This window comes from Sus scrofa, chromosome 9, assembly GCF_000003025.6.
Source record: "Sus scrofa isolate TJ Tabasco breed Duroc chromosome 9, Sscrofa11.1, whole genome shotgun sequence".
Classification (NCBI taxonomy): Eukaryota; Metazoa; Chordata; class Mammalia; order Artiodactyla; family Suidae; genus Sus; species Sus scrofa.
In genome coordinates this window covers 49,628,509-49,916,866 of record NC_010451.4, presented here as the reverse complement: position 1 = coordinate 49,916,866, position 288,358 = coordinate 49,628,509, and the positions used below count along the sequence as shown (strand labels likewise).

At 44.7% G+C, this 288,358-nt stretch overlaps 4 protein-coding genes across 9 annotated transcripts; 1 reads left to right on the top strand and 3 right to left on the bottom strand.

Annotated features, from left to right (window-relative positions):
- On the top strand, positions 6,286-43,836 carry BSX (brain specific homeobox). The gene is made up of 5 exons (XM_003482630.3): positions 6,286-7,902; positions 9,984-10,180; positions 11,200-11,834; positions 38,384-38,489; positions 42,180-43,836. The coding sequence occupies exons 1-3, from the start codon at positions 7,641-7,643 to the stop codon at positions 11,437-11,439; spliced, it is 699 nt and encodes a 232-aa protein (XP_003482678.1). The 5' UTR covers positions 6,286-7,640; the 3' UTR covers positions 11,440-11,834; positions 38,384-38,489; positions 42,180-43,836.
- C9H11orf63 (chromosome 9 C11orf63 homolog) lies at positions 29,109-90,439 on the bottom strand. 2 transcript variants are annotated; one of them, XM_005667440.2, is made up of 9 exons: positions 90,284-90,439; positions 87,164-87,577; positions 70,867-71,389; positions 55,230-55,343; positions 46,522-47,180; positions 41,694-41,988; positions 33,884-33,964; positions 32,869-32,997; positions 29,109-29,687 (listed from the first exon to the last, which is right to left on the bottom strand). In XM_005667440.2, exons 2-9 carry the CDS (start codon positions 87,487-87,489, stop codon positions 29,490-29,492), a joined length of 2,325 nt encoding a protein of 774 aa, XP_005667497.2. In that variant the 5' UTR covers positions 87,490-87,577; positions 90,284-90,439; the 3' UTR covers positions 29,109-29,489. The 2 variants fall into 2 exon arrangements, with proteins under 2 accessions (XP_005667497.2, XP_013834945.2); XM_013979491.2 differs by having other exon boundaries at positions 90,280-90,404.
- Positions 105,553-134,701, bottom strand: CRTAM (cytotoxic and regulatory T-cell molecule). 2 transcript variants are annotated; one of them, XM_021063022.1, is made up of 10 exons: positions 132,867-134,701; positions 125,264-125,410; positions 122,474-122,626; positions 120,611-120,751; positions 119,524-119,685; positions 115,306-115,386; positions 113,027-113,110; positions 110,573-110,719; positions 108,657-108,743; positions 105,553-106,864 (listed from the first exon to the last, which is right to left on the bottom strand). In XM_021063022.1, exons 1-10 carry the CDS (start codon positions 132,910-132,912, stop codon positions 106,734-106,736), a joined length of 1,179 nt encoding a protein of 392 aa, XP_020918681.1. In that variant the 5' UTR covers positions 132,913-134,701; the 3' UTR covers positions 105,553-106,733. The 2 variants fall into 2 exon arrangements, with proteins under 2 accessions (XP_020918681.1, XP_020918680.1); XM_021063021.1 differs by having other exon boundaries at positions 132,753-132,877.
- On the bottom strand, positions 144,519-286,189 carry UBASH3B (ubiquitin associated and SH3 domain containing B). Of its 4 annotated transcripts, XM_021063020.1 has the most exons (15): positions 252,332-254,407; positions 251,535-251,640; positions 184,225-184,278; positions 183,048-183,234; positions 181,404-181,602; positions 177,617-177,786; positions 171,881-172,089; positions 166,305-166,437; positions 164,139-164,259; positions 163,415-163,537; positions 162,279-162,371; positions 160,363-160,507; positions 152,234-152,340; positions 150,506-150,615; positions 144,541-149,259 (listed from the first exon to the last, which is right to left on the bottom strand). In XM_021063020.1, exons 2-15 carry the CDS (start codon positions 251,594-251,596, stop codon positions 149,122-149,124), a joined length of 1,851 nt encoding a protein of 616 aa, XP_020918679.1. In that variant the 5' UTR covers positions 251,597-251,640; positions 252,332-254,407; the 3' UTR covers positions 144,541-149,121. The 4 variants fall into 4 exon arrangements, with proteins under 4 accessions (XP_003129993.1, XP_020918679.1, XP_005667496.1 ...); XM_003129945.4 differs by lacking the exons at positions 251,535-251,640; positions 252,332-254,407 and adding an exon at positions 285,589-286,131 and having other exon boundaries at positions 144,519-149,259; XM_005667439.3 differs by lacking the exons at positions 251,535-251,640; positions 252,332-254,407 and adding an exon at positions 285,589-286,189 and having other exon boundaries at positions 184,221-184,278.

The window sequence follows — 288,358 nt, the reverse complement described above, 5'->3', positions numbered from 1 at the left end:
CTGCAGGCATGGCCAAAAAAATAATGTAGTAAATTTAAAAAAGTTTTTATTGCAGTTGATTTACAATGATTTGTCAATAACGTACTGAATTTTGATTTGAGCATTTTGGGGTTGATGTAATATAATTCTTTTTCCTTTATATTTTAATTTTAAAATTATTATTTTTTTCTTTAAACATTCTTTTTTAAATGGTTTTTATGTTTTCCATTATAGCTGGTTTACAGTGTTCTGTCAATTTTCTGCTGTACAGCAAAGTGACCCAGTCACACATACATACAGACGTTCTTTTTCTCATATCATCCTCTATCACGCTCCATCACAATTGATTAGATATAGTTCCCAGTGCTAAACAGCAGGATCTCATTAAAATTATTTTTGAGTAAATAGTACATTCATATGCTTCTTACCCAAAAGGCACAAAAGTGCATTTAGGGAAAAACTTGTTTCCCATTGAGGCCACATCAACTCAGTCCCTAAAAGCAACTGATGCCATACATTTCTTATGTATCTTCCAAGAGGTAAGTATAGAATATATAATCAACTTTGTGTAGTTTACCCCTTCTTTCCCCCATTCTGTATTTTGATCTTTTCACTTAACAATACATCCTGGAGTTCCCGTCGTGGTGCAGTGGTTAACAAATCCGACTAGGAACCATGAGGTTGCAGGTTCGGTCCCTGCCCTTGCTCAGTGGGTTAACGATCCGGTGTTGCTGTTAGCTGTGGTGTAGGTTGCAGACGCGGCTCGGATCCCGCGTTGCTGTGGCTCTGGCGTAGGCCGGCGGCTACAGCTCCGATTCGACCCCTAGCCTGGGAACCTCCATATGCCGCGGGAGCGGCCCAAAGAAATAGCAAAAAGCCAAAAAGCCAAAAAAAAAAAAAACCATCCTAGAGCTCCTTTCACTCGGTTTGTGTAACTTAACCAGGATGTGCAAATCATATCTGTTGGATAAATTTTGATGTGCGTTTGTAATTTTGATATATATTACCAAACTGTTCTCCATAAAGATTGTACAAATTTGCATTCTTTGCATCTCTATATGAGAGTGATTCCCCCACAGCTTTGCTAACAGTGGGTAATTATTTGTCATTTGACAAATTAATGATGGCTCAGTGTAAACAAAAGTCTTATTTTTAACATTATTATTTGTATCTTTTAAAATGCTTAACAGACATTTATTATATTTTCTTTTTTGTGAACGCTTTCTATCCTTTTCCCATTTTAAAACCATACCCTTTTATCTTTTTTTAAAAATTGATGTGCAGAAAGTTTTTATATATAACAAATTATCCTTGTCTGGGTACAAGTTAAAATACTTTCTCTCAGTTTGTTGTTTGTTTTTTTCCTTTGCTTATGATAACTTTTGCCATGCAGAATTTTTAAAACATTAATATTGTTAATTTTATCAATGTTTTCTTCTATGATTTCTAGATTTTTATGTTATACAGAGAATAACTTTTCCTATTTTAACAAAACTTCTCCAATATTTTTTCTTTCATTTTTAAAAAGATCATCTCCATCTTTGTCATTGTAAGACAAATTCAATATTATTCTCTTATCGTGACAACATTTGTACCTTCCTTTTTTTTTTTTGGTCCACTAACCTGATTGCATTATCAGTGAGAGTTAAAAGTATAAAAAACAATTTGTTTCAGGAACAGTATTCTCAAACAAAATATAAATGGTCTAGCATTTTAACAAAACATACTAAATATTTACTTCCATGCATAAAGTCCTTTTGGGAAATGTTTACGAATTTTTATATGCAACAATAGAGTTTGAAAGGATCTTACAATCTCTAACATCAGAAATTGACATTGTATAATGGTAGCATTCATGTCTCTTTATTTTTAAAGCTATGCATACTAATTTTATATTATTGTTTAAAGTACATTGTACTAGTAGCTGCTAAGTTTTATTTTTTTATTTTTCTGTCTCTTCAGGCCCACACCCAAGGCATATGGAAGGCTAGGGGTCGAATCGGAGTTGTAGCTGAAATGTGGGATCCAAACCGTATCTGCAACCTACACCATAGCTCACAGCAAAGCCAGATCCTTAAACAACTGAATGAAGCTAGGGATCAAACCCACGTCTTCATGGATGTTAGTTGAGTTCACTTCTGTTGAGCCACAACGGGAACTCCAAGCTGCTAAATTTCAAATCTGATAATAGAATGGTTTAGAATGGAAGGAAAGGGTATTTAAAAGGCAATTTTGTTAGCTCACTGTTATTTTTCTGGTTATATATTTGGCTACTCCTTTGGGACTTGGTGAGGAAAACGGTGGCATAATAATAAGAAACCTGTTTAATGATCATTCTTATTCTACTATATGCCCTTTAGAGGATTAAGAAATGATATATACTCTTTTGTATTTTAAACCTTTAATTCAAGGTTATTTTTGTCACATGTTTTGAATTGAGATGCCAAAGGCAGCATAGAAAACTTCAAGAGAGTAATGAAATGAATGTTTTTTACCCTTCAGACTGACCCCATCCCAAATGAGCAAACTGGATAGAATTAGACCTCCTTATGTTAGGATTACTGTGATTTGAATAACCTAGCCTTGAATGTGTTCTCATGTGAGTTCACATCCTAATTTCCAGTGTAAAAGCATTATTTGAAGATGCATTTGCAGGAAGCATTCAGTGACTCCTGTTCTTTTTCTAGACATGTCATCCACTTTGGTAGTGCTTAAAATAAAGTACTCAGATAGAAGGTAAGTTGAAACAGACAACAAGCAATATAATACAAAATGTTATGAGTAAAGTGTGTTACTCAGATCCTTCTAAAATACATTTCTCCCTTTATTTTGAAGGCCACGGTATAGGCAACTTGGCTAATGGAACCAGTCTCTTCCTTTGATCATCAATAGGGTTATCTTTTCGGGAAACTAAGTTCCAGCTCAGATGACAATTTTAGAGGAGGATGACATGAAAGAGAGAAGGCTTGTTTAATTATTAGCTCCCTGAAAAACATGTATTTTCTCTCTTTAATAATTCTTCAGCTGAAACCATAAGCAGGAGTCTTGTGGGTTGAGTGGGGGGAATTTATTTGATCTTTATTTTTTTTGCTCAGAGCAGTGAACAGGATCTGACTTTACATGTCAGCCTGGCATATGCTTACAACCTGCTGGCTCTGGGTGATCAAATTTAGTCTAATGAGAATAAAAAATAAATGTAATGTGAGTTTATTTACTTAATCTCCTAATGCCTGAGAAAAGCACTTGTGAAGGTGTTTTGTGAATACCCTGGCACATACTAGATGCCCAGTGAATGCTCACAATAATAAAATTCAGTGGGTAGATGAAAGGCAGGCTGAGAATGTGCTGACTTCAGTAACTGCTTTCCATTTTCCCTTTGTGTCTACCTATATTGGAAACAGCAAAAGGAGGAGTTCTCAGCACATTAATGATCCTGGGTTGTCACTGCTGTGGCTTGGGTCATTGCTGTGGTACGGGTTTAATCCCTGGCCCAGGAACTTCTGCATGCCAGTTGAGACCCCCCCAAAAAAATAAATAAATAAAAATAAAAGAGTAAAAGAAATTAAAAGAATTATGGCTATTAACTAGACATGTGCTGTCCATTAGGTAACCACTAGCCATGTCTGGCTGTTGAGCACTTGAAATGTGGCTAGTGTGAACTTCTGAACTGAGACAAGCAGTAGTGTGACATACACACTGGATTTTGAAGATTTGGTATAAAAAAAGAATACAAAAAATCTCAACGATATTTGTATTAATTTCATGTCAAATAATACTATTTTAGATATATTGGGGTCAAATGAAATACATAATTCTTTCACCTGTTTCTTCCTACTTTTTAATTTTTTGGCCATACCATATCGTATGAAGAAGTTCCCGGGCCAGGGATTGAACTTGCCACACAGCAGTGATGTGAGCCACAGCTGTGACAATGTTAGATCCTTAACTGGCTGAGCTACCAAGGAACTCCTCTTCTTACTTTTTAAATGTGACTAGTAGAAAATTTTAAATTACTGATGTGGCTCGCGTTATATTTTTATTAGATGTCGCTGGTCTGAACTTTAGAGATAATCCAGGCAATGAAATATCCCTGTTTTTTTAAGGGGCAAATTGTTTACAATCTTACTGTAAAATATATACTACTCCCTACCTGGGCTGGCCAGAGTGGAGGGAAAAACCAGGCCTATTGGCTCTGGAATGCCACTCCCTTCTGCCCTAAGGCTTATCTGAATTGAACCTGGGCCCCCTGGGGACCTCCTTCACCCCGCAGAGGAAGTAATGTGGGTCAGGCCAGAGCCCTGAGGAAAAGGTAGGGACTGGCTTCTGGTAACCTAAGCAGTTCCCTGCTGTTCTGCTCAGTAGCCCCAACATCGTAGACAAACTTCCCAGCTTTTTTTTTTTTTTTTAATTTAATTTAATTTATTTATTTTTTTATTTTTTTTATTTTTTTGTCTTTTTGCTATTTCTTTGGGCCGCTCCCGTGGCATATGGAGGTTCCCAGGCTAGGGGTCGAATCGGAGCTGTAGCCACTGGCCTACACCAGAGCCACAGCAACGCGGGATCCGAGCCGCGTCTGCAACCTACACCACAGCTCATGGCAACGCCAGATCGTCAACCCACTGAGCAAGGCCAGGGACCGAACCCTCAACCTCATGGTTCCTAGTCGGATTCGTTAACCACTGCGCCACGACGGGAACTCCAGTAGTTATGTTGTGAGCCACACGGGAAGTCCTCAGCTTTCTTGACCTTGAGATTTCCCGAGGGTCTAGGTCCTCTAAGAGGACTGTGAGGCCGGACCGAACGGTACTTCTCCAGGACAAGCCCCGCCTGCACAGCCTGCCCCTTGCGCTGGGCTCGGGCCCAACAGACACCCTCCTGCACCCGCCGTCCCCCCGCCCCCAAGCGAGCCCCATCTGGGATTATCCGAGCGCCCCTGCAGAAAGAGGGGTCCTCCTTAATGGAAAAGGGGTGGTGTCCGAGGAGTCCCGTCTCTGTCTTCACTTCCGATCCCCTTGTCCCCGCCTCCGCGCCCCCAGGGGCCTGCTTGGGTGTGAACGGGTGGGTCTTACTCTTTCCACCACCGAGCATTGTTTCCCAGCATCGCTGGAAGAGGAAGGAAAACTCCAGCGGTCCAGGAGGTCCTACTCAGAGCTGTCCCGTCCCCACCCCCCGCCCCCGTCCCCGCCCCCCGCGTTTCTCACTTCCTAGGTTCCCAGTGGGGCCGAGGCAGAGACCGGACAGCTGGGCTCCAGAAGGAAACGGCTTCAAGCCTCTCTCTGCGGCGCTGGGCTCTCGGGCAGGCGGGGCCCGGCGTGAGCAGAAGTAGGAAAAGGCGAGCTTGGGGAGTCGGTCCCTTCTCCCGCGCGTCTTGGCCGGCGAGGAGGGCCTGGAGAGATAGCCTGAGCTTTGGCGGTGAGCAGGAACTATGAAATAAAAGTAAGAAAGAAGGGGAGGGTCAGGACCCGCCAGGCTGTCTACCCCGCCCCTTCGCTTCCTTCCTCGGATCCCGCGAACACTCCGGGACACTTGTAAGGCTGAATTGTGAGAAATGGTTTGCAGTTTCTTGGCTCAAAGGTAAATGCTACCCAGGGGCTTTTTTTTTTTTTTTTTTTTTTTCTATACTGCCCTTGCTCCCAAGGGAAATTCAGTAATCTCCTCATTTCTGTTTCTGAGGCAGAAGTAAGTTAGCCTCTGCCCCTGAGTGAAGCTGAAATCCCACTCCGAAGGCTGGGTGCAAATCTGTGATCCTAGTGGGGTAGGAGTGTAGGTGAGCACCAGCAAGTGTAGGCTCTCTACAGAAGCTACTTCTGGTTGTGTACCCACCTCGCCCTCTGCCTTAGGAGACAGGGTTTCCCCGGTTTCCACTAGCCAAAAAGATAAGCTCTCAATGGGAGCCAGGTGGATCTGGGTAAAGTGTGCGCCGTCACACCCAGTGCCTCTCCACGAGTCTCCTTGGTCTTCCTTTGGTCCTGTGGCAGGTGATTGGACCAGGGCTAAGAACGAAGGAACAACTCTTGGAGTCAGTTGGTTTATATTCACTCTCCTGTGGCCACCTGCTTTTCAGTCTTCAGTTCTTACCTTTATAAACTTTAAAAAGATCACATTTCAGACTCCAGGGCAAAGAGTTCTGCTTACAGTTAGATGCTGACTGGCCAAGATCTATTTTTAAAGTTATGTCCCCCTTCCTCTCACTCTCCTCATCTGTTTACCATTTACCAGTTCATCCATATGGAATACGATGCTCCCACTTCTTGGAGCTTTGTAGTTTGGGGCCTAATTGATTCTGGTAATTAATTTGTTCTACCTGCTAGATCAGATGGAAATCCTACCCATGCGCCCAAGGATTAGCACTTGGCTTTCTAACACCTCCTCTAATTATCTAATAGCATGGGTTGCGAGGACTCAGTCTCTATTAAAACACTTTTACTATTAGCAGTAGTGATTGGAATTGTGATGACGACTAGATTTCAACAAATTAGAGCTTAAAAATGGGGAGATGGAAGAGAAGTGGCTTCTTTTAATTTCCCTGAGTTTAACATCAATAATTAGAGCAATTTTCAGAGATGCGAGCTGAAATTACCCCTGCTGTGCTGTAGATGATCACCTTAATTTTAGCAAATTGACTCTAGGGGAATAAATGTGACAGATTAGAAAAAGACAAACAGAAAAAAAAAACCTAAAGATTGGGAGGGAGGAAAATGAAAAGAAAGGCTGCAAAAGGGAATGGGAAACAAAAACATAGTTCAATTATTTTGGAGGGCTGGCTTGGGCTGAAAGGGATAGTATAGCAGAAATAGCAAGCCCTGTGAGTGGAATGAGGAGAAAGTAATGGAAATTTGAGAGGAGGTGGAGGCTGGCATTAAGAGGTATTTCGGACAAATTTACAGAGACCAATTACTTGACCTATGTGAATATAACTTTCCCCATACCATCCTCTAAAACTGAAGTAAAAAGTGTTACGATCGTCCTCACATTTTATTTATTTACCTAAAAATGCAGTCATCTCTCAGCCATAAATTGAAGTTGGGTCTAGCAGAAGTGGACTCTCTTCACTTCTCCTGTTCCCCTTCTGCTATCATTTCTCTAAAGTTTTAAAGCCCAGGCCCCAAAGCTGAAGTAAATGCCATATCCCTATTGCTTTGAGGCCCTTTAAATGCCTTCTGCTCTCTAAAGAGGAGTTTGTCCGATGGTGGAGACTTTTTCTCTTTTGCTGTCTTTAAAAACGGCTGGGACCCCAGGCAGATCCTGCAGTGGCGGGGCAGAAATTGAGGTCAAGAGACCCGGTAGGGGCAAGAACCCCATCAGCTTCACTTCCCTCTCTCTGGGTCTGGCGGCCCTATTCAGCACCGCGGACAGCGCCCCGCCTCGCCCCGCCCCGCCCCGCCTCATGCCCATCGCACCCTCCTCTCCGCCTCTGGCAGGCTTGCCATTGGCTCTCCCTTGTCCCCTCTCCGAGCTGCCAATTCTGCTACACGTAGACCCAACCTACCCAGGAGCTTGTCTTCTCGCCTCACCAGCGCCAGGGGTAGCCCAAGCCGAGGAGAGCGCATCAGGGATCTGAGCCTCGAGGGTGGTTGGCTCTAGACCAGGCGTGCTGAGACGCTGCCAGCTTCCTACACTTCGTCCCCGGCCCTCGCCCTGTGGCAGGCGCTCGGCTCAAGATGAATCTCAACTTCACCTCGCCGTTACACCCGGCATCTTCTCAGAGGCCCACGTCCTTCTTCATCGAGGACATCCTGCTACACAAGCCCAAGCCGCTAAGGGAGGTGGCCCCCGACCATTTTGCCAGCTCTCTGGCCTCCCGGGTGCCTCTGCTAGACTATGGCTACCCCCTCATGCCCACACCCACTCTCCTGGCTCCTCACCCCCATCACCCTCTACATAAGGGAGACCACCACCACCCTTATTTCCTCACCACCTCAGGTAAGTAGGAGGGGTCACAAAGTATGGGAAGCGAGAGAGCAGGTCTTTCAGCACAGACCCCAAGTTTTCAAAGGAGCAGAGGAAAGGCCGGAGCTGGCTGGGCCTGGCTTGGCTGCCTCCTTCCCTAAGGGACAGTGGACAGTTAGGGATATGGCTGAGAACATAGGGAGCTCCCTTGAGGCATGCCAACCCAGGGAGTAACTCACTCTGACTTTTTGTAATGGAGGAAAAGTGCCTAGCTAAATGGCTGTAGGTTTTGGCAATATTCTTGATGGGTAGTGTTGTTTCCTTTCTCTTGGTCTTCTTGGCCACTTTGGTCCATCCTTCAGTCCCCATCTTGTCCTCTCCCACTCTGAGGGAGCCCCCTGACTATTCCACCCCTTGGAAGAGAACTCAACTTTCCAGCCCAGAAGCTTGAAAGGCTCCAGCAGGACCAGTTCTCTCTTCCCAGACGCTGAACATTCGCAGATACCATAGTTTAGAATAGTCTGAGGATTGAAGGTTTGGGCTGGCCTGAATAAGGAAGAAAAGGTAAGAAAGAGAGAGAGAGAGAGAGAGAGAGAGAGAAGGATGCAGCTGCCGTTTAACCCTCTTCACTCGCAACTTTTAGAATTTAACTCACAATCTTAGGCTGGGCTGCCCTCCTCTGCCCCAGTTGGTGGTGTCTCTGGAGCCCAGAGCCAACGTATTTTGATTTTCCAGGCATGGCAAGGAGTGAGGACCAGCAGTCTGGTTAGAACAGGGAGACGGGGGCGAGGGGGGGTGGAGATACCCAGGGTTTTTCTGACTCTCTTTGAAAGGCCGGAGTCACCGTTTCTTTTCCAGCATCTTCACATCAGCCAGAATAGAATAATTCACTGAGTCCAGATGAAGAGCCCAGCGAGGTTAAAACAACTGTGGTCAGTTTGGGTCCAGGGCTGGAAACACAGGAGACTGTGAAATGTGGTCTCTGGAATCCGTGACAAAAGCTAAAGCGTTTGTGAAGCGGTAAAACCCAGACTTCAGGGCACTAGGTTGGAAGAGCAATTATAAAGCCTGCGACCAAGTTCACCTCTCCGTTTTGGCTTCACCATGGGCCAGAGAGAGCCCCTTTTGCTCTGCACCCTTGTTCCCCTGCAAATAGCAATGGCCAAAGCTGGAGATACTGGAACTACTTGTTTCTTATTTTTGCTCCCCACCCACCTCGCCCCTCTTGGATCAGCCTATATTGATGTCTGTGGTGGCTTGTCCGCTTGGTGCGTCTCAGACACAGTAAAGCCTTCGAGGGTCAGGAAAGACCGGAGAAGTCTCCGGCCGCTGGGCAGGGGAAAAGTGATTCAATCCTTCTGCTTGGGGTTGGAGGGAAAGGATGAGAAAAAGAATGAGGACCAGATTGGAGAGCGGGATCCCCAGCACCATCCCGAAACTGATAAGGAGACGTTCCAGGCGGGAAGTTCTCATTCTGGAGTTTTGGAGCCTCTCTATCTGTGAGACCGTTGATCTGCTTGGCTGCAGGAGGAAGACTGGAGGCGGCCCAGGGAAAAGAAAGGTGTTTTTTAGTGAGGTTAGGAGGCAAGGTCACATTTACGCTTCTGCCAGCCCCAGGACCACGCTGATTGCAGTCAGGGGTCTGGAGGGATTGGGGGTGGGGAAGGAGGATAGCTGTTGGACCATAGGAGGTTTGCAAGAAAACTTGCAGCAGAGGATTCTGTGGAAGTTTCTCCAAGAAGACTTTTTTTTTTTTTTTAAGCCTCAGGGTCTAATTTATACTTTTCGTTTATGTTTTACTTACTGTTTATTGTTTGTATTTCTAGATGGCCTTTCTCCCATCCAAATACTAACCAGGGCCGACCCTGCTTAGCTTCTGAGATCAGAAAAGATCTGGCGCCTTCAGGGTGGTGTGGCCTAGACTCCACCGCCTTTCTGATAAAGATCTCCAAGCGCTAGTCTGGCGATTTTTCCCCCTGCCCTGATTCCCGGGAAAAGCCCTGGAGAAGTTTGGGGAGAGGCGGGAACCCTGGGGGGCAAGAGGCGGAGTGGGTGTTGGGATCTAGGAGTGGGGAGGTCAGGCTCTGCCCGCTTGACTGCTCTTCTCTCCGCAGGCGTGCCGGTCCCGGCGCTGTTCCCGCATCCCCAGCACACAGAGCTGCCGGGGAAGCACTGCCGCCGCCGCAAAGCTCGCACGGTCTTCTCGGACTCGCAGCTCTCGGGCCTGGAGAAGAGATTCGAGATCCAGCGGTACCTGTCCACGCCGGAGCGGGTGGAGTTGGCCACGGCCCTCAGCCTGTCCGAGACGCAGGTGGGCAGGAGGAGGGGGAGGCCCCATCTCCGCTCACCTCCTCGCCGCTCCTAGCGTTTCCGGACCGGTTGAGGAGTTCTTGAACGGCAAGACCCCGCTCCCCTTTATTCTAAGCTTCTCCAAAGATCCGTAGCAAACGTATCGGCACCTCCAATCTCTTGTCAGAGTTACTGAAGCAAAATCTCTACAGCAGCTTCTGGACTTGGAGGCCAAAACCCCGATGAAAAACCCCATTCTGATGATAGTTCCCTGTTTGAGAACTGTTTCTATGCCTCCCCCACCCCTTTCCAATGGGGGCAGTAAGCCAGGTCAGACGTCAATTGGTAAGAGATTAGGGCGTTCTTGACCTGAGAAAAGCCCACACGAGATTTTGTTCTCATTTTAGTCTTTCTCAGAGCCATAAGTCTGCATATCCAACTCTCCCCAACACACACACACTAATCTTAGCCTCCTTCCAAGGGCCCTGTCCTGAGCAGAACTGTTTTCATCTTCTTCCCAGAGGCTACTCACCTGTAACCTGTTTTGCTCCACACCCTCCTTCTATCCTCTGCACCTGAAAACCCAACTTGCTGGGCAATATCAGCCCTGCCAGGCCCTGTTGATTTTCTTTCTGATGAGAACCAGCAGGTCTGATTCTCATCTTCTTGTCTAGGATTAAGTATTCAGATGTTACAGTCAGAGGAACCAAGTTGAACGTAAAGAGAACCCATCTATGCGGCACTTACTATTAGAAATTCTAATTAATAGCGGTATGAGTATTTACTAAATACACCATTTTAAGCCTCATCTTTATTTTGGGACAATTGCTTCTGAGAGCTTTGGGGCGTTTTCATTCAAGCGAGGACAATAATTTGTGGGCAATTCAGGTGTGACAATCCAAGGGTGAGACTGTCACAGCTTCTGGATAATTCATCAGTGGATTGCGGTCTATTTTAACTCCAGCCACTGCTCATATCTTATCTCAGTACTCATAGGATTGAAGGAGTGATGTGATTTTCTCTCTTTCTTCCCGAAATCAGGTGAAAACGTGGTTTCAGAATCGGCGGATGAAGCATAAAAAGCAGCTGAGGAAAAGCCAAGACGAGCCCAAAGCGCCCGACGGGCCCGAGAGCCCCGAGGGCAGCCCCCGCGGCGCAGAGGCCGCACCCGCCGAGGCTCGGCTGGGCTTGCCCGCCGGGCCCTTCGTGCTGACCGAGCCCGAGGACGAGGTGGACATTGGGGACGAAGGGGAGCTGGGCTCAGGGCCGCACGTGCTCTGAGCCGCCGAGTAGGGGAGCCGGGGAGGACGCTGCGGGGCGGGCCTGGGAGATCAGCTCCAGGAAGACAAACACAACACACCTGTCAATCCTCCAACCCGTGCGGGGCTGGGGCGGCCGGGCCTCCCGCCCTCCTCCCCCGCCCGCCCGCCCGCAGCGTCTGTGCCCCGGCGAGTGTGCGCCTGCTTCGCTCGCCCCGAGCCCGGCGCCTTTGGCAGCGCCAAATGGAGCTTGGGCTTCCCGCTCCCTAGTTCGGTGGGTGGCGGACATTTCCCCCGCCACGACTGCACACCCTTCGGCCCTCACCCCTCAGCCACCTGTCCCCGCTCCGTCGTCCAGTCTCCTCGGCCTCGCCACCGGACCCCTTGCCCTTCCTTGGGCAGACCGATTGGCTGCAGGTAAGGGACCAGGCGTCTGGGCCTTTCGTTCTGCTGGGGTCCGGATCCGGACCAAATTCTTAACGTATACACGCCCAGACAGACTCGAGCGCTGTTCGCTAATAACATTGCACTCGGGTCCCCTTAACCCCATCTCTTAATACCAAGGCGACTCCCTCCTTCTCAGGGCGGCGCTACCATCCTCTTCCGTCACGGTTCCCTTCGAGAGCTCTCGGTTTTGCACCCTGGAGCCCTTTTTGAGCTTGTGGTTCCCCAGGCAGCCGCGCTCTTTCCTGCAGTTTCCCTTACCCTCGCCCCGCATCCTCACTGAGCGGCGCCAGCGCGCGGCGGAAAAACTTGGGCAGAGAAAACCCATCGAGCAATTTCTGCTTCCCGACCTTATTGCGTGCCTGTGCCGCAACCCTTCCACGTCCCACCGACTACTGATATTTTAAAAGTGAGTGTTCCTTGGGTTGTGTGTGGAAATGCTCATTCTCCTTGCATTTTAGGGAACGCGGAGTTTTAGCAAGAAGCAGCCTAAAGGGGAACACGCATTCCCTTCCGGGCGTGCGCCTGTTTGGGGGACCAGTGGGGTGGGGCAGGAGTCTGATTGGTCCTGCGCGTTGCCCCTCTCCCTTTCTCCTGGGAGGTCTCCTATTCTTTTCCTGGGTTTGCACTCTCTTTAGATAATAAAGGGCTCGCGGGGCAACACTGGGAACGAACTCGAGTTTCCGGGAATCGTTTGTTACCGCGACCTCCTACGCGTGCGCCCCCTCCTCTCCGCCCTGGGCAGTTTCCTGTCCTCGGCAGGAATAACAGGGCTAATAACCTTTCGTTAGCAGATTCTGGTTTCCTCGACCCCGATTTTTCTGTTTTTAATCGTTTAACAGTCCTGAGTGCCACCTACGTGGAAAAGGTCTCGGCAAATAATTTTTTTTTTTTGACTCTGAGAAACTGAAAGGACAGAGGTCTCTTGGTATTAGGAGTTTGAAAGTATGTTAACGAATTGTGTGATGACACTACATACCCAGTACACTTGACAATATAGAAGCTGTGCCAGAGGCGACCTCAGCTTCTGATCTTCCTTTCGCTCTGGTTGTGTATTTAGGTAAAAGCCCAGGAAGGTTGGAAACAAGTGTGTGTGTGTGTGTGTGTGTGTGTGTGTGTGTGTGTGTGTGTGTGGTTAGTTGAGTCCTGACTCTTGAGTTCTAATGACTAAAAGTAATTATATAAATTACAGCGGTGTGAGCTTGGGTTACATTTAAGTACAATTTTTAGTTCCTTATTTTTCTCTTAAGAGGATGAATCTTGAACAACCTTCTGGGTTTAAGTTCTATGGTTCTGGAAATGTAGAAGCTGGTAATTTTTCCCCTAATGGGCTTGTGTGGAGGAAGGTTAATTTAAGCAAAGATAAGTGTCAGAGACCTTTATCCAATCTACATCATTTAGGAAGCAAAGTTACTGCTTTAACAACACACGCATTGCATGTACTGTTTGGATTTTCCAAAGTGCTTGTTGTCAATCAACAATCTTGTACGTCATGGCCAGGATTATTTTCCCTCTTCGTAGATAAGGAAATTGAGGCTTGGCAAGATTGAAGGATTTGCCCATGAAATCAGGACTAGCTAACAGCCAAAGCAGGACAGAAAATATCTCTTCTGATTCCTTGTTCACTTCCCCCCACCCAAACACTTTGTTTTCCTCTGGTAGCAATGCATTGGTTGGCATTTTGCTTCTAACACTTTGTAAGGACACCTCTCATTTGTTTAGATTGTGTAGATGCGATATAAAAGTAAGTCTAGGCTTGGATTTCTCCTCTCTCTGCCTCTTCAGATAATGACAGTACAGTTTTAGTGCAGGTTTTGGCAAATGTTGTACAAAAGACTTGGTTATAGAAGGAAAGCTATTTGTGAAGGAGCGTGTTCCTGGTAACCTGGAAGAGAAAGTAGATACTATTACACGAAGGGAAAATCTCACATTCTTCTAATCCCAGAAAGAACAGCTACTAAAAGAGATTTTGGGAAGAATCTTTGATGTGAGTAGAAATGCTGCGTTTTGGGGGAAATAAAATAAAATTAAATTAGAGGGTTAAATCCCAAAGCACCAGGCATTTCTTTCTTTCTTTTCACAAGAAGATGGCAGGGCTTCTTCTGGGTCTAGGAGGAGCAGCTTAGGTACATTTTAGGACTTTTTGTCTTGAAAAGTAGGTAAATAGGAAACATTGTTAACACAGGCACAGCTCTGCCTGATTGGAGGTAGAGCGCAGGGAATGGCTGTCTTTCCTTCACAAGCATCAAACACAGGAAGATGCAGATTCTGCCTTATCCTGGTCTCCCTTTGTGGCTGTTCCTCGATAGATGAGTAGGGAAGGGAAGAGCTCAGGTCTGCAGCACCAGGTAACCTGACTCTGGCACCATTTTCTCATCAGACAGTATTCCCTGAAATTGGTGGCAAACAATTCAATAGCAAAGTTCTCCTAGTTTTTCTTCTCACTCTTTTTCTTATATACAGCAAGTTAGTGATGATGGTAGAGGATAGACACAATTTTGTCTCAATTTAATGTAACTTGATAGCACTTTCTGTTTTTGGCCTTCAATACTGATCAAAGCCTCCATAAGCTGAAAAGGTATTTTGTCTGAATTACCCAGGCTTTTGCCTCAACTCGGTTTCACTTGGTGGTGAAGATCTGACAAAACCACATTCATTATGATATATTGAAGAAAGACATACATACATCTGATTCTGAAGGGGCAAAAAACATCTTTTAAGAGCCAAGATGGGCAAGTCATCTTACATGTAATCCCAAATGTAGTAAATAATTTGTTCTGTGTTTGTTCTCAATGCTGTTTCTGATGGAGCTTTGTTTCATAGCTTCTCAGAGAGGGACCCGATTATACTTCCGCTCACATGACATAAGAACACAAGAAATTGACAGCACACCATTCAGCCTAGTATTAGATGATAGTGGCACTATGAAATGATTAGTTGGAATCCATGACACGACTTCAAAAGGCAGAAGACTGGCTCTTGTCGATGAATTTGATAACTGGAGAGGTATGAAGAAGGCACAGAGTGAGCAGAATGCTTTCTGATGCTAAGAGGATCGTGCAATAAACATATTTAGTTGAAGCAGTGACTCTCTCGTCTTCTTGAGTTGGGCTCAGTGTGTGTGCTAAAATGAATTAATTGAAATATTTGATATTTATGCTATATTCTTGGCATCACATTTTATTTTTTTAAGGTTTATTGACGTATAGTTGATTTACAATGTTGTGATAATTTCTGCTGTACAAAAAAGTGACTTGGTTACACACACATCCATTCTCTTTCAGATTCTTTTCCCACATAATCTCTGTTTCCCACATAGATTATCACAGAATATTGGGCAGAGCTCTCTGTGCCCTGCAACAGGTCTCCATAGGCCAATCATTCCATATACCTCAGTGTGCATATGGCATCACATTTTAAAGAGGATATTGACAAAAATTCATCCAGGAATGAATACAGGAACCCAGATAGCAAAGGACATTGGAAACAAATAAAGGAGTGTGAGCTTTTTAGCTTGGAGAAGCAAAGCGTTGGGGAAGGTTGGAAGAAAAGATGGGCTGCTGTAGTTGTATTTCAGTAGCGGCAGGGCTACAAAGTATCAGGAGAGTGTATCTAGTCTGTCCTGATAGAGAGGGCAGAACCAGTGGTGGTTCCAGGGAAGCAAATTTGGAATAATGTTTGAATATCTTCTATAGACCAGGTACTGTGTTGTCCATCAAAAGGACAGACGAAGTCCACAAAACACTAAGCACTTTTCACTAGGAAAATTTGATCAGAAGCTGAAAGGCAAAACATTAGGGATGCTCTATTATGGATTTCTCCATCAGTGGGAGATTGAGCTAGATAACTGTCCTTTCTAACCCTTAAGATCCTAGTTTTATGTAAGTTCCAACTTATTTGAATAATTTTTCATCTCACTAAGATTTTAGTTCCTACACTCTAATTTATTTTAATTTTAATTTTTTTAATTTTAATTTTTTTTCCCCGCTGTACAGCATGGGGATCAAGCTACTCTTACATGTATACATTTTTCCCCCACCCTTTGTTCTGTTGCAATATGAGTATCTAGACATAATTCTCAATGCTACTCAGCAGGATCTCCTTGTAAATCTAAGTGGTATCTGATAACCCCAAGCACCAGATCCCTCCCACTCCCTCCCTCTCCCATCAGGCGGCCACAAGTCTCTTCTCCAAGTCCATGATTTTCTTTTCTGCCTACACTCTAATTTAAATAAACAGACCTATTAAAATTAGAAGAGTTAACAGAAACAAGGTAAAGAAGAAAACAATATTCCTTTAATCATTAAAGAAGACTTCAAACCTAATTTGAGAGAGTAAGTGAAAACAAGTGATGTTTCACAGAGTTAAGAACAAAGATAGGAAGGAATTGTCAGTGTTAGAAGATATATTTGACAAAATCTAAGCCCTTCATTTTATAAATGAAAACAATAAGTTCCAGGCATAATGAATGCCTGGCCAGTGTCAAACAGGCAGTGGCAGAATTAAGACTAGAAGCCAATATTAATTAACATACCTTACCACTAACTCAAATTGTGGGGCTATTGTCATTGTATTATGGAGGAGAGGATTTTGCATAGCCATTTTGGATGTAAAATTGTAAAAAAAAAAAAAATTTACCTGGAGATTATATAGTAAATTCTCAGATCTATTTATGGAAAAATTACTAATTTAGAGCAATCTGAAACTTAAATTGGCATTCCTAGGAGGTATTGAGTCCCTTAGTCCTGTTTTCATTCAAGCCACGGTTAAATAGCCATTTGCTGGGATATTTTAGAAGAGGTTCCCGTATCCAGTAGGAGGAGCTACATGATGTCTAAGGTACTTCAGATTGCCACACTTCTAAAGATTTTGGTCTAATCTCCTTTTATTATAGACAAAGCAGCTGAGGGTCGGAGACTCCCTTGCCTAGTGTCGTGCAGGCTATTAATTTGGTGAGTTACAGAATTAATACATGCAGAGGTCAGAGATAATGAATATTTAGGAGTGAGATGGAAATTTGAAATGACTCTCATGTTTTCTCTTTAGTCAGATTCTCTCTCTCTTTTTTTTTTTTTTTTTTTGGCTTTAATCCCCTGTTCCAAAGACACATTTCTCCTTCCTGCTCCGAATTCCCAGTGTGGGAGTTCCCGTTGTGGCGCAGCGGAAACGAATCCAACTAGTAACCATGAGGTTGTGGGTCTAATCCTTGGCCGCACTCAGTGGGTTAAGGATCTGACCTTGCCATGAGCTGTGGTGTAGGTCGCAGATGCAGCTTGGATCCTGAATTGCTGTGGCTGTGGTGTATGCCAGCAGCTGTAGCTCTGATTCCCTAGCCTGGGAACCTCTATATGCCACGAGTGTGGCCCTAAAGACAGAACAAAAAAAAAAAAACCCAACCAAACAAACAAAAAACCCGAAAAAGGAATTCCTGGTGTGCACACCAGATAACGTTCCCTCTGTGATTTCGTTTATAATAATTCTGTGAGCCTTCTCTCTTTATACTATTGTGGAGCCACAGCGGATCTGGCATCATAGCTACTGGTTAGATGGCTTAGAGACTTCAGTTCTAATCTTTTGCTAATGATTGTTACTTCTCATACTTGGTATCTAAAAAATGAGTAGCCTGGAGTTCCCCTCATGGCACAGTAGTTAACGAATCCGACTAGGAACCATGAGGTTTCGGGTTCGATCCCTGCCCTTGATCAGTGAGTTGAGGATCCGGCGTTGCCGTGAGCTGTGTGGGCTGCAGACATGGCTCGGATCTGGCATTGCTGTGGCTCTGGCGTAGGCTGGTGGCTACGGCTCCGATTAGACCCCCTATCCTGGGAATCTCCATATGCCACGTGAGCCGCCCTAGAAAAGGCAAAAAGACCAAAAAAAAAAAAAAATAATAAAAAATGAGTAGCCTATAAATCAGTTAAGAATGGGGAGGAGGAGTTCCCGTCGTGGCGCAGTGGTTAACGAATCCGACTAGGAACCATGAGGTTGTGGGTTCGGTCCCTGCCCTTGCTCAGTGGGTTAACGATCCGGCGTTGCCGTGAGCTGTGGTGTAGGTTGCAGACGCGGCTCGGATCCCGCGTTGCTGTGGCCCTGGCGTAGGCTGGTGGCTACAGCTCCGATTTGACCCCTAGCCTGGGAACCTCCATATGCCAGGGGAGCAGCCCAAGAAATAGCAACAACAACAACAACAACAACAAAAAAACACAAAAGACCAAAAAAAAAAAAAAAGAATGGGGAGGAGACATGAGATAATAGTTATAAAAGTACCTATTGAAAAATGCTAGAGAAAAGTGATGAGTACAACATAGGTCTGAATGTATGTCTCAGTTTGGTCTTTTATATCAAACTACAGAGGACATCAACTATAATAATATGGTTAAGCCATCACCATCCTTATAAAGGGGATATTATGTCTCTTAAACAAGGAACTTTATCTTATGTTTTAGAACTTCAATTCCTTTTTCCTTTGTCACTGACCTCCTGTGTGGACTAAGAGAGGACAAGACAGCCCTGGATGAAATAGGAGTCAGAAGGTGTCACTGAGGATGCTTTACCTGGAATGCTGCTTTTTCTCCTGCTTACCTATCCCACCTCTCTTCTGCCCCAGGTTTCTGTTATCTCATTTGGTGACAGACATAATGCTATACAAGGAGGGTAGTTAGAACTCAAATTCATGGGAACCCTCTTAAGAGATAAATAATCACCTATGATTCTGGTATAGAATATACTCAGGAAATTGAGGATTTAAGTTTCTTTATGAAAAAAAATTTTTTTTTTTCCAGTGTCATTGGTGCAGTAGCTTGAGGTAGGATCTAAGCTCCTAGAACAGGGGTCAAACAAACATGGGCTGTGGTGGTGAAAGTGATGAGTCCTAACCACTAGACCACTAGGGAACTCCCCCATGAGGTTTTTAAGAAAATGTTTTAGTTTAAAAAAGGCACACCATTTGCATATATCTTTGTAATAAGAATAAGGGAAAGAGTTATTTAGAAATATTAACTAAGAAAATCCCTAGGAGTTATCTGAACATTTCTAACTTCTGTTCTCTTCCTGACCTCCAAGGCTGTGGATAATGGAGTAATTATGTGTGCTTGCCAGTATTCCTGCCAGAATTTAAGGAATGGCCAAATAATTGTTCTTCCTCAGGGCTTGACTCAAGAAGGGAAAGAAACTGTAGAAAGCAACAGGAATAAAGACAGGAGGATGGCTCTTTATGCTGAATTTAAGATGGGAATAGGAGTTCCTGTCGTGGCACAGAGGTTAACGAATCTGACGAGGAACCATGAGGTTGTGGGTTCGATCCCTGGCTTTGCTCAGTGGGTTAACGATCCAGCTTTGCCATGAGCTGTGGTGTAGGCCGCAGATGCGGCTCGGATCCCACATTGCTGTGGCTCTGGTGTAGGCCGGTGGCTACAGCTCCAATTAGACCCCTAGCCTGGGAACTTCCATATGCCACGGGAGCGGCCCAAGAAATGGCAAAAAGACAAAAAAAAAAAAAAAAAAGTGGCTGGTGGGAATATATTTAAAAAAAAATCAGAAAATTGGACTTTAAGGGAAAAGATATCATTAGTAATAAAAAAAAAGTAGTAACAATATTAAAAAAAAAGTTGGGAATAATTTACAAGCTAAGAACCAAAAATTAATACTTTATGCTTGTTCTGCTCTTTCCCATCTATTTTTCTCCAATGACTAAGTTCTCTAATTTTAATCTTTAAGATTTAAGCTTTATCATTTACCTATGCTCAATGTTTAAAGATTCAAATAGTTCTGCAAGCTGCTGTGTAGCCCTGGGAACCATGTCTAGTCACTTATGATGGAGCATGATGTGAGAAAATAGAATGTGTACATGTATGTGTAACTGGGTCATCTTGCTGTAGAGTAGAAAAAAATCATATTGGGGAAATAATAATTAAAAAAATAAAAAAGAAGAAGAAAAACCCAAATAGTTTTACAAGGATTATTTAAAAGGAAAGCAGGAATTCCCTGGTGGCCTAGAGGTGAGGCATCCAGCACTGTCCCTGCTGTGGCGTGGGTTCCATCCCTGGCCCAGGAACTTCTGTATGCCACGGGCACAGCCAAAAAAACAGAAAAGAAAAGAAAGAGCAGCCCCCTGCCTGCTTCCCTATTTTCTTCACCACAGAGGCAAACACTCCCTGTTTTTGGCTGATTATTTTGGTATCTACCTTCATGTTTCTAAATGACTTCATTGAGTTGCTGCTTTGGGGAGTTTCTGTTTCAGGAATTATCTAGCGCTTCATGCTGTAAAAGGTGAAGATGGAGCGCCCTTTGTCCCCTGCCCCTACTGCACATGGGGCACCCTCCCTTCCTCTTTTCTCAATACCATAATTCTGCTTAGAGTGTTATTATGATGTATATGTGTAATTCTCAGCTAAGCCAGGTAATCAGCTATGATTACTTTTCTTTTTCTGTGACTTTTTTCTTTGCACTTAAGGTCTATTTAATTATTCTTCATTTTAAATGTACTCGTGACTAATTTAACTCCAAACTCATCACCATTTGTCTCTACCCGCCTCCCAAATGTGCACGTATTCCTGATGTTTTGTTTTCCTCAACACAGCGCTGCCAGAGCTCCTTGGTTTCCTCCACTCTGGATTCTGCCTCTGTGCATCTTTCTTCCTCTTCATCCTGCGGTTCCTTCATTTTACTTTTGTTTCCTCTCTCTTCCTCTTTCTTGGCTTACTCTTTCATTTTGTGGGAGCACATGCTCCTGTAAGTTTTCTGACTGGTGTGTGAAAGGTCAGTGTTTTGAGATGATTCTAGTGTAAAAGTAGCTATTTTCGTTTCATGCTTTATTAGTATTTTGGCTAAGCGTAGAATTCTCAGTTGGAAATCATTTGAATACTTTGGAATGATTTTGAAGGCACCATTCAATCAACGTTTAGCCTCCAATGGCTGTCGTGAAGTCTAAACCATTTTAAAAATTAGAGTTGACTTACAATGTTGGGCAATTTCTGTTGACAGCAAACTGACTCAATCATATGTATGTATACATGTATACATATACACACATTATTTTTTAAATATTATTTTCCATCATGGTCTATCCCAGAGACTGGGACTGGATATAGTTCCCTGTACTATACATTAGGATCTTGTTGTTTATTCAAACACCATTTTGAGTCTTTTTTTTTTTTTTTTTGTCTTTTTGTCTTTTTTACGGCCACATCCGCAGCATATGGAGGTTCCCAGGCTAGGGGTCTAATCGGAGCTGTTGCCACTGGCCTACACCACAGCCACTGCAACGTCAGATCCAAGCTGTGTCTGCGACCTACACCACAGCTCACAGCAATGCCAGATCCTTAACCCACTGAGCAAGGCCAGGGATCGAACCTGCAACCTCATGGTTCCTAGTCAGATTTGTTTCTGCTGCGCCATGATAGGAACTCCCATTTTGAGTCTTGATTCTTCATGTATCATTGTATTTATTCATTTGTTTTCCTTTTTGGAACCCTGTAGAGTACTCTCTTTAGAGCCAGTGTACTGAAATTTTACAGCTATAACCTGGGTGAGAAGTCTGTTTTCACCCATTCATTTGGATAGTCAATCGGCCCTTTCAATCTGAAAACCTATTTTTTTTTCAGTTACGGGAAAATTTCTTGAGTTAATTCTTTGATGATTTCTATTCCTCTTTTTCTATGTTTCTTTATGGAGCTCCTATTATTTTGATTTTTCAACCTCCTGTCATTATTCTCTGAATTTATTCCCATCTCACCTATTTTTCTACATTTTTTCCCTTTTGCTCTGCTTTCTGAAAAAAATCTCAGTGTTATTTTATCACATTTGAACATTTATTTCCGCTATCATATTTCTAATTCTCAAGATCTCTCTTAATTTCCTTCTCCCCTTCCTCTTTCATGGGATCTCATATACTATCCTCAGATGTTTGGAAATCCTTGGCTGTCTGCTCATAGTGAAGTAGGAGAAACAAGCAAATAGGAAGCTCTGAATACCCAGTGAGATCTGCTGACCATGAACTTTCCTGTAAGACAACATGCCTGAGTTCTTGAGTTGGAGAACCTCTGAAGTCAGAATTTTTAGCTCTTTTTTTTTTTTTAGGCTGGCCAGATTCCCCAGAGAAGAATTTTCCAAATTCCTGCTTGTAGGATGAAGGCCCAACATTCTGGAAACCAGGTGGCAGAGGAGGACCAGTGGTCTCTGAGTTTAGAACACTTGTGCTCACTGTTGATTCTCAGTACTGTGCCTCCTAACAGCCAGTTGTCCCTCATTCCTGAGACACTGTCCTTCCCTGTGCAGAGGGTGGCTTTTTGCTGGGGTAGTGGAGGGGTACTCATCCTTCATTTAGCCCACCTGCACCCCCTTTCACCCCCTACTTCCAGAGCATTTGGGGGTATTCTGTTGTGTAAATCAGCTTGATTCTTGAATCTCCCCTTTGCTAGGTTAGGATTTAGCATTTTTGGAGTTGCCTATTATTATTTTACGTTTTATTCATCTGCTTTTCAGTTTTTTTAAAAAACTTGCTACTATCATCCTCCTACTATTTTCCCTGTTCTTATGCGTTTTTGTCTTTAAAAAACTCATTCCTGTGACTTTAGTGGAGGCTTGCCAAGGGAGTGAAACAGATGTCATGCATGCATGTGTATATGTGTGTATGTGTGTCCAATCCACCATATTTACCCAGAAATCTCATAAATTGAATTTAATGTTATTTTATTCTGATTTTTACAGTGCATGATGGAAGTGTTGATCTTTTACCTTGATGTTTTTTTTTATGTAACTGAATTTGTTAAGTTCAGGAGCATTGCATTATCACCAGAAGAGATTAAAAGGCTGACTTCATCACCAAAACACAGAATAGCCCTTTCTCCCTCATATTTAGTGACATGGTACCAGTGTCTTGGGATCCACCCATTCGAAAGCATTGGAAGCTACAGCTAGTCCTTAAGAATTTTTGTCTGTGAATAGTCCTGAATAATTTTACAAGATAGTCTTAGAAATTTCTAGGTGAGGGACTGTATGTAACCTCATTTTCCTTGACCTCAGATTAATTTAAAAACCTGCGTCCCTAATTCTCTGAATAGAGAAACAGAAAAGATAAACAGAGAAAGCAAGACTGAGCCACAGACACATAAATACACACACACACACGCACTCCTAGAGAGAATGATGCACACAGGACAGGGAGAATTGGAAGGTGATCAATTAAGACATTAAGTGTTTTGTGACACATGGACGCATCTGCATTTTGCCCTGATAACAAGGCCATCAGCTCATTTTCAGAGGGCTGCTGCCTTCTTCAGCTCAATCCTCAGATCAAAGCAAAACTGTCTGCTTGCATTTTCCAATCAGAATGGGGATGTCTAATTTATACTCCTTAATGTGTGATGGTAAGAGACTCCTTCAATTAACTGAATTCTATAGCCAGCAAAATAAAAGGTATACAAAGAGGCGCAGGCTGGAAGAGCCGAAATTCTCATTAAATCAAAAGGTCCAGTATTCATTATCTCGTGCATCTGAGGCTAAACACTAACTATGGGGATCATCAAAGGAGGTTTAATGGGTTAAATTGAGAATATAATCTAATTAAAACATTAGACACGGCAAATAGTTCTTTGATATTCATCGAAAGGCATCATTAAAAATGGGTGCTTGAGGTTTGTGTGATAGCTTATCAATTTTAAGCAGAAACAGCATCCGCAACACTGCTTCAAAGTGTCACCATTGTGTGGAAGCGAGGGAAGCGGGCAAAGACATCACTGCCAGGTGATGGGTTGGAGATGGGAGGTCAGGCCAACCAGGCTTCCTGATGGTGATTTTGAGCATTGTCTGGATGGCAAAAAAGAAAGCCTGAGGATTCATTCAGGAGGCAAATTTGCCTGCAGAGGAAAGTGTCCATGTGGGGCCCAAAGTATTTAGTGTCAGGATCTACAGCAGGGTTACTCACTGGATATTCATTCTGCCCCCCCCCATTAATAAGTATTTTTGTTTTGTTTGTTTTATTGAAGTACAGTTGATTTATAAGGTGATAATTTCTGCTGTTCAGTTCTACATGTATACACATCCATTCTCTTTCAGATTCTTTCCCCACATGGGTGATCACAGAATATTGGGTAGAGATCTCTCTGCTCTATGGCAAGTTCCCATTGGTCAGTCATTCCACATAACGCATATGCTGATCCCAAACCCTCAGCTTTCTGTTCTCTACTTTCTGCACCTGTATAGACAGCTTCCCAAAGGAAAACTGATTATTCATAGATTTTAATTTTTTTTTTTTTTGTCTTTTTAGGGCTGCACCCATGGCATATGGAAGTTCCCAAGCTACAGGTCGAATTGGAGCTGTAGCCGCTGGCCTGCACCACAGCCACAGCAATGCAGGATTCAAGCTGTGTCTGTGACCTACACCTTAGCTCATGGCAATGCCGGATCCTTAACCCACTGAGTGAGGCCAGGGATCCAACCTGCGTTGTCATGGAGACTAGTTGGGTTTGTTAACTGCTGAGCCACAACGGGAATGCCTGGATTTTAAATTTCTGAAGGTTGTTTCTCCTACTGTCAAATTTGCACCATAAGGATATCTACACTTTAAGCATCTCTTGCAAAAGCTTGGGAATCTAGCGACAAGAGTTACCCTGAAAAGCCAGTCTAGCCACCCACAATATAAGGTCTGGTCTCTATGCACTAACTCAGTAAAAAAATCTTTGTAAAGTCTTCTCAGATATTTTCAGGGCTTCATTAAATATATTTGGCTGAAATGCTCATCTGATTATAATTCTCTCAACTTATTAGAGCTGTTTAACAGCAGAAGACCATTTATTTAGCTTATTGAAAATTAATTACTTACATTGCCTAGGTTTGCAGGCGGACAATGAAAAGGCAGTGGAGAGGCAGCAGGGGAGATAAACCTTGCCCACTAAATTCTTTTTTCTTTGCTTCATTTTACTCAAAGAACTGAAAAGATCTGTTTACTTTGCATTTTATTGTATCTTGCCCAGTGAAGTTTTCACAACCTTTTGGGAGAGCTCCGAATTTTCAGTTATTCCACTGAAACAAAATTAAGTAACCAAACATGAAGATTGTGAATCTTAAAGACCCAGGAAAAAAATGAATGAATGAATGAATGGAAAACCTGATATCCAAAGCCTTTTGCTTGGCATTGAACAGATGTTTTCTTAGGAAATTGAGGGATTTTGTGTTTTCTCAGTACCTTTGTGAGAAAGATATGTAGATTGCTCAATGAGGCAAGATGGGGAATAGAAATAAATACCATTTTTAGTCTGGAAGCAGTGAGTTGAAGGGACAGTTCTGAATATCAGATTTTTAGTTGTTCTGAGATTCTACTTCGGTATATTTTAAAAAGTGGAATATATGTCTGTATAAGAATTTTATGAGAATACATATTTCTTTTTATTTGCCTTTATAGTATACACATTTTCTCTGACAATATACAGTTTCTTACAATCAGGGATATGGGGGCATGAAACACTGTGGATAAACAGAATCCACAATAATGAAAAATTTTTACCTTGTGCAACTGTTTTCAATCCTTTCTCACTGGGAAAACAACTAAAGAAGCAAATGGAGCTTTTCTGTATCTTTTTGCCTTTCTGTTTTTACCTGTTGGGGACAGAAGTTATGAAAACACAGCATTAGGGAGAAGTCCTATAGTCATCCTGTGTCATTTTTGAGAGTTGGATCAACCGTGTATTATTCAAGATTTATTCTTAATCTAGTAGGAAAAGGTAATTTTTAAAAAGGCTTATTTAGGAAAGCAACCTTGATTTTTTTTCCTTAAGAACTTTGTTTTCAAGCACAACTTCTAATATAATTGAAGCATATCTTGGAAAGAATGAGTTAAACTTGTCCTGATATCGCAGACTATCACCCAAATTCAATTCATTTTATGCTATTTTTCAATAAGTAATTAAAAAAGAATCTCCCTTGAGTTTATCCAGTCTGCTATTGTAGACCATTTGCTATCAACTCAACGTTCTCAATTAGCTCCAGTGTTGTTATAATTACTGGATGTGTTTTCAAACAACTTCCAGCTAATAACTGTTGGGATGAAGAGTCATTTTCTCACTATAGACTAGATGGTGCACGCTCATGCTTGCTGTGATGTTTTGACAATGATTCATTAGCCAATAATAAGGCCCCGATTGGAAGCATTAGACATCGGTGCCTTGCTAGGCTTACCTTTTATTTTGTTCCTTAGTATTGTCCTTTCTTGAGGTGGTTTTCCAGATAACTCCCAAGAGACTCCTTACTATACAAAACAATATTGTGAAGACAGCTGTCATTAAATTCAGCTACTGGTACAAATGCTCCCTCTAGGGTGATACTCTTGTTGGAAACTCAAGATGGAAAAACATCATAAGAGGAAGTTATAATAAGAGAGAATACATGATTTAGAGGTCCTTTATACCAGCTCATAGAGATTAGGCAGATTAGGCCTATGTCTTTCAGTGGCTTATATAACATCTGGTCAAAGACAGGCCTTTCATCATCATATCACCAAGTTCACAGTTCCTTGCTTCTAAAAGGTGGATTATTTTTACTTCCTAAATATTGGGAAGAGAAATACTATAAAAATGGATCACTGATCCACTTGGGTCTATAAAAGATCAATATTATTATTATTGGTACAATTTAAAAGAGGAGGAAAAAAAAGTGTCATTCACTGTTTTTGAGGCATCTCTACCCTGTCTTTGCCTGTACCAAGTATCATGGTACCTTAGTGACATTCTACTGGATCTTACCATTGTGGGATGACTTGGGGCCAGATGAAGGCCTATTTTGATCTGTTCTTTGATTTCAAACATTCAGCAGATACGTTCTATTTCTTTAGCCAAAGTCATTTTAGATGCTACCTGTCACTTTCACTATTTGTATATAAAGAATTTTGACTTTTCTAGGTTCTTATACATTAGATAGTAAAGTCTTGCCTTGGTTGTAAATTTCCCATGTAGTGTTGTTTGAAACTGAATCATTGAAACTCCTTCAGCTGAGTGTGGGTTCTTTTTTTTAAAATTAATTTTGATTTACAATGTGCCAGTTTCTGCTGTACAGTAAAGTATACATGCACATATACATACTTTCTTTGAAAATATTCTTTTCCATCATGGTCTGTCTCAGGAGGCTGGATATAGTTCCCTGTGCTATACAGCAGGACCTTGTCATTTATCCATTCTAAATGTAATAGTTTGCATGTACTAACTCCAAACTCCCAGTCCATCTCAGTCCATTCCAGTCCCTCCCCCTCCCTCTTGGCAGCCACAAGTGTGTTCTCTAAGTCTGTGAGTTTGCTTCTGTTTTGTAGATAGGTTCACTGTGCCATATTTTAGATTCCACACATAATGATATCTTTCTCTTTCTGACTTGACTTCACTTAGTATGAGTCTCTATTTCCATTCATGTTGCTACAAACGCCGTTATTTCATTGTCTTATTACTGAGTATTATTCCATTGTGTATATGTACCACATCTTCTTAATCCATTCATCTGTTGATGGACATTTAGGTTATTTCCATGTCTTGGCTATTGTGAATAGTGCTGCTACGAACATATGGGTACATGTGTCTTTTCAAATTATAGTTTCGCCCAGATGTATGCCCAGGAGTTGTATTGCGGGATCACATGGTAATTCTATTTTTGGCTTTCTGAGGCACCTCCATACTCTTTTCTGTAGTGGTTGTAATGCGTGTGGTTTCCTAATAGTATGTGTGAAAATGCCTGAAGGATTTAATGCTTAGGTTGAAAGAAAAATGGTTAGGGGAAGCTTTTCAAATGCTTTAGACAAAAAATTGAAATGTCTCTGTTACTGATCAACATTTGAGGCATTATATGCATCTCTTACAACTTAATGTAGTAGTCAAGTTGCTAGATTGTACATGTTAAAAATGCAAGGTCGATAGTAATGCATATTTCTTAAATGGAACTTAATGTTGGCAGTTCCCATCTCAAACTGAAGTATGTAACTACATCCTCCTTGCCCACACAGAAAAACAACTATCTTTTCTCATCTATAAGCAAACAGTGCCATCCTTGGTATTGAAAGACTGGAGTTTAAGATCTGGCTATTCGCCAATGATAGGACTGAAGGACTTCAGACTCTGTTCCTTTTTTCTTTTCTTTTCTTTTTCCCTTTCCTTTCTTTCTCTTTTTAGGGATGCACCTGCAGCATATGCAGTCCCCAGGCTAGGGGCTGAATCAGAGCTGCAGCTGCCGGCCTATGCCACAGCCATAGCAATGCCAGATCCAAGCCATGTCTGAGACCTACACCACAGCTCATGGCAATGCCATATCCTTAACTCACTGAGCAGGGCCAGGGATTGAACTTGCATCCTCATGGATACTAGTCAGTTTTCGTTTCTGCTGAGGTACATTGGGAACTCCTCTGATCCTTTCCTGATTTCCACTACCTCTCCTGAAAAATTGGCACTTGAACAAGATAAACCCCTTCCAAACTTTAAATTATTTTAAGATGCTTAAACAGAAATGGAATATTTTAAAAATTTACTGTCTCTTTAAATATGGAAATATCTCTATATGTATTATTTTATCTTGTAGAACAAGTTTATTTTACCTATTTTTTTAGGGCCACAGGTGTGGCATAGGAAAGTTCCCAGGCTAGGGATTGAATCTGAGCTGCAGCTGCTGGCCTACGCCACAGCCACAGCAACTTCGGATCTGAGCCACGTCTGCGACTAACACCACAGCTCATGGCAATGCCAGATCCTTAACCCATTGAGAAAGCCAGGGATCGAACCAACATCCTCATGGATACTAGTCAGGTTCTCAACCTGCTGAGCCACAATGGGAACTCCTCGAAAGATTAAAAAATATATATATAATGTCAATATTCAGTAGTAAACTGTGGAGTGTTTTTGTCTCACCTAATGTTTTTGTGTGAAAGCACACAGCTGATGATATTTTACAATATTTATGATGGCAAGATATTCAGCAAATTTATACTTGGAGTAAGTAGCTTTGAGAAAGTCTCTTGGAGTTGCCTGAGTTGAGTGCGAGAGCATTTCTGATGAATGTCTTAATGCTCTGCTAGAACAACACTAGAATTTGTTTACCTGAGTAGGCACATCTAGAAATACTTCCGATAAAAAAATTTTTACATTTAAACCCTTTGCTAACTTTAGAGATTTTATAAATATTTTGGAAATGGTATCTCAAAATTTACTGGTGTTTAGTCCAATCTATGTTCATCTCAATGGAAAAGGAAGTGTTTATATTTTTATCAGGAAAATGAGAAAGAAACATAGGTAGATACATTTATTTCTGGGTAACTTCAAGAGTTTCATTATACTAAGAAAGGGGTAGTGATCATTTAAGACATGAAAAGATCCAATATAAAACGAAAAAGAAATCAGAAGATACAATATAAAACCACAAGGCTTTCGTTCCTTAGTTCATATTCAGCCGCAATTTTAACTGATTTGAAAATAAATAATTAAAATAGTTTTTCTTCCTGGAAAGTCAAATGTGCCCTTTCCATATTTTAAATCCTGTATGAGGCATAGATGGACTGCACTTAGGTGCTGATACCAGGTCATCCGTCTCAATGCAGGGCCACAGGCTGGAGTTTCTCTTCTCTGTGCCCATTCCCTGCGGCGACTCTTGTCTCTGACACGTGTCTGTCTATACAATATGCAGGACTTTGAAAGCAGCCACAGCCTGTTTTTCCCTTTCGTGTCTATTCTGCAGTATTTCCAGCAGTGAGATTTCAGGTAAAGGGTCTTCTTTTCCAGCGTGGGTTGGATTTTTCTTTTCCTTTGAGGTTTGATCACTCAGATTTGAAGGTTTGGGTTTGGGGATGGTCTTGGCATATTCCAAAGCCTAAAAGCATAGAGATAAAATGTTATTTTGAAATGGGAAGTGAGCCCTGGACTCCTTAAATTAAATCTAGTCTTAGGAAAGTTGTATTGATAATGTAAATAGAGATTATTGGTACAATAACCTCCAAAGGCATGGATGAAAATGGAGACCAAATAGAAAAATACCAATAATGCAATATAAAGCAATTGAAACAAAATAAATCAGCCATATAACAAAATGCTGTGAAAAAAAAGAGAGTTGAAGAATGATACATTTAGTTGTGCCTTTGGATGTTTTCTTTACAAAAGTGCAGTTTTATTCAAGTCACTTGAAAATAGCTTTCTTATGTGTTTGATCTATTTAGCTTCTGTAGGGTTATTAAAATGAAACTTTTTTGGGGTCTTTTTTGTCTTTTTAGGGCCACACCCATGGCATATGGAGGTTCCCAGGTTAGGGGTCCAATTGGAGCTGTAGCTGCCAGCCTACGCCACAGCCACAGCCAGATCTGAGCCGTGTCTGTGACCTACACCACAGCCACAGCAACACTGGATCCTTAACCCTCTGAGCGAGGCCAGGGATTGAACCTGCAACTCATGGTTCCTAGTAGACTTCGTTTCTACTGCACCACAACGGGAACTCCTAAAGTGAAAATTCCATTAAGGAGATTTTAACAGAACCTTCCATCCAAAGAAGACTTGACACAGCTTGAAACCAAAGACATCAGTGGGGTTGAGATGAAACTGAGTCTCCGTCATTACACCAACTATTCTTGTCTCTAGGCTCTTAGAACTCTAGCAAGTATTTGTTAGAGGTTGAAAATTATGTTTTCCTTTTCTTTAGTATATCTACAGAGATCTGGATACTGAAAAAAGGCAGCCTGTGTTTTTAGGGATGTCAGTTCTGAAAGGCATTACAATAAAAATGAGATCATGATTTCTACATCTGCCTTTATATCACTTTTATATTTTATTTTTGTATTTTTTCTTTTCATGGGGCAAAAAAAAAATATATATATATATATTTTAATGAGAGTGTCTCGAGAGCAAAAACAGAAATGGATAGTATATGTAGGTCCTGGATGGGGAAAAAAAAATCTGTAAAACAGAAAACCTCCAGATTTCCAAGTGTGTGTAGGTGACTTCCATTGGAATTTCTAATTATAGACTTGTTGCCTTGAGTCCTGTCATGAAAAAATAATGGGTTGGAGAAAAAAGAAAAAGTGGCACCATGGAAACTCAATCAAGTGGATTGAGGTCTTCAAGGTCTGAGGGAGAAAGGCCATAGATAGAAAATATGAGAGTCTGTGAAAGAGAACATGAAGTACGAATTCCTAAACACACGAGAGGGTCACTTGTCCCTCATGCAAAGTGTCCCATGTCCTTACTAGGACAGAGGCGAAAGACTTGCACTGCAAAGCTCGATGTCTCCATTGACCATATTTCATTCACATCACGACTTTGACTTGGATGACCTCTTAGAGGGAGAACATTCTGTGTTTTTATGAAATCATTTCTCATGGGTAGAGGTCCATCCCTTAGGAAGAATATAGGGAATGAACTTGAGAGAAATAATGAAGGACTTTCTTCGGACATGGGCACCCAGAGGTGGTGCGAAGACTAATTTCTTAAAATTTATATAACGGTAGAGAAGAAAATTGATGGTTAATCTGGATTGCTAGTTTCTGCTAAGAAAGCATTTATTTAACCATTCAATTTTTGTGTGACAAACTTGAAATACTAGGAGGAAAATGTGAAGGACTAAAGAGAATAATGAACTTCAAGAAAAAAGAGAGGCTAACCTTCCAGCATCCTGTGTGTATATGTCCGTTTTTACACCAATATCTGAATCATGGTAGCTATAAGAATGGCAATAGTGAAAACATCCTCCTTGTTCAGAAAAATGTTCGGAATTCATTAAGTCTTGAGGTCACAAAGGTTCCCCTCCCTCCTTTTTTTTTTTTTGGTCAATTCTTTTTTTTTTTTTTTTCTGTCTTTTTAGGGCCACACCCATGGCATATAGAGTTCCCAGGCTAGGGGCTGAATTGGAGCTGTAGCCGCTGGCCTTCACCACAGCCACAGCAACTCAGGATCAGAGCCGTGTCTGCAAACCTTTATCACAGCTCACGGCAACGCCGGATCCTTAACTCACTGAGCGAGGCCAGGGATGAACCTGCATCCTCATGGTTGCTAATCAGGTTCATTAACCACTGAGCCACGACGGGAACTCCCAATTCATTTTTTTAATTGAAGTATAATTCATTTACAATGTTGTGTTAGTTTCTGATGTACAGCAAAGTGATTCAGTTACACATATATATACACACATGTATATTATTTATCTTATTCTTCTCCGTTATGGTTTTTTATAGGGTATTGAATATAGTTCCCTGTGCTATACAGTAGAACCTTATAATCTATTTTATTTCTTTTTTATTTTATTATTTTTGGTTGCACCTGCTGAATGTTGAAGTTAAGGTTTCCTTTTTTTTAAAAAATATTTTAACGAAGTATAGTTGATTTACAATGTTGCATTAATTTCTGCTGTACAGAAATGATTCAATTATATACATATATGTATATAGTTTTTAATGTTCTTTTCCATTATGGTTTATCACAGGATATTGGATATAGTTCCCTGTGCTATACAGTAGAACCTTGTTGTTTAACCATCCTGTATCTCATCGTTTGCACCTGCTAATCCCAAACTCCCACTCCATCCCTCCCTCAGCCCCTCTCCCTTGGCAACCACAAGTCTGTTTTCTTTGTTATGTTATACAGTATTTGTCTTTCTCTTTTGACTTATATGAGAATCTCTAGTTGCATCCATGTTGCTGCGAATGGCATTATTTCATTCTTTTGATGGCTGAGTAATATTCCATTGTATGTATGTACCACATCTTCTTTATCCATTTGTCAGTGGACATTTGGGTTGTTTCCATGTCTTGGCTATTGTGAAGAGTGCTGCTGTGATCATAGGGATATATGTATCTTTTCAAATTATAGTGTTGTCTGGATATATGCCCGGGAATGGAATTACTGGATCATATGGTAACTCTATTTTTAGTTTTTTGAGGAACCTCCATATTGTTTCCCATAGTGGCTACACCAGTTTACACTCCTACCAACAGTGTAAGAGAGTTCTCAACAAAGTTTTCCTTTTAATTCTCATTGAAAAGATAACTGCCTTAGTGAGAAAGTCTTACCTTTTGCCGAGGGACGGCAGATTTATTTTCCGTTTTTGCTGTTTGTGGCTTTGACAGGAGGGATAGCGTCTTCATGTTGTGCTCTTTCACTTGTTTTGCATATTCCTTTTGCTGAATTAATTTCTGCATCTGTTCAGAGAAACAAAGGGAGGGTGACTCACGGTCTGTGCTGTATTTAAAGTGACCCTAGGGGTTTCCTGGTGATCTAGTGGTTAAGGATCTGGTGTTGTCACTGCTGTGGCTCAGGTTTGAGCCTTGGCCCAGGAAATTCCACATGATGCAGGCAAGGCCAATAAATAAATAAATAAAGACACTAATTTTAGTGAGCTAGGCATATTGTATCAACAGGGAAAATGGAATTACTGCATGTAAGGTGACAGCAGTGAAATGGTTAATGTTTCTCCTAGAAATAGTCTCTCTGGAGGGGGAACATCACTACAATAGCACACCCAGGGTTCTCTTAACAGTAGCTAAATCACATTCAGCCTCTTCTTTGTTGCGTTTACCCAATTTATTTTCATTTTTGCTTCTAACTTTGAACTCTACTCTCTTTTTATGCCTTGAGTGCAACTGCAGTTAAAACACATTAAATGAAGATCTCCTTTCACTAGAGGAAAGAGAATAAAGTGGATGCACTTTTCATGGGTTGGGAAACTCTTACCCTAAGTGTCTTCTCTGTAGCCACTCCTCAGTATTATCAAGATAACTCTCTTGGGAAAGACCAACAACCATATAACACACACACACATTTCTTTTCATGTACACGCATCCCACTTTTCTGTTTGGGCCTTCAAAACTAACTAAAAGGGGGATACATAAAATAACGGTGGCTAAGTAATTTTATTTTATGGTAGAAGGCGTGCCTGGGGCTTATTACCAATGCTGTTTCAGTAGGGGCTCTCTTCAGAGTGAGACACTGGAATGGGGACTTTGGTTCTGGGGGTGTCTTTATGTCGTCCTGCTGAAAGACAAAGGGCAAATCCCAGCCTGGATGCTGTATGTACATCACACCCACCTTGTCTCTGATGGACTCAAGGTCAGGTCCAAGGCCTCCAAGCTTCATGTCTCTGTGCGGATAACCTTTCAGCTTGGAACTCTAAAAATACAATCAAAGAGACAGTTTCTTTTAAAGACTGTGTGTCTCCCCTCCCCCACGTTGTCATGGTCACATAGGGAAGAAGCAAAAAGAAGTGCGGCAGCCTGTGGACCGGGGGAGAATGGGTGCATTTCCTGACAATCCTCCCATGTTACTGGTAGTCAGTGATAAGAGTTTCTTTGGTAATTTGTGGCTGGTGAGCTAACATGTTTTGACTTTTCCACTTCTGCAATAAAAAAAAAATGAAATTCTGAAAATTATAAATAAAAATTTTCAAGTGAGAAAAGCGCGGCTTTGTTATAGACATTTTTAACATAACGGATGCATTACCACTCTGCTGCTGCTGCTATTACTAGTATGTCTAGTCCTGTGTTGTTCACTGAACCAGATGAGTTCTCTGGAAGAGGCGATCTGGACGAACCCGGTAAGCACGTGGCTTCAGAGAGAGAGAGATGGTGCCCTGCCTAATGTCATCATATTCAAAAGAAAGGAGACATCTAAGGGTTAAGAGTCTAAGTGAGACCCAAGGAGAAGTGCACTTCATTCCGTGTGGTTTTGGATATTTTGAAGTGCACAAGTAATTTTATATGAGAACTTTTTTACTACTCTGGCATGTTTAAAGGGACAGAATAACAGAGGGAGGCAATTTAATTATTAAATTATGACACATGAGCACAATAATAGGCAGGCAAAAAACTAAACCTCTCCTGATTGCACGATGGATGGATTAAGACAGTTCCCAAACTCCTGCTTTTGACGCAAATTCAGACTTGCTACTTACAGCAGATGCCCTTGTGGGAAAACCCAATCCTTTTTTCTTTGAGTTTGTGACTTCATTTGGTTGTCTTTTTTGGGAAGAGCTGGAAGGGCCATACCAAGGAGGTGGTTCAGGTGACAGTAATGATCTTAGGGCACATCTAAGTTGGAGCTTAAGAGCCATTCCATGGAGGTGACAGTTCTGTAGTCACTGGGCATGGTACCACCTGGCTATGTGCTCATGACAAGGCATGGTGTTTTTCTAAATTTTGAAAATTTCTCTTAATTATTAAGTTTGAAAACATACAATATATCTAAATGTGCCCTTTCCTGAGAATTTCACAGAGGTGGTTCAGACTTTAAAAACAAAACATTTCATCACATAGTTACAGCATGTAATTCTTGCTGTTAACAGTGAACCTATGCATATGCGTGTATCAACTGTTACAAGAACGTGTTCTACTCACAGAGCCTATTGACTGGCTACCCAGAGGTCAGACCCATTAGCTTCTGCATTGCTGTTTCCCAGGCTCAGAGCCAAATACTCTCTTCTCCAGATCCCAGCACTGAGCTCTGGCCCATGAAATATGAGTGAAAATTTGCTGAAAAGGTAGAAGGTGCATCTTGGAAAACTTTTATTCTGACTGGCCAACCCCCTCCCCCTTTTATTGTGCCTCAAATGTGGATGTGATTTTTGGAGCTTCAGCAGCAATCTTGTAATCAGGAGGGAAAAAAAAGAACAAGAGAATCATACTAATATTGGTTCTAATGTTTTGAGCTGTAGAACCACCAGTGCAACTACCTACCGGTGGATTAATTATAAGAATGAACCCTTGTCAAGTTGCTATAAATAGTAATTCTTTGACTTGCAGTTGAAGGCAATATTTCTATGGCCCTACAATATTTTTATGATACATCTTAGTGCTTCAAAAGGTCCAAATCATGTGTCATTTAGGCAACACTTCTACATAGCAAGGATGAAAAATTCTGTAAATGAACTTGTCTGATTTGGAGTTCCCTTCATGGCTCAGTGGAAATGAATCTGACTATCCATGAGGATGCAGGATCCATCCCTGGCCTCGCTCAGTGGGTTAAGGATCCAGCATTGCCATGAGCTGTGGTGTAGGTTGCCGAAGTGGCTTGCATCTGGCGTCGCTGTGGCTATGGTATAGACCAGTGGCTACAGCTCCAATTCGACTCCTAACCTGGGAACCTTTGTATGCCTTGAGTGCGGCCCTAAAAAAGACAACAACAACAAAGAAAGAATTCGCCTGATTCGAATGTGAAACGTTCACAGTCAAAACTCTTTGGGTGCGTCTAATTCTAAGGGTCAGAGAAGATTCTTTCTCAAGAAGCCTTTGGATTAAAATAATTGAAACATTAGTAACATTAAAGTATATAAAAGAAATATTGTTCACTCAAGGCATTTCAAAATCATAAATTATCTTTAAGAGAATAGTCATCACCCGGCAAAACCACTACAGCTGCTTCCTGCCTTATAGGTGGATCTGTTCATACTTTTATAAAATTGTCCCTGTGCCACAAGTTATTTTGTTTTTTTCCACTGAAAATGTTACTACTATACTATATTTCCTTGTCACTAAATGTTTTTTTACAAAAGTGTAATTTTTATGTATAACATTTGATTATCTGTTTATAGTTGAATTATTTAGTAAGTCCTCTGAAGGTCGAACATTTAAGATGTCCCAGGAATAAGCATTGTTGGTGGGCTACTCTTATTATTTCTTTGAGATCAGTTAAGAGACGTGAGATGATTGAGACAGAATCATGAACTTAGGGCCATTCATGAACATCTCTGTCAACAAGGCATCAGAATGCTCTTTTTGTCCAAGCCTCGATGACACTGGGTATTAATCACATTTTAAAACCTTTAGTACTTTTTTTTTTCTTTTTAGGGCCAAACCCACGGCATATGGAGGTTCCCAGGGTAGGTGTTGAATTGGAGCTGCAGCTGCCAGGCTACACCATAAGCCACAGCAACATCAGATCCGAGTCGAATCTGCGACCTACACCTACAGCTCACGGCAACGCCAGATCCTTAACCCACTGAGTGAGGCCAGGGATGAACCTGCAACTGCATGGTTCCTAGCTGGATTCATTGCTGCTGCTCCATGACAGCAACTCCCCTTTGGTACATTTTAATAGGAAGTGAACTCAGTTATGCTACACTTTGCAATTGCAACTTTGTTCTTTATCTGGGCTAGGCCATCTGTGCCATTGTTTTGCAATCACCAAGTTATCATCTATTTGACAAAGTAAACCAATAAGGAAAGAGGAGAGAACCCCAGTCACATCCAAGTCATAAATCCAATTTGTCCAACACTATGAGAGAATGATGATCAGTGCCCAGAAACCACATCCTTAGTCTGAAGCAGCTTAACTTTAATCATTCCACTGACTCACAAAAGGTATATGGTGAAGCATGAATAATTGCTTATCGCAGTTGTTCCTGTTGCCTTTCTTACTGTTAATTACCTCAAATAAATAGCGTGGATGTCACAGAAAAACAGAGCCACAGGTCTAGCATTACAGACTGGCATGAAGGAGAGAGTGTGGCCCAAAGGAGCCGTCTCCAAATGCCACTGACCCCCCGACAGGATGAGCTGCTTCGAGGGAAGAGATGCTTCTCAAGGGAAAACGACGGCTCCTGACAGTTTGTTCTGGGTGACTGGCAATGAAAAATCCTGGATTTACTTGTTTGCCTCAAGTAATCCTGATTGGTTCTCAGTGCTGTCATTTTGTTTGATCTCTTTCCATCAGAAATCTTTTTAACGGCTTTACTGGGATAAAATTCACACACCACAAAATTCGCTCATTTGAAGTTGTAGGATTCCACGGGTTTTGAATATTCGTCAAGTTGAGCAAGCATCGCCACAATCCAATTTTAGAACATTTTCATTATCCTAAAAAGAAACCCCAGACCCATTAGCAGTCAGTCCCCTCCCCACCTCCTCCAGCCCTAGGCAACCACTAATCTACTTTCTGTCTCTTCAAAAGGCTCTCATAGTAAAATAATCCCTAGCATTTACTTTGATTTTACCTCTCTTTGGCTGTTATGAGACCAAGAGGTCCCACTAGCACCATGCCCCCCAATTAAAAAAAAATTAAATCAACAATAATCTTCTCATTAGGTCTCCAGATGCAGGGGGAAAAGACAAGCAGGTTTGCAATAGGTTTGATGTTCGATGCTGTCTTTGCCTGAGATGCACAGAGACGGACCTCAGGCAGCCCCGGCTCCAGCTGATAACTGACCAGACCAGCCCTGCCCCTCGGAACTGGTGTGTCCACCCTTCGTCTCTTTAGCACAGTTCGAGTAGGATTTCCTGGGGGAAGGTTTCTGGCAGTAATTAATCACACTTCCTCTCAAGCCAGAAGAGTGACTTTTATTGTAAACTTGGGGTCAAATGTGCTTGAATGGAAAATGACATTGACTGTCCCGGGAGGACTTGTTTCAGCTCTGAGATGTGCCCCCGCTGTGGGGGACACTGCAGGGCTCTCTTCCAGAACATTCCTCAGATGTGTAAGGGTGAGAAAGATACTCAAAGACGGGATGAAAAACAATGCCTCAAATACTGGGGACCAGCAAGTGAAGGAAATTTGCTCTGCGGTTGCTAAACTTAATCCGAATAAACCTCTTCTTAGGAGCAGTGAAGCAGCAACACCCAGATTGTCTGTGACAGCAAACACATGAGTTAATCACTGCAGCTCAGCTCAACACAGTCAGCTGTCAGAGGACTCCTTTAAGCAGGTATTTGGTGGCGGGTGGTGGTAGATATTTTTATACTGTTTGTCATCCCTTGCACTGTGTTAATCTCTTACTGCCTGACGTCTGGCTTCAATGGTGTGGACAATGGCTGAGGATTCATGAATCGGTCACCACAGAACTGCCAAAAGAAGAGGGACGGCGCTTGGGCCTATTATCTTGACAAATCCTTGGATTTTTCACGTGATTCAAGTCGATTCCCTTGGAAACCAGGAGATTTGCTTTGACGAGGAAATGGGCATGACCTGGGCAATGCGTCCCCCTGTCTGGGGCCCGGCGACCTGCTGTCCAGTACAAAGAGCTCGGGTCTCAATCACTTTAGCTTCTGGAATGGCTTCCCGGACAAAGAGGGCTTCTGTGTTTTGTAGGACGTAGGCTGAAGGTGTGGGATGGAGAAAACGGATACGTGGGGAGTGGGGATCGTAACATCTCTGAAGGAAAGCGCGTAGGGAGGGATTTCCCAATTGGAAAGAGGGCTAGGGAGGCAGCAGGAAGTGGAAGGTCTCTTTGTTCCCCCTCCCCGCCCTCCCGATCTTAGATGGCAGTGACAGCATCCCTGGGTACCATCCTCTGCCTTCTCCTGGGAAAACATGAATTCGGACTGTGCAGAGGGGATGGGGGAGGCGGGGGGAGGAATCTCAACACTTAGTCGACACCTGCTCTTTACTAGGTGCTAAGCTAAGGTTTAGCACCGTAATAAGTACATGAATAATACGTACATTATGTCACTTAATTACCATTCTGATTGTGCATCTGAGTTAAGAGGGGCTAGGTGAGTTAAGAAGTTCCCCAGTCACAGAGAGATGAGGTGAGGAGAATGAAGAAATATCTGATTCCGTGACTTCTATTAAACTGCTCCCTAGGAACTGAGTTCAAAGCTTGCCTTTTCAACAATAAGCCACAGTTGGCAAGAACCCTAATCCAGAAGGTTCTCTTCCGAGGTAGTGTGTTTGAGCTATTTCTTAGGCCCTGGTAACCCATAAATTCCAGAGTGAACAGGACGCCCTCACCTTGAGACTGTGTTGGCTCCTAAGCTTTGAATACATTTCCCTTTAGAAGTAATAATATGCATGGCGTCTGGCTTCCTAGCCTGGTTTACAAACCCTAACCCATTCATGAAGTACTTGAAAACAGTACCAAATCATACCTCAGCACTAACTACCATGTAAGGATGTTTCTGTGGAAAAATAAGTTACTTGTGATCCCAGAAACACATTTCTTCTTATTTACAATAAAGCTGGGGGTTATTCTAGCTCCAAACAACCACGAGTGGTTTCCATGATGTGGGAAAGAATTAGGGACCCCAGCAGGATGCAGGGTGTGAGGGAGTGTCAGGTGAGGAGTTCAGATTGGGGGTGTGTGAAGGAGCAGAGGAAGGGACCCTAGGGTTTGAGCGAGCTGAAGACCTGGGCTGAGCAGGCTCTAAGGTGGGGGCTGCAGCAGTGGGCTGGGGCCTTTATATGCATCAACCTCTGAGGTCACGTCTCAGGAGAACACATCAAACCAGTCGTCCTTTTCTTCTCTGTGCTGTGACCCAGTGTCATTCTAGTCCAGCTTTCCCTTCTTCTCTCCAAGGCTACCCTTTCCTTTTTCTCTGAGGATGCCAGGTGAGGGTCTGCTGACTTCATGATCATTTAACTTCCTGGGGTGCTTTGCATCTGCCCCGCACACCGTAGAGCAGCCTTTGTAAAACACGGATCTAACCATGGCTAAATTCTTCACTGCCTCCTACCAGCATGTACCCCTACCTCCCAGCTGAGAGGCTGGAGCACCCCCGCCTTCTTCTAATGACAAGATCCTTGAAGACCTGGCCCCGACCTACTTCTCAACTCTGGACACTCAGCACCACCCAGTTTGAGTGACAGCAAACCCTGAAATGCTTCAGTTCCTAGCATGGGACGTGTTCTCCTAAGCTTTGGAACAAGGTCCCTCTGCCGGAAATGTTCTTTCAGTCTTTCTCCTTTTGTTAACTCTCTGTCATCCTCTAAGACTCTTGACGATCACTTTCTGAGGCTCTGCATGACCCCTGGGTGGGGATGTGACCCCCCTTTGGGCTCCTCTGTGCTCCTCCTGCGGCTCTCTTTTTATTTCAACACAATACCAAAGCCATGTACACGCGTGCCTTCCCCAGTTCCACGCAACTGCGAGCTCATTCTCTATACATCCCAGCACTGGACACTGTTCCCGGCAGGAATTCAACAACTATGTCTTGAACTGAACTAAGGATGGCTCCCTAAAACTGCCTTACAGTGGACATCTCACTCTGGACCCAGACCCTCTTTCCCCCAGCTGCTGGGAGTGTCGTCTGCTGTGGCTCACACCTGAGTCCCTCCCTAAGAACTGCCCTGAGTTAAATGGAGCTGCTGTGCCCCAGCAGTAGTCACAGCCAGTGGGTGATCCTGGTGTGGGAACAAAAGCTTGGGTTCCTTGCCTTTGAAAGGCCATGCCAACCTTTGAACCCTAGTGGGCTTTGCTGTGGTGTCTGTTGCACCTGCCTCAAAGGTGCCCCTTCTCCCTGGGCCTGGCCCTGCCCCTCCCCTCACAGGGGTGGTTCCTGAGGCTCTCCTTACAAATCTCCATTTCTGAGTCTGTTCCCCGGGGACCCCAACTCACGACAGGCCTATTGCTTCCAATGAGGAGGAAGCAATAAATCCGAGCACATTTCCCAGCCTTTTCCTTACTATTTGACACCAGAAACAACTGATCTTTGGGTTTTTGTTTTTGTTTTTTAATTGTGACAGTGGAGAAACACAGAGGACTTAAAAAGGCTCCTTCGATGCGCCTTCCTTTCTTCCTGGCAAACCTCTCTGCCTCCCACTCCCATCTCCTTTACTTAACAAAAGAGACCTGATGCAAAATATTGAAGTACACAAATACGCTGGTAATGGTGAATCTTGTAGTGAACAAAGAACACAGTAAAGCTTGGCAAACATTTCAGAAAAGCTCAGTCACTGGCTAGCTTGGGTGTTTTACCGCAGGAACTGAGGTGAGATGAAGCCAAGAAGAGTTTTCATGGGGTGGGGATGGAGGAGGGGGAGGGAAGATGGGGGGAGGGGGAGATGTGCACCCCCATTCCAGGCCCATGATAAGGGGGATGACAGTCAAGGTCCCTGTGTAGTATTGAAATAAAAGGTTATTTGGTTAAACAAAGAAAAAAAGGTTACTTGGTAAGTAAAATGCTTTTGATACCTTAGGGCCACTTCTTTTCCTGTGCTTTTCCCCCTTTTCCAGTTGAAACAGATAGCCTTCAGAATTGCTGCGGCTAATTTTCACTTGGTTTCTTTGGCTTTTCTCTGAACTGAGTTGGGATTCACTTTCCACCCTTGATAATATGGGTGGAAGAGTGACTCCCGATAAGGCTCCTTCATGGGGCTGCACCTCGGTCAGCTGCATGAGGGCTTGCTGATGCTGCTCCATTATCTGGGCGAGCCGGGAGTCGGGAGATGCTCTAATAGGTTGGCTGTCAGAGGAAGAGTGGAATTTCCTTAAAGAGGAAGAAAAAAGGCACAAATCTGTTAATAAAACCCGGATACAGAAGACTTTTAGCTTAAAGGCCTTCTGAACCATTATATTGATGCATTTATCACTCTCCCAATCAAATTAAGGTCCTTTAACTTAATCTTTTCATAAGTACATTAATTTCTTATCTTAATATCCTCCTATTTTTTTCTATAGAATATGCTAGCCCTGGCTTAGAACTTTCATTTAGTGCATCCAGAATAGAGAAAAAAAAAAAAAAACAACAACCCACCATTGTGAAAAATCAAGGACCTCCTCCACCACAAAATACCTGGAAATGTTGGATTAAATTAAACATCATTTTACTTACATAGCTGAATTTATAAGAGAGACAGGAAATCTTCAAAGACCATAAGCTAAACAAGAACCAAAACTAAAGCAGATTTTGGATACGCTGAAGCTACAGCTTTCTTTGAAGGAATTCTGGACTTAAGTGCTTGAATTTCAACATTTACACTGGGATGGGATGTGTGAGATCTTGGCCTTGTGTGGGATAGGGAATCTGAACTGAGATGCCTGTGTGAAGGCTGTCACCCTTGAAGAGCTACGCCCTCAATAAAAAGGTGGATTAGTGAAAAACTCATTGACCAGCCTTGAGAAACAAGAGAGCAAGCTTATCTGAGTCTAGGCTCTGAACTGGAAAAAAGTTCCCTGTGAATATCTATGGGACAATATTTGGAATTTATATTTACCTTACCCATATAATCATGGAAATCCAGCATTAAGAAATTAACATAAAAATAATCCTGGGGTAAGACCCCTCTGTTCATGTCTGGGAGAAGCAAATACAGAAGTTCTCTGGAAGGATACATTCCCACCCAAGCCTGCCTTGCTGTCTGCACATCAGATGGCTAAACATAAGTTCACAATCCAAAATCCTAGAACATATGAGGAAACAACCTACCAAGTATGAGAGTCAGACACACGAACATGCATATGCGCGCGCGCATACACACACACACACAGAGTAGATTTCTAGGTAACATTCATAAGTAAACATTATAAACGTGCAAGAAGAAATCAAATTCCTGAGAAATGTATTCTGAAAAAAAAACAGGAAGGTTTTAATTGAAACCATAAAGAAAATTCTAGACATGAAAGACACCATCCCTGAAAATGTACATCTCAGTGGATATATTAAAGAGTATGAAGAGACTTCTAAACAGGAAATTTCTCAGAAAAAAACGCAGAGAGATAAGAGTTTGAAAATAAGAAACAATTTAAAGGACACAGAGTCTAGCTAGAATAAGAGAATCAAATATACATCCATTTGGTGTTCCTGAAGGGAAAAAATAGAACAGACATAAGAGACATAATATTCAAAGGGGAAATGGGTAATAATTCTCCAGAATTTATGAAAGAGATGAACTGTCATATTTCAGAATAACAGAAAAATCACAAGCAGGATTACAAATTTCAAACCTAGATGCTTCACAGTGAAGCTTCAGAATACCAAAAACCAAAAAGAGCCCTCAAAACAAACAAGAAAAGGAAAAAAAGACCAAAAAAAGAGAATTACATTGACAAAAAGACTTTTCAAAGAAATACAGAAACCAAGAAATAGAAAAAACAGTTTTTTCAAAGATTTTAATTCATAGAAACTATAAGATACAGAGCAAGGTTAAACTATAAGATACAGAGTCAAGAAAAGAAATTTCAAGTTTACCATGGAAATGCACTTGCTGCAAGAACTTCTTCAGGAAGAAAATAAAGCAGAAGAAAGAATGTGAGGCGAAGACATTAATACACAATAGGTTAAATGTAAAACAGCGTTGACTTTACAACAATAATAAAAGCAATGAATAATTTCTGAGGTGCTGGATACGATTAACATGTGTGACAGAAGGGGTGACTGGATTAGATCAATCCCATGATTTTGAATATGTCTGGAGGAGAATCAAAATATTAATTTAGTGCTAGACTAGTTAAGTATATAAGTTAATATATTATTTCCAAATCAGTAGAGGGAAAACATAACAGAAAATTCTATCAGTTCAATAGACAATATTAAAACAAAGAAGCATAGAAAAAGTTGGGTGGGGGAGTTCCCATCGTGGCTCAGCAAAAATGAATCTGACTAGCATCCATGAGGATGCAGGTTCGATCCCTGGCCTCGCTCAGTGGGTTAAGGATCCAGTGTTGCCATGATCTGTGGTGTAGGTCGAAGATGCGGCTCAGATCCTGCATTGCTATGGCTCTGATTTGACCCCTAGCCTGGAAACCTCTATATGCCCCAAGTGTGGCCCTAAAAAGCAAAAAAAAAAAAAAAAAAAAAGTTGGGTGGTTAGGACAAATTAAGATGGTAGCAATATGTGTGAGTATCACAAAAAATGTAAGTAGTCTAAAGTTTAAAATCTGCCCACAAGTAACATCAAAAGAAAAGCCAAACAAAAAAACACATGAACTAAATAGTTTTAAAGGAAAATTCTATGAAACTTTCAAGTAACAGATAAGTCCAATTGTATATGAAGTGTCCCAGAGGATATAAAATAGGGTAATAATTACTTTAAGGCTGGTATAATTTTTTTTTTTTTTTTTTTTTTTTTTACTTTCTAGGGCCACACCTACAGCATACGGAGGTTCCCAGGCTAGGGGTCCAATTGGAGCTGCAGCTGCTGGCCTACTCTACAGCCACAGCAACGCCAGATCTGAGCCAAGTCTGTGACCTACACCACAGCTCACGGCAACACCAGATCCCTGACCCACTCAGCAAGGCCAGGGATCAAACCCGTATCCTCAAGGATACTAGTCGGATTCGTTTCCACTGCGCCACAGTGGGAACTCCCAAGGCTGGAATTAATCTTAATAACACATCCAGATGGGGCCAGTGGCAGACTGGAAAATTTTAGGTCAGTCTCACTTCCTGCCTGTGAAATATTAAATCCTAAACAGTTTTAACAAATCAAATCAAGCAGTTTATTAAAACAGTGTGACAAGTTGGGTTAATCCTAGGAATAAAAGGATGGTGAAATATTAGAAAATCTGTTAATACATTTAGCCACATTAAAGGAGGATATTTTTCAATTGATGCAGGAAAAGTATTTGATAACGTCAAACACCTATTTATGTTAGAAGTTCTTGGGGGAGAAAAAAAAAGGAATTGGAGGACACTTCCTACTCAGCTCCCTAACTACTAAAAATTAAATATTTTTAATGGCAAAAAATGTTAGAAGCGCTCCCTCTAAAGTCAGGAAAAAAAAAAAAAGACAAGAAGGCCTGCTTTCTATCTATCATTATCTCTTCTAAGAAGCTAATTCTGAATCTTATTAAATGTACTTTCTGTACCTTTAAGTGTAGCACTTAAATGTCTCCTGTAATTCATATGTGTAAAATTGTGCCTCTACTTTGAAGATGAGCTCCTTGAAAGTTCTCATGAATCATACTGTATTTGTTTCTTCTATAGCATCTTAGTCCTATTTCAGCCATATCAGGTGTGTAATAAACACACTGGATGACGTCAAGAGATAACCCCCCCCCAATTGATGTTTAAAATAACTTTTTTCTTCTAGTTATGGGAGTAATGCATCTACATTGTAGGGAACTTGGACAACTCAAAGTATAAAGAAGAAATCAAAAATAACTCCAATCTCTTACCAGAGAGAACCACTTTCGACATTTTGGTGCATTTTTCATCTTCCGTGCACATTTTAACATAGTAGGAAAAGCTCATATTCTGTAGGTGTTATTTTTGAACCTTACTATTTTCTCTTTATAAAAGCATTTCCTTATAAGCATAAATTTTAATGGCTACACAATATTAAATATTATAATTTACCTAAACATTTCCTTACTGTTAAGTTATTCCATTTTTATCAATGATGATGTTTACACATACAGATTTTTTTCTGTATTTTAGATTAGTTTCTTAGGATAGACCCTTACAGGGTTGGAGATAATTTGTTTCCTCCAAACATTACTTGCAACTCTCAAAAAATAATATATATATTTTTTTGACTGAGTCCCTCTGTCTTTCTCTTCTCCCTCCAACCTCTGGCTTAACTACACTGGCAAAAGTAGAGGAGACAAGGAAAAAAGAAATACATCAAAAGTGGACTATTTTAGGAATTCCCATTGTGCCTCAGTGGGTTAAGAACCTGGCTAGTATACATAAGGATTCAGATCCATCCCTGGCCTCTATCAGTGGTTAAGGATCCTGAGTTGCCACAAGCTGCCAGTGTAGGTTGTAGATGTGGCTCAGCTCTTTTGCTTCTGGGCTGTGGTGTAGGCTGGCAGCTGCAGCTCCAATTCGGGAACTTCCTAGCCCAGGAACCTCCATATGCTGTAGTTGTGGCCCTAAAAAGGAGAAAAAAAAAAAGTGGATTATTTTAGGCAGAAATCAGAGTCAAGGACATTAAGTGAATTTTTCCTCTTACCTGACCATCACCATGACACTGCCCCCACCCTCTTCCCCCACCTGCCATCCCATCTTCCCTCTCCTGTCTTTCCCCAGCAGTCTCTCATTTCTCTAGAAAACCATTTGAGAACGTGAAATCCTTACCATAGTATTTCTAAGTTCTTATATTTTGTTTCTGTATAAGTCTGTTTGGGTTGCTGCTTCTTATCAGTTGATCCATTAACATTCACATTAGAAATGGATTGAAAGCCTTTCTGGCTAAAGGACACTTGTTTCTCAGCAAGTTCATGAAGGTAGTTCAAGTCCGTATTGGAAAGAGTGTTGAAGTGTAGCTGCTGATAAAATCTTTTCTCTTCTTGATCTTTGTGTCCTCTTTCTCTATTAATATTCACCACTGCGTGATATCCGGTGGAATTTTTATATAATACCTTGTCAAAGGCCTGCTGTGGGGGAGCAAATTTATTGGAGGTTACTGCGGGACCCTGGCTTCTCAGTACACTTGAGTGCTGGACATCATTATCCGGGGCATTCATAACCACAACTGTTTCATGTTTTACGGAAGCATCGGTAGGCTTATTGTGCTTTTGCTGCTGTCTGGGAATGTTATTTTGGTTTCCTTGACTGACAGCCAGCTCTTCAGTCACCAAAGACTTCGGGCCATGCCGGTGCTTATGCTGTTTTCGAACCTTGTGCTTGGCTGGTCTTCTGGAGGGCTGCTGGCCATTGGTTGTTTCAGAAGGTTGACCTCTTGGTCCACTGCTTGATTTTGCACTTTCGTATTGAGACCAGTGTTCCTGGTAATCCTAAAAAGATATTTTTAGTTAATGTAGAGTTACAGGATTGGCACTCTTCACAAATTTTAAATGAGTGATTTTCAAACTGAGCATTGAGCCTTCTAGGAAGATGACCATGGAATTGAAAGGGCATAAAGAGAACAGAGGGTCCTTTCCTAATCTCAGGCAATGGGAGAGCGATGAGCTGAGGGATTCCTCCTGGCAATTTCAGATTATGGATTTTCTAGAAAGAAACAGCTAGAATGGGCATTCTATTAAGGGCAAATCCTCGACTTTTAAAATGTTGCAAATGAAGCATTTCCAAACTGGAGGGCGAGGAGCAGCTTTACCTCTACAGAGCTGCAACAAAGGAAGTGCAAAGCAACATCAAAACATGCAAGTTTATTTTAATTAAAATAACGATTTTAAAAAATCTTTATCAGAATGAACATTAGTGATTCGCTTTACCCACCAAGTACAAGTTTAGTATGAAATACAATTCAGATGATCAGATCTCCTTACTCATATAGGTCAGAAGCTAGAAATGACCTCTTCACCAGATGAAACAAATTAGATTTTATTCAGAGCATTATAAAAGAGTCTGCCATAGGACATCTGTGAAACCACAAGGGTTGTTTTGCTTCTGTTCCTTAATATAGCCTGTACTTAGGCAATCAAACATCTGGGGGAAATATTTCAATTTCAGAACAGTCTTTATGCTTTCCAAAGTCTTGTAACAACAAAATGTACTCCTGGTATAATAGACACACTATGTAACTATATTGTGCTAAGCCATTTAGACATATTTTCCAAGGAATAAAGCACTCATTACTTTGTGAAAAACTAGCTGAGTTAAGAGGCCTTTGGAAAGAATGATTAAATGCTTACTGAAAACAGTAAGATGACCATATGCCTCAGGGTGTTATATAACTGCAACATATTTCTTCCTTTCTGAGCACACATATAAAAAGCCTCTGTGCCTGTATCTATGCGACGTTAATAGAAAAATGCAAGTTACCCAGCTTGTTCTAGAGAAAAAAAAAACCTGAAATGAGTAAATCATGTTTTTGCTCAAATTGTTTATTTCAGCTTGCTGTGAAAAATGATCAGATTATTGCGATAGGTTCAACTTTTATTTCACTTTTCTGATATCATTGCTAAGACTCATCCTATCCCTGTATAATGTTAAAGGATATTCTACTTCTGATGAAGTCTCATAATGATAAGGTTGAGATTATTAAATTTAAAACAGTAATATACACTATTACTTCTGATATCAGATTTTAAGAATGGCTTATAATTTGAAATTTAGAGCATGTTGTTCTTAGAATCTGAACTTTCTTGTGGATTGGCCAGGTTCTGATTAGCTCCTCTAAGCTTTGAATTTTTATCTGCAGTGCTCTGAAAAAGAAAAACTTCCCTTTTTGCATTTCAATTAAGAAAGGTCCTTTCTTGGAGCTCCTGCTGTGGTGCAATGGCATTGGTGGAATCTCTGCAGCCCCAGGAAGCAGGCTCCATTCCTGGCCTGGCACAGTGGGTTAAAGGATCTGGCGCTGCCACAGTTATGGTGTAGGTCACAACTGCGGCTCCTATCTGATCCCTGGCTTGGGAACTCCCTATTGCTGAGGGGCAGCCAAAAAAAAAGGTCCTTTCTTTCATGGGGTATATTGAGATACATGGGGTTGGGGGTGGGCAGAATGTGAGCAAAAGGAGGCTTTGCAAATAGCCCCAGAGCATCCTTCCTTGTAGTGGATTCAGGAAAAAATCGTCATTTTACACTTTTAAGGGTGTGTTCATGAAACAGAGCCACTCTCCTCATGGCTGTCGTCACTGTTCCTGAAGGTCAAAAGAGAGTCCCCCTTTACTCTGATCTAGAAATATTTATCCATGCTGAAAACATCATTCTCTTCAATATTTGTCCAGCCTTTGAATTGCTAAAAAAATAAGTGACAAGGCTCTCTTTTTTTTTTTTCCTGCTGCCATCTGACGGAACTTGTCCAGTTCTCCCTCCTCAATCCCACCAAACAACCTATCAAGAAATTTTTTTCCCTGGGGTGCCAGACCCCAAATCTTGGGTTGCCACTTGGTCTTAATCGTGTTACACCTTTGCGGCTGCCAATTCCGATTACAATCCTGCTCTTCCCAGGGAGCTTTGTCATCAACGCCAAGGACTCATCATGTCAAGAAACTTCAGTGGTCTCAAGTGTTAAATCCACTATTCACGTAAACATAAGTGCCCAGAGATGGCCTTTCAGTCCCCAGAAAGAAAGACGTTTACGGGCTTGACGTGATTCCTCTCACCTTCTGAGCAGCCTACTTGAGATCGGAGGTTTAGTGAAGATTTGTTACCTACAATTGAGGCACCAGGTGTCACTCTTTAGGTGGCAAGACCTGAGTTCCCTGAAGTTAATAGACAAAGCCGTTCTCTGGCTGCTTAATCTCCATCAGCACTGAAATCCTCTATTTCATCCCCCTCTCCCTGGGGTTCTTTTGTTGCCAACATTCACAATCAGTCCAGACCACATGCGCTCAGAATAACTGCTTAATGGCAGGAGGTTGTCCCCACATACACAGAGCAGAGTCCTCTGGCTGGAACCTTAGCTCTGTGGACTCCTGGTGCCTAATGCTGAGATGATAATTTCTTAGTAAGATCTGTTCTTCGTTATTAATGTTCCGTCACACTGTGCCGTCCACGGGAAGTTCACCCCCAACCCTGTGGAAGGGAGCATCTGGCTGTTGCCCTGTCATGACTCTTCTGTCTATGTGACATAAGCAGAGAGGGCAAGGCATCCTTTGATGTCCACCGAAAATGTTCATCAGCTTTAAAACAAAAGCCATTCTTGTCCTTAAGTCACCCTGATCCACCCTGGAGCCCTAAGGGTTGTGCCTGGGCCCCAAGATTAGCTCTGACCTAGAGAGGTTTCTGTTGTGTTTAGTACCCAAAAACATGAGTTCTTTGAGTTTGGGTTTTACATTCCATCTGTGAAAAGTCATATAATTTAGAGAACATATTAATTACCTCTACTTTCTAGCACTAGTTTAGAAGGACCCAATGTTCAGATGAATAAAAAAGTCTAGCTCTGTTGATAGTGTTAGAGGCAAAACCAAATGAAGAGCTCTTGGGAGTTCCCATCATGGCTCAGCAAGTAATGAGCTGACTTCCATGAGGATGTAGGTTCAATCCCTGGCCCCACTCAGTGGGTTAAAGATCCTGCGTTGCCATGTGCTGCAATGTAGGTCACAGATATGGCTTGGATTCTGCGTTGCTGTGGCTATGGTTTAGGCCGCCAGCTGCAGTTCCAATTCAGCCCCTAGCCTCGGAACCTCCATATGTCACAAGTGTGGCCCTAAAAAGAACAGAGAAAGAGAGCTCTTTGGAAAGGTGGGAAGGTTACTTAGGGTGTGATTACAAGAACTTTAACATTAATTAGTCAAAGATGCTACGTATCTTTCACACTATCACTTCTTTTCCTTGTCTACAGAGTCAAGAGTTACTTTAAGAGTTGTTTAGACGCAGGAAAGAAACTGTTGTGTTTCATCCTTTTGAAAACCTTACTTAACTGGGGCACTTTCTTCTTTTCCTTGTGAACAACATTCTGCTTCCCTGGGAAGGATCTTCCCTGGGCCCTTTCTCACTGGTTGGCAAGGGTCTGGCCCTTCGCTAAGTACCATGACTGGTTCTGAGCACACAGCGGACGTGGGATTTGGAAAACCTGTGAAGATTCACAGGCGAGCACACAATGATTCAGGATGAGACTTAGGTGGACAGGTACGGTGAAGAGGGAAGGCTGGGCTTGAAGTAAGGACCATAGGCACATGTAAGGCACTCACCCAGAAAAGGATGAGGATGACCTTCGAGTCTCAGTATTTTTAAAGTGAAAATACACAGGCTTAAGTGGTCTCAGGGACTTTGTTTCCAGCATATCACCCTTCTTTTCTATCTTCAGTTTTTCATTCTTCCCAGCATGTAAAGGTGTTTAAGTCTCTTCTAAAAAATTGAAGTAATCTCCTTTACTTGATCTCATTATCTGGTTACACCTCATCTCTCTTTTTTTAAAAAATATATTTGATCCCAATTTTATTTAGTTTTTTTTTTTTTTTTTTTTCCCCATACCCATGGCTGTGTGGAAGTTCCTGGGCCAGGGATCAACCTGCCCCATGCCGTAGCAGCAAGACAATACTGGATCCTTAATCCACTGAGTTACCAGGGAACTCTGAACCTCTTATCTCTTAATCCACAGCCAAGCATCATAAAAGGCAGGCTGTGTTCACTTCCCCACCTCTTATTCTGAGCTCCATACCCTGCAGGAGAGGCCTTATTCTCACCACTCCCCCGAAACTGCTCTGCTTAGGCCACCAGTGACCTCTTAGTCACTAAATCCTATAGAACCATTTTCTCTAATTTTCAGTTTCTTCAAACTTACAAAATTATTTCAAACTTAGCAGAAAAATGGCAAGAAGAGCACAGAGAACTCCCAGATGTCCTCACCAATTCACCACTCTTTAACATTTCACCACATTTCATCATTCTCTCTTTCTGGGTCTCTCTCTCTCCATATGTAGACAGACACACAAACATAACATTCTATCCCATATATTGTTCGTACCCTCCTTCCTTAGTTTGAATCATTTGAGATTTGCAAATATGAGTTGCACACATGATTCCCTTTTCGTGGGCACCTTTTTACATGTCTTGGTAGAGTCTGACCCTGCTCACTGATTTCTCTTGAAATTTTCATGTCTTGGGTTCCATGACATCATTTTATCCTGGTCAGCTTTCTGCCTCTCTGGCAGTCCCTTTGCCATTTCTTACCTCCTCTTCTGTACCTCTGCTCACCCTTTATATTCTTACGCATCTCTCAAGGGCCCTGTTCTTGACCCCCCCACCCCACCCTGCCCCTGCTTCTCCCATTACGCTTAAGTCCTAGGGTCGCTCAGCAGTTCCCAAGGTTGCAACCCACCAGGGAATTCATATGATGCAAGTACACATGGGCCAACTCAGAGGTCTGTCCCGAGTTCCAGGTTCCGCTTCCCCACAGGCACCTCCAAACTCAACATCTGGCCCACCCCCGGTGGCCTCATGCCCTCCCCTCTTTCATTCCCAGCACCAGAGCCACCCCTTTTCTTCCTCAGTGATGTTAGTGCTGCTAATCAGACACTCAGAAACCACTCGCTTTCTCTCTCCTACCATTTCACTTGGTTTAAGCAATTGCTAAGTTTGTTAATTCCCCCTCCTGACTGTCTCAAGGCAGGGGGTGAGGGGCATCAGGCGCTGTCCTCACCCAAAAGTGTAATCCAGCTGGTGGAATAAGATATACCCACCCTACTGCAAAGTGAACTAGTGGCATAGGAGCGTGTGACACAGAGCAAATACTGCCCCCTTCCAGTTCTCTCCTGTCTCTTGCAGAAGTTATAGCAGAGGTCACGTGACTGGCTTCGCTGTCTCTGCAATTTTACTCCTTTCCAAGCTATTCTTCAGACCTTGGCTAGAGTGAGTTTTCTAACACCTGAGCCCAGTGTCATTAAATCATGATGTTGATGAAATCGATGATGCTTAAATGTTGCCAATGGCTTCCTGCTCTCTGCAGGATAAAATTGAACATCTCCCTCCCACCTCTTTTTATGGCTGTACCCATGGTATATGCAAGTTCCCAGGTCAGTGACTGAATCTGGGCTGCAACTGCACCTTTAACCCACTGTACTGGGCTGGGGACTAAATCCTCACCAAGTCACTAACCCACTGTGCCACAGTGGGAACTCCAGATGGACATAAAAAGCCTTTTGTGGCCCCTCGCCAACCTGCCCAGCCCCGGTCCCACTACCCTTCCCTCATACTTTCCCCTTTAGTTACTCAGCTCTAGGTAATGCCCAGGTCAGACTATATTCCCTACACTTCCATACCTCTGCTCCCATTTGTCTGCTTGGCACATCTTGACGTGTCCTTCTAGGGTCAGCTCAAGTGCCATCTCTTTTTAGAAGGCTCTTCCTGTCTTTTGAAGGCAGCACTATGTGCTCTTTCAGTTACTCTGCATTTTATACCTGCTTTGGTATCCCTGCATGATAATGATCATGTAAACATCTTTCTACTTCCACTAAAGTTCTGAGCTCCTTGAGGGTAGGAGCCATTTTTTTAAAAAATAAAAGATCTTTTGTCAGATTTTATTTGTTTTTCTGAAGAATTTTTTTTTTTTTAAATGTCTTTTTGGCCAGCCACCTAAAACCTAGTGCCTGGGATTTAGTAGGTACTCAATAAATATTTGTTGCATGAATTTCTTTGATCTCTTATTAGTAGAAGTTATTCAGAAAAGTGAGTAAGATTTACTGAGGGATATGGAGATGCTTTTGAAAGTCATCTTTCAAGAAAAAGATTTCAAAGGAGGCTCATTTTCACTTGGAGATTTACTAAATGATCTTTAGATGGTTTTTAAAGTCAACCATTAAATATTGAGCATCAGCTTTGGGCAAAGCACTGTGCTGGGAGAAGGAGGGAAAAATACAATGCTAAGGTTCAGGCAGCTTATAGTGTCGTTGGTACAAGAGAAACAGAAGCAGCAGCTAATGAGACAATGGCCAAACAGGATAAACAAGTGTTGCTGTTACTTTATGTCCAACAATCTTTAGATGTCTTGCTCCTTTCCTCCCTCAGGAGTTGGTTAGAAACAAGTTCTAGTACACTCAGATTAAACAGCATTCTTTTTGCTTTCTTCTGTAGAGTTTTTTTTTCTTTTAACCTTGATTATTTTATCATTGGCTGAGATGCGTATACTCTTCCATAGTGAACTGTGAAAGCTATAAGCTGCAAGAATCTTACATGCTTCAAGTGTGTTTTCTAATGTAATGGAAGTAACTCCAGATAAAGGATCATAGATTGATAGCATTTTGCACCTGGAATGGACCTTGTTGATCATTTCGGCCAGTGCTTCATTTAAGAAAGAAGAAACTTCAAGATCTGCCCAAGGCATGCGTGAAGCAAATGGCAGGTCAAGCCCAGAAATTCTTGCATGTCTTCCCACCCAGTCCATTACCCACAACATGGAACAAGCCTTAATGCATTTCTTCTGACCCCTCAATCCTGTGGGCCAAGCTCCCTCAGCGCTCTATTGGGTCTGGCACAAGATCATGTCCTCTACGTCCAATGCCAGGAGACATCTGTCCCCATCCCCCCAACTTTGGGCTGTGGCCTCCCTGGCATCAGCTTTCAGGAAGCTACAGGTTAACAGATGTTTTCTTTTCTTTTTTTTTTTTTTTTTTTTTTGCAACTAAGAGTAGCCTGGAGGTCACTGTGGAGGAGAAAAGATGATTTGAGCTGTCCTTCTTTTCTAACTTTTCAGAAACTGGAATGAATTTCCTTCTTATTATTACCTTTACCACTGTACATAGTTTTCACTGATGAAGTCCACAGGCTGTACAGGCTGGTGATTTCAAAGGGCTTACCCTCTGAAGCAGGTATAAAATGGGTTCCAAGAGTGACTGGTCCATGTAACTCTATACTCTGCTTCAGGAAGAAATCAGCTGCTAGTGTTTTTTTGGGCCCTTCTAGAAAAACAGTCAGTGGGGACAGTTTCACAAAAATCTTCCCTTAAACCACACTGTGATTTCAAAGCTGTAAACCCATGGCCAAAACCAGGATGTTGTTATGCTAAATTACTAGGTAGCAGGATTTCACATCCTGCAAACGGGAGTTCAGTGAGGCTCTGGGGATTTGCACCCATTTTAGGTACCCTGCACCCCATCACCTACGGATACCATGTGACTGACAAGTCCAAGGAAACAGATTTGGGAGTAGCACAGAATGCAACAGTCTTTTGGAACTGTGATTTTTTTCCTGCCTGTGTTTTCTCCATGCCATTGCTCTGAATGTTTCCAGAATGATCTGATGATTTTCCTCTAGGAAACAGAACTCTGGAAAAGTGGGTAGGGTTGGCTGGCTGGGCATAAGTTGGTCTTACTCATTGGAAGGCAGGTAACAACTCTCAGGCATCAGAATAAACTCTTAAGTGATAAGAAGTCAGCCACAAACATCACTTAGATTCAGCAGTAACCCTTGAAACACACTTAAAATTCAATCTAGCAGGTGACCTTTAGCTGTTGGGCTCTTTGATGCCATTTGTCTTCAGGGTCGATAGCCGCATTTCCAGTCTCTCTGGCGTTCTGAATAGGCGTCTTGTCAGTTACTCTGATGGGGTAGGAGATCTAAGGGGGTAAAACACATACAGCATGTTAACGGGATTCATTTTAGTCTTAGGGGCATGGGGCTCAAGCCTGTGTACTCTAGAGAGAGGTCCTGCAGGGCTACGTTTTATTTATAGTTCATTTCAAGGATTCGTCTCAGTCCTCAGGGACCTGGATTGTTCCTAAGGAAAATGGGAATAAACAATATTTTCTCTTGCAGGGATGAAGTGAGAATTGGTGTGTTGAGGTCAAACTAGTAATTACTTTAAATGCTCAATACATACTCAGGGGATCTGGTTTTAGGACAGCTTTTGGAGCTGGATGCTGAAGCTCATGTTGGAAATAATACTACACTCCAAGATGATGATAAGAATAACAACAATAGAAATAACTAATATACACCGAATGCTCACGGGATGCCAGTGGCTGTCCTAAGCACTTAGTACATATTAGTTATTCTCGCAACAATCTTATCAGGTATGTACCTTTAATATCCCCTTTTTGCAAATAAGAAAACTGAGGCATAGAGAGGTTAAGTAACTTGCCCCAAATTAACAGCTAGAAAGCAGAGGAGCCAGGCAGTCTAATTCCAGCGCTGGTACATTTAAGAATTTTGTGGAGTTCCTGCTATGGTACAGTGGGTTAAGAACCCTACTGCAGCAGCTCAGGTCGCAGTGAAGGTATGGGTTTGATAGCTGACCTGGCACAGTGGGTTAAAGGATCTAGTGTTACCATGGCTGTGGTGTAGGTCACATCTGAGTTGTGGCTCAGATTCAATCCCTGGCCTGGGAGTGTCCTGGCCTGGATGTGGCCATTTAAAAAAAAGAAAAGAAAAAAAAGAAAAAAAGAAAAAAGGAATTTTGCTAAACCAACTTGCTTATGGGAAATATCATCTTTGACTTGCAGAATTTTTAGTTTTGGCAGCCCAATGAATCAGAATGATGTAGATTAGTGGTGCTTAACTTTAGATATTAGACTAACCTAAGAAGCTTTTTAAAACATATTAATGCTTTAAGCCCATCCCAGACCACTTAAGTCAAAAGCCCTGGGGGTGGCCCTCATCAGTCTTGTACTTTAAAAACTTCCCAGGTGGGTCTAACTTGCAGACAGGTTTGGGAGCCAGTGATGAAGGCAGCTTTGTGGAGTTTAGGTCCCCAAATTATTGATGGGATTTAGGTTCCCAACTTATGGAGGTTCTCATGGCCTCCTTTAGCCACCTGCTTTAAATCATGAAATTAGATTGTTTCTGTGCTCTATGGAATTCTAGCTCCCAGGAAGCATTTCAGAAAGCAAATTTAAAGTTCTATGATGGCAAAGATTTGGGAAGTATTCGAGTATAATCTCTAGTGCTTCTAGTCCATCCCTGGTAGACGTTCCTCCCCTCACTGCCTAATCACATGCCCCCTCCCGAGGCAGGAGTTATCTGCTTGTCTGTTTTCATAGAGGTTTAAAGATCATCTATGGATGGAGAAAGAGAGAGGGAATAAGGCCACTCTGCTTTGTCACTTGCAAATGCTGGTCTCCTTGTTTCTAAACTGATGTACTTAAATTTAAAAATTTAGATTCAGGAGTTCCCGTTGTGGCTCAGTGGGTTAAGGATCTGACGTTGTCTCTGTGAGGATGTGGGTTCAATCCCTGGCCTCGCTCAGTGGGTTATGGATCTGGTGGTGCCGGAAGCTGTGGCGTCAGTCACAGACACAGCTCTGGTCCAGTGTTACTGTGACTGTGGTGTAGCCTGGCAGCTGCAGCTCAGATTTGACCCCTAGCTGGGAACTTCCATATGCCACAGGTATGGCTGTAAAAAGAAAAAAATTTTTTTCAGGGAGTTCCTGTTGTGGCTCAGTGGTAACGAGTCCAGCTAGTATCCATGAGGGTGGGGGTTTGATCTCTGGCTTTGCTCAGTGGGTTAAGTATCCAGTGTTGCTGTGAGCTGTGGTGTAGGTTACAAGTGCAGCTTGGAGCCTGCGTTGCTGTGGTCCTTAGCCTGGGAATTTCCATATGCTGCATGAGTGGCCCCAAAAAAGCCAAAAAAAAAGTAGATTCAGGATTTTATACTTGTTTTGCTAAATTTTCCCTGGTGGGAAAGCAGAAAGAAGCAGAAAGGTGTAACACTGGGAAAACTTGGGGTTTAGAATCTGTTACGGTTGTATTTAAATTCTCCCTCTGCTGTTGACTTTGACTTTGTACTTGTGCAAACTAGTATTCAATACAGAAAGAGTTAAAAATACTCATTAAATGTTAAGTAGTAAGCATTTGAGGATGAAGATAACCTCATTCCTTACCACTCAGGGTGGCTTCTTAGGCACAAGAAAGCCGATTTGTTTCTTTTGTTTGGGGTGTAACCGTCTCTCTATCTGAATGTCTTTGTATCACAGTTGTATTCCAATATACAGATAGGGCAGATAGACAGTGTGGAAATTTCAGTACTTAAAGATTGATCTGAAAATGGGAAGAAAATGAAAATAACACTTCTCCATGTTTGAATTTTCACCGCTAATGCAAGGAACAAAATGTACACTATAGGACCACGGAATTTTCTGATTATAAATGGAAGCAATCAGCAGGTTTTGAGTGATTACCTACCCTGCAAATGGAAAACTTCGCAGCACCATGGAACACTTTAACTTGAGCTGAAATGGGAAGTTTGGAGTTATAAATATTCAAGGTCAGGAACCATTTCTCATGTTTCCATCTCTCAGGCCCTCTCTGATTCAAGAAATACAAGATGACTATAAAAGTACAAGGTTTTACAACACTTGTCATTATTTTCTCAAAGGCTTCAATCCCTTACTATCATGATGTTAAACAGAAACCCGAGTCATTTCAAAGAAAAATCAACTCTGTCCCAGAGGAGAAAATGAAGGTCAGGACAGGGGGGAAAAAAAGCGTCAAGAGGCTAAGTGGGTGAGGAACTAATCCTTTTTAAAATCTCAAACTCGGGATGTCTTGGGCAAACTGGAGCCTGGGAGAAGTTGGGTTTATTCCTAGATCTGCCACTAGGAGATCTGATTCCCTGTCTTTTGTAAAGGGCGCTTGGGTTACTTTGATTTTTCATAGGTAATATTAATTGTTTGATTAACAATGGTGAGATCCTTTATAGAGCTCTGATGAAAGGTTTATAAATGAAAACGACATTGGCCTCCTGCACTGCCTTCCCCAGAGAATGTAGGATAGGCAAGATTTCCACCCACACAGGCTGTTTGGGTGGAACTCGGCTTCTGAATCACCCTGGTGAGTCTCTGGGTGAGTAAAACATGCTTCTACATTATCTCTTTGAAAGTGGAATGGGACACAACCTCTGCCAGCTATTCCTTTTTTTCCCCTTGGTGAACCATTCTATTAATACCAATCAAATCGAGAAAATGATCAAATGAAATTGCATTTTGAGCATCATAAGCTGTGTAATGTCTATTCTGTTAAATTGGGGCCTATAATTGCTTCTCTACTGAAAAGATACAACAAAGACAGCAATCATGGCATGTCATTATCCCAGACTAGAAAACCGGCCTTTGCTGGGAGGACTTCAAAGGCTTGTGGTTCTCGAATTGCATTTGGCGGCTATTGTTGAAGCGCGGGCAATCTTGATTAGGTGTTTACACTGAGGTAAGGCGCAGAGCAGAGCGCCTGAGTGCCTGGGTCTAGAGCCATTAAAAAATTGTACATTATGTTCCTGGCTTTGAAGTGAGGGTTTGTATGTAGGAGAGCAACTCAGATTGAGTACAGCTGAGCTAGATTGGGCTGCTACTTCTCTCTCAAAGAAACTCATCAGGTTCTTAGAGAAGCAGCACTGCAAAAAAAAAGTTGATGCTTTACCAAGAGCTCTGTGAATTAATGTGTTTCTGCAGAGACACACATATTGAAACGTTGAAATAGCGGATCACTGCGAAGGCTTGCGATCACTGGAGGTTTGGGTCCTTCCCCCCACTTTATATTATTTTGTATTAATAACCTTATGTGTGAATATCTTGGGGAGCCTCACATTAATTTATTAGGTTCCTTGTTATTCTCTTTCCTTGATGGTATTAACAATGAGCACATATTCAAAGGAAAACAGGCCAGAGTCCTGTTTTTCTAAATGTGGAATCTGCTCACCAGCATTCCAGCACCATCTATGACTGAATCCTTCTCTTGGGGACATAATCAGTGGATTCAGTGGCCATGTCTTTGTTAACTTGGCTAATGAATGATCTGCATTATGAACTCAGGCCTGTTTCTAATACGTTTTGCTCTGCATCTGTTTATACCCGCCGACATCAGCGCCGCTGCCACCTGTACTTACACTTGGCCAGCAGAAGGGGTGAGGGTGACAGCACAAAGAGCCTGCCGCTGTTAGGCCCCAACACGGGTATTTGGAACAGCAGTTTGAATTATCTGGGGATTTGTATTAATTATCCAGCTATTTGGAGACAAAACCCCTGAAACATTTTGGCTCTGCTGTTGGCCATTTTCCCTATCCCATAGAGCATTTCGTAATGGATTTAGCACGGATGTGCTCAGTGAGAATTTGCTGACACTGAGACCTCTGGGTATATTATTTTATACATTCATTTTCTGGGTAAGATACTCGAGCTTTTAACACCCCCCAAACTAATTATGCCAGGCACCTCCTTAAACCCTCCAATGCTTTTCTGTTGCCCTTTACCTTTAAAGGTTTATGAGGCCCTGCCTGCTCTAGTCTTGGGCCTCCACTTTCTGCTCTCCTCAGGCTGTACTGTTTCAGGTCTACTTTGGGCCACGTGCTCTGGGTCTAAGCAGAAGCCATTCTTTGCCTGGAGACTCCTCTTCACTTATTCTGATCAATCCCACTCGTGGTTCTAGCCTTGGCTGAAATATAACTTCCTCCAGGAAGCCCTCCCTGATAACCTCCAGGGGGTTATCATAGATGCACCTGAGCTCTGACCTTAGTGCTCTATACTCTCCCTTGTGTGATGAGTTTCACCCTGGTCATTATGTTTGTCTCCCCTCTGGATGGCAAGTCCCACGAAGACACCAAAAGGAGGGCCTCTGTGTGGGCTGTCCAGCTCCAGGCCCATGAGCTCCGTGGTGGCTCTGAATGTGCCTGGCCCATGCATGCTCAGTAAACATTATTGAGTGAGAAGATCACTTTACATTGCTCCCTGGATGCTCCACTTACCTCAGAATGTGTATAATCTATTGTTTATCTGTCTAGTTTTGTGGTTTATATTAAAGGGTGGCTGTCAACAAAATAAGGAAATTCCCTTGTGGAACAGTGGGTTAAGGATCCAGTGTTGCTGCACTTCTGGTGCAGGTTTGATCTCTGGCCTGGGCGCTTCCACATGTCACAGTTGTGGCCAAAACAACAACAACAATAACAACAACAAAGCAAGGTGGAAACTAGGACCTCATCTCTCTTCCCTCCCTTGCTGGCTCGGCACCAGGCCCACTGGCCCTTCAGCTCTCCAGCCCTTTGCATTTGCTGTTTGCTCTTCCAGGAAAGCTCTTTCCTTAACTGTTTGCATGGAACTCTCTCACCTCCTTCATGACCTATTTACAATTGTAACCTCTATGCCCAACACCCCCTATCTCTCTGCTCTGCTCCATCTCTCTCCCCAGCACTTATATCCCCTTCTAATACACTCATTATCGGTTCTGTTTACTGTACGTCTCCTCTGATAGAAAGGTAGCTGCACAAGGGCTGGGATTGGTGTCTGTTTTGTTCACTGATGTATTTCAAGTACATAGGACAGTGCCTGACAGCTCTTAGTGATTGTATGCAAATAAATGAAGCAATGAACCATTTTCAAGAAAGCCACAAAGATTTTTAGGAATACCTTGTGAAACCTTTATGAAGGTTGATTAGCGAGCAATCTAAACTCTATAATACAACTAGGACTATGTAAGTCTGACTTCTGAATGGTCACAGCCTTCAAACTGCTCCATTACTAAAATTCTTCAATAATTCCATGTCTTGTGGAGGAAAGGCTTTGACTCCTTAGCACAGTAGTTCTGAAACTTGAACACGTATCAGGATGACCTGGAGGGCTTGTTAAGACACAGGTGTAAAGGCCTTACCCCAGAGTTTCTGATTTGAGAGATCGGGGATGAGAATTTGCTTTTTTAATGACGTCCTAGGTGATTCTGATGTTGCTGGTCCTGGGACCATATTCTGAGAGCCTCTGCTTTAAAGTGACATGAAAGGACCTACGTGAGAGGCCTCTGCCAATTTCTCTAGCCTGCATCCCAACACTAACATCCTCACAATCTAGTCATACACAACACAGGACTATCCACCTTCTCCTTAACTGACTCAGTGGATTAAGGAACACTCTCCAGCCCCTGCATAAGACAACTAACACCCACAGCCAAATGCTCCTGGTTTGCCTTGGGATGCCACTAGTTCAGTTGTGTGTTTACCAAGGAGCTTTTACCTGTGTTCTGAAACCTGTTTATTCCTCTTTTACATGTTAAAAGTATGAACTATTTAAAAATTACATAATCTGGAGAAATCTGAGTGTGAATAGAGAGCTGTGGTTGTCATGAAAACTAGGTTAAATAATTTAGAATGATCCAACAAAGCAAACAGCAAAGTAACAACTGGGGAGGGGGCAAGTGTAAAAGACTAGGGGACCGTCACAGAAATCTGGAAAGATTGTGTTCTTAGGTCGTTTCTAAATACTTCTTAAGTTTTTACTTCACTTTTAAGAAACTGGAAGTGGAAATCATCCATCTTTCAAACTGACGTGAGAAAGATAATGCAAAACTCCAGTCCATAGAATATGTGCTTGCAGGAAGGATGGGCCCCGCAGTAAAAAGTTGGCAAATAGTGTATATTTATTTATTTTTTAATTATTTAATTTTTTTGTCTTTGTAGGGCCACACCCATGGCTTACGGAAGCTCCCAGGCTAGGGGTCGGATCAGGGCTGCAGCTGCAGGCCTACACCAGAGCCACAGCAACGCGGGATCCGCGCCACATCTGCAACCTACGCCACAGCTCACGGCTATGCCAGATCCTTAACCCACTCAGCGAAGCCAGGGATCAAACCTGAGTCCTCATGGATACTAGCTGGGTTTGTTAACCCCTGAGCCATGATGGGAACTCTCAAAATAGTGTATATTTACAAACCTTAAGTGAAAGTAAAGTATTTAAGGTCATCGCCTGTTATATCTGCTTTGAACATTTTATTTGATTAACTGACCAGCTGCCAGTTCCTGACCAGCACCAAGTGGTTCCCACGGTACCCACCAGTCTCTACTTCCTCAGTGTCCTTTCTTACCCTCACGCCATCCCACGTGCTCCCTTTGCCTGCTGCCCACCTCCACCTGTTACCTTCCAATTCTCTCTAAAGAGTCAGTTCAATGGCTGCCTCTTCTGTGAAGCCCTCTCTGACTTCCCCTGACAGAGCTGAGCACGTTTTCTTCCGGGTTCCTTTGGGGCCGCACAAGATGTCTCCAGGAGAGCAATTATCACTTGGCCTTGACTGTTTACTGTCTGCTTCCCACTTGGCCAGAAGCTCCTGAAGAGCAGATACGCAACAGCAAAAACGACCGCTGAATGGCAGCCTTTGGGGGCATTTGCTAAAGAGGCAAAGGATGGTTCCCATCACGGGGCTCTCGACTTTACTTCAGGACAGAGCAGTGTGGCCTGGGTAAGAGCACAGAATTATCGGGGGCACCAGGCACGTTTTTGAAAGCTATCCTCAGATGATTAAGAACATACATGACTGGAGTTCCCGTCATGGCTCAGTGGTTAACGAATCTGACTAGGAACCATGAAGTTGTGGGTTCGATCCCTGGCATCGCTCAGTGGGTTAAGGATCTGGTGTTGCCATGAGCTGTGGTGTAGGTCGCAGGTGTGGCTCAGATCCTGTGTTGCTGTGGCTCTGGCATAGGCTGGTGGCTACAGCTCCAATTCGACCCCTAGCCTGGGAACCTCCATATGCCACGGGTGCGGCCCTAGAAAAAGCAAAAAAAAAAAAAAAAAGAAAGAAAGAAAGAAACATACATGATGAAGCTATCCGTAAAGATTAAGAACATACATGATTAAGTATGTTCAAATTCTGATTTTCAAAAGGGCGTACTTCAGTTATGGGGTAAGTTTTCTTTTCATGGATCCCTCCTCAGTGCCATCAGGTTAATGAAGTGTCACTCTGTAGATCACACAAATTGGTAGTTAAGCAGTAAGTGCCGAATAATGCACACAAGAAGGATGCCTTAAGAAATGTCTTGTATTGAAAAACCATAAAGTTCAATTTAAATTATACTGTCATAAGTGAGTGCTCTTGTAGTGATTGCAGAGGGCAAAATAAAAAAAAAAACACGATCAATCAATGAACATGCACAGAGTACATACTCTGTAGATGAATAATTTTTAAGAGTAGAATATGAGATGTGGGACTCAAAAATACCACAAAATGGGAAGAATTATATAAAAAAGAATTCTGTGTTTCTAACCAAATATAATTAGAAAAGGATGATCATTATTTAAGGTAAAGCTTAATATCACAGACGACCAAAATTTCGCAAAATTCAAAACCATGGAAAAGGAGAGCATTATATCCCTTAGATATTAATCTTACTAGATGACTAAAATTTTACTAGGTGACTAGTCACCCATCAGGTGACTAAATTCAAATCAAGTGCTCAATAGTAAATATGACATTTATAAGGAGCCAGATGTATGCCAAAACATTTACATACCATATCGTATTTGGTTATTTAAATAATCCTGGGTCTGTAGAAGGCGGCAAACATTAGAACTTACTCTAATGTGGAAAACCCAAAGAGCAGCAAGATTTTTAAAAAATGTATCAATGGTAACAACTGGCTCTAATAATAACAGAGCTGAAATCCAGTCTTTTGATGCCAAATTCCAGAGTCAATAGCACAATCTCAAGTTTTTTTTTTTATTGTAAAAATGATAAAATTCTGAACCTCTCCAAAAGTATTTAAAAATTATATATCTTCATCAAAGATTAGAAAGTGTGGAGTTCCCGTCGTGGTGCAGTGGTTAACAAATCCGACTAGGAACCATGAGGTTGCGGGTTCGGTCCCTTGCCTTGCTCAGTGGGTTAAGGATCCGGCGTTGCCGTGAGCTGTGGTGTAGGTTGCAGACGTGGCTCGGATCCCGCGTTGCTGTGGCTCTGGCGTAGACCGGCGGCTATGGCTCTGATTCGACTCCTAGCCTGGGAACCTCCATATGCCACAGGAGTGGCCCAAGAAATGGCAAAAAGACAAAAGATTAGGAAGGGCTTATGGTATGCCAGGCTCTGGGAATTCAGAGATGAGCTGGCCCCTGTCTTTAGGAGTTTAGAGTCATATAAAGACATACAGACGCATAAACTAAATAGGAAAAACAGTATTGTCACAGGTGGTCCGTTGGATGTTCAGGTGTGAGGGAAGCAGTGGGAGGGAGGTAGAGTGCTCATAAAGGCAGAGGACTTTGAACTGAAATCTCAAAAGGAGGGTGAGATTTTTCCAAGCTAACAAGACAGGGAAGAGTGGTCCATCAGTTGCCCAGGGGAAATGCTGGGTTCTGGGAGATGTGGGTTCCCAGAGGAGGGCTGGAACATAGGATGCAAGGGAAAAGTTCTAAAGGATGAGGCTAAAATGGCAGGAACTTGGCCAGGTCACACAGGGTCACAAGAATTTTATCTTGAAATTACCAGGGAGTCTTCATTAAGCAGCAGATGAATATAATCAGATTTGTACCCAAGAAGAACACTTGTCAAGGCAGTGGAGAAGAAAGAAGGGAAAGAGTTGTGATATGAAATTGTACTTCAAAACTTAAGTGTCAAATATTCATAGTTTCTTATCACCAAACATAAATATCTAAACCATCATCTGAGACCAAATGCAGTTTTTAAAGAAATATTCCCAGTGGATTGGATACATGACTATAGGCTCCTGTCATCCATGGGGCAGTGTTTGATTGACTGGGGACCCTCGGGAGACTGCATGGTGAGTGTGAGGTGTGCCTAAGTGCAACCTTCTTATGGACAGTCTTTTGGCAGTAACGTGATAGAATGGGCTGCTAGAGCCTATGGATGTTATCCTTCTGTCAACATTATTCTTATTCTACCTGACATCTCATCCCTTTCATTTTGAGCCACTGTAGTCTGGGGAAAAAAAAAAAAAAGTGTTTAGAGGACCTATTCCCAGGTTGGATTCCTTTCTCTTGGCTTAGGGCATGACCAGTGGTAATAACAGCTTCCCTTCACTGAGTCAGGAGCTTTGTGTAAATTCTTCCAATAGCTCTCCAAGGCAGAAATTGACCCCATATAGTAGATGAAGCAGACCAGGTTTGAAGAGTCCCTTTATCAAATATCTAGTGTGTGGTACCACCCAGGACACTGAAGAGCCAGGACTGAATTCATGATTGTCTGAATCCCAAACCTGTGTTCTGCTTGGGTTTCATCTTTTTTCCTACAACATGGTGTTGCCCCTGAGAGAATGCTGCTGCCTAGGCTGAGACCAACCAAAGCTCTCCCCCCAGAGCTCACACAGCCTCCTCTTTCTCATCCATTCACATCTCAACTCTTATGCTGTCCCCTCAGAGAGCCCTTCCCCAAGCACCTCGTTAAACACTCCAGTTACACCCTACTCATTATTAAATAAAGGGGATGCTGTCTCCTTTGAGGTCTTTATCTGTACCTGAAATTGTTCTGTTACATGTTTCTTGCCTGTGTCACAGGACTGGATGTAAGTTCCTTAAAGACCGAGCTGTGCATGTCCTATTTTCTGTTGCATCCCCAGTCCTGAGAAGAGGACTGAGCACACAGTTGCTCAATAAATGTTTGCTGGCTGACTGACCTGCTGTCTCAGTAACAGCCACAAAGATGTGCTGATGCTCAGAATGGGTAGTGGGTGGCACTTTATATTGTCTTGGAGGGTATAGGTCACTGAAGAACCTTTATGTATTCACGTGGCAAAGGATTTGTAATTGAAAGAAATTACAAGGAGGGAACAGAATAACATGTGTAAAGCACACATTGTCTTTCTCTGAGACCATACTAAATTTTACCTTCATTAGTCTTCAAAGTCACATTAGAGTCGGGATAGAAAGGTAGCTCATTTTCCTAGCAACAGTTTCCTTTAATGGTAGATCATAAATTGGCTCAAATTCTAGTGAGTTTCAGACAAATACTTCTGGCTGCCAAATAAATCATGAATAAAAACAAGCACTGAGTACACCAGCAAAGTTACTGGCCGACCGTGATGCTTAGGTGCCCTCTAGTGTGTGTTGGTTTTTACATCATCTCCTTGCTTTACACATCACATGACCAAGATTTAAAATATTTTTGAAGGTGATTTTTTTTCCAGTGCATTTTAATATTAGATTAACAGAGATATGAAAACTGGTGAAAAGATTGTGGAACAATTGAATTTAAAAATTAATGGTTCTACTCTTGAGCTGTTGTGTACAAGCAAAAGTGCAATTTAGGTGACTGTGAGCCAAGGGGGGATAAAGTTACCAGGGTTCCTACAAAATGCTGTATATTGTCAACACATAGGCATAGGTTTGGAAAGAAGGGATATGAAAAGGTATAAATTTGGTGAAAAGTTGTGTTCCCAATCTGTTCCCCCTCCACTATCTTCAATTAACCACTTATGTATTCTTTCTCACTTTTTTAAAGCATTCTAAGAGAATACAATAGATATATTTTTATTCCTCCCCACTTTTCTGTACTATATACACTTTCCCACCACTTTAACTTCTCTCTTAGTAATAATAAATCCTGATAGGCTTTCTATAACAGTGCATAGGGAACATCTCATTTTTTTAAATATTTACTTATTTATTTATATTTTAGGGCCACACCCACTGCCTATGGAGGTTCCCAGGCTAGGGGTCAAATCAGAACTGTAGCTGCTGGCCTACACCACAGCCACAGCAACACAGGATCTGAGCCGCCTCTGCGACCTACACCACAGCTCATGGCAACGCCAGATCCTTAACCCACTGAGCAAGGCCAGGGATAGAACCTGTGTTCTCATGGAAGATAGTCAGATTCATTTCCCCTGAGCCATGATGGGAACTCCCTCATTTTTTTTTTAACAGCTACAGTATACTCTGTTATATGGATTTCTTATAATTTATTAGAAAGTCCCCAAATGATAGCCCTCTGGGTTCTTTCTAATATTTTGCTCTTACAAATAAGGATGAAATGAATGATTCTGTACAAGGGTTATTTTGCAACTGCACACACATAATTAGGAAACATTCCTGGGAGCGGAAAATGTTGGGTCAAAATTTTAAAATAATAATGACTAACAGTTATACACTGCTGGCTCTAAGCCAGGCATTAATTTAAGCACTCTTTCTATATTATTTAATTTTCTTTATAATCCTGTGAGGAAGGTACTATTATTATCTTCATTTTAAAGGAGCAGAGAAGTTAATCTGTTCAAGGTTAGACAGCTAGCAGGTGGCCTTGTCAGCAACCCTGGTTTGAAAACCTGTACTCTTGGCCATTCTGCTTTACTTTCTCAAGGAGTGTATGTAGCATTTGCACTTTAAGTAGATACTAACAAATTGTCCCCCATGCTAGTTATTCCAATTTATTCTCTCACTACCTTGACTATACTTTTTTGTCCATAGGTTCATCAAACTTTGGGAACTCTGTTGGTTTAACTGTAGATGAAAAATGGAATCCCACTGTAGTAGTATTTCATGATTCTCTTATATGGACCAAAGCTGGGTATCTTTTCATATGTTTAATAGCCACATGTACTAAATTTTCTGTGAATTAGCTATTCATATCTTTTGTGAATTACTATATTGGGATAGTGGTCTTTTTCTTATTGACTTCTAGGAGCTCTATATATATTAGAGCTATTATTGTTTTGTTTGTGATATGAGTAAGAAATATTTTCGCTAGTGCTTTATGTTTTGGTTTTCTTATGCTTTTTTCTTGCAGAAGCTTTTGATATTTATGTACAGTTGGCCCTTGAATAAAGTGGGAGTGAGGGACACTGACCTCCACAGTTGAAAATCCATGTGTAACTTTACCATTGGTCCTCCATATCTGCAGTTCTGTATCTGTGAATTAAGCCAACCAAAAATTGTGTAGTACTGTAGTATGTATATATTTTTAAAAATCTGTAAATAAGTGGACAGATCAAACCAATGTTGCTCAAGGGTCAACTGGAGTCAAATGTATCAATCTTTTGTAGATTCTGAATTTTGAATAATTTCATGGTAATATAAGAATTTTCCTGTTCTTTCCCTAGAATTTTTACTACTAAAATTTTAATTTCTAAAAATTAAGTTCTAAAAGTTTAATTTCTAAAAAATTAAGTATTCAATCCATTTAGTATTTATCTTGCTATACGATATAAGCTGTAGATACAACTTCATTTTTTCCAAAATGTCTATCCAGTTGTTTTATTGAATAACCCATAATTTCCTCACTGACTTGAGGTCCTGCCTTTATCAAATCATAATATCAGATCACATAGTCTTACCCTAATTTGTTCTCTTTCTAGACTTTCTGTTTCATTCTTCTATTTTTGTCTGTATAAATATTAAATATTACCCTACTATTTATTTAAGCTTGAAATATACTATCCTATCTAGTAGAGCTAGATTCTTGCATGACAATTTCCAGAGCTTGCTTTATTATTCTTGCCTATTTTTAATGTGAACTTAGTAATCAGCTTTTCAAGTTTTATCTTTTTATTTTTATTTTTTAAAAAGGCTGACATATTTACTGGGATGTTGTGAACTTCTTAGACTTACTTTCAAATCTTCCCAAATACAATACACTGCTTAAGACCCCGTCTGATTCAACTGGGCATGGGTAGCTTGCAACAAAATAATGTGTTAAAAACCTGGGTTGGAGTTCCCATCATGGTGCAGTGGTTAACGAATCCGATTAGGAACCATGAGGTTGTGGGTTCGGTCCCTGGCCTCACTCAGTGGGTTAAGGATCCGGCATTGCCATGAGCTGTGGTGTAGGTTGCAGATGCAGCTCGATCCCGTGTTGCTGTGGCTCTGGCGTAGGCCGGTGGCTACAGCTCCGATTAGACCCCTAGCCTGGGCACCTCCATATGCCGTGGGTGCGGCCCCAGAAAAGGCAAAAAAAAAGACAAAACAAACAAACAAACCCAAAAAAAACCTGGGTTTTCTTGGCTGTGCAATGGTAATTGACATTTATTCATTCACTTAACAACAGAGGTCATTTCCTGTTAAATATTTCTAGTTGTAAGACATTTTCCATCTCTTTCAAAGAAATTAGTGGAGGAAAATAGATTTTCAAGTAATGAAAACCTGTCCTAGTCTAAGAGTAATTGTTGGCTATAAACACTTTTCACAGAATTTATTTATATATATTTAAAAATGAGCAACCAAGCAAAATTCCAAATTTCACATAAGTTTTATGGAAAAAAGCATATTAACAACTAAAACTGGGTCCAAAAATGTTGAAAATTCTGTTTGAAGCCAGCTAAGTATTTGTTCTGATCATCAAATCTACCACACCCACTCCTTTGTCCTATTATTAGTTACAAAGGCAAGGGTGTGACAGAATCTTCCAAGACCACAGAAAAAGCTTATCAATTAAAAAAAAGAAGGACAAATGTTCACCCATCTCACCCCTCTCTTTCCATCAGAAAATACTTACAGGTTAGAACAGGTTAGAGCACTCTGAATAAAACCATTTCAAATTTGGAAGAGGTCAAAGGACATCCCTAAATATAGTGAAATTCCCTCTCCTTCATATTTGAAAATGATCTCACATCAGTGAATGATGAATTTCAAGTTGTTTCCCCAGTAACAGTGGAGGCACCAATCCTGCCACCGTATTTTCCAAGTCCATGAACACACCACTAGGAGGTGGGCTGATGTGATCTTTATGTGCGCCCATGAAAGAGAACTAAGTTTACTGACTCTGACGGGTTTTGAATTTATTACCTGGGATAGAATTTACCCTCGAAGTGATCAGATGAGAAAGGGAGGGCGCTTAATCTAATACTGCATTTTAGAGATGGAGAGACTAAAGTTTAATCACATCTCATCACTTGCACAGGATAAAAGACGTGTGCAGTGCTCATCAATGGGAGTTGGAAAGGTAATTGAAACACCCCAGGTACTCTGTCCCCTCCCGATGCCGCCCAATATGTATACAGAATCCGAGTTGAGAATCACTTCTGTTTGTGAGTTCCTGATAGTGTGTCATATCACCTCCAACATAATGGAGAAAAGAATTCAATAGGGTTGAAAACCAGTGGCTTAGCGGAAACAAAAGCAACCAACACAGGGAATCAAACCATCAGCCCCGTATTTTATCTAATGGAGTATACAGTATAAAAAAAATTTCTGTGAGTTCCCTGAATGGAAACATTCCGGGACTAATAATTGATTTCCAGCACTCTAAGCCATTGACGGCTTTTATTTCGCTCTTAAGCATTTGTGGAATAATTTCCCCCTTCTTCAAAGAGGGGCAAGGCATAGGGAGTTTGTTTTACTCAGCCCTGTGGTGACAGTGACATCACCATGCCAAAGGCAGTGATATCCAGCCATTTCAAATAGAGGCAAATGCAAGGCAGATGCTGGGAAGGGATTTTTAAGTAGCCTCTACATACCTGTTCTGGGTGAGTGTCCCCCCTTTTTTTATGGTGAAGTTGAAGATAGGAGTCCATTTTTGGAGTGGGTAACCCCAATGTCAGCTTGTTTTTTTCCACGAAGTATTGTCTGGACTTCCTTCGCCGAGGGCCCCGGGATCCTGGCAGGAACACTTCACTGTGTGAACTTGAACTCTTCAAGTATTGAGAGAGGTCACTGGACTTCTCCTGCTGGTCGCTGTCACTCCCCTCCGAAAACAGCTCGCTGCGGTGATGGGCGACACGCTCGTAGTTTGGGCTTACGAATTCACTCCCAAGTAAGGAGGCTGTGCTCTGTGGGCTCTTTTTCTGTTCCCCGTTCCCCCCTGAGAGTTCCATCGAAGCCTCCTTGGAAGGGTAGAGGGGACCCAGAGTCATATTTTCCATTGAGCTGCCTGCAGACTCTGGCGATGCTTCCACTGCCAGCAACCTTCCCTCCTTGTTCTTACTCTTCCAGTTTGGGTCATATCGGAGGTCTGAGTATTTGTCTTCTGTGGGTTGTTGGCTGTCCAAAGCAAAAAAAGAAATGTCACATCCTTAGATCCAAATAGTTTTACTCATTCTATTTAGCTGATCATCTTATTTGAACTCAATCTTTCTCCTACAATTTTTCCTTTCACTGTTCACATGTGAAAGACACATCTCAGGCTCACACTAGACCTCCACACTACACATCAGGGCAAAAAGTTGTAATTATCTAAGTTCATTGAAACGCGGAATGAAAAGAGGGGACGGTCAATTTCTAAATGCCAGAAAACAGCCGAAAAACAAATGTTTATAGCAGTAAACCAGTGACTCACTACAGTTAAAGGAAGGCTCTTAGGCAATTATATAAGTCGTATAAGCAATAAAGCTGCTGAAGATAAAATTGATTTTGCACTTAGCTGGTGATATGCGCATGTAGCTGTCTATTTAGGAAGGGAAATTCAACTGTTGCCCAGACAACATCTCAGTCTGCTCCTTTTGTGGGAGGAAAGCAAGGTTAACCCGACTGATCGCCTCCACAGGTTCATTTTCCTTTGTCAGTGGTTTTACTTGTCACTTCATTTTGTCTTTGTGGATTTTATCACACGTGCTACCAGAAAGGTCCCTAGCATTTGGAATCAGCCGATGGCTCACTGACGGTGCTCAGCTCACATCCTTTGGTCCTCAGGTCTCTGTAGACAAAACTCAGTGCACAGGTCAGCAGGGCTTTGAGCTGTTAGGATGGCCCTCTCTTAATGAAAGGTTAAGTAAGCATAGGGGCCTGCCTGAGGGGAGTGAACTAGTCCATAATCAGTATGCATGACCCCAAATAAAGTCCTTCCTTTTCCCCAGGACAATCTCAATTTGTAAAGCACCTCCTAGCCTTAACCAAAAAAGAAAAAAAATTCGGGTAATATGGCATATTTAATGGCCCCTTTGATCTTCAAAAGCTAAATGGGAGAGATTTTCCTTCCTTGAGCACAGTAGATGCAATCCTCTAATCAAAAAGAAAATGTAAATCATCCAGGCCTTTTATGCTATTTGATATTCCCGTTTACAGAGGACATCATTTTATGCTGGGTAAACAAACTAATGGTTCCTCTAATGCTAATTCAGTCTTCTTAATGTGGACCTAGATTTCTTTGATTTGATGCAAAGCAAAAACCAGAGCAGAAAGCCCCAACTCCCATGTCTTGTTAAATTGTCACTTTGAATTTTTAGTTCACATAATAAGATGGAACACTTCTTGGGATGGGCTGCTCTTTCTTTTCCACCAAGGGAAGAGACGTGAACTTCTCTTCTGGCAACGTGCCTCAGTGGAGAGGTCCGTGACGGTGAGGACATCAACATCAAATTATGCGACTCGCCACTCCTGAAACTCCACAGGCTCCCTGCCACTGGGGCTTCGAGGTTTCCCTGTGTGATGTCCCCTCCCGTGTTTCTTGCCCTGCTTTCTCTTGGCTCAAAAGGTCCCTGGGCATGTGCTGTACCAGGGGCAGGAAGGAGTCCAGCAGGGCTCAATCTGGGCTTGGGACTGGCGAGACCGGGGCTCAAGGTCTGGGTCTGTCTATTGGCTGGTAAACCATGTCATCGCCAAGCCCGTTTCTCTCATCTGTAAGTAGGGGTTGATTCTGTTTGTTCGGTTGATTTCTCAGGATCACGGAAAATCAAAATGAGGATTTATCATGTTCCGTGTTTGTGCCTATTTCGCTTTTCACCATGGCAACCTTGTCTCCTCACCTAGTTAAGGTCCTGGGCAGCAAGGACTGAGGGTCCTCCTTTCTTCTTTCTTCCCTGACCTCTGCCCTGTGCTATGTGGACAGAGAAGGCAAGACGTGTTGCTTGAATCAATACCTCAGCATTAGATATTTATTTTTTGAAAACTCACAACAGTAGCAAATGAGAATCTAAACATACAGAAAAGCTTCCTGCATCGGACCAAATCAGTAAATGATTTCAGGCCTTATCTGTGCTCAGTTCAGCGGTGGTTGGTTAGGTGGGGAAGAAAAGATGAAAGTAAATCAAGTACATAAAGACATAAAGATGTTTTGAAATGAAGAAAGGTGCTGTTTCCCCACATCTGTGATATTTTCAAAGGCAAAAGTGAATTCCACTCTCCTCGTTCATTCATTCCCTTGATTTGACAGAATTTAACTTTCCTTGTTCATTTGTTCGCTCATTGATTCTGCAGACATTCACCGAGCACGTACTAAGTTAGGGGGGTTAGTGGTGAGCTCACAGCCTGGTCGGGGGATACAGACCAGGAAACAAGCCATTTACTGCCAGAGTGATGAGGGTCCCGATGGGAGCACGGGGCCCTCGGGACTCGGGACCTGAGACATCCAGCCCCATCTTGGGAGGAGGGAGAGCTTTCTGAAGGAAGAGATGGCTTTGCTGAGACCGAAGGCTGAGGAGGGTTAAGCCAGGCTGAGGAAACACCATGTAAAAAGGAACAGAGGGGGAGAGAGAACCTGGGGCTTTCAGAGAACAAAGCCTGCACGGATAAAAAGGAGGGTGGGGGGTAGAGCTCGGGGTTAAGCAGAGGTGCGATCTTGAAGGGCTTGGTAAACTCACTGAAGGGTTTGGCTTAACTATATTAACTTGAGAGTGTGGTTTTAATTTAGCAAAAATCATTTAATTAGAGAACAAAGATATCATAGTAAGACATAAATACTTGGCGAGATGAAGCGATGAGTTTTTAGAAGGGGTTAAGTACAGAGGCTGTAAGGTTTTGCAGGGGTGGAGGGTTTAGAATAGGTAGCCCTCTGCACTATTTAAAGCAGGAGTTGGTAACCTTTAAAAGCCACACGTCCTAGGGGGGCCACTGTCCTGCGGCTTTTCTGCGGTGGGTTGTAGAGTCCTGGCTTTGGGAAGACAGTACATATTAGCACAGGCTGATCTAGGGAGTGCTAATAGGAAATCTCCAGTTTTTCCCTTTGAACAACCCCCTGGGGACATGCTATCATTATGCCCAATTAATAGATGAGGGAACTAAGGTTGGGTGAGCTTACGTACCTTTTCAAAGGTCACAGAGCTAACAAGGGCTGAAGCCAGGATAGAGACCCTGGCGGTCTGTCCTGGGTACTGGCTCCTAACCTACTCATCCTATTTCATGCAGCCAGCCCCAGCGGTAAAGCAGGTGTTTTTGCAGGGCCTGCCTTATGGGAGTTAGAGAATCAGTCAATCAGTTAGCCAGTCAACAAATTTGTGGTGAGTGGCTCCCCAGGTACTAGGCAATGGAGGTGAGTGATGAGCGAAATGGAAGCAGGCAGATGGATCTGGCCGCCTAGTGAGGGAGACAGGCTGATGAATCTTACGTCCCAAGGGCAACAGTCAAGAACTAAACTAGATGCGGAAAGAAATACAAAATGTTATGGGTGTTTAAAATGGGAGGACAGACCTTGTTGAATGAATGAAAATATGTCCGCGTCTTATTTGCAGGTCCAAGTGATAGATGATATTTCAAAGTCCTTTCCCACCCTCTTATTCTAGGATCTTATGATGAGCTCATAAAAGGGTCCTGTGAGGCATGCCCACTCTTTTTAACAAACAGGGAGTTGTCAATAGTCGAAGGAAATGAAGTCCCTGACTTCCACCTTTGCAGTTTTCCTAAGAAAACTGGCCATCGGACTGCTCACCAGATTTAATAGCATTAGCTGATGATGGCCTAACATCCATAATCACAGACTCCCCTCAGCCATGTGGAATAAACGATATGGAGTATTTTAGTTCTGAGAAGCAGTGTGGCACAAGTCGAAGGACAAGGGCCCTGGAATCAGACTGCTTGCCCTGAATTCCTGGTGCCAGCAGTTACTTCCCTGTGCCTCGGCTTCCTCATCAATAAAACGGGGATGATAATAGTACCTCCCTAAAAAAATAAGAGTACCCAGCTCATGGTTGCTGAGCCTATTGAGCAGATCCATATACATAAATGTGCTTAGAATTACATCTTGGCACAGAGTAAGGACGGTCCCAGTAAGGACCGCTATAAAAGCTCCACCCCCGGTCCCTGCTTGCTGTGTGTGTGTTGCATTCTGCTACCACGACACAACATTCGTGTGTATTGTGTTTCCTGCTGATGGAGCTCAAGGGAGTCTCCTCTCCCTAGGGCTTAAGTTATTTCCAAGATGAAAAGTTGTCTTCTGATGCACTAAGTGGCACCTAAGTGGCTGGAAGAACCAACACTTATCTTAAAAAATCCAATTTTTTACCATGACCTAGGCAGCATGGAAAGTCTGTTTGAACTGTAATTTAGGAAATGGGATTAAGAAATGTCAGTGTTTCCACATGATGAGATATTTTAACAACTGCTGAAAGATGATGAAGATGAACCTGGGAGAATTCAATTACTTTAGGCCTTCAAAAAGAGCCTTCATTTCTAGCCTCTCAACAAATTGCCATTCTTAGGTGCCCAGAGAAGCAGCATCACATGCCCTGGAAAAGATGGATGTTTTAAGTGAAACCTCGAAAATACAGAGGGGTTTGAAACATCAGCTGTAATGAGTGGCTTTGGCTAAGAGAAACGTTTCTCAAAGAGGTTCTCTAATAATGTGTATTTACAAGATTAGAATTAGAAGACACGGTTCTTCTAAGAGCTTTAATGACACCACGCTGTGCACACCTGCAATGGCTATCTTCAACCGGCCCCCTTTCTCCCCTTTTGGATGGCAACCATATGTCGAGATAAATGGGAGGTTATGTTTTACAAACTCCTGAGCACGGAAAGCTGTAATACTTCAGAGAAACAAACCTAATGGTTGAAACAGAACATGATACTAAAGAACCCCATTGTTCTGAGCTTGTGTGCTGAGCAGCTCAATTGTGTTGTGTGGTCCAGGTCAACACACTGGAACAAGATGAGTGTGAAGAGCTCCTTCATCGGGGATCATCTGTACACAAAACACGCACCCCATTTCCTCCCCCCACTCGATGAGAAGGTTACGCAGACAATGCACACACAACTCTTTTGTTGCTGTTCAGACAACAGATGCCAGGTCTGCCCTTCAGATGCCCAGGTTAGGGACGGATGCAGAGAGGAAGGGGAGGGCGAGCTCACGTGTGTACCATCCTCTTTGGGGGCTCTAATGGACCACATTTGAGCACTGACTGTGACAACTTCAAACCAAATAAAATCAAATCTCCATTTAACGAAGAGCCTCATATTCACTTTAGTATTCAATTCAAAAATTACTAAAATTAGAGCATGTTTCTAGTACAATTAACATCCTTTGCACTCATAATAAAATATTCAATAACTGGCTATTTTGCCTGTCGAGGAGGTGAATAAAAGCATTGCTATTAATCATTTAGCAGTTATTTATTTGCCACTTTATTTTAAGTAGGCAGTTAAATTGAAACTGCACATGTTATTATTGATTTAGGTTTAATTTAATCCTTTTAAACAGAACAATTATTCTCAATTTATATGCCATTAAATCTTTTCTGCATATGAACAGCAAATTCAATTTCTGTTTAAGTGTAAAGCTTTTAATGCTTCTTTAAGGAGCTATAAAACTGACAATTGTTTCCAAGGTTTCTGAATTCTGTGCTCATCTTAATCTTTTTATCAACGGCTTTTAAGTAAATAAAATGAAATAAACCCAAAGGATTAAAAAATCACTTTTGCAAGTATGAAATAAAACGGTTCCACGGATATACAGAAATGCTTCGGGGAGGTTATTTACAACCCAGAAAATTTCATTTAATGTAGGCATTTATTCTGCTAAAAAAAAGTAAACATTTTAATAGAAGAAAGGTAGTTTAATGAACCAAAGGCCAAAGACTATTTATAGAAACACACACAAGTGAAGCAGCTGGATTGTTATCTGGTGAATTTTATTTACTGCAATTATACAGTTTAACCATTCAAAGTCCCTTCTTATTCTCGGGACAACAGATTTATGGCTGCAAAATAACAGCTATTTGCCCTGCGTTCTTATTAGTATCAGTCTTGATTCAAGGACAATCTGTGAGTTAAATGAAAATAAATTATCTAAAGAGGGCATGCTAGTAACTGCAATGTAATATTTTAGTACCTTGTTTCTATTAAGATTATCTTACGTGAAACAATGGCTGCATCTTCGCAAGGAATATACTGTACTGCACGGTACATATTTAGAGACATAATTCCTCTCATCCAGTGAGAGTTTACAATGCTCATGCCAGACATTTTCCACAGAGGGCTTGGATATTCTTTTCATTTTCCAGAAATGAAATAGTGGTTAAAAGGCAGGGACTCAGAGTTACAACATTTCCAGGTGCTTTTACTTTCTTTAGATAGAGTTTCTTGTAATTTATTATTTATTTACTTATTTATTTTTGTTTTTCAGGGCCACACCTGCGGCATATGGAGGTTCCCAGGCTAGGGGTTGAATCTGAGCTACAGCTGCCAGCCTACACCACAGCCACAGCAACATGGGATCTGAGCTGAGTTTGCGACTTACACCAGAGCTCATGGCAATGCCCGATCCTTAACCCACTGAGCGAGGCCGGAGATCGAACCCATGTCCTCATGGACGCCAGTTGGGTTCATTAACCACTGAGCCATGACAGGAACTACAGTTTATTGTAATTTAAATGCCAGATATTAACAACATTAGAATACACAGTAGCTGTGATGTCATAGGAAAAGCACTGGACAGGTCTTGACACTTGGGTCCTGGTCCAGGTTTCTGCCACTGTGTTAACTTGAGTGAGTTTCTCATCCACTCTAAGTTTCAGGGTCCTCCTTTGTACAATAAGGAATAGACTGATCTTTAAGAGCCCTAAGAGCTAGCTCTCAGAATCCACTATTTTTAAAATTGAATTGGGCCTATCATGCAAAACTTAGCAATGTATATAAATGTTGAAAAACATACTTATTTTAAATTCAATCCATTAAAAAATTATAGTTACCAAAGATTTCTATATTTTCTAATTTACCTGGGAGTGGAAACAGACGAATACAGTGAAGGTCATGACTTAAAAGTCCCCTTTGTCACTTGGTTATAGTCTTCCTAATCCTCTTGATAAACTCACAGGATTGTAAGTGACATAAATTTTGAGGATGCTTTGTGAGGTGTCAAACTCACTATTTATTATTTTAACACAGGAATGTGTCCCCATTTGGAAATAACTAGAAAGGAACCAGGGGTTGTCTCCTAAGGCAATCAAACCCCCAGCGTCACGGTGGCTTTAGCATTTCTGGAGGGGACCCTGCCTCTAATAGACATGATCTATGCCCATGCACATGCTCTACCTCCTCCTCTGACTGTTCGTTTGTTCGGATGGCACCAGGCCTGCTCAAGGAACACCTCAGGCTTTGACTGCAGCACAGTCTGTGAGCACGTGAACACAAAACAGCAATGACTAGTATCTACGACCAGTCACTCCTCTGATATAACCACCCCCATGTGATCAGAAATGAATAACCAAAATGCTTGTAGCTATCCCAAAATGCTGTGAGAAACCCTTAGAATGGGGCATATAGCATAATGTATTTGAAAGAGGTTGGCCAGGAGTTCTTGCTATGGAACAACAGGATTGCTGGTATCTTGGGAGCATTGGGATGCAGGTTCAATCTCCAGCCCAGCACAGTGGGTTAAGGATCTGGTGTTGCCGCTGCTACGGCCTAGGTGGATCTGAACCCTGGCTAGGAACTCCATATGCTGTGGGAAGGCCACAAAGAAAAAGAAAGAGGTTGGCCAGCCAGTGGCCTTAAAGTGAAAATCGATCTAATCAGAGAATAGAAAACAACATGGCTAAATGTTGCTAGAAGCCAATAGAATGAAAGCTAACCTCTGGAAGCTCTCAGAATGTTCCTAATAATACCACAGTATTAGACCTGGCCTCAAGTGTCATCTTTCCTAACTGGAGGAAAACAAACAAACAAACAAACAAACAGACGCTACAACACTTAGGAGAGGTAGTAGTTTCTTGTCAGCTTAAATATTACAAAAATAAACAAATGGGACTTCATTAAACTTAAAAGTTTCTGCACAGCAAAGGAAACCCTAAAGGAAACAAAAAGATAACCCAGAGAATGGGAGAAAATATTTGCAAATGAAGCGACTGCCAAGGGATTAATCTCCAAAATTTATAAACACTTCCTACAGATCAATACCAAAAAAACAACCCCATCAAAAAATGGGCAGAAAATCTAAACAGATGATTCTCCAAAGAAGACATACAGATGGCCAAAAAACACATGAAAAGACGGTTCAACATCACTCTTTATTAGAGAAATGCAAATCAAAATCACTATGAAGTACCAGCTTACACCCATCAGAATGGCCATCATCAGAAAGTCTACAAACAATAAGTGCTGGAGAGGGTGTGGAGAAAAAGGAACCCTATTATGCTGTTGGTGGGATTGTAAATTGGTGCAACCACTGTGGACAACAGCATGGAGATTCCTCAGAAAACTAAAAATAGTACTACAATCTGATCCAGCAATCCCACTCCTGGGCATCTATCCAGAGAAAACCACAATTCGAAAAGACACATGTACTCCGATGTTCACTGCAGCACTATTTACAATAGCCAAGACACGGAAACAACCTAAATGTCCATCGACAGAGGAGTGGATCAAGAAGATGTGGTACATATACACAATGGAATATTACTCAGCCATTAAAATGAATGAAATACCTGCATTTTTAGCAACATGAATGGACCTAGAAATTACCATGCTAAGTGAAGTCAGTCAGACAATGAGACACCAACATCAAATGCTTTCACTGACATGTGGAATCTGAAAAAAGGACACAATGAACTTCTTTGCAGAACAGATACTGACTCACAGACTTTGAAAAACTTACGGTTTCCAAAGGAGACAGTTTGGGGGGTGGGGGGATGCGCTGGGGTTGTGGGATGGAAGTCCTATAAAATTGGATTGTGATGATCATTGTATAACTATAAATGTAATAAATTCATTGAGTAATAAAAAAATGGAAAAAAATAAAAATGGGCAGAAGATCTAAACAGACAGTTCTCCAAAGAAGACATACAAATGGCCAAAAAACATGGAAAGATGTTCAACATCACTCATTATTAGAGAAAGGCAAATCAAAACCACTATGAGGTACTACTTTACACCAGCCAGAATGGCCATCATCAAAAAGTCTACAAACATTACGTGCTGGAGAGGGTGTGGAGAAAAGGGAACCCTATCACACTGTTGGTGGGAATGCAAACTGGTGCAACCACTGCGAAAAACAGTATGAAGTTACCTCAGAAAACTAAAAATAGAATTACCATTTGATCCAGCAGTCCCACTGCTGGGCATCTATCCAGAGAAAACCATGACTCTGAAGGATTCAGTACTCCATTGTTCATTGCATCACTATATACAATAGCCAAGACATGGAAGCAACCTAAATGTCTACCGACAGAGGAGTGGATAAGGAAGATGTGGTACATATATACACAATGGATATTACTCAGCCATTAAAAGTAAAGAAACAATGGCATTTGCAGCAAGATGGATGGACCTAGAAATTATAATGCTAAGTGAAGTCAGTCAGACAGTGAGACACCAACATCATATGCTATCACTTACATGGGGAATCTAAAAAAAAAAAAAAAAAAAAAAAAAGCAGGAGTTCCCATGTGGCTCAGTGGTTAACGAATCCAACTAGGAACCAGGAGGTTGCGGGTTCGATCCCTGGCCTTGCTCAGTGGGTCAAGGATCTGGTGTTGCCGTGAGCTATGGTGTGGGTCGCAGATGTGGCTTGTATCCCGAGTTGCTGTGGCTCTGGAGTGGGCCAGTGGCTGCAGCTCTGATTAGACCCCTAGCCTGGGGAACCTCCATATGCTGTGGGTGTGGCCCTAGAAAAGACGAAAAAACAAAAAACTAAAACTAAAAAATAAAAGGGACTTTGCAGAATAGATAATGACTCACAGACTTTGAAAAATTATGGCTTCGAAATGAGACAGGTTGTGGGGTTGGGGGTATCGCTGGGAGTTTGGGATAGAAATCCTATAAAATTGGGTTCTAATGATCATTGTACAACTATAAATGTAATAAAATTCATTGAGTAATAAAAACAAGAGGTTGGCCAGCCAATGGCCTTAAATTGAAAACCGATCTAATCAGACAATAGAAATCAACATGGCTAAATGTTGCTAGAAACCAACAAAATGAAAGTTGCCCTCTGGAAGCTCTCAGAACGTTCTTAATAATACCACAATATTAGACCTGGCCTCAAGTGTCATCTTTCCTAACTGGAGGAAAACAAACAAACAAACCCTATAACACTTAGGAGAGGCAGTAGTTTCTTGTCAGCTTAAATATTTCCACTGAGTACTACAAAACAGTCTGGGAAACTGGAGAGGAAATTAAAATACTGAGTTTTGGTTTTTCCTAAATCTCTTTGCTCACTTTCTGTTTTGCATAATCATCCCGTATTGCTCTTTAAATCCTAGAAACTGTCATTCAGTACTTGGCTTGATTCTTATTAATCAGAAGCAACATAGAATCATCCCTTGGTGTCTGCGAGGGATTGGTTCCAGGACGCACTGGGGATACCAGATTCTGTGGATGCTTAAGTCCCATAGCCTCTGTATCCACGGTCTCACATCCACTAGTTCAACCAATCACAGATTTTTGTACTACCATAGTACCATTTATTGAAAAAAAAAAATCCTCATAAGTGAACCCGCTCAGCTCACATTCATTTTGTTCAAGGGTCAACAGTATACCAAAGCTTTTGAGAGGAAAAATTATCTACCACCACAACTGATAAAAATGCACATTATTTTTCCCAAGTCCCATTTTGATTTTCAGACAATTCTGAATATTCAATTTAACTAAAAATCCCTTACTGTGTCTATCTCCCATGCAGTAATTTCTGGCACAAGGTGGTTTATTAGGCAGAATGTGGGGTCTTTTATGAAGGCTACGGTTCCCAGGTGACGAGTGAGGAGGCCATCTGCAGACCTTGATGAGTGAAAACACTGCGTTTCCCAGGAGAAGTGCTGAGGAATATAGGCTGCTATGACTATAGTAATATATAATTAATATTTATTGTATTCTGAGAGCACAGGATCCTTTAAAATTTTCAGTTACTTTACTGAAATGTATAATTTTACATGCATATTTAATATGGCCTCAGTTTAGGCCATACTGAAATTGTTCTATCTTTAATTTTTGCTGGAGAGCAAAATCGGATCCTTTTACCAGATCAGCCCTTGATCATCTATCGAGATACTGAAAAGGCTAAGGTTTTGGAGTAAGGGGAGAGTTCGTTCAGCTCAATTTCTGGCTCTGCCACTTAGTTGCATGAACCCTCACAACTTTCAGAGCCTTGGTTCCTTATCTGCAAAATGGGGATAATAATGTCTAAGAGGCTCTCGTAGGGATAAACGAGATAGTATATATCAAGCAAATAGTCCTACAAATGGTAGCTAATTATAGTGAAGTATTTCTGTAAATAACACCTTATCAAACACATATCCTACTTACCATACTGTTGGCTTCTGATATATATTTTTTAACGTATAAGGTTTCAGAAGGCCCCAGGGTTGGAGAGGTTATTTCTAATGTTCTAGGAATTACATTGATGTCTTTCTTCCTGACGGCTGAGTGTCACGAGGCTAGTTCTGGAGTGGGGTTTAAGGCTTATCATGTGAAAGTCCTCTTTCCGCTCTTGATTCATTCACTGCAGTCAATGCTGCTCCAATTTCCATTAAGTAAAAGGTTTTCTCTAATCCATATACATCGGAACTGTGGCTTGACTTTGGTGAGGTACAAGGGAGTAATTGCTTTGAGGAGGGTCTAGTGACATCAAAACACAAGAGTAGGGCTCAAGTGATTTGTCAGGCTGCTTTTAAAGTGGTGGCTTATAAAAGCGAGAAAAAAAGAGATTTTCCTTGGTTTTAAGGTGAGGCTTTGACTAATTGTTTTGAACTACAATTCCCAGAATGCCATCTACTGACAGAAATGAAAGCCTGCTTGAATGTCACATGGAGAGCCTGAGATCGATTTATCTGTTTCATGGCTCCTACACTATTCAGATCCAAGCAATAAGATACCTAGGAAAGGTTTCCAGGACTAAAGTGAGGCAGAGAAAGGAGCTAAGAACTTAACACTCACCTGGATGATATTTGTAGGCGTTACTTGGCTAAATGCTTCAGGTCGGCTTGCCTTTATCCTGAGAATTGGTCCTCTACATGTTCAATGTATGAAGCAGTGTACAGCCAAAGAATGACTAGAGCTATAACTTATTCTAACCCTGGGGATTATAGTCTATCATTAGGGATTTCCAAGGCACATCAGTCTAAAGAAAATAGCATTATTTAAGGATCTCTGAATCAGAAGACCAAGGCCCTGACCATACTTTTGGTTTTTTAAGTATTATTCTTTATTTTGAAATATGTTGAGTGGTGTTTACATTGTCCTTAGGTAAAGAGCACAGTTAAAGTCAGGTCTCCGAGCACAGACTCAAAGTGGAAAAATTCAACCTTGGGGAAATGAGGTCACTTAATGGATCCTTGCCTTGGTTTCTTCATTGTAAAAGTACCGACAGGAATACCCATTCATCCTAAAAGATTTTTCCTTGCGGATGCCCCCCTTTCTGTAAATAAAACTACCATTTATTACCTAGGAGACTGTGACTCTCCTAGATTAGAGCTACAATAAAAACATGGTTTAAAGCAAAGTTAGACTGCCTGAGTTTTCTGCTCCATTACTCACCCAGTGGAATAAATGGGTATAATATAACGGATTTCTTTAAGCCTCATTGGCAATCTTTAAGATGGGATCATTATAGTGTCCACCTAGTGGGGGCTGCCAACAGGATTAAATGAAATGATACATAGAAAGGGTCTGGCAAAGGGATGGGCTCAAAACAAGCTTTCTGTAAAAGCTATTGTTGTTAGAACCTGCCTTCTCTTGTTCCTTCAGACCCCAGTTCTAAACTGTCACCAAGCCCTGTCAATTTATATATATATGTATGTGTGTGTATAGCTCCACTAATGATAATTTACATATGAAAGAAAGGTTACTAGGAAGGATATACTCTGATATCGAAGTATGTATCGATTGATTATGTCCAAGGAGAAAGACAGGGGGATGGACTGGAGGAGGAGAACAAGGAAACTCTGTTAACACTTCGTATTTTTTAAAAACATCTCTGAAAGAAATATGGCAATAGGGTGAAGTAGTATTTTTCTCTACTTTTCTGTCCGTTAGAATTTTTTCTTAATTAAAAAACCCAACTTCATTAACAAAGCACTGAGACATGAGACATTCGCTCTGTCAGTTTCATTTTCCTGAGCTGTAAAATGGGAAGAACAGTACTTCCTTGCAGGATTACAATGAAGTAGTAAGTGAAATTACAGATGGCCTTTCAAAAGAGATACCATTATTGTTACTGTTGTCCTGTTCAATATCACCATCTGGTAGTCCCTTTGTCCATTGTGTCTTTACTCTAATTCAAAATGCGCCAGCTTGCAGAATGATCTTCCTTAAACACTGTGTCATCTTACTGTCCTCCCCAAGAACTGGCATTTTTTCCTCCAGGTATACCCAACCCGGTCTAGTCAGGGGTGACTGGCTAGATAAAGCCGTCCTAAGCCCGTCCTTCACCTCCCAGCTCTATGGCTGTGCTCCTCATCACTTGACTGTACTGTGAGATTCCCCAGGAAGCAAATGGGCTTGATTCAACTCGATGTTTCCAGTGAGATAAGGAAGGAAAAAAGAAGACTAGACTCAGGGCTGGGCTCTCATTCTGGCTCCCACCTGAGCCTTTGCTGCAACTGTCTTCTTGCGACAAGTCACTTGAGTGTGTGTTCAATGTCCTATCGGTGGCGTGGGCTGGTGGCACTCCACGATGGCCCTGGAAGCAGGCCCTTCCTCCGTCTACTTTCCCTGCACTCAGAACAAATCCTCTGCCCTCAAGGGCGACACTTTCACACGCCACACACGTTCTCTCTAATTCTGTTCTTTCCCCCAAATCTTACCTAGTCTCTAAGACCCTGCCTGCCCAAGTTCTAGGTTTTTTTTTCTTTTTAGGGCTGCACCCGTGGCACATGGAGGTTCCCAGCTAGGGGCTGAATCGGAGCCGCAGCTGCCTGCCTACACCATAGCCACAGCAACATGAGTTCTGAGCGACGTCTGCGACCTACGCCACAGCTCACAGCAACACTGGATCCTTAACCCAATGGGCAAAGCCAAGGATCAAACCTGCATCCTCATGGATGCTAGTTGGATTTGTTGACCACTGAGCCACACTGGGAACTCCCCAAGGTCTAGGTCTTTCAATAAAATCTCCTCCACTTATTTTAACCCTAATTTAAAACATAATTATTTAACTTATAAAGAGCCACTGTCCTAAGTACTTGATATACATAAACCTGGCCTCACGATAACTCTGTGAGGTAACTATTATATTACCTCATTTTTACTGATGAGAAACTGAGGCATGGAGCGTTTAAATGGGCTTGGCCAAGGTGACACAGCTAGTAAGTGGCAGACTGTGGACCTGCGAGATCTGCCTTGAACACTCTGTACTTCATCACTACCCTGAACCCCTTTCTAATCAACAGTTTGAACTTCTATACTCTAGCATAGCGTTAATGTTTTCATTAAAACTGAGTAGTATTGGGAGTTCCCATTGTGGCTCAGTGGTTTACGAATCTGACTAGGAACTATGAGGTTGCGGGTTCAATCCCTGGCCTTGCTCAGTGGGTTAAGGATCCAGTGTTGCCGTGAGCTGTGGTCACAGATGTTGCTTGGATCCCGTGTTGCTGTGGCTCTGGTGTAGGTTGGCGGCTACAGCTCTGATTAGACCCCTAGCCTGGGAACCTCCATGTGCCCCGGAAGCGCCCTAGAAAAAGGCAAAAAGACAACAAAGAAAAACAAAAAACTGAGTAGTATTGCATTCATTTATGTTCTCTTAGATGTTTTGGTTGCATCTAGCATAATGTTGATGTCCCATCAATACTGATTATTAGAAATTAAACCTTTAAGTGATTATATAAGCCTGGAAAGGTAGACCTCATACAAGCTTAGGTAGGATTCTACCCCTGGAATATTCTTTACTGACAGTAATGGCATTCCTATGGGGGAGGCAAGCTGGATCATTCGACAGGTGAGGAAAGGTGTGCTGCCAAAAACTAAACTGACTTATTCTAAATTACACACTAGGAGTTCCTGTTTTGTTACAGTGGAAATGACTAGGAATCTGACCAGGAACCACGAGGTTGTGGGTTCGATCCCTGACCTCGCTCAGTGAGTTGAGGATCTGGCGTTGCTGTGAGCTGTGGTGTATGTGGGTCACAGACACAGCTCTGATCTGGTGTTGCTGTGGCTCTGGCATAAGATGGCAGCTCCAGCTCCGATTAGACCCTTAGCCTGGGAACCTCCATATGCCGTGGATGCGGCCCCACAAAGACAAAAAGACAAAAAAAAAAATTACACACTCAACAGAAGTGTCTAGTCCAATCTGAAGACCACCTGACTCCAAGTCGGCACTTTTCTAGACCAGGCCTTTGCTGGGATTTCTCCAAGGTGAGGTGGAGAAATCACTGGAGGCACTTGGAATATGGACAGGAAATAAGGAATGTAAGAAATGCAACTCCCGTATTATTAATAATAATTAATAATATAACAATGATTCTTGTCATACTTTTTCTTCTAAAAAAAAAAAAAAAAAAAGAATGTGACAAAAAATCCTGGCTCCAAGCTGTCCTTAGCTGCTTGGAGACCTGTCCTACACACATTACAAGGTGCTCACTATAAGAGTCCATCCTTCCTTCCACCTGGGACAGTGCGGTAATTATGTAACAGTACATTTCCAAGCCCACTGTCTTCTTTTATGAGCCAATTCCTTACCTGTTATTCGCACCAGCATTTCGGGTATGGAGGTTCTTCTTGCTGGCCACCTGAGCTGCTTTTCGGCTTGCTTCCTCTTCTGTCTCACTCAGGCTGTCCTCCTCCAAGCTGTCAGGCTCCATATCATTGTCCTGCATTCGGTCTTCAAGTTCAGACTGGCACTTAATCTCCTGAGTGAGGCTTTCTGACCCAGATTCTAAGGAGTCTTTTGAAATTAAATGTAAGTCTTCTTTCTTAAAAGGTGGCTCTGTGGACTGGACCTTTAAGTTGGTGTGATGAACAGGAGATTGAATAGAGAGCTTGGGAATTAATTTACTGTGACTCATCTTGAAAAATACAAAAATTAACAGGAATACTCTTGTGGACACAGCAGCTGGCTGAATATGTAAAGTCGTGATTCACAAAAGCATTTGCCTAAAAAAAAATGTATTTCTGTTACTCTCTGATGACTGAAATCTCTTTAATTACAATATTAATCAAAAATTTAAATGAATAAGAGAACCTTGTTATATTATCTGCGGGCTTTTGTATGCACCCTTTTGTGTATGAGAAATCCCTGCTGGAAAAACTATTGTGTTTTTCTCTCTGCAGAAACACACCTGATGTAGAGCTCATAAACGGCCTGAGTAATCAAATGCAGCTTTATTGAGGAAATCAAATGACTGGATTCCTTTTTCTGGCTTCCAAGAGCCTGTTACAGACAAGCCTGGACAAAGCCAAATGGTTAATTATGGACAGTACTTCAGTGGCCTTATTTCCAATACCCAGGGCACTGATAGAAATATGACATGCTCCAGTAATATTTACGGATAGCGTAAAACAGGCTCAGAGTCTCCCTTTTGGAATGTACAAGAGGGGCGGGGAGAGAGCATGGTTTCCACAGTTGGAACTGTAAAGACGATGGAAGCTGTTAGCTTCTAGATCGATTAGGTGGACATTATCATTCAGAAGATTTTTGCTATCCAGGTTGCCACTGGGTAGCAACGTGTCATTTAGGTAGACATGGCATGGAGATCAATTTTCGAATCAGTATGTTTTAAAAATCTCTAATAATAATTAAAACTGTTCAACAAAAGATTTGAGGGCCTTGTGGGTTTGCCATGGAGAGATTCTTAGCACAGGCTGGGGATCTACCTCCCTGAAAGGGATGCTGTCTGGGGGAATGCTGGTGGGTAGAAGATTGGCCTGAATAACAGCTAGGGTCCCTTCTAACTCGCTTCAGAGTGTGAGTCCAAGTGAGCACTCCCTGTCTCAAAGGGCTATCATAAAGACCTGTGAGATGGTTTACACAAAGAGTGCTTTGAGTTCAGATAGGATTGAAGGGAAATGATGTTTTTGGATGGTGCTTCCTTTCATCTCTAGTGAGCATTTCTATTTGCTGTCTTCTGCCTCACTGCCTTTCTGCCATTCCCCCCCGCCCCCACCCCGTAGGTCAGATAACAGAAACAACCTTTCTTATCAGAGATCACTGTAAAATTTGTTTTAATGGCTTGCTCTTGTTCTTTTGGCAAATCCTCCCTTTCATTAAACAGCATGACCTTATTCCTATTCCTAGCATTGCTTATAATGTTGACCTTGTTGCTGATGTTTCCAAGAAACAGCATCAACTCCTTGGAGGAAAATACCTTAACAAACAAAACAGCCCAAAGGTAACATCCACATTTAAATACATGAGATACTTAAATACCTCTGTTTAATTCAAAGTTCTCCTTGTTGGTAAACTAACATGTTATCAAACTGTACAGACTGGTTTGCTGTATTGATTCTCTCATTTTAAAAAATTCGAATTTCTTTCTACCATATTATTTTAATTTCGGTAAGTGGATCAACTGTTGCTTTCAGGATATTTTTAGAAAGTGGCAAATCCATCAAGTACTAATACATTTTAACTGAAATAGTTTGTAATAAACACTAGTCTTACTCTGAGTTCAAGTCACTCTACTTGAGATTTTAAAGATAAAGCTTAAAATAATCATTATATTTCAGTTTAGAATTGCTCCTTCATGAAATAATTCAGTGCCATTCATTTCTCTCCTTTTCTTATATGACATATACTAGGGTTTCTTGGTGTTAATCAATTAAAAATGTCCATAGAAGAAGATATAATTTTGTTGTAAATGAAGTTTGGGAGAGAATGAAGAGAACAAAACTAGACACCATAACATCTTCTGTGGAGATGTGATTTTATAAAAGCATGGATTAATGAAGGAAAAGCTAATAGCTTAAAAAAATTAGGAAATGGGCTTTTTATTTTCAAGATGATTTTCTTTTTTTAAAAAAATTTATTTTTATTAGCATATAGTTTATTTACAGTGTGTCCATTTGTTTTACAGCATATTGACCCAGTCATACATATACATACGTTCTTTTTCTCACATTGTCTTCCATCACGTTCTGTCTCAAGAGACTGGATATATAGTTCCCTGTGCTGTACAGTAGGACCTCGTTGCTTATCCATAGAAAGTGGGCCTTATGAATGTTGCTTCCTAGTGGCACAAAGTTTCTCATTGAAAAATTAATGACCAAGAGAGACTGACACATCTCCTAAGTAAACAAGACAGAGATATATCTGGTGGCACTATGAACCTGCTAATTCCCTAGGGGTCTCTTCAAGACCTTGGGCCTAGCCTATTAGTACTGGGTGAAATGAATTTTCTTCTTGAGGTGTTTTGGGGGCTTATCTACCAAGATGAGTGGTGGAGGACAAGTTTCTCTATTTTGGAAGAGGCCTTAAGTTGCTCAAATGGCGTTGGGTTTATTTTCTCTCTTTGCTTTCTCTCTGATAGATAAGACTGGGAAGCCAGGGACGTTTTAAGACCCAGGAAGTGACGTGTCTGGTGGATTTGGTGCACTGGGTGGGTCTAATACACCCAGGCCAGGGCCGCTCTGGGAGGCTAGGTGCCAAAACCTTTCCAATCCCGGCCAGGGCGGTCATCCCTGATTCGGCCACGGTCCCGCCCAGGTCCCAAGTGCTCTCCATCGCGGGCTCCTCTGAGTTCTCCCCGTCCCGATCCAGTTTCCTCGAGGTTTCCTGCTTTCCCCACCCACAGTGCCACCCCTCCGGATGGCCTCCCAGGCGCACCGCCCACCCCGTTCCATAGGCAACCGCCTGTCACCTGCCTGGCCGGTGCTCCTGGCTGCAACGACCCCGGTGGCCCCGCATCCTCCGCGCTGCCTCGGCCCGGCTTCCCGGCGCCTCCCGGTCCCAAGGTCCCAGCCCTGCGTCGCTCAGTGCTGCCCTGGCGACCGGGCCCAACAGAGCCCGCCCCGCTGGACTCCCGCAAGGCCGTGGGCGGGGCTGCACCTGGGGGGCGGGGCCAGTGCCGTGGAGGCCCAGCATCTGGGCACACCTGTCCCTGTTCTGTCCTGGTGGAGAAGGTGGGATGATAGAGTGTGATAATGGCTTCAAGGGCCTCGTTCCCAGGGTCGTGGGAGTTCTCCATGAGGCTGCTGGCAGGCTACACTGGCTTTCCCGAGTTGGAAAGCAAGGAAAGACAGGCCACTGAGTAGGAGGTATTAGCAGCCAATGCTACTAGGGTACGTGAAGAACTACGAATTAAGGCAAAGAATCCAATTAAAGGATAGCCAAATGGAGGTGGGGGGGAAGAATAGCCAAATGACTTGATCAGGTATTTCACAAAAGAAATCCAGCAACCATCTTGTTGATTGGAAAGATGCTTAATTCGTTAATAATCAGAAGAAGATAAATTAAGACCACAAGGGTATGGCTCCATACTCACCAGATGAATGTGAATTAAAATATCTGATAGTGCCCAGGGGTGAGGCAGGTGTAGGGCAAAGATGGGAGTACATGGTGGTAGAAAATGGTTTGGCATTAGTGAGAAGGTGTACACCCTGTGATTCAGCAATCTCACTTTTAGGTATTTATCCACCACCAGTATGTGCTTATGTGCACCCAAACTGGAAACAACTGAAATGTCCATCAACAACAGACTAGTTAAATTGTAGTATTCCATATACCAACATATTATACAGTAGTGAAAATGAATGAAATACAGCTGCATGCAGTGACACAGAAGCATCTTAAAAATATAATATTGAGTTTAAAAAATCCCAAATAATTTGTATATAAATATTTTTTGAAAGGCAAATTTAAACTGTATTATTTTTATGGATGCATACATAGAGGAGTAAACGGTGAAAAAAATCCAACAAAGTCATCATTTTCATAAAATTAGGAATTGTGGTCAGTTCTGGAAGACAAGGTAGGAGTTTTGGGAGAGAGTGCCTTTGAGATTGTATTTCTGACTTTTAATGCTGGTTACATAGATGTTCATTTTATAGCAATTCATTAAACTATACATTTATGCATGTGTAGAATATTTCACTATTAAATCTTCAAAGAAGAATAAAGGAAGCGTTGGGAATTACACTCATATTAACATAGCATTTAACACCACAAATAGATTTGAAACTCTTGCCTTCAAAGAGGCAAGAGTTTTTCAATACCAGTTGCCTCATTCATGATAGGAAACAGAGAGAATTAGAAACTATCTTTAGTTCTCAATTTTACTATTTTTTATTCTGCTTTTTACTAGAGTTAAATTTTTTTTAAAACTTTGTTTGCAGCAGGGACCTTGTCGTATGAGTATACAACAGAACCTCAGTGTTACTTGAAGAAATGAAAGTGAGTTTGCCAAAAACATTAATGTCATTCTGTCCAACGTATTATACAGTTAATATCAGAGTAGCGGCAAACATGCCAACTAACCCCAAGCAGAGGATTTTATTCCTCATAACGGCTTAAGGGGATAGGTTGCAGATTCAGTGCTGAATCATTCACACTTGTCCACCATCTCATCCACTGGTCTGTGGAAACTGATGCTATGGTTCTTCAGACTTTTCAAGCACTTTCTGTATTAGCCAGAAAAGTTGTAATTCTGCTTGTGCAAAAAGGAGTGGTTCCTATATGAGTCAGGAGGCTTCCAGTCCAGCAGAAGAGACTAGTCACACACAGAAGATGGAATACCCTAAACCTGATTTTCTTCCTTCCGCTTCTGGGATGGCTGTCCTGATTATTCTTACACGGAGTCACTAAGGGCTGGAATAATAAGCACAAGTGGCAGTCAGGCTCCCATCAGGAGACAGAAGGCATACCTGTTATCTTCATGGAAATAATAGGAAGATTTATTAACTGAAAAGTAATATCCCGGTATCCTGGGAATACTAGCCACGGCAACTACCGTCCGTATTTTGAGGGGAACACAGAAGAATTTGTAATGATCAACATGTGGAAACTGGAAGGAAGGGGCCAGAGCTGGGAACCAAGCCTCTAAGGAGGAGGAAATGCCAAACTGATGAGTGCTGGTTTCATTGAAAGGTGTGATGAAGCTGGTTCTAGGAATACTGGGAAAACTGGCACCAACTGCTGCTACCAAAGCAGGCTGAGCTGCAAGGGTGAAGAAACAAGTCAGGATGACCCTGAGAAAAAGCAGCAGGAAGCAGCAGTCCCTTTGCGTTTTCTATCTGTGTGGTGTCTCTCTACTGCCCCCTACTGGCAGATCCTAACAGGGACCAGCTGGCCAAGGAGATAGGAGGTTTGCCGAGTTTGCCCTGTATGACAACAAAGTAAGAATGTTTGAAGCCAAGACAGTGGTTTAATAAGCAACACAGGAGTTCCTGTGGTAATGAACTCAACTAGTATCCATGAGGACGCGGGTTCAATCCCTGGCCGTGCTCAGTGGATTCAGGATCTACAGTTGCTGTGAGCTGTGGTATAGATCACAGACGTGGCTTGTATCTGCCATTGCTGTGGCTGTATGGTGTGTAGGCTGGCAGCTGCATCTCAGATTTGACCCCTAGCCTGGGAACTTCCATGTGCTGCAAGTGCAGCCCTAAAAAGCAAAAAAAAAAAAAAAAACAAACAAACAAACAAAAAAAACCTAACATAGTAATACACTGTTCTTCAGAATTCTTAAGGATTATACAATGCATGCATACAAACAAAATAAATCCATAAAGTGGGTGGTTTCTTATCTGCTGTTATGGTAAAACTAATGATAATTTACATATGATTAACAACTTCCCAGGTTTTGCAAAGTGCTTTTGTGTTTTTGTTTTTTGTTTTGTCTTTTCTAGGGCCACACTATGGCATATGGAGGTTCCCAGGCTAGGGGTCTAATTGGAGCTGTAGCCGCCGGCCTACACCAGAGCCTCAGCAATGCTGGATCTGAGCTGCATCTGCGACCTATACCACAGCTCATGACAACGCCAGATCCTTAACCCACTGAGCAAGGTCAGGAATCGAACCTGAAACCTCATGGTTCCTAGTTGGATTTGTTAACCACTGAGCCACAACAAGAACACTGCAAAGTGCTTTTGAATACATTATCTGTTCAGAATTAAGCTGGCAAGCTGATGCTGAACTAACAAAGAGGAATGAGAAAAATAAAATCAAAATATGTTCAAAATAGGTAGGTTAGTAATACATAGTTCTCAACCCAGGGCAGTTCTATCCATTGGGGGATATTTGGCAATGTCTGGAGACAGTTTCTGCCTTCATGACTTAGGGGATGCTACTGGCATCTAGTGGGTAGAGGCCAGAGATGCAGCTAAACATCCTATAATGCATAGGACAAATTCCACAACAAAAAAATTACCCAGTTCAATATGTCAGTAGTGCTAAAACTGATGACCACTGCTAGACTAAGGGCTCTTGATCTGTGGCCCCAAGGTACTCAAGTGCTTGCTTCTGTCTTTATATATACACATGCATGGTATTGCCTTATAATTATTACCTGTTAATGGTTCTGTTATTTCTCTGCTATATTATAATATATATTTATATTTATTTTTATTTTGCTTTTTAGGGCTGCACCCATGGCATAGGAAAGTTCTCAGGCTAGGGGTCTAATTGGAGCAACAGCTGCCAACCTACGCCGCAGCAATGCCAGATCCGAGCCACATCTGCGACCTACACCACGGCTCATGGCAATGCCGGATCCTTAACCCACTGAACAAGGCCCGGGATTGAACCTGCAACCTCATGGTTCCTTAGTCAGGTTTGTTTCTGCTCTGCCATGACAGAAAATCCTATGTTATAATCTTTAGGAGAGCAAGAACTAGCAGTGCCCATGAGACCATAACAGATGTTCAGTTTATGTTGAAGAAAAGCCACAATGTCTTACACTTCAGCACTTGAATGGAGGGTAGATAAGTATAGCCCACCAGGCCATTTTCTACAGATGTACTCTTACATGGCACACAACTAGGATGATTAGAAAATTTATTAAGACCCAGGATACATTCAAGAATATAAAAAGGATGCTATTAATAAATACAGTAATGCAATAGGAATGGCCTGAGATTATCCTGGGTAGTTAGAAAGTGTGGTCACTGTGCAACTCTAACAAGTTTAAAAATGTGGCTAATGTATATGTTAAATTAGGAGAAGCAGATCAGGAATGGGGAGAGAAGGACACTCTCAGGACAGAGAAAAGGGACAGTACCCGCAACTGAAGGAATAGAAAAAACATAAAAATAAGAGATGTTCAAAAAAACCCCAAAGCAACCCCGGGTCACTTTGTGTAGGCAACAGCAACCTTATAGCCGAAAACCCTGTGTGAGAATCACAGTATTACAGCAAGCATGATTGATTTTCTCAATGATTCATTTTTAAAAACTCATATGGAGTAGATCAGTTTAAAAAATACACACTAAAGGAGTTCCCTGGTTGCCCAGTGGGTTAAGGAACTGATGCTGTCCCTGTTGTGGTGAGGGTTTGATCCCTGGCCCAGGAATTTCTGCATGCCATGGGTGCAGCCAAAAAAATATGCGCTAGGTAAAAAGCATGCGGTATATTTTATAAAGATTTATGTTCAAAATATTAAAATATTGGAGTTTCCGCTGTGACTCAGTGGGTTAAGAACCTGACATAGTCTCCATGAGGATGCCAGTTGTATCCCTGGCCTTTCTCAGTGGGTTAAATATCCCAAGTTGCAACAAGCTGCGGTGTAGGTTGTAGATGTGGCTTGGATCAGGTGTTGCTGTGGCTATGGTGTAGGCCTGCAGCTAAAGCTCTGATTGCACCCCTAGCCTGGGAACTTCCATACACTGTAGGTGTGGCCATAAAAAGAAAAAAAATACTAAAATATTTAAAATTTTGAGGGATAAACTCTCAATCATCCAGAAAAAAATGTACTTATTTAGAATGACCAGTCTTGAGAACTTTAGAGGACTGAAATTATAAAAAATGTATGTGCAGACAACACAGTTCAGCAGACAGATGTGGTGACACTGTTGATTATAAATCAACTATACTTTATTAAAAAAGTTTTAAAAAAGAACAAGTCAAGTGCAGGGGGAGCCCGGAGAACAGGGCGGGTTCCGTCTGCTGGGATCAGAGGCTTTAGGAATAAGTCGATCCCACAGGTATGGCACTTATGAATACAAATCAACAAATTAGCAGTCATTGGCTTTCTTCTGTTTCATTGCCCTGTTTTTCTTTCCTAAAAATAATTTTGAATCGTTTTTATTATGGCAATTTAAGAACACACGCAGCATATACAACAGAGAAAAGTATGACGAACTTGGACATACCCTTCGTTTAGCTCGACACAGATCAGTTATGTGAGCAATCTTGTTTCTGCACATGCTATTCTCTGCTTGCACCAAATTATTTAAAACTAAATCCCAGCTGTCACACAGTTTCACCTGGAAGTACTTAAGGGTGTATCTAAGAGACAAGTTTTAAATATCTGCAAGAGCACTGTCACATCTGAACTAAAATTAATGACTCCTTAATATCATGTAATATGGGGTTAGTGTTCAGACCCCCCAGACTGTCTGCTATGTATCTTTTTCTAATTGGTGGGTTTAAGTCAGGATCCAACAAGTTCTATAGGAAAAGTTTTATTGAGATACAATTCACATATCTCACGATTCTCCCGTTTAAAGCATATAATTCAGTACTTTTTAGGGTATTCAGAGAACTGTGTGATGATCACAGCTGTCTGATTACAAACATCACCCCTAACAGAGTCACTCCTCATTCCCTGCCCTTTTCTCAGCCCTTGGCAACCACTGATCTGCTTTCTGTCTCTATGGATTTGCCTGTCTGGACACTTGTGATGAACAGAATCATACAATATATGTTTGTGTGTGTGGTGTTTTTCACAGTTTTCAAGGTTCATCCATGTTGTAGCACGCATCAGTACTTCATTCCTATTTATTGCCAAATAATATTCTACTGTATGAATATGCTATATTTTACTTATCCATTCATCAGTTAGTAGCCATTGGGTTTTTTCCACCTTTTCACTATTATGTACTACGCTGCATTGAACATTCATGGACAAGTTTTTGTGCGGACATATGTTTTCTTTCTTTTATTATTCCCTATTTCCTTAGGCCATTGCTTTTCCCTCCCAGCTTTTTTTTTTTTGGTCTGGGCCTTCAGCGTGTAGAAGTTCCTGGGAAGAGGATCGAACCCTTGCCACAGTATCCACCCAAGCCCCCACAGTGGCAGTGCTAGATCTCACCCCACTGCACCACCAGGAAACTCCTCCTTCCAGCTTTATTGCACTATAATTGACATACAGCAGTGTATGAGTTTAAGGGGTGCAGCACAATGATTTGATTTATATACTTTATGAAATGATTACCACATGAGTTTAGTGGACATCCTTCATCTCCTATAATGTTAAAGAAACAGAATTTTTTTTTCCTTGTGATGCAGGCTCTTAGGATTTAATTTTTAAACAACTTTCATGCAACAGTGTTAATTATATTTATCATGTTGTACATTACATCCCTTGTACTTCTTTATCCATGACTAAGTTTGTACCTTTTGGCCACCTTCATCCAATGTCACCCTCCCTCCACCCCTTACTCTGGTAACCACAAATCTGATCCCTTTTTCTATGAGTTTCCTTATTTGTTTTTGAGGTATGATTGATCTAGAGCACTGTGAGTTCCTGTTATACAACATAGGGATTTGGTATTTTTGTACAGTTCAAAGTGACCACCACGATAAGTCTAGTTATCATTGTGGACATACATTTTCGATCCTCTTAGACACATACCTAGGAGTGGAATTGCTGGAGCTTTTGATAACTCTCTGTTGAACTTTTTGAGGAACTCCAGACTATTTTCTAAAGTGGTCGAAACATTTTTACTGGTAATTTATGAGGGTTCTCATTTCTCTAAGGCCCTTCCAAATTTGCTTTTTTTTTTTTTTCATTATTATAGCTATCCTTGTGGGTGTAAAGTTCTATTTCATAGGTGTGACTTGCGTTTACCTAATGACTAATGATGTTGAGCATCTTTTCACATGCTTTTGGCTATTTTTATTATATAGTAACTTTTCAAAGTATTGCAAATGTATTTTAAATTTCAGACTGAAAAATTAGTATCTGAGCAATCTCTAAAAGTGGACTGTCTTTAATAGCTTCCTTGCCTTCTGGCATAAAATGTTTCAGGCTCATCTTATACATTTCTTGCCCCTGCCTGGAATTAGCCATTTCTTCAAGGAGCCTTTGGGTCGTTTTAGTGGGAATGTTATTTACAGACCACAATCTGGGCACTGAGGATGCTTATGGCTACTGAAATGGTTATCATCTCCAGGCCATTTCTGTGGAAAAAGCTAGAAAATACTTTTTTCTTTCTTTTTCCAAGAGGAAAATACATCATGAGTGCATGGTTTTGTTTTCAATTTAAATCTAAGAATACAAGGCTTTTACTTAATTTATTTGATTTCTACATGTATATATCTCTCTCATGCTGAAAATCTTTTTTGTTGTTGTTGTCTTTTTGCCATTTCTAGGGCTGCTCCCATGGCATATGGAGGTTCCCAGGCTAGGGGTCTAATAGGAGCTGTAGCCACTGGCCTACACCACAGCCGCAGCAACTCAGGATTCAAGCCGCATCTGTGACCTACACCACAGCTCATGGCAACGCTGGATCCTTAACCCACTGAGCAAGGCCAGGGTTCGAACCTGCAACCTCATGGTTCCTGGTTGGATTCGTTATCCACTGAGCCACAACAGGAACTCCATGAAAATCTTGGTTCCAATGTGAACATAATTAACTCTGCTTTTTAATAGATGCATAGTATTGCATTTGGAATGGATAAGCAATGAGAGCCTGCTGTGTAGCACTGGGAACCATATCCATCACTTGTGATGAAACATGATGGAGGATAATGTGAGAAAAAGAATATATATGTATGTGTGACTGGGTCACTTTGCTGTGCAGTAGAAAATTGACAGAACACTGTAAACCAACTATAATGGAAAAAAAATCATTAAAAAAAACTATGCTCTTTATCCTACACAATATATATCATACTTTCAGAATGGTGCTCCCAATGTTGCAACTAACAGTATGACTACTGAAAACAGTTTAAGATTGTTTGCAGATATTTTTGCAATCAGGCTATACCTTGATAGTGTACATTTTAAGGTAAACTGAACTAATTTTTCTCAGTGTGGCATTTTTTTAAAGAAAGAAATGAATTTTTTATTTTGATTTAATTTAAAAGTGATTATGGAAAACATTTACATAGTTATGAAGTCAAAACTATAAAGCCTTGTCCATTTAGAGATGTCTAACCCCAGCCCCCTCCTCTTACTTGCCTCTCAGCTCATATGAGTGATTTTGATTCGTTTTAGCTTAGCCCTCCTTTTAAAAAAATATGATCTCAAAATTAATAACCCACTCTGATTCTCTTATTACAGGAATCTATATACTCTGTGTACCTTGCTTTTCTCCCCCCACTCAATAATATTTCCTGGAGATCACTCTACAGACACTTACAATGGGTTTCCTCCTTCTTTTTCTCAGGCTTGTCTAAACTCTACTGTATACTCAACCAGTCCCTTGATGACAGATACTTGAGTTGTTATAGATGGTGCTGCAATGAATAGCTGTGACATTGTGATATAAAAAGAAATGTGTATATTTATGGTCTTCATTCTGGTTCCTGGCATAGAACTCCTAAAACCCTTGTAATTTGCTGAGTGATCAGGGTGAGAGGAGCATCTTTTATTATCTAGAATATTTGGTCTTTGGCCTGGGTTCCTGACACAAGAGTTTCTAAAACCTTTTTAGTTTCTTGAGGGACAGGAGTGAGGGGAGCCTCTTTTATTATTCATAGTAAACCTCTTTCAGTTGTACTTGAGTTAATGCTAATAAGGAGGTAGGGCCCTTAGATAACTTCAAGATGAGGGCTGGTTGCAGAGGAATCACCCCTGTGATCAGAGGGCTGGAATTTCAGCCCTACCCACCCCCACCCCACCTCAGGAGAGGGGAGAGGATCTGGATACTGAGCTAATCACCAACAGCCAATGATTTAATCAGTCATGCCTACAGAATGAAACTTTGATGAAATCCCCTAAATGATGGCATTTAGGGAGCTTTCACATTGGTGAACTCAGCCAAGTACTAGGAGAAGGGCACACCCCAACTTTATCGGGACAGAAGCGCCTGTGCTTGGGACTTTTGCAGACCTTGATCCATATACCTCTTCATCTGGGTGTTCCTTTGCGTCATTTATAATATCCTTTATAATAAACCAGTAATGGTAAAATCTTTCCCTGTGTTCTGTGCGCTCTTGTGAACAAATGATTGAACCTGAGGAGGGGGCCACGATAACCCCTCGTTTGTAGCTGATCGGTAAGAAGTCCAGGTGGCTTGGGACTTGTGATTGGCATTTGAAGTGGGGACTGAGCCCTTAACTTGCGGGGTCTGTGCTAAGGCCAGGTAGCTAGTGCCAGAATCAAACTGAATTCCCAGTCATGCAGTTGGTATCTAGAGAGCTGGAGAATTGGTTGATGTGGGGAAAAATACTCTACACATTTGTTGTCGGATTATTGTAAGTAAAAAACTCTTCAAGAAGTCAAATTACAATTTTTCCATTTATCTTTGGTTTAGATTCCTAAAAGTGGGATTGTTGGTTTAAAAGGTATGTACTAACGGAGTTCCCATTGTGGCACAGTGGAAACAAATCTGACTTGTATCCATGAGGTTGTGAGTTCAATCCCTGGCCTCACTCAGTGGGTTAAGGATCCAGTGTTGCCTTGAGCTGTGGTGTAGGTCACAGAGCGGCTCAGATCCCGAGTTGCTGTGGCTGTAGTGTAGGCCAGCAGCTATAGCTCGAATTTGACCCCTAGCCTGGGAACCTCCATATGCCATGGGTGCGGCCCTAAAAAGCAGAAAGAAAAAAAAAAATGCTAACATAATTTTGCTTGATGTTGACAAATTCTCCTCTATAAAGACTCTGTTATTTTATATTCACACCCAGCAGCATATGAGACTGCTTGTTTCCCTACAAACTAGTCAGCAAATGTGTTGTGAAGTGCTTGGATTTTTGCCAACATGATCAGAAATAGTATTTCAGTGTGGTTTTAATTTTGCATTTCCTTGTTATGTATTTTTTATATGTTTAAGAACAGTTTGCCTTTTTTCTCTTGTTCCTTTTTTGTGACATGATACTGATGTTTTTTCTTCTTCATTTTTAGAAGCACTTTATACTTACAGATTTTACCCTTTGTGATATCAGTTGCAAATAATTTTTCCCCACCTTGTCATTTTTAATTTATTTTTTGCTGCAAGAGGCATTTATTTTTGTGTAGTCAAATTTATCAGTTCCCCCCTGTCTTATTTATTTATTTGTCTTTTTGTCTTTTTAGGGTCACACCCGTGGCATATAGAGGTTCCCAGGCTAGGGGTCTAATCGAAGCTGTAGCCACCGGCCTATGTCACAGCCAGAGCCATGTCAGATCCGAGCCGCATCTGCGACCCACACCACAGCTCAGGCAATGCTGGATCCTTAACCCACTGAGAGAGGCTGGGGATCAAACCTTCATCTTCATGGATAATAGATTCATTTCCACTGCACCATGATGGGAACTCCGCCCCCTCTTTTTATTTAAAAAAAATTTTTTTTTATTTATTATTGTTACTTCCCCAATACAATTTTTTTTCCCTACTGTACAGCATGGTGACCCAGTTACCCATATGTGTGCACATTCTTTTTTCTCCAAAAAGACACATGCACTCCCTCTTATTTTTAGATTTTGAATCATGTAAGGGGAGTTTATCCCACTCCCAGGTTATAGAATAACTAACCCATGTTTTCTTCTAGTATTTCTATGGTTTGATTTTGTATATTTAAGCCTCACATCTATTTGGATCTTATTTTTGGTTTATGATGTGTTTATCAAGTTTTGCCCTTTTCTCTATGGCTGCCCAATTAGTAAAATGTTGCTCTTTCCCTACTGATTTGAGATACCACCCTTATCAAATATAAGAATTGTATTTTTTAACATCAATTTTAAAACATATTCTTATAATTGCTACTGGTTTTATTATCATATGAGGTGACTGATTTCATTTAAAAGTCTTCAGGCTCACTTGGGTCTTTCTATGAGTCTTTAATAGCAATCCTTTTGTGCCCAATTAGCTTTAAATTTAAAATTCTGTGTTTCCAATTATCAAGATGTTCTCCATATGTGGATGCAGGCTCAGTGATCTCATGCCGATGTCGAGACTAATACAGGAAGGAAACAATAATTGAAGGTGGAGGAGAAAAACACAGACAGCTGTTGTGTATTTGTTACATATCTAGTGCTGGTCTAGACAGTTTGCCTGCATCCTTTTAAGTTGTTTAGTCCTCATGCTAATCCTATCTGGTGAGGGCTTTTATCCTATTTTACAGATGAGGAAACTGAAGATACAAAAAGTTATTCCATGACTAAAACCAACTAACCGTAATATAGAAATGAGGAATTAGGGGGAAACAAAAGATAGCAGCCCCCATTTTAAAGAGTAATACTGAGTTATTTGTTTAATGTTTGTCTCTAGCAGAGGGGGTAAATTAATTTAAAATTTTCATCTGGATAACTGAGGCTTAGTCTCCCTCAAATTACATTGGATGTCACAGAGTTTAGTAATTTTCTTTCTTTTTTTTTGCCTTTTTCTTGAGCCACTCCCACGACATATGGAGGTTCCCAGGCTAGGGGTCTAATCAGAGCTGTAGCCGCCGGCCTACACCAGAGCCATAGGGACTCGGGATCCGAGCTGCGTCTGCGACCCACACCACAGCTCATGGCAATGCCAGATCCTTAACCCACTGAGCGAGGCCAGGGATCGAACCCACAACCTCATGGTTCCTAGTTGGATTCGTTAACCACTGCGCCACGACGGGAGCTCCGATTTTCTCATGGAACACAATTTTTATTTCACAAATTGGGCTTAATTCCAAAGAGGCATCCTGTCTTAATTAAAAATTGTGACCCATTGTTTCAGAGGATTGCAAAAGACCTGCAGAATTATTTCCTAGGTTTGTCAATACAAGGTGTACAAAGTTAAGTCTCTCTACCATTAGTCAAGATATCTTTTTAAAAGAATGAACTGGGAGTCTTTGCGGGAGAATATAAGAAGTTTCTGCACCTTACTTTTGGTGTACTTCTGCCTGAAAATGAGATGTAGAGCAGAAAATTAGGGAATGTTAGTGTGTTTGAACAGGTCTAGAACAATGATTTGTGATGATAAATTTGCTCATGAATGCATTACAGGAAGGAAAAGGGCTTCTCTCTTAGGCGGTGTAACAATGTAAAAATAGAACTTCATCTAGATCAAAACTCTGTTATAAATATAGCAAATTACCTTGACTTCAACTGGGGGAAGTCACAGGAGATTATGTTCTTGGGTTAAATTAGTGGGCTGGGTGAATGATCAGCAGTTAAACCATCCTCTTCCTCTGTGGGGAGCCGCAGTACCTGATGTATGCTCAGTCTATTTGGGTGGTGTTTTTTTCTCTTATTTTCACCAAGTGAGAGAAACTTGGAGCCAGAGAATTTTGTTTTTGTTTTTGTTTTGGGTTTTTTGAGTCATTTGAGAGGAAGTAAAATAAACATCCTTTTGACTTAGTCTCCAAAGGTAAAACTAAAAAGGATCACTTTTTAGTTACTCTTTTGCTCCATCTCCCAAAGAGCAGGAAGAAGTGAGCATGAAACGCTCTCCTGGGAACTTAAGTTATATGTAAGGAAAGAGACGATCCTGCTTTGGCCTCTTTTAAAAGGGAGACAGGAGCCCACAGTTCTCATCCTAATTGTCTCCCTAATCAGTTGTGTGATCTTTGATGGCTGACAAAACCTCTCTGGGCCTCAGTGCCCTTGTCTATAATACAAAAGAATTGCTCTAAATCAGTGCTTCCCAAATTGTGTTTGTTAGAACAATAGTGTTCTATAAAACAACTGTCTTGTAGCTTAAAAGGTGCTGTATTTAGAAGCCGGAAATAATTTAAAACCTAGTTCACCCAGTTTACATAACAACATGAGGATCTTTACCTCATTTAACAAGAAGTTCTGAAATATTCAGCAGCTTAACAAAATCCTCAAGGATTTAGTTGTTTTCTGACTCTTTTCTAGGGCATCCTCACCACATTAGCTTGATGGGAAGAAAATGGCCACTGCAGTTCTAAGCATTACTTCTAGTTATGACAACGTTGTAGGGGAAGCAAGATGCTTTCATTCTGAATGTCTCTTTTTATCATCAAGAGAAATCTTTCCCAGAAGCCTTGAAGGAGCTCCCCCACCCCCATCTCAATGGCCAGCATTATTTTATGTGCCCAAGTGGAAACTGACCACTGGCAAGGGCAATGGGACCATGGCTGATTCAAACCCATCATGATTCTTCTTTTTGGCTGGGGATGAGGCCCACCTTCCCAGAAGCACAGGGCTACACCGTGTGGGGTGGATCCTAGAACAAAAATCACAGACACACTAGGCAGAAGGAAGACTTGACAAATTGTCCGGGGAGCGGGGGGGGGCAGCCATCATGAATTGTTTGACATGGTTAAGCGAGTTGGATCTTTGCTGGGTTAAACAAAGCCAAAGAGATTTCTTTACAAGAAGACTTTTCAGGAGTTCCCTGATGGCCTAGTGGTTAAAGATCTGGTGTTGTCATTGTGGTGGCTCAAGTTAGACCCCTGGCCCAAGAACTTTTGTGTGCTCAGTGCGGCCAAAAAAAGAAGAAAAGACTTTTCAGAACCTTTGCTATGCTGTGCATCACCTCTATGAGGGAGATAGAACGTTCAACACATTTCACATTTATTTGACCCCAGAAAACTGCCCCCCCCCCATAACTATTAACATTTCTAGACCACCTGTGTTTCTGAAAATACATTTTAGGAAATGCTTGAGATGAACTTGAAGATCCCTTTTAATGATCATGTCCTATGATTCTCTGTAAAATGAGATTCAGATTTGTTGAGATGCAAGAAATACGTAAAAAATATAGCTACTGTGTTGGTTAGGCTTTCTCCAGGAAACAGGTGATACCCTCACATTGGGCAATTTGAAGAGATTTAATAAGTGAACCAGTTACTAACCTATGGAGGGACCACAAAAGACAGTGCCGAATCCCTCTAGAGTGATGAGGTGAAGGGAGCAGGTAGATTCCAGAACCGGGGAACGAGCCCAGTCAGTTCCTAGCAACCTTGCACACACATGTTCTACTCACCTGCTAGAAATCTGCATTCCTCAGCTAGAAGCCACAGAGAGGGCAAGGGAGACTGCTGATGTTCCCTAAGTGTCAGTGTCCCAGCAACCTCCCACCCCCACCCCCCTCGGTACGTAGGAAAGGGTGGAGGTGGAGGAGGGGCAATTGAAAGGTGATGAGCACAGCTACCCCATGTGTCATTTCCTGCTACATGTCCCCCTGGAGTCGCCCTCACCAAACAGTTGGAGAAGCACAGGCAGATCAGTATCTGGGCTCTCTCCTTACCTCATTAGACACTCAGTAGTCTCCTGAGCCATTTTTTAGAGTTTAGGGCAGCTCTGATGTGTGAAATGTGCATTATAACACCTACTGTGGAAGCTTATTATGATAATCAAATCAGATTGCCCATACACAGTGGCTCGAGTAGGTCCTATACAAACGTCATTTTTCTTTTCCCTTTCTTCCCCCTGCTATTTGCCAAACAAACGTTGAAAAACTACCATGGGCTAGGCACCACACAAGTGGAATTTCTTGGTCCACAGAATGCCTTTGGCCTGTGGATTGGGGTCGAGTTCTATACTAGGTTGGACTCAGTGACTCATAAGGTCCTTCTGCCTCCAGGAAAATATGATATTTCAAAATATGATTTCGGATCCAGTTCTAATGATAATGTTTCAAATTCCGCTGTTTTGAAAATGTTGGTTTGTAGCATTTGGGGTGTGATGGGACCTCATGTCAACAGGCTCTCAAATGGCTTAGAGGGAAAAGGGCTTTGTTCTATCCTTACACCTTTTAATAATTTTGTTATTGTTTAAAAAAATGTATCATGAGGAAAAAAATCAGTGTGAATGAATCTGGGCCCTGTAACTCATATTGCAAACTCATAATTTTTATGTGTGTGGTAGAGTCGGGGCTGGATGGTGGTATTATTTTATAATTAGTTTATTGAGATCCAGAGGATGAGAAATGTCATAAATCATAAATCAGTGTCAGAATAAAAAGACATGTCACATGTCACTTTCATATGTGAAAGTGAAAGGAAGAAGTACCACAGGGAACAGCCACTAGAAATACAAATATATATTCTGCTCTTCATTAAATAATTTTTACAAAGGCTCCATTAGGTCAGTAATCAGGAAATTAAACTCAATGTTTTCTTTTGTACATGATTTTGTAATGAACTGTCCTGGTAAAAATATTTTCTGTCAGGTCAATGCTTGTGATTTAGCCAGAAAATTCTAAGGAAATGGAATCTTTGGGCCTACCTTGAACTAACACATGATGTCTTAGGGCATGAATTTTGGGAGCCTCATGCTCATCTGACTCATTCATTGTTCTGCACAGCTTCTTCCTGATGGAATGTGCTGGTTCCAGATTTTTTTTTCCTTTTAGGGCTGCACCTGTAGCATATGGAAGTTCCTAGGCTAAGGGTCAAATCGGAGCTGCAGCTGCAGGCCTACACCACAGCCACAGCAACGCCGGATCCAAGCTGCATCTGTGACCTACACTGTAGCTCATGGCAATGCCTGGATCCTTAACCCACTGAGTGAGGCCAGGGATCAAATCTGCATCCTCATGGATACTGGTTGCGTTCATTTATGGGTTGAACCACAATGGGAACTCCTGGCTCCAGCTTCTTAAAGTCCTCCTTCAAAGTGAGCTCCTAGGTTTAGAGACATTCTTCAGGTCCTTTTCATCCCAAAGTTCTTTATTTGGAAACCAGAAAGAAAGATTTAAAAAAAATTTTTTAAGTAGTTTGACTAGAGCCCAGCATCTAAAATCTCTTGTTGCCTTTATAGCAAGATGTTAGCTGGTCACATGGACCCCGATCCCAAAGCTTAGCAGAATCCTCCACCTCGGAAGTAGTGTCAGACGTAATAAGTTCTTTCTTTCTTTTTCTTTTAAACTATAAAACTTTATGTCCGTGGGTTGGTTCTCATCTGTTCCTCTAAGACGGAGGCAGACTGTTGTCAGAGGACGCCAACGACCTTGCATTGCACTCAAAGTACATTTGTCATGTTACAGTAATTATGTTCCTTCCCACAGCCTGCTCCACTTTAATGATGATGAGGCTGCCTTGAAAGTGCATTTTCTCTTGCAAGGAGCACTACACGATGCTCTCTGGCATAGGAGTGGGCTCTCCTTTCAATTTTGAAGCTTGTGCTTTTCCCTTCGTCTTTGTTTTTGCTTCTGAGTACAGTTGTGTGATATAGTTCATGCAGCTCTTTGAGTGGCAAGCTGAAAGAAAGACATGTCAAACAAGAACATTTAGTTTAAATGGCATTGTACCCATTTACTTGAAACGTACTGATCGCACGTGGTATTTATAGGGCCATGTGTTAGTGTCTTTAAAAATTGAATCTGAAATTCACTGATATGTATAAATGGACTTGAATGCCTGGTCATAGGATAATTTTTAAGAAGTCTTCTTATGTAAACAATATGCTCATGAACCTGAAATTAAATATGTGGGCATCTCCGCCATCAAACAACACGTGTGTTGCTAGACAAAAAAAAAAAAAAAAAATTTAGCATAATTTCACACTAAATGTCACAGGGTTTAGAGAGGGTCGGGCAGCCCACTGAAAGCCCATGCAAGCTCTGTACATGGTAACTGGAGACAGAGCCAGAAGATTCCTTTTAAGTGAGCAAATGCAATAGAGTTGAGATGCTGGATTTGAGGGCAGTGAGGGATGGAGGATGGAAGTGGGGGTTAGAGCCCAGGAGAAAGTGCAACCTCCTGAAGCTGTGGCAGGTCCCCACCCTGGGTGGGGCGGGGGTGGGGGATTGGGGGACAGACCTTTCTAGGAGGACAGACTCTGGGGAGTCCTGTGTGCAGATGCTCATTTAAAATTTTCTTAGAGGTGAATTGCTAGGGCTTCTGCTTGTTCAGCAGCTGAGCTGGGGGGTTTTCTTTTCCTGCTAAAAGTTATAATTCTACTCCCCCTGTTCTGTTCCCCTTGCCTGGGAGAATCAGCAGAGGAAATAACCCCAATGACATTTTATGCTGACATCAGTCTCCTCACTGCAGGTGGTGGGAGGAGATGGATGTTAAAGAAATATGTGCTGTAATACAACCACCTGTAGGCAGCTAACACACATTTTCCCTCCCACCCCCAGTTCTCACACAGCTCACTTGTGCCCCCCTTCCTGCTACTACAGCTATTCTTTCTTTCCATTTCACACCCTACTAGGTCAAAACCCAAAAAGAAAAAAAGGCAGAGGTGTTGTAAAAGACATGCTTCCTACAAAACCTCAATAAAACCAATAGAAACTAGTGACAGAGCTCATGGCATTTTCTTGCAACCTTTGGCCAGTGGAATAAGTTAATTTGCATAGAGGAAATGATGGTTGGAAGGTATAAGATTCTTGCTTTGCTATAGTTCTAGCTTCTGTCTCTGGATCTTTGTCAAGAACACTCGCACGCACGCATGCACGCGCGCGCGCACACACACACACACACACACACACAGAGTCTCCTTTTAGACTTCTCTTTTCATTTCCTTTACATATTTTACTTGAGGAATTGCAATGAAATCATCTGAAAGACCCAAAACATTTCTACTTGAATTAGGTCAGCCCTATATTCATTTATTCAATACAAATTTTCAAACACTCCATTTGTGCCAAGTCCTGTTTTATGATCTGGGGATGTAAATAGAATAGATCCAGTTGCTCACCACTGGGAAATGTATTATGGTACTTAGATTAGCACACCAAAAAGGACAGTCTGGTGTGGGAAGTGCTTCATTGGTAAAGGTGTACACAGGACAGGAGGGACACACAGCCCAGGGTGTGCCTGTGTGTGACAGCGAGGCCTCAGGGATGGCTTCCCAAAGGGGCATGCCTTCAGCCACATGAACTTAACAACTTTTTTGCTCAAGTTGTATTTCCTCGAGTTCTTCAGGATGATGAGATGATTTGATTTTTCTAGTGCTAAAAATCAAACTTTGATTTTTACCCTCCCAATTCAAGGCAATACATTAATGAACTTCACTTTTCAAACATCAGGTCACATATGTTGACTTACTGTGGCCATTTTTCTCTTGGGAAGATGTTTCTTCATTATTTGACCTCGATCTGTAACTTTCTAGAGTGTATTCTGAAATTTCATTTTCTGTAAGAAGGGAAAACAGTTACTGATTTCTGGTGCTACAGACATCATCTGTGTTTAGAAATGTATGTTTGAATAAGATCATACTTTAAAAAAAATTTCAGCAGAGTATAGTTGATTTACAGCGTTTTGTCAATTTCCACTGTACAGCGTAGTGACACAGTCATATATGTATTTATATACACATTCTTTTTCTCATACTATCTTCCATCATGTTCTACCCCAAGAGATAAGATCATACCTGTTTTTATACAATAGTAGATTTGTCACTCCCTCCCCCATAACTCATGTCCTCATTTATTCAACAAATTGTTTCTGATTCTCTACTGTGACTCCAGCAGACAATGTGCCAGGCAGCATAAGAATTGTAGAAGAGGAAGTCAAACGAAAGAAGATTAGAATCAAGTGTTGTCTCTTGGGAAGACACAATTCTGATAGTCCTTAAAGAACCATGGGGGGGTGGAGTTCCCGTCGTGGCACAGTGGTTAACAAATCGGACTAGGAACCATGAGGTTGCAGGTTTCATCCGAGGCCTTGCTCAGTGGGTTAAAGATCTGGAGTTGCCGTGAGCTGTGGTATAGGTTGCAGACGCAGCTTGGATCCCATGTGGCTGTGGCTGCGGCATAGGTCGGTGGCTACAGCTCCAATTAGACCCCTAGCCTGGGAACATCCATATGCCATGAGAGTGGCCCAAGAAATGGCAAAAAGACAGAAAGACAGAAAGAAAGACAGAAAGAAAGACAGAAAGAAAGAAAGAAAGAAAGAAAGAGAGAAAGAAAGAAAGAGAGAAAGAAAGAAAGAAAGAAAGAAGGAAAGAAAGAAGGAAAGAAAGAAGGAAAGAAGGAAAGAAAAGAACCATGGGGGCAAAACATCAATAGGCGATTTCAAAACAAGACTATAGCCTTTGCCTATCATGTGGGTATAGCTGGAAAGCCAGTCCCTGCGTCTCCATCTATTTATGATGAAAACGTTAGTCCATCTGAATATCTGGAGGGACTGATATTGAACTAGGAGAAGTGGTATTTTTAAGATGGTCAGAGCAATTCAAAGATGTAGTATTTTGCCATGGGACATAATGAATTCTCCATCACTGGGGGTATTCAAGCCATATGCGACAAAATCAGCAATGTCCAAGAGCACCATAATGCAAGTCACATGTGTAATTTACAGTTTTCTAGTTGCCATGCTCAAAAGGGATCAAACCTGAACCATAGTTGTGGCCTGTGCCACAGCTGTGGCAATGCCAGATCCTTAACCCACTGCACCACAAGGGAACTTACTCCAATGCTAACTTTTAAATGAAAGGTTAGGAAAAATTACTAACATGTTATGTTTAACAGAGATAGAGGGCATTCTTTCAGAGTAAGAATGGGTCCCAAACAGTCTATTATATTCAACCTTTGGTTGACCATTCCTAGAATAGGAACTCCTTGAGAGGAGGGACTTGGTCTGCCTTGCTGACAGCTGTGTCCCTAATGGCCACATGGTTGGAACACTGCCTGGCACACAGTAGGTGCGCAAGAAATGGTTATTGAATGAGTAATTGAATGTGCTCTCTATTTGATATCCTATTGTGGATAGAGGTGTCTACAGTTAATGCCAATTCCCGGAGCTGCTCTAGTGTCTCTCGGTCATGCACGCTTTGACTACAGTTCCTGGAGAGTTTCATCCTGGCTTTACTGCAAAACAAACAGCTGCTTATTTGAATGATAGTGTTCATCAAAAAGATGGTACAGTATCAAACTGAACAGCTTTCATGGACAGGATTTCCCTTTGTGCCGGCCAGTTGTTTCAGCACCTCGTAGCCTCCATCAGGCTCTCTGCGGACTCACCTTTCTTCCAAATCACGTGTGCTTTCCGCAGCTTCATGATGAAGAGCTGGACGATGATGAAGAGTATGAAGATGAGGAAGGACACCAGAGTCAGCAGCAAGATGCCGCTCTTCTTCCTTGTCAACCCCACGTACTGACGATTTGCTTCTAGAAAGAAAATGAAAGAATTTTAGACCTTTGGAGGGGTCGTTCTTGGTGTTTTTTTTTGTTTTTTTTTTTTGTTTGTTTGTTTGTTTTTTTGGTCATTGAAGAATATACACAGTGTTTGCAAAATAGAGTGTGGGCTAATAGCTGAGATGAAAAGATGAGGAGGAGATGTACCCCAAAGGCAAAGAGGCTCGTATTATTTATTTTCTGAAAACAAATAACCAGAGACACAAACAAACAGAGCAATTTTGTTGGAGGATTCCAAAAGTGGCATGGACATCAAACCAGTTCTTTATCACTTCTAGAGGAAACATGCAAGAATATTGACTTAATTATAATTGGGGGGTTCAGATTAGCTGTAAGGAAGGAATTTTAGCAAGGTGTAGTTAAATAGCAAGAGAGGTGGTGAAGGAGTTTGTGAAACTATGCAAATAAAAGGAAATTTCACTAATCTTGGCTAGGGTAAACATGGTCCTACATGAAGGCATTTGGAGATAAACCACATGAGCTCTTAAAGGTCTTTCTAGAATTCTGATTCCCTGGGCTCTAATTTTGCTAAATGTCATTCGTGGTCCCCTTTATCTCAACCAACAAGCCACCAAGGGGTGTCAGCTACGTGTAGAACATCGTGCTTGCAGCTCCGTAAAGCCCGGTCCCTGTGATTTAGGGAGAAGTTCTCTCTACGGGTAAACAAACACATTAATAAAAACAAACAGAAGTAAGATATCTATGCTGCTTCTAGGCCCACATGTGCTAATATAATACTGTGTTCAGGGACTCCCAGGTAGGAGTGGTGTCTGAGGTGGTCAGGAAAGTTTTCAGTAAGGATATTGGCCTTGAAGGAGGGGTGAGGAGAGGAGGGGCGTGGACTTTCCTTTCATCGGGGCAGTTAGGGCAAACGGGCAGGGCAATCAAAATGGGGTGTTTTTGGAAAAATATGTGTAATCTGGTCAGGACTTTATAGAGACAGGACAGCACTGATGGATGGTAGCGTGGACCTCATGAAGGGTTTAAGGCTCAGGCTCTGTGTTGTAGACTGTGAGCCAAAGAGGTTCTGTGGACATAGGCGTCAAGACTGCAGAAGGCTGCTTTGAGAGGAAGGTGCTGAAAATGGACCAGAGGAGAAACGAAAGTTACAGCACTTCATGCAGGACGTGATGAGAGTCTGGATCAGGGAAGTGGCAGAGATAGTGGACAAAATACCTAAAAGAGAAGACTGGAGAGTCCTTAGAAACCTACTGATTTTATATGTGTGTATCTATACACTCACACACATATACAAGAGAGAAGACGACACCAAAGGTTTGAGTGTGATGCTTTGGACAGGCTGATTTTGTGGGAAATGGTGCTATTTCATTTTAAGCCACGTTGAGTTTGAGGAGATGGCAGGAAGTTCAGCCAGAGATGTTTGGGAAATGGAATGAAACAGGACTAACGCCCAGGAGAATGTCCTACAAATACAGGTATGGAAATCTGCCGGGTGCCACACAGACAATCTTGGGGATGAGGAAACTCTTTAAGAATCAAGGAAGGGAAGTCCTATTGTGGCTCAGTGGTGATGAGCCCAACTGGTAGCCTTGAGGATGTGAGTTTGATCCTTGGCCTCCCTCCGTAGGTTAAGGATCCAGCATTGCCATGAGCTGTGGTATAGGTCACAGATACGGCTTGGATCCTGCATTGCTGTGGCTGTGGTGTAGGCCGGCAGATGCAGCTCTGATTCGCCCCCTAGCCTGGGACATATGCTACATAGTCCACACGTGTGGCCCTAATTACGCAAAAGAAAATTTAAGGAAATAGGAGTTCCCATTTTGGCTCAGTGGGTTAAGAATCTGACAGTGTCCACGAGCATGTGGGTTTGATCCCTGGCCAGGCTCAGTGGATTAAGGATCTGGTGTTGCCCCAAGCTGTGGCATAGGTCACACATGCAGCTCCAATTGGCTGTCTAGCATGGGAACTCTCATATGTCCTAGCTTCAGTCCTAAAAAAAAAAAAAAAAAAGAAGAAGAAGAAGAAAAAGAAAAATTAAGGCAATGACTGAGGATAGGGAAGTAAAATCCAATCTACATGGAAGAAGCCGGAGGAGGAAGGGAAGTTAGTTAGTGGATACAAGAAGCGTGGTCAGCAAAAGTAGCAGGACCAGGCAGAGTATGTCCAGGAAGCCAGGGAGACAACTAAGGGAACAAGGGAGTGATTAACCAATAGAAAGATCAAGAAAAATGAGGACCTAAAAAGGCTACTGGATGTATTGATTAAGAGGTTAAAATGTCAACTGTTTATTCTAGATAAATAAGTGGTGGGGACACTTACCAGTGATGAAGTAAGAGCCTTGAGTGGTTTGTTCTTCCTCTTCCTTGTCAATCTCTGATGTCCTAGACTCTTCCACTACTGCAACTAATGTGAAAATAAGACATGTTATATGTATATATATATGACCATGTTGTATGTTATGTATGTGTGCAAATATAGCAAAGCATCTTTGGAAACCAAATTAAATGATCCTCATTAAAAAACAAAGCAAGGTCATTTTTGAACTACTGACTTTGTCCAAAAATAGTTGCAAATGGTTAGGTTCACTTTACCTTATTTATTTATTTATTTATTTTAAAGGTAAATGTTTGTTGTTGTTGTTGTTTTGTCCTTTTAGGGCCCCACCTGGGGCATACGGCAGTTTCCAGGCTAGGGGTCAAATCAGAGCTGTAGCTGCCAGCCTATGCCACCAGCCACAGCAACGCCAGATCCGAGTTGCGTCTGCAACCTACACCACAGCTCATGGCAACGCCAGATCCTTAACCCACTGAGCGAGGCCAGGGATCGAACCCGCAACCTCATGGTTCCTAGTCGGATTTGTTTCCACTGCACCATGATGGGAGCTCCTAAAGGTAAATGTTTATTGGACACATACTCTATGCCAGGCCTTAGACTCACCATTTGGTATGTATTATTCTCTGAGCAAACAGGTTTGGAGAAGTTCGGAAAATTGTCTAAAGTCCTATAGCAACTAAGTGACAGAGCCAGTATTGAATCTCAGAACGCAAAATTGAAATGTTATTTTACACTTCCTTCCTGAGTCAGGCTTGTTAGTCGAGAGAGTTTGACGATGAACTGAAGAATGGCATCCCAAGCCTCATGGACAGAAAACCTACTCTCTGAAATGCTCAAAGCCATGATGTTTATGTTGAAAATTGGCTCAGTTGTCTTTCAAATCCATACTTGCTTTCCCCCTTAGAAGTGGGGTGCACTATGATGACTTTGCTAGGTAAGGGAAATTATGAAAATAAGAGATCTATTTTCCTGGTTTTGTGGTTCCTATTCCCTCTTTTCTGTGGGCTTTTCCCCTCCCTGCAGTCTCTTAGTTTTCGGCCCATTGCACAGCGCCACAATGGGGACCCCAAGGGGAATGAAACCACCCATTCTTCTATTGAAAATGGGTTATTAACAGTAATAAAACCATAGAGATTGAATGCCAAAAGGGATTTTAAAAACTATTTCTTAAACCTTATGTTATATATAAAAAGCAGAGCAGAAAATTGAGTTATTCAGTAGTGGTGTACGCCAATTTAAAAACAACTAGATTCTAAACAGGTTTAAACATGTTGGATTATTAAAGCAAATGATGTGGCTGCCTGGTCCCCTTCATAATATTTTCAATTTCCGTTGCCCTTCAGAAAAAGTATGTATGTGTGGTACCTATTTATCAGCGTTTAAATAACCTAAACATTTACTTTTAAGTATTATTCAAGGTAAACATTTTAAAAATGTGTTCTGATACTCAGAACTATGAACATGATAATGTTATGAAAGCACTTTCCACCACATGACATTTTTTATGGAGACTGTTTGAAACAGAGGACAAGTAGGAATTTATGTCTTTCTGGGTGAGGCTGTCTGGCTCAAAGCACCCTAACACTGCATTCATTTATTCATTCATCCATCCATTTATTCATAGTGCATTTTATGAGCACCTGCTATTGCCAGATACTATTCTAAGAAAGATACAGAGATGAGTTACATTGCCTAAGTTAACCATCTAGTGATTCACTGTCTAAAAAAACTGGAATTATAATCCAGGTTTTCTAAATTCTTCTGTATTTATAGTTCAATCCTGTTGTCAAAAACTATCTGAGTTTTTGACAACCAAGTTAACTGATGAGCCTTCCAGGATGATTTTGTCATTCCATGTCCACTAAATCTCCAAATCCTGCGTCTTTGCTCTTTGTTGTACCATATCTTTATTTTGTGTTTTGTCTGTTCTAGATGGAAAAACAAAGAAACGAATCTCATATAAATTAATTCAACCCTGCCTTTTACCATAGAGTAATTTAAATGTCACAGTTGTGCGTGCATGCGTGTGTGTGTGAGAGAGAGAGAGATTGATTTAATTTCTCTGAAGCCCATCCCACTAACTGAACTCTCCTGATACGGTATTTTCCAGGTCACCATAAAGCTGGAGTCATTTGGAGGGAATCCCATATGGTCTTACTCAAATTAAAAGAAAAAAAGTTCTTAAAACTTAAAATCAGAAAAGTGACCTTCCCAAAGAGGCATAACTTTTTTTTTTTTTAAGTTTTAATGTTTTCGACACTTACCGGTACTAGTGGGTTGCTGAGGGTCTTGAGAGGATAGAGGGCTTGTCCTCAAGGCATCTGAAGCTGTCTGTTGATCAGTAACTAGGAAAGGGGAAAAACAAAATTCTGTGACTACAGAGAGAAATTTTACCCACATTGTGCTCAGTACAATAGGTTGGAGAATGTATTTGGCTGCTACCCGCTTGTGGAGGTTTTGCAGAAACCTCAGAGCTCTGGGTTCTATGGCTCTTGCTCTGGTTTTTGAATCCGTATCCTGCTGATTGCCCATCTGCTAAGCTGCCTGGCATGGAAGTATGGCATGCTGGACCTCCGTGGAGTGCTGCATTTAGCAGTAGTTGGCAAAAACTATTCGTCATCTCTCTCTGTATGCATCTACCTATCAGTCCATCTACCTGTCTGTCTACCTCATCACATATCTACCTGCTTATTTATTAGGTGGTTTTAGAATTGGTCTCAGACAGGGTTGAATTCCAATGCTGCTACTTGCCTGCTGCTGAGTTAGTTTTGGACAAGATGCCTAATCTCTCATATGCGTAGTTTTTTCTTACCAGAAAAATAGAGATACTAATACATCTACCCCTTGGAATTTGTGTGTGTGTGTGTGTGTGTGTGTGTGTGTGTGTGAGAGAGAGAGAGAGAGAGAGAGAGAGAATAAATGATTTCATTCACATAACATGTTTAGCACAACACTTGGCTATTTGTTAAGCATAATGCTCACTAAATGCTATTGTCTAATATAAAGCAGTGTAGGATTGTTTCCATAAGTCAGCCTGGCACAGATTTGACCAGTCAATGGCCAGGCCTGCAACCAGGGAGCTTATAAAAATGGTACCTGTTAATTTATCAATATTGATACTATTATGTCACTAGTGGGTAGTATCTTTGTGAAACCTGTGTGTTTCTCAGCCTTTTATTTAATCAAAGAATTTTCTGTAGTTTTGAAAATTGTTTTATTAATCCAGCATTAAAAAATTTGGCAAACTATAAAAATGCCTGAATCACATGCCAAAGGTTTTGAGAAAAGGAAAAATAGTAATACAGATGATAAGGCTAAAGTGAGCTCTGTGGGTACAAAGAGAGCTACTGGCAACAAAAAGAAGGAAAAACTTGAAGGCGAGTCATATAGAAGTTCTAGGAGCAAATTATAAGATGAGCATAATATGGCAAATGTTGGGGACATAGAATAAAATTGATCAATAATTAAGATCTAAAATAATGTATACTATATATGTTTATATACAAAACAGGTTATATATTATATATGCTATACATTTTGTATATATTGTGTATATACACACCATAGTGTATATATACAGTTGCGTGCGTGTGTGTATATATATACACACAATCGTCTCTACAATACAATATGTATATACAATACAATATATATATACACACACTAGAGTTTGCATTTGATTTATCCTCTATTTAGCAAAACTGCTAAATAGATTCATGTAGACTGAATGTTGTTTTGATTAAGTGGATACTGGTGTGTTATGATTTATCTCCCTAGTTGGTTAGCAGGTTATGTGCTATCCAATATGGTATCTATTAGCTATGTTGACTATTTAAATTAATGAGTTAAATAATATAAAAAATTTAGTTCCTCAGTTGCTCTAGACACATTTCAAGTTAGAATTTTGTAAAAACCTGTATCCACCTCTGTGAACTTGACAGCTTCCAAATACTTAGACTTCTGACAAAATTAGTGATCTTAATGAATGTGGTTTTGATATCGAAACATGCCCACATTTGAAAGGTTTGTCTAACTCAATGAATCAGTACTCTCCAAATGACCAAAGAATGATATTACAAAATCATGCTAGGATATATGATCCATTTGAAGTGCAAGTTTATTCAATGGGTTTTAATGTAACAAGACTATGAAAAGTTCATTGATGTGGTTCTGGAGTCCATAGAGCAACTAACCTTTAAGAAACTACCACTTGCCGAGTTTTAGTGTAGCATCAAAGGAGACTATTCCTAATTATCTGAAAGGGCTATTAAAATAATCTTCCCTTTTCCAACTTATATCTGTGTAAGGCTGAATTTTTTTTTTGAGGCTGAATATTTTTTATACATAATTCAAGGAAAACAACATATTGCAAGAGATTGCGGAAGTTATGAGAATCTAATTGTTTTCTATTAAACACAATATTAAAGAGATTTAAAATGTTAACAATGCCGTTTTTCTCACTGTTTTTGGCATTGTAATATATAGGTACTTTTCCATAAAATATACTATTTCCTTTCATATGTAATAGGTTAATTAATAAATAAGTTAACATTTGTTCCCACCATGCAGGGTGTGGAGATGAAAGAGTCAGAATCTTTATTGCACATATGTTCTAGAGCAGTCTCAGCTAGCAAACTTTTACTAATCAAACGAACACGATGTTTCTAATATCTGTTTGTCAGTATAGGAGCTCATTAAAGAGAAAAAGTCACAGACCAATGGAAGCACTAACCCCTGAAGCTGGAGTTGCTCTTTGGACGTGTACTGGGGATCTGGCAGAGGTGCTAAATAATGGATGGATCATAAATAAAAGTCAAATCTTAGACAAATTATTATTATTATTATTTTGCTTTTTTAGGGCCACACCCATGGCATATGGAGGTTCCCAGGCTAGGGGTTGAATTGGACCTGTGGCTGCTGACCTACACCACAGCCACAACAACACAGGATCCAAGCTGAATCTTCAACCTACACACAGCTCACGGCAACGCCAGATCCTTAACCCACTGAGCAAGGCCAGGGATCCAACTGCATCCTCATGGATGCTAATCAGATTTGTTAACTGCTGAGTCACAACAGGAACTCCCTAGACTATTATTACTATTAGAAACATTTTGTGGCTATGATTCTGAGTCTTGTAGAATGATGGCTCTCAAGGAGGAGAAGCTGTTATTTCCTCTACAGCAGTAATTTTTGTGGATGGCTTGGACAACTGCTAAAAGGTAAAAATATATTTTTTGATATTGTTGGTTCTTTTATTAACATCTGAATATCTTTCAGAAGCATTTAGACAAAGTCTCACCTTCTCTTTGGTGACCCTCCCACATTCCCCACGTGACCTACGCTCCCTTCCACTGATGGGGGTGGAGGCTGGGGAGGGAAGGAATCATCCAGGAAAGAATGTTTGTGTCTGACTACAGTGCAGCTCTGTCTGTGGGTCCTTGAGTCGGCTAAATGCAGCTTCCTCAGGACCTGCTTTTGGTGTGATAAGAAAGGGACCGGTGGAGAGCAAGGGGTAATGGGAGGGGAGCTGTTAACTGCAGTGACAGCCCCCATCGGGCAGCAGGGCAGTTTTCCCACAGTGAGGTTCTTATTAACAAGTGTCTTTCATCATCACTCATTTCATTGGATAAAGAGCTTTTTCAACAACTGCGTTGTCATCCAACAGTTTCCTCCTTCACTGGTGTGAGTGAATTCTCATACTTCAGTAAGCTTTTCACACAAAGTACCTTATAAAGTAAGGAAGGTCAAAGTCTTACCAATGAGAGATGTGTGATTCATGCGACTTCTTATAGGATACTTTGTGGCTCCACAAGTTTTTTGGTGTTTTAAAATTATTTCTTTAACTGTTGGTGAAGGAATCTGAGAATAGATTTTTCTTAAAGTGGAGGCAACTTCTCTTCACAATGAATGTTTGATGTCTTATGTATTTTAATTATTATTACTATTATTATTATTGGTGTTCTGCTCAGCATACTAACATGGTTAAACTACAAATCTGCAAAATGGTTGTAACAAAGTAAATATAAAGCATAATCATGACTTAATGTGACTGTGTGAGTGTGTTTAGTAACTTTTTGCTATCAACAAGTTTAGATCAAGCTGAGTTAATATTATCTGCTTTGGGGTCAAGTACAGAGTTGTAACATGCCTCACTTGGTCTCTCAACAACATGATTGCAATAAAACTATTTAAGGTCAAGTCAGGCCTGTTGTCATTGTCAAAAACAAGCATGGCACTGTTTGCGTATGGTGCTGGGCTAGGCTTTCTGCACAACTGGGCTTCTTCTCAATGTCGGAACAGTTGCAGCTCTGTCCCCCAGTTGGAGAAATTTCAATCATCAAAGGAATTTGCTGTTAAGGAAAGTTTTGTTGACAATGCTCTCACTCTGAAGGATTTTCCCTACTCCATTTAATTTTGTTTGAGAGTGTAATAGTAAGGTAAATTTAAAATGATTAAAGACAGTCAATAGTGGTTCTTACCTAAATCTTCAAACCGGAAAGGTGCCACCAGTTTTCTTCCAGGCATGCCTTTGTGTCGGATAATGCAGTCCACTGTTGAGTTTTTGCCGTACGTGTGGACTCTGAGTGTGCTGGTGGTATTGCACTTCTTCCCATCGGTTTCAAATTCATGGCGGGTTTCACCTATGGAGCAGTTTAAAGACGTGTGTGAGGCAGTGGGTGTTCAATGCTATTGGATGGGTTTAGTTCTCTGGGAGACCAATGGCCTTGACATCTTGGCAAACCTGTTAGACTTCTAACCTCCCTCTAACTTCCCCCAGCTGCCTGGGATATGCTTGGCCCTTGTCACAAAGAGAAGCAGATGAACAGAGTAAATAGGTTTCTATAAATCCTACACTGCTAAAAAACAAAACAAACGAACAAAACCCCAAGATTGTCATGGTTACACAAGAAGGACAGCTTGATGTATGAAACACAGAGACTCAAGACCTTACTCAAGTTGAAAGAATAAAGCAAATTCAAGGAGAGGTCCAGAACTGGCACTGGACTGAATCTGTGATTACATAAAATCAAATGGAGTGTCTGCTGAAATGTAAACAAACTAGATATAGTTCCCAAGCATGACAAATGGTTACCCTGCTTCAGTTAAAAAGCTCAAGGTTTAGATTCTTTGTTACCAAAGTACTTCTATCTGTCATGGAGGGGATATGACAGAGTACTCTAATATATGAGCAGGATCATATCTGTTCCACTTACATGTATTGTTAACTGTATTTTCATTTTTATGCCTGCTGCAAAGTCTATGCTCAGAGATAATAGCTCTATTGTGCCTTTTACTTTATGAAATTTTAGGAAGCCATAATAAGTATTTCTTTTTAGGTTCCTCCTTTGTTTTAAACAAAAACACGTAACTATGTTACGTATGTGGCTTTCAATAATGAGGCATAATATCCACTGGTTATAAGGATAATTCGTCTGGAAAGGAACTAATGAATTATTGAATGGTATTTTCTGGCACCCTCTGCCACCAGAGGGTGCCAGAACATTTAAAAATTTCTTAGCTATACAACTAGGAAGGAAAACAAAAGAGAATCCTGTCTCCACTTACCATAGAGCTCCATGTCATCTCCTAAGAGCCAGGTTATCTGTGGAGGGGGCTTACTTCTCACGGTGGAGCATTTCAGTATAACATGTTCTCCATCTTGCCTTCTGATAACCGAAACTTCTAGGGTTGGCATGACAGGAGTTTCTAGAAAAAAAATGGATTTATTTCTGTGCTTCATTAGCTGATCTACATATCTCAGCAAAGCACAGAGCCTAATTATCTGCAGGGGTCATGGTGCAGGCTGGTCCAAACTGTAGGCTTTTTTTTTTTTTTTTTTTTCATTTGCCTTTTCTCTAAACAGAGTTAAAGGGCTTTTATATACTTGTAAATCTACTCTGGCTGTAATCAGAATATTTGTCACGCAGGGTGTGCTTAGTCTTTGGAAATTCCCAAGCAGACTGTGTTACAACAGCAGTCCTTACATTTTATGTATGAGTGTATTTGACTGGTACCCCACTAGGCGAGGAGGAGAGGCTTAAGTTCTAATTCCATCTCAGTCACCAATGCCTGTAAGAACTTGGGTAATTCCCGCGACTTCTTGGTATATTTGTCTCCTTGTCTGTGACACAAAGCAGTTGACTTATGAATTGGCTGTCTCAGCTCTAAACTTTCAGGAGTCTAGGATGTACTTCTGTCCCTACCTAGTATCAAAGATGCATTTCTCTTGTAAATGGCCCACAGGTTTTTTCTCTTTTTATTCTTGTCTCGGAAATACTTTTCAGTTAGGCTTACTTCTTCCTCTTCCCTATTCTTCCTTGCACTCTAGTCCAGAACTGCACTTTCCCATTTATTTACTCATCTACCGAGACGTTATGAAGTCAGATCCAAGTATGTGTTAGACGCTGGCAGTGCAAATATGGAAAAGAGAAGGTCCTTCAAGGAGCCGTAGTCTGGTGATAGACTCAGCCCCTAAACTATTAATCGAAAAACCATGTGTTAAGTGCAATGATGGAGGTAGGGCTGGGGCGTTATGAGAGCCCAGTAGGGCACACACTCAGCCTGAGCCAGAGTGGATTTGGGGTTGACTAGTACGGTAGGGAGAGGATGACCCCCAAGCTGAGTCACATTGGTTCTCAAAATCCCTAGCAAGCAAATCCTTCCCAGAGATTTGTCACCAGGCCTTGACTTTATGGAAGGTACCACATGCTACTAATTCAAGAAGAGGTCTAAGAAATTCTTTGTATGATATATGGGATTATGTGATTTAGAAATCAATAAGAGGAAATGTTTTTAATTGATCTGTTCTGCCACACACACACAAAAGCACAAAAGATAGTAAGACTAACGCTGAGCACAATGACTGTCTGCAGAGCTGAGCAAGTCCCAACCAATCAGGAGCTGTTACTTCCTCTTCCCACCTGCCAACCCTATCCCCTGACAGAAGAGAGGAACTTGTTTTGCAGAGGATGTGAGCTGATTGGCCAGTGCACTTATATCTGAATTCATTCCATTTTAGGATACGCGTCATAAGGTTCTACTTGATGTACGTATGTGTTTTGCTTTCCTAAACCACTGGGCAAACTTCCTGTGGGCAGAAATTGTCCCTAATTCATCTTTGATTTCCTGGAGCCTAGCACAGCACCTGGCCCAGAGCACAGCTCACCCAACATGAATTCTCTTTCCTTTTAGTTCCCTGGAGTGAAAATTTAGTTGATGCCAAAGACAAAGCTTACAAATTCACATTTCCTGCCACTCAAAATGATCCTTTCTGTTTCCTTTCGACAAAAGAAGGCGGAGGTGCCCAGGAAATGCCTGGCTGTAGGCACCATTTTTTTAAAAAAACTAGAATGTTAAGTTTAAAAATGATATATTATGTTGCTAAGTATATTGCTTGCAGACTGGGTTTACTGGCTTTCAGACACCTACCTATCACAATCACTTTCACTTCCTTTGTTCTCACAGAGCTGCTATAATGCAGACACTTGTACACGCCTTCATCTTGCTGGGTTACATTCCGTACGATGATGGAAAGCTCATTGGAGGAATGATGAAGCAGCTGGTATTTGGAATTTTTTAAAGCTGTAGAAGAGGGAGAAAGAGCTATAATGAGGAGTGGTATCAGATGAATACAGACTCTTGGTGGATTGATTATTCACAGGAATAGCTTTTGATTTTCACACTTTAAAGGGACAAATGTCCCATCTTGGATTGAGCTGCCTTCCAAATTCTAATGTTACCCGCCAGATGCCTCTCAGTAGCTTGAAGCTGATTTAAGACATGAAATATTTTGATACTGGGGTCTGTGAAATAAGCAATTTGCTTTATGAAGAACCCTAAGCCTCCTGCAGGAGTATTTGGTTTTATTTGATTTGATTATTTTTGGCCAGGCCCGCAGCATGCGAAAGTTCCCACACCAGGGATCACACCTGCACCACAGCAGCAACCCAAGTTGCTGCAGTGACAACACTGGATCCTTAACCCACTGTGCCATAAGACAAGTCTTTACAGAAGGATTTTAAATGATTTATCTTTTACATTATGAAAAATAATGTAAAAGATAAATCACTATGATTTATATCTTCGAAATCTGATCCTTGTGAAGTTGTCTTGTCACAGTGAATGTGAAAAATGGAAGATAAATGCATTAATATTTACTGCTCCAGCTGGGTGCCTTTTATTTTTAATTATTATTTGAAGTTTCACAAAGATTATTACTTAGTCCTTCCGGGCATTTAGGGAATAGACAAAAAAAAAAAAAAAAAAAAAAAAAAAGCCATGGAACTTCTAGCCAATATAGCAAGTTTTCTTATTGATTCTATGTAGATTTGGGATTTCCATCTTGGGTCCAAAGTCCCTTAGCAAATAAGAGGCTCCTGAAATGAGTTGTTTTATTTGTTTCTTCTTCTTGGTCTTTTAGTGTTAGTATTTATAATGTGAACAAGCCTCAACAGTTATACCTTAAGCAGCTGACCAAAGAAGGTTGTTTTTCAATGGGGATAATGGTGGTGCGTCCTGGGATGCTGATGTTACGTGAGCTGCAATTTAGGCATTCTCAACCCCAGCACTGCTGATATTTGAGTCCATAACTCCTTATTGTCGGGAGGGGGCTACACTGTGCATTATGAGAGGTTTCACAGTGTCCTTGAACCCCTCTACTTCCTAGAGTTCAGATCCCCTTGGCTTTCCCCAGTTACAACCAAAACTATCTCCAGACAATATCAAATGTACCCTGGAGGGCACAAAATACCCTCAGTTGAGAACTATCAAGCTAGATCAAGGCATCCTGCTGTAGAAAGTTGAGAATGTCCATATTCTCCCAGATTACCCAAAACAAAAACAAAACAACAGAAAGCAGAATTTACCAGAATTCTCTCTATTTAAAGTTTCTTTCTCAGAACTAGCAGCAATTAATAGCTACTTATTCTATGGGAATCTAGTATTCATAGTTGATTTAGCTTGAAATAATATATTTATTTTAAATTGAACCTATCGATATTCAATGATGTTTTCAAAACATAAAAATTTTGTAGAGGTTCTGCTTTTATTTTATTTTATTATTTTTTTTTATTTTTGCTTTTTAGGGCCACACCTGCAGCATATGGAGGTTCCCAGGCTAAGGGTAGAATCAGAGCTACAGCTGCCAGCCTACACCACAGTTATAGCAACAGAGGATCTGAGCCCCATCTGGGACCTACACCACAGCTCATGGCAATGCCGGATCCTTAACCTACTCAGTGAGGCCAGGGATTGGACCTGTGTCCTCATGGATGCTAGTCAGATTTGTTAACCACTGAGCCATGACGGGCACTCCCTAGAGGGTCTACTTTTACAGAGTGAAATGAAATTGGCTGTGTTGGAGAGTTTTCCAAGCATTTGGCAGTTAGGTGTATTAAACGGAAATATAAAATGGTCTCATTATGAAGGGGGGTTTCATAAAATCCTAACCAGAGATGAACTTTTAAAAATTCCTTCCTACAGGAGAAAAAAAAAAATGTAACTACATGACACGGCAGATGTTAACTAAGCTTACAGTGGTATCATTCTCCAAAATATACCTATATGTCATTATGTTGTACACAGTAAACTAACACAATGTTATATGTCAATTACATCAATAAAATGGGGCGAGGATAGAATCCCTTTCCATCTCAGACATTTAGGACTCAAAGTGTGTGAAGAGATGAAAAGTGATATGTCCCGTCAATTCTTATTGCCTAGTGATCTTGAGTTGAGGTTAAGAACAACAGGAGAAGCAAAGACAGCTGGAAAAGGGCTTTGAGATGTGACTTTGGATTGCTCAGGTGGAAAACAAAGCAGCTGTCTCCAGATGTGGGGTGACGGGTTGGCTGCCTGAGGACAAAGGGCCCCCCATCCATCAGTCTGCTGCCTGTCTCTCATGGTGGTTTCACTGTGGCTGAGAGTCAAAAAGTGACATGGGGGTGAGGTGGGATGATGGAAACGTGCTTTGTCTTTTGAGCCCCCCTTACGCACTTGCCTGGGGGGGTTTCCATTTCAGACTTCCTGTCAAAAAAAAAAAAAAAAAAGCTCCTGTGCGTCAAAGAACAGGCTTCTGGGTGTGATTGACATGTCACAGTAGGTGGGGCCAAGCCCACCACTGGGGTGACGCATGCTGGCTTTCTGTCCCCCCAACCTGTCTGTCTGGAAAATCCCTCAGGTGGAGGGCTGGTGGTGATTTTTTTTTTTTCCTTCACTTACCAGGATGCTCATTGAAATAAATGGTGAACCCTGATGGGTCCAGCCACTGCAGGAAGGTGTTCTCTGTCTGAGCAACAGAGCAGTTTAGAGTGAGCCTCTGGCCTTCCTCCACAGTGATGGTTTCCTGGTGGTTGGTCCGAAAGGCCTCTGGAGAGGAAGAGAATTGGCGACAGTCAGGCTGGCACAGGCCACATACCCCCCGAGCTGAGGCAGGGGCTTAGACTCCTTCATCATTTGGTCATTTAGTACACATTTCTTAGGGAAACAAAACAGACATCAGCACCGACAAGTGAGAGGACAGGAGGAAGCTCTGTGTGAACGTGCAGTAAGATGGCATATGGTATCCCCTGGGTGTGGAACCTAATAAAAATAAACAGAAGAGTTTTATAAAACAGAAACAGCAGTTCCCTTCATGGCTCAGTGGTTAACGAACCCAACTAGGATCCATGAGGATGCAGCTTTGATCCCTGGCCTTGCTCAGTGGGTTAAAGATCCTGCATTGCCATGTGGTGTAGGTTGCAGATGCGGTTTGGATCCTGAGCTGCTGTGGCTGTGGTGTAGGCCTGTAGCTGGCAGCTATAGCTCTGATTCCACCCCTGGCCTGGGAACTTCCATACTGCTGGTGCGGGACTAAAAAGCAAAAAAAAAAAAAAAAAAAAAAAAAAACCAAAAACCAAAAAACCAGCCAACCAACCAACCAACAACAACAACAACAACAACAACAACAACAAAAATCCAAAAAAACAAAAACACACTCAGATTTCAAGACCATTCTTATGGTTACTGTAGGTGAAACCGTTGGGGGGGAGGGAAGAATTGGGAAGGTGAGAATAAAAATATACACATTACTGTGTGAAATAGGTGATTAACAGGAGTCTACTGTGTAGCACAGGAAAACCTACTCAACAGTTTGTAATAACCTATATGGGAAAAAACAATGGATATATTTCTATGTATAACTGATTCACTTTGCTGTACACCTGAAACTAATGCTGTAGTTTCAGGTGTATAGCAAAGTGAATGCTGCAAGTCAACTCTATTCCAATAAAGTAAAAAATAAACATACATTTAAAAATTAAAATGAACAAAAAAATGCCAAAGTGAATGCCAAAGTAAAAAAAAAAAAAAAAAGACATCTCAAGAAGGTCTAAATGAAGGGGTGGGGTTTTGTCAGGAAGAAAGCTGTACAGCATCTATTTGACGCTTGCCCTGTCATATGCTGGACACTGTGTCTGGCCCTGTTACCAATAGTTAACTTTCAAATTAACTCTCTAAAGGAAGAATTATTTTGCTCATTTGGCAGATAAGGGAATAGAGGGTCGAGGTCCCATTGTGGGCATCAATGTCCAAGCTCATGTAACCAATGCTGGCTACCTAAGCAATGCAACCCTGGAAAACTCAGCCTTTCGGGCCTCAGTTTACAAAACACGTGACTTGTGCCTTCAAGTACAAGTTGTGGCTCTCAGATTGGTTCTAAGAAAGAATGTCCTACCCTATGGGGCCCTGGTGAATTACAGAGCTGCCCTTCACGGGGAGGGAAGCCCTACCCACAGAAGAAATTCTCCATCAGATGGAGGATGTTCTCAAATCTCTTCCGATTTAATATTCCACTGCTGCGCTTTCCCCGGGCAAATGCAGGAGCCTCATTTCCCCAAATCACAATGCCCAGAGGATGAGAAACAATTGGTTCTAAGCAGCTGCAAAGTTATCCTCCCCAAAAAGAAACTGATAGAAAAATAAATTGGCTCCACTACCGATTTGGCACATTTATTGCAGTTTGTAATTTCTTCAAGTTTTAAAGGAAAAAAATTTTTTTTTCTCTAGGATGAGACAATTCTTATCAATGGAAGCACAAAGCATTCCCATAACCAGAAGAATACGGCGGCGGGGGCGGGGGGTGTTATAAAATATGAATAGCAAATGCGATGGATTTACTGCATCATCTTAAACCTTAAAGAGAAAGAAATAAAAAAGAGAAACAAGAAGAGAGTTTATTTCCTTGTGAATAAATTTCAAGTATTAGAAAAAGCGCTTTGGAGAGCCCTGGGAATTCTTTGGTGCAGACTTTTTAGTTTGTTCCACTCCTAGGTCGTTAATTTCCATCCAGCCTCTGGCAATAATAACACAAAATTATTGTATTGTATTCACATTGACTTTCATGGGAAAACAGTTTGTTTGAGTCCTAGTGGAAAAATACTCATATCATCAGCCAATATTTAATGAACAATGAGGAGTCAATAAAAAGAGATTGTTTTCAAAAAAGCATTGAGGCATAAGCCAGAGTTCTGCTTAGGTAGGTCATTTGGAAATAGTCTCATCTATAAAATCAACCCGAAATAAGTAATAAGGATAATATTAGTAGAGAGGCTTTGAAAGGACAATGGAATTTCTTCTAAGGTTAAGCAGCTTTTGAGCCTAGCATTTGAATTTGAACTAACTTTCATTGTTCCGTTATTGTTCTCGCCTTACTCTTTAGTTCTCCTGCATTATCTTGCTTCCCACAAACAGACTGAAATTTCCAGAGAGCAGTGGAATTTTCTCCAAAATTCGTTCCTTATAGAAACTGTCATAGTATAAGCCTGGAAAGTAATTGTTTGATGCCAGCTTTCATGACGACATTATAATGCAGGCAATAGATAGATATTTTTGCTTTCCTGTTGTTAATAAGAATATTGAGACACAGGAGGGACATTACTACATGAATAAACAATGGAATAACAATTCATATTAAGCACTGTGCCCTGATTTCATCCTTCAGGCCAGGAGTTGACAACTAGAGGTTTTGCCAATATCCTTACTCTGGTAAAATGATGGTCTAGACAGAAAGCCCACATTCGGGGAAGCAAGATTTATCTGTAGCCTGTTTATGAATAAATGTCTCCCATTTTAAAGGTGTGTATATCATTGTCTTTTTCTTGGGATGCATGCTTATGAATTAAATAATGTCATTTAATTCTTACAGTGTCTTAAAAATATAACAAAATGTAGTATGGCTTTCTCACATATGTTAAAGAATTTTATCTCCCAAGATTAATGTTTGCTCTTGCTGTTGAGAATTCAGCATCTGACCACAAGAACAGATGCCTGAGTTTCTAAGGGAAGGGACTGTAATTGAGGCACAGAAGATTAGTTGTTTCCTCTACACTGGGCTCCTCATCTTGCTTTTGGCTTTATACACCTATTTTGCTTGCAGTATTGTCATGTAGACTCAGAGACAGGAAATCGTAGAAAGGAAGAATAGACCAGTGAGAAGCCACTGACCCACAATTGCTTCTGCTATAGTGCTTAAAAATTTGGTCTCATGTGTCTAAGTCATGTTAAGGGGTAGAAGAGCAGGACCATGGTACCTAAGTTTTAATGGCACATCTTCCAAGAAAAAGTTGCCTATGATCCTCTTGTTGCCTCTGAAAACTAATGTGGAACTCATCTTTAAAATTTTTTTTCACCTAAGTTTAAAGTCAGACTTTCACCTTCTTTGTCAGCAGGATGGGGTGTAGGGGATCTTTGCTTACCACTTCCTCCCCTGCAGGAGCTAAAGACATGTATATCCTGATTTACTCTTAGCCTTTCTAGTGTAGACCCCCAGCGCCCTGTGCCTACTTGCTAGCTCCTTCTGTCTGGGCTTCAGAGTTTCTGTCCACAAACAAGCCCTACGTGACCCTCAAATACTGGGCATGCAGAGCTTGGCAACGAATCACTGTGATGGCTGTCCTAGGAGGTCACCACTTACTATTGGTAGGTCATGTTTACTTGGTGGGTTATTGACTTCTGGGCTTGGTCGTTATTTCCATGACCGAGTTTATCCATCCATGCATGGCCATGTGTTAGGAGGCCACTAGTTAAATTTGGAACTATAGATTGTGACTGGTTTATATATGGAAATGGAACCTGTGACTTTCTCCATCATCTCTACCCCCAATCCCGGGAACCAATTACCCTATGCGTGGAATGGCTTCATGCCAAAACACACGGGACGGACCCTCAAGATGAAGGGCAAGCAACAGTCACAGCCACCTACCAGGGAGCCCATAAATAAAACCTGCACCGTTCGTAAGAGCCCTTGGTTTTCCCCAGGGTTTGGGAGTTGCAGTGTGTCCACCTTACTGCCCTGTCACCAGGGCAGATTGAAGAAAGAGTAAAATGTTCTTCCTTTTTCTTAGGAGCCTGATTATTGCATGCAATATAAACTTTAAAACTCCAGAATGGAGAAGTCTATCCTGCAGGGATCCTGAATTCAACATCTCTATTGTCCCCTGTGCTCCACACACACTCAACCCAGACACACCATGTGCTTCAATCCTGCGTTTCCTTGTAGTCGTCAGGGTTGTAATACCCCACTGCATGCTGGGCATCTGAGAGGCACCCTAGCCTCTTCTCTCTCCAAAGCATCTCTTTAACCAATTTATTTCTCTCTCTCTCTCTCTCTCTCTCTTTTTTTTTTTTTCACTACTATCACTGCCTTAGTTGAGGCCTCCATGGTTTCTTTCTTGGATCATTATAGTAACCTCCTTCTAGCCTTTGCTCTCTCTAATTCATCCTCCTCATCTGCTTCAGAATTACACATAAAATATATACATTTGATCATTTGATTCCTTCCCTGGAATGTTTGCTATGGCTCCCATTGCCTGTAATGATCACGCCAACATTCCAGATAACTTAACCCCTATCTTCTTCTCCAGTGCCATCTGCTGATGGACCCTTCCAGATGCTCCAGGCAAATGACCACATACTGCTTCCAGGAGGTTCCAGGCACAAGGAGACACTTTGCCTTTGTCCATGCTATTTTCAGTCTAAAATGCCTGTCTTAGCTCCTTCAAGACTCAACTCAAATTACACCACTTTTGTCAAATCTGCCAACTGGGCCATATGTTCTCTCCCCACCCTCAATGATCCTCCCCTCCTCCAGATCCCCAAAGGCTTTGAAAAGACATCTATTCAAGCACTTAGCACATTAGTTTTTTGTTGTTGTTATTACAAGTTGTCTCTGTGGATAGATGACAAACGCGTCATAAAAAAGTTGTTAGCTAGTCATTCATCTTATATTCCCAGGGCTAGCACAAAGTCAGATTTTAAGCATTAGCCGCATTAATAGCTAAACATGAGTAAATGTATATATTCAGTAATAAATATTTTAATAGGATGCTAACTTTGTTATGATGAATAATAAAGACTGGAGCTAAGTTAAAACCAGAGACATATAATGAGTTAATCCTCAAAGCAGAGTCTTATTGCCATGACTACTATGAGGTGAGCAGGCAGGATGCCCTTCCATTCAGATCATTACAAAAAGTGTTATTATTATTCTTTAGATAGAACCTATACAGAAAATTACAAGTGTGAAAATGATTTAGACTTTGTCAAAATCAAATTATTTCCAGTATAATCTCAAAGAAACTGTCTCAGCAACATGTGAGTTAGATGGCTTCTTTCTTGGTCCAAAGAATTATCAAGAAGACCCTATTCAATTTGCAACTGTTATTTGCGGTTCCAGCATCCTACTCTCCCAGAATAGAGGGTACACACTGGTGGATTTTCATCATCCATAGTGTAAAATGGGATGAGTTTTGAAAAATTCTTCGTTCTTATTGTTTTACCGGCTTTAGGGGCTATAAGTAGAAGCCCCGAAAAGAGAGCAGGTGCCAGATTATGGGACTTTATTTTATTTTATTTTATTTTAATTTTTTTGGTCTATAAGTTTTTGGCACGCATAGAAATTATACGGTAGAAGAAGGTGTAGGGATCATCCCACAATTAGCTAAAAACAGCTGGCAATGTATAGTGTTGCCCAAACCAATGATTGATATTGTCTTTTTGCTGATAAGGAAGAGACATGGTCAGCTCTTTTCCTGTTTGGAACTGTGATGGGCATAAGATGACGTTAGAGAGGGCGATTTGTACTCAAATACCAATTCTGTTGAGAATAGACGCCTTCTGGGTGGACTTTAGGATAAGTTTTCAATTTGGGATTTTTTTCAGTAATGAACCCTCCGTATTGTGTAAATCAGTGGCTTTCACACTTTCAATTCCCATTGAGAAACCCTTTCTCTATTGCAACTCAACACACACACACATACACACACACTTAAAAATTTCCTGAGATAATACTTACTTTTACTATATACTTTGCAGGCTGATTTTTTTTTTATGTTGCCATTTACTAGCTGTGAAAACTTGGGGCGAGTAATCTAACTTCCTGTAACCTCAATTTTCTCAGGTAAATTAGGAATGTGAATACCTCCCTCAGATTCTTTGCTAGGAATAAATAAAAATAACATAAAGTACCCAGCACTGTATAAGAAGCAATAAATATATTCCTCTCCTTTCTTTATAAATAGTAATTGAATAATTTATATCCTAAAAGATTTATCCTAGGTTTACCTTAAGACATGATTACTGCAGTTTTTATTTAAAATATTATTTTTGCGAGGCATTTTTATAAGGGAATAACTTGAATCCTGAAAAAGTGAGGTCAGTTAAGGGCTTTAAATGGTGGAATAAGTGAAAACATTCTAATTTTAGCCATCTAAATTTACTTTTTCTGAGTATATTAACTATTCTTCAAGCCACTTAATGAGGAACCTATTATTTATTACCAAAATTGAATCTTATTAAGTGCCTCAGGGTACAGGGATCAAAAAAGAAGGCGCTAATTGAAGTTTAAAAAATAAGAAATTGAAGTACTATGTAAAATAGGAAATTTAGTTTTTTGAAATATCGTTGTTCAGACGCAGTTCTATGGTGAATGACGATTAGAAGGAAAAGTGCCTTACCTGGAACATAACTATAGATTCAATGTTTGGAAACAACCAAATATCCCATTAGCAAGCGACACTGTTTATGTGTCATTTTCTTTGCAAGAAAGTGATAGATGTTGCAATCAGAGATTTGGGATAATACATCCTGCCCCCACTTTTGGGTAGGAATAATTTGACCTGCACTACAAAGTAACTATGTCTTTCTTTAATGTTCATTAGAATTAAGCATCATGCTGCATTAGAATTAAGCATCAAAAATCACACTGGAAAATTATAATGAAATGTCAAGTATAACTGACTCAAAAAATAAGCACAGAGTTTTCACTGGGATGGTTATTATCTCTGAACTAATTAAGAGGTGAATAGCACTGTGCCATTTTAAGTATTTTCACATTTGAAATTTGATCCTTGTAACAATCCAGAGTTTGGTAGATCAAACATTGTTACCATCTTCATTTCAAGATGTGGAAACTATCGCAGAGAAATTAAATTATTTGGCTAAGGTTTATACAGCAAGGAAATTTTTAAAATCCCAAAAGATGCTCTTTCAACTGATATATCCTTTAAAAGACAGAGCCAATAAGCTTGTTACATTTTGCCATAACACATATCCCATAGAGACACATACTCCAATCCTTTCTGGACCCTCCAACAACTGAACAAGGGATTAAAGAAATCCAGTAACATCCCTCAGATGTGTGATTTCAGCGGGGCATGGAAAGTGGCAGATTTACCTGGGTTGCTTCTGTAGTCAGTCCTCCGTGAGAGTCGTGACTCACAGGTGGGTAGATTTGCCAAAAACATTAAGTTGACCGAACATCAAACAACCCTTAGCTCTAACTCCTTACCTTGTAAGGGGAACCAAGCCAGTAAGCTGCAGACTCGCCACCACATGTTGTGCTGTGCTGCTGTCACACTTTGTCAACTTCCTCTGGATTCTGAAATAAATAGAGCAGAGTGGTTTCTCTTGAAAGGGGGAGGCAGTGGCTCTGTGACCTCATATGTCTCACCTTCTCCGTCACCTCTGGAAGCCCCCTCTCAGTTAGCTGCCCCCAAAATACCTCCCAGTGGAACACTGAGGGGACCGCATGTGACACCTCGATTGTGGAGCAGTGTGTGAGTGATGTGTTGGTGGCACAGATCTTTTTACCACACGTGGGTAGTCCTGGTAAGTCAACTTGTTGCAAGGCTTTTGGGGGAGGAGGAGGAGTGGGAGACATATTAAAGTGTTCCTGTGTAGTGATGTCGTCATATTTTCACTTTTCTAGTTTACTAAACAATTAAAATTACATAATTTTTTTTCTGAGCTCTTGTGAATATTTTTTAACTCTGGCAGCAATTTCTAATGGTGACCAGGGGGCAGAAATCACTAACTCACATATTTACTCATTTAAAGAAGCTGTATTTCCATCTGCCCATCCGTTATTCATCCACCATCCACCTCTATCTATCTATCTATCTAGCCATCTTGTATGCACTGCTCTGAGATATAATCAGATAAGAAAGATAAAGCCTTGTTTTTAAGGGGAATATGATCTAGTAGGGTGAAATATGCAAATGAACATTTTTTGTATTTAATTCTCATTAACTGCACAAATTGAGATAGACTTGTTTTCATTTCCAGGGACACACAGCAAAATATGAATAGATCTATTTTCTAAAGAAAATAGAGGTTAGCCTGCAATGTTTGGAAATATTTTCTGATTCTAATTGAAATTAGTGTTAATATTCTGTAAATGTGTCGACATTTTGGCTAGGGGAAATTGTATCCATCAAAAATGTCTTTCAAATATTTTACCCATTCTAACACGTAGAAAGAGAATGAAAAGAGGAGAGAAAATTGAGTTTCCTTGTATAGTTTAGCAGGATATAATGTACCATTTCTCAAATCGTATGAGACTATAACTGCCTTGGACCCCCAGCTGAAAAATGCAGGTTGGTAGGGTCCACTCCAGACTGACTAAATGAGAATCTTACTGCAGTGAGGAGCTACTGGTATATTGCACAAGGTCTCCACGTATCAGAAGGTAACTGTGAGCAACACTGAGAGTGAGAGTGCCTGGAATTGAAAGTAAGAGATGTGGGACCCAGCATAGTCTTTGCCACCAGCCGGTGAGTTAGGGCCATAGAAGGTTCTCCATAAACACATGTTGAAAATACTGAAATTTGTGGAAGCGCAGGGAATCTATAGGTTGCATTGTACCATTTTTCAAAATAGAGAATTGAGTTTGGTTGAGGTGACACAGTGTGTTAGTGGCAGAACTGAGAATACAAACCAAGACTTTTCAATATTTGACCTGATTTCTTCCCCCCATAACAATCCTTTCAGGAGCTTCCAGTTTTTATACTGAAGGCTCCATGGCTGTCTTAGCATTTGATGTTCCCGCTAACACCTTGTCCTGTCTCTAGAGTAGCCACGTGGTTTATTCTCCTGTAGGAAAGTGCAAGGAAAGAGGACTTAAGGTGTCTTTGGGTCTCCCTTGGAAGGTGAATTGACCATGGCTAGTTAGTAGTTTCTCACATTTGTTTTCACCTAGAAGAGTGATATTCCTCCTAGAATTTTCTCACATTTTCAATTAGAAGAATGCTATTCCTTGTAGAATTTTCTTTTCTTTTTTAGAGTTTCTGCTGCTTATTTATTTTATTTTTTTCCTCTGTACAGCATGGGGACGAAGTTACACATACACATATACATAATTTTTCCTCCCATTGTTGTGTTGCGATATAAGTATCTAGACATAGTTCTCAATGCTACACAGCAGGATCTCATTGTAAATCCATTCCAAGAGCAATAGTTTGCATCCGTTAACCCCAAGCTCCCGATCCCTCCCACTCCCTCCCTCTCCCCTGGGCAGCCACAAGTCTATTCTCTAAGTCTATGATTTTCTTTTCTGTGGAAACATTCATTTGTGCTGTATGTTAGATTCCAGTTATAGGTGATATAATATGGTATTTGTTTTTCTCTTTCTGACTTATTTCACTCAGTATGAGAGTCTCTAGTTCCATCCATATTGCTGCAAATGGCATTATGTCATTCTTTTTTATGGCTGAGTAGTATTCCATTGTGTATATATACCACATCTTCCTAATCCAATCGTCCGTGATGGACATTTGGGTTGTTTCCATGTCCTTATAGAATTTTATAATGCTTCCTTTCTAAGCACAGGATGAAAAGGCTTTACTTTTTCTCTTTCCTCTGGATACAGTAGTATCAGATGTGCCACCATAAAGCCAGAAACATGTCTAGACTTAGTTATTGGTTGATTTTCAAGATCTTGAGCTTGTCGCCTAACTCAAATGTATGAGGAGGTAAAAAGAAAAATAACTTTTTTAAGAAACAAAACTAAAAGTGCCATCATGGGAATTCTCATTTTAAACAAGTGGGGAAAAAAATCTTGGACCTGGTCTGAACTAAATTCAGGGCCAGGAGAAGGGTCACTTTGCTTCTTTCTTTTCTAATCATGGTTTCTATAGTTTTCTATTTGGTTAAATGTGGAGAAGCAGGTAGAAGTACCAGAACTCAGGTGACCAGGGAATAAAATGTTCTGAGGTTGAAACCTAAATTTACAGTGTAGTTTGTCCCAATTCTATTGATTTAATGTGGTTTTAGACCAATATCTGAAAATCAAATGGCCTCTTGTTTGAGAATGGATTCACGTGAAATTTGCCAGGTGTTCATTTCACTGTAGACAGGTAGACTTTCTCATTCTCTTCTAAAACCCAAATCCTGTATGTGTTTGATTTTCCTCGATAGCTTTTAGTGGTTGCCTTTTGCCCAAAACTGATGGTGCAAACTCACCAGCTGATCATTCAAGGGCATTCACACGCTGGCCCTAATCTACACTTCAACCCCCTTTCCCACCATTCCCCCCAATATACTCATAGACAGTTCTTGTCATATTTCAAGCACACAGCACATTTTTATAGTCCTTGTTCACACTACCTTCTCCGCCTGAAATGGCCTTCTCTCTCTGGGGAGATTCTATTTGTCTCCTGAGGCCCAGATCCATTCAGCACTTTTCAGAGAGGAATAGTAACTAGTGATTTGGACTCTGGAACCAGTCTTTCCCAAATCTAAGCCTCAGTTTTCTCACCTGTGAAATGGGTAGAATGTCAGCACCTACTCAGATGGCTGATGTGAGAATTGAAGGATGTGTAGTCAATACTCTTTGAGTTAACTCTTACTATCCTCTAGCTTCCCTGAAAAGAAAAAAATCCGTTCTCCACTTTTCTTTGCCCCCTTGATAGTTTCTTTTTCTGATTTCTATTATATTTAGTTGAGTATCCATGTGTCTTCCTTGCTAGCCTTCCTTGCTTATCTTTTTTTGTTGGTGCCCTGAAAGAAGAGTTTGTTTCTTTTCTTTTACTTGAGTGTTCCTGAAGGCTGGCACTGACTCCTCATGGGATAGCTTATTGATTTTTTATTCCTTTTTTTTAGGGCCACACCTGCAGCATATGGAAGTTCCCAGGCTAGGTGTCTAGTTGGAGCTGCAGCTGCTGGCCCACGCCGCAGTCACAGCAATGTTGGATCCAAGCTGCATCTGTGACCTATATACCACAGCTCATGGTAATGCTGATCCTTAACCCACTGAGTGAGGCCAGGGATAGAACCCACATCCTCATGGATACTAGTCAGGTTCATTGCTACTGAGCCACAAAGGGAACTCCTATTTTTTTTTAATTGAGGTATAGTTGATTTACAATGTTGTGTTAGTTTCTGGTGTACAGCAAAGTAATTTAGTTATATACACACACACATATTCCTTTTCAGATTCTTTACCTATAAGGGTTTTTACAAGATATTGACTATAGTTCCCTGCTATAGAGTAAGACCTTACTTCTTATCTATTTTATATGTAGTAATGTATGTCTGTTAATCTCAACCTTCTAATTTCTCTCTCCCCACCTTTCCCCTTTGGTAACTGACCATAACTTTGTTTTCTATGTCTGTGAATCTATTGCTGGTTTACGAATAAGTTCATTTGTATCATTTTTTAGATTCCACAGGTAAGTGATGTCCTGTGATGTTTATCTTTCTCTCCCTGACTTCACTTAGTATGATAATTTCTAGGTTCATTCATGTTGCTGCAAGTGGCATTATTTCATTCTTTTTTATGGCTAAGAAATGTGTATACACACACACACACACACACAAACATACTCACACACCCCATATTTTCTTTATCCATTCATCTGTCAATGGACATTTAGGTTGCTTCTATGTTTTGGCCATTGTAAACAGTGCTGCTATGAACATTGGGGTGCATGTATCTTTTTGAATTATACTTTTCGTCTTTCCCAGATATATGCCCAGGAGTGGGATTGCAAGATTATATGTAACTATATTTTTACTTTTTAAGGAAATTCCATGCTGTTCTTCATAATGGCTACATCAATTTTCATTCCCACCAACAGTGTAGAAGTGTTCCCTTTTCTCCACACCCTCTCCAGTATTTATTGTCTGTAGATTTTTTGATGATGTCATTCTGACTGGTGTGAGGGTGAGATGAAATCTCATAGTTTTGATTTGCATTTTTCTAACAGTTAGCAATGTTGAGCATCTTTTCATGTGCCTGTTAGCCATCTGTATGTCTTCTTTGAAGAAAGGTCTATTTAGGTCTTCTGGTTTTTTGACCTTTTTTTCATATGGCTTATGGAAGTTCCCAGGCTAGGGGTCGAATGAGAGCTGCAGCTGCCAGCCTGCACCACAGCCACAGCAACACCAGACCCTTGAAGGAGGCCAGGGATCGAACCTGGATACTAGTTAGATTTGTTTCTGCTGAGCCACGACGGGAACTCTGGGTTGTTTGTTTTTTTTTTGGTACTGTGTTATATGGGTTGTTTGTATAGTTTGGAAAACAATCCCTTGTTTGTCACATCATTTGCAAATATTTTTCCCAGTCTATAGATTGTCTTCTCATTTTGTTTATGCTTTCCTTTGCTGTGAAAAATCTTTTAATTTTAATTAGATCGCATTTGTTTATTGTTTCCTTTTATTTCTATTACTTTAGAAGATGGATCAAAAAAATATTGCTACAATTTATTTTTCCCTATGTTTTCCTCTAGGAGTTTTATATTATCTGCTCTTACATTTAGGTCTTTAATCCATTTTGAGTTTATTTTTGTATGTAATGTCAGAGAATATTCTAATTTCATTCTTTTACATGCAATTGCCCAGTTTTCCCAGCATCATTTATTGACTGTCTTTTCTCCTTTGTATATTCTTGCCTTCTTTTTTGTACTTAATTGACAATAAGTGTTTGGCTTTATTTCTGGGCTTTCTATCCTGTTTCATAGATCCATGTGTCTGTTTTTGTGACAGTACCATACTATTTTGATTACTGTAGCTTTGTAGTTTAGTCTGAAGACCATAGTTATTTTAAAATAGCTTTATTGATATAATTGGCATAATGAACTGTACATATTTAAAATATACAATTTGATAAATTTTGATATTTACATATACCCATGAAAGCATCACAATCAAAATATTGAAAATATCCATCATCCCCCAAATTTTCTCCTGCCTGTTGTAACCCTCTCTCCCATCCCTCTCCATCTCCCCTCTTCAAGCAACCACTGATCTGCTTACTGTCATTGTTCTTATGTGGCATGATTATTTTGAGTTTCTTGTGTCATGAGTTCATTCCTTTCTATGCTTGGGTGGTAGTTCATGATATGAATTTACCACAGTTTATTTGCCCATTCACTTTAGAGGGACTTCTGGGTTGTTTGCTATAGGATAGTGTTAAATAATTGTTTATTAAATTGCATCAGTTGTAGTGAAACTTTAAATATATGGGGAACTTTCTATGTTCCCACATCAGCTTCTTGTGGTAATCCATTTCAGAGAAAAATTAGTAAGAGTGGTTAAAGTAAATGCTTGTCCTGGGAGTTCCCGTCGTGGCGCAGTGATCCACTAATCCGACTAGGAACCATGAAGTTGCTTGTTCGATCCCTGGCCTCGCTCAGTGGATTATGGATCTGGCGTTGCTGTGAGCTGTGGTGTAGGTCGCAGACGTGGCTTGGATCCCGCGTTGCTGTGGCTATGGTGTAGGCCAGTGGCTACAGCCCCAATTAGACCCCTAGCCTGGGAACCTCCATATGCCGTGGGAGCGGCCCTAGAAAAGGCAAAAAAAAAAAAAAAAAAAAAAAAAAAAGTAAATGCTTTTCCTTAATTGACACCTGTGGTGTACACTCAGGTATTCTACCCAGATTCTCCCTCCATCTCTGGGAGGCTGGTTAGTTGGGTCCTTCTCTGAGAATTACCCTCAGTGGGGAGAAGCATTTTACCCAAGTCACACCTCCTCCATGGGACCCCCAAGAGGAGTTGAAAGGCCCTGTACCCTTGCCCCCAGGTAGAGTAACTGTGAAGGGAAATGGCCCAGCTCCAGAGCTCCCCTTGGGGTCAGAATTAGCTGAGGCCTTTGTTATGACAGCATCCCCATTCAGCTTCTCTTTCTGTCCCATCACAAGTGTTTTCCTGAGAGCATGGCTATCAGTTCCTACACACAAATCTCTGTCTCTGCATCCTTTTCCCAGGGAAACTGACCCACAACAGCACCTGAAACAGGTTGTCAAATGAGTGAGTGAATGAACAATAATGAACTCTCCATCTGAGATGGAAACAGGGCCCTTTTTTTCGGAGCCTAAAAGGCTGCTTGTCTTATAATTTTTTTCAGAGCATTCAAGATCTTGCTTTAAATTACCCTCTGGGAGATAATGAGTGTATCTTATTCCCCCACAGATGTGCTGTCAACTGTTTGCAAGCCTTGAGAAATGTCACAATAGTCCACTGGACCCAGATGACAAATGGTCCGTGGGGGAAATGCTGCAAGGCAGCTTTGGGTGACATGCCCTTGTGGTTTGCATGGTCCTTCCTACTCTCATCGCCTTCACTTCAGCCTGCAGCCCACAGAGGAGCTCAGCAGGGGAAGGCAGCAGATTGTGGCTGCTTAGCGAATGGAGGGGAAAGATGAGGTTGGAGAGTAGTGGTCAGGGAGTGACCTTCTACATATTTTCTAATGGAAAAGTGTCTACTGACCCCCTTGTATGTGAAAGGTCTCACTGCTGATAGCCAATTTGTCACTTTGCTCCCCATTTCATGAAGTCCCCATGGTATGTTTTCGTACTCACAGGAGTAGCATTTGTTGGGGTGGTGGTGATGGGACAGGTTTTAGAGAAATAAACATCACGCCCCTGGTCATCCTAGATTGTCGAGGGGAAAAAATTCTGAAAAGGAGATCTAGTAAGTAGGCGAAGGATGGACTGTTTTAAGGGTCAGAAAAATAGGGGATTTCCCCATGTGTAGAAGCCCCTGGGGTTTTTGCTGCAAGGACAAGAGGTGCCTAAACATTCTTCTTAACCTTTCACAGCTCCTGTGAAACCTCTGTGGCCTTTCCCAAAGCCAGCACAAGAGGTGGCCCAGCCTGCATTTCCCAGCAGATGCAGGCCAGCCGGTTCACACCATGTTGGGATTCTCTGAGCACTGCTATAGACCTACACAGAGGGGTTGGGGAGTTTCCAAACCAGAGCAGCAGCCTCTGGTTACTAGGTACTGAGTGAGACAAAGGCTGCCTATGGGCAGCAAAACTTAGTGGGATGAGTAAGGGGTGGGAGGTGGACAGACCCAGGCTTGTCACTTGGGCCCCGAGCAGACGCCTTGTCTCCTGGCAGCCACGTCTTCATCTGTCAAATGGGGAGGGTCATTACAGCATAAGGGGAGGTACGAATCCAGCACACTCTCCAATGTGCCCAGCATGGTGGCATGTGCTCCATACATCCTTAGATGTCAGGTGGCTGGGGCAGCATTTTGTCCCCATAGGAACCGCAATAGGTTAGATGTGCTGGAAAAGGAAAGGGCCCCCTAAGCTTTTGTTCTTCAGGCTTCTTGCTGAAACTTCTATAATCAAACAGGTCATTCTGAAAACAGAGCCCATGTAAGAGCTGATTTCAGAAGGAAATGGACCTCAGGGCAGCAATTGCAGCTTCAAGTCTTGGCTCACAATTCTCCCAGGATGACTGACACACACCCTCCGGGGGGTGGGAGGGGCCTTCATGTACAAACAAGGAACCCAGGTCTCCCCTTGTGCCTCAGTGTTCTGTTCTGTTCTGGAAGGTCTTAAAAACTTCTATAAAAAATATATTTCAAACTATTAGTCCAGGCTCTGGAGCCAGGCTGACATGGCTGGAATTCAGCTCCAAGAAATCCAGCCAGGTGACCTTGGGCAGGTTGTTGAATCTAAGACTCAGTTTCCTCTTTTGTCAGCTGGGAATAATAATTGTTGAGAAGATGCGAGAAATTTACACAGGTAAAGTACTTAGAGGAGTGCCTGGTAGGGATAAGCCCTCACTAAATGCTGGCTGTCGCTTTGCCAGCTACTGGACACCACTGATCCATTCATTTGTTAGGCTGTGGGAATGGTTTCTAGGCTGGACTCTGCCACAAAAATCCAAACAAAATCCAAATATTTCACCATGGCCGACAATAGAGATGGGCAAACTTTTTCTATAAAGCACTAAGTAGTGAATATTTCGGGCTTTGCAGGTCTTCTGTGCTCTTGTTCTCACCCCTGCCTTTGTATCGGAGGCACAGCTGGAGGCAAGATGGTCATGGCGAGCCTGGCTGTGTGCCAATGAAGCTTTATTAGAGAGTCTGGATTTCCTATAATTACTGAGCTGTGTCCTGAAATAATAGTCTTCTTTTGATGTTTTTCAGGCATTTGAAATTATAAAAACATTCTTAGCTGGTGGGCCAGACCAACACAGGCTGTGGGCCAGATTCTGCCAGTGGGTGCTATCTTGCTGAGACCTGGTGTTCAGGACCCCGTGTTTAGGGGTCTGCCTTTCTCTCCAGCCTCGTTTCCCCCACTTGCTGCCATGCTCATGAGGGTTTAGCCCCCCACCCCTTCTGTTCCAACCCTTAGCTCCTTCCCACTTGGGGGCTTTTGCACGCATTCTGTCTCCCCAGCACCCCACTCACTTAGCTCCTCACCATGACCTGCTTCCACTCAGCCTCAACTGCTGGTTTAACTGCTATGGCTCAAGAGCGCCGAAGCTGACCAGCCCGTCTAAAATTGCACCCCTTGTGGAGTTCCTGAGGTGGCTCAGCAGCTTAAGGATCCAACATTGTCTCTGTGAAGATGTGGGTTCGATCCCTGGCCTCACTCAGTGGGTTACTGGTCTGGCGTTGCTATGGCTGTGGCATAGGCTGGTCACTGCAACTCTGATTCGACCCCTGGGCCAGGAACTTCTATATGCCACAGGTGCAGCCTTAAAAAATAAATAAAAAAATACAGTTGCATCCCTTGCCCCACACCCCTTCCAAATGTACCCTCTATCCTATAATCCAGGTTTTTTTTTTCCTAAACAACTTTGATCAACCTCTGTAATTATCTTGTTTACTTATGTAATCATTCAATCTCCCAATTCCACCAAAGCGGGACCTTGCTTTTTGATTTGTCCCTGTAGCTCCAGCCTGCCACCTGCTAGGAATGTAGCATTTCAGTTAGTGTTGTAGTGTGAAGGATAAACCCATGGCCTCAGTATCTTAATATCTTACATTCTCGAACAATGAGTTAATATCTGAGCTCCTTACTTTGAAAAGTTGTTATGAGGATCAAATGAGAATGTGTTTTGGTTGTTCCATTTTGTTTTGTTTTGGTCTTTTTTTGCCTCCCCAGGGCATATGGAATTCCTGGGCCAGGGATCAGATCTGAGCTGCAGTTGCAATGACAGATCCTTTAACCCACTGTGCCAGGCTGGGGATGGAACCTGCATCCCAGCGCTCAGAAACAAGGTTGGATCCCATTTTGCCATAGTGGGAATTCCTGGGAATGTGTTTTTAAAGCTGTAAACAGTTATATGAAGGACGGTGATAAAAGCATTAAGGCAGTAGACAAATCACAGAATTCAACCAACACATGCACTCTTACCCTTTTCTTCTTCCTACAACTTATGCGAAAAATAGTAAAGCAATGCCAGTATGCATAAATTCCTTCTTTATTCCTTGCTCCTGGTAGTCCCCACAGACAAGGGGAATGGCTAAATGTGTGGTTTTATCTGGGCCTTAGCAAGAGCAATTATTTTTAGCACCTAGTATCTTTTTATTATTAGCCTGTGATATTAGGCATCTTATATTATCCCACTTGATACTCACAAGCATGCTACAGAAAATCATTCTGTGCCCACTGTTACAGATGACGTGAGACTAAGGAAACTAGCAAGCAGCTGAGCCAGGATCATAACTCGGCTTTATCTGACTCTGGAATTAGGCTTCTCTGATATAATGCCAAGCTCCTCTCCCGAGATACCTAGGCTTTCTGGATTATCCTAGCGATGCAATGACAACCAACAAGCTACATAAACCTTGGCATCCTTTCGTGGCCAGGAGCAAGCCATCTGGGTTTTACATGTTTATTTTGGGCAAAATGACGTATTTTGTTTCTTCCTAAGGAAGGCTGTTTTTTGCTCCTCAAGCAACTTTCCAAAAATAAAAAAAAAAAGGGGGGGAGACCTTTTTTGCTTACTGAAGCTTAAACAAATCCAAAGCACAAAGCACAATGATCCACTTTTTTTTGGATGTGCAGGGAGCCTTTGCATATATCACAAAAGGCAAAATGAGTTTGAGAATCTGTCAAGCAGAGAACAGCCGAGAACCAGCCATCAGGCTAACCATAGCTTGGTCATTTGTCATATATGAGCATTAGCTGTTAGGTTTCTTCAGAAAGTAAACCCTGCCAGGGTGGGGGCCAATTGTACCGATGAAAACTTGTGTTCGTGTTCTGGGCATACATTGGCATACACGGCTTATTTTAAAACCTATTAGCTTAACATATCATTACTTCAAAAATGGGGTCTAGGAGTTGCCATTGTGGCTCAGTGGGTTAAGAACCTGACTTGTGCCTATGAGGATGTGGGTTTGATCCCTGGCCTCTCTCAGTAGGTTAGGGATCCAGTATTACTATGAGCTGTCATGTAGGCTGTAGATGTGACTCGGATCTGGTGTTGCTGTGACTGTGGTGTAGGCTGGCAGGTGCAGCTCCAATTTGACCCCTAGCCTGGGAACTTCCATATCCCACAGGGGTGGCCCTAAAAAGAAAAAAGCAGGGGGGGGGGGCGTGTATGATTTTTGGTAGTGTGGAACCCAGTTTGAGCTGGAATTGCCCCCTCACCCAAATTCTTCATGCATCCTTCCTCTCTGGTCAGTGGGTGGTGGTAAGGGAGAAAGGCTAGCACGTGGGGCAGAGGAAGCATTTTGGAGCTTGCTCTTTCACTCGTGGGTGGGTTTTCACCTCTCTAGCCTGGACGGCTCAGAGAGCTGCCCCACCAGAAGGGACCAGAGACCTACGGTGCTGCTGAAGCATCTTCTCATTTCCATCAGTGGCAAGTGCTCCTCTGGCCCCCTGAGGGAAGAACCCCACTCTTCCTGGACATTCACAAAATAATGATGACCACAGTAACGTGCAACGACAGGACAGGGGTAAAGACCACTCAGAGTGTAATATGAAATCGCTCTGCATCCACTGAGAACACAGTTTCTCTTTATTAAACCATCTAGGAACCACTTAAAGGGAGATGCTCATGGAATGGAATGAACTAATTACAATGGTGCCGTCGCAGTATCAAGAGGAAGAGCACGCAGCCTGGAAAGCACAGACGCCACAGGTAGTTTACAAGGAATTTGGCAATACAGTTAGGTGTGGTTTCCTATGTTATAATTACAAGCCCCTTTCACCAAATAAATACACCCGAATCACATAGAAAACTAATGATACAACAGCCTTATAAATGAGAAAGGAACTAATATATTTCCCCAAACAGCAGGTTTAGAATGGTGTAAGGGTAACCAAAATGCTTCAGGATGGTGTTCCTCTCCTGAGCGGCAGTCAAAGGAAGAACCAGTACATATGTCCCATTGTACGTATATATGTATCCTGTACAGAGTCCAAGAAATTGAGCAGCTACAAAAATTCCAATTTCTGTGTAAGTAATGGCAGCTACAGGGTACGGTGTAAAACATTTGTAAGAACCGATGTATATTAAGTTTGATTATTCATCATTTTAAGCCTACACACACAATGTAATATTGTATGTTTTTAAAAAATCAGGTTACATCCTCTGCATGTAGAGGCCATTTTTCCCTTCCCTTGAATTTTCATTAGAGCTAGTCACCACCCTAGGAAAATTCAGTATGTTAAAGGGTTGAAAAGAAGCCCATCCAATTGTAATCCCTTGTTTAAACACAAAAAGCCTCTGCCATCACCTAACAAACTATCCCCCCATCACCTTTGTAAAATGAACACTGACCCAAATAGATAGCCAATCACTCTTCTCCCCACGCTCCTCCGCCCGTCTCCTCGTCTCCTCCCTCCCGGCAAGGCAGCCCCACTGGTGGCTCCGAGTTCTCACACGTGGGCAGGACCACAATTTAAATGCAAATAACCCTGCGCCTCATTATCTGAGAAGTTGGTGCAGACACAGTACAGTTTGTGACCGTGCCTGTGAAAATTAAAGGAGGTTCATCTGTATTCTAACACACGCATGACTTAGAGTAAATTCAAAAGAGCAATTCATCACGGCTTCTAAATTAAACACTGGCGTTGCAGCGTGCCTAGGTTACAAGGAAAGCCTCCCTTTTTACCACGCAGAGACGTCTTTCTACAAAGGCCAGGAGATAGGAACTTCTCTGACAGTAGTTCTTCAGTTAGTTCCCAGTGACACTAGCTCATTGAACTAAGAGACTTCGTGTAGGACGAACGCAGCTAGTTGAGTGGAAAAGATACATTTATGGTAATGCTAAGCAACAAGTGGATGACAATCTGTATACATTCCAAATACCGCTGATAGGAAAAGGACCACATTGGCCTAAAATGCAAGAAAATCATCAACAACAATTTACCAGACTGACATCGCTCCGGAGGATATTTTTTTTTCTTTTTTTCTTTTTTGCAAAATCGTCTTTCAAATATAAGGTTACTTTAAAATAATTCTTTGGTTAAAGTATAATTAAAATAAAAACTAGAAACTCCTCTAAGCCTTTCAATACAGGGTGAAAAATACCCCCTCCCCTCTTTCAGGCCATCAGATGGCCATTTAATCAGCCATTCAGATTCTATGAATCTAAATGTAATGGAAAACACTGTATTCTGAACTCCTTGCTGGGGTGAAGCAATAAGCTCCTAGCTACCAAGGCAGTGATGGAGAAGAGAGCCTGGGAAAATGAATCCCCCAGCCTGTGCATTAAGATGGGCCAATTATTCTAGTCTGGAGAGGAATAGATGCGGCATTTTGAAATCACTGAAACCAAAGTCTATCTGTGAATAATGCTGGGCCATTAGTGGGTTGATGTGGTGCACTTGTATAAGCAGCAGACGGTTTCAGATTTTTAATCCCAGATTAAATCCTTTAGTTAATTTCATCTCCGTTTATTTCAGATAACTGTCTACACTTAAAAAAAAAAAATCCTCTCTACCAGAAACCATTTGGTTCTTCCTTGACATTTTCTTCCTTGCTTCCTCCTCCTCTCCCACCTTCCTTCTAGCCCCTCAAAACACCTGTGAACACACATCAGCCTCAGATCAAAAAGAACCAGCCTAAACTTCACGAGTTGTAATAGCCACTTCGAATTTTTAGATGGATAGAAAATCATGTAATACAGCTGTCTGCTCCTTTTATTACACATAGATTCAACATGATTTCCAAAGAATTTCTCAGTTGGAGTCCACGTTTGGTTTGTCAAATAGGTAAATGTGAAAAGAGATTTAATGAGAATTCAAATCATTCAGGCTATTCTGATCAATCTGGATCATTAAAGCAGAGAAATAAACTGTCTTAGGGTTGTCCACCTAAATTACTTAGAAAATTACTTCTGATCTCTGCCTTCCTTTGCTCCTGTAAATGATAGCTTAAGGCTCTGTCTATATTGGACTTAGGACCATAGCCCAGCTAAACCAAGCGGCCAGGTCGTCAGACCTAAGACCAGTGAGAGGGAGGGAGAAGATGACCTATTCTGAAATGTGTTTTACACACATATAGACCCTGCCCAGCACACGCGGCTCCAGTTTTCAAGTGAATATGAGATGTTCAAGCATTATGCTGAGCACTGAAAGTCCAGGAAAATTTGTAGAGACTCTAATAAATATTATAGGTCTGATTACAGTGCATTCACCTCATTACAGATGACAGAATGCCTGGCAGCAACATTACATTGGCCGTGAGGTGACTTTCCTTTTAAAATCTTTAATGTGAGCATTCCCCGCCCCCCTCCCCCCCCTCTATTGTAAGATGAAAACTTTTACATTAATCAGTAATGTCAGCACAGAGTTATTTCTAGACCCAGAAGCTGGATCGGTGTTTGTGCAATGCTGGAAGAAATCAAGATTTCTTAAAATGCAGAATTCATGATATGCTTCTCTAAGTGACTTCGCAACAACAGCAGCAGCAGTAACCCTCTTGCTGATTAACATACAAAGCCAGCATCCTCTCACTTCCTCTTCTTTTCAAGGATCATCAAATTCTAGTTTCTAATAGCCTAGATCTATTTTTATATACCATGCGTTTTATGCACTTGGGTTTTAAAGTTATTTAATGCTACAATATATATTGACTTGTTTCATATGAATGTTCCCTTTAAATGCTGGGCCCTCATTTTGCACATACAGTCTACAGTGAACGCTATCATACCAGACCGTCGTCTGCTGCCCACAGCAGTCAGCTAGGCCCACATGAACTAGACATTGATAACTGATGTTTTGGCTTGATTGTCATGTATTTTTCTTTTAAATAAACTCCCTCTAAATTCAGGAAGCAAGTGTGATGAGATATCCCAGGATGTGGGTCTCTCCACTTTGCTTAAGCAGCCCTACCTGTGTATTTTAAATTATCATAGAAAAACAAATGAATAAAAACAACAGCACAAGGAGCAGTGCAGTTGTGACTGTCATCATTTAAGTTAGTTCCCTGACTCCGTTTTATATCCCTGGCCGTGACTGATGCATTTGTGGACGTTCTGTTATGATTGACGTATACTGTGAGCGTACAATGACCTGACCCTTGGTGTGGTTTGTAAAGATGTCCATATTGCACAAGAATGAGCTTCTTGCTGACTCAAATGATGTATGTAGCACACATCTTTTGAAAATGTCAACATCCTTGACCAGTTCACATGGTCTAGACGCGCGGGGCAAAGACAAGCAAGTCACGGAGATTTCGAAGTGCTGTGGCTCGTTAGGCTACAACACGGAGAACCCCAAGTCACTTGATAGTGTGCAAGTTCTTCGCTCCTATGATTGAACACGTCACACATTTATCTTCCTCCTGAGTATCCAAAAGTGCCTTGGAGAGCAAAAAAATGCTTTGCCTCCCCATTTCACAGATAGAAGCAAGGGGGTAGGACCATAGCAAAAAGCTGCAGTCAGCTGCTCTAGAGAAAATGTGATGTGGTGGGACCAGGGCGAAGGTTAGAGACCTTGAGCAGACGTCTTGGGCCAGCAGCACTGGTGTGTGGGTCATACTGAGGGTAGAAATTGATGGGAAACCTAAGGACAAACTCGCGTGGGGACATGTTTCCTAATAACCTTAAAAGAACTCCTCAGCTTGGCTTTAACTGGAGCTCGCAATTCGAAAGAAAATCCCATCACTGAACCCGCAGCTTGGTGTCCCTCCTGCTGGATTCTCTCACATCCTTCTTCTTGCATCCTTCTTCCCACATCCCTCCTCCTGCATCCTTCCTCGGAGTGGGCTGGCAGCCCCCTTGGGGAGGACTCAGGCTCTTTAGCCAGCATAGCTGGAAGGGGGAGAACATGCTTTGCTGTCGCAGGTGCCCGGATGTAGGATGATAATTCTAGAAAGCCTTGTTTGCTAGGCAAGAGTCCAGAGAGGATGAATTTTATCCCTGAATCAAGTCTTTCTTTCCTCGACACAGACTCATCCTAAGAACGGTAAAGCTTGAAAGGAAATATGCTAAATTATTCTGAGCTGTCCACTTAGGATGTGGTGCAGACTTTCCCACTGTTACTAAACACACAAAAAGACACTTCTCCCAAAGCCGACACTTCTCCCAAATCCTTTCTCAAGCCTTTTCTTTTTGTTCACTCTTGCGGTTTATTCTTGCAGCAAGGTCTCTCTCCAGTTGAAGCCCCCAGTTGGTCCATGGGTAAGAGGAAGAATAGGTGGGTCTGTCAGCTGCCAAATTCCAGTTTCTCCTAATTCTTCACAGGAACAAAACCCCAAGTATGGGATCTGAAGTAAGATAGGAAAGAAAGGGAAAATCGGAAACAGAGGGTTAATGCTTTAACTTTTATTTAGACAAAGGGATAATCAAAGGAATGTATAGGGGCTTTGTAGGCAAGCATCCCTTCCAAAAAAATCAGTAAAGAAAATGAAATGGATAAAACTGATAATTTATAAGGAAGAGTATTTGCAATCCAAGAGAATTCTTCAGAAGGATTCATTAAATGGTGAGCTCTCCTAGTGCAATTAAGTAATTGTTTATAGATTATTTCTTAATAGCATGGGAGGAAAAAAAAAGACATCATCTATAAAGCTAGGGTACTAGGAATTAATTCCGAATTGAAAGTCATGCTAAAAACCCAGCTCAAACATTTCAGAAATCATACTTGGACAATGGGAAAGATTATTCAATTTTAAAAAATTGTTTCCTCTTGCTTTATTTATTTATTTATTGGGGCACGTGTACCTAACATTCAAAGCTGAAGCTGTGCCCTTCCTAACTTCAGTAGGCATGGCATTTCAAAACACATTTGAGTGGGTGTCCGGAGCTGCCTTTATAAATAAGACCAAAAAAAAAAAAAAAAAATTTCTGCCCTCAAGCAGCTTACAGGCTAATGGGAAGGGCAGACACAGAAATTAGTTTTTCACAAATGAGAAAGGAATTGCAATTGAATCTGAACCAGGTTCTTTGGGGACAGATAAAGGAAGCATGGAATTCAGCCTGGAGGGAAGTGTGTGGGAGGATGGCTGACAGGAAAGCCTCTCCCACAGGCTGGAGCGGGGGCGATCCAGATGTGTCGGTCAGCGGCGGGCTTTCTGTCTCACTGCCTTGGGTTTGCCTTTCAGCCTGATCGTTTTGAATCACGGCTTCCTGTGGCCTACCAGCCAGGACCTCTCCTCCAGCTAAGCTCTCAGATGCTGCGTGCTGGCCCATGCACCCCTCTTTATCCAATCCATGGTCTCTCAGGGAAATCCAGACAGTCTGCTTATGACTCTCTTTCCTCCATTTGAGCTCCCAGAAGCTAAAACTAGCTCAAACACATCTTTTCTTTTCTTTTTTTCCCCATCTTACCCAAGGCCTGATGAAGTGCCTTAAAGAGAGTCCCACTCAATACATCTTGGTTAAGTGAACCAATAAATGTGTCTTCCCAGCTCAGAGTCAACACATGCTCCAAAGAACTTTGCTTCCAGCCAGCACGGAGCTGTTCTAAAACCGTAAGGCATTGCAGGCCCCTGAAGTGCAAGTAGGAATTACCTTTCGGACCATTTGTACAAAGTCCTTGGAGTTCTGAGGTGACAGGCCCTGAAGTTGGCAGGTACACGCCTCAAGGGAAGATGCATGGGCCACAATCAGGATATTATTTCCTGGAGGCAGAAAAGCAAGACTGGGGAGACTGCGTCTATGCAGACCCATGTAAACCTTCTAAGTACTCGAGCCCAGTGTTCCAGGGAGGGGCAAACATTCTCAAGATGAAGACTATTCGGCCAAGCAACATTTTGAAAATGCTTTGTATCATTAAGATAGCCTCATCTTATTTTAAAAAACAAAACACTTTTGGGAGTTCCCGTCATGGCTCAGTGGTTAACAAACCCAGCTAGTATCCATGAGGACTCAGGTTTGATCCCTGGTCTTGCTCAGTGGGTTAAGGATCTGGCGGTGCCGTGAGCTGTGGTGTAGGTCGCAGATGCCGCTCGGATCTGGCATGGCTGTGGCATAGGCCGGCAGCTGTGGCTCCGATTAGGCCCCTAGCCTGGGAACCTCCATAGGCCATGGGTGTGGCCCTAAAAAGACAAAAGACAACAACAACAGCAAAAACCACTTTTAATCTTAAGGCAATTAGATTCACAGGAGGTTGCAAATCACATTTTATACATTATGCATATTTTATATATACCATATAAATATATTACATAATATGTATATATATATGTGTATGTGTATATTAATATACATAGTATACACACACACACACACCAGGGAGGTCCCATGCACCCTTCATGCAGGCTCCTCCAATAGTAACATCTTGCCTAACTAAGGTGCACTATCAGAACTAGGCAATGAATGCTACAACCCACATAGCTTATTCAGATTTCACCAGGTTTACCCCAGTCAATCATATGTGTAGCTCTTTGTGACCACTACCTCAATAAAAATGCAAAACTGTTCAATGTTTACAAGGCTCTCTGCTATTTCTTCTAACAGTTTTTGACCTTGCTGCTGTGGAGCTGTGAGCTCTTGAGGCTTTCTGGTTAATGGAACACACGGAGTATCTTCATAGTGGGGGTGGGTGGTACCACTGCCATGGGGGTGATGATGGTGTAAGTGGCTTCTGCGTGACAACTGAGAGATGGGAAACAGCCATAAGGCTGTTGATCAGAGCTGCCCACTGTTAACATTCTGGTGCATGTCAATCCAGCCTTTGCTCTAGGAAGATAAGTATTTTAAGTGGGGGGGGGGAATGTGCATATTCTTTTATCATCTGCCTTTTTCACTAAAAAAATTATAGCCCCACATATCATTAAATATTTGATTTCAATGATTATAAAATTCAACAGCAGCTTTGAGTCTTAGAAAACACTGCTCTTGGCTGGTGATAGCAGTGACAGTGTACATATTTGCGTCGGTGTGTTTTTGTGTGGGGTGTCCATGCTTCTAGATCAAATTAGAGGCAAGACAGTGTTACGCTAGAGACCTTCTGGATATTGCAATAGAGAGCCTCCTTCACAGAGTACAAGATAAATTATTGTGCAAGATATATAATATGACTTCATATAGTAAACATCAACCATGGAATATCCACCATTTTGGATACTTGAGAAAATAGTACAAACTTAACATGAAAGGATAAGAGAGTCTGGAAATATTTTTCTTTTCCTATGAAGTGAGTTTGCCAAAGTACACTGAAACATCTCGAATAGCCTATTAACTGGTGGAGAGAGAAACGATCACCTATTTAAGGATGGTGTCCAAAATAATACCCACCTTTACTTTTACATTCGCTTATTATTTCTTTTGTTACTTGGAAACTCCTGCTGATATAGGTGTCATAGGATTCTGAAACCACTAATTTGCTGACTGGAATGTGAGGTCTGCAAGAGAAAAACGAACAAAGGCAATGAAAACATTTTGATCCCAAGACAAAGCAATTGATATTACTCTAAATTGTATCTCAAGACCTTTCTAAATTCCCATATTTCTGTTTATCCATTTCCCCCAGAAAGGACAGAGTATGTATAGAGAAGAGTATTTCAGCTGTATGTAGAAGTGGGGTTGAAATGTGCAGATATAGAAATAAAGGCCATGTGTGCCTGGTGCCAGAGTGACCAACTGAAAAATGAAACATTCAGTGCAGGCTTCTTTTCCGGATGAACTCATAAGCAGTCCATCAGTCCTACGTCGTATAAATAAGAAGCCAAGCAGAGGTTAGATGTCTTTATCTATTCAGATGGCCAGAGATCTCCCAAGCCTTTCTGTACTAGGCTTACATAGGATAAGCAGTAAAAATAGGTTTTACTTAATTTTCCCCCCAGTTTTATTGGAATGTAATTGATGTATAACATGGTATCAGTTTAAGGTATACAATTTATTGATTTGTACATTTAAACATTGGAAAATGATTCTCACCATAGCCTTAGCTAGCTCTGTGACCTCTATCATAATTACCATTTCTTTTTCATGGTGGGAACATTTAAGCTCTACTCTCTTAGCAGCTTTCAAGTGCAGTGTGGTTAACGATCATCACAATGCTGTATTTTAGATCCCCAGAACGCAGTCATCTTAGTTAACTGTAAGTTGGTAGTCTTTGACCAATCTCTCCCCATTTCCCCCTCCTCATGGTCCCTGGTCTGTTGGTGGGTGTCCACACTACTCTGCTGTCTTTCTCTGAGTTTGGCTTTTTAAGATTCCACATATAAGTGATGTGGTGCTATCTTTGGGAGATCCTATTTTCATTTCCTCTGGATAAACCCCAGAAGTGGGATTGCTGGATCACATGGTAGTTCTATTTTTAATTTTCTGAGGAACCTCCACTACCGTTTTCCATAGGGGCTGCACCAATTTACATTCCCACCGACAGGGTAGGAGGGTTCCCTTTGCTCCACATCCTGGCCAACACTTGATACCCCTTGTCTTCTTGGTGACAACCATTCTAACAGGTGTGGGGGGCCACCTCATTGTTGTTTTGATTTGCATTTCCCTGAGGATTAGTGATGGGCACCATCTTCTTTGGAAAAAAGAAAAATCCAGCCCCTCTTTTTAAATTGGATTTTTTTAAACTATTGAGTTGCATGAGTTCTTCATATATTTTAAATATTAGTCTCTTATAAGAGATATGATTTGCAAGTATTTTCTCCTATACTGTAGGTTGCCTTTTCATTTTGTTGATTATTTGCTTTGTAGGAGGTTTTTAGTTTGATGTAGTCCTACTTAGTAATTCTGCTTTTTATTACTTGTGCTTTAGTTGTCATATCTAAAAAAAAATCCCTGCCAAGATCAATGTCAAGGAGCTTTTCCCCTTATGTCTTCTTCTAGGAGTTTTATGGTTTCTTTCTTTAAGTCGTTAACCCAATTTTTGAGAGTGGTGTAAGATAGGGGTTGAGTTTTGTTCTTCTGCATGTGGTTATCCAGTTTTCCCAACAGGATTTATTGAAGTCTACCTTTCCCCATTGCATATTCTTGGCTCCCTTGTCAAATATTACTTGACTGTATATTTGAGGGTTTATTTCTGGGCTCTCAATTCTGTTCCATTGGTCTGTGTGCCTGTTTTTGTTTTTTCTTTTTAGGGCTGCACCTGAGGCATATGGAATTTCCCAGGGCAGGGGTCGAATTGGAGCTGTAGCAGCCAGCCTATGCCATAGCCACAGCAATGCCAGATCCAAGCCATGTCTTTGACCTATGCCACAGCTTGCAGCAACACTGGATCCTTAACCCATTAAGCAAGGCCAGGGATTGAACCCACATCCTCATGGATACTAGTCAGGTTCTTAATCTGCTGAGCCACAGAGGAACTCCTGTGTGTTTATTTTTTATGGCAGTACCATACTATTTTGATTAGTATAACTTGAAATCAGGAAGTGTAATGCCTCCAGTTTTGTTTTTTGTCAGGTTTACTTTCTTAGATTTGTCTTTTGTGGGTCCATGCACATTTTAGGACTATTCCATTTCTGTGGAAAAGTTCCATTGGAATTTTGATAGGAATCACATTTGATCTATAGATGGCTTTGGATAGTATGGATATTTTAATATTAATTCTTCTGACCCATGAGCATAGAACATCTTTCCATTTGGTCTTCTTCAGTTTTTTTTCATCAAAGTTTTATAGTCTTTGGAGTTCCCTGGTGGCACAATGGGTTAAGGATCCAGCATTGTCACTACTGTGGCTCTGGTTACTGCTGTCATGCAGGTTCCATCCCTGGCACAGGAATTTCCACATGCCATGAGCTTGACCAAATAAATAAATAAATAAGTATTGTAGTTTTCAGTATATAGATCTTTTACTTCTTTGGTTAAATTTATTCCTAAATATTTTATTGTTTTTGATGCTATTGTGAATGGGATTGTTTTATTTCTTTTTCGGATGGTTCCTAGTTAGTGTATAAGAACACAACTGATTTATTTATTTGTTTGTTTTGTCTTTTCTAGGGCCGATCCCTCAGCATATGGAGGTTCCCAGGCTAGGGATCGAATTGGAGCCGTTGCTGCTGGCCTACGCCAGAGCCACAGCAACGCGGGATCTGAGCCGCATCTGTGACCTACACCACAGCTCACGGCAATGCTAGATTCTTAACCCACTAAGTGAGGCCAGGGATTGAACCCGCAACCTCATGGTTCCTAGTCGGATTCGTTAACCACTGAGCCACGATGGAAACTCCCACAACTGATTTTTTTATGTTGATTTTGTATGCTGTGACTTTGCTGAATTTGTTGATTAGTTCTGACAGTTCTATGGTAGAGTCTTTCAGATTGTCTCTATATAAGATCATATCATCTGCAAACAAAGTCAGTTTTAGTTCTGCCTTTCCAATTTGGATGCCTTTTATTTCTTTATCCTGCTCAACTGCCCTGGCTAGGACTTCCAGTACCATGGTAAGAATAGGCATCCTTCTCTTGTTCCTGATCTTAGAGGAAAAGCTTTCAACATTTCACCACTGGGCACAATGTTAGCTATGGGCTTGCTGTATACAGCCTTTATTATGTTGAATATTTTTATCATGAAAGGATGGTGTATTTTGTCAAATGCTTTTTATGCATCTACTGAGAAGATCATATAATTTTTATCTTTTATTCTACTAATGTAGTATATCACATTTACTGATTTTTGTATGTTGAACCATCCTTGCCTCCCAAGGATAAATCCCATTTGATTGTGGCGTATGATCCTTTTGACATGCTACTGAATTTGGTTTGCTAATGTTTTTGTTGAGAATACTGGTCTGTAGTTCTCTTTTCTCATAGTATTCTTATCTGGCTTTAGAGTCAGGGTGATGCTGGCTTCATGAAATGAGTTGGAGAGTTGTAAAGAGTAGATTTTAGGGCTATTGGAGTTGTGAGCTAAAAAGATCTTCACGGGTTTTTTCCTTTTCTTTCTCTCTTAGTTTGAACACAGACCACAATACCTGGCACTAGGAGAAGCCCAGGGAACACAGCATGAGGAGAACCCCATTCCTCTGTTTGAGGAGCTCTCAGCATGTGGTTGAGATGAGCAGGCTAGTGCTGTAAGTGGTCATTATGACCCAGTGTACAAAAGCACCTAAGAGGATGATCACATCAAAGCCTTCCCATCATGGTGACCCTGAATGTCTTTAATCGTAGTCACTTCTATTTCTGCCTTCCTTTACTATTTAGTTTTCTGGTCTACGAGATGTTTATCTTGTTTTTGAATACAGCTATATCATAGCTTTTCTTATTTTGGCTTTCATTGTTGCTATTTAGTGCACGGAGATGCTAGTGAGTTCTCAAAGTAAATTCACATGGCATCTTCATCAGATTACATTGCTGCTGCCGCCGCTGCTGCTACTAAGATTTACTGAGAGGTTCCCATGTGTCAGGCTCTGTGCAAAGCACCCTACTTGCTTTCCTGGAATATAGCCTTCTGAGCAATGCCTTTTAATTATTTTTTAAAGTATAATTGATTTACAATGTTGTGCCAATTTCTGCTGTATAGCAAAGTGATTCAGTCATACATATACATTCTTTTTTAATATTATTTAAAAATACAGGAGTTCCCGTCATGGCTCAGTGGTTAACGAATCTGACTAGGGGCCATGAGGTTGCAGGTTTAATCCCTAACCTCGCTCAGTGGGTTAAGGATCTGGTATTGCTGTGAGCTGTGGTGTAGGTCGCAGACGAGGCTTGGATCCCGAGTTGCTGTGGCTATTGCTGTGGTGTAGGCCGGCAGCTACAGCTCCGATTAGACCCCTAGCCTGGGGACCTCCATATGCCACAAGTGCGGCCCTAGAAAAGGCAAAAAGACAAAAAAAAAAAAACAAAACAGAATGCTTCATGAATTTGTATGTCATCCTTGCAGAGGGGCCATGCTCATCTTCCCTGTGTCATTCCAATTTAAGTATGTATGCTGTCAAACCCTTTTTCAAATCCTGAGTTTAAGGATGACAAAACTGAGGCTCAGAAAGGCTACAGATGACTTGCTTTTGCTTACATCATTAGCAATGCTTAAAGCTTGGGTTTGAACTTGGGTCTGCAATGAACACCTATAAAGTTATCCTCCACTTTGGATGGCTTTTGACAGTGTCCTCCTTGAGGCAGCCTATCTGTGCACTTGGGTTTACTGTCCAGAGAGGAAGGATGCTGTTGCATTTGAGGGAATCCTGCCTTCATCTAAATAAAATTCTCTCAGCAAGCATACTTCTCCTAGGAAACAACCTTCTGAATCTCCTAACACTCCAGGGGCTAGGGAGAGACATGAATCACTGCTCGTTAGGGACGGGCCTCGTTGTTCTGGAGCAAACTGTTTCTTCCCATTCCCACTTCTCATCCAGTTCCATTACCATTTACATCACCTGGTCTTCCAGGAACCCCCCACACACTGTGACAAAAGGCCTCTTTGTATGGCCCAGGGAGTCACTGTAAGGGCGAAACCACACTGTAAAGAACAAGACTTGTATAAGTGGAGAACTAGCAGGTGCTGGGATCCAGTTCCTCCTGATCAGTTCTTGCTTTGAAGTTGAACCTGTGAATGGTTTTCTTGTTTGAACAAGTCCCAGTGTGGGTGGGACAGTCAAACTCTCTCACTCCTGTTGGAAGCATCCATCATGCTTCTGACCACACCTGCAGGACCCATGTGTACGGTTGAGTCTGTGTGGTTCTCAGACTCAAGTGGGCCTCTAGCCACCAACTAGACCTGGAACCCAAAGCTCTGAGTACTCAGGCAGTATCCTTGGAACAGTGCTCTCCCCGGTGCACCCTCCAACTCCCAGCCTGCTTTGGTCTAGGCTCTAGAGCCAACTTCTGCCCTGACTCCTACACAAAAGTTGGATTTGTTGCCCCTCTAATACCCCAGCTGCAGTGCCATCCGCCTCCTCCCCTTTCCCTTCCTCCTTCTCAGGGCTCTGCTCTGAAGCCCCATCCAACCAACTGGTATATATTTTGTTTTTTTCTGCCTTGCTCCTTCCCGCCCAGCTCCACCAGGGCTGCTTTCCACACCCAGGCCCCAGGCTGGGTCTTGTTGCCTGTGGATGACGCGTGTATATTAGTCAGCAGCCACCTTTCAGTCCTGCCTCCCTCCTATTCAAGGTGACAGGGATCTATAAGCAGTGCTTGCTTGACCTATAATACCCCGGCTATCGGCTGCTGCCCCTCTGCCCATTACCATGTTTCTTTTCTTTTTTATTTTTTAAATTGAAGTATAGTTGATTTACAAGGTTGTGTTAATTTCTGCTGTACAGAAAAGGGATTCAGTTATACACATCTATATACATTCTTTTAACAAAAAAGGATCCAGCATTGTGGTGAGCTGTGGTGTAGGTTGTAGACGTGGCTCAGATCCTGCGTTGCTGTAACTCTGGTGTAGGCCGGCAGCTACGGCTCGGATTCGACCCTAGCCTGGGAACCTCCATATGCCATGGGGAGTGGCCCAAGAAATGGCAAAAAGACAAAACAAAACAAAACAAAAATTCTTTGCCATCATGGTTTATCATAGGACATTGAATATGGTTCTCCGTATTATACAGTTGTTATCCGCTCCATGTGCAGTAGCTTACATGTGCTAACCTCATCCTCCCACCCCATCCCTCACCCAGTCCCCTCCCCTTGGCAACCACAAGTCTGTTCTTGTTGTCTGTGAGATTATTTCTGTTTTGTAGATAGGTTCCTTTGTGTTATATTTTAGATTCCACATGTAAGTGATATTATACGGTACTTGTCTTTCTGACTTGCTTAGCATGAGACTCTCTGGTTGCATCTATGTTGCTGCAAGTGGCATTATTTCATTCTTTTTCATGGCTGAGCATTATTCAATTGTGTATATATACCACATCTTCTTAATCTATTCATCAGTCTATGGGCATTTAGGTTGTTTCCACACCATGTTTCTTCAGTCATAGGGGCCCCACCACTTGCTTCAAAAGGCCTGCTCACTTGGCATAATTAGTTTCAGAGGGAATTTGACTCTGGGGGCTATGTCTCTCACATGCTTGATGGTGACTTTCACAACTGCTGTATAAAATTGGAGTCAATCTTTTTTTTTTTTTTTTTTCCTCCTCAAATACAAAATTATTGAACTGAATTTTGGATTTTTTTTTTTTTAACAGAGGAAAAGAAAGCCTAGAATAGGGACGGGGTCCTGACCCCCAGGTTCCTGGCATTCATCCTTCTGTTTAGCACAACTGGGTGGTCTGTGTGTGCTCTGAACAGCTCAGGTAGAAAGATTCTGGAGAGCTTTATAAGTAAGACTGGAAGGAACTGTATGATGCACTTCAGGGGGGATCTGAAGACACAGTTGGCCTGAGGGGAGCCGGTGGCACGTGAGGGAGGTCATTACTTCCCAAGCCAGAGGGAAGATGGCTATTTGCATGGGGACAATGTATTGCCGTTTCCCCAGGGAACATAAAAACCATGGCCACTGAGTGGATAGAACAACATGCAATTTATTTCAGTAGGGGATCTGACTGACTGATTCTTATTTCTGCTAGTTCCTTTAAGGCAAGAAGGAGCAAATATCAATCAGTGGAGTTATCTGAGATCTTATTTGTGGAGCCAAAAATGACCATGGAAATCAAAACATTTTCTCCTACCTTAGCCAGAAATTCATATTGCTTCATTTGAGGTTTGGGTAGGTATTTGAAACGAAAGATCAAGGAATATCACAAGGAAGAAAGTCCTATTTATATAGGTCACTTGTTTCAAATTCCGTCCTAAGAAATATGAACTTAATTCCCCACGATAATGTTTGTGAATATGTCCTTCCTCAAAGACATTTTACAAATGCCCGAGTGGATTTCTGATGGTTAATGTAACTATGGTACAATCCACAAACACTTCTTTTTAATAATAGTCTGGCCTAACGGAACAAGCAAGAGACTATCATAAAGCAAACCATACAGTTTTCTGCTTGACATGCAGAAAATGATCCATAAGGGTTATTGTTACTCTTATTGTCCTATGTGTCCACGACAAGTGTAACTTTCAATAGGCCACCAAACTCTCTGATATATGAAAGTGGCTTGCCTCCATCCTGGGGTTTCTGGCAGGAGTGAATGAAGATAATTAAAAATGCTTTGAAAATTTAAAACTGAAATCCAAGGCAAAACACCATCACATCCCTTATTTCCAAACAAGCTTCTGAGCTGCACTACCGTTAGCTGGTGTGTGTTCTTGGCATACAAAGTGGTATGACTGTTCACTGAAATTGATATCGTGAAGTCAGAAAACTCCAGTGCGTGCGTGCGTGTGATGGGGGGGAGACATATTCCACTCCGATGCCAAATACAGGGAATGCTGGCTTTCTGCAGCTGTCTTTTTTTAAAGCTTGTCCTCCTCCAAAATAGACAACTGCCTATGGGCTACATCTGGCCCTTCCTCTCCTTAGTCAGCCTGGCCTGTGTAGAAGGGTACTTCCATGGGGACCTCCGGAAACAGCGGCTTCAGAGGGTTACCTGTAGGTTGTATCAACGCTCAGGTTGGCTGCAGCTAGCTCGGATGGAGGGATCCATGCAGGTAATGTGTTCCCGGCCACCCATTTTGTCCACTCAAATAAGCCAGGCTCTACTCGGATCTTCAAGTGATTCTCTTGTTGTAAACCTTAGAGAGAAAATAAAATGAAGATGAAGGAGGTACCACTATGTTCTTGTGGAAAAGTAAATTAGAGGCTAAATTGCTTCAACAATTCTGATTCATCTTCTAGTCTCGACTATCAGATGCTATATGTAGCTTAAAGAAGGTAGAAGCAGGGAGGTTTGGACAAGGATTTTTAATTGTTTTTTTTTGGGGGGGGGGCTGCACCTGTGGCATGTGGAAGTTCCCAGGCTGGTGATCAAACCCACATTACAGCAGCGGCTAGAGCCTCTGCAGTGATAATGCTGGATCCTTAACCTGCTCTGCCACATCAGGAACTCCAAGAGTTTTTAAGTTTTGTATGTTACAAACACGTGAGTTTAATACTCTGGCCACATTACCAGCATGTAAGCTGGCTTTAAATGGCATGTGATTTTTACAATAAATAAATAAATTGTACTGGGGTATGGTTGTCTTACAAAGTTGTGTTAGTTTCAGGTGTATAGCAAAATAAATCAGATATATATAGACACACACCTATATCTATTCCTTTTCAGATTCTTTTCTCACATAGGTTATTATAGTATCTGATTTTTTAAAAATCATCATCCAGATATTTTATATAGTTCTATAACTATTACAATACCTCTTTTCTTTCTTTCTTTTTTTTTTTTTTAATGGCCACATCTATGGCATATGGAAGGTCCTGAGCCAGGGATCAAACCTGAAGCACAGCTGTGACTTATGCCACCACAGAAGCAACTCTGGGTCCTTTTAACTGACTACACCAGGCTGGGTATCAGACCCACACCTCCGCAGCCACTGGAGCCGCTGCAGTCGGATTCTTTACCAATTGCACCACTGTGGGAACTCCCTATACTATAATTCCCCTTTCTGTAAGTTCCAAGATGGGCTTATCAAGAAACTTTGGAACTTCTTAGCATCCATATTCTCCAATAGCATACATTATATTTGCACATCAGATAAATTGTTCATTTTCTCTATCAGGAAATCCAGTGCATAAGTCCTATGTTTTATCGTAGTGTACTTTGTCCTATGAGCAGCAACTGTCCCTCTTTAACTCTCTTTGTATTGCATTCAGTCCAAGTTTTCTGTGCAAGTGTTATGTCTAATGCATTTGAACACAGACATGCATTTGGATTTACTTAAAGTCAACGAATATAAGTCTCAAATATAGTGTAGATTCCTTGTTGGCTCAGTATTTCTGGCTCATTGGTTTGTTTGGTATAAGTAAACAGTCAACCTTGTTTCTTCTAGTTTTCCTTGCAGTGAAATGAAAATGGAAATCCCGATAAAATAAGCTTCCATGGATTTTAGGGTAAAAGCAGAATATCTTTATGATAAAGGTGATTTTGAAGTTATTCCAATTAACTGAAGAAACAAGAGTGATTAAAATTTGCAGACACTTACGAGCATCACCCCACAGAGCAGAGCGGGAGGAAGCAATGTGACTGTTTTCAGTGCAAACGAGGAAAAAAGATCATGCTGTGTAGGCTCTAAATTATTGTCCGACAGCAGTATTTTTACCAGCCTACAATTCATCTAAGAGAGCTTTGTATTTGCAAGAAAAATATTATTTGTCTATTCTCTTGGATCTCACTTTTTGTCACTGGAGTATGATGTGGGGACTTTTGCAAAGTCATCTTCCAAAAGAATCCTTGCAAAACATTTCACATTTGAAGCTTTCAATGGGCGAATGTGCTGAGTCTAGGATGACTTAGGCGTCGGGTTGCCTGGAGATGGAGGGATGGACTAGCTGACCTTTAGCAAGTCTTACCTTTCAAGATGTTATACGCGGTCTGGACACAGCGCAGGGAAGGGGAGCAGTAGACGTGGTCGATGACGGTGTTGCTCTCTAATAAGGCCTCGCCTGCAAAGGAAGAGAAGAATCAATCTGACGATTTTCTCAGGCTCAGCTTGACCCTCAGTGTGGGAGAGGGTGCCAGGCAGACCCTCCAAACCCCTTTCCCAGTGGAGGCTCACATGGAGCCAGCCATTTAGTCTTGTTTCCAACAATGCTCCAGACCAGTATTTCGATCAAAGAGGCCAAAGACACACCCTTTCTTATCTTTTTCTTTCAGTCTCTCTGGTCCTAAGGAGCCATAAAATACCCATCTTTCCCTCCTGGAGAAAGTCCTAAGACCTTAACACAGTGATCCAGGTGGTCCATGAACTCATCCATCTCGCCAGCCCCATCTCTTGCCCCACTCACCCTCGATGCTCCCGAAACAAGAAGGCTTCTTTCCTCTGTACTTTTGTTGCGTCTATGACTTGATGTTGTTTCTCCCACAAACATGCCTGCCTGCCCTCCTACTCCTTTTTGTCCAGCTGACTTCCACTCTCTCCTCTTCTTCTGTGTCTTTTTTGGGTGCCCTCATGATACTTTGCACATAGTTCTATTCTTGAGTACACCATACTCTATGGTATGTATCCATTTACATGTTTCCCTGAGGGTGGGGACTCTGGCTTGGATCCCTAATACCTAGCATGGTGCCCTGCACAAGGGAAGCGATCAATCCATACAGGTTACATGATCAAACAGGACCAGGCTGCTGGCGCTGTGTGGCAGGTATGGCCTAGACCTGCAAAGAACTGAGCATCTTCAAAGGCTCAATTGGCCTCTATGCTTTCAGCCCCTCCAGGATTCCCTCTTCCTCACCCTCATGCTAGAAGGTGACCTCTCGGCACCAAGCGTGACCTTGCCCCATCACTGGACCATTTGCTCCTCTACAGGGATCACACTTTGTTCACTTTGGTAAACTAGCCCAGTGCCCTGAAGCTAATGGTTACATAATAAGTCTCTTTTGAACTGAGGAAATACAGTACTTATAGGAAAGCCTAAGGCAGTGTGTTGGCATACCCCCTGGATCAGTCTTTGGGAAAAATAGCCAGGGTCTATTCCAGGACACTCACCCACGAGTCTTGCTTGCATACATCCAAACACAGTGATGGGCGCATCCTTCTCATAATCCCGGAAACCACCACTCCGCTGAGGTAAGCTATGAGGCATGTTCAGGTTGGTGCGTATGTAGCGGCCTGGAAAGAAAAGTCAGACCAAGGCTGCATGAGTTTCTTTCTTGCTTCTTCAGGACTTCCATTGCTGGTCCTGGCAGCCCCTCCACCACTTCCATTCCTTTTTGGCCAAAGAGATTGAACTGAGCTCTCTAGAAAAGATTGAGGCTGACACCCCTCCTTTGGTAGAATGCCTTGGAATCTACTCTTTCATTCTGCTGATAAAAGTGACAAGAGATGGTTTTTAAGTGCAAGTAGGATTCTAAGATGTGCATGCCTCCCTATCTTCCACATGTCACCCAAATGAAAATGGAACTAAAATGAGCCAGGGGGACTCAGTGGAGGGAACTTTGGTTATGGAATCAGGACACCTGTGTCTACCTTTGACTTTGCCCTATGACTGTGGGAAAGACATATGTCTTTTTTTGGTCCCTTGTGTCCCAGTTTATAGAATGGGGGCAACAACACCTCGCTCTTCCCTTACACTCCAGGCAATCAGGAAGGACTTAACCATAGAACAGCACAAGGGCGGTAAATGACTCCATCCAGATAAATGTAGCTTGACTCTGCCCCCTAGAGGCCATGATAGGTATGCCAATGCCGAACAGGCCAACCAACAACTCACCTTTGGCATCGAAGCACTGGGACAGCCAGTACTTCCCAAACACAACATCCATCCTCTCACCATGCCGACACACAAAGAGGCATCTCTTTTGAGGGCCAGGTTGACTGCTGATCCTCAGAGGCTGTAGAGAAAGAAAGAAATGCTGTCAGTGGAGAAGCACACGAGAAAGGTGACGTGTCCCAGAGCCCAGGGCTGGGTGAGCTGGGCTTTAGGACAAGTTTCACCGACGTTTGGTTGGGATAAGCCCCGTAAGTACTTTGGATTTAGGCTGGCCTATCTCTAAAATGGGGGTAGGAAGCCTCCCTCATCTACTGACCTCACAAGTTATTTTGAGGCTCAGATGAGATGAATTGCAGGTGCTCTGCAAAACAAGAAGGGCTGTGAAAATGGCTTTATTGTTTCTGCTGCTGGTGGTTTGTAGGAGTAGTATCCGGCAACACTGAAGGCCACTTGGGTTACAGCCCAGTGTGAAACGAGGCCATTGTGTGTAAAGACAGCCATCTAGTGGGACAGCTTCTTCCCCTAAAGAGATGCTTCACCTGCTTCTTCAGGGAGCAAGGACTTTTATCAGTACCGATACGCCTGCCTCATCCCCGCCAGGGGGTGGTTAGACCACATGGTCTGAGGTCTCCTCCAGCAATGAGGTCCTGCTCTGGCTGTTCCAATCACAGGGTAGGCTCTATTACCTGATTGCATACACCAGGATGCTCCCAGAGAGGCTGCTACCTCTGGCTGATGAAATAGGCCTGGCTAGTCAAAGGCTTGTCCAGATGATTCTGGTTTCTCTAACTGCTGGGTGGATCCTTATGGATGTTTCTATAGTCCTTCTTTCTGATGGAGTCAGCTGTTCCCATTTGCTCAGGGCGGCCAGCTCCTGTTGGCCAGCATTTCCCATTTGCGTCCTGTGGCCCTGGCAAGTTTAGTCCATGGGATAGCGGCATGGATCGTCCCTGGCTCTCCTACTCTTTCCTAACGCAAGTCCTGGGCTCCAGCCAATGTGATCTAGTCTCTTGTTCCTCAATTTGCTTCAACTTTCAACTTGCCTTTGTCTGTCCTGTCCTGTTCAAAACGACCACCCCACCGCCAGTTCCTCCATTCTGCAACCTTCTGGCATGGATTGAACATGCTAACTAACATCCATCACACTCACAATGTGCCAGGTACTGTGCTAAGAGCCGTATTCTTTTGTCAGTCACACCCCTGACAGGCAGGAGTTCCCGGGCCAAGGACTGAACCTGAGCCACAGCAGTGATAACAGCAAATCCTTAAACTTCTAGGCCAGCAGGGAACTCCTAAGAACCATATTCTCATTTCCTTTAATCTTCACAATGGCCTAGGAAATCTACCAGATACTACAATTGACCCTTGAACAACTCGATTTTAAACTGTATGGGTTTAGAGTTCCTGTAGTGGCTCAGCGGAAACACATCTGACTAGCATCCACGAGGATGCAGGTTCAATCCCTGGCCTTGCTCAGTGGGTTAAGGATACAGCATTGCAGTGAGCTGTGGTGTAGGCTGCAAACATGGTTCAGATCCCCAGTTGCTGTGATTGTGGTGTAGGCCAGCAGCTACTGCTCTGATTTGACTCCTAGCCTGAGAACCTCCATATGCTACAGGTGCAGCCCTAAAAGACCAAAAAAAGAAAAAAAAGGAAAAAAACAAACAAACAAACAAAAAAACAAAACGAAAAACCAACAAAACCCAAAACCCTGTATGGGTCCAATTGATACAAAGATTTTTTTTCAAAAGTAAACACTACAACACTATCTAGTCTGCAGCATATTGAATCTGAGGATGCAGAACCGTGGCTATGGAGGAACCAGATTGGTGTACGGAAGGCCAACAGGAAGCTACACCTGGATTTTCCACTGTGCAGAGGGTCAGGGCTCCTAACCTCGCATTTTGTTTAAGGGTCAACTGCATTACTGCTTTACAGAGATGGCGTGTCTTCCTCTCTCTCGAACAGCCTTACCAGCTGAGACCCAGGTGCTGACAGGCATTGTCAGCGCCACCCATCTGACTCTTCCTCGCGTTGAACTGTTGTACATCTTTTATGATCTTGTGCCCGGAAAGATGGGAAGCCCGCTGGTCGCAGCAAGGGCAAGGTCTCATGCTTAGTCAAAAGGAGCGGAGTTGAGGGCATGGCCCTGCTGGTCAGCCTTACCTGGGTGGGCTGGCAGATGATGGTCAGGGGAGTTGTGTCCCCCAGGCCCTGGTCCTCATACTGCCGCCTCTCCAGTAGGCCGTCCCCGAATGCCAGCGCGTTGGAAGATGATGTATTTAAGATGGAGTGAGAACTGCAGAGGAAGATAAAGAGAACGTTACTGCTCTGGCCAGGAGTCACCAGCACTTCATCCTTGGGCTCGCCGAGCGTGTGGAAGGAGGAGACACTCCCCAGGGCAGGGCTTCGGAAAGCTGGCTGGGGGGCTCCCATCCCTGGGGAGGAACATCTTTTAAAAAATTGTTTTTTGATTGACGTATAATTGACTTGCAAATATTAGTTTCAAGTATACAACATAGTGGTTTGCTATTGTTATAAGGCACATCTTGTTTTATACTGACGTCCTGAGATTAATAAATGAGGGGGAGATGGATTTCTGTACTTGAAGCAGATGTGCTCATCCCTCTGGGCTGGGATGGGGCTTATTAGGAGGCCACAGGCGTGGCTGGCACCAGGGGGATGCTGCAGACACATGAGGTATCAATTCTGTACCATCGTTGCCAGCTCTTTTTCTGGCTCGAGAGAAAGAAACAGTTCCTGTTGCCTTTCATCTTCTCCATGGTGAATTCTATCTGAACTGACAAATTAGAAAGTGGATTCTGACCATCTCCATCACTCTGCCTGTGGCTCCTCGTGGTCAAGGAGACCTTGTGGCCAGGACCCCCTGTTCTGCCTCCTTCAGTCTCCAGACCCCCTCCCCATCTCAGTCACACCTCCAGCGAGATGAGGAAACACAGCATTTTCCCGGAGGAGACCATTCTCAACAGATGTGTAGAGCTTCGAGCCAAGAGCTCTCATTTCTGGATGTAACTATAACTACAGAAGCCCTCACAGAGGTCTGGCTGCAAAACAGGCAGCAAATCATGCCGTGTTTAAATTATTTTGATTTAGTAAGGCCTCTGCATAGCTTTATCTAATAAACATTGCAATTCAAATATGGTTGTTAGAAAAATTCAAGGACAGCTACTCCTGCCTCACTGGGCAGTGTCAAGGGAGAGGATTTAAATCTCAGATGTCTTGCTTCTTTACAACGAGGGTAAAGTTCCACAGGTCCCTCTCGCCCTGCAGAGTCCTGCTGTGTCCCTGCTGACCCAGCAACCTGTTCCCTTTCTCATCTGTTCTGGATTATTTAATTTAAACACAGTATTCGTTTTAGAATTTTAATTTTGAAAAGAACTCTTCATATTCACCAATGTAATCAAGCTAATTGGGAGGGTCAGTACATTTTTTTTCAAAACACTGTGTGATTTTAATCATCTTACCACCACTGTCACTCTCCTAAGTAGCCATTTAAATTTTTTTAATTTATTAAAATATAGTTGATTTACAATGTTGTGCCAATTTCTGTTGTACAGCAAAGTGACTCAGTCCTACGTGTATATATATACATACTTTTTAAAAAATATTATCTTCCAGAGTTCTTGTCATGGCTCAGAGGAAACGGGTCTGACTAGCATCCATGAGGATGCAGGTTTGATTCCTGGCCTTGCTCAGTGGGTTAAGGATCCAGTGTTGTGTGAGTTGTGGTGTAGGTCGCAGATGCGGTTTGGGATCTGCTGTGGCTGTGGTGTAGGCTGGCAGCTATAGCTCCCATTCAACTCCTAGCCTGGGAACCTCCATGTGCTGAGAGTGCGGCCCTAAAAAGACCAAAAAATAAAATATGATTTTCCATCATGGTCTATCCTAGGATACTGGACCAAGTGTCCACTTCTTTCTGGTTTTTTTTTTGCTTTTTAGGGCCACACCCATGGCAGGCGAGGGGTCAAATCAGAGCTATGGCTGCTGGCCTATACCACAGCCACAGCAACGCAGGATCCGGGCCACATCTGCGACCTACATCACAGTTCACAGCAACGCCGGATCCCTGGCCCACTGAGCAAAGCCAGGGATCGAACCTGCACCCTCACGGATACTAGTTGGATTCGTTTCTGCTGAGCCGTGACAGGAACTCCCAAGCGGCCACTTCTCTACTGAAGCTGGACTCATCCTACTTCTACGCAAAGGTCTCAGAAGCCTTGTACCCAGGAGAAGTGAGGTTTCCGCCCTTGTGTGTATGAGAATCACTGGAAGCTTTAAGAAATACACATGCCTGGGCCCTGCTCCTCACAGATTGTGATTCAGCAGGTCTAGGGTATGACTCAGGAGCCTACAGTTGAACAAAGCTGCATCAGTACGTGTAACGTGCAGCTATTTCGGTAAATCTTTTTTTTTTTTTTTTTTTGTCTTTCTGCCTTTTCCAAGGCTGCTTCCCGCGGCACATGGAGGTTCCCAGGCCAGGGGTCCAATCGGAGCTGCAGCTGCCGGCCTCCACCAGAGCCACAGCAACGTGGGATCCGAGCCGCGCCTGCAACCCACACCACAGCTTACGACAACGCCGGATCCCCAACCCACTGAGCAAGGCCAGGGACTGAACCCGCAACCCCATGGTCCCCAGTCAGACCCACCAACCACTGCACCACGACGGGAACTCCGATTATGGTAAATCTTAAGCTACTGTAGCTTAAGGAAATCTTGTGCCATTCATAGACAGGCTAATAGTCTAACAGATCAACTCTTTTCCTCTACTTTGAACTGACACCCTCCCAAACACCACACAGTTAAAGAAAATTCAGTTTCACTGTCTGATTCATCAAAGCTTCGGGGCCTGAAATGTCTGGATGCATGGCCTCATCTCGCTTGTACATGTTCCCTAATTTCCTGACTCTATTACAGCTCTGAAAACCTTGATAGAATCCCTTCTCTGTCTCCTGTAGCTCAGCCAGCAAGTAGAATGCCACCGCCTTCTCTTCTCACCCATCACTGTAATCAAAAGCCCTGACTCACTCTGAGACAGTTTGGGGCTGTCAGTTCCAGTAAGACAATAGTTAGATGCTTCAGGTTGATTGCAGAGTAGGGAGGAAGCCACACCTGACACCCAGAACATCTCAAGCACCACCTACCCCTTCCCAACTCAGGACACAGCAGGCCTGTGAGTAAGCCCTGGAGGGACCGGCCAGCCCTCCCCAATTCAGAGGACACAGAGGAACTTTGATCCAATTGACACATGTCTGGAACATACTCAGAACCAGCCAAGATGCTCTGTTAAGGGTGGTAGGAAAATACTTCCTTAGGGAGGCAGAGAACTGAAAAGGGCAGGGGAGGAAGAGCTGTGAAGGGTCCTTGACCCCAAGTCCCTACTTGTTGCTTGAATCCCCTCTCAACGTCCCATCCAGTTGGCCGGGTCACGCTTGAGGACCCCTATGGCTCCACCTCCTCCAGGCTATCTCACTCCTACCCCTTTTTTACAGCTGCACCTGTGGCATATGGAAGTTTCCAGGATCGAATCGGAGCTGCAGCTTCAGGCCTACACCACAGCCACAGCAATGAGGGATCTGAGCTGCATCTGCCGTCTGCACTACAGCTCGAGGCAACACCAGATCCTTAACCCACTAAGCAAGGCCAGGGATTGAACCTGCATCCTCACGGACACTGCTGGCTTCTTAGCCCATTGAGCCACAGTGGGAACTCCCAGGCTATCTTTGATTAGGGCTGAAACATGGTCTGTCTTAGATCATGCTGGGCTCTGCCTCTGTGAGTCACTTTCCTTTCTGGGGTTAAATGGGAAAGTGCAGGTCTTCTATAGGATCACTTTTGTGGAAGAGACATTTGATTTGACAAGCATGTAAGAGAAGACTAGAAAAGACAAGAGAGAAAGACAAATAATAAAAAGAAGGGCTATTGTAGATTCAGTGCTGATTTATACATGTAAAGCAAAGTCCTTTACCGCAGCATTCATGTACCACTATGAGGCAAGCGCAATTATTATCTCCCTTTCATAAATTAGCAAACCAAGGCTCAGAGAGGTCATGTAACTTGGCCAAAGTCACACAGCTGGTGAGGGGGAAAGTTTGGATTTGCTACCAAGACTTTTGGGATAAAAACCCAAATCCTTAATTACAGTGTTCTAATACCTAATAAATTGGCATTTCCCTACTCTCAGCTGGGTTGACTGTGGAAGCTGAGGGTGAAATTTTAGACATGGTTCCCATGGAAATAACATCCCTAGTAATCTCTCAAAATAAAGGGAGATGACAAACAGACACCCCCCCCCCAATCCCCCGGGACCCAGGGAATGAAATCACTTAGGTCGCCCCAGGTTTCAGCTGAGCTCTAACTCAGGCAAGAGTGGGTTTGGACCCAGAGACCTAAAGTGGGTCCGCAGAACTTCTCCCACATGCTCTTCTCCCCCAGGGAGCCCTGCTTTAAAGAACACGATCTGGGAGGTGTGTACTGTCAGACAAATTATCTTTTGATTCTCTGTTTCTTCACATATATTACGCTTCACTTGTTTTTACAGGGATAAAACAGTGGCTTTGGAAAGCCATCTTATTTATTTCGTCCTTCAGAAACATTTCTGAAAAAGCCAAGGTCTGGGGAAACATAAGGGAGCCTTGACCCTCCGATCTGTGCCACAAGGCGCTGGATGTTCCCGGGGTGGGTGGGGGAGGCTGGGCAGGAAGGAAGGGGGAGCGTTGCTGGGTAGGGGTTATTAAGGAAGGAAGTGTTCTTTTTTTTTTTTTTCCATCTTTGGGTTTGGGGTTTGTCTGCTTGCTGCCAACCAGGATAGGGGAGCTTCTTTTCTTTTCTCCTCCAGGCAAAACACCATGATTGCCCATCTCTGCTTCTCTTTTATGACAGTAATAACAACATTCAACACCATGCAGCTGGTGCTCAGGGCTTCCGGCTCTCAGCCATGCTGGCACATGGCAGGAACGAGGGGGAAGAAAAACAAACCAGCATGCACACCCTGGCCAGATGCCCGAGTGTGTCGGGGAGGGGGCTGGCTTTGAACTTCTCAGGCGAAGAAAGACATGAGAGGAGTGGGACCACCTTCTCTATGAGGACAAAGCTGTCCATTCAACACAGGCCACTCTCAACATGGGATCAGGCTGGTTTGGGGGATGGTGGAAAGCTCTCTATCCAAAGATGTGGGCAGGGAGGGACCATGTGCCTTTTTCTGGTTCTGGCAGTTGCCCACTTGCCTAGATATGGCCTCTGTCATCCAAGCATTCACGTGCCAAGTCTGAGGACCTGCTCAGAGTCACTGAGTTCTCTTGATTCTTACAAATCCTTTCACTCTTGATCTGGCTGGTGTGGTGGGCATCTGTCCTGCTTCTCTGGGGTGTCAGCTCTCCCAGGACGAAGTGGACAGAAGCCCCAAAGCCTTGAAGACTTTGAGCTGGGATGATCCACACTTAGGCCAGAAGAGGCAGGCCTCCATGCAGCCTGTTCGGTCTCTGATCAGGAACTCAGGCATTACATGCGATGGGACCGGCAGAGGGAGGCAAGGCAATCCATCTCTCATCCTCCCCAGGCCCCAGCTCCGCCCTTCCCTGGAAGCCTAGAACCTGCAGAGCTTCTCCTCCCTCAAACCCTGTTTACTGTGACTGCTGCCTTGCGGGTCCAGGATCGAGTCTACCACCTCAAGGTCTGCAATGTTCTTCGAAAAGCAGCAGGCAGAGAACTTGGCGTCTGCTTACCCGTGAAATATCCAGGTGCTGCACTCGTCAGCCTTGGTGATGTAGTTCTCGGGCAGGAGTCCCGAGCAGCCGGTGGTCAAGGACGTGCCGTAGATCCAGCCCTCGCTGGTGCTGGTCTGCTCCATGGGCGACATGAAGATGAAGTCCCCCGGGACCAGCTCCAGCTCATCGTCGTTCTGTGGGGTGTAGGGGTAGATCACCTGTAACGTCTGAAAGAGGAGGAGAGGGAGGCGTGAGGCCACATCTGGCCCATTCTGCTGAGTGCCCCCAGGGGCTCTGTGCCAACAGCGCACACATCTGGATGCTGACATTCACAGGTGCCCCTGCGGAGATTTGGATTCAGATCAGAAGGCGTTTCTTCTCTTTTTCAGGGCACTATGAGTGTGTGCTGGTGCTACCGGCTGGTTCTAGACTTTCCTTCAGGCATATCCTTGCTGCAAGAGATACAGTTTTTAGAAATGCATCTGAAAAGCTGTAGGCTCTCCAGGAAGCGGCTGTATGAATGGGATTGGACCTCATTTTCCCTGCTCCATTGGCTGGGGTAGATGCCGTAATAGACTCTGGAAACCCAGAGAGACTCATGGAAAGGGATTCTTCCATGCTGGCGTCACTGACGGGCCAGATGGAGAAAGTTTGGGGAATGAAGAATTCTCCTTCCTCTGTGATGCAGCTGCTTAAATAAGATGCGGTCCCTGCCTTCAAGGAGCTTCCTTTCAACTTTCATTTTTAACAAAGACCTTGAAAGAAAAAGACTTTCATAGCCATCAGTGTGTCATGTCTGTGTGTAACCAGCTTTTGTCAGTGAACAGGTGGAGACCATGTGTTCCTTCTCTGGGCACAGAAAAAGCCCCTGGGGCCAACCTCAGGCCATGCCCCTTGGCGGATTTATTCCACCTACTGCCTGCCTTCCTGGTATGTATAAATAGCAGCAGCAGAGGCATGGTGGTACTTGGGAGAACATCGACTCTACCCCTTTGTCGTTAACAGCAGGAGACCTCCATGGTAAGGACCATCATTGCTATCTTATGTGTTTCACAAGGGGAGCAAAGAGGGAGCTGTAATTTTACCAGCTTTTCTTACCATCCCGCAGCCATCTAGCGGCAGGCTAGAGATTGTGGTTCCCATGTACAAGTGTTTAACTTTGGCCTCAGTTTTTTCATATGTAAAATAATACCTGGACTATAAAAGTTAAATGAAGACTCCAGGATGCAGAAGGGGCATAATAATTTCTGATGACCCATGAAACCTGTCTTTCAAGGGGTTACCTTTCCATCTAGCTGACACTGACACCTGACCCCTGTGCTGGGTAGGCTTGTGAGCTTATCAGCTCACCGGGGTCAAGGTGACACATCAGACCATGTCATAAAAAATTTCCTTCTGGAGTTCCCGTTGTGGCTCAGTGGCTAACGAATCCAACTAGGAACCATGAGGTGGCAGGTTCGATCCCTGGCTTTGCTCAGTGGGTTAAGGATCCGGCATTGCCGTGAGCTGTGGTATAGGTTGCAGACGCAGCTCGTATCCTACATTGCTGTGGCTCTGGCATAGGCCGGTGGCTACGGCTCTGATTAGACCCCTAGCCTGGGAACCTCCATATGCCACAGGAGTGGCCCAAGAAATGACAAAAAGACAAAAAAAAAAAAAATTTCTTTCTGGAAATTTTGAATGAGAGGAGCCAGTAAAAACGTGATTTGTTTTCCCCATAGAGAATGAACATGATAATGCACAGACCTTAACAAACCCAGTGGATTGCTGATGTTCCTTTCATTTAGGGGACCCATTTCCCCCCTAATTCTTGCTCTAGCATCTTTTACCTCCCACACCCCCACCCTTTCTCTGCCATGTATACACTCAAACCACGTTTCCAAACTAACCAGGAAGGTTTTCGCTGAGTTGTTAAAACAGTCTAGAGAAAACCAAACATTCCTAAGAAATCTCTTCCACCTCTAGGCTAGGTATGTGATGATCCAGCCAAAGGAACATTCCTTTTCTTGGAACAGGGTGGAGAGAGGCACCGAGTCACAGGGAACAAGTCTAAACTCAGGCTCCTTAGATGCTCAAGCACAGCATCAGTCTTGGCTCATGATGTCTTTGCCTCAGAAGTGCCTACTCTGTGAGCAACTCAAAAAGAACTTTGGAGAACTCACGCCTCCTTTCACATGGGGAGCAGTGAGTATTCTACCTTGAAGTGACTCCAGGAAGATCAAGGCACAGCAGGGAGAATAGGGGACATTGCGTCCATGTAGAGAGTAACTGGACAATAAGCAGCGTTGATTTAAATAAGCAGTAAGGAGTTCCCATCGTGGTGCAGTGGTTAATGAATCTGCCTAGCAACCATGAGACTGCAGTTTCGATCCCTGGCCTTGCTCAGTGGGTTAACGATCCGGCGTTGCCGTGAGCTGTGGTGTAGGTTGCAGACGCAGCTCGGATCCCGCGTTGCTGTGGCTCTGGCATAGGCTGGCAGCTACAGCTCCGATTAGACTCCTAGCCTGGGAACCTCTATATGCCGCGGGAGCGGCCCAAGAAATGGCAAAAAGACCAAAACCAAAACAAAACAAAAAAAAGCAGTAAGAGGAGTTTCCATGGTGGCTCAAACCCAATTAAAATCCATGAGGTCGCTGGTTCAGTCCCTGGCCTTGCTCAGTGTTTTAAGGATCCGAGGTTGCCATGAGCTATGGTGTAGATTGCAGACGCAGCTTGGATGCCCTGTGGCTGTGGTGCAGGCTGGTACCTGATTTGACCGAGGTCCAATTTGACCTCTAGCCTGGGAACTTCCACATGCTACATATGTGGCCCTAAAAACCAATAAATAAATAAATACATAAATAAGCAATAAGAATTTAAGGTATCGCAGCAAATCTAAAATTATAAATAACCAGTGCCCATGTCTCCACAGCCCTTTCTCACTCACCGAAATCAGGTGCAAAAGTCAGCCTAAGTTTGGGAGATCTCAGGACACCTGCCTAGTTTTGAAGTACATGATACTTTTTTTTTTTGCCACACCCAGACCATACCAAAGTTCCTGGGACAGGGATTGAATCCAAGCCCCAGCTACGCTGCAGCTACGGCCAGGCCGGCTGCTTTAACCCACTGAATGAGGCCAGGGATTGAACCCCCATCCTCACGGACACCATGTCAGGTACTTAACCTGCTGAGCCACAGTGGGAACTACAACTTGCAAGAAATCTTGCGTCTGTCTCCAATATGCTTTTCCTCCCTTCCCACTTGGGGACTAAGCTCAGAGTTTACTGACTGATGTCTTGGGAGGGGCAGAGGCAGCCCCATGTGATGGTAGGAGCCGACTCTCCTTGCCTTTGAAACCCCCTTTAATCTCAGTAACAGTAATGGGTGCGACGATTTTGCTGTCATTGTCGCCGCACCTGCTCTGTGCTGGCTCATAGGTGAGGGCCTCTCCATCCATCCTCTTTCATCCACACAAGAGTCCAGCAACAGCGCATCGCCATTTTGCCACGAGAGAACTCAGCACTGGAGAGTTCTGGAAATTGTAAAGGAGACTCTAACCACTGCTCAAGTGAGGGAGCCAGGGTTAGAAGCCATGCGTGCTAGACTCCAAAATGTATGCTTTTTGTGTAACTCTGTCCTTCCTCTAGATTTCCACGGCTTGGCACATGCAACAGACAGAACACCCTGGAATCGGTCATGTGGAAGAGACGGTGTGAAATACAAGGCGAAGTCTGCAAGCACACATCAAGCGAGCATCTGCACAGCGGAGGGATGAGAGGAGGAGGGTTCCTACGGACCGCTTGCTGAGGGTCCTTGGCTAAGCCACTCACCTTCTCTGGACATCTCTGATCTCCCTGGACCCATCAATCAGTCCTGCCTCCTGGGCCCAGAAGGAGGAGAAAGACAAGGAGAGGCTCACAGATGCGGGAGGGCTCAGGTAGAGCCAAGCGACCTCGGAGGGAGAGCTTTATCAGGAGGAATAGTAATAAACGAGCTTCGACAAATAAGAGATAAAAAGAGGCCATGTTATTTTTAGAAAATAATTCATGTGGGCGCCGGCTGCCTCTTTCCCTCAGCGCCGATCAAGCAGAATGTGGGTCAGGCCGAAAAGCAATTACCCTCCAAGTTAACTGGAGGGCAGTGTTGATTAGAAGATATTCCTTGGAAAATTCCACTGCCACCTTCCTTCTCCTAGAAAGGTGACTTCTCACAGTCCATCTGCCCGCCACCCTCTGCCCTCGGAAGGAATCCAATCAGCCACGCCCCACTTGTTCTATTTAGGGCCCGGGCTAAGCAAGTCCAGGAGATGTCAGAATTCCAAAGGATGATTAAGCCCAGTCTCCCTGTTGTGCCTTTGCAGAAACTTACACCAAATGACTTGGAAGGAGGGCGTGCCATTCCCATCAGCCAAGTCAGACAAGGCCATAGGCCCCTGTCACTCACGGGACCCATGCCCAGGCCTGGACCTTTGTCACCAAAACACCTCCAAAACAACAGTGCGGTCGCCTGGCCTAGATTCCGAATTTCTTTTTTTTTTTTTTTTTTGGTCTTTTTGCCTTTTCTAGGGCTGCTCCCACAGCATATGGAGGTTCCCAGGCTAGGGGTCGAGGCGGAGCGGCATGCGCCGGCCCTCACCACAGCCACAGCAACGCAGGATCCGAGCCGTGTCTGCAACCTACGCCACAGCTCACGGCAACGCCGGATCGTTAACCCACTGAGCAAGGCCAGGGATTGAACCTGCAACCTCATGGTTGCTAGTCAGATTTGTTAACCACTGTGCCATGACGGGAACGTCTAAATCCCGAATTTCTGATTTTCGTATCTTAGAAAGATGTCTAAAAGAGAGGTTAAAAGGTTATGTAAACAAAAATATCAATTCTTTTACTGTTGAAAAACTAGGCAACAAATATGAGTATTGTTTCACAAATATATTGGATGACCGTTTTTGCAAACCATGTGGTCTTTTTTCAGATGGGCTGCCTGTCTTTATTGGTCAGAACCCCTGGACTCTGGCAGCAGTTCTGGTCCTGCATTGCTCTCTAGCTTTGGACCAGCCGCTTAATCTCTTTGTGTTTCAGCTTCTCCTTCAGGAAAAAAGGGGACAATGTGACTTTCCAAAGATGGCACATGCTTTGTCTTAGAAAGCAACGTTGATTCCCTCAAGAGAAGGATGCCAGGACCGTGTGCTGGGATTCACCTGTGCTGTGTATGCCTCCTGTGGGATGCATGCAAACTCTCACAATGTCTGGTCTATGCTTCCATCTCAGGCGTGTCTGGTCTCTCTTCCCTGCTGGACTCAAACTCCTTATTTTAAAATTCTAGCATGTCCCATGGTAACATGCATGCCATAGATACTCAGCAAATACCTGTTAACTGTGTGTTCATGGATTTTTTTTTTTCTTTTTTGTATTTAGGTGTTCTCCTCACCTAAGATCAGGATGATGTCTTCCATCTATTAATACCTTGGACTCATAAGAATACTTCAAACTTCCCCAAAATGCTTGTTTTCCCATTTCATTTCTATATCATTCCAGTGAGGTTCGCTGGGCAGTCAGAGCAATGGGGACATTACACAGCTGAGCCACTCAGGACCCAGAGAGGAGGGATGCAAGCTCAAAGCTTCCCAGAGAGTCAGCTAGCATGTAGATGAACTTCTGGTCCAAAGCTTGCTGATTGCTTTCCCTTGGCATCCATCTCCCCGCAGGAACAAGTAATGCTGGGGCTGATGGCACCCCAGTACCCCTGGTAGAGTCGGGCGCCACAGTGAGACATTACCTCATGGTTAGCAAATCGGATATCCCGGGAGAATATTGTAGCCACCCAGTCGCATCCAAGTTTGACATCGATATTCTGGGCTAGTTTCTCTAGGGTGGGCAGGTGGCTGGCTTGGAAGTGGTACGCCAAGGTCACATGCAGCTGTTTCTTATGAGGTTCCACGTGCACTTCTGGAAGGAAGGAAGGAAACAGGCAGTGATTGCATTGCAACAGTGGAGACATAAGGAAGAAGACAGAAAGGTTCCCTGATAGCAAGGGAGGGAGTCCTCCATCAGAAGAGCAGAATAAGGCGAGGGGTGGGTAACGTCTCAGCATTGGCTAGAGAAAAAGACACCTGTCTGGCTTTTCTGGATCAGCTGAGAGGTAATCATTTTGGTCGGCGGCTCCTGGCAACAAAAAGTCTAGCTGATTATCATTGGCCCCACCATTCAGATGAGAAAACTGAGACCCAAAAGGATGAGCTAATTTAGGTGGAAATAAGGAGCAAATTATATGACTCCTAATGCTCTATCACCTTTGTTTTGAAATCAAGCTTCTTAGCTTCTTGGGTGGCTCTGATGGAGAAATGAGGGGAAAAGATGGATTATTTCCCAAGTTTAAATCAGGGTTTCTCAATATCATTTTGTTGTGAGGGCTGTCCTGGGCATTATTGGGTCTTTACCTGCATCACTGGCCCCTACTCACTAGATGCCAGTAGCATTCCCCCCAACAAGTTATGACAACCAAAAATGACTTCAGTCATTGCCAAATGACCTGAGAGGGAGGTCGAGGGGGGCACATCACCCCTGATTGAGAACTTCAGGTTTAAAGTAAACAGACTAGGGAGTTCCCATTGTGGCTCAGAGGTAACACTAGTATCCTTGAGGACACGGGTCCTATCCCTGGCCCGGCTCAGTGGGTTAAAGGATCCGGCATTGCCATGAGCTGCAGTGTAGGCAGCAGATGTGGCTTGGATCTGGAGTTGCTGTGGCTGTGGTGTAGGCTGGCAGCTACAGCTCCAATTCAACCCTTAGCATGTGAACTTCCATATGCTGCAGGTGTGGCCCTAAAAAGACAAAAAAAAAAAAAAATTTAAATAAAGAGACTATTATTCTAAGACACCTTGAAAAACAAACCAAACCAAACCAGCCTACCTACACAAGACAATGGCTTTTAGTTTCTTTTGTACATCTTTCAGCGGGGAGGATTCATCTACCAACCAAGCTAGAAGAGTGAAGAAGAGGCGACTTCTTACTCAAGGGGCAACTTGAGCAAGCCCCTTAATTTCTGGAATCCTAGGGGGAATTTAGGGGATTCCAGAAATTAAGGGGCTTACTCAAGTTGCACAGAGATAGGAACAGAATTCAGATCTGTGGTTCTGAGTACTTTTTCTGTTATAGCGCTAAATTTCTTTGGTGTAAGCCCCCCAAGGCAAGGGCTCTGTGTCCTATTCATGGGTTACCCCCGGGCTCAGCACATCATGGGCTCTCAGTATTTGTTGAATGAATGAATACACACGAATGAATATCCATAAACCACCAAGGATGGAAGGCCACACCACCTCTAACTGCTGCTGGGATCTGAGTCTGCCGCACCTGTGAATACCACCAAGGCGCAAATTCTAGGGCAAAGACCTGGTGGCCAGCAGCTTGGGTCAGGGCTGCTCAGTTCTCCACTTCACCACCAGGGGGCCAGCCCTCCAAGAGTGGCCACAGATGGCTGGAGAGAAGTCCGCTGTCCGGTTCCTACGAGGAAAGCCAGCAAGGGCCTGCCTGCCTCTCCCTCAAGGCTCGCTTTGTGAATCGGCCAGTTCCTGGCCAAGAGCTGCTTAACTCATTTGTGAGGGATTTGGGTTTTGTGGCTGCAGCATGAGATTTGGTTGTTGTGGGAGTTTTATTGGTTTTGACAATCGCTACTGTGGGATGAAAAAGAACCATTTCCCTGAGGTGGAGGGATGGGAACAGGGAGGAATCTGCCTCGTATGCCATTTCTCTGAAATGCACAGCTCCTGGGATGCAGTGGGCCCCGCCAGAGTCAGAGAGCAGAGACTAGTTAAGTGCCCAGAGATGAAGAAGTGGGGGTGGGGTCTAAGGCCACCCAGCTCCCGATGCACAGAGGGGACTTAAGGACTGGGGCTCCTATGAGAGTGGAAACGTCGCTGTGACCCTGCGCAATGATGGGGCCCTCACCACACTCTTCCCAGGGGACCAGAGCCCTGTTTGGAGATTTTCTTGTTAAAAAAAAAAAAAAAGGACATTGAGAAAAATGGCTGGAGCTGAGGATGAAAATTGCAGCAAGGGACACGGACAGGTGAGGTGAGGTCAAAGGGCAGGAGCCCAGGGAGCAAAGGGTGGGGTTGGCAAGCTCGGGTCTCCTCCAGCGCTGCATTCAACACTCAGCACTCCAGGGTGCAGCTCACACCCTCCACAATGGTCAGGGTATCCCCACTGTACCCCCACACACGCTCTGCTCCTGCGCATGCTCCTTCCACCTGCCCTCCCACAGACAGATAGATCAGCATCTTCCCAGGGTGACTTTCCTTTCTTCTGTGAAGGGGGCACCCCGCCACTCATGATGGGATGATGGCCCCTCCCGACTCCCATGGGGCCTGACTCAGGCTTTCCTGATGTGTCTCTGCCAGGAAAAGCCACTTCTTCTCTGTTGCATTCCTCATGGATAAACACAGAGTAGGTACCCAATAATACCTGCCCACTGTGAGTCCACTCTAAAGGGAGCCAGCAGACCCCCTGTCCTATTGTCTGTCTGTCCCTCAGCAGGTGAGGCCCCTGCTGAGCTCGGTGAGCCGTCTGCCCCTGTGGTCAGGCAGGAAAACCTTGCAGACTCCTGCTTCTCATCCTCTCTCTGTGTCTCCTGCCTTTATGTCAACAGGCATCCTGAATCACATCCCTCGAAGCGGATTCCTTTGATGGTAAACCTCAGTTGTTGGCTTGAATGAGAGCTCCCATGAAAAGAACAGGTGCTATCAGGAAGGGGTGACATTTGTGGACAGGTTTTGAGGTTTAGGGGGCCTGTCTGATGGGCTTTGACAAGTGGAAAGGTGTTGGCTCAGTAGATTTGATTTTTTTTTTTTCTTTCCTTTTTAGGGCCACATCTGCAGCATATGGAAGTTCCCAGGCCAGGAGTGGAATGGAGCTACAGCCTCCGGCCTACAGCACAGCCACAGCAACTCTGGATCCAAGTAGCATCTGTGACCTACATCGCAGCTTATGGCAACACTAGATGCTTAACCCACTGAGTGAGGCCAAGGATTGAACCCGCATCCTCATGGACACTAGTTGGATTCTTAACCCACTGAGCCACAACAGGAACTCCCGACTTGATTCTTACTGGCTGCTTAGGTGGTTCCACTCTACCCTCCAAGCAAAGGCCTCAGTCCTCACAGAGGGGACAGGGAGAGCCAGGTCAACACCTGCCTGGGAGCAGGGCTGGGAAAAAGAAAGGAAGATTCTCGCATTCTCCATGGGAGGAGACGGTGGGGCTACCAAGGAACTTATGGGTAGTTCAGTAGAGAGCCGTTATCTGTGTACCTTCAGCGTGGGTGTTAGGGACAGACAGGGACCTGATCTCTGAGAGGTCAGCCGAATAGGAGCGGAGTATTTTTTTTTAAAGGGACCAGAGGGGTGGGGTCCTGCAGGAAACAGCTGTATGCTGGGTCAACATCTGCCCAGTCCTGCCAGACCCTCCACCTCCTGACTCCACGCCACTCCTCCACCACTACTTCCTATCCCTTTCCTTCCTCCTGTGTGAGTGACAGGACCTCGGGCTGGCCCGGCCGTGGGTGGCTCACCGGTTTTGGATGCAGCCTCCGCGGCAAAGTCAGCGGCGAATTTCTTGAGGACCTCGGCGCTGTCTTCCTTCACGAAGAGGCCGATGAAGTTGGAGGAGGTGTACAGCTCCAGAGGCAGCGGCGCCGAGAACTTACACTTCCAGCGACTGACCGTGGTCTGCAGGGCCTCGCCCAGGGCGTCCACCTTGCTGTCCTCACACTGGCAGGGAAACAAGAGGCCTCCCTCAGAGACCCGGGGAGAGAGACGGCGTCCCCTGCCCAGAGCTGGAGGCTGATAATGCAATTCCTAAACCACCCCTTGTGTCTGGGAGGAGGGAGGAGGCCTGCAGCACCCCGGTTATCTGGAAGTGGATGATCCAACCGGGAAATTCATCTGGGGCAACGCACCACTTCTCGCCTCTCTCCCTGCTCTGATGTGCTCCTCTGAGCGCTGCCCAAGGGCCCTGGGGCTGGTCCAGCAGAAGAGAAGCACAAGGGCCAGGCTGGGATTGCATACAGCACCCATAATAAGTTGTGGTGTATTTTCTACTGTTCGTTCTTTTGGCCACACCCATGGCATGTGGAAGTTCCCTGGGCCAGGGATGGAATCCAAGCTGCAGCTGCGGCCTATGCCACAGCTGCAACCACACCAGATCCATAACCCACTGCCCCTGGACTAGGGATCGAACCCGAGCCTTCACTGCAGTCGGATCCTTAACCCATGGCACCACAGCGGGGACTCCTGTTCTCTAGCGGATGTGCATCATCTGTGCCTCTTCTGTTCCACTTAGTTGATCGGCAGTTGATTCTCGTCCACCCCCAGGGCCCTCGGGAAGAAGGAGGCTCTGAGAGCTAGGACACCTCCTCCTCCCCTCTCCAGAGCCCTGCGGAAAGAATGAGAGCACCTCAAACTCTGAATGCTCTTGAGAAAGATCCTGCCATGACTAAGAGGAAATGATAATCATTTTAATTTTCAGCGTGAATGGTAAAAGACAAGGTGTTAGGAACATATTTTCACCTATAAGGGGGGGGAGGATATGAATGAGATTCTGGAAAAACAACCCACGATATTAGAAAAACAGATTGTCTTAAGATGCTAGCGTTCTGCCTCATCGTGACTAGCGGCACTCACCCATTCTTCTCCATCTCTGCAGAGAATCAAAGAAGATGAGATGTGTTTACAGTTAATATGACGGGGGGGGGGGTGATCCAGTTGTTAAATAAGCATCATGATGGCCAGAATTATGGGCAAGGGCACATGGCAGGTGAAAGGTATCTTTGCCGTCTCTAGAAAGATGGAGATAACCTGTGGATGGTGTCCAAGGTGAAGACGCTCCCCTCACCCCCGTCACAGACTACGTTTCTCATTCCCTGTTCTCCCAGGGCTCCCCTGTCCCTGTGAGAGGGGAGGAGGAGACGAGAGAGAGGATGAAGCTGGGTGTGAGAATCCATTCCTGCAGTGGCTGCCGGGTCAGGCTGGTCCTGATGGTGTGCAGATATCACGATGCTACTCCAGACCCAGGCTGCTCCCGGGCCTCGGACCTCCCTGGTTCCTCGAAGGCTCAACCCACTCTGGAGCCCGGGACTGTTCCTGCCAACATCCTAAGAGGCTCCCAGCTTTGTCTTCATCCCATGGGGCACCCAGGGGTGGGGGCTGCGGCTCACCATGAAGAACTGGCAGAGGGTGATGTGGGGGAAGATGTTGTGTGCCTTGTTCTTGCCGCAGATCTGCTTCGACTGCTGCCAGAAGTCGGAAAGCTTCTGCGCCAGGGGGCCAGTGGGCCGGAGGTAGAGGACATACTCCCGGGGCAGGGGGTCATCCAGGAAGGGGTCACCGACATGGGAGAACAACCTGTCAGAGAGAAAGGGGGCCGAGCGGGCCGCATTTGAGAACTAGGGAAGCAAAGGAGGAACCGAAAGAGAGACCCACCCTTCGCAGCCTCCATCCCCCAGGCACAGCCAGCAGAAGGGTTTTCAGGTCTGTGCTTTAAAAATCCACCCCTTCTTCTCTGTGGCCAGAAGTGGGATGGATGGAGGGTGGTTTGGGGTTGGTAGATGCACACTATTACAGTTAGAATGGCTAAGCAATGAGGTCCTACTCTTTGGCACAGGCAACAATTTATGGTCCCTTGGGAAAGATCATAATGGAAGATTATATGAGAAAAAGCTTGTATCTATATGCATGACTGGGTCACTATGCTGTACAGTAGAAATTGACTCAACACTGCAAATCAACTATATCCTAATAAAAAAATTTTTTAAAAATCCACCCCTTGAAGCTCACCCTCTCAGATGTACCAACACCTCTTCTCCTGCCTGTCCTATAGCATTTGCTCCCCACAGCTCCCTAAAAACTTCCTAAGCACTTTGGATAAACTCCCAGTCCTTTCCTGGTCCACCAGTACCAGCCCAACCTGGCCTGTCTGTCCCTCCAGCTCAGTCTGACCAAACCCACGTGCCTCCAAAGACAAGGGATACTTCGAGAGGGTCCCCTGGTGGGGTCAGCCCTGGGTAGCAACATCCTAGAAAGTAAGGAGGATATTTCTAAATCAATCTGCCCAGTTATCTAAAGTGGATCTTTAAGTGACTAGAGGGGGGCGGATCTCATGATGGGGGCTGTATCTTGGAAATTCTTTGCCTTTCTTTAGGCAGCTCAGAGGAGAATACACTCAGAGTCAGGACAGAAGAGACAAGTGGCTTGATACTCAGCCTTGTCACATGGTCCTTTGGCTCCTCTCCCCCCGGATGGGTCCATTAGAGACAGGCTGCACATCTCTGCTCATCCACATACACTTAGAGTTAATTACATGCTATTTTCTCAATTTATTTATTTCATACCAACCAGTCACATGCTGCCTGAACACTTCTTCCTCCTGTGGATGCCAAGGCTTTTTGTCTGCAAGAAATCACATTTCTATTGTTAGTATTTTTAGCCTCCTATCAGCTTTTCTCACTGCAGTGGCAAGAGCTGGGTGTGAAGCAGGCTCCTGGGGGGGTGTGGGGGAGACACTTACAGCAGGACATCTCCCCAAGGGTCACAGCAAGTCTTATGGCGGTTAGGACTTGTGATTAATTTCCATGTAATTAGCATTAGATTTGCATGCAGCCTGACAGCCCATACCATCTATTTTTAGCCATTTCCACATGAGACTTTATTTCTGCCTCCCTAAAGGTTATCAAGTCTTGCTTTTCTCTCCTTTCCTTTCATCCACTCACTCTTCCTGACCCAGAGCCCCTCCAGAGCCTTTTCTCATTCGCAACCCCTGGGCAGATTGTGCTAGAAAGTGGTGCCGAGGGTACTAAGACTTGACGCTGAATGCCCACGAGGACAATTGCTTTGGTTCAATCCAGTGCCCCCCCCCGGCCCCGTCCCCCACCTCCAGCCACCACCACGAGCCTCAGGCTAGACCAGAGTCTCCAACTATTTTACAGACAAGTAGCACCGGGTAAAAGGGGGGCAGCCAGAGAAGGGCCACTGCCACTCCCACTGCTGGAGAAACAAAGTGCTATGGCTGGCGTATCACAGTATCACAGGGTGGTCCTGGCAGCAAGTCACAGCCCTATGCACAAACATACAGGGAGAGGGCTTCTGAAACGTCAGGCGGGTCTCCCAAAACCAGACAATGCTGGGTTTGTACCCGGCTTTGCTATCCGTCCATCTGTTCACGCATTCAAGTTTATGTTTGTTCAGGTCGTACCCACTGAATTGCTATGACTTTGTTAGCACCATGCTAGGCTCTGGGAATATGGTGAAAAACACATGGATATGATCCCTGCCCTCGTGGAGTTTTCAGTCGTGAAAACGTTAATTGCACAGATAATTTTTTAACGAAGTTGGTGGTCAATGCAATGAAGAAGGAGCCCAAAGAACCCTAAGAACATAGGATGGGGATCTGACCTGGGCTGAGCAGCTGGGGAGGGCTCCACTGGGGAAGCAACAGTTCAAGGGAGACCTAAAGAAAACATAGGCTCCTGCTGGTGGCGGGGGGGGCTGTGTGCAGGGGCTGTGGTGACAGCATTCACCTGGTATCTCTTCTCCGCAGCCAGGAGCCTCGAACACCACCTGACACACTGCAGGTAATTGATCATCCCTGTCCCCTTATACCACACCAATTCAGGGTCCTTGGGGGGACAGAAGAGAGGAGAAGCGTTTCTAGTTTAACCTGACGCTCTTTCCAAGCATCCTTTTCCCGACTGGCGGCTGAACCCAGCACCTCCTTCCTTTTCCTCTGTGGAACAATGAGACCTTATGATGCAGTGACAACCACAGAGGGTCAGGTTGAAACGGACCTCAGGGATCATCTGGGGGCCCAACCTCTTCACTTGACACCAGGGGAAATTCAGGAAGGAAGTCAAGACACATGCTCAGGGCAGCCTGGCGACAGCGAGGGCTGAGGGAGGGGCAGGCGCCAGCCTAATTCAAGGCCAGCTGCACTTGCTCTGCTCTACTCTCCTCAGAGAAATGCCTTCTTTTTCCCACAAAAGTCTGAGTACAAATACCAAATGCTCAGGATAAAAAAACTCTACTCAGTAGAATGGCACTGTAGAAGACAAGCCTACTTCCAGTAGGAGGAGGTCATGGAGAAGCAAGGCAGACTCCTCAGAACCCCTTGGAACAGAAGCTGGTGCAGAAAAGGCTGGAAACACAGGAAATCCTCTATTTCCCGCACCTAGATACTGTGCTTAATCACTGCCACAATGCCAGCCCTGTTTTCATTACCACTTACTAGACAATCAGAGGCCACGCGTACCCACAAAAAAATACAAAACATGGTCTTTTAGAGGTTAGAATCTCTGAGGGATTAAAATCACCAAAAAAAGACCCATTGTTTCAAAAACAATTGGGAAAAGGAAAACTCACTTGTGGTACGATGTGCTATTTATATAAAGGATTCAATTTCTTTTTTTTTTTTTTTCTTTAGGTTCTTCCCCCAACAAAATAGATTTTATCTGAAATTTATTTCTCCTTAAATGCTAGGAATGTCCTCTGGAAATGAAAGATCTCATTAAGTTATGGTCCATCTAACTCCAAAGACAAGTTTTAGTGGGGATTTAAGGATGCAATTGAGAGGAGTAAGGAAAGGTGTGGGTGAAAAGGCTGTGGTGGTAAACGGCCATGGGAACCGAAATTCTTCCTTTGGAAGCAGACAAGGCTTCGGTTTTATAGACAGTTATCATATCTGATACAGCACCTCTAGTGGGGATGAGCCATGGTAAAAGCAGCACACAGGGCTCAGGTTAGATATCAGCAAGAACTTCCTGGAAGTAGTATGACTGAAAATGTTTGTGTTTGGTTGGTTCGTTGATTGGTTTTGCTTTGGGAAAGTTTCTAGAAAGTAGTTACCGATCTGAAACAGGTGTGTGATTCTCTGGGCAGGAGGCTGTAGGAGGAGAAACTGGTCCCCAGGGTCCCGAGCTGGGCGGCTCCTTCACCCACTGCCAGGCTGATGATGGAGTGGGCTGAGTTTGTTGCCAGAACTCCGCCCACAGAACAGACTGAACATGGCAGTGGCAGAAGGTCTCCCCTCCCCCCCATGCTGGAGAAAGCCTGTTGCCATAGAATCCCCACCTCCATGGTCCATGGACGTGGCCCATGCCAAGAACAGAGGGGTGTGTGGGGTGGACCCCAAACCCCAGGCTGAGCTTGAATAGCTGCTGCCTTTGAAGTGACTCGGACGTCGGCAGAGCCTGCTGGAGACCTCGAGCAGACTAAGGGGGAGAATCCCTTTAAACGCCAAGGAGAGTACTCCAGTCATTGGATTCAAGTGACCCACTAGTGAGATGGGACTTTCATGGTTGGAATCAGTGGGACAGGTCAACGATTGAGGTTCGGCTACTCTGTGACAATACAAATTTGATGTCGGACCCTGGTCTTAACCTTCGTAATGATATCTAGGGTTCATTCTTAGCAGAGTGTGAAAAAAAATGATACAAACACAAATGCTGGGGACGAAGGGGCACAAATCAGATGAAATTAAGGTCTCATCAAATAATCTGGCAAGCAGCTGTGAAGACCTTAGCCCGCCGCAGAGGAACCAGCAGCACCCACTGCCAGCCTTGCTTCACTCTGCCTGGGGTGGTTGTGACCACCTGCCCTCGGCTCTGCTGAATTCTGGGTCCATGATAGATCTGGCCCCAAGGCCCTGGCGCTACTCAACCACACGGGTCACAGTTTGTGGGAGGCAAAGCAGCATTCCTTCCTCCCTCCTCCCCTTTTCTTCCTTCCATGATCTTTATTCCCTTCTTGGCAGGAAACCAAATGTAAACCAAAAATAAAACCCAGAGTTTACTGAGTGTCGCCCTCTGATCTAAAACTTGAATGGATGGAGCCCTTTCAGAGGTCATAGCCTCTGGTGCCCTTGGCTGGATCCAGGCCTGGTGAGTGAATTCAGGCTGGTCCCAGGTCCAGGGCCAGCAGGAGTCTCACTCCCTCTCAGAAACTCAAGTTCTGAGCCTGACTGGAATTTCCTGCTTAATTGTTGCCCAGGCTGACTTCCGCTGCAGCTGCCCTGGGTCTCTGGTGTTCTGCTGTGGTCTGAGACCCTCCCAGGAGTTCAGGACCTCTCAGTCGAGCACCAACTGTGTGCCAGGCACTGTGCTATCACCGGGCAAGCAAATCAGAGGGAGGGATGGTCCATGCCCTTGGAGATTTCACAGCCTCAGACATGCAAGCAGCTTCTTACAAATGCCTCAATAAGAGATGTGCAGAGTGCTGGGGCAGCTTGAAAGAGGGGTACTGACACAGGAGGGGGCAGATTCTGGGGCTGAGGTTCTCACAATGTCCACAAAGCTCTTCTAGGTGGGAACCCCACAGCCAACTCAGAGGTACCACACAGAAATTTTTAATTCTCGAAGGATACACAGCCATCCTCACCACCTGTTGGACATAAGCTACTAGCTCGAGGTAATCACAGTTTCAATATAAGATTGTCCTGTATTCCCCTTGATATCTTATCTTTCTGAGGCTGGGGTTTGGGCAACTGCTATAATAAAATGCAAGTACCCAAGGAAGACCAATGGAGAAAAAGAAATGAGAGCAGCAGTCTCCAAGCTGATCCTAAGGTTTGAGCAGTTGTGCAGTGCTCAACAGACACACACGTCATATTAGTAAGTAACTGCAGTTCTTTAAGAATGAAATAAAGGAGTTCCCGTGGTGGCGCAGTGGTTAGCGAATCCAACTAGGAACCATGAGGTTGCGGGTTCGATCCCTGCCCTTGCTCAGTGGGTTAACGATCTGGTGTTGCCGTGAGCTGTGGTGTAGGTTGCAGACGCGGCTCGGATCCCTCATTGCTGTGGCTCTGGCGTAGAGGGCAGCTACAGCTCCGATTCGACCCCTAGCCTGGGAACCTCCATATGCCGTGGGAGCGGCCCAAGAAATAGCAAAAAAAGAATGAAATAAAAATGTTTTTCTTTCAATTTCGAGTGTTATTTTTTTCACACGGCCCTTAAGTTGTTAGGAGATACTGAGTTGTTTGAATCTAAACAGAACCATTGGGTATTTATATTAGCCTATAAGCTCTATGTAAAAATGACTCAGACACTAAGGGTGCTATGAGCTGAGCAAGTTTGGGAATCTCCTGGAAGAAACCATGCTTGATCTGGAACTTAAAAGCAGATTCAGGGCCAGCTAGAGAAATCCACAAGGAGAAAAGGACATTTGAAAGAAAGACAAGGTCAAGAGTTAATGTATGAAGGCAAGAGACAACATTGTATGGGCAGGGAAGTTCAAGTGTACAACCAAAATTAACAATGTATCTTTCTTTCATTCTCACATTCCAGAAACATTTAAAGGTAATAAAGGATTTTTTAAAATGTTCTCAACTTCCAGGATATCTATTGTTGAATTTCCACATCTAATACTGTGCATTCAATTAAAAGATGACCTAATTAATTGGATAGCTCATTCTTTCACCTGGATCTGCACTAGACTGGGGGATGGGCAAACTTAGATAGAACCCAACTTCAATTTCTCTTGGTTAAAGAATCTAGTCATATAAAGAGGCCACTGGTACCCCTAGCAAAATTGAGGAATTCTTCTAGGGTGTTGTTTGCAAAACAGATGCTGTTTTGTAATGTGGTTTTAGGTCAAAATAGCAGATTTAATCTTGCCCCATGACAAGCCATCTGCTCAGTGCCAACCTTCTTTATGGATGGTTTGAGGCAGCCTGAGCCTGCCTGAAGCTGACGGCTCTCCTGAGAACAGAAGGCAAGCGGGTAACTGAGCATCTTTGTCTCTCTAGTAGGAAAAAAATGACAAGGAAGTCCATGACTGAAGGCCTTCTCTGTGCCAGGCACTTAGATGTTAAGCCTCATGACAAATAGTGAAGCCAGTATTACGACAAGGCTCCCTGGACCTGGGTGGCTCTACCCTGACGGATCCACTGTCCTGTCATCTCTGTGGCCATCCCAATCTAGGGGCTGATTCTGGAGGCTATGACCAGAGTCTGCATTAGTCAAAGGAATATGTCGATTGGTCAAAGCATCAGCCTAGAGCCTTGAGCAGCATCTCAGCCAGCGGCCTCCAAACTCCATCCTCTCTGGAAACTTAGGGAGACATGGTCCCTAAACCTCTCACTGGGTGTGACCCTGGAGATCTGGGGTACTTCCCAGGTTGGAATGGGACTTCTTGGCAAGAGAGTATCCCCAGGTGCAGAGCACCCCCATCAGGACCAGCAGGGTATGAGAATGGGGGGCGCGGACACAAAATACAGGGCAGACAGGAGTCCAGGCTCTGCAGTGGCCAGTGAGGAGAGATGCTTATAGAGCAACCAGCCTGAATTGACATCCCACAGCCCCTCTCACCATTTATGGTCCATTAATCAAGACTTCAGTTTCTGATATGGTTACCCTGGTGGCTACCAGTGGTCAATACAATGCTTACAGAGCTAATGCCAATTTGAATTGATGATCAGAGGCCAAATGAGCATGAAGGAGCACTGACAAGCAGCTCAGAGCCACCCAAGCCAAGGAGCAGGCAGAAGTGGTGTTTTAGCCAAGCCTTCCTGGCTTTAGCGAAAATCAAGGCCTGGTCAAAAACTGTTGCCCCAGTGTGTCCTTGCAGGAGCTAGAATGTGGACACCAGATTTTAGTTGCCATTTCCCCAAAGAAAGTCATTTCCCAATTTGGAGTTTTAGGTTTTTTTTTTTTTTTTTTTTTTTTTTTTAATCGCCAATGAGGAGGTGATGAATGCGCTCACAAGAAAGTTGAGAAAGAAAGACAGGACATTTACAAAGTGTTTTGAGGTCCTCAGAGGCAATTCTAATTGATAAACAGTGATTCCGTGGCTGCAGAGATCCTGAGAGTATTCCGCCCATTCCTTCTTATGACCAGACAAGGATGTACTTCCTCCAAGGTTGTACCTTTGAAGGATATCTTTCCTGTTCTTACAGGCCTTAAGAAAAGAGGATTCAGGGAATTCCCATCGTGACTCAGTGGAAACAAATCTGACTAGGAATTGTTGTGAGGTTGTGGGTTTGAGCCCTGGCCTCTATCAGTGGGTTAAGGATCTGGCATTGCTGTGAGCTGTGGTGTAGGTCACAGATGTGGCTTGGATCTGGCGTTATTGTGGCTGTGTGGTGTAGGCCAGAGGCTACAGCTCCGATTAGACCCCCTAGCCTGGGAACCTCCATGTGCCGTCGATGCGGCCCTACAAAGACAAAAAGACAAAAAGACAAAAAAAAAAAAAAAAGAAAGAAAGAAAAGAAAGGAGCCTGGGCAGTTCTGTCTAACAAGCGCATCTCTCAAGTCTGTGCCGGCTCTGTCTTCCTCGCTATGAAGGAGGACAGTGGAGAGGCCTGTCAATGCACATACACCCTAATGGCCCTACGCATTTCCTTGGGAGGAAATGAGCCTAATGGAGAAAGATATATTGATCATAAAGACCCAATTTCAGAATCAGTCTCCTGGCGGTGAACCCTTTCAGTTGGCTGGGGCTAATGGCCTGTGCTCTCAGCAGCCGTGGCCTGTTGGAGAGTTTGAGAGCCGTACATCTAACAATCGATAGGCCAGCAGGCTTGCTGGGGGGAGGCAGGATCACTACCCCCATAAGCCGACCAATGGGAAGAAAAAGCTATGGGCTTTTCCATCAAGCTAATCAGAGTAGAAAAAAAAAAAAATTGCTGAGCTATTTGGGGGCTTACCAAGGCCTTCCAGGGGGAGGATTTCAACCTGCGGTGACGTGGTGATGTCCTTCTTCCTCTTGCATCAACAGGACTCTATTTTCCAACCCGTAAAGAGCCTATTAGGCAGTGCTCCTCAGGGGGTGGTCGGCAGGGGAAACGCTGCTTAGGTTCCCCGATGTTTTTACGCGGCGGAGCCCTATGGCCCGTGTGGGGAGGCCTTGGTTTATTCTTGCTAGGAAGGGGCTGGGGCTCTGGCCTCTGCGGTGGGGGGGCAGCTGTTTGCAATTGGGAAACCAGCTGTTAGACCACGGGTGGTGGATATAAGAGAACACACTTCTCCTTGCCTCTGTTCTGAGTCTCCTGGGATCCAGACAAGGCCTTTCCTCCCCCTCAGATCAGTGAGTTTTTGTCTGGAGGCACCAGGGAGTGTTTGCTGCGTAAACGGGGCACATTCTCAGGAGCCGAGATCTTACTAATCACGGAACTGCAGACAAGTTAATTATCCTAAGGTTCATTTTCCCGGTCTCGTCAATGAGGATAACAATACCTACCTTACAGGAGAGAATGATGGTTAATGTCTGTATCAGCTAATGAAGAGCTCCACACAGTGCCTGGCATACACTAGGAACTGAAAAAGAACATCTGCACAGATGCCTGGCTATATTATTGAACCCTCTTTGCAATCTTCCCAGAATGAATGCCTGTCAGTTTCAGGCCAATAGGAATATTTCAGAACTGGGCCTCAAAAGACCCAGATGCCCTCCCCTCCCTGCTAACGCAATCTAGAACCAGCTGGGAAGGTCTCGAAGCATAGGGGAGACTGGGGGAGACAGAAAAGCATCCCGGAGAAGGTGATGACACAAGAAAAGGTGCAGAGGGAAAGCCAGCCAAGGATGTGCAGCTGTCATGGAGAGAAGGTCTACTGGAGAGGTTTCACCGAGGGAGACACAGCCCAGACTGCGGGGAGGTGGGCTGGGGAGCTTAGATTCCAGCAGGAAGGAAGCTGGGAGTCACTGAGCGGCCCGAGCAGGGGAAGGACACAGCTGCTGCTCCCTGAAGGAAACCAAAAGGAGGAGGGCAGCCCTGAGTGGGTGTCTACAGTCATCAGGCACCAGGGAGAGGCTGGCCAGGGTCCCCTTCTCCCTCTGGGACCCTGTAACGAGCGCTCCCTGGGGACCTCTATTCCCCACGCCTCGGAGTGACACCCTCTGAACTACATGAACTACTAGGGGAACAGAGGGAACGTGTCAAAAGTTGAATCCACTCTACATGCCAAATCACTATCATTCCCTGGGAAACAAGAGGATCAGAAGCTGCCTCTGTTTTGCCCAAGGACACACAGCAAGCTGGGGACCCAGGGATCCCGGAATCGGATCAAAGGAAATCACAAAAGTTATCATAACCCATGGCCTGGTTGCCTGCCTGGTGCTCAATAAAAATGGCCATGATTTATATTTTGGTGGCCATCTCCTCTCTGGGACTTGACCATTTCTGCGGGCTTTCATACGCAGTCCTCCTAAGAGCCACCTGAGGAGGGACTGTGGGTCTGTGCTCTCGCCAGCTGTGTGGTGGGTTCACATTAAGGCATTGGTCTCTGACTCTGTCAGGCTAGAAGATTCTGTATCTAGGTTACAAGTACTATAGAAAATCATGGACATCAGGCACCCCTGGAAGGGCAGTGTCTGTTGTGCAGAGTCTCTGCATCCCTACAGAGGAAAGTCCAGCTGGCTTGAGGGCAAAAGTGTCCCCTGAACAAAAAAACTGTGTCCCTGTGGGCAACGTGGAGGGCGGGAGGTTAATACAGAGCCACAGGGAGGCCGGGTAGCCTGGCAGAGGATGCAGAGATGCTCTGGGGTGTGCAGGAGGCAGGAAAGCTTCTGCAGGAAGACCCAGGAAGCCCCAAGGGCCTGCCCTCAAGGAGGCAGTCCTTGCCTGGGGAGGGGGAGCGATGGGGCTCACTGATGAACACAACACAGTGCTCTTCTCAAGACTTTTATATCACCACTCCTGGATCCTCCCAACAGCCCCGAGAGGCAGCCAGAGCATCCTTGTTAGTTTCACTTCACAGAAGAGGAGGAGGCCACAGGGAGGCTCAAATGCTCGTTCCGCTCACACAGCAGCGCTCACACAGCAGCTCACACAGCAGCGCACAGCAGCGGGCTGACCAGAACTCTGACCCGCTTTCTCTTCCTGTCCAGAGCTCCAAGGTACGACTGCGTCCCTGAGGTTAGTCTCAACCGCGCTGACTGCCAAGTGGAATTGAGCACAGAGAGAGGGAACCCCCCTACCCCAAAAAGGATCTGGGAGAAACAGATGTAAATGAGGAGTCATTTCAGGTCACAAAGAAGAATCTTTTTTTCCTCCTCTCGTTTCCACCTCCTTCCTCTCCGAGCCACTAGAATCAGCTAAAAATACTTAAACATGGATGATTTTTAGTCCTTCTGTAATAGTTTCAGCCTAGAACTGCAGAAGAAGCTCTGACTCACAGTGTTTGGGGGTCAGAGCAAAGTACATCTGACCAGGCAGAGACACTGTTGCCACACAGCATTGCCATGGACCTCTTCACACAGGTGATTTCTTAGCAAAGGTGATATGAGGGTTTACCAGGAGCCAAGCAGTGTACTCAACATTTTCAATAAACATGACCTCATCCATCCCTTAGCTCTTTTGAGAAAGGTGAATTTCTCTCACTGAACAGATGAGAAGAGTGAGGCTTAGAGAGATTATGGAACAGGGCCCAGGTCCCCAAACTGGTGTGGCATTCAGGTGCGTGCTCAGCCACTGGTCACACATGGATGTCAGGACCAGCGCAGACACCCTGTTTCTGGGTCAAGGTGAGGTGAGGCATGGCAGCAACCATCTAGGGGAACTTGCTGCAAAACACCACAGCACGGCTTTCTCGGTCCGCCTCTTGACAGTTCATTTGTTTGTTCACTCAATTAAACTGTCCCTCAGTGGCACATACTGTGTTCAGCTCCGTGCTAAGGGCTGTGACATAAAGATAGGAGACCATGGCCCCTGCCCTTGAGGGAAGTCAGCCTATGACTTGAACAAACGGAAATTAGAAAGAGGAGGAAGCCCATAGGAATGGCCACCTGCTCTGGGCTGTGCGTTTACAGGTGTCAGCTTATATAATCCTTAACCAGTTTCGTGGAGTGGGTATAACCGCCTCCACTTCGGCAAGACCAACCCTACCCTCAGTTACCTGGCTGCTTTCTATCTATACTTTCACACTCCACATGCGTGTTTCTCCTCTGGAAGCCGTCCCTGACTGGTCTGGGCACCCAAACACCCCATACCTGGTTGTATCCTAGCATCTTCTGCATTACATTTAAAGGATCTATCTTCTGCAATAGATTGTGAGCTACCTGAGGCAGAGATCATTTCTTGGATACTTTGTGGTCCCAACATCTGGTACAGTATTTGACACAGAGTAAGTGTTAAATACATTTTTTTAAAAAAATAAACATCAGGAGTTCCCTGGTAGCCTAGCAGTTAGGGACCCAGCATTGCTACTGTGGCTCAAATTCCATCCCTGGCCTTGGAGCTTCAGCATACCTCAGGTGCAGCCAAAAAGTGAGCTTCATGAAGGTGTTAATGGTCTAGCTCTCGGAGTTCCCATAGTGGCTCAGTGGTTAACGAATCCGACTAGGAACCATGAGGTTTCGGGTTCGATCCCTGGCCTTGCTCAGTGGGTTGGGGATTCAGCGTTACCATGAGCTGTGGTGTAGGTTGCAGACGCGGCTCGGATCCTGCGTTGCTGTGGCTCTGGTGTTGGCCGGTGACTACGGCTCTGATTAGACCCCTAGCCTGGGAACCTCCATGTGCCGTGGGAGCGGCCCTAGCAAAGGCAAAAAGACCACAAAAAAAAAGGTCTAGCTCTCCAATGTGGCCGACAGACTCTATGACGACACCCAAGTAATCTCTGCCTTCTGGTATTCACTCAGGGTCTGATCCTCTCCCACACGGTGTGGGTGAGACCCATGACGTGCTTCTGTCCAACAAAATACAGCAAAAGCAATGAACGTCACTTCACTGATTCCACTGTGATACACATATAAGACTCTAAATGACTCAGTCCCCTGCTGGCCTTGAAGAAGCGACATGCTGTGGGTGGCCTCTAAGACCAGAGAGTGTCTTCCAGCCAATACTCAGCAAAGAACTAGGGCCCTCCGTCCTATAACCAAAAGGAACTGAATTCTGCCAGCAACCTGAATGAGGTTGGAGGTGGATCCTAGTTGAGCCTCCAGATGAGAATATAGCCCTGGCCAAGGGCTTAATTGCAACCAGATGCTGAGCAAAGAACCCAGCTAAGCCTAGATTCCTGACTTACAGAAACGGGAGATAATAAAAGTGTGTGTTTTAAGTCAATACGCTTCTAGTGTGGAGTAAAAGAAAATGAATGGATGTCCACCTTTCCAGGAAAGGGAAAATAGGATGGAAAGTAACATCAGGAGTTCCTGTTGTGGCTCAGTGGTTAACTAATCTGACTAGGAACCATGAGGTTGTGGGTTTGATCTCTGGCCTTGCTCAGTGGGTTAAGGATCCAGTGTTGCCATGAGCTGTAGTGTAGGTCACAGAGCGGCTCAGATCCCGAGTTGCTGTGGGTGTGGTATAGGCCGGCAGCTGTAGCTCCAATTTGACCCCTAGCCTGGGAACCTCCATATGCCACAGGTGTGGCCCTAGAAAAGACAAAAAGACACACACACACAAAAAGTAACATCAATTGAGCATTGGTTGGTATGGCTACCGAGACCAATGTAGCATTAAGAAGGAACCTAGGTATCTAATGTCAGAGATGGGAGGCCTCAGTCCCAGAACCAGTTGAAACTGGATGATCTGATTCCTTTGTCATGAATATATCCTCATCTCACTCCTGCCACCATTTAAACCTGATTTAGGCTGTTACATGGCCAAAAGTCATAGCTTGGTACTTAAGGGAGGGGTTGAACAGAGTGGCCAGGACAGACTCAGAGTCACAGAGTGGGGCTGGAATCTGCAACTTCCCTCTCTAGATGCCAGACCCCACGTAAGTGACCTAACCTCTCTGAGCTCGTTCCCTGGGTAACAAAAGCTCATTCCAGGGCTCTGGTACAGGTATGTGAAATGGCAAGAAGGAATGGCAAGTTCAAGGTCTGCATTCCTCCACCACTGGCTCCCTCTCCACCCCTGCCGACTGCCCTTCCCAACTTTCTCCAACTCTCAGGTTAAGCCTGGTCTGGAATTCTCCTGGACAGAACAGTTCTTGGCTGATGCCTGAGAGGTTTACGCTGCAGCTAAAATCCCAGGAAATTCTACCCTCCCTGTTCCAGCGCAGTGAGGCGGCTGAGAGGTCAGGTTCAATTTCCTGATGTGGCTTACTGCTTCCCCTTTCACGGGGCATGGGGGAGGTGGGGGGGCACTTTCTATATCACAAAGGACTTGAGCAAACACGCTGGGAAGTGAGAGTGGTCCCAGCTCTCCGGGCAGCCTCCTGTCTGCTGCTGGCCCGACTCCCGCCCCCAAGACCATCACCCCTTTGTCGTGTTGTCTGATCCCCTGGGCCTCAGTTCCCAGAGCTCAGAGAATGAGGCAATACCCCCTTGGGTGGGCAGAAAGCACAGTGCCACCCTGGGGACCTTAGGAAGCCTCGTCAAAGGAGGGTTTAGGGTTTTTTGTTTGTTTTTTCTTTTTTTTAAAAAAAAACAAGGTCTTATTTTCCCATTAAATTTCTGGGAGCTGGGAGCCCTTCCACCTCACAAGCCCTCCTCCCTTGATGCTTTAGGAGGAAAGGGAACAGGAACCAGAAGTCAATCAGTAATTTTATTTTATGGATAGAAAAATACAAACCATTCGTCCAGTATCCCATGCATAGCCTGGAATAGCTAGATTTATCAGATGTCTGCTAATACCTAGGACCACGATGGGCCCCTCTGAGCATGATGACGTGTGTATGTTTGTTAAGTGTGTGTCCAAGATCACAAATTCTGCTGACGGTATAGGTATTAAGATATGATATTTAGGATGCTTACAGAATTTCAGGCCTTGGAGATCAATCCTCTCGTGTGGCAGATGAGGAACTAAGACCGCCCAGGTAAACGACAGGCACAGGACGCCAGGTGTCCTAAGTCCCCAAGCTGTGCTCTTGGCACATCACCAGGCTGTGTCTCTGGCTTTTTGGCTTAGACTGTGCTGCTCGATGTCCTTTTGATCTCGCAACACTTCTTGAGCTCCAGGCAGGTGCTCCTGTGCTGAGAGGCTTCTCCCCTCTGTGCGGTCTTGGGTCCTACTTCCTTCTTGGACCTCCTCCCACAGCTGCCCCCGGCCTTACCACAGCCCTCCACACTGAGGCGCTACAGCCTTGGAGAACAGCTCCAACCACCCCCGATGTGAAGGGAGCAGAGTCTGCAAAGAGCCAAACGTGCCCCCTTCCTGGGATGCAGGAAATAAGTGGGGTGCGAGGGGAGGAGGCGGGGAAGGAGGAAGTGTCAGGTAACCATCTTACTTAATCCTCAGGGCACGTCTTTTAGGTGTTTTGCAAGATGGGGAAGCAGAGGCTTAGAGAGAGAGAGGCAGAGCATTAGGCTTAAACTTACAAACGTGCAAGCTTAAGAATCCAATCCAGTTACTGGCTCCAAGGAGCAAGACGTGGTCCTACATTTCCGATTCACAAAGAGTACCTGACTTAGCTCTCTGTGGCTTTCAAGGCCAAGCGTGCCTAAGAATTTTTCACACCATTTATTTTTACTGCCACATTCAAATGTCACCCCTGACTGCGGTCGGCCTGGATTCCTCTCAGGCCAACACATGGTGATCTTATGTCACAATGCAGGGCTTGATTCTTTCTGTCCTAATTAACTGAGGCTCTTCCTTAACCAGCTCGTGAGCCAGCTGCCTAGGAACCCTGTGTCCTGTGTCCCTTGCCCTCCACCACTGGACTGAGGGCAGAGTCTAACTTCTCCATTCCATAGGGCAGGGAACTGAGGCTTGGAGAGAAAAACGACTTCCTGAAGGTCACGGTGAGTTGGTGCAGAGCTAACTTAGAACCCAGGACTCACAAATTATTGTCATGTACATGACTCCAACCCATCACTTCTTCCCACCGCTTTGACTATCCATTGGGTGCCCCCGGGAGAAGGGCTGAGCTGGGGGGACAGCCAATTCTGGTCTGTGGCTCTATCACTGTGTGATCCTGAGCAAGTCTCTGACCTTCCTGGGATCGTGGAAAACGGAAAGGGCTTAGATGGAGCTCAAAGTCCCCTTCCAGTTCCAATGGCCCATGTGTTATGTGTCCTGTGGGTTCTCTTCTCCTTCCTCACACTGGGGGAGGCAGCTGGGCTGTTTCCATTCCCCAGGATGACAGTGAGAGGTAAAACAGAAGAGCCAGATGTGGCCTGATGAGGAAGGGTAGCCTGGCGAGGTTGGGGGAGGGGGGCCATGGAGACTCCTCAGGGGCAATGACACTGGATAGCAAAGCAGGAGTCACACTTACAAACACCCAAAGCAATGGAAAGCGGCCCTCCCTGCAGGTGGCAGCCTCCAGCCTCACTCTGCTTCACCCAGTGGGAAGGAACCATATTCTCTCTAAGCCAAGCGTGCTCGGTCTGACCCCGTCAGCGGCTCTCCCAGATGAAACACAGGTTGGGGGTCCTCCAATTGCTAGTCTGTGTTCAGTAGTGTAGTTAAGACCCAAAGAGAACGACTCTCCAGGAAAGTGAGGAGCCATTTTTGGCTTCTCAGGGAGACAGCGTCCTTGAGGACAAGAGAGAGGGTCCATTGCCACTTCTGGGGTGGCCGCCATATGCTAGAAAGGCAGCCTCCACTATTCTGAGGAAAAGATTAATTTCATCCTGTAGTTTGTCTTTCTTAGCAAATGAGTGTAAATGTGGAAATCCCCTCACTATTGCCATCAACTGTGCTGGCCAATATGCTCGCCACTAGCCACATGCGAAATAAAACTAAAAATTCAGTTCCTCATCACGCTGGCTGCGTTTAAGGTGCTGGTGGCTACCATGCTGGCCGGATAGATACAAACATTCTCACCCCCACAGAGTGCTGAGGGGACAGGGACACACTAGAATATAAGCTCCCCAAGAGCAAGAATGTGGCCTTGTTCATTTCTAGACCTCAAGTCCCTGGAGAGGGGTCTGGCACACACTTGGCACTTAATTAACAACTTTTTTGGGAGGAGGGGCCATGCCCACGGCACACAGAAGTTTCCAGGCCAGGGATCAAAACCGCACCACAGCAATGACAATGCCGGATCTTTAACCCACTAGGCCAGCAGGGAACTCCTTGAATGCATTTATTGAATTCGCAGTTAGGCAGGTTTGATAGGGCAGAGAATACAGTTGTGATGGTATGGTGATAATAGCAACTCAAAGTTACACGTCAGACTTCTTCTAAAAAACTCTGATTTCCCCTAGTGTTCATTCTCTAAGAAGGTTTCTGAGCCCCCATTGGTGCTTCCCTGGCCTGGGTGCTAAGAAAGACAGGAAAAATCAACAAGAGAAGGACGTGAAATGTATTTGGAAGGAGCAGAGGACTAGGAAAAGGGAAGACCCAGGCTCCAGTCCTGATTCCATTCACAGGGGCAATCAGCCCCTTTGAATCTCACTCTCTTAAGCTGTAAAACGAGAATACTACTACTCTCCCCCAGGAGCTGTTTGCATGAAACCAAATGAGATAATATAACAGAATATCCTCTGGAAACTATAGTTTGTGTCATTGACCTTGCCTTCAAGTTGCTTCTGAGTCCCCACTACATGGTCCTTAAGAATACTTTGCCTCATCCACCTGCTCTCTGTGCCTTGGGATCATTACTTCAATCTGTCGTGTGCACCTCCAAGGAAATATTTCTGCTTAAATACCCCTATTATCATGCCCCTGTGCCCCAAAGACCAAAATGGCTCCTTACTGCCTCTAAGATCAAGACCGGTCTCCATCCTCTAATGCTTTTGGTACTATTACATGTCCCATTTGCTTAGGAAGCTCCTAATTCATGACCATCAGATAAGACATTTCTGAGGTGAGAAACTGTTCCTGTTCCAAACACATCCCTGCTCCACCCAGACCTTTCCTCCTTCCACCTCCTCAAATTGCAACTGCTCCCTTGAACTCACCCTGTCTGTAACTCCAGCCCCCAGCAACTCTGGTGCCTCTATTCACCTGGAGGTTTCCCACGCTGGTCTAGGAGGATGCACAGCAATGATGGATGTGACGTGGAGCCCAGTGACTTAACATGGCATTCGAGGAAAGACTGGAGCCCTATTATTAGCCAAGATCATTCCAGAAGATGAGCCCAGCCTCCCAATCCACTGCAGAAGGCCGGGGTGTGTGGCCCCAGACTTCACCCTCCTTATAATGAACACCATCCTCCTTGAAACAACAGGGTTGCAGCCAGGCAGCCATTGCTTGTGTGAGCCCTAAGCCAGCATAACAGTTCTGGCTGAGTATAAACAGAGCACCCAATTAAAGCACCCAATTATAGGGCAGGCTAGAACCAGGAGTGGGGCTTTGCTGGTGGCCCTGAAGTCAGCTGAGGGCCAGGCTGTCAGCTTTTCCCAAATCAGCCAGAGCTGATCTGAGACTGGAGCGAGCCTCTAAGCAGACAGATACACTAGAGGATTGGGAGGGGAACTCTGCAAGAGGGAAGAAGGCACACCTCCTGGCTTCTAAACTTCTAGGGCTGTGGGGAGTGTTCTCCCTAAGAGCATGGGGTAAGATCCTCCTTAGCATGAGAGGACTGGAATCTCACTTTCTGGAGACCCAGTTGCCTTATCTCAAGAATGGAATATCCAGAGAGTTCCCTGGTGGCTCACTGGGTTAAGAAGCTGGCATTGTCATTGCTGTGGCTCTGGTTACAGCTATGGTGTGGGTTGGATCCCTGGCCCAGGAACCTCCACGGCAGGTACAGCCAAAAAGAGAGAGAGACCAAACGTCAAGTCAGGGAGTTGAGGCTTACATGCCCTCCTGAGCTAAGGAGGAGGAATAGAGGCCTGGGTCTTCAGAAGGGAGGCCCTAGTTAGTCCTCAAGGCATTGCTAGCAGTGGATGCCCTGGAAATGGGACCCCTGAAAGCCACCAGGTGGGACTGTGGCCCAGTTGAGAGTTCGGCTTCTCTGGAACCACATCACCAGCCTACTTCGGGAAGACCGCTTCCTTGGTTTCTCTTACACAACAACAGCATGGGATCCGGCCCCTCCCCTCAAGGGGAGTTAAGTGTTAGTTAAGTGTCCTTAGCTCACTTAGCCCTGGCTGAGTGGAGGTCTCCGTAGCTTTGGGGATTTAGGTCAAAAGCACAACCACACATTATATGGGCGTAGCTGAGGGTATAGTGTGTCTGCCAGGGAGAGAACGCCTTGCCTCTCCCAACAAGCCTGAGCAATATGCCAGAAAGGAGGGCCTGCCACTGAATCCCATCTCAGCCATGGGCATCTGGTGCTGGCAGGCCTGTCCCCTTAGCAGCCCAGAGGCTCTTTGACAGAGGGACTGGAGTTTCACTGACACGCACACTGAATACAGGGTCAGAAGACCTGGCTCTGAGTTCAGCTCTGCTGTTTATTAACTACGATTTAGGAAAGACCGCTCTGGGCATTGCTATCTCATCTATAAAAGTGGAATGATAACCATTCCTTCACAAAGCTATTATTAGAGTGAAAAGGCAGTGTGGCGTAGTGGTCAAAGCCATGGCCTCGAGAGACAGACCTGGACTGACTCCTATTCCACCACCTTCCAGTTACGTGACTCTAGAGCAATTTACTGCATATAGCAAACCCCTAGTTTTCTCATCTGACACCAGGGGACGATAATAATACTGAGAGTGTCATCTGGAGGTTTTCACTGACACAGCAGCTGGCGCACAGTGGGCACTCAATCCACGTTCCCGTTGGTATTACAGATAAAAGATGTGATGCACGATGCAACTGCCATCAATTGTGGTTATTTTCTAGGCTTTAGACAAGCGCTGTCAATATATGCAGCCCTTTGCATATAGTAAATGCATAACAAATATCTGCTCCGTGTAACTCTGGCATCCGCACAGCAGCAGTTCCATTCTGGAATTCAGCTCAGAAATTAGTATCATTTGCAATAACTACATTCCAGGCTGCCAGCCCTACAAAGTAGACCAACTAAAGATAGGTAGTTACATGATTCAGCCCTCTCTCAGGGGAGAGTTTCTAGTGCCAGCGAAAGCCACAAGGGATTCGACCTGAGTCATTTCTATATGTCAGCAGAAGGTGCTTCCTCTCCCAGGGAGGCGAAAGCTAGGGTGGTTTGGGGCATGCAAGGACCCCTCAAGGACCAGAAGAACACCCAGGACTTTTTCTGGGTAAGAGCAGTGGAAGCTGAGGGCTCTCCCTGCCCACTTCCTTCCACATGCTCTGTCCCTCCCTGCCAGCCAAGGGTCTTGTTAGATGGCACATTGGTAATAAGCACTGAATACGTCACATTGTGTGGCTACTGTCCCCCACCTCCAGCCAACTTCCCCCTTGCAGGGTGGGTGGGAGTCCAGAGCTGCCTGGAGTGTTCTCTGGTCTGATGAATTTCATCACGTTCCATCCACTGAGTGAGAGCCTTTTCCTGTTTGCCACAACTTATTTCTTCAAGCATAGGGAGGTATTCCTTTGCGTGGCAGGATGGGGGACTCACTGCACGGATACCCTCTTCCTGGTTCCTGTAAATGGCTAACACTGCTTATCCCATGCTACTTCCTGTACTGAGCTCTTTACCTGTATCGCCCTTCAATCATCACAACAGCGGTGTCATTATTATGGCATGGAATCCTCACAACAATCAGCTCAGGATCACTGTCCCCACTAGACAGTTGAAGAAACTGAGGTTTATGGATGCTAAGAAGAGGGGGTTTCCTGGTGGCTCAGTAGGTTAAGGATCTGTCATGGTCACTGCTGTAGCTCAGGCTATGGCTGTGGTATGGGTTTGATCCCTGGCTGGAGGAACTTCTGCAGAGGATGCAAAGAGCTTGCTCAAGGCCCTCTGAGGATCCCAAATTGTAGAGTCAGGATTTGAACCCAGGCAGCCAGCCCACCTCCCTCTCCACTCCTGGGCTAGAAAGCCTAAGCTTTGGCAGACTCCCTTGGTTCTTTCCAGACTGAACAGCTCTAATATTTTCACTGTGTCACTATAAAGAGGACATTACAACCCCCTCATCTCACCCAGCACTCCTCTCCGGAGCTTCTCCAGCCTTGGTATTTCTCTCTTGACATGCAAGAGCTCCAGTCACCCAGCCTCACTCCAGGTGGGGCCCCCGGAGTTGATAAAGACCTTAAACATACGTTATCTCATTTTATTCTTGCAGCAGTCCCAGCGGGGACACAGGCAGGTCAGACAACTGTCCAAGATCACGGAGCCTCGGCTCAGCCCAGGACCTGGGACTCCAGTGCTCCTGTCCCCACTTCCGTCCAGTGTCGCTTCTGGGCGTGAGTCTCAGAGTGGTTGCCACAGGGCACTCTGCACGTCAGCACAAGAATGACATTTCCCAAATCTTACTGGCTGATGTCACCAGGCCAACCCTGCTCCCTAGGTCCTGCTGGGTCCATTCATTCATTCTATTCTCTGAGCATAGGCTCTTTTGGATGATTTTAGGGGTTCTCTTGGCTGCTGGTTTTGCCTTCCCTTCTACTCCCCAATTCCTAGTCCATCTTCCAGTGGAGGCCAGAATAATCTTCCTAAAATTCTGACCTGGATCACGCCACGGTCTTACGGAAGCTCCTTCAGAACCACCCCCCCAACCGCCACCCCACAACTCCAAGTCCCTGGCCATGGCCTGTACAGCCTCCTGCCATGTAATCCCCCACCACACAGACTCTGCTGCAGCCGATGGATCCCCACAGTTGCCAGAAATACCCGGAAACTCTCTCAGTTGATGCTTGGCCCACTCTGCCTTTTCCAGAGGGATTACCTACACCTCCTCTTTTCTGTCTAATAAACTTAGAGGATGACTTTATGTCTAAGCCAAGATTTCATCTCTTTAGTGGAATCCTCCTGGAACTTCCTTTCTGAGTCACACATCTCCCCCCACAGCCCCTCCTACACGTTGCTTCTCCCCATTCCCCACTGGCCTGTAAGCTCTTTGGAAATAAGGCTCCATAACTGCTATCCTATAACTTTAGGATATAGCACACAGCGAGTCTTCAGAATATTCATTAAATAAGGGGGGAATGAATGGACCCTCCCTCGATGTCCCCACCGCAGCAGAGCAGCTGTCTCCTAAGGTCTCATAGCACTTTGTAATATTTTTCTATTACTACTTACTAGCCTCTCTTTCCATTTTCTTCTATGTCTATTTCCCCTACTGCACTGGAAATATTCTTGTTCCTTAGACTCTGGGATCTTTCAAAGGTAGGAGGCACAGTCCTGAGCACCAACTGCCCAGCACATAGTAGGAGCTTAATGAATTGAGTGAATGGGACAACTCTCAGTCTTGGCTCTTTCCTGCCAAGGCTCATCTCTGAGAGGCACCATCTTACATCTCAGATAACTTCTGCCTAAATGCAGTGGCTTGAGTTGCTCGAAGCCAGTGCTGTAACCTCGAAGCCAGTTCCACTTGTTTGGCAGCTCACATCTTGGGGCATCTAGCCCACTGGCGTGGCACCTCATTACCAAAACAGCTCTGTGTCACCACAGATGTGTGAGTTTCACTCTGAACTTCCTTTTCTGCATCATTTATAAAAATGTGAAAGGAGCCCAGGCTCAGCATCAGCTGTGGTTAAAACTCCGTCTCTTTGCATGGCTCCTGGGGTCTTGGTTTACACTCCTCCTCCTGGGCTGACATCTCCTTAGAGTCCAGCTTTCATTACATAAGGTGGGTGAGGAGACATTCATCTAACCACCCACCCGTCCGGCCAGCCATCCGTGCATCCATCCCACTTGTGTTGAACATCTGCAAGGGACCAGGCTTTGAGTCAGGCTCTGAGAAATTCGGTGATGGACAAAACAGAGTTCCTGGCCTCAAGGAGCTCAGTTGGGGCAGAAGACAGACATGGGACAAGTAATTACGATGCCCTGTGAACACCTGCTCTGGAGGTCATTTAAAGCATTCAAGGGGGTCCCCTAAGAGGGAGAGACGAACCCTGCCCGCTCTGTGTGCTGGGCCCTGATGGATGAGTAGAATTTTGCCATTCAGACAAGGAGAGAGAAGGGACAGCAGGTGGGATGTGGGAAAGGGGGTGGGGGGAAGGTGTTAGAAGCTCCAAAGAAGCCAAGAATGGAGTGGAGGGGGGGCATGGCAGGAAAGAGAAACCTTGCTCATACAGCTTTTCTCACAAGGGGAAAATTTTTGTGTCCAAAAGAGTATGGTTCAATTGTTTCACCTTAGTCAATGAAGAAAAGCACATTGATTATGGCCTTCCCTCTGCCAACAACCCCAAAAAGCCAGAGCCTCATCTAAAAAGCCAATGAAAGAGCTTTAAAACAACCTCATTCTTCATCCGACACTAAATATTTATATTTGTATTCACAGTATTGCAGTTGTCTCCCCGCCCCAGGGAGTGTGAGCTGAGATAGGCGATATTGCTATCATTTCTGTTGACGTCTAAGAGTCTCGAGCAATCCTTGATACACAGGAAATGCCCCCTAAATACTTGCTTAATGAATCCACTGGACTTCTGCTCCCCGCCAGGAGCTGTATTAGGTCCTGGGGATAAAAAAAAAAGGGCGGGACACATTGCCTGTCCTTCAAACGAGGTTGATTGAAGGCGCAACAAATGAGCTAGTTCCTTAGGAAGCCACGTGTGGATTGGTAAGAAATTATTGGTTTTAAATCTTGAGAGAAAAAAAAAGAGAGAGAGATCTTTCTACAAGCTGAGCGATGAGCCTTTGAGAGTTAACAAGAAAGGCCCTGGCCACCTTCCCCTCCATGCTTGTAGACACAAATGACATGCTCCTCCCTCTCGTCACTTGGGCAGACAGGTGTGCTGGGAGGGTGACGGCTCCTGGCAGGCCCCTCCCCACAGGTGTCCTGGCAGGGGCAAGCCCTCAGCCAGCTGCATTTGCCAGGCCATGCAGTAGACTCACGCTCACATACACACACCCCGTCACCCAAGCTCACACACACACCTCATGCTCACACAATCACCGTCACACACAATCACCCAACACAGGCTCACACTCACACATTTGTGCTCCCCCCGACACATCCACCCACACAACTCGAGTTCACATGTTCCCACACACACATACACACACACAGCCCAAGCCGTTAAAGTGACTGCGCTCACATTTTCCATCTATTGGCGGTTTCAAAACAGGAAGCCCGAGTAGGGAGGGGAGGTGTCTGTGAGGCCGGCACTGGGTGAGGGGCCCAGGTGCACGGGCTGGATTCAAAAGGAAGCCTCGCTGCTGCCGGAATCCTTCCCGGGTAGAGGAGCCTGGATGGGCCAGGCCTGGGCTTGGCCAAGACCCTACGCAGCAGCATCAGTCCAGGCCGGGAGGTGGGGGAGCTGGGGGCCCGGCTGTGGACCGTTTGGCTGGCCAGGCAGCAGCGCAGATGAGGCCACCCAGATCAAATCACATCTCTCCCTTGGCCAGGGGCTTTCTGTGAGGAAGGAGGGCATGCGCTCTGCCTTCCTGTCTGCTGACAGGGAGCCCCCTCTCTTTTGGAAACCACCTCTTCCAGGAGCCCTCCGGGACTAGTTCCTATGAGCAGTTCTACCTCCTCCGATAGGTCCTCTGCCACCTGCCCAGCCATGCTTCTTTACAAGGGAAAGACCCTGTCGTGTGCCCTGTCCCCACCCCCACGCCAGGATGAAATAGACCAGGGAGCTGTTTTTTCAAAGGAAATCCTTGCAACACCTTGTATTTTACAAAGTTTGTCATAACCAGCATCTCCTTCAACCTTCCAGAAGGCTCCACGAAGTGCTCAAGACCATCCCTGTTTCCAGATGAGGAAACTAAGAGCAGAGAGATGAAATCACTTGTCCCAGGGGTGCAGAAGCAGCCCTTCTGAGCTCAATGCTCCATTTTCAGCAGTGTCACAACGCCACCTGCCACCCTGGCTCTGAACACACGTGTCTAAGATGGACAGTGAGTCGGAACACCCAGACCAACACCTGATGGGGAGAAGTGAGCTCTGCCACAGGCTGACGAACACCACGCCCCACCTTTGGCCCTGGAGGCACTCACTTTACCCCCCTGGTTCTCACACCTACTAACAGAAGCAGACTCCAGCTGGCCTGAACCGGGAACTGGGGTAGGTCCCCATAGAGACTTCAACTGCCCGAGGCAGTGGGGACCTATATCCACAACTTTAAGAGCAAGATGGAGGGGGAGCCTTAGCCAGATGACATTTCCGAGGATGAATGACATTTGGGAAACTTTGCTTTCTCTCTCTCAGAGAAATGATTAAATCTTTTTTTTTCCCCCCCTGAGCAGTGACCTTGCAAAGGAAATTGGCCTCACTGCTCTGAAGCTGAGAAGGGGGAGCCTCAGCTGTATTCCTCCCAAAGGATGCTCTGGAGGGCAGAGCCAGGTGCACCCCCAGACCAGCCCAAGAGATACAGATCCAGTGATGATGGCACGTGTGTGGCTGGAAGGAGACAACATGGGGTGAAAAAAGAGACTGGGCTGGATTTTTCCGCCAGGCTAGCACTTCTGTCAGACCGCACCCTCCATTTCTCTGTTCCCCTGCCTTTTAGGTTTCAGATATTTATAACAGCCAGGACCTATAAAATGGAACATCAGAGGTCACAGTAGAAGGGATCGGTCAGGCTCAGGGGAAGCCCTGGAATTTCCTTTCCTGGACATCTGCAGACAGAAATGAGAGGCTCCTGTGCCAGGAGAACATCTTGCTCCCGCAGTTGGGTCGCCTTGCTCCTCCTGCCCGGAACACTGTCCAAACTTCTTCTCTTTCTCCACGCCCCACCCCTCTCTTAAAAGCCTCTCCTGAGCCTTCCAGGCTTCCCTGCTCCCTGAGGTCCGAGACTCGGATCAACGGAGTCTCGCTGATGGACAAGTGAGAAAGTGGATGGATGCCTGAGATGACCTTGGACGGTGCCTGACCGCAGCATCTGCTGTCTCCGTGCTATTCTGTGGGGGTGGGGAGGGGCTTCCCGGGGGGTGTACTCCACCCTCAGACCTGGGAGGCTGAACTCCAGCTTGGGTGGCGTGGCTGTGGACACGGTGCGGGTTCCAGGAGAGACCTGGCAGCAGGAGAGGAGAGTCATCCCCTGACCACCCGGGCAGGGTGACATACCAAGGAATTGCTCAAGGCTGCTTTCTTTGGTCCACAAAAGGGTCCAGGAAGCAGAACCCGTGGGCGGGGAACTGGGCCGATGGCTCCTCCAGGAGAGGCTCTGAAGGATCTTGGCCACCCCAGCCTTGCAAGTTCACGTTCCTGGAGCCTGGAAGTTGTGGGGGCCTCAAGGGAGGTGGAAGGGGGCAGCCGGGCGCCTTGCTACGTGCCTGTGCTCCTGGAGGCGGAGATGACCAAGCCCCAGACTCCAAAAAGGTCCGCACTCCTATCTGGAAACCCACAAAGACTGCAGATCTGGAGTATTTATTTGCTTCTTTACGCAACTCCTGTGGAGCAAGAAGCTGAATAACCACTATATGAACTGCCTTAGACCTTAAATTGAAGGGCTTGAAATGACCTGGAATTGTGCTCCTCCAGCTGAATTCTGTCATGAGCCCAAATGTTTATTAGTAAACGTGAACTATTTCTGTATTGGTTTCTGTTGCTTGGGTTCATTTTTGCCTTTTGAAACACTTCAGGAATGTATTGGTACTAACAGGAAATTGATAACTCTTAAAATTCACTGTGTGTTGGGGGGGTGAACAACCCAGAATATGGAAATGTGCTAGGAACTGAAAGTAAATTGACCAGGTATTTTTTTTCTGGGCCACTTCCTTCAGAAATCTAAATTACACCACAACATTACCCCTTAAAATAGCTGGAGGTTGAAGCCTATCTGCATGAAAATAAAATTCATTTTTAAGGTGACCAGAGCGAATAACTTAGAAGTACTCTGACACTATTGGGGTTACTTTGATGACAAAATCTATGTATCAGTATGTAGTTCTTCTAAGTAAGTAGGAATCAAAATCCCTAAGAACAGTTGGTTTTTAAGTGAGATTTCCTATCCCAATCCTCTGGTCTCATTTACACAATTGTTATCTTCCACTAAAGCAGGACTTACGCTAAAAATAAATAAATAAATTAAATTTTTTAAAAGTGTCTAAATAACTGGTCATATTTCACTTTAAAAGTAATTCAATTAAATTTTTATAAAAAAAAATGCAAAGATGTAGCCACTAGCGTCTCAAAGCTGGTCTCCATCTGCCTTCCTCTTGCCCCTGCAACCCTCGTCCCCTGTACCACAGCCAACATTGAACGCATGTCCAGTGGTGGTTTCCAGCATCTGCAGACTCTGGAATGGGACGGCTGATGTTCAGTCATGGCTGTGTCACTGTGTGACCATGGACAAGTTACTCACTCAGCCTCTCTAAGCATCGGGCTGAGTCGCCTCCTGTTTAAGTAGGGATACTAACAGGACCTGCCTCATACAATTGTTCTATTAATCAGATGAAATAAAACACACAAAGCACCCAGCACCTTACATGGCACATACTGAACTCAGTAAACATTAGCTGACATCCTCATCCTGGGACAATGACTGACCAGCCATCCTCTTTCAAATCACAGGCCATTTCACCAGGAAACATGTCAGGAAAGCCCATCCCTTTTATTTCACCTGGGAAAATCAAGCTCACACTTTGAGACTCAGCTGCAATGCCAGCTATGCTGACTCTTTTACTTGCAATATCCCCTTAGTTCCCCTCTCCCTCTGCCTGAAAGCTGGTTGGTGGCTCCCACCTAACCTAGCCACAGTCGCCTGAAATGATATCTTCGGGTCTTGCTTTAGCACACAACGTGGGAGCACACAGAATGCAGAACTGAATATATTCTTCCTCTCTGGACTATAGATGCCAAGGCACCAGGCAGACACTCAATAAATATTTATTGAATGAATAAAATGAAATGGCACATTCATGGATACCAGGATGCATGGAGCATATGGCTTTAGAGAAATATAACCCATATTATATCTTTTCCAGAAACCAGTTATTTCTGGGTGCAGATGAATGTAACCAAATTGGATTTCATGGAAGATGGGATAGGAGGAGATCTGAGAGAAGAAATTAGGGGGAATGAATTCAGGGTTTTACCATCTGTCCAAGGAAGATGTGTTATCCATCTTGTAAGTAAGTGCCTTAATAGCTTAATGGGAAAGCAATATTCTTGAGCCATTGCTCAGCCCCAAACACAGAAACTCTTGCATCAAGGCAATCTGGTAGAAATCAAATCACTTTTGTCAATTTGCCAAGTCAGGGAATGAACGGAGATGACAAATTAGTCCCGCTCTTGAAAGGAAACTTTTTAGGAAGACAAGATTATTGCTTTATTTTAGCACGGCCAAGGAAGGTAGGAAGCAAAGATACATCTCTTGAAAATCAGGTGAGAATAAGATATTGAGGTACTGGGGAAGGTGGGGGAGGTGACGGCTGGGGTGGGAAGGCTATCAGTTGAAGTATTCACTGTATGTCAGGCACCATCACAGGTACTTGACCTGAAATGTAATGCTCAAAGAACCTCAGAGATCAACACTCTCATCCCTATTTTACTGATGGGGAAAATGAACCTACATGGGTTTCAGTGAACAAGTCAAGGTCAAACAGGTGACTTTTGGCTCTGTATTAAAATTCCACCATCAGCAACTGCAGTGTGGAACGCTCTCATGTAAAGCTTTGTGCATTATAGTCTCTCCTCTGTACTGTTAGAGTAATTTTCCTAAAACTAGTTGATCAACTTTACACTCTTTTAAAACTGTCAATTGTTCCTTTACATTCACAAAAATTCAAATACTCTAAGGCACATTCTTTACAGGCTCAATTCCACTGTCCTGCATCTTCCCACCTGAGGATGCTCCGGGTCTTTAGTGCATGCCTCTCCTTCTTGGCTATTCTGCTTTACTCTCATTGGAAGCCAGTTCATCCTGTTCCTGGATCTGCTTCTTCCTCCCTGTGGACTTACCCTTTGCAGTTAAACACCCCCTCCCAAATCCTCAGTCTCACTTTCCTCTCTGGCTCAGAGCTGCTCTAATTGGGCATCTTGCCACTAAAATTGATCCCCCTCCAGTCCCCAAGAGTTGTCCATGTCAGAAATCATGTGAAAAATAATGGCTAATACCGACTGAACATTTCAATGCTCAGCTGAATATGGTGCCGTCACTCCAGAGTATAGACAGGGCTCAGTGTAAAATTAAGTACCTTGTCTAAGGTCACTCAGGAAGCAGCAGTGAGAATTTGAACCACGACAGTCCATTCAGTGGGCTTTTTGAATTTCAATCTCTCATGGCCTCTCAACAGCATTTCTCATTATTGCTGCTCCCTTTGCTCCCTACTTTTTCCTTTCCTAAAACTCCCCTCTTTTGGTTTTCTGCTGTTTTCTCTAGCTGTTCCTGCTCAGCTTTCTTTGTAATTTCTTTGACAGACCCCTCCCTTTTTTTAAATGAATGTATAGTTGGATTTACAATGTTGAGCCAAATTCTGCTGTACAGCAAAGGGAACCAGTCATACATAGATATACACTCCCTTTCTTATATTATCTTCCATCATGGTTTATCCCAAGAAACTGGATATAGTTCCCTGTGCTGTACAGTAGGACCTCATTGTTTATCCATTCTAAAAGTAATGGTTTGCATCTACCAACCCCAAATCCCCCATCCATCCCACTCCTGCCCTCCTCCCCCTTGGCAACTACAAGCCTGTTCTCTATGTCTGGGAGTCTGTTTTATAAATAAGTTCATTTGGGGGTTTTTGTTTGTTTTTTTGTTTGTTTTGCTTTTTTATGTTTTTTTTTTGGGGGGGGTCTGGTTTGTTTTTTTGCTTTTTAGGGCTGTACCTGCAGCATATGAAAGTTCCCAGGCTAGGGGTCAAATCAGAGCTGCAGCTGCCAGCCTACGCCCAACCACAGTGACACCAGATCTGAACCATAGTCTGCAACCTACACCACAGCTCATGGCAATGCCAGATCCTTAACCCATTGAGCGGGGTCAGGGATCAAATCCACATCCTCACAGATATTACTTGGGTTCATTTCTGCTGAGCCACAACGGGAACTCCCATTTGTGTCATTTTTTTAGATTCCTCCTAAAAGTGATATTGCAATACTTTTCTCTAACTTTGCTTAGTATGAGAATCTCTAGTTTCATTGGTGCAAATGGCATCATTTCATTCTTTTTTATGGCTGCATAGTATTCCACTGTATATATGCATCCCATCTTCTCAATCCATTCATCTCAATACGCAGTTTAATTGCTCGTATCTCTCAGGACTCTGCTCCATCTTTCTTTCCCTATTCTGCTTACTCTCTCTAGGAGATCGCAGTCACTCCACAACTGTAACTTTCACCTCCACACACCAATGCTGCCCCAATCTGTGTGCCATCCGTTTCTCCCTCTTAACCTTTGTGCTTCCCTAACACCTTCCTGTTAACCTCCACTTAAATATCTTGCTTCTATAAACCTCACCCGTGCAAACACCACTCACCTTTCCCCACTTCAAACCGGTTTTTCTTCAGATTCTCTTGGTTAATGACACACCATGCATCCAGTTTTCGAAATGAGAAGCTTAAGGCCAACCCTTGACTTCTCCCTCTCTCTTTCCTCTCATGTCCAGTTGATCATTAGGTCCTATCCAGGTCTGCCTCCTGAATTGATTCTCTGCAAGCTGCTGTCTCCTCTCTCTGCAAAGCCACTGTCATTGCTCATTTTGACTAGTGCAATAGCTTCCTGCCAGATCTGTTGCTTCCAGTTGTGCCTTTTCCAGTTTATTTGCCAGATACGCAGCCATCACACTGCTCTTCTGCTTAAAACCTGAATAGCTCCCTATTTCCTGTCGGATAAAGTTCCAGAACCTCACCAAGGCTAACCAGCCTGTCTGACTGATTCTCTGGCCCCTCCCGGCCTTGCTCATGGCCATGCCCTCTTCTCCAGGTGCTCCAGCCACCTTAGCTTTCTCTCTGTTCTTTGCACACACTACCTTTTCACACAGCAGAACAGGTAAACACGTACCTCTCTCTGCAGGAACATTCTTCCCTTTCCTACACCAATATCTCAGCTCATTTTTCATGTTACATCTTCTAGGTTGCTTTCCCTGACCCCTTAGACTCATCTCTCATGACCTCCTGGTATTCATTCTGCTTGTAGTTACTTATTTAGTGTTTGTCTTTTTCCTTATAGTATATAGATATTTGACTGTATTCTCCATACCGAGGGAAGTACAGGGCTTGTGGTAGGTACTCAGCAAAAACCAACAGGCTGGCTCCAACACCACCTTGTAGAGGAACTCCCTCCAGCATCCTCTCAGCCTCCTCCCTGTGTGCCCACAGCCCTGGGGGTTTCATTTGGTCTTGGCCAGTATTTAAAGTGTACCTGTCTTTCTCCTCTATAGGCTTGTGAGCTTATGGAAGAAAAGGACCAGGTCATCACCCTACATGCCTTATGTACTAGCATGATGCCAATGGCATTCGTTACATTAAAGAGGAAAAAAGCTAAAAGCCTGAGCCTTGTATGTTATAAGTCCTCAGACTCTACGAGGCAGGAATGCAGGATGAGGTGAGTCTCCCCAAAACTCTAGGATGAGTCACCCATTGCTGAAAGGAGATGAAGAGACCTCAAGAGGCAGCAGGAGCTGTACTTTAGCTGGAGACATTTTTAATCTGTGCACTTCAAAAATGGGCCATACCATTAAAATAAGGAGAAATGAAACATTCCCAAGCTCCCCATCTTCCTCATGCCCCGTCTGCTATCAAGTACCAAAGCATCTTCACCGAGGCTGGTCCCACCTCCTTTGCAGCATCAGCACCTCCTCTGTCTTGGACTAGGACAGCCTCAACTCTCACCTGGAAAGTCTGCTCTAGTTTCCCCTAGTCTTTTCCCCCTTTTGTCCACCACCTGCATTGCTGTCAGAGTTGTTATTCTAGAATTGATATGGGACTGTAATACCTCTGCTTAAGCCTTTGGAGACTTGCTGTTACTTACAGGATAAACTCTTTTCCATTTGGCCTCCAAGGTGCTCCGTGACGGTGCCCAAGTCCACCTTTCTAGGCTCAGCTCTGCCATTTCCCTCCCACACATCTCAACAAGCTCAAACTCTCTTGCCTTTAATACACTGTTTCCTTTCTTATTTTTGCACAGGCTGGGTCCTCTGCCTGGAACGCTGTTCCCTGGTTTCCACACATACATGCCTTCCGTATACTTTTCTACAATTCGCAGGGGGCAATACAGCCACTGTTCCTACCAGGGACTCATAGATCTGCTTGGATTCTGCCAAGCTCTGTTTTCCTTTATGGACCCAAAGAAGAGAGGGAAATATCTTTGCTCCTTTAAATCTCCAGCATCTATCATGAACTAAGTGTTCAGTAAATGCTGAATAAGTAAAGGAATGAGCCTAGGTCCTTGTCAGTCATGCTGGTGGCTGCCTAGGCTTTCGTTTCTTTCCTTAACTAGAAGATTATCTATCCTTTCTCTATGATGAATTGTTCCTGTTAGAGATGAGTTCCATGACTCTAGCTTTTTGTTACCCACATGCCAATAGGTCCTCCATGATACATTTTGCTGCTCATCTACCATATGTACAAGAATTGCAAGTGAAGCAGTTTAGTGGGCTAAAGACAAGACCTTCTGTACATTCCAAGAGCAAATAAACAAATGGGAAATCATGTCTTTGGGTATTATTTATGTCATGCGTCTAATGTCATTCTGCTGGTAATTTATGCAGCTCCCCTGTGTTTCTCAAATCCTTAAGTGCAAATAATTGAAGATTGTCAAAACATTTGAAACAAGTGTGACCTTCGAGTGTCTAGTGAATAAGAAGTCGCTGAAAAAGTACTGGCCAGCAAAAAGGGGAAAAGTTCACTTCTGAATGGCCTAAGACAAAATGAGTTTATACAAAGCTCAATAGGAAACAGGAAGTTTAAAAAAAAAAAAAAAACCCAAACCATGATAAGGAAAGCCGTAAAGAGAAATGCTGACCCAGAAAAAGACGGATCTGAAAATGCAGAGGGAAACTTTTTGACACAGATGCAGGATCATTTCTCTGAGGGTTTTTTTTTTTTTTTTTTAAAGATGGAACTTAAAAAAGTGAGAATCGAACTCATCATAATTCTGTAAGACAAGCACGTCTGATGGGGGGGGGAAATGATTATTCACTCTACTGGAATTGCTTTCATGGAAACTTCTTGATGAAAGCTGCATCTTAAAATACTCATGTAGTAATGAGGAGTTATTTCAAGATGTGAATCAAGGCAGTGGTTGCAGTGAGGTTTAGATGAGAAGCAGCCACATCTTCAAGATGTTGAATTGAGCCAGTTGAGCAGAGAGCTGACAACTGTCCCCACTGGCCTTTCTGGACACTGGCTCCCATCCCAGCGGCAAACTGAAACCATCATCAACTAGTAAACCTGTGAAGGCTGCCCAAGCCAAAGGGTGGGCCAGCCTGGGAGCCCCTTCCTTTCTCCTGGGTAAGCCCCCTGTGCCCAGGCAGAGTCCTTCCTTCTGGCTCGGCCACTTAAGCTCTTTTCTATTCTCTCTCTCTTCCCAGCAACTGCAGACAAGGCCCTTGGTGGATCATCAGGCCTCCAGCCTTCTTTCTGTGCTTGTGAAAACCAAAAGCTTTTGAAGTATAAGTCTCAAGAGAGGAAATTTTATTTATGTTAAAATTTGGTGGGGGGGGGGAGTTCCCATCATGGTGCAGTGGAAATGGATCTGACTGGGAACCATGAGGTTGCGGGTTTGATCCCTGGCCTTGCTCAGTAGGTTAAGGATCTGGCGTTGTGGTGAGCTGTGGTATAGGTAGAAGACGTGGCTTGGATCTGATGTTGCTGTGGCTGTGGCATAGACCAGCAGCTGTAGCTCCAATTGGACCCCTAGCCTGGGAACCTCCATGTGCTACTGGTGCAGCCGTAAAAAGCAAAAATAAAGAAATAATTTTTTTTTGGCCTCGCCCATAGCATGTGTACATTCCCAGGCCAGGGACCAAACCTGCACCGTGGCAGTAACCTGAGTTGTGTCACTGGCAGAAGCAGTGACAATGCCAGGTCCTTAACCCACTGAGTCACTAGGGAACTCCAAGAGAGGAGAACTTAAATTTCATTTTCAACTGCCCAATTCAGCCGTCCCTGTCCTGTGCCTCTTTCAAGGTCCCCACCAGCTGTCACCTCCTCTGAAACATCATCCAGTCCTTCCAGACAGAGAGACAGCGCTTTTGCAAAGCTCCTGCATTTCTGAAGATGCTTCTACATCACACACTTCTCGTCGCTGTGATAATCTGCTCCTATCCCTCCGCTGCCTTTAAGGCAAGGCCTGCATTGTGACCAGTCTCCACTCGCCCAAGCCACACGCAGGGCTCCTCCATACATGTTTGTGGAATAAGGGTATGAATGAATGTGCTTCTGAATGAAGGAGGATAGCGGCGATAAGATTTCGTTTATTGACACCCATTTAGAGACAAGAGCCCAACACGTCAAAGAGGCAGGGACTGCTTACATGAAACTTGGATTTGGGCCGAGCTCTGGGGCTCAGCACCCAGGCCACATAAACAAGCCGACTGGATGGCTGGGGCTTATTTCCCGTGACTGGATACTGACATACTTGAGCATGTTAAGACATACTTAAGGACGTTAAGACTCCCCCTTTCCCAAGTCAATACCCTCATCCAGTCCTGCCAGATGTGTCTCCCTGAAGCATTTACTAAACTGGGCACCTGGGAGCTCCATGAAATAATGGAGCTTGAAGAAAGCACTCTGCATTCGTGATGATTTGGATTAAAATTTAATTGGGGTTTGAGATGGCATGAGGGGGAAGCTGCGAGGCTGGTCTTCTGGAGCCTTGGGGAGCACATGTTCTGTTTGCATGAAGCCGTTTATAGGGTGGCTTCCGACACCCCCTGACCCCTACACTCCCGGTATCCACTGTCCTGTCTTACTTCCTATTTAACATAAGGGCTTTATGTCTCAAAGGAAAGACAGGCCATTTACACAACCAATGTGGGTGGGAGACCTTGGCTCTGATAATCCCAAAGGCCTTCAAAACCTTTCTGTTTGATGTTACGTACGTATAGTGATGGATGAACCATCATAAGTCAGGAATTTCAACAGAACTCATCAAGAGAGTTGAAAATGTTTCACTGGAGGGATGGAGGGTGGAGGTCCACCACCTATTTGAAGAGGAGGAGCCTATAATTTAAAAAATAACTCAACTTTTTAGGTCTTGTGGCTAATACCCATTGAATGGAGGCCAGAACCCTGCCAGTCCTCTGAACAAGCATAGGAAACTAGAGGGAAGATTCTTAGGATAAAGCTGTTGGCACACCTAAGTGACCCTCGCTTTAAAGTTATTTTCACTTAACGTGTTAGCTCATATAACCGAGGCTCGCCTGTTGGGAATGGGAAGCAGGGGATGCAAAGACAAACCCCGACCTCACCGCCACTATAAACACAGGAAGTAAGTGGTGCTACAATAGGGCTTTACGAGTTGTCGTTTATGAGCAGCAGGAAATACTGTGGGAGAACATAAGCCCACCTTAATGGGAGATGAAGTCCAGCCACCAGCAAAATGTCCAAGTCTGAATCAGGACCCAGCTACCTAAAATAGGCAGGGCCTGGGCACGAGGGTAAAGGGAGACCCACGCAGCTGATGTCTAATGCTTAGAGGTAATGAATCCAGCAAACAAACCAGTAAATAAAAGCAGCCCTGTCCTCCTACTTGATAAATACACCCTCCCAAGGCCTGGTAAGACCACCTAGTCTCCTTGGCATTTTGTGTCCGAAGATGGCCGTCCTGCTCCCCTCACGCAAGCTCTGACCCCATCCACTTTATACCTACCCCCTGGCTCCTGTGGGTACCGTGGAGGGGGCTCACGTGCATGTGCACGGACATGCCAGGAGCATGTCAAAGCTCTGTCTACACCACAAACAGTGGCTCTGGTCACCCTCAGGCCTGGGGAGGGGTGTCTGTCCCCAAGAGGCCAGACATGAGGGAGAAACCAGGAAGCAGGCTCCTCGTCCTTTGGGTCCTTAATACCTAGAATATGTGTGGGTTATATGGCGGGGGGACACAGGCTCCAAGTAAGCATGTCTCTGTGGACCTAAAGAATCTTCGCTCTGTACAAAAGGGCACAGCCATAAAAAGACCAGAAGAGAACCCTCTGGTGCAAGAGTGGAGTTGGGTCCAAAGACTTCATGTAGAAGTAAGACAAGAAAGAAACAAGTGAAATGAACGAGTCATGTGACATCTGGACATTGTAAAGGCTGGGGATGCCTGCAGATCCTTCTGCAGAACCATCAGGGAGCAATATAATGATGGTTTCCCTGTCAGGGAGGGGGAGGGAAGGGCCAGACGGGGACAGAGGGCGAATGTTCCATCACAGGGCACTGAGGAGAAAAACCCTACCATGCTTTCATTTGCAGTGTTGGTGTGTTAACAGCTCAGCGAGAGTCGGCCTTCAGTGGGCCTCTCCGGGGGAGTCAGAGGAGGCCGGCCTGACACAGAAAACACCAAGGCAGGCAGAGTTCACCTGGCTGAGGAGGGGACAGCTACCAAAGACACAACAGGGAGGACATGGAGGTGCTGGGTGACATCATACAGGTCCTCAAGCAAACATGCTTCAAGGGAGGGCCCGGCCTTTCCGTGTCTCTAAGTCAACCAGGGATGCAGCCACCTACCTCAGAGCCTCTGCAGCGCCACCTCGCACAGTCGGCCGCTGCAGCTCTAGCCTCCACCCTGTCTGGAGGGGTTTCATCGGTGAACAGGGAGGGCAAAGGGAGAGATTCAGGCCCTATTTTCTAACATAATTCCAAATTCTGGAATTTTCCTAACATATGCAGAAACAGAGGGTACGGGATAGAGAACCGCCTCGCCTATATCACCCAGCCGCACAATGATCGATATTTTGCTAAACCGTTCATCTATTCCCCAACTTTTTTTTTCCTGGACTATTTTAAAGCAAATCTCAAGCATTGTATCACCTCACCCCAAAATACTTAGGAACAATTTTTTTTTCACTAGAGCACTTCAAGACAACCTAGTATGCATCTCGAAGTGATAACTGTTTCTCCTGAAACACAATCACTGCACCATGATCACACCTACCATTTATGATCCCTCCTTCACAGGATCCAATTTCCAATCCATATTCTTTGCTCCCTGATTTTGGAAGGATGACTTTTTACAGGTACTCCGTTGGAATCACGGTCAAACAAGCTCCCAGCCCTTCTGTGTGGTTCAAGGACCTCTCCACACCATTCAGCACCACAGCTGAAGGAGCCACAAGGTCAAAACTGATTGATGACTCCCCAGCCTGGCAGCTCTGGCCTCCCGAGAATGACATCCCCGTGGGAAGTGCAGGCCGCTGGGCTCGTGCTGCTCCCTGAGTAGCTCACGCTTCAGCCGGGTCTGAGAACCAGTGCCCAGAGCCTGCAAGTACTCACAGGATTCAGGTCACGGAGTGACAGCAGGCATGCAGTGAAAGTGGGCCCCTGCGTTCTCCCGTACTGCCTCTGCTTTTCAGGATTTGAAGTTCAAGGCCAAAAGCAAGCTGCGTAAGGTGCTACAAAGAGCCGAAAGCAGGAACTGCAGGCTGAATTCTCTCCCTGCCTCTGACTGGGTAGACTTGAGTCCAAGTCGATCACCAATTGGTCTCTTCCTGTCCGAAGTGGGAGGGACCCTGAAATCCCCGAGATCCCCCCAGCTCCATCATTCTATGATGCCCCCTGTGTTTCTTCTTTTTTCTTTTTGTGTTTTTCTTTTTGTCTTTTTTCTTTTCTTCTTTTTTTCTGTCTTTTTAGGCCTGCTCATGTGGCATTGGAAGTTCTCAGGCTAGGGTTCACATTGAAGCTGCATCTTCAACCTACGCCATAGCTCAAGCAATGCCATATCCGAGCTGCATCTGCAACTTATACCACAGCTCACACAATGCTGGATCCTTAACCCACTGAGGCCAGGGATCGAACCCGCGTCCTCATGGATATTAGTCAGGTTCATCACCACAACAGGAACTACCCCGCCCATGTTTCTGGAGTGCTAGGAGCTGGGAGTACACAGGCACCCCTCCTTCTAGATTATAAACTCATTATGGGCAGAGGCTTTATCTTATTTTGGCACTGCCAGATGCTAACATGCCAAGCACATAGTAGGCATGCAAGCAAAGTTGAATGAAGTACCCAATTCAACAACTTATGATTGAGTATTCACAGTGAGCCAGACACTGTGCTAGGCTGAGGTTTAACAATACCTCCTGAGAGAGGCTCATGTTTACACAGGGAGCTGTTCAGTGGAGAAGGGAAGTTCTCTGACTGTAAGAGAAGTGGTTGTGGGTCTTATCAGCTCAGACCTACAATATAGACACTGGGCTGGTGGCCCCAATCCATGGGGTTTCCTGCTCCTCCAGCTGAACCCCACCGGTTCCAACAGAAATACCGTAATGAGTCGTCCTGGCAAAAGGCAAGTGCAGAAAGCTGTCTGTGCCAATTTACCAAGGGGAGCATCTCCCAAGCAGCACCCAGAGTCCTTTCCAGCATCTGCCTTCCTGAAGGGACACACAGGGAAATGATGAGACAGCTAAACCTTCCATCAGTGAACTAGCAATTTTCACATCCTTCTGAAGACTTTATAAGTCCACCCGAGTGAACTGCACAGCTCCTCTTCAACACGGGCTAACACTCCTGCACAGGAGATGGTCCCTAACACGTGGAATTCCTACAGGCAAGGGCCGTGAGCCCTCAGGATGGGGGATGTGCCACTGGTTGCTATCCCTCCCTGCTGGGCAGGGAGGGCGAAGTGACTGTTCAAAATCCCTCGGGGTCCTTGGGTGGGACAAGAATTTCTTGAATTCCCAAAGCTGGCACTGGGAAGGTTTTGAATTGGGACCCAGAAGTAGGCTCCCCATTACCAAGTCCATTTGAGAGACCATGGCTCCACTTCAGAACTAACGCAAACCCTCTGCCTCAAAAAAAGACATCCAGGAAGCCTGCCAGTAAAACGAAACCAAATCCCTTTCAAAACATGAACCAGGTTCTGTGGTTTCCAGACAATAGCATCATTGTCTGTGTTCTCCCGGTGTGCATCTCAGAGGCTCCTACTCCTGCTGTCCGCTAAACCTACTGAGGGTGGGTGGTGGTTACCTCGTGACCTTGGGACAGGGAGCCCCCGAAGATGTCACTCGAGTGTAACTGTAAAACCCAAGCGGTCTTAGAGGTCATCTCGCCAGCCCCTCCTCCCTTCCACAGACAACTTCCTTCTTCCCATCCTCTCCAGCCACCCCGGGAAGGCAGGACGTTTTCCCCAATAAGCCAAATGGCAAAGGCAGGGTGTCTTTCTGCCCAGGAGGAATCTGCAGTTCTGGCTATTTTACAGCCAGCTCCAGCTCACTGCTCTGCTGTGAGCTGAAGTCTTGAAGCTTCTGTGTGACTCGGTGCATGTGGTGGAAAAAATACAGGACTTTGCAACAGATACCAGGAGAAGCCCTGAAGTCGCGTCTGTGCGGGCAGGAGCCTCTGGCAGGACGCAGCTTAAAATCAGACCCACGTGGCCCTGCCAGCGACTGGGGCTGCCAGTTAAGCCTGAAAACTTTTAAGAGGAAAAGTTTGAGGGGAGAAAAAAAAAGCCCAACAATTAGCAGTCTAAATTAAAAAAAAAAAAAAAAAAAAAAAAGTCCTGGAACCAGTGAACAAGAGAAGAATGTTTCACTGAGAAACCGGCAAAACGGTGAGAATCCCTTCCACCAGAAAGCTCAATGCGATTTCTGATGCGAAATTACTTCTAACTCTCCCCCACGGGAGTCCGGGCAGACAGAAGATGATCCTCATTTTACAGAGCAGGGCGACAAAGTCAGGGCAAAGCTTCGACTTTCCTTTATGCCATTCTGGAAGGAATAACAGCACTAAGTCAGAAAGCCCTTGACGAGCCCGATTTTCATTTTTCAAAGAGCTTGTTGATATACTGCCTGAAGAAGAAAATGATACATATTCTAAAAGTGTCCACACTTACATAAGAAAGGGGGTACGGTAGGAATCTAAATTTGTCTTTGCTTTTGTTTGCATAAGTAAATGCTGGTAGGACACCCGAGGCACTAGTGAGAGTGGCTTCTTGGGGAAGGATGGGGGCAGAGGGTGGGTGGGCGTAGTGGGAGGAAGAAGACGGGTGATGGCTAACTTTTTTTCTATGGTGTTGCTTTTTGTATCAAGAGAATGCTACCTATTAAATCATAGAATTATGTTGTGAGCCACACGGGAATTAAATGCAAATATATTCTACAGAAAGAAAATGAGCACTGGACCCCCTGCTTTCCTTTAGAGAAGGCTACATTTGGGGGAAAAGAGGGTGCAGCACACAGCTCCCCATGCGGCTATAGAGCAACGGGGAGGCCAGACACTTGAAGGGCTCTTCTCCAGGTCACCCCCAAAGTCTGGGCAGAACTGGCACCAAATTCGCCATGCCCTTGCCTGCGGGCCGCAGTTAGTGTTGGGCGCTCTCGGAAATGGTGGATGAGAGATTCAAGTCAGCTGGTTGATTAGTCTTTCACTGTTCTGTGCTTCTGCCAACAACTGGAATGACTTTATTAAAATACAAACTTGACAGAGTTCCCTAGTGGCTCAGCAGATTAAGGATCCACTGCTGTGGCTTGGGTCACTGCCGTGGTGCGAGTTTGATCCCTTGCTCAGGAACTTCCACATGCTGTGTGTGCAGCCAAAAAAAAAAAAAAAATCCCCCAACCAACGACCCCAATGACCCCCGGGTTCCCTTCCTTCAGGTAAAGTCCTAATTGCTCAGCACTTACGGCTCCTACGACAGTGGTCACTGGCCCCTCTACTTTGCCTCCCACCTCCTTTTGATGCATCATGTTCTCCATTCAACAGAATTTCCTGCACATGTCAGAGTTTCTGTGCCTCTGTGGCCCTGCTCATGCTGCTGCCTCGACCTGAAAAGCCAGTCCCCCTTCCTGCAGCTGGTGGACTCCTGCTGACCCTTTAAGATCAAAGGCTGCTCTCTCGGCCTCCAGCTCAGCCCCTCACAGGACACGGCCGGTCCTGATAACAGTACTTCCCACTTGATGTCACAGAGCTCTGCTTCCGTGTGCGTCTCCCAGGAAAGTGTGAACTCTGGCCAGGCGCCCCCCCCTCCCCCACCGCCCCTGGGCTGTTCCTTAGGCCACAGGGGTGGACACAGAACCTGATGTTTGGTCAGCAGTAGGCAGCACCTCCCTTCTAAATGCTCCACACAGACTTGACCTACTCCTCACCACAGCCCTAGGAAGAGGGTACTCTCTAAGACTGTGACAAAAGGCACTGAGACATGGCTAGTACACGGCACAGCCAGGTTGTGAATTCAGGTCGTCTGCCTCCAGAGACCATGCTTTGACCCATGATGGAAGAATGCCTATAATAAATGGATAGATGAAATAACTAGAATCAAGCCCCCATTCCTAAGGCAAAGGTCTTCCAGGATCTAACTTCTGAAACGGCAAGGACAGCAGGCACCCCGGCGGTCAGGGCCGAGGAGGGCACCCTCCGAAGTTAAGCAAGCATTTCCGCTGCAGGGCAATGCCCCTGGCAGTGCAGGGCGGCTGGCACAAAGGAGCCCTGCCCTCGCGTGACCCTAACACGTTGACATAGCCACATCCACACACACCAGACGATCCATTCAAAGTTTCCCATGCCCACCCCCAGGGCCACCCTGCATCCCTCCCATTATAATGAAACTTGAGATCCTGCGGTTTCTTCCTGAGGATCTAGCTCCAGGCACGATGCACATGGAAAGAGGAAAGATTTACCACCAACTCTCCGTGCCAGCGGTCAGTGGTTTCTGCCTGGGCTCTCCAGAATTCTTTCTGGGAACTGGGCTGAAAGATCTATTTGGGCACAAAGGCCAGTCTGGGGCCCCTGTGCTGCTCAGCTGGTGGTGGCGGCACCTCCTCCAGGTTGAGGCTGGGCCTGGCTGCCACTGTTGCCTGATATTCTTATCCTTAGACAATTGACATGGAAGGACGGTCCAAAAAGCCTCCCCCAGGGGCCTGGATTTCCATCATCTTCTCCAAACCTGCTCAGAGCAGCTCCCCAAAAAGAACAGTTGGACCCTGGGAGGAGGAATGCTGGTGAGCTCAGGGTACAAGGACAAACCCATCCCCAGGGCAAGAGGCGGGAGAAGGCATCTCTGAGGGAGGATGTAATGGAAAGAGGACCAGCTTTGGGGACCCAGACCTCAGGCTGGAGGCTTGGGTCTGCCATTCCCTAATTTAGGGACTTGGAATAAATTATTCACCGTATTGGAGCCCCATCTGCAAAAAGACAGTAACAGCTTCCTCCTGTATTGTGAGAAACAAATGAAATATTATAAACAAAAGGGCTTTGCAAGCTAAACAGTGGCTTCTGAGCCTGGTTAACTGTCAGAATTGCCAAAGGGTTTTTTGTTTTTTTTTTTAATTAGAGAGTTCTAGATCCTTTTTTAAACCTACTAGAGTCTCCAGAGGTGGAGGCCAGGAATCTGTGTTTTCAAAGACTCCCTGAGTGCTTTGGAAGTGCAGCTGTAACTCTAATAAAACGCTGTAAAAAGGTGGTCATTGCTATCATTCCATGGTCAAAAAAATACTAGTCTGAGTATTACATTTCAAGGGTACCCCCTAGAGCTGCCTGACCTGCAAGTGGAGGACTTTGAAGGCATGTGACTTTCCAAAGGACATCTAGTGAGGAAGCCTAACTCTCCACTGAGCTGGACTTGGGTGCCCATGAATGTGGAAGGGCGGCCCTCCATGGATCTATGGTTTATTCCTGATGGTTTCTTCTGCCCTTGAGCACTCTTCTTAAGAGAGAATGGTGCCCAGACACACAGACATTTCTACCCCCTCTCAGAACGTGGCAGAACCAGTAGTAGGATGCTGCAGGCTAGAAATGGACTCGTGCAGGAAAAGGCAGTCACCAAGTGTTTAAGTCAGGGACTTGAGCTCCAGGAATGCAGGCGAGAACCATAAGGAACCCTGTCAACATTGAGGGGAGGCCAGATGCTGAAGGCCAGGAACTGGGAAGGCCAAAGATGGACAGGACCATGGACCAAGGGCAGTCTTAAGTGAGTCACTACCCTGGCGGTGCCTCTGTGTTCATCTGTAAAATGTGGCTACAACCTGTCTATTACAGGAAGCTTCGTGAGAGGCAAATGAAAGAACAGATGCAAAGGGTTGCAGAGCAGGGTGGAAAACCATGCAAATACAATGCAGCGTTTTCCTTCTTTCAACATATTATGACAAACCCACTAATAAGAAACAGTCTCACACTCTCCGAGGAATTAAAAGTCTGTGCAACTGACTCACTCCATTAAAAAGTATCCTCTATGAATAATAATCTCTGCCTTCCCAAGGAAAAGAAGTCTTACTCTAAGAGACATCCCAAGAGAAGGGAGTGGCATGTCTCTAAATTTCAACCACTAAATCTTGGAGGTGCAGAAGAAGTGCACAGAGAGCTTGGCTGAGGAGCTCCAAGTCTAAGGGGTTATGTTAGGTGATAATAAAGAAGGGTTAAGAGTGAGCAAATTCTTGGGGTAAGAGGGAAGGAGATCCTGGAAGGCTTTTCGAAACCACTGAGTAACAAATGTAGCTCCCACCTCCCGCCTACGCGCCGCTGGAAATAACTTTAAATAATGCATCTGAGAATGTCTGCAGAACAGGCAGTCTGGATTCAGGACTTTTAAAAGGGATGGTGTTCCAAGAAGGATCTTTTCGGGGACACCATCCTGAGAATCATAGAACTCTTCGTCAAGTTCATTCTGACAAATATCTTCAGGCAAGTTGGGAGCCAGAGCTGAAATCTTCAGACGGTAAATACCAACAGAAGGAAAATGGATTTGTGGCAGAAAAGATCTGGGGGCCCTCCCAACCACCCCGCCCCCTTCTCCTACTCCTAATCATTGGAAAGATTCACCTACTCTAAGTGAACAGAATTCCCTAAAGAGCTGGGCTGGTCATTTGGAGTCTGTGGTTGAAACTGACCAATAGTCGTTTATTCTCCTAACAAACATTAATGGACATTGACCGCGTGCCAGGTATTGCTCTGGCCCTGGGGATACTGCAGTGAACAAAACTTACAAAAATCTTCACTCTCCTGCAGTTTATAGTCTCAAGGAGAAGACAGATGATAAATACATAAACAAAATAGATGGATCTTATAAAGATTTTGGAAAAGAATAAAGAAGGAGGCAAAGGGAGTCCTATTTTATATCGGGTGGTCAGATAAGATCGTAAATGAACCAGGGAGGGAGAGAACCCTGCGGACATCTACGTGAAGAGCATTCCTGGCAGAGGGACCAGCAAGTACAAAAGGCCAGAGGTGGGAGCATGGTCTGTGCATTCAAGGGACAGTAAGTAGATCCGTGGCTTCAGGTGAAGAAAACAAGGAGGAGTGTAACAGGAGATGTGATTCAGAGAGGAAGCAAGGGAACGCACCAGGTAGGGACTTAAAGGCTTTACTTGAAGTGTGAAGGGAAAAACACTGGGGCATTTTGAGCAGCAAAGTGATGTAAACTATCCTACTTTGCAAAAGGATCTCTGATTATATCAACGGGGAGAGGCTGTAGGAAAGCAAACGTGAAAACGGAGAGATCCGTTTGGAGGCAACTGCAATGATGCAAACAAGAGGTGCACATGATCTGGCAGGTATGGGAGCAGTGAACTGACAGATTAGCTAATCGGCTGAACGTGAGAAATAGCGAGGCACTGGGAATGACTCCAAGGCGTTGGGCTTGAACATCTAGAAGAATGAAGTTACCACACCTGCAGAGGAGAAAACTGTAGGAGGAAGGGTGGTTGAGATGCACACCGAACATCCTAAGGAGATGGTGAATATGGAGTCCGGAAAGCAGGAGGGAAGACTGGGCTGGGAATGTAAGTGTCAGCATACAGATGAACTGTAAAGCCAGGAGTCTGATGAGACAGGGAAAAGCAGCAGCCCGTGTTTCAGCCTGGGGCCCTTCAACACTTAAAGGTGAGGAGATGAGGAGTCACAGCAGAAGCTACTAATGAGGTAGGGGGACCAAAAGAAGGAAGTCCTGGCAGCCAGTTATCTTCAAGGAAGGAAAAGGAGTCACCTGGATCAGATGGCACTGAGGACACAGAGGGATGGAGAATTGCCCGGATGGGGTGATGGTCAGGCCATTGCCCACTATGACAAGAGCAGTTCGGGCAGGAGGTGGGACAAAAAGCCTGGCTGGAACTGGTTTAAGAGAGAAGAGGAGGAAAGGAAGGAGAAACAGCCAGTGCAGATGAGTCTTTGAGAAGTTGTATTCTTTTCTTCTTTATTCAAAACTTTTTTAGGTTTTGCAAGAAGAGAAACAGCTGTAATGATCCCTCAAGATGCTAAGCTGGACAGTTAACAACTTCATCCATCAGAGCCCCCCCTTCCCCCTTTCAGTTTAATTGAGGTATGATCAGCATAGAGCACTGTAGAAGTTTAAGGTGTGTAACATAATGATTTGACTTAGATAAGCAAGAATGATGACTGCAATGGGTTTAGTAACACCCACCAGCTCTGAAAGACACAATGTTAATGAAATAAAAAAAAAAATCCATCTGATTTTTCTCCTTGTGATGAGCACTTTTAGGATTTGCTTTCTTAACAATTTTAGACACTCCTTGACTTATGCGATGGGATAGGTGCTGGGTTCCGAAGAGCTAATGATGTGTGTACCACATGCCTTTCCCTCTTGGAGATGCATTTTAAGCAGGAGCAAGAGAAAAGACAAGGAGAGAAAAGTGAAAAATGGAGGCAAGGGATGTTATACTTTTTAAAAGAGTTTCAGGTCATTAAAAGCTTCCTAAATGGTTTCTTTTCCATCACTAATTAGTGAAGTAGCTCTCACAGTCCCACATACTCCACCAAGTTTTCCAGGTAAATTTAGCACAGACTTGGAAGTTTGGACATTAGTGAATAATGAAACCCATCCTCTGATGAGCAAAATGAAGCTCAGAAAAGGGAACTGACTCCCTGGCTCTGCCCATTATTAGCTGTATGGTCTCGGGCAGTTACTTTTAACCTCAGTGCATTAGTTAATCCATTTATAAAATGGCTTTGAATAATACCCACCACATCTTGGGCTATAATGAGGATTAAGATAAGCATTGCATGTAAGATTCTTAGAACAATGGCACATGGTAAATGCTTAAAAATTATTACTTTTAACTGCAGTTGTGCAAGTGAGAGGATTTGTACCCTATTGGAGGAACAAGGTGATAAGGTAGAACCATCCTCTTTCTGCTCCAGATTGATCCAAATCCCCACCTAGAACCTTATCCTTCCCTCCACAAAGACACACACTCCATGAGTTAGCTTTTAATCTCCACCCCACTATTTATCTCTTTATCAGCTGCGATCCCCCCCAAAATTTTTTATTCCATGCTGTTACTATTAGTACAAAAAGTACCATTTTTTGAGGGTCTGAGGAGCGCTCTGTTTCTGCTTTTGCATATATCATACTTAATCCTCACATGATCCTATGAGGCAAGTTCCTAGCCCATTTTACAAGTCGAGAAGCCCGTTAAATGAAGGTTAAGTAACTTGCCCACGGTTATACGGCTGACGGCAGAGCTAAGATTCAAACACAAGGCCGTGGGACTCCACAGCCCCTCGCTCCTTCCACAAGCCAGCCCAGCACTCAACGCTGATGCCTTGTACTAAATCTAGGAATGTGCCAGAAACCCAAGGCTCCAGGGCTTGACATTAGGTTGTTTTAGCACAGGAAAAGCAGCTCGATCTGACTTGTATTTTACACATCTGACTAGAGACAGTTGCATCTACTTTCCTGGAGGTGTTTCAAACGTGGGTGAGAAATTCACTTGCAGTTGAATTCATTCTCACCAAGCAGGGGCTGGCCCGCTGTCATGGGGGTGCTGGGCTGGGGGGGGGGTGGGGGGAGGGGGAAGGGAATAGGAAATCATTTGCTGGTGGTTGACCGGGCCCCCTGTGACTTCTCAGAGTTACAAAACTGCCACCAACAGTCACATCAGTTCCTGAAGAATGAGAAGCTGCGGATCAGCCAGAAAGCACCTGTGGTGACATCGTGGGGGTGCTGCAGTGGAAAATATATGCTCTCCAAGGGCTCGTTTCCCCCGCTCTGTGAACACAGAGTACTAGAGATACCAATTATAGCCATGGCCGCCCCTAGCTCCCCAAAAGGGCAATGGACATTTACAAGTGCCTCTGCTGTTTGTTGTGCTTCTCCCCCTATTGATCTGGAACTAGAGCCACATTTAAGGCATGTGCTGGAGCCCACAGTATCCAGGTGGCCTGGGGGGTGGGGGTGGGGGTGGGGAGAACTCGATCCCTCCACATCTCACCTCCTGCCAGGAGGTCTCTTCCATGCTATAGGTCCTTTAGCTTCTGCTGTGATGATCTTGTGGAACTGGGGGTAGGATCACTTGGGTGATAGGGAGGCACCCAGCACTCCCATCGCCAGTCCAGCCTGTAGCCATGCCTGGGCAGGCAAGGAGGACTAGGAAGGGAGGCCTTGGGAGGGAGAAGAAGACAGAATCTTCCTGTCTCAGGGTCTTGTTCACTTCTGCGGAGACTCCGGGGAGTCTGGCCCTATGGGAAGATTGTCCTGAGACCTAGGGGACAGAGGTTTCTGCCATCTGGAGGTGGCCAGGCCCCGACTGAGAAGTAGCCTAGTGGGAACCCCATGAGGTCAGTTGGTCCTAAGAGTATCCCCGAACCTGAGAGGCTGGTCAAGCCATGCCCAGCTTGTTCCACTGTGGCCTCAGCTGTGCTGTGGGAAAACTGGGCCTCTCTGTGGGCAGGAGGGGGAGGGAGGAGGCTGTAAGCGACCTGACTCCCTCTCTGATCTACAAATTAGGAGGTTGGAGCAGCCCAGCCCAAAAGCTTCCCTTCAGAGGAAAGGGCAAAATTTTTCCTTTTGTTCCCACCTCTCTCCCCTCGGCCAACCCCTCTGGGACGCCTCTTTTCAGCCCAGTCTGACGTCCAAGATTTGGAAACCTGGACTGCTCAGACAAGAATTTTACCTATGTGGGCCATGTTGCAGGTGTGTTATCTGCCCAGTGGAGAGAGGCGGTGTCTGTGACCCAGACCTCCATGGAAAGGTTCTTGATCAAAGGCCTCAGAAGATGAGAGGGCGGCTTAACAGCCATGCCTCAGAGTGGACAGAGATTCGCTCTGTGGTTCAATCGCGGCTCCTAGTCACAACTCAAGGGTGCCCTTCCTCCCGGTGACCTCGCCAGCCCTGGTTTCCTGCCACCACCACATAGCCTTTCTGCCCCTCCAGAGGGGCAGTGAGGCAAGATCAGAAAATTCTGGCTCCAAACCCTCTCTCCGCATCGCCCCACCGCCCCTAAACCCAGCGCAGAGAAGGTAACAGTGTGACAAAAAGAGAGCGAGGAAAGCATTTGCATCGCCACCGTTCTTGGAACATTTTCAACTGAGAGGAAGATGTAATTAAGACTAAAATTCAAGGGGTTGAACTCCATGACCCCTTGTCTTTGAGGGAGGGGTACTGGCTCTGTCACAACCGGTCCCAAAGCTGGGGTGCTGTGGCGTAGGCGGAAGACTCGGCTCTCTTTACGGTTCGCGGAACCTGGCAGTGGCTGGGAAGCCATATGTTGTGTTCTGAGACTCAAGCATAAACTTCTGCTGGATGTTTGGATTTGGGTTTTTTAATTATTCCCTGTTTTGAAAAAGAGAGAGGAAGAAAGGGGCGTATGTCTCCGTGTGTGTGTGTGTGTGTGTGTGTGTGTGTGTGCACACGCATGCTTTGAAGGGGATGGGGGACAGAAACAGATGGGGTAAGGAGCGCAGAAGGGGAGACAGTTATCATTGGGATGTCCTGATCAGCGTTTTCCCAGCAAGATCTGCCGTGTCTCCTCTGGTGATTGATGGGGTCAGTGGTCTTCAGAGACAAGAGCTCAGCTGAAGCTACACCAGGCATAGACGTCTACTGATTCACAGCCCTTCTGGAAGGTCTCTGCAGAAGAAGTATACCAGCCCCTGCCCTAGCTCATTCCTAACAGACACAGTGGGGCTACGACTCTTCCCAAAGAAACAGCCACCCCTACCCGATGGCAGCAATGCGAAGTCCTTCTGGATCAGAGTCACACCCTCAACTGCCAATCAATAACACTTCTTGAGTGTTATTTAAGAGCCAAGCACCATGTAAGCCTTTGACACTTATTTCCAACTCGGTGATGTAGCTACTATGATTGTGCCCACTTTACAGATGAGCACAGGACAAGGCAAATCATTTGTTCAAGGTTATGCAGATAGTGCGGGGGACCTGAGCTCAGACTCAGGTATGCCTGGCACCTCAGCTCACCACCAGCATACCACCCTGCCTTCCTGTCATCCACTGACGTCATTTCCCTGCAAGGTTCCAACAATTGCTGTTGCTTCCCAGTGAGCAAGGCTGGAAGGAGCAAGCACATTTGTAAAGCGTTTGAGCTTAGTTCTCCACACCATTAGGATCACCAGTTTTACCGATGAAGAAACTGAGGGTCACACGTAATTTGTCCGAAATCACACAACTAAGCAGCAACACAGCCAGGATTCAGAGCCAGGACTGAGTTCAAGCCTGTTTCTCCTTTTTGTCATGCTGTCTCTGGGCCAAATTCCTGGTGGAAGGGGTTTGCCTCTCAGATTTAAAAATAAAACTAGAAGCAGCTCAGATTTTCTTTTATTTTTTTAGGCCTCGCCTGTGGCACATGGAAATTCTCAGGCTAGGGGTTGAATTGGAGATGCAGCTGCCAGGGTACGCCAGAGCCACAGTCACACCGGATCCAAGCTATGTCTGCAATCTACACCATAGCTCATGGCAACGTCAAATCCTTAACCCACTGAGTGGGACCAGGGATTGAACCTGCATCCTCATGGATACTAGTCAGGTTTGTTACCACTGAGCCACATCGGGAATGCCTCAGAAGAGTTTCCTAAATGTCCCATAAATATGTTTAGCTGGGATTTGGGGAAAGCCTTGAACCTGAGGGCCAATGGGCAGCAATTTCAGGGAGGCAGATTTGTGAAGATCTCCTAAATCATTGACTATGCTCAGAGATACTGGATTGCTTTGTAATGTGGAGAGCTCCCTGATGATTAGTGGTGGGGGCGGGGGGGAAGGGGCAGCAGGGGTGTCCCATCATAGCCGTGATGAACACTTGGTGGCATTCCCTTGGTAGAGGCAAACTGCAGGGAGCACTGTTGCTTTTGCAGTCCCATATCCGAGCATCTTTTTTTCTTTAGTAGCATCCCAGGGGAGGTGAGAGGGGAGCCCCCTAAGGAAGCAATGAGGTGAATGCTCTCTCTCTTGACTTCCTGCCAGATGACACCCAGGCATGGGACCCAGACTGAGCCAATCAACTGCTCCTGCTAAGGACTTGGAACCTTAAAGGAGGGACCCAAAGGGCTGAGGTGGTGGCAAGTGTCCGGTAACAGTATCTTTGGTTCCTGTTTTCAGAATCTGGTCATCCAGAGTCCAGGCCAGCTCCATGAGCAACATCAGATCTTCTGTAACATTAGCCAGAGGTGGTTCTGACATGGGAGGCTGCATCAGACCAGGTCACCAAGTTGGCTGCACCTCTGGGTTACTGGCACAACTCAGTCAAAATACAGCTTCCAGGTCCCCAAGTGCACTAGGTCCCAGTGCCTCAGAACCTTCAGAGGTGTGCTCTGAACATCTCCAAAATCAAATAGGAGTTCCCGTCGTGGCTCAGTGGTTAACGAATCTAAGAACCATGAGGTTTCGGGTTCGATCCCTGGCCTTGCTCAGTGGGTCGAGGATCCGGCGTTCCCTTGAGCTGTGGTGTTGGTCGCAGACACGGCTCGGATCCTACATTGCTGTGTCTCTGGCGTAGGCCAGCAGCTACAGCTCTGATTAGACCCCTAGCCTGGGAACATCCATATGCTGTGGGTGCGGCCCTAAAAGAACAAAAGACAAAAAAATAAATAAAAAAAAAAAAAAAAAAAAAAAAAAAAAACCAAAAACTCCCCAGAGGATTGGGACATGTAGCCAGATTTGGCAGAGCCCAGAATAAATAAGCTTCACAGTCCCCCAAATCCAATACACCAATTTTCTGAAAAACCCTTACCAAGGATTTGGTCATGGCTCTCAGAAAAATGCAAGATGTCTATCATTTATTTACAATTGCTAGCAAGAAGCTTAGGTCCTTGCACAGGTCACACACGCTCCCCAGAGGCTAAAGCTGTGATTTTCCCTCCATTTCCATGGGCTATTCCTCCCCAGGGGCTTTCACATCCTTTGCCGTTGCCGGTACAACTCTAGGCCTTCCTCAAGTGGATCAGATCTATGTTTTTATGCACATTCCTCCAATTCCACAAGGTCAGCCTAGCACAGGGCTTTTTACTTCCCACATCAAGGCCTCCCTTCAATCCGTGATGCTGTGCTCTGAATTTACCGCGCACCTTCTGAGAGCCTGAAGGAGAATCACATCCCCGTTCAGAGCCCCGGCTTCCCTGCCTGAAATGAGGAACACTGACTGATACCAAGCTCCTGTATCTCGTCTCCCAGCAGAAGGCTGCGTGGTTGGGACGTCTCGATCTCCAAATTCCAGTTCTGAAGGCTCAGACAGACAGTAGGCATTTTAGAGAAGAAGGCTGCATAACAGCAGGTCAACATTCTGGGGCTCAGCTCTGAAGCATACATCCCTGTACAACCACCACTCACCCACATCCTGGAGCCAAATTCCCCATTCTCCTGCAATCAGCTGTTTTTAAGAAGCTGTGCTAGATACAACAGATATGATCACAGCATTGTCAATCTACGATACTTCAATAAAACTTTTTGTCTTTTTAGGGCCACACCCATGGCATAAGGAGGGTCTCAGGCTAGGGTCTGAATGCCTGCCTATGCCACAGCCACAGCCATGCAGGATCTGAGCCTCCTCTGTGGCCTACACCACAGCTCATGGCAACACACCAGATCCTTAACCCACTGAGCGAGGCCAGGGATCAAACCTGAATCCTCATGGATGCTAGTCAGATTTGTGAGCCACAACGGGAACTCCCAATAAAACTTTGAAAAAAGGAAAAAGAAAAAAGCAGCAGCTGTAATCAAGGCTACTGGAACTTTACACAGTTCCAGGTTTTTTGTGTGTGTGTGTATGTCTGTGATATCACAGGTTGGAAGGGACCCACAAGATCCACAGCCTCTTTCCTTTGCATCCCTGCACCTCCGGTCCGGGTACCTTCTGGGGCAGGAAATTCCACAGCCTCCCTTGATAGCTCTCTTGGTTCGCAACAAGGCTGGAGAATGCAAGATACTAGAACCTACCAGGATCCTGGCAATGCCAAATCATCGCTGGGGAGCAGAATGGAAGGAGGCATGAGGGCCTCTGGGTCTGTTTGAGCTGCTGAGAAAGCCCAAGATACAGGACCTTACCCCCACCCCCGGAGGAAGCTTCTGAGTCCATCCTGGGCCTGTGCCCACTAAGGCAGGTCCTAAGGAAACTTAACTGACCTCCCACCTCCTCACCCAAGCGCTGCAGATCGGCCCCTGCCCTCGAGAGGACCTTGAGAACAACTTGGCCATCTGGTTTCTGTACAATCTGTATCCGTACAGCGCACAGAAATTTATCTTCCAGTGCCTCCGAAATGTACACAGCTGAATTCTACTGCTGACTTTGGCACTTGCTCCTGGTATCTGAGAAGAACAGATTCAATTAAAAAGGAAGCCACAGATGCTGCAAATCACTCCCTCATTTTGAAAGACTTTTTTTTTTTTTCCCTCCAAATGGCCTGAATTACTTGATGATGAACAGCCATGCAGCACAGAAAAAAAAAAAAAAAAAAAAAAAAAAAGCTGGCATGACAATTTCTCACTTGGCTCCCACCCAAGGGGAAGCTGTGGGCTCTTCCTCCCGAGGTGGTCTTTCAGCCCCCGGCACATCCTTTGTCTGCTGGGGACAGCGTTATGGAGAGGACTTGGCTGGAGGTGGAAAACAGGCAAGAGGAACCCCAGGGTGATTCTGAGCCTCGAGATTTTTTGCTTTGACTCACTTGTCGTCCGAGAATCCCCGAGGGGGCGTGTGGATGTCAGGGATGGATCAGAATCCCCATTTGAGAGGTAGGAGAAGAAGGGCTCATGGCAAGCAGGGGATTTGCCTAAACACCGGACTTCAGTTCTGTAGGGAAAGCTGGGCCCTTTTCCCACATGCATCTGTGCCCAGTGCGCCAAGTGAGGCAGTAAAGAGGCCGAGGTCAGGCTGACAGGCCCGGAGATTGTGCTCAAGGGAGTCCCAGGCAGATGTACTCCTGGGAGGGGTGCCTCATGAGGCCCCAGAGCCCAGCCTTCCTTGCCCACCACTCAGACCTGCTCCCACATCCCCAGTCCTGGACTGAGCTGGGCTTCTCCCTGCCTGCATCCTGTGAGCCTGTCTCGGACTCACAGGCACCCATCTCATCACTGACCACTTGGGGTGGTCGTGGGGTTCGGGGGGGAGGGGACCCACCTGGCTGGAATGTGAGGCAAGGAGAAAGGCTGGAAAGAGGTAGATTTCTGAATGGGATTTAATTGCTTCTCCTCTCTTTTTCCTGAGCCCCAAAGCACTAAAAATATGAAGAATTCCAGGGCTTGGACCAAGGATGGGGTTCCCTCTCCACCACACACACACAAATCTGCTGCAGAGATTTTTGGAGCCTGGAACACAAAGCTGAGATGCTTCCTTGCCAGAGATTTTCAAGAGGAAGGGTGGGGCCCCCTTTGGGAAAATTGGCTGAGGGGCTCCTGCCTGGACACAGAGGCCCTGAGTCAGGAGGGCTCAGAATGCACTTTCTATGAATCTTGTTTCCAACAGTCCCCAAGCGACCGCCACTCCCACTCACCACTTCCTAACCCCGTGACTTTACCAGGGACCTTATTTTCTGAAACAAGTGTCAAGATCAACGTTTTGCCCATGTACCACTCCACCACCTCCCCACCTTCCTGTCCCCAATGCTTCGCCTGGGCTTCTCTTCCCCAAGGAATGAGAGCACAGGGGCTCCAGGGGAGTGGGGTATAGTAGGTGGGTTTTCTATGTTCCCATGGCCCACCAGGTCTACACCCTACCCGCCCCCACCGCCCATCTCCCCCAGGACACCCTTCTGAGACAACCTCCACCCCCACTACCACTTCAGCTTTGGCACCCTTACTGTCCCATTTTTGGCAGCTTCAGGGTTGGCTACCATTTAACTGCAGCTCAAGTCACAGGCTTCTGAAAGCGGAGACCAAGGGCATCACAACCAGTCAGACAAGGATTTCATTCTGGTGCCATCACTTTTCAGAGCCAGTGTGAAACTAAATGTCTCTGAGCCTTCTCCTCTCCAAAGAGGAGGAGGCTGGACCTGACAGCAGAGGGGTGGTGATGCAGAGGGAGAAAACATGCAAAGGAGAGCATCCTGCCTGGCATGTAATAAACCTGCAAACAACGGTGGCCCCACCGTCTCCCCTGCCACCAGCTACTCCCAGACCTGTCCCTCCTCCTGGTGCCTTTCCTAAGCATGTACCTGTCCCTTCTACCTTTACCTCTGTGGGTCTCATCTTCCTCTTGTTGTGGGGACCTGGGAGGCTAGGCCATGTCATTTTTTTCTATTTGTTAGGCCATGCTCTTTATTCCATGTCATTTATGGAATCATTTATGGATTTAAGCCATCCTCATAAATCCATGACTAAGGATGCTCTTTCAGTCCCAAGCAACTGAATGAATGATTGAACGGATGAATGAACACAAACAAAACATGGCTTAGAGCTCTAGTTTCTGAGCCCTTGTGATTATCTCTTCCTCCAGGTCTCTGGGAGAAAGAACTGGGTGGGGGACTCAATTTCCCATTTGCAAAAGCCTTGGACGAGAGAATTCCACTGAGAATGTCGGCAGCTTGATGAGGCTGATTACAGGCCCACACCCAGGGAGAGCTCACCACCAGCTACTGAAGTTATTTTCATCGTCTTTAGCAAGGGATCAAAGCATCTAGCACACATCCACGAAAATCTCAAAGCCCCTCAGCACCCACACATGTTCCCCTTCTCGTTCTGATTTATTGAAGGTAAAGCTCACGTATGGAGCAGCACACTCGGGTGGCTTCTACCGGGGCTGACCTGTAAGTGATGAAATCCCCACTCTTCCCTGAAACCTTCACACCTGAAAGCCCATCATTCCCAAATGCTTCCTGTGTGACAGATGTTGGTAGTGCCCTGGGTCTGAAGCCTCTCTTACAAGCAGCCTCCTTTTTGCAAAGTAAACAGAAAGGGAGACAGGAGTTCCCGTTGTGTCTCTGGGTTATGAACCGGACTAGTATCCATGAGGATACTTGTTCAGTGGGTTAAGATATGGCATTGCCTTGAAGTGTGGTGTAGGTCACAGACATGGCTTGGATCTGGCAGTGCTGGGGCTGTGGCATAGGCTGGTAGCTGCCCCTCCCATTCAACCCCGAGCCCAGGAACTTCCATATGCCACAGATGCGGCCCTTAAAAAAGGGGGGGAGCTAAAGGGAGAGATGGGGAAAGGACAGTAAAGAGGTTCAAGGATGAGCGAGTCTCTCCTGTTTCGGTTGCCTGGGTCTTGCATTATCACGAGAGGCTCGGTGCATGAAGGAGAGGGGAAGAGGGTGACTGGGAGCCAGCCAGCCCGTGTACACCAGACACTGCGCCGTTTGCATAACATACATCTTCCTGCTTCGTTCTCTCAACAGCTAGAGGGATTGCTAGACACACTCTGCTCACGTAAAAACTTGAAGCCCAGAACAGGGACTTGTCCCATGTTACATGTCTCCTAGAACACAGAGCCAGAACTGGGGACTACATCAAACTCAGAGTTGCTCTGCTTCGAAAACCAGCTGGGCTTCTCGAGATGTATGAGTGAATGGTACCATCTATTTGGCAGTAACTTTTGTTGGGAAAATGAGTGAAGAAATGGGTTTCCCCAAATCAAATGAAAGTCTAAAATGATGGCGTGACGGTTTCTGGAGGCTTCTCTTCAGGCATCTCACATCTGAGGCCCCCAACCCTCCCACCCCCTTTTCCAGAGCATGTTGTGAACAGCAAGATCCCTGGAGATAATCGCTCTCAGTCCCCTCCCTTTACAGACAGAACATGGAGTCTCCAAAGAGTGGCTTTTGACAGTCAGAACGAGAACCCAGGTATTCAGATTCCTGGCCCAGGGCTTCTCTACTAGCACTATGATGATGTCTGGAGAGGAGAGGACCAAAGAGGGAATCCATCCCAGTACCCAGGCATCAATAGGGTTATTACACAGGAGGTGAGCAGTTCATTTCTACTGAGGGAGACACAAAGGAGACAAGAGATTTAATTACAACCTGATGTGTAGGATGCTTATTCATTCAACAAATATACAATTTACCAAGCGTCGTATTTAGTAATGCCAAAAAAAAAAAAAAAGACGAAAGACAAAAAGACAAGCTGTCAGGGACCTTCTCACAGCTTAGTGAGAAAGATGCTCATTCGAATAAATATCTTTTATCATGGTAAGTAAGGGCTATTGTACTGAAGTATGAATGAGGAGCTGGGGCTGCCCAGAGGAAGAGGCAAATTAGCTCTCTTGCCAGGGGTAACTATACAGTTTCACTGAGAAGATAAGAAAGGAGGGGGTCAAGCAGAGAGGCTCAGGCTAGGAAAGGTTACAACTTTCCAAGGAGGGGCAGGAGGAAAGTACGGTTGACCTTTGAACAGCACAGGTTTGAACTATGCAGATCCACTTACATGCAGATTTTTTCAACAGTAAATACACCAGTACGACACAATGCACTGTCCACTGATTCCGGATATCAGGCTAACTATAAAGTTATACTTGGAGGGTCAGCACCCCTAATTCTCAAAATAATCAAGAGCCAATTCTATGGGAAAAGCCTGCAGAGTTGGTTTTATAAAACGGAGCAGGAAAGTCTTATCTGCCTCGTGGCTTATAAGAAGATGGGTAGATCAGCTGGTCCTAGATATTTGGTTGTTTTTTGGGTTTTTTGGTCTTTTTAGGGCCACACCTTCAGCATGTGGAAGTTCCCAGGCTAGGAGTTGAATCGGAGCTGAGCAAGGTCAGGGATCAAACCCGTATCCTCATGGATACTAGACAGGTTCATTACCACTGAGCCAGAAGGGGAACTCCCAGATATCTGTATTTTATGGACCAATGCATTTTGAAAACAGGAGACAGTGTGGTAGAGGTGTTAACTTTTAATTTTCTCAATTAAGAATCCTATGCTGGGAGTTCCCGTCGTGGCACAACGGAAACGAATCTGACTAGGAACCATGAGGTTTTGGGTTCGATCCCTGGCCTCGCTCAGTGGGTTAAGGATCCAGCATTGCTGTGGCTGTGGTGTAGGCCGACAGCTATAGCTCTGATTGGACCCCTAGTCTGGGAACCTCCATATGCTGTGGGTGCGGCCCTAAAAAAACAAAAAGACAAAAGAAAAAAAAAAAAAAAGAATCCTATGCTAAATTCCCCGCTACCAAAGACCACCATGAGTTCCTAACAGAAAGGATGTTTTAATACCAAAAGAGTAGGAGTGGTACAATCTCAGAATAAAGGGCACATCTTCCTGGGGAAGATAATTTGGAAACTTTCCACCAGTATTCTGTTTACTCATTTCACTTTGGACTAAATGACTAATAACATTGACAGGATTTGGGACCAGAGGTATGGCTGAAGAAATAGCCCGTTAAGCCCTGCTGGAGTTAGATAAAGGCAAACCATTTTCTTTTACCTGGGGCGGTACAATCTCCACTCTGGTGTACACTAGAATCCACAGGTATGTGCAGCTCAAGTTCTCCACCTTACAGTTTCTTTTCAGAATATGAACCAAGCCGTAAGTTATTATTTTTCTTTATGTATGTAGGACTTCTTGGTATTCCTTTTGCCAAGATTTTTAGACCCATCTATCCACATAGGTTTTCTGAAAGACTTTCATTCCTTTTTAGATTCCAATTTAGATCAGGAGAGTGAGAAGCCTAAAACTCATTATTCTGAAGGCTAGCCCCAAACTACTACAGTTACGAGGTTCAGTAATTCTGAGGGAATCTTTTTTCTTTTTTCTTCTTTGTAGGGCCGCATCTGGAGGCATATGGAAGTTCCCAGGCTAGGGGTTGAATCAGAGCTACGGCTGGTGGCCTACGCCATAGCCACACAAGATCCAAGGCTCGTCTGCAACCTACACCGTAGCTCACAGCAAGGTGGGATCCTTAACCCACCGAGCAGGGGCAGGGATCGAACCTGCAACCTCGTGGATACTAGTTGGATTCATTTCCGCTGCACCATGATGGGAACTCCCCCGAGGGAATCTTGTCGCCAGGGTACCAGAGTAAAACACAGAAGGTACACTATAGCCTGACATCACAAGTTGTTGGCAGCAAAACCCCTTCTCCAGCCCTTTACGGGAAGAATTTTCTCCCAGCCGCCAGATGTGCAAACAAGCCCTGTGAATGCCTTTGAGGACTCAGATAATAGACGCCACCAAAAGAGGGTAACCGAGAAGAGGGGTCTCCAATCTATTGTTCCAACTGTTTGGAAAGGGACGGATGGATTCTTCCAAATAACCCTCACATTCTAAAGTCAGCGCCTTAGTGCTGAATCTGGGGGTGGCATGAAGAACTAGAGCTTTGGCAAATACAAGCATGTTTTTGACTTCCAAGGAACAGCTGCTAGGACCTTAGGTAGCCTGAGGTTCAGAGCCAGGCCACCAATGTGTGTACCAGTGCCTCGGGGTGACTTGTGGAGACTGATGCTATGCCAAGGATGACAGGATTCTTCCCTCAGCGAAGAAGAATGTCAGCCTCTGAGGTTGTCACCCAGGGACAGTGAGGCACAAAGTCCTATTATAAAGGTGGGTGATGGGGATGAGAATGTCAGAAAGAATCCATTTGCAGATGTCTTCTTTCTCCACTCGCCTGCTCACAAGGCCTTACAGCCTCCCTATTAACTAACCACATGTGGCAGTTGGTGATGGGGACCCCCCCTGGGTTGGTGAGATTCAAGGTCATTGGCAAAGAGGTCTCTGGACCACACAGGCACACCTGGGATGGTAGGTAGCTCCTTGGGAAATAGTTTCTCCTCGTTAGGACTTGGAAAGCTGGCCTTGCTTCTCCAGTTTCCATGAGAAATTTCCACGACATGTAAAGGGAAGGAGGTCACTGGCCCTCAAACACTGGACTGTGGGCTCCCGGCTGGTTTGTCGGTAATGGAAAGGATTTTAGGTTGAGCCAGCTGTAACCTCAAAGCCATTTCCCTTTGGGACTCATGCATTTGGCTGGCAGCTGGGAGGGTAGCCTGGGTGGAGGGCAGCCCAGATCCAGGGCAGTTTCTCTCTGCGTGGGGACGGTGGCGGGGGTAGGGGGGACTGGGATGCAGCCAAACATATCATTTTGGCCAGGTTAGCACCTGCTTGCTCCTTCTGCTGAATTAACTTGATTCAGGGCCCTAACACAAATCCTTCTTTAACCCTTGGTCTTTTCATCAGGAGGACTTTCCTTGCCTTTCTTCTATCCCTCCAAATAAAGAAAACATAAGAGGGTGGCCTATTTCTATCCACAGCCACCTCTAGAAAGTATAGCCCTTAAAGAAACCCTGGGGAGGGATGGACAGGGGTTCCGGTTTGGCATATGCACACTGAGGTATATGGAGTGACTGGTCAGTGGGGACCTGCTGTTTAGCACAGGTAACTCTATCCAATATTCTGTGATCATCTATCTGAGAAAAGAATCTGAAAGAGAATGGAGGTTTGTACATGTATAACTGAATTACTTTGTTGTACAGCAGAAATTATCACCATCTTATAAATCAACTGCTTCCATAAAATTAAAAAAAAAGAAACCCTGGGACAAAGTTCTCTATTAAAAAATAATGTAAACAATTGTTTTCAGAGACATCTGTCCAGAATCTCCCTGGGGAATGTGGCCTCTCTAATAGCCCACCAGCCTTAGAATCGGGTAATTCTCTCACATCTGCCACAACTGAAGCCTCTTTAGTCCCCTGTGCTCAGGTCCCCGTGGAAACTTTTCTCAACCCCGTGGGCCCATCTGACCTTTCCCAAGGCAACTGTCAACCACGGTGAAGAGCAGCAGATGTTTCCAAAGCTGAAAGAAGCCAACATCTTACAGCCACCTTCTCAGAGAAGGACACTGAGAGGCTGTGATTCAGATGCCCCGTCTTTGGCCAAATTAGACCTTTCAACTGGCAGGCTTCATGTTCCCCAAGCCCAGGACTCAGCCCCCATGTATAACATCCACCAGGAGTTCCCTTCGTGGCTCAGTGGTTAACAAACTCGACTAGGATCCATGAGGATGCAGGTTCGATCCCTGGCCTTGCTCAGTGGGTTAAGGATCCAGTGTTGCCGTGAGCTGTGGTGTAGGTTGCAGACGAGGCTCAGATCTGGCGTTGCTATGGCTGTGGTATAGGCTGGCGGCTACAGCTCTGATTCAGCCCCTAGCCTGTGAACTTCCATGTCCTGGAGGTGCAGCCCCCCCCCAAAAAAAACCCCAGAAAACCCCAAAAAATGTCAACCAGCTTAGGTTCCTCTGAGTCCACCTACAGAGCTCTTGCTGCCAGCAAAACTTTGTTCTCTAGGGGACGGCTAAGCCACAGGCTCCTGGAGTATGTCAGTTCATTTTAGAGTTCAAGTGAGTCATTCTTGAAGCCAAGACTATTGGCCTTTAGGGGACATTGGCCCCGAGCAAAGAGATCCTCTTGTCCACCAAGATAGGGAAGAAAAGCCACTCTCGAGTTCCTGTTGCGGCTCAGCAGTAACGAACCCAACTAGTATCCATGAGCATGCGGGTTCAATCCCTGGCCTTGCTCAGTGGGTTAAGGATCCAGCATGGCCATGAGCTGTGGTGTAGGTCACAGACGGGGCTCAGAGCCCACATGGCTGTGGCGCAAGCTGACAGCTGCAGCTCTGATTTGACCTCAAGCAGGTAACTTCCATATGACGCAAGTGCTCCCCTAAAAAGAAAAAAAAAAAAAAATTCCCCAAGGGGCTCAAAAGAACAATAGACAATACTTTATACTCACGCCAAGAGCCCTAGAATCTCAGATGGCCCCACTTATTCTCAAGATCTAAAATTTTTAGCCACGCCCATGGCATAAGGACATTCCAGAGCCAAGGATCAAAACTGTGCCGCAGCAGCTACCTGAGCCACAGCCACGCAACGCCAGATCCCTAACCTGCTGAGCCACCAGCAAACTCCTAAAAATTTCTCTTGACATGATCAAAACTTATTTTTGAAATCAATAAACTGCCCAAGTTTCAAAATTTAGTCTATGACTCTCAAACAGGCAGATTCCCCCCACCCACGTTTTTCAAGAGGGTAAGAATCATTTACTTGGTATTTGTTTGGAAAAGTAAAAAGAAGAGGACATTTCAAAGACATACCTGGCATGTCTACACCCAACCCAGTTCAACAACCATGGACCAAGAACTTGCCCTGGGCCAAACTCATGGGAATGGGGGAGGGAGAGAACAGTCCAAGAATGAACCAGACACAGCAGCCACCCTCAGAGAGCGTGTGATGCGTTCAAAGAATGAGTAAATAAAGGGATGAGTGATGAACGAATGCGATTAGCAGTAAGTTTGATAGCGATTCCATTCCTTTGCTTAACTGCATTAGTATGGTCCAAAGAATAAGGAGAATATACACTTTTTCTAAGCTTAAAATCTGATGGCTCTTCTTGCTGTCTAATGTGTTAACTGTTTCTCCAAACCCAAACACATTTTTGGTTTCCAGAATCTTTTGCAATATGGGGTCCTCTGAAGTCTCCAATGTCTTTTTTTTTTTTTTTTTTTTTTTGTCTTTTTAGGGCCACACCCGCGGCATATGGAAGTTCCCAGGCTAGGGGTCCAATCGGAGCTGTAGCCACCAACCTATGCCACAGCCACGCCAGATCCTTAACCCACTGAGCAAGGCCAGGGGATCGAACCTGCATCCTCATGGATGCTCATCAGATTCATTTCTACTGAGCCACAACGGGAACTCCTCCAATCTCATCTTGAATGTCAAAGGCAAGGAATCTTCAGATCTTCTGGGGATAGAGTCTTATACTTAATTTTATGCCGTGATGATGCTCTGTCCTCCTGCAGCACCTTGACCAGATCTTTATGTGATGCTCACATCTTCCCCCAGGTGGATGTCATTAGGGTTTTGGATGAAAGGTTTCCATGGATTTGGATACATTCTGGAAGCAAATCATTTCCTTTTTTAAAGGGAGGGAAAAATGCCACTGCTCCTCATGAGGTGTTTGCTCATCTCTTTGTGGCACGTACCCTGTGGTATTTGCAAACCAGGTGGGAGGATAAAGGGCAACGCAGCTGCCGCCCTTGCAGATACCGTAGCCTCCACTGGGGTGTCAAGGTCAAAGCACGGGAACCAGTCCAGGGGTGACCCAGGCCTTGCGAGCGAGGAGGCCAGCACAGGCCACTGTGAGGTGTTCAAAGGAGGGACTTGGTTCAGTGGGGGCGATGGCTGTCAGGACAGGTTTTGAGAGGCAGGAGGGACCTCTCCAATGGGAAAGAACTGGTCCCCCCTCCCAGTGCTCCACCCCTCCCACTCTGAACACCATTTCTCATGAGTAGCTTTGCAAAAGTGGATGTAGATGCAACCCTCTGACTTTGGGGAAACATCTGTGCCTTTGTGTGGCTCGGGGCCTTGAGGTGCATGTACTGCTCTGCAAAAAGCCCTGAGATGTCGGAAACTGTGAGGATGACGTGAAAAGCAGCTTGAAAAAGCTCCCATCCCATCCAGTGACCAGCAGAACCCACCACTACAAGGGCCTCGAGCTCATGATTGAGGCTTCATTATTTCAGTGCCCTGTAATTTCTCCCACCGCCTTTTAACTGGAACAGCTAACTTCGTGCACTTGTGCTAAAACCCTGAGGGACTTCAGGCTATAGAACGCAATCAAAAGACCAAAAGACCAATTAGAATGGTTCCCACTGTCTTTTCGTTTCTTTGTAATCTGAAGTCAATCAATTGTCCTTAGACACTCCCCCCCCACCCCCCGCAAGAAACACAAGTTTGTTAATGCCCTCGGACAAAGAGGCCAAGAAATTCAATGCAGATGAGCAGAATCCCACAGCCTGGAGGATTCGTACAGGCCTCTGGGCTAGGCAGGATTAACGCGCTGGGAGCCAGAATTTTTATGCAGAAAACAGAAAATATGGCACTAATATTCCTTTTGTGATGGAACGAGATGATTCTGGTTAAATGTAGGGCAGAATGTCTCTTTCTGGAGCTCTGAGCACGGGCAAGCACTCAGACTCTGAGTCCTGAATCTCCCGGGACTGGCCACCCTACCCCCACCCCAAAATTCCCTGTCTAGGGCGATTCACCGTTCACCCCAAGCTGAAGCTTTCCCCCATCTGTTAGCAATATGCTTCCAAACTACTTCCCAAATGGCTAACCTCAAGATCAAGAGTTAATTACGAGCGACGCAGATAAAGCCACGAAAATTAAAATTGAACAAATGACAAAGAAACGTTAAAGTTATCCACTCAACTATCAAGTTTAACAAGAAATCCTAAACTTGGAAAACAGTTTTTAAAAAAACAAAAAATAAGCACTCACCATTGGCAGCTCTGGTCAGGGGCCAAACCAAGGAGAAAAAGCTCTAGATATTAAACAGTCCACCAAGCACGGGCGACTCTGCACCTTCTCTAAGGCCTGAGGACTCAGATCTCTAACCAAACTTGCACCGAAGCACTTCTGGGTCTCCAGCTAAGTACCGGGGACTGACCCCCGACCTCCTCATGCCAATGGCAGGGCTGCGCCAAGGCGACATCACAGCCGCCCTGGCTTCTCCCGCTTTCCAGGCCCACGTCTGCTGGGCCTCCTCTTATACCCGCGCCTGACTCCTCACACCACACACCTGTCCACCAGCACGTCCAGGTGAATCCGTTTCTCCTCAATGGGAAACTGCTGAAAACAACCCTCCTTCTGGTACTCCCTCTGGTACCGCCGCGGGCCCGGGGGTACCACTGTCAGTTCCCTGATTGACTTTCACAATTAGATAATACTGTTTATGTAGACATATCAGAGAAGAGGAGAAGGCACCTGGAGAACACACAGTTAGGATGCTGCTGCGCCAGGATTCAAACCCAATTCTGTGAGGCCATATGCCACGCTCTTTCAAGTGTGCGTTCTTTGTGATCAGGGGGTGCTACAAGGCTCCCCCTCTGTAAGGTGTTGGCAGTAGTAATGGGCCACGTCTGTTGTCTGGTAAAGTGGAAAGAGAGTGGGTTCCAGAAAGGAAACCGGATTCCGATCCTGACTTTGCCACTTGCTAGCTGGAAAATCTTAAGCAAATCACCTCCCTGCTGTGAGCCTCTCAATTGTCTCTGTAAGATGGGACCAACCAACACCCACTTCACAGTGTTGTGAGAGTTAAATGCAGTAACTTTGTAGAGCAGGCACCCGATACTCTTTCCCTTCCATGGCCCTGAGGCCCTGTCTTGTAAAGAGACTCTTAGGCAGATATCCTGACAAAAATTTCATTAGAAAAGATACATACACCCCTATGCTCATTGCAGAGTTATTCACAATAGCCAAGACATGGAACAACCTAAATGTCCATCAACAGATGAAAGGATTAAGAAGACGTATAGGAGTTCCCGTCGTGGCGCAGTGGTTAACGAATCCGACCAGGAACCATGAGGTTGCGGGTTCGATCCCTGCCCTTGCTCAGTGGGTTAACGATCCGGCGTTGCCGTGAGCTGTGGTGTAGGTTGCAGACGCGGCTCGGATCCCGCGTTGCTGTGGCTCTGGTGTAGGCCAGTGGCTACAGCTCCGATTCGACCCCTAGCCTGGGAACCTCCATATGCCGCGGGAGCGGCCCAAAGAAATAGCAAAAAGACAAAAAAAAAAAAGAAGACGTATAACAGAATACTACTCAGCCATAAAAAAGAACAGCCATTTGCAGCAACATGGATGCCACCAGGGATTCTCATACTAAGTGAACACAAAGACAAATACCACATGATATCACTTATACGTGGAATCTAAAATATGGCACAAATGAACCTATCTACAAAACAGAAACAGACACACAGACTTGGAGAACAGACTTGGGCTTGCCAAAGAGGAAGCGGGGAGGAAGTGGGATGGAAGTCTGGGTTAGTCAATGCAAACGATTACATTTAGAATGGATAAGCAATGAGGTCCTGCTTTACAGCACAGGGAACTATATTCAGTCTCTTGGGATAGACCACGATGGAAGATATTATGAGAAAAAGAACGTATCTGTATGTATGTCTGGTCACTATGCTGTACAGCAGAAATTGACACAACACTGTAAATCAACTATACTCTAAAAAATAAAAGAGGATAGTTTTTAGAAGTAATCCCAGCATAGGGCTTACACACACGATTCATTTATACACACAACTTTAGGTTAAAGTGAACATCAGGGGCAGCACTGAAACAAATAGATTCCCAAAGGGGGGTAGGGCAGGGTGTAAGGAGCAGAGAATGGAGGCTGTGGGGACACTGGGTTTGGGGAGCAGACTTTAGGTTCTCACCTTTGTAGCCACACAGGCAGCAGCCTCCATGCATGGCACTGGGGATGCCCAGGGCCTCATTTCTTGTGCCCTTGAAGCTGGTGCCTACTTAACATCTCCTCCCACCCCCGGTCTCTCATACTGTGGGTGCTCTTTTCACCGTACGGTGCATCCTTCTTCTTACTCTGCTTTGGCTTCTTGCCACCCTCTGTTGCTAGAGTCTCATAAGCCATTCCTTCCTATCTTGTTGCAAGGAAAGGAGAAACTGGACAAGTCAGTAGTCAATCAGGGTTATTTGCAAACAACTTTTGTCAGATCCTTGATGAAGTGCATGGAGGATTCTGGAAGGGCACTAGGAGGTATATATCAAGGGCTGGTGTGAATTGTGACAAAAAAGTTCTCATGACTCCAGGGGCATGAATGAGTAATGCTGCCAGCTTTTCCTCTGATGGGACAGAGGAAAACCTCAACCCTAGGAGATGACGTCTGCCAGGGGGAGCTGGAAAGAGACCTAGGGCGCTGCTGGTGAGACCCAGCTCTGCCATGAGATCATCACAGACCTTCATTCCACAGCTCTGGTTTCCTCATCCATGGCTTGTGGGGGTGGGACCTGGCTGGTTTTGGAGTCACACAAACCTAGGCTGACATTCAGGCTCCCTGACTTACTTGTTATGCAACTGTGGCAACTTTGTATCTCCAAGTTCCCATGCTCTCAACCATCCAATGGGAATAAGAAACCTCATCTCAAGGAGGTGTTGGAAGATTAAGGGAGGAGGTATGAAAGTACCTACCTTCTTGCACGGTCACTGATCGGTGAAGCTCCCAGCATAGCAAATATTGTGCAAATGCTGGTCTCTTTCCTTAATTCTAACTCTAAATTGCTGTGACCTTGTGAATCCAGGTGCAATGCAATGACTCAATCCCCAATGATCTTACATGACCACCCCACCCCCACAAACCTCAACTATCAAGACCTTGAGGTGCTGGGCAAGTCAATGTGAAAAAAAAAAAAAAAAAAAAAAGATGGAAACAAATGCGAGGCTGAACGGTGGGGGCAAAAGGACCCAGAACTAGGGGATGGTGGACCTGGGGGTGATTTCTAGCTCCCTTAGTCACTAGCCAAAAAACACACAACTTGTGGTCAAAATTTTCTTGCAATTTCTGAGCTTCAGTTTTCTCATCTGCAATAGGGGAATAATCGTATACATAAAAGTGCATTTGGAATCTTAGTGGTCAGGTACCTGCCATGATTCCTGGCGACTGATTTGAAAATTTGTCTAATATATGCATTGGAAAATGTAGCTTAAATGTTTCGAGAGCTGCCTAAGGCGATCTGAGCAGTCACACTAAACTTCAAACTTCTCCCACATCCTCATTTCCAACATCGAATGACGATCTCATAGATTGTTGATGTGCCCCCCCACCCCCACCCCCACCCCCGCCCCAAAGCTGGGCGGGTTTTCCTTTGCAATCCGCAAGCCCCTCCAGTGCCCCACTGGAGTCACCAACTACTGGTGGCCTGATCTTTAACTTGAAAAACAATATGATAAGCCACCCCCTTATTTTAACAGCTAACATAGGGCAGGGCAGGAGGAACCCCCACCCACGCTTGTTCTGAACAGACAGCGTGTTGCAACTGATGTGAAAACAAGATAAGGAGAAACGTCTGTCAACAGACTCAGGCCTCCCCTTGACTGGGCTGCTCTCTGTGTATTCTGTGCGGACCGGGAAGCCGGAGGCCGTGCAGTCACCAGCACTGCTGCTGTGGCCCAGCCATGATGCTGAATGTGGCCTAAGGAAGGTTGGACAACACGCGGACACACATGCAGGTCACGATCTAGCCTTTAGCTGTCTTTTCAAATATATGTATCTTGTGACATAATGCCTTGTAGGAATGTGTCATCATTAGGGTGAAAATCCCACCTGCTTAGAACAGAGGAACTAAAAATCCTTTGGTCATCAAGCTGGGGGCCACAAGCTCAGTGTGTCTGTTCAGTAACTTCCCATCAGCTCTATACTATGGGTGGCTCTGAATGATGCATTTGAAAACTTCATTTTAAACCCCCATTGCAATGGTTTGCAGGAACCAATGAACTGATGCCAAAGTGCTGCAAGGCAGTTCTTTTTTCTATCTTTCCTGAGCATTACTGGGCCTCCAGCAAGAGAAGCACAGTGTAAATGAGGATCCAAAAGACATAGCCAAGGCACTAAGATACATAATACATAAAACATGACATGCAGAAATGCTTCTGGGTAGTGAAAAAAAAATTTTTTTTACAAGAGTAAGAAAGAAACCACAAAGTCTCTTAGAACTACTGACACAGTGACAGTGTTTGAGATGTTTATCAGCATCCACCATCTCTGAGTATCAGTGCTCTGAAAATAATGGAGGGATTACCACAGGAGCCAAGGGGACAGTCCCAGGAGGAGTGGTGGTGTCATCACAACACAAAGCTGAGGGAACGCAACCTGTTTGCAGGCAAAAACCCAGGTGCACACGCTCTCCAGCCTGATGACCCAAGTACAGAAAGTCCTGTCTGTCCATAGGCTGCCAGATCATGCCAGAGTTTCCAGCTCCTTCCAAGCATCTATGCAACTGAGTGATGACAGCTGTGCATGAACTTGAAGGAATAAATGCAAGTTTTGGATTTTAAAGCAATTAGTTGGAAGGGTTTGCCCCCAATTAAGCCCAAGCTAAGTGCCAAGCTCTATGGTAGGAGCTGGGACCTCCAAACCAGCATGATGTACTTAACTTTGGCACCCAAAGACCCCCCATCTGAACAAGGCTCTCAGCTGCTCTTTCTTCCCAGCGCTTACAAGGGCTTCCCATTAGCAAAGGCAGTGCTTCCTAGACTCCAGCCCTTTCTAGATCAACTCGTTAGTTTTGCTGTTATCTGCATCTGTATGCTACTGTATTTAAGGATTTTTCTTTAAAATAACTCATTTATGGGAGTTTCCATCGTGGCTCAGTGGAAATGAATCTGACTAGCATGCATGAGGACACAGGTTTGATCCCTGGCCTCGCTCAGCAGGTAAAGGATCTAGCATTGCTGTGAGCTGTGGTATAAGGTCACAAACACAGCCTGGATCTGGCTTTGCTGTGGCCCTGGCGTAGGCCAGCGGCTGTAGCTCTGATTTGACCCCTAACCTGGGAATTTCTATATGTCATGAGTGCAACCCTAAAAAGAAAAAATAATAATAATAAAATAACTCATTTACTTTAACTCAAACACATTTTAGAGACAACTTGATATGACTTCTATAAGTGGAAAACTAGGACCACTTGCCATAAACAGAAACTATCAAAATGCTTTTTAAAAAGACAAAACAATCTTACTAAATTCTAGTTACACACTCTTGCCTGTAAGAGTTCTGAGCCCGAGGCCTATAGATCTCTGTTAAAAAGAGAGGTTAACAAGTATGAGGGCAGGTATGAAAGACTGATGATCTCGGAGCTGAAACCCTCCCCCTTGTATTCAGAATCAGATAAGGATTCACCCATCACCGTGGGACTCACTCTTTCGTCCTGTCACATCTGCATCCCAACCAGATCAGACACCATGGTTCTCTCAACGCCATCTGTGCTCCCTGGCCCACTTCATGACTGGTCCTCTACCCAGAGCCTAGAATATTCCACAAGAATCCCGGGGACGGGGGGGACTCAGTACATATTTGCTGAATGAGCTCATGCTGGCATATCTTAGCCTCATCCTCCTTTATTCCAGACACACCTATAGGCTTACTTCTCCAAGGACCTCCACGCCGTTTTCCACCTGCACCCTTTGTAGAGTAGCTTTCCTCCTCCCTCCACCTTCCTCCAGCTCGTCTACTCTCAGACCTTCTGGTCTAAGGTCATATCCCTTTCTCTTCATCCTTTGTCCCCATGGTTTGTCCTTAAGTCGTGTCATTGTCCTTCAAGTTTTGCTGCTGAGAGGCACCATCCTTTTCAGCGTGAGAACGGAATGAGAACCCCCATCACTGCGATGATCACACGATAATCACAGACTCGCTTGTCCTTCCCTCTCCATGGGTCTCTAAACTCCTTGAGGGTTGAAAGGGGGCCTTCTATCTCTGGTTTTGAATGCACGTGTCTCTGGCTATTTCCCCATTTGCTCAGGCTGTACGAGACAAATCCTGCCTTTCCCTCCTCTGCGTCTTGGTGTCCATGGGTCTTTGCCCAGTGTCCCTCTGACTATTGCAAACTCCCTTCCATGTTCCTGCTCTGAGAAGCCTTTTGGGGCCCATTCCCCAAGCCAGCTGTGACAGCCCTTCCTCGTCCTTCCCATGACCGCCCCCCGTGTATCTCACGTTTACCTTTGGGTTTGCCCCATCCCAGAGCCGTTCTTTGTTTTGATGCTGCCATGATTCGGTAGACACTGAGCATCTTCCTTTTAGGTTCCCAAGGTCTAGAGAGTGTCTGGTGCATAATTGTTAAACAGTTCCTGAAGAGAGGATTTAATGACTAGCAGGAAATAGTTTTCTATTCACCTCTCTCCCCTTATCAGTTCCAAAAGTCCCTGGAGTAAAAGCAAAAAATATTAAGTTGATTGCTGACATTTATAGAGTGCTTGCTCTCTGCCATGTGCTTTATAAGGATTCTCTCATTGAGTTACCCCACAGCCTTGTGAGGTAATGACGGCTACTGAGGCCCATTTCCAGGGGAGGAAATCTGGGCTTAGGGAGATTGAGTCACTTGTCCAGGGTATGTAAGTGGCCCAGCCAAGACATGAACCCTGAGAAACCCCGACATTCTTAACTTTCACTCTAGCCTGATCTGTGACCTTACTCTGACCTACTGCCCTCCTTGGTGATCAGAAGCCCAGGCCTGGGAAGATGGACCAGGGCCTGCTGTGGGTAGCTTTGAATATACCTCTGAGAGCACAATTAAGCCAGCAGGCAGGCCCTGTCCACAGCACAAGGCCCTGCCACAGAATGACCACCCAGCCTCTTGTTTGAGCCATGGGACTGGGCAAACTCACCCGCTCCTCTCTTACCCAGCGGAGGGCAAATCAGGGCAGCCTTTCATGGATTCCAGAGGTGTCTCTGTTTCATTTGTAAAATAATCCACAGCTTGACAATTGGGAATTTTCTTGCCATTTGGTGGGTGGCTACTGAGATAACAGATGATGAACTAGAATCTTTGAAAGCTCAATAAAAACACTTTTTAAATAAAGATTTTAAACTTTAAATTGACTGAAGAACAAAGTGAGAATCCAGCTGTACCAGGGAGGGAAAGAATCTTGACTCTGTTTTGAAAACTGTATCCTCGGAGTTTCAGCAATAAGGAACACGACTAGTATCCATGAGGATGAGGGTTTGATCCCTGGCCTCACTCAGTGGGTTAAGGATCGGTGTTGCCACGAGCTGTGGTATAAGTCTCAGGCATGGCTCAGATCTGGCGTTGTGGGGGCTGTGGCAGAAGTCGGTAGCTGTAGCTCTGGTTTGACCCCTAGTCTGGGAACCTCCATGTACGTGCGGCCCTAGAAAGAAAAGCAAAAAACTACATCCTCTGCAGCAGAGAAGGGGCCATGGCTGCTCTTTCTTCACTCAAAGTCCTGTGTTGAAAGCCTCAGAGGTGACAAAGAGCAGTTTCCTTCAGTTTGCACCCAAGGAAGTGGGAGAAATGCCACTCGGCTACAGAAGTTTTGGTCCAGAAAACAGTAACTTTCTCCTACAAAAATCAGCTTCAAATATTTGTATGAAATTTAGGAGGGAGAAAAGAAATAAAAACCACCATATAAAAGTGCCTTCCGGCTTCTTGATGATATTAACAGAATCCTCTGCAGGAAAGGTCCAGCCCAGGCTCAGGGCGGAACATACAACCATGTGGTTTCATTTTTCCGGTGATGAACCTCTCAGGAGAAACAGCCCGTTTTGAAAAGAGAGGCAGATGTATCTGGACAACAAGTTAGCCATGACCTTGACTCCTGGGTTTCTTTTCATTTGCTGGAAATAAGCATGATCCAGGGAGAAAAATTCTGGAATGGAGAGGGATCCGGAAGACCTGGGATTTGGTTCTGGCTTTGCTACTCATTTGTTTTACAACCTTGAACAAATCATTTAAATGCTCTGGGCCTCAGCTTTTCACACAAATAAAGGGATCGGGCCCAAGTGTCACCAAGTTTCCTTTTAGCTCTGAAATTTTATAATATCTGCTAACATACAGAGCAAGATGACACATCGGACCCACTAGGACGTCACATCTTAAGGCAAATCCACTGCCAGCAGCAGAGATGATTACGCAAGCCTCGTACACCACACTAAGCCACCATTCCTTGCAAGGCACAAAGATGCAGAGTTCCCATTGTGGCTCAGCGGGTTAAGAACCCAACATGGTGTCTGTGAGGATGCAGGTTCCAACCCTAGCCTCCCTCCGTAGGTTAAGGAGCCAGCATTGCCACAAGCTGTGGTGTATGTTGCAGATGTGGCTCGGATCCTGCATTGGTATGGCCGTGGCATAAGCCTGCAGCTGCAGCTCCGGCTTGACCCCTAGCCCAGAACGTCTATGTGCTGCAGGTGTCACTATATAAAAAAAAATTTTAAGTCCCAAAGAGATCCAGCATTGTGGTAGGCTGTGGTATAGTTTGCAGACACAGCTTGGATCCTGTGTTGCTGTGGCTGGAGTGCAGGCTGGCAGCTGTAGCTCCAATTGGACCCCTAGCCTGGGAACCTCCATATGCCTCGGGTGTGGACCTAAACTGCAAAAAAAAAAAAAAAAAAAAAAAAGCACAAAGACAAGGAATAATGGGACAAGGATGAGTTTCAGAGGGAGGGACAATTTTACTCAACTCTCACTGGCTCCCATAGGCATGTACTTAAATCTGACCAGCTGCTGGGCCACTGAGTATGCAGGTGCATTAGAAACCCAGGCTTGGCCAGGATGCTCGGGACAGTGGTAGTCTGGGGACAGCACGACCCCACCTATGTGGCGGTGGCTGCCTTACCTGATGGGCTTATGAGGCTGAGCTGACACGCTGCAGGGGCTTCCTGTGTAACATTCTTTCCACTGACCTTCAGATAGGCTAACACAGTTAAACCACACAGACCTCGAAAACCTTGAGAACATAATTCTGCTTTTTTTGTACTTAACTTAGGAAAATAATCAGATGCAAAGTAAGCTAATTGTAATAGCCACTGTTTATGGAGCACTCACTCTGTGCCAGGCACTGTGCTAAGTACTTTATATGTATTATTCTATGGACTCCTCATGGCAGTGCTTCGAAATGGGTATTATTATCCCCCATTTACCAAAAGTGAAAACCAAGGCTCTTCATCTCACTCTGCTATTCAGGACACAGAAATTTTCAAAAATAGGGAATTGATTAAATGGTGTATTCAACAAATGGAATTCTAGAAATGTATGAGATATCATGCGAGAATAATTAATGATAGAAAATGTTTGCAACTAATTACTAGGTAACAATCCCAACTTTGATATATAATGATATATAATATAGTATTGTTCTTCTTTGTATTTTTCTATATTTACATACTAAGTATATATCAGTTTTTAAACTGTGGGGCTATTTAAAGGCCCATCACAAATAAGCAAATCCCATCCACATCCCACTTGGTGTCTGGATTCTAGAGCATCTTTCAAAAAGATTCAGTTTCTATACAATAAACATCTTCCCAGTTAGAACAGAGAGGTCCCCTCAGCTGCTCCCCTTCTTCCACAGGCATGTGGTGCATGAGGGTGGGATTGAATAGACTTTCACGGCAGAGGAACAGTTTCTTTAAGGTTGCGGCACCTGGGACACCACTCGGCCCAGATCACTATTGCCCCAGAGAAGCCAGGCAGTGAACCCAAAATGAAACCGCCAAATAAAACAAAATTCATGAGCACTCTCTGCTCCATTATTACAACCATTGCTATCGTTATTTCCAATAGTAGCAGTTGTTTAAAAGAGGCATTTGTTATCAGGATAGGGAGGAGGCATTACAGCGTTGGATTCATGGCTTGGAAAATCCTCTCTGCTTGGAGACCTGGGAGCACGAGGAAGATGGTCGTGGAGAATTGGCAAGACTCTGAGGTGTAGAAGAAAGAGCATGGGCTCTGGCTTCAGGCAGACACCAATTAGAATCATAATCCCATTTACTCACTGAGTGACACTGGGCAAATCCTCACCTTTCCCATCTGTAGAATGGGTTTAAAGGGGCTCTTGAAAGGGATAAAGATAACATGTAAAAAATAGGAGGAAACATGCAGTTAGTGCTTAATGTCTTTCTCCCAGCCCCTCCTCACCCAGCCTCTCCCCATCACAAGTTCCGAAATCGTCCCCCCAAAGAAGAGCAGAGCACATAGCTTCCCTTGGAAACTCAGCGTGGTGAGAGACCTTCTCAAATGGAAGCTTCATTTGAGTCAAAGCGCCACACCATCTCATCAGTCATCATGGCCACAGGAGATTCAGGCAGGATCCCACACAGAGGGCACACCACCATGTAACACACACCTGGCTAGGCTGTGACCTTATCGTACTTATTAGACATTCCTTGCATTGAGGCTGATGGTATCAAGACCACCTATCCGTTGTATGGCTTGGGATAAACTTTCAACTTTTCGTATGTATTGCCCCTCATCTCACCGGAGGTATAAAAAATAGGAGAGAGCTTCATTTTACTTAAGGAAAAGTCGGGCTCATTCAGAGAGCTGATCTGTCTGAGATTAGTTGGCACAGGGAGTGGAGGTGGGGGAAGGAGAGAATTAAGGGAGGAAGCTGATGCCTGTACTAGTTATTCTACTGAGGCATTTTTGGCAGAAGAGGGAGAAGGACACAGAATATTCTAGTCTCTACTCTCCTGTCAATGTCCACCACCCCCAGCTCTACTCCTGTGCCCAGGTGGCCTTTCCTCCAAGGCCACATTCCCTCCCTGTACATCATGGCCAAGCCTTACTCACCCTGCACACATCCACCCCCAAATGTTTTATTGTTTCCTGAACCTCGAGACCACCGCAGCACCATTTCGACCTCTGTTACACATGGACCATTGCAGTCAGGGGGCCCCCAGTTTCCAGGAGGGGAACCAGTGCTCCCAGCTCTGGCCCTGAAGTCAGGCAGGGCCCTGTGCCTCCTCAGAGTGGACACGAGTCTTGCTGCTTCCTAGGTCATGTGTTAACCAGTTTCTCTGACTTGGCACAACTCAGCTCTCGGTGGGGGCGGGGGAGTGTGCTTCTCCTGGATCCCCTTAGGCTTTGTCTGCCTTTCCACTGGGCATATAAGCAGCCCCGAATATTGTGTGCCCCCTAAGGGTGAAGTTGGGATGGGACTTCCCCAGGAGGGTTGCTGGGGGCCTGGGAGGAACCCTGCTCCTGGTAGGTCTTTGTTTTCCATGAGCAGAGGGGAGAGAAGGGCCTGGTGGCCTGCAGCATGCTGCACCGGGGGGACCCTGGTTTAAGGCCCAGGAAGCCTGGGGTGAGTGTCTGCTCACTCTGCCCTGCGACTTTATGTCACTCCCTCAGCCTCCCAGGGCCCCTGTTTCCTCATTGATAAACAGTGGGAACAGTATCTGTTCCCCCTTCCCTTTAACAGGGCTGCTTTGAAGCTCAAGTAGGACATTAAAAACAGAAATGCTTTGTAAACTGTGGTACATTGTTACAACAGAGGGGCCATTGCTATCATGAGGATGTGTCTGGTCAGGAGACCCCGCATGTTAACAAGCCAATTTTTTTTTCTTTTTCTTTTTAGGGCCACACCTTTGGCATATGGAGGTTCCCAGGCTAGAGGTCCAAGAGGAGCTGTAGCCACTGGCCTACACCACAGCCACAGCAACACAGGATCCGAACCACGTCTGAGACCTACACCGCATCTCACGGCAATGACCAATCCTTAACCCACTGAGCAAGGTCAGGGATCGAACCTGCATCCTCGTGGATGCTAGTCAGATTTGTTAACCACTGAGCCACGACGGGAACTCCTAATAACCCAATTTCTGCTTATAATCAGGAGTGCTCGCAGGAGGAAATGTGGGGAGGGAAACACCACCCCAAGTAAGAATAGGGAGTGGACAAAGATGAACATACTAATTAATTAATTCTGGAATATTTCTGGAGCGCATGCTCTGGCCAGCTCTTCTAGACAGTAGCATCAGGGTGAAGGAGGCAGAAAGGTCCTGACTCTCAGGAAGCTGTATTCCAATAAGAGAGTCGGCAGAGAAAAAGCAAGCAAGCAAACACAAAACAAGCTACGTCGAGCTCCCACAGTGGGCACACATAGGCTTTTGTTTTCCCCGTTTTCCTGTTTTGAAGCTGCAGCCCTGTTGGCTGCAAACTCAGTGTTAATCCAGGGAGAATACTGGCATGAGTGAAAGAAAAAAGGTAGGGTCTCCAGCAGGACAAGATACACAGTTTCAGACCAGGGGCACGTGAAGAGATGTTGGTTCTTTATATTCTGGGCAAAGTCACAGCATGATGACATGTTTAGGAGCCAGAGTACGGAGGGAATGAGAGATCCAGAGAAATGATTTTCCAGTTACAGAAGGCTTTCTAGCCTTGGCTTGGAATTCTGGCTGAAATCTTAAAAGCCTGTGTCATTTTGAGTTCCTCTCCATTTTTCCAAATGCCGAAAACTGAACAAATAATTTCAGTTTTAAAATTGTTCATACTTCATCCCTCATGGTGGATCACTTCCTCCGGGAAGCCTCCCATCACCCAGTGAGGTCAACGCCCCCCTTCTCTGCAGCTCTGGCTTCCGTAACTCCACACAGCACTTTCATGATACACCATCATCCGTGACTTACTGGTCTGTCCCCCACGAGAGGAGGAGCATCCCCAGGCCAGGGCTATGCTTTATTCGATTTTGAATCCTCCAAAACCTAAGTATCATGGAGGGACACATGGTAAGTACTCAATAAAGGCTTATTTACAAGATTGCATCTCACTGGCCAAACATGTATCCATAGCCAATGCAGTAGATGGGCTGAAGGAGGTCCTGGTGAGGTGAGGTTTTCATCCAAATAAAATCTACGTTAAAAATGGATAGTTTCCTCTTGACCAGACTATACATGTACAAGAAACATCGGAAAAAGATGTTTCCAAAAAAAAAAAAAAAAAGATGTTCCAGAACATTCTAGGTCTGCCACCAGCATAACCCAGATTATGAAAAACTATACACATACGACTACTCGCATCAACCAAAACATTACAAATGAAAAATAAGAGAAGGGCAGGCAGCCACACTAAGAGACATATCTGTCAATTCATGTAGGAACCTAATTTGAATCCTGGTTCATGCACAAAAGTATTTGGTAAAAACAGTATCAGGTAATAGAGGGTATGTAATCACTGACTGAATGTTGACTCTTTCATAATTATTTCTTTTTCAGGTGTGATCATGATCCTGTGGTTTTTAAAAAGAGTTATACTCTTTTACTGACATATATGGAAATATTTATAGATGACATGATATGCCAGGGAACTTCATTCAAAATCATGTGGAGAAGGGTGGAGCCATAGTTTGGGAAGTGAGTGGTATGGATGAAATAACATCAGGCAGAAATGGCTCTATATGTTGTTTCATTACAGTATTCTTAGTGCCTTTAGAGAAGTTTGAAAATCTCCATGAAGATTTTTAAAAATCAGTACTTGATTCGGTTTTTGATCTGATGAATTCTACAGAGCAGGCTTTGCCAGGACAGAGCAGTACTAGGTTCTGGCCACTCCTGGGCTGGGTGATTCCTCCAGCCCTGCCAGAGGCGGCAGACCCCTGGGTCTTCTGGTTAAATAGAGATGTATCTCTCAGGCTCTGGGAACCAAAGGAAAGGAGAGGTATATCTTGACTTCTCCTATGGAAGAAGAAAAGTCCAGAAAAGGCAGACTGGGAAGAACTTGGGATTGGAAGTCGCAAGTTTTGAAATCCCTCCTTGCCCCACAGCTGGGACCTGTGAATCCTGTGAACCTCTCAATATCCTCATCTCCAAAATGAGACCCTTGGTGAGGCTGAGAGGGGACCTCCCCTGGGACGGTGAGAGGCAGCGGGGCAGCAGCTCAGAGACTTGGGTCTGAATGCTGGCTCCATTGTAGCATCCACACAGGCAAGTACTAAATAAATGAAAACTGCTATAATGAATTATTTAAGAAAGAGCCATTTGCTCCAGGCCTCAAAGTGAGTCAGCAGGCTCCAACCCAGCAGGAGAATTCGTGCTCAGCCCTCCTCCACACTCGCCCTTTGAGCTCCCCTTATGGCTCTATCTGGACAGCTGGTTCCCACTGGTCCCTTTTTTGACAGAGAAAGGAGGCTGGAGAGGAGGAGTAGCAGGATCCTGTTCTGACAGTTGGGCCACCTGGGAGGAAAGTGATGAATCAGTCTCGATGCTGCCATGCTGGGTACTTGAGGTTTCCCAAGCTGAGGTCCAGCGCATCCCTGACCCAGCGCTGTCATGTGACAGCAACAATGGCTGTCCTTTGTGCCTTCTCCCCTGCCGCACTCAGCAACCGCACAGGCTTCTCCCAGCTTCCACGTAGGAGCACAGTTTTCTGCAACCCTGCCACGATCAAACTCCCAAGAGGGACATGCGTATGTGCGCATGCGTGTGTATGCGCATTTGCGTGTATGAACCTGTGCCTGCTACCTGGGGCAGGGGGCAGTGCGCTAGCTCAGTACGGTAGTGAAAGAACAAGGAACAGGGAACAAGACACCCAACCAACGATGGCTGGACCCCATCTGGCCGGGCCCAGCTTTATTTAGAAGTGTGCTCAGCCGTGTTCCTGGAGGACGTCCTGCAATGTGATTTCCCAGTGGAGTATTCAGTTTGGCTTATCCTGGACCTGTATTCTGACCCTCATCATCATCTTCCTGGGTCCAGAAACAAAGCACAAGAGGTACAAGGGGGCAAAAACTCCTTTGTGAGTTACTGTTTCTATTTAACTAAGGAAATGAGAGAAAGGACCACAGCTAGGGATATGTATTTATGGAGAATGTGGAGTTTATTGGTGGATTTTTTTCCTTTTAACTTATAGTGTCCTGGATTTTGCTGCAAGAATCCCTTAGACTTCCTCTAGTTTTGGACAGAAAACAAGTCAAACAATGGATTCATTCTATTATACTTTTAAACAACTATTATAATGAATGATATTAACTCCTGCAAACAAGCAAGATTTAAACAAAGATTTCATTTGTACCCACAAATAGGTACAAATGAAATATCTAGCCAAACTTCATTTGTTATGGAGTAGCACCTCATCTAACTTCAATTTTGCTAAATAAAAAAAAGAGCTTTGATATCTTATTTCAGGATTTTGCTCTGTGAAATACATTTTTCCAGCACAGACGGCTTACAGTATTTGGCTTTGTCAAAATAGCTTTGACATTAAAAAGCCCTTAACTAATTGTAACTTACAGAAAGAAAAAGTTAATTTGCCTTTTAAGCATTCCTTACTCTGCTGCAGTTGTGGGTTAAAAAAAAAAAAAAAAAGTGGGGCTCTTACTCTTTCAAATTGGTTATACCTAGAGCAGGGGACAAGCTTTTGCTTGGAGCATTTGCTTGAAAATAAGCAGGCCTGTGTTTGAGCCTTAACCAGTAAGTAGCTATGTTTCTTTGAGTATGTCAGTTTCCCTCTCTGGGCCTCCATATCCTCATCTGAAAAAGAAAGGTTTCATTTAGATGTCATTCCCAACTCAGTGGATTTTTCACAATAAAGCATAAAGGTCAGAAAGTATTATTTGAAAGCTGAGGACCAGAATTCTTAGCTCAGGGGTCAGCAAACTACAGCCCATGATCAAATCCAGCCTGCTGCCTACTTTTGTACTACCTGCCAGTTAAGAATGGTATTTACATTTTTAAATGGTTGGAAAAAAAATCAAAAGATGAATATTTTGTGGCAGGTGAAAATTACATGAAATTTGAATTTCAGTGTCTATAAATAAGCTTTTATCAGAACCTAGCCACCTCATTTGTTTACATATTGTCTGTCTGCTTTTGCACCACAGAGGCAAAGCTAAGTAGTTGCCACAGAGACCACTAGCTGGCAAAACCTAAAATATTTACTCTTTGGCTCTTTACAAAGCTTGTTGACCTTACTATAGAGCAATATGGCTCCAACTTAAAGGTACATACCGGACCCCCTAGGGGCCTTATTAAAATGTAGATTATGATTTAGTGGATTGGAGGTGAAGCTGAGAGGCTACATTTCTAACAAGCTCCTGGGTGATGCCAAAGTCACTCGTCTGGGGACCACATTTTGTGTGGTGAGGCTAGGCTCTTTCAGACAAATCTGGTTATGCCATCTACTTGCAAAATGTCCTTTGGTGCCTTTTCAGAGCCTTCCAAATAAACTCAGACAGACTCTTGCTTATTGCAGTGTGCTTCTTGCCCATCTGTCCAGCTTTACTGCCCCCAGCAAATCTCAGGAACATCCCCAGAAACACACTCCATGTGTGCACACATGTGGCTTTTCTGCTCCCCGATGCCTGTGCTTTCTTATCCACACACCCTGATCGCTTTGCCTGCAACATCCTCTTCTCTCTCTGTCCCTCCACTCAACATGTCCAATTGTCCAACTTCTTGTCCTTTGGCTTAAGTGGCACCCCCTTTGAAAGGCACCTTCCCAAATTCTCTGGGGCTAAGCTAAATGGTGCTTTAGAGATGTCCCTTCGTACTTCATGCTCTTCTTCGAAGCCTGAATCACATGGACTGTGACACTGACATCCTTAAAGCAAAAGTTTCCTTGTTTATTTCTACACATCCACTGACCAAGCACAGTGCTTGGAGCATGGTGGGGGTATAATACACGTTATTTCAAATGAGACAAATGAATCGCCCAGGATTACCCAGAAAATCAAGTGACAAGCTGGGACTAGAGGCCATACCTTCAGAATCTAGGTGTGCGTTTTCTTTCCCCTGAGCCATGCCTCGGAAATGGATGGAGGAATTAGTTCCACAGCATCTCAAAGAGAGGGAAATTCAGCCTGTGCTCTGAAACTCTTCAAGGGTTTGGGAGTAACAGCCCCTTCCCACAGCTGCCACTTTGCAGAGCACAGAGAACTTCTAAGCTCAGGGAGCAGCTCCCGAAAAGACACCTTTTGGCCTCCAGTGCAGCAGGTCCCAGCAGCAGGGCTGGCAGAATCAGCACCCACAGCAGTGAGTCAGTCATCCCGGGACTGACTGTGCAAAGTACTGATAAGTGGTTTGTGAGAAGGCCTGGGAAAGAGATAACAGCAGGCACCACCTTCTCTCTGAGGCTGCAGGCATTTCCCTTCTCATTTCTTACAACTTCTGTCTCTGTTGGTCACCCGAATCCAGAGGAATGTGGGTTAGACAGATGTAGGCTGTACTCAGCAAGAAGGCTAGCAGGCATGGCCCCCTCTGTCACCCCAGCTCATTGAGAGGGCTGGAGCAGGAGGGACAGTGTGTGGAAGGAGCCACAAACTACCCTGGAATATGCCCCACCTACTCTCTCTGGTACTTTCCCCACCCCTTCTCCTAAAATCTCCAGCATTAGATTCACAGAGGTGTTCTCCCCAGAAGGTCAGTGGTAGCTGCAAAGGAGTCACTGTCCCTACCCCATTCATATGTTGAATCCTTAAATCTCTAGCCTCCAGCCTGAAGGGGCCTTTGGGAGGTAATTAGGGTTAGATAAGGTGCAGAGGTAGGGCACAGATCTGATAGGATTAGTGTCCTTATCACAAGAAATAACCAGAGAGCTCCCCCCCACCCCACCCCAGTCCCATTAGCACCCACCCAGGAAAGGCCATGGAAAGACCCAGGGCAAAGGTAGCCGTCTGCAAGCCAGGAAGAGGGCCCTTGCCAGAACCTGAACCCTGCCAGACCTTGATCTTGGACTTCCAGCTTTCTAACTGTGAGAAAATAAATGCCTATAGTTTAAGTACCTCCTAGGCCAGTAGGTGGTAACATTTTGGGGGGGGGGGCATGCCTACAGGATGCATAAGTCCCTGAGCCAGGGATTGAACCCACACCATAACAGTTACCTGAGCCACAGCAGTGACAATGCTGAGTCCTTAACCACTAGGCCACCAGGGAACTCCAGTACTTTCTTAAGGCAGCCTGAGCAGACTAAGACAGTAGCCTTCTTTCAAGGAGAAAATTGATCAATTTCAGTTTCCTCCAATGAAACTTTACTAAGCTCAGGAAGGCAGGGACAAGTCAGTTTTGCTCGTCATTGTCTCCCTAATACCCAGCACAAGGCCAATTTTTTTTTTTTTAATCTTTTTTGTCTTTTTTGCCTTTTCTAAGGCCACTCCCACGGCATATGGAGGTTCCCAGGCTAGGGGTCTAATCAGAGCTGTTGCTGCCAACCTACACCACAGTCACAACAACATGGGATCCAAGCTGCTTCTGCAACCTACACCACAGCTCACGGCAACGCCGGATCCTTAATCCACTGAGCAAGGCCAGGGATCGAACCTGCAACCTCATGGTTCCTAGTCAGATTCATTAACCACTGAGCCACGACAGGAACTCCTAAAACAAGTTTTCTTTTTAGGGCCAAACCTGAAGCATATGGAAGTTCTCAGACTAGCAGTTGAATTGGAGCTGCAGCTGCTGGCCTATGCCACAGCCACAGCAATGCCAGATCTGAGCCAGGTCTGCAACCCACACCAAGGTCACTCATGGCAACTCAGGATTTTAACCCACTGAGCCAGGCCAGGGATCCAACCTGCACCCTCAGGGATACTAGTTGGTTTTTTACCCACTGAGCCACAAATGTGGGAACTCTGGGAATAACAAATGTTAATAAAGAAAACAATGAATGAACTGAGTCCTTGGGATGCACTGGGACATAGAAAAACCAGGCCACTATCACCGCAAGGAGACACAGTCTAGTCTGGGAGACTGATGGACCCTAACTAGGATGATTTAATAAGAAAAGTGCTCCAACAAAGTTGTGGGTTGGGGCATATCAATGTACTGTGGTGGTGAGCATGTGAGCACAAACGCACGTGTGCACACACACACACACTCACACTCACACTCACACATTCTGATTCCAGATGGGACTAGAGAGGTGGCTGGAGGAATGAGAAACAGGTAATACGATCTGAGAATTTTCTCAAAGGAGAACATACTTGAAAAGAATTTATACTGTTGCACCTAAGAGGAAAAGGCAGCCAGGAAGAAAGCGTTTGCTGATTTGTCAATTCATTAACAAATCTGAGCAAGACCCAAAGTGTTGAAAATGCAGGAACTTGAGTGTCACAGAGGGGGAGAGAAGGGACTAGAAAGACGGGCAGCAACCAGACTGTGATCACCTCCTGATTGATAGTGACACCTGGAAACACGGCCAGGTGAAAGAAACAGAAGTCATTTCAATAGAGGAAGAATGATCTGCTACGTCTTGAAACCTACAATGAAATCTTCAAAGAGCTGTTAGGTGAGCTAGAAAGACATGGCTCTGAAGCCAGAGGAGCTGTGGGGTATTGGTACTGCCCTTACGAATTCGAAACTTTTCTTTTTAGTTGGATACATTTTAAAATGCTCTGTCTGGCTCTTCTGGTCTACAAAATGGAAATACTACCTACTAATCCCCTCAGGATTGAGAAAAGAGTAAAACAGCACATAGGAAGTTCACCACAAATGTAAGATCTGTCTCTAATTAAGAAGCTCCAAATGCAGTGCAGTTCCAGGATGGTCCTTTGAAAGCTTGGAGGAAACAGAGCTGCAGCATGTGGTATGTCTTTGCTTGGGGACCATCCGCCACTTCCGTATCTACCCCCCTCCTAATCTCAGGGATTCAGAAGGTCAGGAATGCATCCTGTTTGTCGCGGGGGCCCACGGATCTACTACACGGTGCTCAGCTTCTCAGAGACCATGGAAACTTCAGAGAACTAACTTGTGCAGATGGGCAAAGCAGATATAGACATCTTAGCCGAAGTCACAAGACAGATGGACAGAGGAGTTAGGGCTAGAACTCGGACCTCACAGTCTGCTGATTTCTTGAGACCACGTAGTGTCAGACCAAACAGAACAAAGACTGACCTCACGCAGGGGCGTATACCTTCCTTCCCAAATCCCCACCAAATGGGAACTGCCGCCTGGCACTGAGCATCCCGTCACCAGCCTCCCTCCCAGAAGCGGCATCCACACTTGCGCATGGAGAAGCAGACACAACACTCGGAGCAGCTCTTCGAACACTTTCCTGCTATGTGGTCTATAAACACAGGAAACGACAGCTGGCTGGGTTGCTGGTAACATTTATTTGCCAGTCAGGGTGCTAGAGAGCTCTGTGTGTAAGTTTCAAGCTGTGATCCAGGAACGAAAATAAACCAGTAAAGTAGAAACTGAGGTGCCCTGACTCATTCTCTGAAGAAAAGGCCTTTGGTGGGGGGTGGGGGGTGGGGGTCAGAAAAGCTAGTGTTGGGAACCCAGCTCTGCCTCTTAAATGCATATTAAATAATTTTCTGAGCTTCCATTTTCTCATGCCAATGGGTCTATTAAGAACACTGCATAGGTTTCCAGCAAAAAGTGCCGTAGTGTTTCTAAGGAGCTAAGGCCAGTGACTGGCACACACGACAAAGAGGATTAAAAATGGTATTTACCACCCTGTCTCTTGGAACGGAGCCAAAGCAGCTGAAAACTTACATCCACACAGGAACCTGTATATAGACGTTTACAGCAGCTTTATTCATAATTGCAAAAATTGGAAGCAACTGAGATGTCCTTTAATAGGTGAATGGATAAATAAACTGTGGTACATCCAGACAAGGGAATATTATTCAGTGCTAAAAAGAAATGAGCTATCCAGCCATGAAGACGGGGGTGGGGACATTAAATACATATTACTCAGTAAGAGAAGCGTTTCTGAAAAGGCTACCTAACTGGATGATACCGACCAGGTGACATTTGGGAAAAGGCAAAATTAGGGAGGCCATAAAAGATCAGTGGTTTCCAGGAGTTGCAGGAGAGGGAAGGATAAATAGGCAGCAGGTGGAGCACAGAGGATTTTTAGGGCAGTGAAAATACTCCATAGTGAGGCAGAATACTAACTCAGGTCGTCAGTGTAGGAGCATGGGCTTCCATGCATTCTTTGATATGGCCACTGATTAACATTTGTGGCTTAAGGGCTCCAGGGAGTAACATCCCCACAGGCCTTGTTTACTATAGGGAGTTACCTACACACAGAGGGACATGAGTCCCTAATCCCCTGTGACTCAGTTTACGGGAAGAAAAGGTCAAAGAAACTATGAGACTTACGGGACACTTCCACCCCTAATACCCTATTGGACAAGGACTGATATGGGTAACTGAGTAAGACCAATGGGAGAAGACCACAACTCTCTGGACCCCACGTTGGTACCGCCCCCAAATTTAAGGAGTAAAAACCCCTATAGGACAATAAAGAAAGGGGGCTCTTCTCCCCCCTCCCAGCAACCCTGGGAGCTATCTGCTTTCCTTTAATAAAGACTTTGCTTGCTTGCTGCCTGTGTGTTCGAGGACTTCAGTGTCCGACTGCCGTGAACAAGAACCCGGATTCCAGTATCATCTTTCCGGTATCAATAGGACACTACAATGATGGATATATGTCATTACACTTTTCTCCAAATCCATAAAATGTTCAACACCAAGAGGGATCCCTGGGCTTTGGGGGGATTATGGTGTGTCAGGTATGTTCTTCACCTGTAACAGATGTCCCACCCTGATGAGTGATGCTGATTGTGGGAGAGGCTGTGCCTGTGTGGGGGCAGGGGGGATATGAGAGATCTTTGCACCTTCCTCTCAGTTCTACTCTGAACCTAAAGCTGCTCTGAACAAATACCTTCTTAAGAAAACAGTATTTACCTCCAGCACCTTTGAGGACCTAATATAAATTGCCTTGACAATATCCAGATCTTTGGAAGAACTAAGGAACCCCAAGTAGAGCTCTTCCCTTGCTCCTGTGTGGTATCTCAAGCATCATTTACAGCTATTTCTAGACCCGTAGCAGAGGGCAACATACACTAATTTGATCACTTCTTTGTTTTTAAACTGGGAGCACTAAGGTAGCCATTCTTTATTTATATGTGTTTGTTTTGACCCCGACATGGTGCAGGGTCAAAAGAATGTGTGTTGAAATAAACAAACAAACAAACAAAAACAAAAAACAGCCCTATGAACAGAAAATCAGTGGAAGGAGGAGAGGCATGCGGAACCCTTGGCATTCAGCTCTAAAATGATGCTTCAATGTATTGGCAGGCATCCAGTAGTGAGCTGAGAGGCTGAAGGGACATGACAGTACTTCCTCCTTTATCATGATCTTCTTCTTTTTGTTTTAAAGAAGCACACTCCTTCTGCAGAAAAAGCAATTCCAGAGCATAGGGGACCAAACAAGGAAATAGCCTTAGATTCTTTAGCAAAAAGTGTTGCAATATACATTCTCTCCATCATCAGAAATTGCAATGACAACAGGAAGAGAGATCATCAGCGCTTCTTAAAATTTCTATTGCAAGAAATTAAAGACTGACCTAAGGCAATTTCTCTCTCTGCTGAAAACCCCAGTCTCCTAAGCCTATTAATAAACTCAAAGCCACCCTCATTCCCCTTCTCTCTAGCTTCACGGTTCTTTCTCTTCCTTCTTGTGGTGGCTGCTCTGCCCCTGCACGGTTACATGAGTTCACTTGGACCCTGCATATCTGGCTTGCTGCTGCTTCTCCGAGCGTCTGCCCATTTGTCTCACCTACAGTGTTCATCATGGCTCGGGATCTCATGCCCTGAGCCTTACCTGTGGCCAGCGTACCTCAATGAGTACTACTCGCCCAGCCAATGAGCGTCAAGGCTCCCCCTTCTGAGGCCCTCTCCCCACTCCTCAGTAGGTCACTGCAGGTCCCTTCAGCCCTTGTGTGTGGATCATCCATTTCTAACCGACCCTGCTGGGACTGCTCCAAGGACAAAGCTTGGGAATCAGATCCTCAGAGAATCCCAGAGACACGGCTCCCAGACACTCTGAAGACAGTAGGCTCGGAGGGAAGGTGCCACACCCCTGCTGTGGGATGACACCAACAGCCCTTCCTCTGTCTTGGCTGTTCAATACCTAGGGAAGTCAGTGAGCTTCCTTCCAGATGCTTCTATCTTCACGCTCACGCTTCTGGGACCACCTAGCTATACTATTTAAAGTTTTGTATGCATTTCCCTTCTGTAAGCTTCATTTTTTCCCCCTTCCTATTTTTTCTTTTTTCTCTTTTTTAGGGCCACACCTGCGGCATATGGAGGTTTCCAGGCTAGGGGTCTAATCAAGAGCTGTAGCCACCGGCCTATGCCAGAGCCACAGCAACGCGGGATCCGAGCCCCGTCTGTGACCTACACCACAGCTCACGGCCACGCTGGATCCTTAACCCACTGAGCGAGGCCAGGGATTGAACCTGTGTCCTCATGGATGCTAGTCAGGTCCGTTAACCACTGAGCCACAACGGAACTCACCACCTTGCTATTTAAATAGGAGAGATTTTCTGTTTTACTGTTGGAGCTGTGGAGAGAATCAGGCCTGTGAAAGACCCCATCTGAAAGCTTTTGAAGGATACCCTCGGATTCCATATCTTTCCCTGAGGAGCTCAGCTCCTAGGCTGGCCCAGCCTCACCACCAGGGACTTCAGATCTGTTCTCCACTCCAACCTAGAACTCTTGAGTCCTTCTGAGGAGGCTGATAAGGAAACTGGGTTATCATCAATCACCACCCGAGAGAGGAAATATGGCTTCAGGAGACAGAGCCAGGCCCCCCGTTTTCCAAAAGTTGTTTTTCTGGTGAACTGAAATCAGTACCCGGGCAACTGTAACCACCTACCTACAGTAGTCCCTAAACGAAGCATCCCTTTTTCACATGACACAGCCCTCGGGATATTAGAGGAGAGAGACCTGCCCTCCTTCGCTATCTCATCACACTATGTACCAAAGTCACCGCTTGAGTCTCTCCCTGAGAGCTTGGGAGCTCCTTGTGGATGGGGACTGGGTCTCAGAAGTCCCAGGTGCCTGGCACAAAGTTGCTCAGGAAAATTTTCATTGAATTCATAGAATCTACTTGTTGCCCTGCTGAAACATCTTCCCTGTTCTTCAAAACTTCTTCAGGCTAAGCAGATGCAGCCCCACCCTTCTGGTTTCCCAGGTCAACTCAGAAAAGCAGCGGCAAGTTCCCCGGCCTCCATCAGCGGGAAAGGAGAAATAAATGAGAAATTCAACTGAGATTTCCTCTCTTATCCTTCGCATCTCTCCGAGCCCGCTGCCTAGCAAACAGCAACCTTCTTTGTTTACTTGAGGTCTCCCGAAAGTCATTCCATTCCAAAGCCTTCACTGCTCACACGCGATACAGGCCACCTTGCTCAAGTGGTTTTCCTGGAGTCCAGTGGCTCTTCCTCTGCCCTGCGGCCCCACCCACTGGCCTGCTGGGTGGGCTGCCTCAGCCTTAACAAGACAACCCCACTTGCTGCCTCCCTGCCTGATGGATGAAGTGACATCTGGAGATCTGGGGGCACCTGAGACAGCCAGAGCAAAGGGGTACAGCTGTTCTTTCAACAGCCCAGTTGTGAGCCTGGGATCTCACATTCGGAGGGAGATGAGAACTCCAGACACTTTCTGCAATCCCAAAGTTGCTGAGTCTGAGGTTCCTACCAAACTCATCTTGATGGATCCATTGCTTTTCAGGGCCTACCTACAAGCCGACTCCCACAGGCCCCCCTGCCAACCTCCTCCCGAGATTCTTCCCCATCAGGAGAGCAGCTCTGCGGATTTGGGGAGGAAGGTAAGAGAGATGTGGTTTGGATTCCTATTGAGGAAAAGGGCCATTCCTCATTCCTCAGCCAGCTGCCCGCCTTTCCCTGCCCCTCCTCAGAGCACGTATCCAAAGCAATGAATAATATTTAAACTATTCCTAGCCCCAGGTCTTCAAGATGTTGGGCGTGAACTTGGAAATGCACTCTCACCAAAGATTTAGAATGTGTCTTACTAACTTACCCTCGGCGTCCCCTTGCTAGCCCCACACAGCACTGTGACTCCAGGCTGGTAATCCTACCCACTGAATCTAGTATGGTTTACTATGCACTTAAGAGCTGGGCTCTGCACTCTTTTCTATGTACTATCTCATTTAATCATTAGAACAATCCCTTGAGGCAAATACCTTATCCTCATTTAACAGATGAGAAAACTGAGGCTTAGAGGGGTTTAGCAACTTGTTCAAAGCACAATAGGAATTTTGAACATTTGTTGAGCATTTGTTGAGCATCTGACCACAAACTCAAGTACTGGGCAAAGCACAACGCAGTCTGTTTCAGGAACCCTTATCAAGGTCACAGGAATAAGAGCATGCTTCCTGTTCCAACTGAAGAGGCTCAATTTGCAGTAGCCAGTGGAGGATGGGAGAGGTGGCTGGCAGGGATTCTACTAACTCCTGAGAGCAATCCTAGGCCTATCTTCTCATAGTTTGCAACCAAGATGGGTAGCACACACACATGCATGCATGTGTGCTTTCAAAAAGGGTGATAACATCACTGCAATTCCAGATCACATCTCTGGACAGCCAAACACGTTCACACTGCAGTTGGTAGGGGCCCAATAACAGACCAAACCAACCGGCAAGCCAAGTTGCCCTCTTGACCCCAGTTCTGTATAATCCAGGGACATCACATTGTTTTTTAGACCTTAAGTGTCCTTCTGCAATTCATCCAAATTTACTGAACACCAGCTACATGTCAATACTGCAGGTACTTGTTAAGAACTCACACTGAGTCAGACTGCCTGGAGGTTTTTTTTGTTTGTTTGTTTGTTTTTGTATTTTCTAGCACCGGCGGCTTATGGAGGTTCCCACACACTAGGGGTCTAATCAGAGCTATAGCCACCAGCCTACACCACAGCCACAGCAATGCAGGATCTAGCCGCGTCTGCAACCTACACCACAGCTCAGATCCTTAACCCACTGAGCGAGGCCAGGGATGGAACCCGCAACCTCATGGTTACTAGTCAGGTTCGTTAACCACTGAGCCACGACGGGAACTCCTGCCAGGAGTTTTCATCTTAGTTCTACCACTAGCTAGTTGCATGATTGGGGGCAACTTAAAAAAAAAAAAAAAAATCCCAGGAGTTCCCACTGTGATGCACTGGAAACAAATCCAACTAGTATCCATGAGGATGCAGTTTCAATCCCTGGCCTCGCTCAGTGGGTTAAGATCCAGTGTTGCCATGAGCTGTGGTACAGGTCACAGATGTGGCTGCATTGCTGTGGCTGTGATGTAGGCTGGCAGCTGTGGCTCTGATTCGACCCCTAGCCTGGGCATTTCCATATACCGTGGGTGCAGCCCTAAAAAGCCAAAAAAAAAAAAAAAAAAATCCCTGTGCCTCAGTTTTCTCATCTGTTAAATTGGGATAATAATAGCTCCTATGGCATGTGGCTGTTATAAGGAATAAACAAAATAATCTACAGGTAAAATGTTTAAAATATTGTCTCACTGGGAGTTTGGGGTTAGTAGCTGCAAACTATTACATTTAGAATATATAAGTAATGAGGTCCTACTGTATAGCACAGCGAACTATATCCAATCACTGGTGATAGCACATGATAATAATATGAGAAAAAAATGTATGTGTATATAGATGTATGACTGGGTCCCTTTGCCGTATAGCAGAAATTGACAGAACATCATAAGTCAACTATACTTAAAAAAAATTTTTTTTTAACGTCTCCACCCAGTTGGCACTCAGCTAAGACTAGCTATAACTCTGTGGTGCCTGGTCTGGGAATGGTGAGAGTGGTAAGACACAACTGAGGAGTAAACAATAGGCAATGCGGATGAAAGCCTAGGAGATTTCTATTCTATAAAAACTACTGTGAACTAAGGAGACACACAAAGTTCTTCCACACACATGCCATGGTAGACAGAGGAACAGCCCCCAAAGATGCCCCAGAACCTATGAATATGTGACCTTACATGGCAAAAGGGACTTTATAGATATGATTAAGCCATGGATCTTGAATTGAAGAGATGCAATGACAGGAGTCTTTGTAAGGGAAAGAGAGAGGGAAGAGAAGATAGATAGGAGATGTGATGATGGAAGAAGTTGGGCATTCCCATCGTGGTGCAGTAGAAATGAATCCGACTAGGAACCATGGGGTTGCGGGTTTAATCCCTGGCCTTGCTCAGTGGGTTAAGAATCTAGTATTGCTATGAGCTGTGATGTAGGTCATAGACACAGCTTGGATCCTGCATTGCTGTGGCTCTGGCATAGGCTGGCAGCTGTAGCTTCGATTTGACCCATAGCCTGGGAATCTCCATATGCCATGGGTGTGGCCCTAAAAAAAAAAAAAGAAGAAGAAGAAGAAGAAATTAGAGTGATGCATTTTGAAGATGGAGGAAGGGGCCACTAGCCAAGGAATGCAGGTGCACCCTTGAAGCTGGAGACATCAAAGCAACAAGTTCTCGCCTACAGCCTCCAGGCAGAACACATCTTTATTGACATCTTGATTTTAGTCCATACTTCCCATTTTGGACTTCTGATTTCCAAACTTGAAGGGAATAGATTTGTGTTGTTTTAAGCTGCTGAAACTTGTTAAGGCAGCAGTAGGAAACTACTCCACATGCTTTTGGTCACATGAGCTGTATTTCACAAAACCTTTTATTTTCATAAAGGCCACTTTCTAACTCATTATGACTCATGTCCCTACTTCCCAAAAACGGTGAAGTGAAAAGTGGTGCTTCCAGAAGGAAGTGTTCACTTCGATGGAACTGGCCTCTCAAAAGGTTCCTCGTGTTCCCCACTGTGATAGAAGCAGCCTCTCCGGAACTGCGGAGTTAGGGACGATTAGAACAGCCCACCAAACACCACACAAAATCACCAGGACACCAACTTTCTGGGAAATCCTCAAAGTACTAGGACCCAATCATTGATAACAAACAGGAGCATCACTTTACATATGCTTGACTTTCTGTGGCTTTTACCACATTTATATACATTGCCTTATTTTGATTCATCCACCTATAAAAATAGCCCGATCAAAACCGCATCCTCAGGAAGTGACAGATCCAGAACTGGAAGCAGATCTCTTGCCTCTAAAGCCAATTTTCTTTCCTCCCAGAGAAGACTACACCTCATGGGTGGGTGATGGAGAGAACAATGGATCGCCTGTACTACCCACTCTATGGCTGATGTGACACTTCCTCACCCACCCACCACCCTGCTTCCCAGAGGTAACCATTCCTACTGGCCTGTCAACAAATGAACTTCAACTTCAGTGGGTTGAGATGCAAACAAATGTCAGGAAGAAGGAGAGAAACAAAAGGGACAGGGAAAAAAAAGAAAGAAAATATACGAAGAGGCTAATCCAGACCACAAACCCGTCCATTCCTCCAGAAAACAGAGCCAAAGCCTTGTTAGAAATCTGTTTCTTGGACAGCCTGGACTCTGGGAAGGAGCCTGGGCTAGAAAAAGGAAACTGTGATCAGACTGGGAGTCAGAAGGCTCAGGTCTGCTTCTGTCACAGCCCAGGTGTTGGTCTTAAAAAAGTCATCTCATTTGCTCGTCTCATGTGACATTCTGTAAAAATGGGAGTTGTACTAGAAGAACTCTACTAGCAGTCGCAACTGGACACTCTGAGATGCCACCTCTGCAGGTATTTTCCAAGTAGGACCCTATTTCAGCAGAGACACTTGAGTCACTCTCAGCCTAGAGCGGGAATCTATCTCGAGCTTCTTCACTGTGAAACAAAACCTATCTTGACTCTCAAGCCAGGAGCACGTGATTGCTATTACGTAACTACCTATTAGTACCTGTCTCAATTATGAGCAATCACCAACATTTCTTGAGCACTCGTGTCTATCTACCCTTTCTGTGATCTACAGTTTTCACAAGGTATTGTGGTCAGGACATGGTTCATCTTCACATCCTTTGGCAACTCATGAAGAACCACCACTTACCAAATCACCTGAACTTAAGACTATCTATTCTGTGTTTACATTTTCAGAGTCTTCCAACTTGTAGAAATTCAATTTCCAACCTGCCATGTAAACTACAACTTTCCTTTCTTTGGAGTAAATATACTTTCTCAACCACCTTGATTCAGGTACCCCCCTCCCCCGCCATCCAAGGTCTTCTGCTTATTTCCTCATCCATCTTCTTTCATCTATTATTTCCCTCCCAACCACCCAATAAACCCACCATCCATTCATATTCCACACAACCTCACTCGTCTCCAGGTCGCTGCTGGTGAGTGCAGACAGACCCAAGCATGCAGAACGACGTGCAGTGACAGGAGACTGGAGAAAAGCTTCCCTTAGGGACATAGAAGAAGATGCTCCAGCCCCTCCCTGACTGCCAGCTGCCTCCTGGATCTAGATGTTTTATAGACAGAGCAGAGATGCCCAGCATTCCTTGATGAGCTGTTCCTGATGGGGAGGCAATGGCAGCAGGGGCTTACAGCAGAGAGAAGATGATAGAAAATGAACACATGGCAGGGTAAGATCTCAGCTTCTTGAGCCGTGAAATAGGGGAACCGAGCAGGTTTCTCAATGCTTTTTCCACAGCACTGAACACGTTGATTTGCACACAGTAAGAATGGGGAAAGATGTGTTGAGGAAAGAAATAACTGAAGGGTCACACCAGCAAGGATAATCAGGTGACCTCAGCCCGGTTTCCAACGAGGACTAGTAAGTTCAGATGTGACAGGGATGGGGCTGGGGGATTGGCACTGAGGTAGAGATGGGGGAGGGGGAGGTGAAATCGACAAGTGGAACTTAGCAGTGGGGGAATTCTAAAGGGCAGATGATTCTCACATCAGAGATCAGAGATTCCAGATAATCTGTCTATTCAGTCAGATCTCAGTCAGCAGTCTGAGTTTCAGAGAGCAGATTGCAGCTCTCCATGGAAAGCGCTGTCAAAAATCTAGGCAGGATCTCAGCGGCCCGGTCCTCAGATGCTGTGGAAGCTGATGAGAATCACCAGAAACCCTCCAGAGAGACTTTGGAATCTTCCTCCGAGAACATCTCACCCACATCCAACCATCTTATTCACTTTGGAAACACAAAGGTTAAAGGGCATTTTGGTGATCGGAATCTTGGATGTGAAATTCTCGTCCTCCCTGTCTTCTGCTAGGACATCTCTCGTGTGATTCTCTTCTAGTCTCTAGAAACATTTCTCTTAGCCTCCTCCACCTCTACCTCTACCTGCCAGCTGGTCCCCCAGAGTTCCACCCTGGGGAGTTGGCTTCTTTCCTTTTCGGTACCCTCTGCCTGCTTCATTGCACCTACTCCCATGCCTTCTACAACCGTAAATACCTAAATCGATATTTCTAGCCCTAACCACTCCTCTGAGCTCCAGATCCCCATTGCCAATTGCATGTGTACCTACCTCTCTGGAATGTGGCCCTTGTGAATTTGAAATCCAATCCCATTCATCTTTCACCTGGACTATTACAACCACCTTCTCACTGGCTTCTGTGCCTAGGTTTTCCTTTGCTTCCATTCTTTGCCTGAAGGTGTTATTTTCCATAACCTCTAGGAAGCAATCTGGCCTCATTCATTCTCATCTCTTACTACTCCTTTTCTGCCTCCTTCCTACCAATTTCCAGCCAAAAGAAAGAAAGAAAAAAAAAAAAATGAGACAGCAGATGCCATGGGTTCAGAACTCCAGCAACCCTGTGTGGTTCTGCATGTGTGTGTCTGTGTTTAAAGAGACTGTACACAAAAGCAGCCATTGGAGGCAGGTTTCTTTCCTTCTCTCTCTGTGCTTCCTGCCCAAGATAAGAGAATAAACATTTAGAGAGCAAATGCTCACAGTAAATACTTCTGAATGCGGCGCCATCAACACGGAAGTAGGATTCTCAACAATCCTGCTACCTGATTCATGGAGAAAGAAGGTTTATCCAGCAAAACCTGAACAGAAATCTGAAACATTTGGCTGCCTCTGGCCATCTGTGCTGTCAGCTTCCCCTTGATGTTCTCTGGGCGGCTGTGAGCTGCGATAGTGGTTTTTCTCTCAGCTTCCCACTGTGTGTGGCAATAGCTGGTCCTGGTGGAGTTCATTGCCACTGTTTTTTTATGTACAAGAACGTTTATGCTTCCACTGGGGCAATGGAACACAATGGGAATTGTTACACAAACAGCTGGTGACTCCGCAGAAGGGGAGATGTCCCTTTAATTAAAAAGGTGCCAAGGAGCAATTTATTGCCCCCAGGGTCTGGGCTCAAGGCATCAACCTCCTCGCTCCTTTAACCAGCATTTTGGTTCTATTTGGCAAGAAAGCACATTATGTACCAATTTGAAAATTATACTAATGCATGCTAGTTAGATGACTCCCCACCGTTGTAATTGCCTCATATCTTTCTTTCTTTCTGTTTATTTACTCTTTAGAATATCAATAGTCCTCAAGAGTTTTCTTTAAAAGGAGGAGAATTTGACCATCCAGCACTGGGGAAAATAAAACACAACAAAAACAAAAACAGAAAAGCCAAACACTCGGGAACAGAAAAGCACACATGAAGCAGTGAAAACATCCCTTGTACTAAACAAAAAACAGAACTGGGACCCCAGAAGTGGTTGACTTCAACTCCTTTTACAGATGGGAACACTGAGGCCCAGGGAAGGAGAAGGCTGGAGAAGAGTCCAGCCAACAAGTGAGAGCAGACTGAGAGCCCAAAGCTAAGGTCTGAAAGAAACACCGGTTTGCTTTCACTACACACCACCCCTGGGCTCCCTGCAGGGTGTGAGCCAAACCCTGTAGACTAGAATTATTCACTCAGGCTGAGAAAAGCACACCTGCTCCTCAGAGAGTCACCGTGGAGGATATGCGGCCAGATCAAGCGAGTGGCTGATTTCAGAGCACCAGGTGGTGGAACTTGACATTCATCTTTTCCTCCCTCGAACTGCACAGTATTTAACAGGATATGGTGCACACAGTAGGAGCTCAGACAATTTCTGGATGTTCATCTGAGGCACTTCACCATAAGCCTCATCCTTTTAAGTAGCAGGTGGCAAAGAACATGACAGCAAAGTCACCAGGGAAAGGGGATGTTAGTGAGATGGACCAACAAGGGAGGACATTGCCTATCAGAGCCTGTGCTCTTGGCAGAATGGTCCAGAGGACTTAGGCCACTGCTACATCCATCCATCCATCCTCCAGGGAAGAGAAAACCCAGAGATCCTCCCCCGAGACTCTGGGAAAACTCCCAGTGGCACCTAGAGCAACTTCAATGAAGAAGACAAGGGCTTTCTGGAGTTCCCGTCGTGGCTCAGTGGTTAACGAATCCGACTAGGAACCATGAGGTTGTGGGTTCGAGCCCTGGCCTTGCTCAGTGGGTTAAGGATCTGGCGTTGCCGTGAGCTGTGGTGTAGGTTGCAGATGCGGCTCGGATCCTGTGTTGCTGTGGCTCTGGCGTAGGCCAGTGGCTACAGCTCCGACTAGACCCCTAGCCTGGGAACCTCCATATGCCACGGGAGTGGCCCAAGAAAATGGCAAAAAGAAAAAAAAAAAAAAAAAAAGAAAAAAAGGAAGACGACAAGGGCTTTCAGTCCTAAGGGGACCACAGCATCTCTTCTCTCAACAGCAACTCTGTCCTGCCTGGGACTGTGCCCGTTACAGTACAGGAGCCATTCTTCAATGTGCCTTTTTTTTTTCTTTTTTTTTTCCTCCCCAGGGCTGGCGTCTGATATCATTTGAGACGAATCAGAGGACAACCATATGGCACTCCTTCAAATCCCCAGCCTGGCCATTTAGTAGTGTCGGCAGTGTGGGTGGCCCTGGCTCTGCATGGGGCTGCTTCCCCTGGGGCACCTTGCCGAGGTGAGATGCAGGAGAACAGGACCCAAGCACTGTGGAGGATGCCGTCCGTCTCTACTCCACACTCACTACTTCATGACCAGGACTCAATGAGGAGCAGAGAGCTGGGGGGCAACCCAGGAACCCCAGGACAAAGGGAGTTGTGAGGAATGAAATCACACCTCCCTCTTGACAGAGGGATTACAGGCATCCCCCGACTGTTCTGCACCCGTAAGTACTCTTAACCCTCAAAACTAAGCCAAGTATGTTATTGCTGCAGACAAAGAATGTCGCCTGCCTTATTCTTACACAAAGGATGTTGAGCCCATCAAGCTGACAGCCTCTGCAGCCGCCCCCGGGGGTGCACCTGCAGGGACTCAGGTTGGGAGAAAAGCAGGATACTGGCCCTAGATGGCTAAGGTCCTTGTCAAAGGAATGATTTCAGTGAGCCCAGACACTTGCATTTTCCCATATATAGAAAAGCTCGTTAACTTGAGATGTCTGATTTTCTGTAATTAGCAGTAATCTTTTGCTGTTTGGACTACCTGGTTTTTGTGGCAAAACTCACATCTATCCTGGCTGCACCCACACCTCTTTGGAACAGCTGCTCAGAGGGACCTGAGAGCCCACCTCCCAGGTGTGAGTCCTCAGCAGTTCTCCCAAATAAAACCAAATTCTCCACTCTGGGGTCATGCCCTTTTTTTTTCTTTTTTTCTTTTTTTCAGTTGACATTGTCAGCGTGGTACAAACAGGAGAAGTGAGGCTTAGGGTAATCAGCAACTTGCCCAAGATCACCAGCTGGGAAGAGGCAGAGCTGGGACTCAAACCCATGCCGTCCCAACGGCTGCCAGGAGTTAGACATCTGTGTGTCAGGCAGAGGGTGGCTCAGTCTCTTTGGTTCCTGGCTGCCCAAAAGTGAGGAACACCCCCTCACACAAACATACCAGATGCCTGCTAGGATGGGGGTGGCGCTGGGCTGCGCCACCACTGTCATCTGCAGCAGCAGAGCTGGCAGGAGACCCAGGATTCCCTAAGCTTCTTGCCTCTCTGAAAAGCAAAGCCTGAAGTTCTGAGCAGTCTTGTCCACTCCATGACAAGCAGTTAGAATTTGAGGCGGCTGAGGGTGGGGTAGTAACAAAAACCACAAAACTGCCATGAGGCAGGATGCTCTTCACTCTCTGGGGCACTTAATCTCTGAACCTGTTGACATGATCAATATCTGAAACTTCATAGTGATTATGTATATAAATCTGCTTTGTAACCACACAAGGGGTCTAAGAATCTCGGGTAGTATCAGGAAATACCAGGGAATTTTCACAGACGTGGTGCACAAGGAGTTATAATTAACGGTACTAGCACATCCGAATACATCGAGATCTACTCAGCAGGAAAAGAAGACAAAGTACTGTTCCACGCAACACGGATGAGTCTCAGAAATATTAGGAAAGAAGCCAGGCAGGCATAGGAGTATGCGTTGTAGGATTCTGCCTTGATGCAAGTCTCGGAAATGCGAGCTGATCTCTAGTGACACAAAGCAGATGGGTGGCTGCCCAGGGGTGGGGGTGGAGAAGGAACCGACTGCATGGGGCGGCGGTTGGGGGGGCACAGGAAACTCACAGGAGCGATGGACACGTGCTGCCTTACCATGGTGATTCCACAGGAACATTCATTTTTCAAACCGATCAACCTTTAACTAGGTTTAGCTTATTGTACAGAAATTATACCTCAATAAAGTTCAAAAAGAATGTCTTTCCTTTTGAGCCAGGTACTCCAGGTAGCCTGGAAAGTTCCCTGGACTTGCAGTTTTAATCCAAGGTTATCATGGCAACATGGCCCCACGTAGGGCAAGACCTTGAGCTCCTCCAAGGCTCAAGTCTCCTCATCATTTTTCTTTTATTATTTCTTATTTTTTAGGGCCGCACCCATGGCACATGGAAGTTCTCAGACTAGGGGTCAAAGTGGAGCTGCAGCTGCTGGCCTATGACACAGCCACAGCAATGCCAGATGCAAGCCACATCCTTGACCTATACCACAGCTCACCATAACACCAGATCCTTCACACACGGATTGAGGCCAGGGATTGAACCCACATCCTCATGGATACTAGCGGGCTCTTAACCCACTGAGCCACCACAGGAACTCCAAGTCTTCTCATCTTTAAAATGATGCTTTTGTCATGTGCTTTATCTCAGAGAACTGATGTGCTGATCAAGAGGGAGATTTAGTGCCCTCGAGAGCAATTTTTCACCCTCAAAATAACACGCGAACGTAAAGGAGTATCACATGGCCACATGGTCAGGGTGGGTGGGTTAGAGACTTCCTTGCCCTGTCCACCTAGAGGATCCCTTCACTCCAGGTGGGTCCCAGTTTGTCTCCCCTTTCCGCCCAAGGTCTCTGGGAAAGCAACCTCAGCCCCCTCCCAGAATCAGCCATGATTCAGAGAGGCTGAGTTAACCGGATACTCTCAGGGCATCTAACATCAACCACTAGGTAAGCTGGAGAAGGCCAGAGACACCGGATACTTTAATTCATGGGCTCTGCAAGATGCCTCTCAATTCCTTGTGTCGCCCGCCCTGAGCTGCTTTTCTCTTTGGGCAGTGAGGCATAGCTAACGCAGCTGACTGTCCAAAGCCAAGTCAAAGGCGCTTATTCCAGCTCTTGAGCCACAGTCCTACTCTTCAGCTAGGCTTTGTTCAAATATGAACAACCTAAGAGCACATATAAATCCTTGCTGGAGACCTCAACCACCATCTCACCTCCTTCCTTTTCCTTCAACCCAACACAATAAAACCATAATCATCTCCACCTTGTGTCCAGATTTAATTTTTAACTTTTCTATGCCCCTTCCTGCCCATGCATAAGCTCATTCTGTCTTCACAAAGCCTGATAACGCAGGACAGGTACTGCCATGCACAGAAGCTGATCAGGTTACGGAGGGAAAGGGGGTCAACCGAAGACCTAAATGCATCAAGTGTCAGAAGCTGGACTGGGACCCAGGGCACCACACCCCTGTCATTGTGTCCTTTTGTTAAGATTATCTTTCTCAACCCTTAGGAAACTTTTGAGAACATTTGCTAGAGACACAGGGCTAGCCACAGGCAGCCTCAAACAAACGGAACTAAAACAAATAGGCTAGAGTTCTATCAGCGGGGCCTCCTCAAACTCAATTTTCAGTGACTGCTCCCACAGTTGGCCTCCCGCTGCAGAGGAGAGAAGGGAAAGAACCTCACTGCCCCCCAAAACCAGAGGCCAGCGGTGGGGGCAGGAAAAATCAAGCAACATTCCATCAGAACTTGTCCGCCTTCTTGGGTGACTCATTTAGCCCCCTCTTGGCTCCAGGCCTTGCCCGGCACACAAACTCTTCCTTTTCTTTCCGACCAACCTCACTCAGTCTTGACAAAGCTGGGCCTTTATTTTTAGAACTTTGGGAAAAGGGAAAAACGAAGGGCCTAGAAAGAAAAAGGAAGGGATAGGCCATTTTGGCCCCTTGAAAGCTTCCTTCCTGAGGCCTCCCTGACACCTCCTTGCCTTGTGCTTGTGCGCACACATGCACACACACCACAGAAACAGCCACTTTTCACTCCTTCTCCACATGGCAGGTTCTACAGCAGCATCTAAGTTGGACCAAAGGTCATAGGGTGGGATGGAAAAAAACCAAGCACAGTTTCAGGGTGTAATGAGCTAGAGGAATGTACCCCATACCCCGAGGTCACCCTGCTTGCTCAGCACTCCTCTCCCCCAGTAGCTGTGAGCCACTTAACAAGCCCGCACTAATTAATCCTGTTTCCCCCTCAGAGGGAGCCAGCTGGGCCCTGAGGGCTCAAGTGACTTATCCAAGACCAGAGCAGAACTCAGGCTGGAATGAGACTTGGGTCTTGTTGGCATTGGGGATCCCTGGGGCCCACCCAGAGCCCAGTGGAAGGGCCCTTCTTGCAGTGGTACAACACCAGATGTAGTTACAGCCAGAGGGGAAACCAGAGCTGTCAGCCTTGGCCACCACCACCCTCTCCAAAGGGCCAGGTTTCAGACCTCCGTCTCATCTCTGCTTAAAGCATCACTGCCCAGCCTTGCTGAACCCCAGAAGCCACCACTGCTCTCTCCCACTTTCTGTTTCCTCGGGCTCCTTCCTCCGGGCTTAAGCCTAAGGAAGAGGCTTCTCAGAAGCTAAGCCTGATGCCTGAGCTCTCTTTCTCTGCAGCTCTCCAAAATGAAAAGTCTGCTCTCTGAGATCTCAAGGGGCCCCAGGGACAGGTCTCTCTTCTTACTGATTAAGTTGCTAAGAGGAAGGCAGACCCTGTTGGCCCCTCTGGGCTGAAGTAGAAGAGATGCCAGCCTAGGCATGCAGTGGATTAGAGGGACTGACCACCAAGAGATCTGACCCTCCGGGGCAGAGACTTTGGGGGGACTTAAGAGCAAACCCACCCCCTCCCCAGGCTGTTTCATCATGACCCACTCTGTCACCTCTTCAGTAAAGAGAAGCAATGCTAGTAATAACAGTAGCTGTGACAGCCAGAATCGTGGCTTCCCCTAAAATATTCATGCCCTAATTCCTGGAGTCTGCGAACACTATCTTAGGGCTAAAAAAAAAAAGGGTTTTGTAAATGTGATTAAGTTAAGAATCTTGGGATGGGAAATTTTTCCTGACTTATTTGGGGAGGCTCTAAATGCTATCGCAGTGTCTTCCTAGCAAAGAGGCAGACGGAGATTTGATACAGAAGGAAGAGGAAGCAGTGCGACGGATACATAGAGACTGGAGGGTGCAGCCACAAGCCAAAGAATGCCAGCAGCCACCACGAGCTGGAATAGCTCTTCTAGAACCTCCGGATGATGCCCACTTAGGGCTTTGGGCCTCCAGAACTGTGAGAGAATAAATTTCTGTTTTAAACCACCTGGATTGTGGTAATTTGTTACAAGAGCCACAGAAACTAATACAGTAGCCAATGCTTCAAGATCAGCCACTCCCGGCATTGCTCTAAGGATGTCAGCCACATTAACCCATTACTTCCTGGTCTGGGATGTGAGGCCTGAGTGTGGCAGACCTATGGCCTGGGTTTGAATCCCAGATTCGCTACTCACTGTTGTAACCCAGAACAAGTTCTGTAACCTCTCTAAATCTCTGTTTCCCAATTAATAAGATGGGCATATAATTACCTTTCTCACTGGGTTGCTGGGAGGATAAAATGGATGCTAAGGATAAAGTGCTTAGAACAGTATATAGTAAGTACTCAAATCCTAGACATTCTGAGGTCTCAGGGATCGAACTAGCCAAAATTAAACCATCCTCCTAATCTCTGTCAAGACATGGACAAGGCCTCCTGGACCCCGTGCAGGAAAGAAAATGTCCTGCTAAAGTCACTTTGAAAAGCAAACATTAACAGCCTGAATAATTCAGTTAAGGATTTCTTCCATTAATTAAGCAATTTAGGTCCTTAACCCTGGCCTCATTGCACAAGGACCAGATGCCAGGGACTGTGCTAATTCTTCAGCCTTGCCCCACAGCCTGACCGGCCCTCACCTCCTCTTAAGGACAGCTGTGCACCAGCATCACACGAGGGACCTAACTTGCAGCTTCCACGCCTGGCACACCCCTAACAGAGCCCTCCACCTCTTCTCCCTGTGGCTCTGGCATCAGGAACTGGAGCCCCAGTGCTCGGAAGTTAGTGTGGGAGGCAGAAATGTCAGTCCATTTTTATGGCCTTCCAAGGCCACTCCAACGTGTCCTAGCAGGCTGGATGGAATGATAAAATCAGGGGTCATCGCTGACTAAAAGGTTTCAGCCAAGTTAGTAAGGAAAAAAAGGTTTGCCCAGAGGCCAGGTAAGGGAAGCCTAAAGTTATCACCTGAAAAAGGAGGGGAGAAAACTTATCATCAAGTTAGCCCTTTCTGGTAAAGTTTGCCTAACTCCCTTTCAGGTGATGTCATTCAAAGAAGCAGTGCCCCACAGGATCCCAGGCATTGTGTCTCCGCCTAAGAAATCTGCACGCGAGGAATTAACCAAGGAAGAAGGGCATGGCCACCGGGTCTTGGCTCCTTCCCAGGCACGGTGCCCGCCCCAAGGTCTGGGGTGGCCAGCTTCCGAAGACTCCCCCTGCCCCGCTGCCTCGTGCTGGCGACTAGGCCTCTTCCCAGCAAGCTGCTGGGGCAGCCACCTGCACGCTCTGCCCTTCCCGACCCCACCCTCCAGGAAGAAGACGAATGAGGGAGGACGGCTCCCCCTCCTTACTCTCAGGCACCCACAGATTTCTGCACTGCCGTCACCACTGACGAGAACCCAGGTCTCCTGGGGGAATTGCTTCCCCTTCTCATTCCAACCTCCCTATCAATGAACACGCAGCAACCCCCACGCTCCCGCTCCTCCTACTCCGGTGGGAGACAGAACCCGAGAGCGACATCCGGAGCTGGAAGCCGCTGCGGTGGGAGCGCCGGCCTCCCTGCCCCGCCGTCCCTTGCCCTTTCCCAGCCATCAGAGGATTCCAAGTCAGCCCGGCCGTTGGATCGACAGGGTACCCGAATCCTCTGTGGGGCCCCGTCTCCCCGGGGAATCGGCGCTGGAACCTCCAGGAGTCCTCGAGAGATAGGCTTAGCCCCACCCGCGGAGGCCAGGCGCCGAGCAAGGAACCCGGGACACGAACCCGGTGCCCTCGCCCGTAGGCATCCCACGCCTTTAGACACGCTTCTCCGTAGGCAATTCAAGCGAGCCCCAAGCCCAGCGCTCAAGCGCGGCGCCCTCCCCTGCACCCCCTCCCGGAGAAGCCGAGTCCCGGGCCGCCTGCGCGCCCAGCCTGCCCCCAACAGGTCGTGGGCAGCGGGGAGCGCGCCGCCCGCCGGTCAGGCGCCGGGAGGCGAGCCGGAGCGAAGCCGAGGGCCGGCCGCGTGGAGCGGGAGGGGTCGCCGGGGCTGCGAGCCCGGCCACTTACGCGCGGGCTCGGGGGAACCCCATGGACAGGAGCACGTCCAGCGCCGATCCATGCTTGATGGTGCCGGGGCGCTGCTGGCGGTTCCTCCGCGGGGTGACTTTGCTGTACAGCTCCTCTCTCGCAGCCATGCCGAGCGGGCTGGGGTGGCCGTACTGAGCCATGCTCAGCGGCCAGCCATCGCCCAGGAAGGCGACCGAGCCGGATCGTCCGGTAGGGCGGGGGGCCGGCCTGGAGCAGGGGAGGGGGCTCGGGGACCCGGAGCCGGGCAGGCGGCGGCGGCAGAGGAGGCGGCGCTCGGAGCTTCCCCCAGTGTGGAGACTGACGCTTCCTGGTGAGGCCGCCGGAGCCAGAACGGCCCGCGAGCGGTTTCTGCCGGACCGGCCGTCAGCCACTTCGGCCCCGGGTGCCCCCTGCACGGCGCCCGCAGCAGCCCTCTCTCCTCCGCCCCCTTCCTTCTCCTCTCCTAGCAGTCCGGGAATTTGCAATGAGTAATTTTTGAATGGATCAAAAAGGAAAAGGAGCCTTGTGGGCTGGCCCTGCCTCGCCTGTACGGGGGCCCCGCCCCTCTCTTAAAGGGGCAGCGCGGCCCGTGGCTACTCCAGGCTGGGCACACGCTGCAGCGTTCAGGTGCTTCTGAGCGAAGATTCCAACCAGTGGGCTGCCTGTGTACGTTGACTGGTTCTGGAAAGTCACTCTCGGCGCCCCAGCTTCTCCATGGCTTCCAATGAGGGACAGCTGGGCCTCAAGACACGAGATCGACCCATTTCAAGTTTCCTATGGTACTTAATGGCGTTATTGATGGAAGCTGGGTGAACTGATGATGACGTTAATGGACCAGACCCTTAAGGCCCAGATAAAAAGTTTTGCTTCCCAAAGACCCTGCAAGACCCAAAGGATTGTTAGGGCCTTTGAAGACCAAATTCTCATCAGCGGGCCAAAGGGCCACACTGAAGACCTTCCTTGTTTTCCATGACCTACATAGTGACTTCAGGGTAAAGAGTGAGACCTCTCAGCCCCGGGAAGGGGAGAGGGGAGGAGGGAGAGGACAGGCGAGGAAGGAGGAGGAGAGGAAGGAAGTAGAAAGTGGAAGGAGGGCTGAGAGAGGAGGAACAGAGAAACGACACTTTCTGATTATGAGGTGTTCAGAAGGGAATGGGCTCATTTTCAATAGGGAGTGAGTATCCCTGTTCATACAGGAATACAAAGAATGACTAGATCATTACTGCTCAGCAGTGACCGATAAGTAAGTTGTATCCTAGGTTGGCCAAAACTATACCTGCCTCAAAGAAGGTGGAAGTCTTAGTCATCCCGCTCCCCATTGCCCCACACCATGAAGCTGGCTTAGAGAATGCCAAAAGCTCTTTCATTTGAGACAAGCTCACAGTCCTTAGTTGGGAAAAAGGGCCCAACCTGGTATAATGAAAAAGGCACAGAGTAAACCCTAGCTGCTCTTTTTCAGATAATAAATTAGTATTATACCTAACGTTTATCGGGCTCTTGTATGTATCTGTCATTGTAGTGAAGATAATCAAAGAATTAACTCATTGAATTTTTATGACCCTGTGAGATGTGTACGATTATTATCCCAGTTTACAGAAGAGAAAACTCAGAGAGGTTGAAGAAGGTCATAAACTGGGAAGTCAGAGCCGGAGCTTATATCCACTGTGGTGCCTTGGGCAAGTCACTTCCGCCATCTATAGCCCCATGTCCTTATCTGTATGCATCGTAGTAGCTAGCCTTATGCATGCTGGGTTCTCCAAAAATGTCAGCTCCTTTTCCTGCCTGGAGCTTTGAGGGGAAGGAATGGGGGGAGGGGAGGGGTGATGACCAGCTCTCAAAGACCAGCTTTTTTTTGATGTTGCTTTCTTTGTAAGTCATCTAAGGGTTTTATCAGGGAAATGACACAGCTTAATTCTCTTAGCCCAGAACTGGTTTTCTAAAGACTGTCCAGTGGTGTTTGGAAGTGGGGAGATAAGGACTACTGGGGCTTCAGCAACAATGTGCATAATTCTGTCTCCTGCTGTTTAAGCGCTGAGAAAAACTCCTATTCTCTGGATTGGGGGGCGGGGATCATCTGTTGGGCATGGGACAGAGTCAGAACTGGGCTGGGAAAACCATACTTAGTAGACTAGCCTCCTTGAAACATCTTCAGTAAAAGGCTACTGGACCTTACCCGATATTCTGAATTTCTTCCAAATACCTGGGCTGAGAGTCAAATGATCTGGAGCCTAGTCAAGCGATTGAAGCACTTTGTAAACTGTAAGCACTACACAAATAACTCAAGCTTATCGAGAACTTACTATACACTGGTGCTGTTCTTAGTTCTTACACATATATTTCGTTAATCCCTTGACCAGGCAATGAAGTAGGTACTACCATATTATCATTGTCAACAAATGAGGATGTTGAGGCAGACAGAGATCAAGCATCTTGTCCTAGATCACATGGCTAGTCAGTGGTAGAGCCAAGATTTGAGCACTTAAAATTTGTCCAAAGAATCACTTACTGCCATTGTTATAATGAAGGGATGCCAGCCATTAAAACCACACGGTCACCTTTTTGACTCCTCCTGTTACCAAACCTAACTCCAATCCACTCACTCATTGTGCAGCAAAGCCAATCTACTGCTGCCGGGTGGTGAAGGAAAGTATAGTGTTTATTGCAGGGTGTCAAGCAACATAGTGGGAGACAAGCATCAGATGCACTCCAATTTGATCTCTGAGTTAGGTTTTCTGGATTTTTTGTTTTTGTTTTGAAGAAAAAGAGGTTG

Bases quoted from the DNA above. Each gene is read 5' to 3' on its own strand.
- CRTAM (XM_021063021.1), bottom strand. From the start codon at position 132,822: ATGTTTTTGGCAAATCTACCCACCTGTGAGTCACGACTCTCACGGAGG. The intron at 119,686-120,610 runs GTAAGTGGAGAC...ACTGCTCCATAG, and splicing joins AGATGACATGGAGCTCTATG to GTGAAACCCGCCATGAATTT. The intron at 106,865-108,656 runs GTAAGTCAACAT...TCTTTCTTTCAG, and splicing joins CCAAGAGAAAAATGGCCACA to CTTGCCACTCAAAGAGCTGC.
- C9H11orf63 (XM_005667440.2), bottom strand. From the start codon at position 87,489: ATGAGTCACAGTAAATTAATTCCCAAGCTCTCTATTCAATCTCCTGTT. The intron at 41,989-46,521 runs GTAAGGATTTCA...TTCCTCTTTAAG, and splicing joins AAGAACTTAGAAATACTATG to GAAATTCCACTCTTCCTCTG. The intron at 29,688-32,868 runs GTAAGACTTTCT...CTATGCTTTTAG, and splicing joins CTGCCGTCCCTCGGCAAAAG to GCTTTGGAATATGCCAAGAC.
- UBASH3B (XM_003129945.4), bottom strand. From the start codon at position 285,749: ATGGCTCAGTACGGCCACCCCAGCCCGCTCGGCATGGCTGCGAGAGAG. The intron at 163,538-164,138 runs GTGAGTTGTTGG...TTTTCTTTCCAG, and splicing joins CCAGTGCTTCGATGCCAAAG to GCCGCTACATACGCACCAAC. The intron at 150,616-152,233 runs GTGGGTATTATT...TTCTGCCTCCAG, and splicing joins AAGCGAATGTAAAAGTAAAG to GAAATAATATCCTGATTGTG.
- BSX (XM_003482630.3), top strand. From the start codon at position 7,641: ATGAATCTCAACTTCACCTCGCCGTTACACCCGGCATCTTCTCAGAGG. The intron at 7,903-9,983 runs GTAAGTAGGAGG...TTCTCTCCGCAG, and splicing joins TTATTTCCTCACCACCTCAG to GCGTGCCGGTCCCGGCGCTG. The intron at 10,181-11,199 runs GTGGGCAGGAGG...TCCCGAAATCAG, and splicing joins TCAGCCTGTCCGAGACGCAG to GTGAAAACGTGGTTTCAGAA.